This window comes from Canis aureus, chromosome 33, assembly GCF_053574225.1.
Source record: "Canis aureus isolate CA01 chromosome 33, VMU_Caureus_v.1.0, whole genome shotgun sequence".
Taxonomy (NCBI): Eukaryota; Metazoa; Chordata; class Mammalia; order Carnivora; family Canidae; genus Canis; species Canis aureus.
The window spans coordinates 30,545,065-30,833,422 of record NC_135643.1 but is presented as its reverse complement, the minus strand read 5'-3'; the positions used below and the strand labels follow the sequence as shown (position 1 = coordinate 30,833,422).

The 288,358-nt window shown below is 39.0% G+C and overlaps 2 protein-coding genes and 4 pseudogenes across 4 annotated transcripts; 5 read left to right on the top strand and 1 right to left on the bottom strand.

The window, feature by feature from the left end:
- Positions 1-1,637, top strand: part of LOC144303976 (nucleoside diphosphate kinase, mitochondrial pseudogene) — a 3,250-nt pseudogene extending 1,613 nt beyond the window's left edge.
- A 21,682-nt stretch (positions 1,638-23,319) lies between these two features.
- Positions 23,320-23,776, top strand: LOC144304239 (cytochrome c oxidase subunit NDUFA4 pseudogene; annotated as a pseudogene).
- A 7,716-nt stretch (positions 23,777-31,492) lies between these two features.
- On the top strand, positions 31,493-32,323 carry LOC144303975 (HCLS1-binding protein 3 pseudogene; annotated as a pseudogene).
- A 97,554-nt stretch (positions 32,324-129,877) lies between these two features.
- ELOVL6 (ELOVL fatty acid elongase 6) lies at positions 129,878-268,137 on the top strand. 3 transcript variants are annotated; one of them, XM_077882292.1, is made up of 5 exons: positions 129,878-130,024; positions 130,765-130,885; positions 218,149-218,280; positions 257,798-257,949; positions 265,129-268,137. In XM_077882292.1, exons 2-5 carry the CDS (start codon positions 130,797-130,799, stop codon positions 265,551-265,553), a joined length of 798 nt encoding a protein of 265 aa, XP_077738418.1. In that variant the 5' UTR covers positions 129,878-130,024; positions 130,765-130,796; the 3' UTR covers positions 265,554-268,137. The 3 variants fall into 3 exon arrangements, with proteins under 3 accessions (XP_077738418.1, XP_077738419.1, XP_077738417.1); XM_077882293.1 differs by lacking the exon at positions 129,878-130,024 and adding an exon at positions 130,121-130,255; XM_077882291.1 differs by lacking the exon at positions 129,878-130,024 and adding an exon at positions 130,438-130,613.
- Positions 130,731-133,833, bottom strand: LOC144303927 (uncharacterized). Its single transcript, XM_077882322.1, has 4 exons — positions 133,727-133,833; positions 132,904-133,006; positions 131,782-132,805; positions 130,731-131,077 (listed from the first exon to the last, which is right to left on the bottom strand). Exons 1-4 carry the CDS (start codon positions 133,831-133,833, stop codon positions 130,947-130,949), a joined length of 1,365 nt encoding a protein of 454 aa, XP_077738448.1. The 3' UTR covers positions 130,731-130,946.
- Positions 144,444-144,825, top strand: LOC144304233 (small ribosomal subunit protein uS14 pseudogene; annotated as a pseudogene).
- Positions 268,138-288,358: the final 20,221 nt, after the last annotated feature.

The following is a 288,358-nucleotide window of genomic DNA, read 5'->3' as shown; positions in this document are numbered from 1 at the left end:
GATTCAAGGAATCAGAAGCTCCGTGGTGAAAACTTAGGAGACTCTTTAGCTAAACTGATGTCAAAGAAACCCTGACCTGGAGGCCTCAGAAATCTAATTTGTGCTATTTCCAAGTTTACCTTCTAGTTCAAAGACAAAACTAGAAGACACAATGCATTTAATAAACAATTATTGCTTCAGTTTTATGAGAGCCAAATCAAGAGAGAATTCTGCACAAATGGACCGTGAGAGACTCGTATTAATGATCATTTTTGCCCCAGTACCACATCTCCCTAACCTAGCAGTCATTCAGTGGCCACTGGAATCTGGCACAGGTCATTTTTTTCTCCCATAAATATTATTGGTCAGCACAGCCATTTTTGAAATTTCTGTTATTAACTAGCCTTAAAACTGGCAAATATGACATAAAAATCAATATCTCTAGTCCTTCGTGAGAAACCTAATTGACGACACTTGGTGGTCCGTGAGTAGCAGCCACCCCCACCTTAGACAGGCATTTGGAGTTTGTTTCATCACATATCCAACATTCTCTTTTCCCCCAACCAACCAAAGGATCAGCTGACATTTACTATTGAGCGTATGCTGGTATTTTTGTTGCTGTTCAATTAAAAAGAAAGTTAAGGTACCCTCCCTGAAGGTAGTCACTCATTTCCTCCCCAGCCCCAATACCTTGAAGCATTTGAGTTTGAAAACCATCCAACAATGATGATGGAAACCCTAATCCTAGCAGTCCTGACCTTGTTTTTTGCAAAATTGAGGCATAGGAGAGCTCTTTATCAGAAATGTAGGCTTTCCATTTTGTAATAACTTGGCAAGTAAGCAGCATTCTTTTTTTCAAAACCCTTGGAGGACCGTTCAGAAGAGACTTTTGGATTCATAAAATCGCCTGGTTAATAGCAAGAGACGGAGAGACTTGGAAAATCCAGAACACTCAATTCTGGAGCTATAGGAGCAGTCTGACATTGACCATACAGACAGTAGTGTACTTAACTTCATTGCTCAAATACTTAGGAAGGTTTAAAAACAGAATTTTTATAACATGCCAGTGAAACAATTCACAGAGTACAGCACTTTACAGGTTATAAAGTGAAATTATATTATTCCTTTCAGTTTTCACAGCAACCCTGAAAAGATTATATTATTATCTCCTTCTATAGACCAGGATTCTGCTGTTGGGTAGTCACCTGACTTATATGCAGTCAAACAGCTACGAAGCTGCAAAGGTGGAGTTTAAACACAATTCTTTGGATCTATATGTATTTTTCTCTCCACTACACAACAACCACCTCCCATTATAATTTCAGAAGCACATCCATAATTTTCAGAAGTACATTCACATAAAGCCAGAAAAAGTATAACACCACAAACCATACTAGCCACAGGGAGAGATCTCACACTCCCAAGCACTCAGATCTTTATTTCCCCCAAATAAGATAGAGAAATTCAGGGCTAACTGTCACACAATTCTTCTCCTCATTCAGGTTTTAAAAGAAATGTGTCTCTTTCATTTGTTTTTTCATATTCTAGACAACTATCCAAGAGATTTACTGGAGGCAATGAAAGGCCATGGAAATGCTTATGCTATAGTCAAGTTCAAAGATTTAAAAAGAGAAGGTTCTATAGGCATGGCATATTAAAGCTGAAAGAGATCCATAAAATTGTTTAACCCGCTTCTCCTATGTAGACATGAGAATACAGGGCCCAGAAAAATGACATCACTTCTAAAGCTGACATCTAAACTCCAATATCCTGAACCCTAAGAATGCACATTTCTTATTACATTTCTTTTGGAATTTATCTTTTTTTGTTCATGTTGTAACTCTGGTCTTTTCCCTCTCGCTATTCTCTGTCTTGGAAGTTCTTTCTTCTATAATAATTGGTCTGTTAGAGTTTATTTCTTTTCTGGTATCCATTTTTGTAAAAGAGTTACTTTTAATAAAATAATAGCCACCTCTCATTCAAACAAAAAGCTAGAACCTTGTCCTTAACTTGCTACAGATTAACACATGTCCCCACTATTCAACCTCACAGCCTCACCTCAACCCAGGGAACTGTCATGATGGATCTCAAATTCATTCTTTCCTTCTTGTTTTCCTTAATATTTAGGTTTATTCTATCTACATGTATTCCTAAAATGTGTGTGTGTGTGTGTGTGTGTGTGTGTGTGTCTAGAAATAAATCATTTGGGTTTCCTTTTTCATTCTTTTATTTTTTTGCTCATTTCTTCTCTTCCTCCCACCCACTAACAAAGATATCTTCAAGTAGTAATTGACTCTCTGCTTTTCTTTCCAGTGACTCTTTTCCTTGCAGACTTGATTCTCTCAGATTCCAAACTCCAGAACCTTCACCTCTCACCTGGGTTCTGATGATGATGGATTTCTAATCTCTCCTCACCTCTAATTATGTCATCTTAATTGCACACATACTTGGACATTGTTCTTTGTATTCACAATTTTTAAAGTTATTAAAAACATCCCATAAAGCATCAAGGTTTGGTTGGATAAAGACAATTACTGTGACCCTCCTTAATCCACGGTTTCACTTTACTAGGTTTCAGTGACCCCAGGGCCCCAAAGCAGATGACCTTCCTTCTGAAGTATCATTAGCAGGTCAGTAGCAGCCTAACCACATTACAACACCTACATCAGTCACCTCACTTCATGTCATCACACAGGCATTTTATCATCTCTCATCATCACAAGAAGGAGATTGAGTAAGGTACAATGAGATATTTTGAGACAGACAGGCCATACAGAACTTTACAGTATATTGTAATCATTCTATTTTATTACTGTTGTTGTTATTCTCTTACGGTGCCTTGTTTATAAATCAAATTTCATCATAGGCATGTATGCACTGGGAATATATGTAGGGTTTTGTACTGTCTGTGGTTTCAGGCATCCACTGGGGTCTAAGAACGTACCCCCTGTGGATGCAGAGGGACCACTGAAGTACAGATAGTATTTAAATTGGAAGAAGGGCTTCATGGAAAAGAGCCACCATTCTAGTCACAAATAACAAATCACTGGACTTTTACATCATAGAGGATACATTTTTATCTTGTCGAAGCTACTGTTACTTGCAGTCATACCTAGTTATGACTAATACATTGAAGCCATGAAATAATAATGGCTGACATTAACTGATCATTATTTTCCAAGGTCAGTGCTATGTATTGAACATCTATTACCTCATTTAATCTTCACAACTCTCTGAGTTGGTTGTTATCATTATTTTCACTTTTAGATGATTTAGATGAGGGAGCTAAGCTTTTTACAAGCACCAGGGCCCCATATTGGTAAGTGATTGAATTGGAATTCCCAGACCCCCATTTTTTTTTTAAGAGAGCAAGAGCAGCATGAGTGGAGAGGGGTGTAGTCAAAGGGAGAGCGAGAATCCCAAGCAGGCTTCACACCCAGCACAGAGCCCACTGCGGAGTTCAATCTCATGACCTGAGCCAAGAGTTAGTCGCTTAACTGAATGACTGACCAGGTGCTCCAGAAGTTGTTTTTAAATGAAGATTATGGTTTTGCTCCTATTCAGGAAGACATTTTCTGGGACACCTAGGTGGATCAGTGGTTGAGCATCTGCCTTCAGTTCAGGTCGTGATCCCAGGGCCCTAAGATCGAGTCCTACATTGGGCTCCTCATGGGAAGCCAGCTTCTCCCTCTGCCTGGGTCCCTGCCTCCCTCTGTGTCTCTCATGATTAAATAAATAAAATCTGTTTAAAAAAAGACATTTTCCTATGATATTTTCATTTTAATTTACTTTCATTAATAAAATTTTGTTAACTTTACATTATCTAAATCTGTTATACCTAATCGCAAAAAAAGGAGAAGGGCTGACTTTGTCTATCCTTTGTTTAGCCACTTAGCAAACAGGCAAGCCTAATGTGGCACACGCAAATGTATTAAAGGCAAAGCTATCACCTATGAATAGATTCTCTCTCCTGTTGTGCACAGTATAGCTATTGACTTTGATAAATTGATCATGTTAGACCACTTTCTAGATCACATTTAACTTTATTTTTTTATAATAAATTTTTTATTGGTGTTCAATTTCCCAACATACAGAATAACACCCAGTGCTCATCCCATCAAGGGCCCCCCTCAGTGCCCATCACCCATTCACCCCCACCCCCAGCCCTCCTCCCCTTCCACCACCCCTAGTTCGTTTCCCAGAGTTAGGAGTCTTCCATGTTCTGTCTCCCTTTCTGATATTTCCTACCCATTTCTTCTCCCTTCCCGTCTATTCCCTTTCACTATTATTTATATTCCCCAAATGAATGAGACCATATAATGGTCGTCCTTCTCCGATTGACTTCTTTCACTCAGCATAATACCCTCCAGTTCTATCCACGTCGAAGCAAATGGTGGGTATTTGTCGTTTCTAATAGCTGAGTAATATTCCATTGTATACATAGACCACAGCTTCTTTATCTACTCATCTTTCGATGGACACCAAGGCTCCTTCCACAGTTTGGCTATTGTGGCCATGGCTGCTAGAAACATCGGGGTGCAGGTGTCCCAGCATTTCATTGCATCTGTATCTTTGGGGTAAATCCCCAACAGTGCAATTGCTGGGTCGTACGGCAGCTCTATTTTTAACTCTTTGAGGAACCTCCACACAGTTTTCCAGAGTAGCTGCACCAGTTCACATTCCCACCAACAGTGCAAGAGGGTTCCCTTTTCTCCACATCCTCTCCAACATTTGTGGTTTCCTGCCTTGTTAATGTTCCCCATTCTCACTGGTGTGAGGTGGTATCTCATTGTGGTTTTGATTTGTATTTTCCTGATGGCAAGTGATGCAGAGCATTTTTCATGTGCCTGTTGGCCATGTCTATGTCTTCCTCGGTGAGATTTCTCTTCATGTCTTTTGCCCATTTCATGATTGGATTGTTTGTTTCTTTGGTGTTGAGTTTAAGAAGTTCTTTATAGATCTTGGAAACTAGCCCTTTATCTGATATGTCATTTGCAAATATCTTCTCCCATTCTGTAGGTTGTCTTTGAGTTTTGTTGACTGTATCCTTTGCTGTGCAAAAGCTTCTTATCTTGATGAAGTCCCAATAGTTCATTTTTGCTTTTGTTTCTTTTGCCTTTGTGGATGTATCTTGCAAGAAGTTACTATGGCGGAGTTCAAAAAGGGTGTGGCTGTGTTCTCCTCTAGGATTTTGATGGAATCTTGTCTCACATTTAGATCTTTCATCCATTTTGAGTTTATCTTTGTGTATGGTGCAAGAGAGTGGTCTAGTTTCATTCTTCTGCATGTGGATGTCCAATTTTCCAAGCACCATTTATTGAAGAGACTGTCTTTCTTCCAATGGATAGTCTTTCCTCCTTTAGCGAATATTAGTTGACCATAGAGTTCAGGGTCCACTTCTGGGTTCTCTATTCTGTTCCATTGATCTATGTGTCTGTTTTTGTGCCAGTACCACACTGTCTTGATGACCACAGCTTTGTAGTACAACCTGAAATCTGGCATTGTGATGCCCCCAGCTATGGTTTTCTTTTTTAAAATTCCCCTGGCTATTCGGGGTCTTTTCTGCTTCCACACAAATCTTAAAATAATTTGTTCTAACTCTCTGAAGAAAGTCCATGGTATTTTGATAGGGATTGCATTAAACGTGTGAATTGCCCTGGGTAACATTGACATTTTCACAATATTAATTCTGCCAATCCATGAGCATGGAATATTTTTCCATCTCTTTGTGTCTTCCTCAATTTCTTTCAGAAGTGTTCTATAGTTTTTAGGGTTAGATCCTTTACCTCTTTGGTTAGGTTTCTTCCTAGGTATCTTATGCTTTTGGGTGCAATTGTAAATGGGATTGACTCCTTAATTTCTCTTTCTTCAGTCTCATTGTTAGTGTATAGAAATGTCACTGATTTCTGGGCATTGATTTTGTATCCTGCCACGCTACCAAATTGCTGTGAGTTCTAGCAATCTTGGGGTGGAGGCTTTTGGTTTTTCTATGTAGAGTATCATGTCATCAGTGAAGAGGGAGAGTTTGACTTCTTCTTTGCCATTTTGAATGCCTTTAATGTCTTTTTGTTATCTGTTGCTGAGGCTAGGACTTCTAGTACTATGTTGAATAGCAGGGTGAGAGTGGACATCCCTGTCTTGTTCCTGATCTTAGGGGAAAAGCTCCCAGTGCTTCCCCATTGAGAATGATATTTGCTGTGGGCTTTTCGTAGATGGCTTTTAAGATGTCGAGGAAAGTTCTCTCTATCCCCACACTCTAAAGAGTTTTGATCAGGAATGGATGCTGTATTTTGTCAAATGCTTTCTCTGCATCTAATGAGAGAATCATATGGTTCTTGGTTTTTCTCTTGCTGATATGATGAATCACATTGATTGTTTTACGAGTGTTGAACCAGCCTTGTGTCCCGGGGATAAATCCTACTTGGTCTTGGTGAATAATTTTCTTAATGTACTGTTGGATCCTATTGGCCAGTATCTTGTTGAGAATTTTTGCATCCATGTTCATCAGGGATATCGGTCTGTAATTCTCCTTTTTGGTGGGGGTCTTTGTCTGGTTTTGGAATTACGGTGATGCTGGCCTCATAGAACGAATTTGGAAGTACTCCATGTCTTTCTATCTTTCCAAACAGCTTTAGGAGAATAGGTATAGTTTCTTCTTTAAACGTTTGATAGAATTCCCCTGGGAAGCCATCTGGTCCTGCACTTTTGTGTCTTGGGAGGTTTTTGATGACTGCTTCAATTTGCTCCCTGGTTATTGGCCTGTTCAGGTTTTCTATTTCTTCCTGTTCCAGTTTTGGTAGTTTGTGGCTTTCAAGGAATGCGTCCATTTCTTCTAGATTGCCAAATTTATTGGCGTATAGCTGTTCATAATATGTTTTTAAAATCGTTTGTATTTCCTTGGTGTTGGTAGTGATCTCTCCTTTCTCATTCATGATTTTATTAATTTGAGTCTTCTCTCTCTTCTTTTTAATAAGGCTGGCTAATGGTTTATCTATCTTATTAATTCTTTCAAAGAACCAACTCCTGGTTCTGTTGATCTGTTCCACAGTTCTTCTGGTCCCGATTTCATTGAGTTCTGCTCGAATTTTAATTAACTCTCTTCTTCTGCTGGGTGTAGGGTCCATCTGCTGTTTTATCTCTAGCTCCTTTATGTGTAAGGTTAGCTTTTGTATTTGAGTTCTTTCCAGTTTTTGAATGACTGCTTGTATTGCGATGTATTTCCCCCTTAGGACTGCTTTTGCTGCATCCCAAAGATTTTGGATGGTTGTATCTTCATTCTCATTAGTTTCCATGAATCTTTTTAATTCTTCCTTAATTTCCAGGTTGACCCTTTCATCTTTTAGCAGGATGGTCCTTAACCTCCACGTGTTTGAGGTCCTTCCAAACTTCTTGTTGTGAGTTAGTTCTAATTTCAAGGCATTATGGTCTGAGAATATGCAGGGGACGATCCCAATCATTTGGTATCGGTTCAGACCCGATTTGTGACCCAGTATGTGGTCTATTTTGGAGAAAGTTCCATGTGCACCTGAGAAGAATGTGTATTCAGTTGAGTTTGGATGTAAAGTTCTGTAGATATCTGTGAAATCCATCTGGGCCAGTGTATCATTTAAAGCTCTCGTTTCTTTGGAGATGTTGTGCTTAGAAGACCTATCGAGTATAGAAAGAGCTAGATTGAAGTTACCAAGTGTAAGTGTATTATTATCTAAGTATTTCTTCACTTTGGTTATTAATTGGTTTATATATTTGGCAGCTCCCACATTCGGGGCATATATATTGAGGATTGTTAAATCCTCTTGTTGGATAGATCCTTTAAGTATGATATAGTGTCCCTCTTCATCTCTCACTACAGTCTTCGGGGTAAGTTTTAGTTTATCTGATATAAGGATATGTCAGATATCCTTGCTTTCTTTTGAGGACCATTTGAATGGTAAATGGTTCTCCAAACTTTTATTTTCAGGCTGTAGGTGTCCTTCTGTCTAAAATGAGTCTCTTGTAGACAGCAAATAGATGGGTCCTGCTTTTTTATCTAGTCTGAAACCCTGCGCCTTTTGATGGGGTCATTAAGCCCATTCACATTCAGAGTTACTATTGAGAGATATGAGTTTAGTGTCATCATGATATCTCTTCAGTCCTTGTTTTTGTGGATTATTCCACTGAACTTCTTCTTAAAGGGGAATTTTAAGAGTCCCCCTTAAAATTTCTTGCAGAGCTGGTTTGGAGATCACATATTCTTTTAGTTCCTGCCTGTCTTGGAAGCTCTTTATCTCTTTTTCTATTTTGAATGAGAGCCTTGCTGGATAAAGTATTCTTGGTTGCATGTTCTTCTCACTGAGGACCCTGAATATATCCTGCCAGCCCTTTCTGGCCTGCCAGGTCTCTTTGGAGAGGTCTGCTGTTACCCTAATACCCCTCCCCATAAAAGTCAGGGATTTCTCGTCTCTTATTGCTTTAAGGATCTTCTCTTTATCTTTGGAATTTGCAAGCTTAACTATTAAATGTCGAGGTGTTGAACGGTTTTTATTGATTTTAGGGGGGGATCTCTCTATCTCCTGGATCTGAATGCCTGTTTCCCTTCCGAGATTAGGAAAGTTTTCAGCTATGATTTGTTCAAATACATATTCTGGCCCTCTGGCCCTTTCGGCGCCCTTGGGAACCCCAATTAAACGTAGGTTTTTCTTCCTCAGGCTGTTGTTTATTTCCCTTAATCTATCTTCATGGCCTTTTAATTGTCTCTTTTTTCCTCAGTTTCCCTCTTTGCCATCAACTTGTCTTCTATGTCACTCACTCGTTCTTCCACCTCGTTAACCCTCGTTAGGACTTCTAGTTTGGATTGCATCTCATTCAATTGATTTTTGATTTCTGCCTGATTAGCTCTAAATTCTGCAGTCATGAAGTCTCTTGAGTCCTTTATGCTTTTTTCTAGAGCCACCAGTAGCTGTATAATAGTGCTTCTGAATTGGCTTTCTGACATTGAATTGTAATCCAGATTTTGTAACACTGTGGGAGAGAGGACTGTTTCTGATTCTTTCTTTTGAGGTGAGGTTTTCCTTCTAGTCTTTTTGCTCAGTGCAGAGTGGCCAAAAACAAGTTGTATTGGGAAAAGGAGAAAAAGAGAGGAGAGAAAGAAGGAAAGAAAAGAGAAAAAGAAAAAAGGAAGAAAAAAGAAAAAAAGAGAAGAAAAAGAGAAAAAGAAAGAAAGGGGAAAAAAGGGTGGGGGAAGCAAACAAATCAAAAAGAAAAAAAAAAAAACAAACAAACAAACAAACAAAAAAACCACGGGGGAGTATCTTCTGATTCTGTGTACTTTAAGTCCCTTGACTTCCCCTGGAACTTGTCCGTCTAGCTGGTGTTCTGGGGGAGGGGTCTGTTGTGCTGATTCTCAGGTGTTAGCACTTGGGGGAGCTGCTCTGCCCCCTGCCTGGTGCAGGGCTCAGTGGGGGTTGTTTACCCCGAGAGGCCCCAGGAGGAACAACCGCAGTGGCGGGGCCAGCTCTGCAGCCCTGGAGTCAGCCCCCGCAGTAGCTCCGGAGCTCTCCGTCTGCAGGGCCTGGAGGCTCCCGGGCGGGGCCGCTGATCTGCTCAGCTGGGGCAGGAGCGTCCCCGCTGTCCTGGGCCCTCCCGGCCTCTGCCTGTCCCGGGGGGAGGCCAGATCCTGGGCTGTGTCCCGGCGCCCTGTGCTCCGGGGCCTGCGCTGCTGGATTCGGGCTCCCGCCCCGCAGCCCCCTCCGCGGAGCCGCCCCCGAGCCCCCCCGAGCTGCTCCCGCCCCGCAGCCCCCTCCGCGGAGCCGCCCCCGAGCCCCCCGAGCTGCTCCCGCCCCGCAGCCCCCTCCGCGGAGCCGCCCCCGAGCCCCCCCGAGCTGCTCCCGCCCCGCAGCCCCCTCCGCGGAGCCGCCCCTGAGCCCCCCGAGCTGCTCCCGCCCCGCAGCCCCCTCCGCGGAGCCGCCCCTGAGCCCCCCGAGCTGCTCCGGGTCCCCCGTGCGCTGCAGCCCTTAGGGAGCTCGGCGCATCTCCCGGGGCGCAGGTGCCTGTTAGTGTCCCCGGGAGCCCGAGGGCATCCCCGCCCTCCTGGGTCCTGCTCCACCTCCCTGCGGGCCCCTTTCCCCCGGGAAGGTCGGTGCAGCTCCTGCTCCTCCGGGACGGGGCTCTCCTGTCCTGGGGACACTCGCCCCGGCCTCAGCCCGGCTCCTCGCGGGCCCCTCCCCCTTGGAGGCCTTTGTTTCTTTATTTCTTTTTCCGCGTCTTCCTACCTGGATAAAAGCGCGAACTCTTCTCACTGTAGCGTTCCAGCTGGTCTCTCTTTAAATCTCAGGCCGAATTCGTAGATTTTCAGGATGATTTGAAGGTTATCTGGTAATTTGGTGGGGACAGGTGACTTGGGGACCCTACTCTTCCGCCATCTCGCCTCTCCTCTCACATTTAACTTTAGCAGTTCTATGAGTTGTTTGGTTCTGTGGATTTTTAAGATGGATGGTAAATATTCCATACAAATAAGTAATAGCCACAGACTTAAACAATAAAGAGACTTATAATGCACATCCCTGGGGCACACACTTCACACTTGGTTTGATCAGCAGCACCTCAGGGATACCATCACTGACCCAGGATTTGGTTTTGTTTTGTTTTGTTTTGTTTTTACATCTTTCCAGTTCCAGTGACTAAGCTTTTTCTTAGGCCGCTTCACCTCATGATTACAAGATGACTGCAGCAGCTCCAGATGTCACGTTCACCATGACGATACACAGAAAAGAGGGACAAAACTTGGGTTCTCATTAGTGTGGAATTGTATGAAATTTTTGGACATGAGAGAATCCATCTGAAGCTCCATTTCCTCCCAACCAATGAACTCTTGAGCTGAGCCAGAGTAGCAGAAGCTTTACAAGGAGCAGTTCATTAAGTATCAACAAGCAACTCACATCCAGACCATGTGAGGACAGTGATGTTGATTAATACATACCAGGGACAGCTTCATTTACTAGCACACACGCACAAAAAGTCAGTAAGATAGTAAGGAGAAGCATCTCAACTGGTCAGCTCCAAATTAGCAGGGTTTCTTCCATCTCTTCTTTATTTAAATTGTATAATCACCCCTTCTTTCTTCCTCATAAAACCCCCTTGCCTTCCCTATAGGAACAGGACAGTTTTCTGGTGACTCCAGAATCTATGTCCCCCAAATTGCAATTCTGAGACCCCAAAGAAAGGCCTTTGTTTCTTTTCAGTTTCCCACCCTCCTCAGGAGAACTTAGCAAGAAAGAGAGATGAATAAATGCTGGATATAGAACTCCTTTTCAAAATGTATGCCTCTTGTTACCTTCTTTTATTTTCTGCCACACACATTACCTGAGATTTCTTTCATAGCACTTGAGCAATGGCGGCAATAGTGGGAATCCTTATTTGTGCACGAATTTAATGAAAATATACCTAAGATTTCAGTTTTTGAATATTACTAACTGTAGATTAGAGCTTGCCAAGCTAAGGGCTATTTGGCCTACGGCCTGTTTTTGTAGGGCCTGAGAGCTGAGAATGCTTTTTACCTTTTTAAAGGATAGTAAAGGGCAGCCCAGATGACTCAGCATTTTAGCGCCACCTTCAGTCCAGGGCGTGATCCTGGAGACTCGGATCGAGTCCCACGTCAGGCTCCCTGAATGGAACCTGCTTCTCCCTCTGCCTGTGTCTCTGCCTCTCTCTCTCTCTGTATCTCTATGAATAAATAAATAAAATATTTTTTTAATAAGTAAAATCTTAAAAAAAATAAAGGATAGTAAAAAAACAGGAAGAGGAGAACATGCAATAAAGACATTATGTAGCCCACAAAGCTTAAAATATTTACTATTTGTCCTTTTTTAAGAAGTTTTACTACCCTGCGATAAACACACTAATATTATTCATCAAATTTAAACAATTCCTAGTTTCCTAATTTTTTAAAAGATCAAGAATGATTGTTGAATTTTATTAAATGGCTTCATACCATCTATTGAAATGATCATAAGCATTTAATCTGGGAGTTTACTGAATACTATTAATGGAGAAGCATTCTTGGTTCTCGTTCTCTTTCTCTTTTTTTAAGATTTTATTTATTTATGCATAAGAGACACAGAGAGAGGCAGAGACACAGGCAGGGGAGAAGTAGGCTTCCTATGGAGAGCCTGATGTGGGACTCGATCCCAGAACCGTGGGATCATGACCTGAGCTGGAGGGAGACCATTAACCACGGAGCCACACCGGTCCCCCATTCTTGGTTTTCTGTAATAAATTTTTACTTGGTAACAATTTCCAAACTGTAATGCTGCAAATCCAATGGCCAATTCTCACTGTTCAGATTAGGTGATATATGGGTGGTATTTGACATTATACGTCCTTCCCTCCTACTTGACACATTTTTGCAATTTTACTTAGAGAACAAGATAGATTTATGGTTTTCTTGCTAGTTGATCCCTTTTTCTCCTCAACCTTTGAACTCTGGTCTAATGGCCAACAAGCACATGAGAAAATGCTCTGCATCACTTGCCATCAGGGAAATACAAATCAAAACCACAATGAGATACCACCTCACACCAGTGAGAATGGGGAACATTAATAAGGCAGGAAACCACAAATGTTGGAGAGGATGCGGAGAAAAGGGAACCCTCCTGCACTGTTGTGGGAATGTGAACTGGTGCAGCCACTCTGGAAAACTGTGTGGAGGTTCCTCAGAGTTAAAAATAGACCTGCCCTACGACCCAGCAATTGCACTGCTGGGGATTTACCCCAAAGATTCAGATGCAATGAAACGCCAGGACACCTGCACCCCGATGTTTCTAGCAGCAATGGCCACAATAGCCGAACTGTGGAAGGAGCCTCAGTGTCCATCGAAAGATGAGTGGATAAAGAAGATGTGGTCTATGTATACAATGGAATATTACTCAGCCATTAGAAACGACAAATATCCACCATTTGCTTCAACGTGGATGGAACTGGAGGGTATTATGCTGAGTGAAATGAGTCAATCGGAGAAGGACAAACATTATATGGTCTCATTCATTTGGGGAATATAAATAATAGTGAAAGGGAATATAAGGGAAGGGAGAAGAAATGTGTGGGAAATATCAGAAAGGGAGACAGAACATAAAGACTCCTAACTCTGGGAAACGAACTAGGGGTGGTGGAAGGGGAGGAGGGCAGGGGGTAAGGGGGAGTGGGTGGCAGACACTGAGGTTGGCACTTGACGGGATGAGCACTGGGTGTTATTCTGTATGTTGGCAAATTGAACACCAATAAAAAATAAATTTATTATTAAAAAATAAATAAATAAACTCTGGTCTAAGATTGTTCCAAAACTCAATCCTAGGAACTGTTCTTTTCTCTACCTTCCTTTACTGAGTGATCTCAGCATTCCCATAGCTTTGAATTTCACATTATATATTAATAAGTCAAAATCAGTATATTCATTCATGAACCTCTCCTCAAACCCTGGATGTTTATATTCCCCTGCCTACTCATCACTGCCAGTCGTATTTTTAATGGGTCCTTCAAATTTAACATGTCCAAAGCTGAATTTGGCTCATCTTGTGCTTGCTTCATCAGCACATATACTGAATTTTGCTCATCTTGTGCTCCAGTTCTGCTCCTCCCACAATCTTTTCCACATCACAAATGGTGACTTCATCTTTCTAGTAGCTAAGAACAAAAACCTTGGAATTGTCCTTGTCCATCCATGTATTCACTCAACAATTGTTGATTGTACAATCTAGATTTTATCATCTAGATGCTGATGATACAGCAGGTGAGCAGAGCAATCAAGTCACTGCATTCATCAAACTCTTCTTGTTAAAATAAACAAAATATAAAGACAATATATGTAGCATTTCCAACAATGATAAATGCTGTCAGGGAGAAGCAGGGAAGGAGGATAGATAGAAAGTTCTGGTTGTAGAGAAGGCTTGTGATTTTAGGTGGTCAGGGATAATTTCATTGCGCAGGTGAGATTTGCCATTCACTGAGGGGGAGGTGGCAAGAGGAGCAGAATTGGTGGGGGGCATAAAGAGTTCAGCTTTGAATCTTAAGTTTGAGGTGTTTATTAGACATCCAAGTGGAAACATCAAGTAGGCAGTTGAATGTAAATTTAGATTTCAGAGGAGAGGACCAGCCCAGAAACATAAATTTAAGAGCTTTTGGCGTATGTATAGTACGTAAAACTTTAAAGCTGGATGGAATCAACTGGGAGTGGGTGTGGGTAGAGAAGAGAAAATGCCACCCAAATGTCTCTTGATATGCACCCCAACATTAAGAGATTAGGATATGAAACAAGTAGGGAGACTGAAGAAGCAGCCAGTTACATTTTCTCAGAAGAGAAAATCTGAAGAGGGATGGTTTTCTGGAAGCCATATGGGGCAGGTATTTCAAGGAGCACATGGTTTGCTGTGTCAAAGGCTGCTTGCTGCAGCTCATGGATGATGACCAAGATCTGACCTTTGGGTTTATAAATATGGAGGATGTTGTCCAAGCAGACAAGAGTGGCCTCTGAAGTGTTGGGGCCATGATACCTATCATGGAGCGAGGATTCCATAGAGAATAGATGGAGATAATAGGAATTAGAGATCTAAAGTAGTGACAACATTTTTGAGAACTCTGCTATAAGAGGAAGCAGGAAAGTGGGGTCATACCCAGAGAAGGATGTGAGATCAAGTGAGGGTTTTGGGTTTTGTTTTTGTTTTTTAATGATGAAATATAATAACAGCATACTAGTAGGCCGATGGAAAGGACTGAACCAGGAGGGAAAACCCAATGAGACAGGACAAAGGACAATTACCCAGGGCAACTTTCTGAGATGTGGGCTGAACTTGGACAGTGGCCCAGGCAGCTCACTCAAGCTGAGAGCAAAGGGGAGGGGTGCAGTGGAGAGAAGCCAGTAGATGTTGGAGGACATGTTCTGATTGCCTCTGTACCTCCAGTGAAATCAGAAGCAAATTTTTCAGCTGAAATTTAGGATAGAGGGAGCAAATATTGGAAGACAGAGGAGAGAGAAGAGATAAAGGGTGGTCTAGGAGAGAAGAGTGACAGGTTGGCAAATGTATTAGGGTTGCTCAGAGATTTCCTTCTCATTTTGTAATAAGTGGAATTATTTTTATGAACCTGTCTCTGAATAAGCGGAATTATTTTTATGAACCTGTCTCTGAACACTGCTTTAGCTAATCTCTACAGACACCTAATGCCTCCCCTATTCATTTCTAAATATTTTGTAATTCTCTCGAATTCATGGTTTTTAAAGTATATTTTCAAATTTTTCAAGGATCATTTTGTTAGATTATTTTGGTTTGGGAAATCCTTTTGTTATTAATTTCAACATTATTGCATCATGCCAGTGAAAATGATTTATACGATTCCTGCTTTTCTAATTTTGTGAAGATTTCCTTTATGGCTAAATACAGTGTGAAGGTTTAAAATGTTCTATGCATGGTTGGAAAAAAGTATGTTAACTTATGTGATGTATTAATATAGATTTTTGTAGAAGAATATATATTACCTTCAGGCAAGATTCTTAAGTTTAGCATTCAGATTTTTATATACCACTGCTTATTTTTTTAGTCTACTTGACCTATCAGTTTCTGAAAGGAATGTGTGTATGAATAGGCATTTGGTCAATTTTCCCTATACTTTCCTCAGCTTTTGCTTTATTTCAATACTGTGTATTCTGAGGTATAAAATATCAATGACTGTTATATCTTTGGGGAATGATTCTTTCATTATGAAATACTGCTTTTTCTCCTTTAGTGCTTTTAATATTGATTCTATTTTGTATAATATGAATATTTCTATACTAGTTTTTCTGTTGCTGCTGTTGTTATTAATTTAACCAATATTTTTCTACTAGTTTTTATTTTCTATTTTTTAGAGTTATTGTGAAGATATATTACTCCAATCTGAGAGTATTTTCCTTTTAATAATATATCATAGATAGGTTTGGATTTTTGTGGCCATTATATTGATTTCTCTCTACTATGCTTTCTTTTTATTTTCTCTTTATGTTCCTTTGTTAGATTAAGTTGTCTTTAATTTAATACATATATGAAATAACATATGTATGGTATATATGTAATACACACACAATATCTATCCTTTTAGTGGTTAACTTTGCTTATACAACATTTTAATTTAATTGCTGTCCAAGTAATGCTTTCACATAAGTTAAAAAAATTAGATGGTACTCAAAATCTCATAAAGAACATTAGAAGGTCTCTATAATTTTTCTCCACAGGTTTTACCACAGCATGCCTCCTGAGATGGTGAGAGGCGGGCAGGATGAGCTTCCAGCAGACTGTCACAGGAGCAGGGCTTCTGGGCTCCTGGTTTCTCCTGGTGTGGCAGCCACAAGGACATCTGCTCTGTCTCTGGAGCATTCCACATGTGGCTCCTTCCTGGGGTATGCACCTCTCCTTGCCACTGCTAGGCACAGAACCCAGCTACTCCAAGTCAGGTGCCCCAGTCTTTCCCCTGGGAGCTTCCACAAAGCTACCTCTTGCTTCTTAAATTTTCTTCTGAAACCCCTCCAAAACCACTCCCATCTTTGATAGCAGTTCTCTGTTGAAAGTTGTGGACTGTAGTTCTTCCTGGCTATTTTCCATCTTTTAGGAGTTTCTCACTTTCTGGTCCACCAAAAACACCAAACACCTCTTCTTATTTTCCAGCACTGTTAGAGACATCATTTGTCATTGAGATGAATAGGAGGCAGGAATATGGATTCAATCCACTATTGAACCTAATTCCAGGTATTCCTTTAATAAAGGAGGTAAAGTGTGACATGCTCCCCCTTTGGAAGAAAAATTAATTCTGAGTTTTTGGTTGATCTGATCAAATGAGGAGAAGAGGAAGTTGGACCCTGAGGCTTAAAAATCTAGGGAATATGCACTGAGGGTATCATTATGTCCTGTCTGACAATTTCAGTTTCTACCTTTCAAGTCTCTCACTTGTAGCTTATTCACGTCTTCCCACTCCACATCCATGTTCTTTCCCAGTTCTCATACCAGCTGTGACTTGAAGCAGGAACTCTCCCTAAAAGTGTGGGAGATGATAAATAATTAATATATCCATAGATCAGGGGATATCACTCAACAAAATTCAGGAGATCTTTATCATCAATATTCTGAGAACATGGTTTAGACTTTGAACTGAGGATTGTGCTTCAAAGAATCTGTGTGTGGGGACGCCTGGGTGGCTCAGTGGTTGAGCATCTGCCTTCGGTTCAGAGCATGATCCCAGGATCTACTCTCCCTGTGGGGAGCCTGTTTCTCCCTCTGCCTGTGTCTCTGTCTTTCTGTGTGTGTGTCTCTCATGAATAAATAAATAAATATTTTTTAAAAAATGAATCTGTGTGTAGAAGAGAGAATATGGCCTGTGGGGAAAGTCAGAAATGAGATTGCACCCCAATGTTGCTGTCTCCAGCTAGTTTACTTTGGGCCAGTTGCCTAACCTCTCTGAGCCTCAATTTTTCAACTGATAAAACTGGAATAAGAATACTTTCTCTGATGTGGAGAAAAGGGAACTGTGTTATACTGTTAGTAGGAATACAAACTGTGCAGCCACTGTGAAAAAAAAGTATGGAGGACCCTCAAAGAGTTAAAAGTAGAACTACCCTATATAGTCACACTACTGGATATTTACATCAAAAATACGAAAACATTCATTCAAAGGGATCTGTGCACTCCTATGTTTATAACAGCATTATTTTTAATAGCCAAATTATGGAAGCACCCCAAATTTCCATCGATTGATGAATAGATAAAGAAGATGTGAGATATATAGATACAGATATGTACATACATGTGTGTATACATATATAAATATATATATTTAATGGAATATTATTTGCCCATAAAAAATAATGAAATCTTGCCATTTGCAACTACATGGATGGAGCTACAGAGTATAATGCTAAGTGAAATAAGTCAGTCAGAGAAAGACAAATACCATATTATTTCACTTCTATGTGGAATTTAAGAAACAAAAAAAAATGAGGAAAGGAAAAAGAGAGAGAGCCCAACCAAGAAACAGACTTTTAACTATAGAGAACAAACTGCTGGTTACCAGAAGAGGGATGAATTAAATAGGTGATGGAGATTAAGGAGGATACTTGTCATTATGAGCAGAGGGTAACATATAGAAGTGTTGAATCATTATATTGTATACCTGACACCAATATAACACTGTATGCTAACTACATTGGAAATAAAAATAAAATAAAATAAAATAAATAAAATAAAATAAAAAAATGTTTAGACCTTCTCTGAAAATAGATACCGAGGCAATCCTGCACACTCTGGCCCAAACCACCATAATCTCTAACTGGAATATTGCAAAAGCTCCTGAAAGGTCTTCCTGCCCTCATTGCAGCTCCCCCTCCACTCTATGTCCAGCCCTATAGCTGGTCAGATCAGGTCACCAAGTCCCTACTAATACAGTCATACCAGATCTGTTCCATTGTTACTTCTCTGACCTCTTATCCTATTATTCTTCCCTACTAGCTGCACACCAGCCCCACAGGCCTCTTTACCATCCCTCAAATATGCCAGGCACACTTCTACCTCGGGGGCCTTGGCACTGGCTCTACTCTCTTTCTGGGGTGTGCTTCTCTAGGTATCCGCACAGCTTTCTTTACTTAAATATCACCCTTTTAGGCCTCTCTTTGATGCTGTCAAAAATTTCAGCCCTCAAAAAAAAAAAAAAAATTCAGCCCTCCTTCTTATACTGTTTTCCCTTAGCAGTTATCAGTAGCTAACAAACTATGCATTTTACTTATTTGTATTTGCTTTTGTCTGTCTCTACAACTAGAATGGAAGTTCCATGAGGACAAGAATTTTTATTTTTTATTTATTTTTTTAAAGAACTTTTTAAAAACGTATTTATTCACGAGAGACACAGAAAGAGGCAGAGAGAGAAGCAGCCTTCCTGCAGGGAGCCTGATGCAGGACTCTATCCCAGGACCCCGGGATTGTGCCCTGAGTCGAAGACAGACACTCAATCACTGAGTCACCCAGGTGTCACAGAATTTTTTTTTTTTTAATTTTGATGGCTACTATCCTAGCACTGGGAACCATTTCTAGCCCCCAGTAGATGTTTCATATATATTAGATACAGTATTTGTAAAGCAAAACAGTTTCATTTAGTGGACAAGAATGCAGCTGCAGAAACAAGACTCCATGGATTTCAATCTACTGCTAATATTTACTAGGTATGTAACCTTGGGCAAGTTATTTAACTTCCTGGGTTTCAGTTTACCACCATTAATATGGAAGTGGTGGGAGCACCTGTGTGTGGAACTATGGAGAAGATTAAAGGAGGTAATACAGGGGGGATCCCTGGGTGGCTCAGCGGTTTGGCGCCTGCCTTTGGCCCAAGGCGCGATCCTGGAGTCCCGGGATCGAATCCCACGTCGGGCTCCCGGTGCATGGAGCCTGCTTCTCCCTCTGCCTGTGTCTCTGCCTCTCTCTCTCTCTCTCTCTATCACAAGTAAATAAATAAATCTTTTTTTAAAAAAAAAAAAGGAGGTAATACATGTAAAGTATTCAGAACAATGGCTGACACATAGAAGCCATCAATAAAAGAGAACTATTGTGACTGACATACCTAGTATACAGTAGGTGCTCAGTTTAATGGTAGTTGTAATTATCATCAAACTTAAGCTTTAACAGTCTGAGAACCTCAGAGAATGAGCGGGTTTAAGAGATGGAGAATGCAGTTGTCTCAGTTTTTCAGAACTAAAAAAGCCAAGCTTGCATCCTATCAGGAATGTGCTGCTAAGTTGACCGTCCTCTGATTCAAGTTCATGCGTGCAGCTTAGGCTAATAATATCGGTCTCCAAACAGCTGATTGAGCACAATATGACTGAAGGAGAAATGGCAGCAACAGGACAAAGTGTCCAAGCTGAGGTCACAAGGTTGGTCTCAGTTAGAAAGCTCACTTCATCTGTCAAGCAGCGCCGAGCATAATTACCCAGAGAGGAGCACAGAAGCCTTCTTTTTGAGTCTCCCGAGCAGCCTTGTCACGGCCCAGTGAGGAGGCAGGCACAGGATATTATTAACTGTCCTACAAGTGAATGCCCATAAAAGCAAAGTTGTGCGGTTCAGCAAATTCCATTGCAGACATATCCAGCAACAGAAGAGTAATTTCTGGAAGCAAAGGAGCTATTAAACACATGATTCCGAAACAATAAGACAAAGCCAGGGCCTCTCCTTCATTCAATCAATTATTTCCCTTTCTGAATATAAACAATATTTTATAAAACAGAAACCCCAAACTAAAAAGTATATGAAGAGATGCTCAAATTCAAAATGCAAATTAAAATAATGAAATATCCATTTACATGTATAAGATTGGCAACGTTAGGAAGATGGCCCATGCCACAGGTTGGAGGACATGTGCACACAAACACCGCGCAATACTGGCAGGAGGTGTTTGGAAGCACCATGTGGACTACTTCATCAAATTAGGAATATGCATCCCTAGGGGCCCATGATTCTACTCCCAGTTATAGATTCCAAATATGCTCTTATGCAGGTCTATAAGGGGATATTTACAGAGATGTTTATTGTAGCTCTATTTGTGTGGCAAAGAGGTTTTTCTGGGCATCCATTACTGAGAAACTAAAGAAGTAAATTATGATAGATTCACTACTAAGCAGTTAGAAACGATAGATGAAGTATTCATATATTGTTTATTATAAAAAGAAACAGAATGACTTATATAATACAACATATTTCTGTAAATAAAAAATACATTCCTAAAAAAAAAAACAACTATTTCCCTTTCTGATGCTCAGTTTGTGGATTTAGGGGATTTTCTATAAATAATTAGTATTCTTTTAAAAAATATTTGTTTAATTTAGAGAGAGCATATGTGAGTGGGGGTCGGGCCAGGGGGAGAGAGAGAACCCTAAAGCAGACTCCTCACTAAGCGTGGAGTCCAACTTGGGCTTGATCCCAGGTCCCTGAGACCACAACCCAAGCCAAAATTAAGAGTCACTTGTTTAACTGACTGAGCCCCCCAGGTGTCCCTATAATTAGTATTCTTAAACTACATAAGCCCTTAGATAATCTAAAGGAATTATAGGTCTTTTCTACAATTGTATTTCTAAAATAATAGCTAAATAATGGACAAAACAGGGCATGTGGGTAGCTCAGTGGTTGAGTGCCTGCCTTTGGCTCAGGTCATGATCCCAGGGTCCTTGGATCGAGTCCCACATTGGGCTCTCTGCAGGGAGCCTACTTTTTCCTCTGACTACATCTCTGCCTATCTCTCTTTCTCTGTATCTCATGAATAAATAAACAAAATCTTTAAATAAATAAATAAATAAATAAATAAATAAATAAATAAATAAATAAAAATATTGGACAAAGCTAAGGATTTTCTGTTGTTATTACATTGCCGTGATGCATTTTTTTTGCCAATCTTTTATCTTCTACTTTTCAAAATTATTTAATTGTAAAGATATTTTATTGTCCAGTCTGAATACATTTATATTACTATTACTGATTACTGATATTTAATATTTTTGATAGTTTGGGATTTTATGATCATTGTATTTTGTCTTATCTCTAATCTTTCCTTATTCTTTCTCTTTTTATTCCTTTGTTAGATTAAGCTGCCTTTTATTTCACTCACATAACATAGTTTAATACATACATTTTATATATTTAACAACACAATATGTAGAAAATTAGAAGTTCTTTGTAATTTTTCTCCACAGGCTTTACCACAGCCTGTCTCCTGAGGTGGTGAGAGGGGGGCAGGATGAGCTTCCAGCCAGACTATCTCAGGAGCTGGGCTTCTGTGTTCCTGGTTTTTCTCTGTGCAACAGCCACCAGAACATCTGCTCAATCCCTGGGGCATTTCACACATGGTTCCTTCCTGGACAGGAAACAGAGTTTGTTTTTCAAATAACCAGTTTTACTGACCTTTTCTTGACTGATTGAACTGGTTATTGTGATGTCATGGAGACACAATCTACATAACACACAGAGTTATGGGGAAGAAAAGAATGAGCCCTGGCCACATATCACATGAATCTCTGCATAAAATGCTACTTAGGTAGGTGTCCTGCCTCAACGCCCAAGTCTCCTCTCCCCTTTCCAAGGAGGGAATTTTGGGGCTCAATCCTGCCTCTGGGCAAGATGTAAACTCTAGTGCAAGTAAACCCAGCATCAATGAATCTTAGAACCAGACAGACTCAGAACCCTCTTTCTAACCGCATTTTGTTCTCTCATATTCCTACTGCTTGTCTGCTTAGAGACAGAGTCCCTATCTGGATGACAGCTCCTTCCTTAGGGACAGTCTCCTTCCTTGAGACAACAAGTCTATCCCTAATCCCCAAAGAGGGCTGTCTCATCTTTTTGTGGCAATGTCTGAATTTAGCAATTCCTAGATGCCCCGAAGCTGTGTTCCAGCTATCAGTGTGACACTGTTTTTCTTTCAGCTGAGTTTTTCTGAGGCTGACATTTTGCCTTGATATACACCTTTAGTTCCTTGTCCTCTCTTCCAAGCTAGAGTTCTTTCTGCTGCTTGCAGCCCTTCTCTCCAGCTCCACTCCAAGAAGTAGATTTGGGTCTGGGTCTAGCATCTGCCACTGGGCTAGATCAAGTAGCAGGCACTTTCATGTACACTCTCATTTTATACACACAACTCTGTAGCATGAGTGTCCAAATTGGTATAACTATCCTTATTTTAGAGTTCGGAAAATTGAGATTTAGAGAGCCTAAGTGTCTTGCCCATCTGAAGCCAAGAATTAAGTGGAGTCTGTTCTCAAAACCAGATGTTATATCCATACAATAAAATATTATTTATCCATAAAAAGGCATGAAGTGCTCATACATGCTACACTGTAGATGAACGTGGAAGACAATGTTAAGTGAAAGAAGCCACACACAAAAGGTCACATATTGTATTATTCCATTCATCCGAAATATCTATAATAAGTATATCCACAGAGACAGAAGAGATTGTCAGCTGCCAGGGAAACTGCTTTCCCCTGGGGTGATGAAAATGTTTTGGGGCTATATACAGATAGTATATATACATCATCACAACATGATGAATGCACTAAATACCATTGAACCACTCACTTCAAAAATGGTTAATTTTATGCCACATGAATTTCACCACAATTAAAAAAGAAAAAGCAGACTTTTAGATTTCCAGAACCTGAGCTTCTTTCACAGAAATACTTGTTTCTTAAGTTGGAAAATAGAAAAAAAAAATAAATGATATTCTCTCACATTTTAAAATTAGAAATGGAGTGACTTTGCACGCCCATTCAACCTCTGTGTAGGCATTACTTAGTTCCTGGCCTTGCAGAAACTCGGTTTTCGTCTTCTCCTGCACAGGAGACCTCTGCCGCAACCATGTTACACCAGGTCATCGGTCAGGCCAAGAAGCTTCCAAGCTTGATCCCCCTTTTCATATTTATTGGGGCAGGAGGTACTGGAGCAGCACTGTATGTGTTGTGTTTGGTATTGTTCAATCCAGATGTTAGTTGGGATAGGAAGAATAACCCAGAACCTTGGAACAAACTGTGTCCCAATGATTAATACAAGTTCTACTCAGTGAATGTAGATTCACAGCAAACTGAAGAAAAAAGGTCCAGACTTCTAAATAAAATGTTCCACTATAAAGCTGCTTAGAATGAAGGTCTTCCAGAAGCCTTCTGCACAATTTTCCTCTTATCCAGGAAATATTTCCCCTCTAAATGCACGAAATCATGTTGGTGTATTGTGTTGGGGTTTACACTGAATGATAAATATCTGAAACTTGAAAAATAAATAAATAAATAAAATTAGAAATGGAAAAGCAATGTATTACTTTAATATTTAATCACAAAGATTTTAAATTTAAATAATTTTGGGGCACCTGGGTGGCTCAGTGGCTGAGCATCTACCTTTGGGTCAGGTCATGACCCAGGGTCCTGGAATTGAGTCCCACATCAGGCTTCCCACAGGGAAGCCTACTTCTCCTTCTGCCTATGTCTCTGCTCTCTCTCTGTATCTCTCATGAATAAATAAATAAAATCTTTAAAAATAAATAAATAAACTTAAATAATTGTATCATAAAAGTAAAACTGATAAGTGAAAAAGCTCACACAGTATTGAAGAGTGCAGATAATGATACAGAACTACACCTGGCCCAACCACCCAGTCTCACTCCCAAGAGATAAACAGTATTATAAGGTGTCTTTGTAAACTTCCAGAAGACTTTGTGAGCATATGTATAGCCACATGGTTCTTACTTTGCTTTTTATTTTTTTAAATTAACAATAGTTCTTGGAGAACTTCATAAGAGAAAATATATCTATCTCGTGAATTCTAATAGCTGCATGATATTGCATTTTATGGGCTTACCAAAAATTTATTTACCTTTCCCCTTGTCCTAATACTTAGTCCTTTACTTCTCCATTCCTATGCATTATATTTAAAAGCTATTTGTAGATCTAGGCCATACTAGTGATTTTCAAACTTTAGAGTGAATGAAATCACCTATGAAGCTTAGTAAAAATAAGGATTCCAGAGCCTCATCTCAACATGGCCTGACTTGGCATGTCTGTGGTTGGTCCACTCATTTTCACTTTTTAATAGCCACCCAGGGTTATTCTGATGCAAGTGGTTCCTAATCCTACTCTGAGTAATACTGAAACAGAATGGAACTCATTCCAGCAAACCACTGTTGAGCTGTTGCTATGTTCCAAAATTTGTACAAGTGCTGGGAGTGCAAACAAGGCCCCTGCCCTGACAATAGAAAATACAAGTAAATCAGCCAATGTTATACCATAAGGGACACACAGTGGAGGTACATAAAAGGTGCTGGAGCTGGGGAACACTTATGGGCAGAGGCCAGAAGAGGCCTCATGAAGGAGGTGACAGATGAGCAGAACAGTAATGGATTAACATGCATTTTCCAAGGAGATGGAATTGAAATGCTACAGAGACAAAGATGCCAGGCTGCAGTAGCATCATGAATAGTCATGGCACTGACAGAAAATAGAGTGATCGCTAGAATAGCCTACAGGGGAGAAAAAAAAGTAATGGTCACATCACTGAGTGTGCCATGTTAAGGAGCTAAACTTTGTGGGTTATGGAAATCATGAATTGTTTTAAACAGTAAAGTACCAGGGTTCAACTTATATTTTAAGGGTCATTGTGGCTACAGTATGAAGGATGGATTCAAGGAGTCCTGAAGATGGAGGAAAGGAGATTCATTTAAAAGCTGTCACCGGAACACCTGGGTGGCTTAGACAGTTAAATGTCTGACTCTTGGTCTCAGGGTCTTAAGTTTAAACCCATGCTGAGCATGGAGCCTACTTAAAAATAAATAAATAAATAAATAAATAAATAAATAAATAAATAAATAAATAAGGCTATCACAATATCATGCCAAAATTATGATAGTTAAAAAAGAAATATGTGAAAATAATAGAATGAAATCACCTTTTTATTATTTTAGGTAGGAAAAATGCTCTTTATGTATGTTATAAAGCTCAGAAGTCAGAAAAGAAAAGAATGACAAATTGGATGATGTAAAAATGTAAAGTTCTATGTGTATAATAAAAAAAGATCAAAATATAAGCAACAAACTTAGGAAAATGTTTCCAACCACAAGTCACAAAGGCTAATTTCTTTAATAAATGAAGAATTTTCATTAATCAATGAGAATAGGGATCCCTGGGTGGCTCAGCGGTTGAGCATCTGCCTTCAGCTCAGGGCATGATCCCGGGATCCAGAATCGAGTCCCTCATTGGGCTCCTTGCAGGAAGCCTGCTTCTCTCTCTGCTGTGTCTCTGCCTCTCTCTCTCTCTCTCTGTCTCTCATGAATAAATAAATAAATAAATAAATAAATAAATAAATAAATAATTCTTTAAAAAAGAGAATAGATTTATGATCCAATAGAAATATAAACAAAATATAACTAGACAGGGGCAGCCTGAGTGGCACAGCAGTTTAGCGCCGCCTTCAGCCCAGGACATGATCCTGGAGACCCGAGATTGAGTCCCACATCAGGCTCCACACAGGGAGCCTGCTTCTCCCTCTGCCTGTGTCTCTGCCTCTTTCTCTCTCTGTGTCTCTCATGAATAAATACATAAAATCTTTAAAAAAAATATATATATATATATAGGACGGCCCGAATGGCTCAGCGGTTTAGTGCCGCCTTCCGCCCAGGGCCTGATCCTGGAGACCCAGGATCGAGTCCCACGTCGGGCTCCCTGCATGGAGCCTGCTTCTCCCTCTGCCTGTGTCTCTGCCTCTCTCTGTGTGTGTGTGTATTCTCATGAATAAATAAATAAAATCTTTAAAAAATAATAAAATAAAATAAAAATATATATATATATAACTGGACAGTTCACAACATACAAATGGCTTTTAAATATTTGAAAAATATTTAATCTCATTCATAATTAGAGCCAATGCAAAATAAAACTATAATAAAATACCATTTTAACTTATTAAATTATATTAGCTTTTCAAAATTTTAAACATTTTTTAAGAAAAAAATCCTCCCCAATGAATACCAAAAATTACAAGGCAATGAACTAATAAAATGCTTGTCAAGCAGATAAATGTAAAGCCAAATGCACCAGACATAGGATGGGGACAGGCATCTACATAACTGCCCATGCAAAAAAACCCCTAAGGTGTTAGCTGGCAGTAAAAGTAGTAATGCTAGAGCAGAGCTGAAAACCAATGTTCTCAGTATGATCCCATTCATGTAAAAATGTTTTTAAGTGACTTCACAAAATCCAAACAGTTTTATGATGTGATGTGGTTACAAAAAAACAAAACAATCAAAAACAAAGGAAAGGATCGCTTGGGGTTTTAGGTTGCCATAATAGAAACATATGATTCAGCTTAAGAGAGATAAAGGCTCACATAGTAAATATAGAACGACTTTAGATTGAGACATAGCTGAATTTCAATCTTTCCTATTGAATGATTAGGGTCAAATAATTTAAGGTCTTTGATCTTTTGTTTTTCCTATCAGGAAAATGAGGCTACAATAACCCATTCTCAAAGTTTTAAAGTATTAAGGAGAGAACATGCAAAGCATCTTAATATGATTCCTGGCACAGAATCTGTGCTTAATTAATGTCAATTCTCCTTCCCCTTTCCATCTTCTCTTTTTTTTTCCTTTCCATCTTCTCTTTCCCTTTCCCACAATATCATATCATACCACTTTCCCATAAGAATACTATATTGCCATGAGAAGCTGGTGGGAGGTTCTCAATCATCAAGAGACACTGGGAGAGAATTAAAGCTATGGAATTAAAAACCACTTGAGTCAGCCCCGGCAGAGCTTGCAGATAATGGTGAAATAGAAAGATCTGGAGTTCCAAGTAGAGAGAAGGGAAGAGGGCCCAAAGGTAGTTACAGAGAAGTAGTGCTGGGCAAGCAGATCAGTAGTCTGAATCCCCTGCAAAAACTTGTAGAAATTACTCACATCAGCAGCACATTTTCAGAAATGTCTCCTTGAACGGTAAGAGGAGGATAAGAGACACATTGAGGTTTCTCTGCTCAGAGCCAAAATAGGAGCAATAACCATAAAAAGCCACCCAACTGGATCCAAACAGTTCAGAAGACCAATGGGCTGGAAGCCAAAGACCAATTAGAGCAGTCCTCTGGCAATAAGCTGTAGCCCTGATGAGAATATCACCTAGCTATTTTCTCAGCTGACAGTGCTGCTCTAAGAAACGAGGAAAAGTCAAAGGGAGATAAGTACAGGGGAGAAGTGAGTGCCTTTCTAAGAGTTTCCTAGTTGTGGAGAGACAGAAATTGATTCTATAGAAAACTCTTTACAAATGAAACAAAAGTGCTTATGAACATGAGAGGAAAAGGTTAACCCTAGCAACAAAGGTCAATCCTATGAAATGACCTCCATAATCTATATGTATTAATCAGGATTCTCCAGAGAAATAAAACCAATAGGATACATAGAAAGATATTTATTATAGGAATTGGCTTACACAATTATAGAGATGTCCCTATACCTGCCATCTACAAGGTGGAGAAGAAGAAAAGCCAGTGGTGAATTTCAGAGTCCAAAGGCCTGAGAACCAGGGGAGCTCATGGTTTATGCCTCAGTCTGAGCCCAAAAGCCCGAGAATGGGATGAGAGCAAGATGATAGTGTAAATCTGGGTACAATGTCTGAGGGTAAGAGAAGATGTATATCCCAGCACACACATAGAAGAACAAATTTTCCCTTCCTCTACTTTTTGTTCTATTCAGATCCTCAGTGGATTGGATGATGCCCATCTTCATTGGTGTGCATAATCTTTACTTGGGCTACCAAATCAAATGCTAAGCTCTTTCAGAAATATCCTCAAAGACACACCCAGAAATAACATTTTACCAACATTCCTTAGCCCAGTCATATTGATACATAAAAATAACCATCGCACCATGAAATAACCCCAAGCATTACTGACAAGTCATTTGTCAGAAAATTTGGTGAGTGGGACACCTTCTCTGAGGATAAGGAAAAAAATATATGTCTTGGTTTCAAAGAAGTTTCAAAGAGTCAGGCCAAAACTAGAGTTAGAAACAGGCTCCTTAGCTCCATTCTCAGTCCTTTTCTCTCTTCTTTCTCTCTCACATGGTATTATAATCCATTTCTGTGGCTTTAAATACTACCCATAGTCAATGACTTCCCCACTCAGACTTCAATACTATCATTTCCTTCCTACCCCACCCCACTCAAGCATGGATGCCCTTCTTACTTCGTTCAGGTTCTGAGGTTTAATATTTCTTCATAAATACTCAACTTCACATATAATTGCAGAAATAAAACTTTTTTAAGTTTTTATTTATTCATTCATGAAAGACAAGAGAGAGAGGCAGAGACAGAGGCAGAGGGAGAAGTAGGCTTCTTGCCAGGAGCCTGATGAGGACTCCATGCTAGGACCCTGGGATCACGCCCTGAGCAGAAGGCAGGTGCTCAACCACTGAGCCACCCAGGTATCCCAGAAATAAAACTTAAAATAAAAAGTTACCATGAACATAGAAGCAAAATCCTCAACCTTAATATTAGCAAACCAAATCCAAAAGAGATTTATACGCCATGATCAAGTGATATTTATTCCGGGTATGCAAGGCTGGTTCAAAACTTGAAACTTCACTACTATCCATTACATTACAGGCTAAAGAAGAAAAATCACATAATCATATCAATATACACAGGAAAAGCATTTGACAAAGTCCAATATCCATTTACGAGAAAAACACTTTGTAAACTAGGAATAGAGGGGGACTTCCCAACTTAATAAAGAATACCTACAGCTAATATACCTTATAATGAGAAACTCATAGCTTTCTAACTAAGATCATGTAGAAGGCAAGGATGTCCTCTAACCATTGCTTTTCAACATTATGCTGGACATCTTAGCTAATTCAATATGACAAGAAAAGGAAATAAAATGTATATAGATTTAAAAAAGAAGACATAAATTGTCTTTGTTAGCAGGTGACATGATCATCTATGTAGAAAATCTGAAAGAATTGACAAAAGACAACTCCAAGAACGAATAAGTGACTGTAGTATGCTTGCAGGATATGAGGCTAATATACTGATCATAATAAAAGAACAAAGGGAATGTAATGGAGCAAAGATATTCTCTTCAATAAATGGTACTAGAACAACTGGACATCTACATGCAAAGAAATGAATCTAGACACAGACCTTACACCCTTCACAAATATTAAGTCAAAAAGGATCACAAAGCTAAATGTAAAATGCAAAACTATAAAACTCCTTGAAGATAACATAGGACAAAACCTAGATAACTTTGGATGTTGAGATGACTTCTTGGATACAACAATAAAAGCATGATCCATGAAAAATATAATTAATAGGCTGGACATCACTAAAATCAAAAACTTCTGCTCTGTGAAACATGTTAAGAGAATTAGAAGATAAGCCACAGACTAGAAGAAAATATTTGTAAAACATGCATCTCATAAAGGAGTGGTATCTATGATATTCAAAGAACTCTTACAACTCAACTATAATAAAATAAACAATCCAATTTAAAAATGGGCCAAAGGTCTTAACAGATATTTCACCAAAGAGATATATAGATGACATATGAGCATAGAAAAGAATTTCCACAACATATGTCATTAGAGAAATGCAAAACAAAACAATAATGAACTATTACTATACACCTGTTAGAATGGCCAAAATCCAAAATACTTACATCAAAGGCTGGTGGAGCAATAGGAACTCTCACCCACTTGTGGGAATGTAAAATGTAACAACCACTCTGGAAAACAGTTTGGCAATTTCTTTTTTTTTCTTTTTCTTTCTTTTTTCTTTTCTTTTCTTTTCTTTTTTTTTTTTTTTTTGTAGGATTTATTTATTTGAGAGAAAAAGAGAACATGAGCTGGGGAGGGGCAAAGGGAGAGGGACAAGCAGACTGCCTGCTGAACACAGAGCCCAACGTGGGGCTTGATCCCATGTCCCCGAGATTATGATCGGAGCTGAAGTTAGAAGCTTAACCAACTGGGTCATGCAGGTGTCCAAGTCTGGCAATTTCTTACAAATCTAAATATACTCTTACCATATGATTCAGCAATTGTACTTCTCAGTATTTACTCAGCCAGAAGAATTGAAAACTTATGTCCAACAAAAACTTTCATGCAGATGTTTATAGTGCATTATTCATGATTGCCAAAACTGGAAGCAACCAAAATGTAGGTGAATGGACAAATAAATGTTGGTACATTCAAACAATGTTATTCTGTACTAAAAAGGAAATGAACTATTAAGCCATTAAAAGACATGGAGGAACCTAAAATGTGTATTACTAAATAAAAGAAGCCTACCTCCAAAGACTACGTACTACATGATTCAATCATATGACACTCTGAAAAAGGCAAAACTATGAATACTAAAAACATCCATGGTTGGCAAGAGTAGGGTTAGAGGGTTGGGGAAAGATGAATTGTCAAAGCATAGGGGAGTTTTTTTTTTTAAGATTTATTTATTTATTCATGATAGACATAGAGAGAGAGAGAGGCAGAGGCACAGACAGAGGGAGAAGCAGGCTCCACTCAGGGAGCCCCATGTGGGACTAGATCCCCGGACTCCAGGATCACGCCCTGGGCCAAAGGCAGGCACCAAACCGCTGAGCCACCCAGGGATCCCTGCATAGAGGAGTTTTAGGGCAATGAAAATACTATGTATAATATTATAGTCATGTATATATGCCATTATACATTTGCCCAAAGCCATCAGTATACAACAAGAGCAAACCCTAAAGTAAACCATGAGTTTTCAGTAACTATGATCTGTCAATGTAGGTTCATCCTTGGTTTAAAGAAAAAAGAAAAAATACCATTCTGGTGAAGGATGTTAATAATGGGGGAAGCTATGCATGGGTGGGAGAAGGAAGTTTATGTGAAATCTCTGTTTCTTTCTCTCAATTTTGCTGTAAACTTAAAATTTCTTTTTGAAAAAAAAAAAAAAAATGAAGCCTTACGGTGCACCCCGCCCGGAGCCACCACGGTCATGCAGTCCCCGGCGGTGCTCGTCACCTCCAGGCGAGTTCCGAGTGTCCACAGCAGTGTCCGCGGGCGGCCACGTGGGGCACCAGCCCGGGGGCAGTTCTTGGTCCAGTTCTTGGGCTCCGGAAAGCACAGGGAGATTGAGGAGCGCCCGCAGAAGCCGAGCGGTCGTCATCCCGCGGCCAGCCTTCCCCCGCTCCCCAAGAAGGTCCTGCTGGCTGGGGGGTCTGACATCCGGGAAGGGAGAGCCGCGTTCCACGAGATTCTGCGCTGTGTCCCCAGGGCCGCCGAGCGGGCGGGAGGCCCGGAGCTCCGGGGCGCGGCCCTCACCTGCGGAGACCGCCCTGTCCTGGCCGCACACCACCAGGCCCAGGACGACGGGGGGCTTTGGACTTCCTCGGGCAGCAGGACCGAGCGCAGGGTGAGGGTCTCCCCAGCCCAGACCTGAAGGGTGCAGGATGCAGGAGAATCTGAGGAGGCAGAGGCAGAGGCACTGGGCCCTCTGGGCATCATGCGCTCGAAGAAGCCCAAGAAACGCCCCGAAGTGGCTGTGAAGCCCAAGCCCTCACCCCGACTCACCATTTTTGATGAGGAGGTGGATCCTGATGAGGGGCTCTTTGGCCCAAGCACGAAGCTCTCCGCCCAGCACCCTGCAGAGGATGTGCCCCTCAAGGACCACCGCTCGCCAACTGTGATGGGGGGCTCTGCCTGCAGGCCTGGAAGGGGTTGGATGGAACCTGCCATCCTAGTGGGGGTTCATCCGCTGCAGACTAGCCTCCCTGGAGGCCTGGCACCACCTAGACACTTGAGTGAGGATGTGCACATCCCCAGATGATGATGCTCAGTCTGTGGTTGGTTCTCCACCACAGGTCTGTGACCTACTGGTAAAATGATGACACCCAGTGATTCAATAACGTTAATTTCCGTGACTCAAAAAAAAAAAAAAAAAAAAAGACTTTGTAAAAAAAATAGATAAATAAAAGTAAAATCCATTTAAACCAATTAATTTGTCAAAGATTAATAAGACTGAGAATACTTTGTGTTGGTAAAGGTATGGGAGTACTGTCATATATACACCTTACACAAAACTACATTACAGAGCAAACTCCTTAAAGAACGATTGGGAACTACTTTACAAAACTTAAAAATACTATGCTTTTGAACCAGCAATTCCATTTCTAAGAATTGTTTAAACAATTGTTTAAACAAATGCCCAAAAATAATTATAGAAATTTTAATGGCAACATCACTTATAATCACGCATGCATGCATACTCACACGTAAACTAGCCTAAATGTCCAATAGAGAAATAGTTAAGTAAATCATGGTACAATGGAATAATGTGAAGCCATGAAAAAGAATGAAGTAGATTTTAATGTACTAATAAAGAGGTCCAGGAGACATTGTTCAGTAAAACAAAACAAAGCAGAAATGGATATGCAGTGCAATATGATTTCATTTGCTTTAAATACATATATATGTTTATAAATAGGAATTTTCTGGAATGATAATATAAGCACTATCATAGTGTAATTCCATTTGTAATATATATAGAAAATTTCTGGAATGATGAAGAATGATGTTAATAGTGATTTCCCCAAAAGAGCAAGACTGAGTCAAGGAAGAATGAAACAATCTTAATTTTTATTCTATATTATTCTGTATTGTTGAAAGTTTCTTATTATATATATGCATTGCTTTTATTATTAAAATTATTTTTAAAGATTTTATTTATTTATTTGACTGAGAGAAAGAGAACAAGCAGGAGGATCTGCAAGCAGAGGGAGAGAGAGAAGTAGGCTCCCTGCTAAGCAGAGAGCCAGATGTGGCTCCATCCCAAGACCCTGGGAGCATGACCGGAGCCGAAGGCAGATGTTTAATGGAATAAGCCACCCAGGTGCCCCTAAAATTATTTTTTTTGAATATTTTTGTGATTATTAGTTATTTCTATTTCTCTGGTCAATTTTCTTCTGGATTGTTTGAGTTTCATTATTATTTTGCATTTACATTAGTCATACTCATGAAATATGAGTTTACTTTTGCCTTTCTCTGTTTGCCTTTGACTTTTTATTGGTATATATACACATACATATGAATATAAAAGAAGTGCACCACTCAACAAGAAGTGTATTCATGAGATAACCAGCCCAAGACTAAGAAACAGATCACAGCAGCACCTCAGAAGCCCTCATATCCCTTCCAGTCTCTACTTCTATGGCTGCTTTTTAATTTTATTTACAACTTTTGGTTAGGAAAATTTTCCATGCTTTGGTTCTCAAACTTGGTGCTCTCTACCTTTGAGAATTCTTTCATTGTTTTTGTGCTTATAAAGTTTTTCTTCATCTAGAAATCAAATGAATATTCACCCATATTTTTTATCCAGTAGTGTTTTATTTCTTTACATTACTCTTTACTGGATTTTACAATAGTGTAAGTGGATGAGAATTTCAATTAAATTGTTTTGCCAAATAGCTAATCTTATAAGATCTTTTGTTCCTGAGTGGGCACTACTGAAAGAAGTTAATCAGCTCTATCATCCTCAAGATCCCACAGCACAAGAATCACAATTTCAATTCAGAGAGAAGAGAGAGACCTCCCTGAAGTATTGATTATGACTGCCTAGCACTGGAAAAATTAGAAGAAACATATTTATAACAGCATTCTTATGGTACAATTTTAAAGTTAATCAAAAACTTTACATACATACTTAGACATAGTTATATAGATGTTCTAAGAAGGGGCAGGGAGGAGTTTGCTAAATGTCACCCCATAATATTAAGTGGATGAGAAAATTGAAACAAAGGCCACCAACTCAACCATGGTACATCACGATGGCAGCCTTAGACTTTTTCTGGAATAAAGGCCACAAAAGTATTCATGAAGAAGCTAGGAGATAATTAAAAGGGAGGCTCAGTGAGGCAGTTCAACCACAAAGCACAAGAAAAATACAGAAGCAAGAAATCAAAATCTGGATTCTTTCTCTGCTCCTTACAAGCCACATACACTTTGGCTATCTACCTTTTCAAACTTGAGTTTTATGGCTCTGCTTTTTTTTTTTTTTTAAATCTATGTGTTTCTTAACTTCTCTTTGAACTTCACGTCCATTCTGTAGAGTGAAGAAAAGAGGAATACTTTTTTCATAGAGTTTTAAGGACATAATACCTAACACAGAATCGTCACTTAGTTAATCTTTATAATTTCTGTGAATTGCTCATATTTTCCTCTACTGATTTTTTTTAAAAATTTTAGATTTTATTTATTTATTCATGAGAGACACAGAGAGAGGCAGAGACACAGGCAGAGGAAGAAGCAGGCTCCCTGTGGGGTGCCCGATGCGTGACTCGATCCCAGGACCCAGGATGACGACCTGAGAGGAAGGCAGACGCTCAACCACTGAGCCACCAAGGCGTCCCCCTCTACCGAATTTTTAATATCAGTTTTGCTGTTTTAATGTCAATTAAATGTCAACTAAGAAGCAATTAGATACAGATAGGTCCTCTAAGTAATGGTACGAAGAACATTTTCTAAATGCTTGGGAGCTTGGATGAGTAATGAGTTCTACAATGGCCTTGTGATTCACCTCACAATGTGAGGATCTGCCTCAGCGCTATTTATAGGAATTCTCATGCTCATCATTGAAATGGAGACTCCTCCAGGGTGAAAACTGCACCTGTTTAACCATCATCAGTATTTATGCTGAAGTTTAGAAGCAAGGAACAGTATTTCCAATGAAGACCACAGGGTCACTTCACAAGTTGATAAATAGGGACTCTCAGGCAGCGCTCACAGCAAGGAATCTGCCCCTAGCCGTGTGATCTAAAAGAACCGCAGCTAACCACTGAATGCCATTTCTTCTTTCTAAAACAACCTCTTCAAAGTCTTCATTTAAAACCTTTCAGAGGGATGCCTGGCAGGCTAAGTTGGTAGAGCATGCAACTCATCTTGGAGTTGTATGTTCAAGTCCCACATTGGGTGTAGAGATTTTTTTTTTTAATTTTTTAATCTTTTTTAAAAAGCTGTTAAAAAATTTTAAAAATTCATTTGGAAAGATTTGTTCTAGAAATAAAGAACTATATGAGGGTAGCTTTTAATGTCTGATATGAAGTCATTTATTTCTTCCACAAACAAGTATAACACTTGTTTGTTAAGTACTGCCTAGGGATCAGAAACAGCAGTAATCAAGATAGTTCAGTTTCTTCCCATTTTGTCTGGTGAAGGTGTAGGATCAGCGTCAGGCAAAAATAAAGAAGTAAGGTTTCTGTGTCTTTCTGGTCTTCCCCATTCTTGACCTCTAAGTGCACTTCAGTAGCAAGGCCTGAGGGAAATAATTCAGAGCACAAATTGTGAGATCTAGGTTCAAATTCTGATTATACTATTTGCTAGCTGTGCAACTCTGTGAAAGTACCTAACTTTTCATTATCCAGTTCCCTTATCAGTAAAGTGGAATAAAATAATAATATCTGTATAATAGGATCAATAAGGGACTGAATAATAAAATATATATAAACATTAAATACAAAGTAAATGTACAATCAGTAGTACCCAAAATAGCAATAACAACTGCACATTCATCCAGGACTTGGTATATCATGCCATAATTTGTTTGTTCAGAGTTCTAAAGAATTTTTTTAAGATTTTATTTATTTGACAGAGTGAGAGCAAACCCAAGCAGGGGGAGCAGGAGAGGGAGAGGGGAGAAGCAGACTCCCCACTGAGCAGGGAGGCCAATGTGGGCTTGATCCCAAGACCCTGGGATCATGACCTGAGCCAAAGGCAGATACTTAATTGACTGAGCCACCCAGGGGCCCCTTGTCCAGAGTTCTAAAGCATCACTAGCATCCTCTAGTCATCATAATTTTCAAATCAGATTTGCCCAGCCTCTCAGAGCTTGCACTGTAGATCACTCAAATTCTAAGTTTGGTTCCTTGCTTTCTTAGGGTTGGAATTGAGAATGAGAGAAACTAGAAGGCATCCTGTAATTATGGGGTTGCAATAGACCTATACCACACTTGCTATGGTGAGTCCAAAAATGAAAACTAACAGTATATAAAATCATGGTATTAGAGAAAATAAAGAAAGCTAGAAAGCAGTTTTCGTGAAATGTAATAACATTTTAGGACCCAATAGAAATTCTGAATTGCAAAAGCTAGACACAGAAGAACACTTCACTACATAATGAGTTTTATGTGGGTGAGATGAGAAACATCTACTGCAGTAGCATCATAGACCAAACACTAAGTTAGAGCTGGCCCAATGAGAGAGAAGACCTACCTTCAGCAGGAACAGCAAAGAGTTGATGAACTATAGGTGCTAGAAGTGGGTGCTGGGGTGCCTGTTTGGCTCAGGTCGTTGTTCCAAAGTCCTGAGATTCAGTCCCACAGCAGGCTCCCCGTGGGAAGTCTACTTCTCCCTCTGCCTATGTCTCTGCCTCTCTGTGTCTCTCATGAATAAATAAATAAAATCTAAAAAAAAGAAGTGAGTGCTAGTCACATGGACTTTGCAGATAAAATGCCCATAAGTGTCAGATTATATTTGTAAATTTAGCCCACTGGGAGCAAAAGGTTGACTTGAGGTCATTTGGTTTGATTTAGATGAAGGATAGTGGATGGATTTTATTATGAGTGCCAATCAGAGCACGTGGTAGTGGGCAACTAGAACAATGTATGGGAAAGATTATGTGAGCCTACATACCAACTCGGTACAAAGAGTGTGAACTGTTGATGATCATGATGGGCAGATGGAAGCATTATCAGCTTAATACTACCAGTTGACACCAAAGATTAGATCAAGTCTTCATCTTTTTCCCCATTTAATTAAAAAGTAGATATTTAGAATCCAGGAGAGTTTATTCAATAGATAAATCCAAATAAAGTGAACTTGATACAAAGAATTAGTTTCTCTTCATTTTTTGTTCAGCATATAGTAATAGAGTATTATATTTTACACACTGAGCTGGATGCTAGGGGAAAAGAGAATAGAATAAATATGGTTTCTACCCTCATGTAGCTTAAATGGAAAACTAGATCTTAAATAATCACCCAAATAAACATGGAATTGCAAACCAAAATAAATGTTCTAAAGGAAATTTCAGGGAGCTATGAGTAAAGAACAAGATTTAACACTTCCTCGGGGACTACTTTGGAAAGAACAATGCATGGCACTTCCATAGGGGGCTTTTTGCTTTCCCTTTGTGACTAGCAGAAAACACTGTCATTCAACTGAAAAAAGTACTTGTTGAAAGCCAACTGCGGAGTTAGATGTTGAAGACAGAAAAATTAAAAAGGACTTTGTCATTTTTCTACTATACTCACTGCCTCGGTAATCTCTTCTAATAGCAAGGCATAGAATACCATCTATAAACTGACAGCTCCCAAAATATTATTTCCATCCAGGGCCTCTTCAGTTGCCTTCACAGCATGTGCTTTTGCAATTGTAACAGAGAATTTGTGATTCTCCCCCAATTACTTCTCCCTCAGTCTTCCCCAACTTAGTCAATGGTAATGCCATTCAGCCTTTTGCTCAGCCCAAAGTACTTGTTGTCGTCCTTGGCCTCTCTTTCTCTCACAACCCATATTTCACCCATCAAGAAAGTCGATCAACCTCATGTTTAAAATATTTACAGAATCCATCCACCTCTAATCGTTCCCTGCTGCAAATACCCTGGTCCATGCCACTATCTCTGACTAGCTGGATTATTACCTGGGTTATTAACTGGTTCCCCCTCCTGTCCACGCCCAATCATCCAATCTCTTCTCAACACAACACCCAAAAAGATCCCTTTAAAATATAAATCAGGTCAAAATATAAGTCAGAGTTCTTACAATAACTTTACATAACCCCACATGATCTGGCCTCTACCCACCTCTTTGACTTCACCTTTTACTCCTCTCCTGTTTGTTTTTCTCTTTGTACATGCACTTTAGTCATACTGGCCTCTTTGCTGTCGTTCAAACATCAAGCATCTTCTCACCTCCGGGTCTAAGCATTGCTGCTCCTTCTTCCAAGAATAATGTCTGTCCATGTATCAAATACCTCATTCACCTCTTTCAGGTCAACTCAAATGATTATTTGCTCAGGAAACTTTGCTTCTGAAACACCCTATCTAAAATTTAAGCACCCCTTTCCCTAATACTTCTAATTCCCATTTTTAATTTTTTTCTAATATACTATATATTTTACTTTTAAAATCTTGGTTATTGTCTATTTCCCTCTAGGCTGCATATGACTTTCACAGATGCTAGGCATTTTGCTTTTGTGAGCCCCTCTTACTCACACACAGACACATACAAAATATTAAAAATTTCATGTGATGACTATATTGGTACAAAGACATAGTCTGACTCCATTCATTATTTTACATTCTTTTTCTTCTGATTTTAAAAGAAATGAAAGTTAAAGGCCTTAGGCACTGTGTTTACTTTGTCTAATGGATACGTCAGCCTTGGTTTTTCCAACTAGAATGCAGATACCATAAGGGGCAAAGGTGTTTTCCAATATTATTCACTGCTGTGTCTCTGATACCTAGAATACTACGTGGCACATAGAAGACACTTAATAAATACTTATTGAATTAATATTGAATTAATGAATAAATGAATGCATTATCTTGAGATGCTTGAGTATATAGGAACATGCCCTGCAAATTTTTAACTTTCAACAGCATCAAACTGTGGTTTAATAATTTTAAAGCATGAAGGCCTTAACACTGCCAGCAAATGCCTTTGTGAGAAACTGCCCTATCTTTACTGATTTTTGATCAAGCACAGAGCCACTTGAGAGTACAAGACTTCAGGGCAAGTACACCTTGCCCTGCCCTCTATAAATTTGATACCACCCTGAGGCTTCAAAGTCTTGTCAACAATATAAATTGCTTTAACCCAGGTGATGTGAGAGGCAATGGCAATCCCTAGATTTTGCTAACAGATATCAAGAGGCCTGTTCATTCAAAGCACCCCCTCTGTGGTTGACTTCTTAATTTGTACCTTTGAAACTACAAGTAGAGCCTTGGAAGCTGAGTGTTAACAAGTGTTGGCATGTCTGAACTGGCCTGCAGACGTCTTATGGAGAGAGTTCCCTGCAAGTGTCCTCTGCTTCAGATGGTTTTATTTTAGAAGATGCTCACTTAAATGTCTGTGACATGAAATGATGTTGCCTTATCAACCAGGGCTTCTAAAAACATCAATTATGCTCAATCATGAAATGTCTTTGAAAGGCTCCATTTTCAAACTACACATATAAGGCAGTTTAGCAATGTATCCCCAAGGACATCTTTAAAACCACAGTTAGGTTGATGGAAAAATAAACAGCAATGTCTTCTACAAGTTGAAGATTATATTTGGGAAATTAAAATCTTTTCATCTTCACAATAACAAGTTTACCTGACATTTTATCATGGGTGATGTTTATGTGTTCTTAAAAATGTGAGACAGTCATCAGATTTCTTTGTTTTCAAGCAAAGGTCCCAATCTAATTTATTCTATGTTTACCCCCAGAGCCAAATGGAGTGAATCATCATAAGTCTATTTATACAAGCAGCCTAGGACATCTTGAAAAATAATTTTTTAGAGAAAAAAGCATCACAGTTTCACAAATTTCATTCAGGAATAATGAAAAAGTTTCTAAAGGAAAGAGAGAATTGATTTGGGGCTCCATGTTTGTCACATATTTATTATCCTCTCCCACACCACAGATAAGAATACAAACTCCATGAGAGCAAGGACTTTATCTATTTTATTCACTAATGTGTCCCTAAAATCTAGAACAATGTGAGTACATTGCAGATATTGAGTAAATATTTGTTGAATAACTAATGTGCATTCTTTACCACCCCCCACAGATTTCTCTGAACTGTAGCATGAGGAAGCTACAAAAAAAGAAAAGATTAGAACTGCTTAGCAAACTACCTGAAAGCGCAACATAGCCACTGCGTTGGTGATTTTGGGCCACTGGCTTCAAAAGATACCCTCTTACACCACATCAATGCTCTTGGCTTCAAGCATGAGAGACCTAAGCAAAATTACTGGTTGGTATTGGAAGTCATGCCCTCAGGGGCCACTGACAGAAGACCTGTTGCTTTTTGTAGTGATGGGAACCATCACCCCCTGAGAAGCAGAGCTGAGAAGAGGAAAAAATGGATTCCAGAAGGTAGCCAATAAAACTAGTTCATGGCTCATGAAGCACTGAACTAAATTATGTTCTAAGGTAGTTACTTTCCAGCACCAGAGCCTGTCTTGAATTGGTTATTGTACTTTAAAGTTGATTTGCCCTGCCTATGGCTATCTAACTTTCTTCTTTAAACAGGATTCTAATCTTGGTGATGAGATGTTTTGTAATGTATACTGCTACCATGAATGGGAAACAAGCAAGTTTCAACATCACTCCTTTATTGGGACATTACTTTGCAATAACACTGTCCAGTGACATGATTTAACAGAGCATCAGGGACTCAAAGGGAACCAAAATGAACCACAATATGTTTTGTCTTATAAGTGCCCATGAAGTCTCACACCCTTTCTGAGGTAGCATGTGTAGTTTAACAAAGACTTTCTAGAAACACCTATTTGTTTAATTTGCCGAATTCCAAAAATAATTTGGGGAAAGGAATTAAAGGCCCATCAGGAGGGATGCACAGTTCAGTGATGAGCAGTTTGGGGAGGGACTCTCAGGGAGATATTTCAGTGTCTCTCACAACACACACAACACACTGCTATAGGGCAGTCATGGGATCATTAATCACTAGTATCTGTTAGCCATGGATAAATTCAGCTAGGATTTGAGAGAAACACATTCACCCTCCTTCTTATTGGGAGTCTTTTTGATCCTACTAGTCTTGGACTAGGGCTAAATGGACTAGGGCTTGGGACAAGAAGAGGAGCTACCAATGGACCTGGAGAAATAGCTCCAAGAGAGGCTGACATCTGGAGTGGTGTCCCCTTCGTGAGCCATTTAATTTGCTTTTGGAGTTAGGAGCATAGTCTACAGCGTAAACACAACATGAAGAAAACAACAACAAACAAGAAACAGGAAAACTATGACACAGAAGCCAAAGGGAGGGTGTTTTGAGAAAGAAATGATCAACGGTATAGAATGTGCTGAAAAGTCAAATAACATGAGGCCTTAAATTGATGAGTAAATTTAGAGATATGGAGGTACTGAGAAATAGATAGAGAACAAACCAGGCATGCAGAAATTTGTTGTATCCCAATATCTGTTCTCCCCTTACTCTTTGGTAATAGAATTTTTATTTGGACACATGATGCCCAGAATAAAAATTCTATTTCCTAGAGCCCCTTGCAGCTGGCTGTGACCATGTGATTGATTTAAGTTCTTAAGATATCAGTTAAAGTATCTTGAGCCAACTGCCAGAAATGTTCCTTATAAGCTAGCTAGCATTTGTCTTTGCCACCTCTTTGTCCTTCCTTCATCCCGTCTTCTGAAACATGGATATAACTGCAAATTCAAGTTCAGCTCTTGAGGCCCAGGACCAAGGGATGGCAGATCAGAAAGCTAGAAACAGTCTTAAATCCTAGGGACCTTGTCAAGCAGGTCCAGCCTTGGATTGCCTACCTCCAGACTTTTGTGATAAAGAAAAATAAAATTCCATCTTATTGAAGCTATCATTATAGCCATATCTAATCGGAGCTGAAGTCATGGCCTAGCATCTCATATATATCATGGCCAAAGCATGACATCCCCCCATCTCAATTAATGACACTTCTATAAACTCTGTTGCTTAGGCCAAAAATTAAGCATCAGCTTTGATTTCTCTCACAGCCTAGTTTAATCCATCAGGAAGTCCTGTCATCAGGGAGCACCATGATTACAACTACTTCTCCCTCCTCACCCCTACTACTCCAAACAGGTTGCTAGAATTTCCCTCCCACATCATTGCCATAGCATCTTCTCTAGTCTTTATGCTTCTATCTTCCCCTCTGTAATCCACTCTCCATGAAAGATTTGAAAAGATTTTTTCAAAATGTAAATCAGGCCATACTTAAAATTCTCTTCCAACCCATCCCATTGATGTGGGAAACAAAGGCAAAAGAAAAAATTAAATTTCCTTACTACACATAGCACATTGACAAGTCCTTGAAACAGGCAGAATGACATTCCTCTAGGAACTCAGCTACCTCGATGTTAATACTTTGCTAAGGGCAAAAGGCAATCCTAGCTTAATATTATCTCAATCCCCCAGGATCCTGCAAGTCTACTTTAATATATAAAAATTCCTTTTGCAACTTCCTTTATCTCTACCCCCTCAAGAGATATGTTAGCGATCATCCTCCAAGCATATGGCCCATGGATATACATCTAAAGGGTCTCCTGACTCAGGTTTTATTAGACCATAATAAATAACCTTTTCTAACAATTGCTTGCCCCCTCAAGGTCCTGGAAACCTTGCTTCCAAAATTCCTTAGAGACTTATGCCATCCCTAACCCTCTCGAAAATTGAAAGTATATAATGGGCCACTCCTCATGACCCTGATGCAGCTCTTTCTGCCCACAGGTCCTCTCCCCATGCTTTAATAAAACCACTTTTTTTTGCACCAAAGATGTCTCAAGAATTCTTTTATGTCCATCGGCTCCAAACCCCAACACTTCCACATCACCATGGCTTTCCTTATACTTTGAACAAAATTTTAAGTCTTTGCCATGATCTGCATGGACTTACACAATACACCTTCTGACTACCTCCCAATTCCATCTCCTATCTCCTCCTGGAACATGCCATTCAGGTTCCATTGGCCTTCCTCTTGTTCCTTGAGTACCTTGCCTCATAATGATGTACATACACTTGTAAGCCAAGTGCCGTGGGTTTTTGAAAAGCAGTTATTACATATTAGTTGCTGTCTTTGTGTCCTTCTCTGTCAGCAGAAGCCTCACTGCTTATCCCCAGCAGATTTCCTGCTTTCACCTCAGTTGCCTTTGTCAACAAGCTCCTAGCACTGAGTGAGGAAGAATTATTAAGAATCAATACAAGAGGTGATATTTATGAAATGCTTACTTTGCAACAGAGAAGTTTCCAGATGTTATCTCTTTTGTTAAGTAGCGAATATCATAATTTCCATCTTCCTGATAAGGAAACTAAGAATTAAACAGGGTAGGTGCCCTGGACAAAATCAAGAAATAGGAGGAGGTGTCAACGCAAGTGTGTGTCCCCCCAAACATCAGCGTGATGCACAGCTCTGATATTCACATGCCAGAGAGAAGGAAAGTCAACAGAAGAGATATGAATGCATCTCAGGGCTCAAATCCTGAGAAGAGGAATCAGCTGCCGAATATCAGAAGAATGAATTTCTATTGCCTGGAAACCACAGTGAAAGTGGCAATACTGAGTAGAAGACTCTGGGGAAAAAAAAAAAAAAGGGAAACCATTTCCGTGTCTCACCTGAACTGTCACCAATTTAAACTTGTTTAATCTGTCTTACTTACCAAGCTCTAGAAAGACCATCCCGCTCCAGTTGAACAGTAAGACCAGATAAAGTACCTTTTAAAGGCACTAAACCAAGCCAGGGCACTAAACTGTTTGGCTAAGATTTAAATTTGAACAAAACATTGCTATAGGAAAATTATGTTCTGCAAGAATAATTTGTTGTTTCTACATTGTATCATCTAGTTATGAAAAGGAGTCATGGAAATTTATCTAGTAAAGATATCTATACATCTATCTCTCTATATATATTACTATTGGTTCGATTTCTCTGGAGAAACTACTACAGCACCCAAGCTAGCAGCCAACATAATCAAAGGCATTGGAGCTTTATGTGCTACAAAGTGTTGTCAATTATCTTCAGTCAAATCCAGCTTCATTTAAACTTACTTTGCCATGTTAGGCTCCACATCAGAAAAACAACTTTTTAAAACAATGTTCTGCTTTTGATTTGTAAAAATCACAGGTAATGGGATGCCTGGTGGCTCAACAGTTGAGCATCTGCCTTCAGCCCAGGGTGTGATACCGAGGTTCCGGGATCTAGTCCCACATTGGGCTCCCTGCATGGAGCCTGCTTCTCCTTCTGCCAATGTCTCTGCCTCTCTCTGTGTGTGTCTCTCATGAATCAATAAATAAAATCTTTAAAAAAAAATCACAGGTAACACCGGCGCCTGCAATCATAGCTTATACGTAGTACACATGCAGAAAATATTTGTCAAATATCTATTAGACTCTGTGAGCTAAGGCATCGACCATTACCTAAGGGCACCATATTCTAATTGCTAAGAAACAAATGACTCCTTGGGAGCTTAATCTGAAAATCTAAAGCTAAAGGAATAATGAAAATACTGTGTGGAACAGAGTAGTGGTGGAATTATGGACATCAGAGATCCAGACAACGGTCATAGTTTTTAATTCTTCCTAAAAAATCATTTTCTTCTGAAAAGTCAATTTTTCAAAAAACAACACCTTGCAAAGAACACTTTTTTCTTCATAGCATACGTAATTACAGTTAACGTAGCCAAGGTAGAGTGGCTCCTGTAAACTAATAAATACTAGTGCAGGAATACAAACTGCTGAACTGGTGCAAGTCAGTTGATTTAATATTTACACATCTTCATGTGAATCATACAGGCCATCATCTCCAGCAGAGGTAGAGCTGAATGAGCAGGAACTGATTCTAGCATTCCAAATAAAGTCAGCTTTTTAAAATCATAGAAGTTACTGAAGAAACAACTGATGCTTTTGGTGGAACCAGAGGCCAAAGATCTTGTTTAAAAAAAAAAAAGAAAAAGAAGAAGAAAAGAAGACAGAGTTCTTTAAAAAAAAAAAAAAAAAAAAAGGAGGACAGAGTTCTCTCAGAGGAAGAAACAGTAGAAATCTCTTAAGGACCAGAAACTTCAACTATTATCTATTACTAGGCGAAATCCAAATAAATAAATGCTGTCCTAACATTGCAAAACTCCCTGGTTTCCTGGCTAGAAGCTGGGCATGCTACTCACCGGAAGTAGCGCTGTCCTTTTAATTGGGCACTTACTCAGGGAGTTGCAAGAAGCTGAGCGTTCTATTTCCAAATAATAAAAAAACAAAAGAGCAACTGACAATTCAATATTTTTTTAAATATTTTCTTTTTCTGTTTCTCTCACCACTGCAGAATTTAGTTCCAGCAAGTTAACTAACCCCAGGGGAGATACTTTCTCAGATGAATCTGTTGGATTACTAAATTCAAAAGCATACCACTGGTCTTGGACTTCCAGCCATAATGGACAAACTGCTACAGCACTAGACTGCATACAATTTTTTTTTAATTTTAGAACTGGAGAAAATATAAGAAATGACGGCTTTTAGACACTGGCAGCACAAAACTGTATTTCCTAAAAAAGAAATATGATGCATGTTATGATATCCTCTCACTCCCAGCTTTCTGTCTGAGCAGAGGCCCGGGGAGGTATAGATGCTGAGCTGGCTCTCCAGGGGGTTCAAAGGCCAAGTAAGTGCCCAACGTCAGAGAGCAGTAGTTCCCATATCTGGCCCTTGCTCTGCATTTCAAATCTCATGACTCAGAGACCCTTACTTTTTCTGAATTATGGATATTTCTTCCTAATTTGCCTTCTTCCTTTCAGTTTTGCACCTAAAAAATCCATCCTTAAATGTATGTCACATGGATATTTTATAAATTTAGTTTCAATTCTTCCAATTAACATTATTCAGCAGCTTCCTCTGCTTTTGAGATAAAATGACATTATTAGCACAGAACATTAAAATTTTAGTGCTCTAGCTTCTAGGAATTACTATCCACTCTGCTTTACTCTATGCACTCTGCTTTACTTTTTCATGTCTTTTTTTTTTTACACTTCATTCTTACTGGTGGTTGCCTAAATAGGGAGCATTCTTTCACATGCCTATGACCAGCCTAGTGGCACTCAAGGACTATGGAATATCACATGGGACGGGGTGTTTACAGGAGCCGAGCACTTGGTTTAAGGCTCTGCTGCCAACATCTTGAAATTCCTACTATTTTAATGAGATGCCCTAAATTTGTGTTTTTCACTGCATCCCACAAATTATGCAGCCAGTCCTTTCTAGCTTTATATATGCTGTTCTCTTTGATTCGAATTCACACATGCACACACCCCACTAAGACATGATGGAAAATGGTGCAATAGAGTTTGAGTGAAATACAAAGAACACTGGCATATCTGGATTTGAGTTTTAGCTCTATCAGATTTTACTTCTTAACCCCTCTTAATTTGTTTCATTATCTTTATGGGATTAAAGTATTTTTTCTGCTTACCTTGCAGGGCTATTGAAAGGATTGACTGAGATAACATAAGAATTTTTAAAGAGTAAAATACAGATAAGGATTTTAACTGTATCACCACATATTAATTGTCTTACTTGCTTTACTTAATATCAACTAGTACCTATTTCTAGGAGGAAGTATTAGGCATGTCAAAGCAACTTATTTTCTAGACTCCAGTAGAAACTAGGAGTGCTTCAATAATGGGCTTGTGAAGTCCTTATTCAAGAATTGCATGAGTTTAGAAAAAAATTGTTTATCATACACTTACATGGGTGAGCACATCCTGAGCATTGTATAAGGGCAAAAGTATAGGTCAACTAGAGCAGAAATTATGATGTATTTTACAACTGAATGATCTATTAATTTCTTTTGAAGAGGATACCAATTCCTGTGAAATGGGCACACTCAAATATTACTGGTGAAAATAGATAAAATGTAAATCCACACAATAAAATACTATTTAGCAAATAAAATGAAAAGAGCTACTGATTTATGCTACAACACAATGAACCTAAAAGACAAAAGCTCTTCTCTTTCATAAATGGACAGATCCAGCAGGAAAAAATCAGTAAGAACATGGTTGAATTTAACACACCATCAATCAACTGATTATTATTGATATCTATAGACTACTACTTCATCCAACAAGAGCAGAATATACATTCTTCTAAAGTTCACATGGAATATGCACTCAGATAGACCACATTCTGGGCCAAAAGATACACTTTAGGAAATTTAAAAGAATAGAAATTATACAATGTCTGCGCTCAGATTACAATGGAATTACACCAGAAATCAATAGCAAAAGAGATCACAGAAAATCCCAAATTCATGGAGCTTAAACAATATACATCTAAATAATATATGGATCAAGAAAGAAACATCGAAAGAAATTGTTAAATATTTTACTAAATGAAAATGAAAACATAGCTTAACAAATTTTGTGAGATGTGGTGAAGGCAATGCTTAGAAGGAAGTTCATAGCATTGAATGCATATATTTAGAAAAAGATGAAGATCAGGGACCCTGGGTGGCTTAGTTGGTTTAGCATCTGCCTTTGGCTCAGGTCATGATCTCAGGGTCCTAGGATTGAGCCCCTTATCAGGCTCCCTGCTCAGCAGGGAGTCTGCTTCTCCCTCTCCCTCTGCCCTTCCCCTGCTCATGCACCCTCTTGCACTTCTCTCTCTTTCAAATAAACAAAATCGTTAAAAAAAAAAAAAAAGAAAAGAAAAGATGGAAGATCGAAAATCAACAATATATGTTTCTAATGTTTCTACCTTAGGAAAACAGAAAAGGAAGGGTAAATTAAATCTAAAGTAAGCAGAAGAAAAAAATAAGAAGAATTAGAGTAGATATCAAGGAAATTCAAAACAGAAAATCAATAGGGGAAAAAAAATCAACGAAACCAAAAGCTCGTTCTTCGACAGATCAGTAAAATAGATAAGCCTCTAGCCAGGCTAACTAAGAAAAAAAAAGAGAGAGAGAAAGAATACAGATTAGTGTCAGAAATGAAAGAGGGGATGGGACACCTGGGTGACTCAGTCAGATAAGCCCAGATCTTGGTTTCTGCTTAGGTTATGATCTCATGGGTGGTGAGATGGAGGCCCGCATTGGGCCCTATTCTCATCAGGGAGTCTGCTTGAAGATTCTCTCCCTTTGCCTTTTCTTCCATTCACTCACACACACTCTCTCAAATAAATAAATAAATTTGGGGGAAAAGAAAAGAAATGAAAGAGGGGAAATTAAAATGATAATAAAGAAATAACTATAAACAACACAATGCCCACAAATGTGACAACCTAGATGAAATAGACCAATTCCTTGCAAGACATAATTTGCCAAAACTCACATAAAAAGAAACAGAAAATCTGAATAGTCTATATCCATTAAAGAAAATGAAGCAGTATAAATAATAACCTCCCAAAACAGAAAGCACCTGGCCCAGACAGGTTCATCATTTAAGGAAGAAATTATCCCAATTTTCTACCATCTCTTTCAGAGTTTAGAAACAGACAGTATGTCCTGACTCATTATATGAGGCCAGCAACTCTAATGCCAAAACCCAAAAAAGATATTACAAGGAAACTAAAAAACAGTATCTCCCATGAACATAAACCACAAAAATCTTCAACAAAATATTAGCAAGTTGAATCCAACAACATATAAACCAAATTACACACCATGACCAAGTGGGATTTATCCCAAGTGTACCAGGCTGTGTCAACATTCAAAAATCAATCAATGTAATCTACCATATCACAGCTTTAAAAAGAAAAATCACAGATCATATCAAATAGAAACAGAAAAGGCATTTGACAAAATTCAAGATCAAGTCATGGTTAAAAAAAAAACACAACACTGTCAACTAGAAATAGAGGAGAACTTACTGAACTTGATAACGAATATCTACAAAACCCTTACAGCTTGCAGCACCTGGGTGGCTCAGTGGTTGAGCATCTGCCTTTGGCTCAGGTCATGATCCCGGGGTCCTGGGATGGAGTCCCACATCGGGGTCCCTGCAGGGAGCCTACTTATCCCTCTGCCTATATCTCTGCCTCTCTCACTGTGTCTCTCATGAATAAATAAGTAAAATCTTAAAACAAACAAACAAACCTACAGCTAACATCATACTTCATGGTGCAAGACTCTAGGCTTTCCCACTAGCATCAGACACATGGCCAAGATGTCCCCTGTAGCCACTGCTTTTCAACATCATGCTAGTCGACTTAGTTAAAGCAGTAAAATAAGAACAAGAATCAAATGGTATACAGAATGGAAAGAAAGGCACAAAACTGTCTTTGTTTGCAGATGGTATGATTGCCTATTTAGAAAATCTGAAAGGATAAAAAAATAAAACATTCCTAGAACTAATAAGCAATTATAGCAAGGTTGCTGCATAGAGGCTAATAAACAAGAGTCAACTGCTTTCATATATACCAGCATTGAACAAGTTTTTTTTTTAAGATTATTTATTTATTTATTTATTTATTTATTTATTTATTTATTTATTTATTCACGACACACAGAGAGAGAGGCAGAGACACAGGCAGAGGGAGAAGCAGGCTCCATGCAGGGGGCCCGACGTGGAACTCGATCCCAGGTCCCCAGGATCACGCCCTGGGCTGAAGGCGGCGCTAAACCGCTGAGCCACCGGGGCTGCCCTGAACAAGTATTTGAACAAGAATTTGAAATTAAAAACACAATACCACTTACATTACCACTCCTAAAATGCAATACTTAGGTATAAATCTAACAAAATATGTACAAGATACATACTATACACTTATTAGAATGGCCAAAATCTAGAACACTGACAACAACAATTGCTGATGAAAATGCAGAGCAACAGGAAGTCTCATTCATTGCGAGTGGGTGTGCAAAATGGTAGTCACTTTTTTTAAAAGATTTTATTTATTTATTCCTGAGAGACACAGAGAGAGAGGCAGAGACACAGGCAGAGGGAGAAGCAGGCTCCTCACAGGGAGCCTGATGTGGGACTTGATACCTGGACCCTGGGATCAGGCCCTGAGTCGAAGGCAGACAGACGCTCAACCGCTGAGACACCCAGGTGTCCCAGTATAGTCACTATTAAGTGATAGTTTGGTGGCTTCTTGCAAAGTCAAATAAACACACTCTTACCATAAGATCCAGCAATCATGCGTTTATTTGCATTTACTTGGCACTTACGTACCCAAAGAAGTAGAAAGAAAACTTATATCCACGTGAAAATCTGCACACAGATGTTTATAAGCATCTTTATTCATAATTGCCAAAACTAAGCAACCAAGATGCCCATCAGTGGATGAATGGATAAATAAATAAATGATGATACCTCTCAACAGTGGCATATTACTCAGTGCTAAAAAGAAGTGAGCTACCAAGTCGTGAAAAGACATAGAAAAAACTTAAATATATATTCCTAAGCAAAAAAAAAAAAAAATACAATCTGATAAGACTACATACTGTATGATTCCAACCATATGACATTCTGGAAAAGGCAAAACTGTGAAAACAATAAAAAAAATCAGTGGTTGCCATGGTTTGGGGGGAATAGTTAGGGGGAAGCACAGATAGTTTTTAGGACAGTGCAAATGCTATGTAAGATACCATAATAATAGTCACATGTCATCATATTTTTGTCTAAATCCACAGAAGTACAAGAGTGAACCTTAATGCAAACTATGGATTTTAGGTGATAATGAGGTCAATGCAAGTTCATTAGCTGTAACAAATGTACCACTTCGTGGGGGATATTGACAACAAGGGAGGCTATGCACCTGTGGGGGTAGGAAACATACAGGAAATCTCTTTGCCTTCCTCCCAGTTTTGCTGTGAACCTTAAACTGCTCTTAAAAAGATATTAAAATCTTAATTAAAACAAACAGTTGTAAGGAATGAAACTAAATGTAGGATTACATATTTTATGATTTATTTGAAATTTATAGAAACAGCAAATATATAAAGACAGAAAGTTGGAACTGTGATTGTCTTGGCCTGAGGATAAGACTGGGATTGACTGCAAATGGGCACAAGACAACTTCTGAAGTGATAAGAATGATCTAAAACCCATTGTGGTGATGGTTACACAGCTATAGATTACTAAATTCATCTAATTGTACATAGAGTGGGTGATTTCATGGTATGTAAATTGTGCTTCAATAAAGCAGCTCAAAAAAGAAAAGAGAGAAGAGAAGAAGAAAAGGAAAGGAAAGAAAAAAAGGGAAGGTGAAGGGAGAGGAAAGGAGGGAAGAGCAGGGCAGGTCAGGGCAGGACTCATGGCTTTGCATCTGGCAGTCCTGGCCCAAGTTTTGCAGTCTTGGCCAGTTGCTTGAAAAATGAAGACTTGGAACTCCTAATCATCTTCAAGGAAAACGAAATGGATTTTTAAATTATTAGTAGGTATTGAACTAACCTTCCATCCTCTTCATGAGAACTTAACTTTGTATCATTTCTGCTAAGAAAAAGATAATTCTAGAAAAAAAAACCCTCCATCTGCTACTTAACACTGTTTTCACATATGCACCCTTATCCTTTGCAAGAAAATGCTTATTCTGTATTCTTGATTCTATAATCTTTTTTCCTTTTGTCATCATCCTTTTTCCTTCCATGGTCCTCCTGGGCCTATAATTGTACTCAGCCATCTTAAAACAAAAAAGGTCATTTAACAATGCTACCTACCTCTACCTACGTTCTGTTCTCTGACAAGGTTCTTAAAAAAAAACAAAAACAAACAAAAAAAAAAAACTCATAATCACCAACTGAACATCCCTTAAATCTTCCTGTATTGAGAACCACCAATAATCTTATAAATTCTAGATCAGTCGAAGGTTCTCAAACCTTTTATTAGGCTTTCTAAGGCTTGTATCTCTATGATGCAATACTTTTTGAAACCGTTAGACTACTAAGTCTTTTCTCTGGCCTTGCTCACGTCTTCAAAAGCTAATTTTCATGCTTCACATTCTCTAGCTCTCCTTAATTGGAGCTTCCCAACTAGGTTCAAGCACATATTATCTGTCCTCCTTCTGTATTCTACACACTACCCCTACCACCATATTTCGTAGATTTTTTTCAGCTTTTAACTCAGAGTTTCCATCCTGATTTCTGTCTCTATCTCCAATCTGTATGTTTTACTTCCTTCTGGATAACTTCACTTGAATGTGCAACTTCCAACACAAATTTAACCTATCCAATCCAAATTCACTAGCTTGTGCCCATTTCACTCTGCCATAACAACTTTTTTCAAAAATATTTAAAATGCAATATCGATTTCCATTCTAACAGGGCATAGGGAATTTTAAAAGGAAAGGAAAAGGACATCAAGCTGAGTATGTTTCTAAGAGAGTTTGATGGACACAGAAAGAACTGAACATTCTGTAACATTGCAGAAAAAAAGCAGGACTCTTTCCAATAAATCTTACTTTAATTCAATTTAGTTTTGATAAGTTCTCTGGACCCATCCTAATTCACCCCAACAGACAACACTCTCAAGCTTCCAGTATTGAGTCTTATTTACTTCCTTGAGATGACCAGACTAGGAAGTTCTGCACTTGATTGCCTGCAGAGAGACTATACCACTTGACTTGGTGATTTCTGTGTCAGAATATGCATCTTAAAGAATGAGCACCTTAAGATCTGTCTATACGTGAGTGTAGTTCTAAGTACTGCAGCAACCTGTGGAAGGTGGAGGCAATAACCATGGACAGAATACTAACACAGCTGCTGTTTGAAATTCCACTGTGGCCTTAGAAGAACAAGCAAAAGATAAGGCATCTTCCCCACCAATTTAGTAATCAATTACTTTAATTTCAGAAATCATTTGCATTTAGGGACACCTGGGTGGCTCAGTTGGTTAAGCATCCAACTCTTGGTTTCAGCTCAGCTCATGATCATCAGAGTCATGAGATCAAGCCCCGTAACAGGCACCAGGATCAGTGGGGAGTCAGCTTGAGATTCTCTCTCCCAATCGCTCAATTAAATAAATAAATCTTTAAAAAAAATAAAGAAATCGCTTGCATTAAAAAAAAATATGTTAGTCTCAGACTTAATAGTGCTTTGGTGGGCCTTGATTGTCAGCATACTTCAATTAGGTCAAGATGTCACTAGCTTCTAATCAAATGATAGGAAAGGCTGAAATGATATCACTAGAAGTTTTTTTTTTTTAAGATTTTATTTATTTATTCATGAGAGACATAGAGAGAGGCAGAGACACAGGCAAAGGGAGAAGCAGACTCCCTGCAAAGAGCCTGATACAGGACTCGATCCCTGGACCCTGGGATCACACCCTGAGCTGAAGGCAGCCACTCAACAGCTGAGCCACCCAGGTATCCCTAGAAGTTGTTTCTTAATTCTAAATACACATCACTTCTAAGGTTGAAAAAAGAGAAACAAATGCTTTCACAAAAACCTCAGTCAAAATCACTTATTTCTTCACCACAGCCATATGCTTTAATCTATATTTTTTCTTTTAAACTATATTGTTAAAAATTTCAAAATACACCCACCACCCAGATATGGCAATTTTTAATATTTTCAATATTTCATTATTTTTTTAAATATTTTATTTTTTATTTGAAAGAGTGCGCACATGAGCAGAGGAAGGGCAGAGGGAGAGGGAGGAGCAGGTTATCTGCCAAGCAGGGAGCACAATGTGGGGCTCAATCCCAGGACCTAGAGATCATGACTTGAGCCAAAGGGAAATACTTAACTGACTGAACCACCCAGGACCCCATATTTCATTAGTTTTCTCTGACATTTTTTTTAAAGATTTTATTTACTTATAAGAGACAGAGAGAGAAAAAGAAAGAGAGAAAGAGAGAGAGAGAGAGAGGCAGAAGGAGGATCAGGCTCCAATGCAAGGAGCCCAACGTGGGACTCAATCCGGGTCTCCAGGATTAGGCCCTTGGCTGAAGGCAGCGCTAAACCGCTGAGCCACCCTGGCTGCTCTTTCTCTGACATTTTAATCCCAATTGTTTCTATGTGCTTCCCTAACAGATGAGAATCTTTTCCTACTTAAACACAAGGCTATTACTGTACCTAACCAAATTAATAATAGTTTATTATGATCAATAATTATTTATTTAGTATCCAGTCCACAAAGTTACCCAATGTCCCCAAAATATCTTTTTGCAGTTGCTTCGAATTAGCATCCAAACAAAATCCACATTTTACATTTAGATTTCGCCTAAGTCTCTTTTAACTTATAAAAGGAAAAGTTGACACTTTGGAGGGTACTTTTTATTTAAAGTAAATAGGTTTTGAAATTACCAATAAAGTTTCTTACACAGGTGAGTGTTAAGGGTGTAGTTAGAAATGAAAAAGCTGGGGCATCTGATTGGCTCAGTGGTTGAGCATCTGCCTTTGGCTCAGTTTGTAATCCTGGGATCAAGTCCTGCATCGGGCTCCCCATGGGAGCTTCTCCCTCTGTCTATGTTTCTGCCTCTCTCTCTGTGTCTCTGGTGAAAAAATAAATAAACCCTTAAAAAAAAACAGGTCATATCCTGTGTAAACCTATTTATAACTCTCTATAAATGATGAAATCATAGAGATGGAAAATAGGTTAGTGGTTACCAAGTGTTAGGGGAGAGCGTTGGAGGAGAATGGGCGTGACTACAATGTCACAAGAGAGATATCTGTGGTGATGGAATAGCTCTGTATCTTATCTGGAGTAGATCACACATCTACACATGTGATCAAATTACACAAGACTATGCGACACATCGGTACCAATGTCAAATCCCCGGTATGAATATTGTGTTATAGTCTTGTAAGATACAACCAGTGGGGGAAACCAGATGAAAGATGCCTGAGACCCATCTGTCAGGTTTTCACAATTTTCTATGAATCTGAAACTTTTTCAAAATAATAAAAAAAAAAAAAGTAAAGATTTTAAAACTCTAGTGACCTTAGGTCTCTGGAAAAGGCAAAAAAAAAAAAAAAAAATCCAAGGATAAATATCTAAGGAAAAAAAATCTTCCATTTATTTTGGAGCAGAAGCTCTCTGATCAGAGTTGATTTTAATTGAACATATTTATACTTCACAGAATGGCATAGAATTTTAAGTGTACTCTAGACTAGCATAGGTTTTAATAAGAAAGAATGTCTAAAATATGCCTCTACAGCTTCTGAAAAAGTTGGAGTCTGACCTGATAACAGGCACAGATTCAGGACAACTCAGGTCCTCTTGCCTTCTGTCTGGTAGCCGAAGCAATCAATCACCTCATCCTTTTGTTCTTCCAGGTCAAAAGAGATCAGCAGGTTTTGCACCTGTGGTAAGTAAAGGTCAGGCTAGTCTACACAAGCTGGCAAGAGCAATGCAGCTGTCTGTAATATAGCTGCTAGTCCCTTCTTTTGAGTGTCTGTGTTTGTAGAATGATCCTTGGTGTTTACTACTCAATTCAAGGAAGTTGTCACATTTATGACCAATGGTTTTGGGTTGCTATATATTTGATTGGATTTAAAAAAATATTTGATTGGACTAGTTCTCTACTCTTGGAAGTCTTATTTATGCCATTCAACTCAAGCGCCATGTCTCCTTCAAATTTTCTCTGATCTCTGTCCCCACCTCACACCCACTAGAATATATTGTTTTTCTTCCATAGGCTCTCAACATGTAACTTATGCCCTCAACCCCTACCTCATTCCACCATGGCTGATAGAATCTCAAAGCAACTATAATTCCACTGAATTTTAAGTTTTGGAAGGCAAACAGCCTATTATCAAAGAATCTACCATAGTATTTATCACAAAATAAGGAGTAAAGAAATCTTGGTTAAATTTAATTTATACAACTTGCATAATAAACTTGTGCTGCAAACTCAGGTCCTACAAATTAGGGGATTCCCAAGAGGTAAAATTAGAAAAGAAAATAAACTTTGCATTTCTAAGGTGAAAGAGGGAAAATTGTATTTAATTGATAATTTAGTTAGAAAACTGTAAAGCAAATATCTTCCATTTTCTGAGGGAAATTTCCACATTCTGGACAGAACTTTAACTTGCATGCAAGTTCAGTGCATGGTAAGCATTTAGCATAGTTCCTGGCACAGAGTTAGCATTTAATAAACGTTATCTAAAACTTATTTCATCAATTTTAAGAAGCATTTTTTTCACGTTTTGACCAGTAAAATTTAAATGCAATCTGTAATCCACAGTATTTTACAATCTGTCAAGCAGGGGCAGTCTTAATGTAGTTGTTTAAAACTTTTCTCTTGACGTGGTTTGGTAAGATCAAGAAAGCACCAATAGCAAAATATCTTAAGCTCAGTGAATTATGAGCATTATAATTGTGCACGGTCACAACCTGGTCTAGTGACTGTCATATAGTAGGTGTGAATTTGTGTCCAGTAATAACTAATATGATGATCTTTGATTATAATCTAAATTTTAAAGTGCCTTATAAATTGGAAAGATGCATCTATAAGACAAGAGCTCCCTTCATTTGGTAATATCTATAAATGTGAGTAGAATGTCACCCTTGTTTTAGCTCATCTTCAGAAACATTCCCAGTTATAGGAAAAGTGCAAATGAGAAAGGCATTTTGCAAAATGACGCAAAGGAATTGTGTGGTATTTTGCAAATATATACATTGAAGGGGCAAATACCTAAGTGCTGATGCAGACTGGTGCCTATTGCCCTTTCTTGTCAACAGAATTGATCTTGAATTGTTTCCTGTTTTCCATTACCAAAAGCAGTGCAGGTTACTTCACCTTAAGAAGCAATGTGGGGGAATCCCTGGGTGGCTCCGCGGTTTAGTGCCTGCCTTTGGCCCAGGACGCGATCCTGGAGTCTCGGGATCAAGTCCCGCGTCAGGCTCCAGCATGGAGCCTGCTTATTCCTCTGCCTGTGTCTGCCTCTCCCTCTCTCTCTCTCTCTCTCTCATAAATAAATAAATAAATAAATAAATAAATAAATAAATAAATCTTAAGAAAAGAAGCAATGTGAATTTCATGGTTTCAACAGTAAAATAGGGATCCCTGGGTGGCGCAGCGGTTTAGCGCCTGCCTTTGGCCCAGGGCGCGATCCTGGAGACCCGGAATCGAATCCCACGTCGGGCTCCCGGTGCATGGAGCCTGCTTCTCCCTCTGCCTGTGTGTGTCTCTGCCCCTCTCTCTATTTCTGTGTGACTATCATAAATAAATAAAAATTAAAAAAAAAATAAAATAAAGTTGGGAAGTATCTGTCCCTTCTTATAAAAAAAAAAACAGTAAAATAAACATAACTCAAGTGAGATTTATCTAAAAGAATCATAATGGAAAGAATCACAAGTTTTTTCCCCCTAAACCCAGTAGGTTGTATTTCCCAGTTTCTTTGAGACTTTTTAGAGAATTTTATAGAACACAAGAGAACTGAGGAATGAATATACAAATATATACACAAAGGGAAAATATCTTCTGCAATTCATCTCTTCTATTTTACTAATGTCACTAACTACCGTATTATAGCCCAGGCATGTAATCTCTTTCTCCCCCTATATACCTAACCAGCCATTAATGCTGGGCCTTCTGCCCATGCAATTATCACTGTCCTTCTCCCCATTTCCCTACCTACTGCCAATTCAAATTCAAGGTCTCATTATCTGAGCCTGGTTATAATCGCCTTTAGGCCATTTCCTCTATTCCAGCCTCTGCTCTGAGTCATTCCATGCTGAGTCAAAAATCTTCAGAAACTCCTTCTTTCCACTTTAATGGCTAATAGGCATCTTAAATTCAGTATGCCCAAAACTGTGGCCCTCATGTTCCCCTCCACATTCTTATTTCCCATAATCTTTCCACCTCAGTTAATGGTAGACATTTCAAAATCAGTATGTCCAGCTGGCAACTCCTAATTATGCTGCAAAACTCACTCTTCCTATAGTTTTCCCTGTCATTCCAGTCAATCAAGGAAATACCCTTGAGATCTTTGACCCCTCTCTTATGCCCACACATAACATCCAATTCATCAGAAAAAAATATATATCTGTCTGCTCTAATGTGATAATACTCAATAAACATCCTGGTAATAAATATCCAGATAAATAAATAGCTAGAATCCAGCTACTTTGCAATGCCTCCATTGCTAGCTAGGCTGAGCCACTATCAGCTTCTGCCTGAATTGCAGCAGTAGCTCCCCCTGTTAGTTTCACATCAGTTACTCTTGGCACTCTACAGCTTGTTATTCTCATCACAGGACAGAATGGTTCTGAGTAAGGGATGGGCAGAGCTAGGTAGGGAAATATAGGTAGGGGACCACGGAATCAGGCTCACACAAAAAAAAAATCCCAAAAATATGAAACCAGAGATAAACAAACCAGACTATCCTGTCCCAAGTGTTAGAGGTGGGGCCTTGTTATAACAGCTACTTGTGACCAACAAAGAATTACCAGACCCTAAAAAGGAGGTAAGCCATTGAAGGTGTTATCACTAGTCCTTACTCAACGGTGTTATCAATAGAAATGTTAAAAGGATGTAGGTTCCCTGGTTGGCTTTGAATAAAAGACCAATCTTATAAGCCCTCAATGGCAACCCTGTCCGGACCCTTCTCACTCCTGAGAGCTTTTTCTGTATTCTTGTTTAATAAACTTCTATTGCTTTACTTACTCTCGTTTGTCTAAGAGATTCATTCTTTGATCCGTGAGACAAGAACCTCCCTCTCTCGTGTCAATCCTTTAAAAACATAAATCAGGTTTTGTTACACCTTTATTCAAAACCTGACATAGGCACTCTTTCTCATAATGCTCTGCAAGTCTTTGCATGATCTGCTTTTCACCCTACCTTTCTGATCTCATTTCCCTACTATCTTCCTCCTTGCCCACCCCACTGCAGCCCTGCTGGACTCCCTGATGACTTCTCTCAACAAGTCAGACAGGCTTCACCTTAAGATATTTGAATGGGTTATTCCCTCTTCATGGACTACTCTTTGTTCAGATATTTACCTGGCTATTTCCCTTATATCCTCGTTTGTTTGTTTGTTTGTTTGTTTGTTTAAATTTCACCTTATGGGGCACCTAGGTGGCACCATCTTGATCTCAGCTTGGGTCATGATCTCAAGGTCTTGGGATCAAGCCCCACATTGGGTTTCAACCTCAGTGCAAAGTCTGCTTGAAATTCCCTCCCTCTCCTTCTGCCTCTCCTCCCACTTGTGCTCTCTCCCTCTCTCTGTCTCAAACAAATAAATGTTTTTTAAAAAAAACTCATCTTCTCAGTGAATAAACACCCTCTAAAAAAGTTGAATCCCCCCATCATCCTATACTCTTAAGCTGCCTTATCATGCTCAACATTTATCTTTTCATGATGACACTCACCAACTTCTAACATTCTATACAATTTTCTTATTTCTTATTTTTATTGACTTTCTCGCTCTGCTACAATAGAAGTACCATAGCTATAGGAATCTTTGCCTATTGTGTTCGCAGATATACACTAAGCATCTATTACTTTGCTGGACATATTGGGAACTGAATTAATTAATTGCCAACCAATTAAGAATGGACTTTCTGAGCATGGTGAGAAAAATGCCCATGGCACAAGTCCTACCCTAATATCTCAACTTTATCTCCTACTTCACTCCTCTAATTTTCTGCATTTCAGTCAATGAATAGAATACTCACGTAGATAGTTTTCATGAAAGTAAAATACTTGGAGAAAGACATGTTCCCATAAAAAGCATTTTTAACTCTAGGTCACTTGTCGAAGTTACAATGCCAAAAGAGGGTACAGTTGCCACTATCTCTCACAATCATTTCTGAGGTGGTTGCTTATACAGTTCCTAAGAAGTAAAGATGGAACAGCACCATCTGCTGTCAGTCTGCTGATCTTGATGAAATAACTAATTTGGGGCATTCAGGAAGCAATGTGTTCTCTAAGATATTTTAATAGTTAGCTTTTTGAACTTTGTTTTGTTTTACCTCCCTTGTTGTCACACAAAACTTTTTTATCTGGCCATCATAAATTTTTTCCCTTCTTTCATAAAAATATAAGTTTGGGGTACCTGACTGGCTCAATCTGTAGAGAGTATGACTCTTGATCTCAGGGTTATGAGTTCGAGCCCCATGCTGGGTGCAGAGATTACTTAATAAAAATCTTTATTTTTATTTTTTTAATAATAAATTTATTTTTTATTGGTGTTCAATTTGCCAACATACAGAATAACACCCAGTGCTCATCCCATCAAGTGCCCCCCTCAGTGCCTGTCACCCATTCACCCCCACCCCCCGCCCTCCTCCTCTTCCACCATCCCTAGTTCGTTACCCAGAGTTAGGAGTCTTTATGTTTTGTCTCCCTTTCAGATATTTCCCACACATTTGTTCTCCCTTCCCTTATGTTCCCTTTCACTATTATTTATATTACCCAAATGAATGAGAACATACAATGTTTGTCCTTCTCCGATTGACTTACTTCACTCAGCATAATACCTTCCGGTTCCATCCACATTGAAGCAAATGGTGGGTATTTGTCGTTTCTAATGGCTGAGGAATATTCGATTGTATACATGAACCACATCTTCTTTATCCATTCATCTTTCCATGGACACCGAGGCTCCTTCCACAGTTTGGCTATTGTGGCCATTGCTGCTAGAAACATCGAGGTGCAGGTGTCCCGGCGTTTCATTGCATCTGATCTTTGGGGTAAATCCCCAGCAGTGCAATTGCTGGGTCGTAGGGCAGGTCTATTTTTAACTCTTTGAGGAACCTCCACACAGTTTTCCAGGGTGGCTGCACCAGATCACATTCCCACCAACAATGCAAGAGGGTTCCCTTTTCTCTGCATCCTCTCCAACATTTGTGGTTTCCTGCCTTGTTAATGTTCCCCATTCTCACTGGTGTGAGGTGGTATCTCATTGTGGTTTTGATTTGTATTTCCCTGATGGCAAGTGATGCAGAGCATTTTCTCGTGTGCATGTTGGCCATGTCTATGTCTTCCTCCGTGAGATTTCTGTTCATGTGTTTTGCCCATTTCATGATTGGATTGTTTGTTTCTTTGGTGTTTAGTTTAAGAAGTTCTTTATAGATCTTGGAAACTAGCCCTTTATCTGATAGGTCATTTGCAAATATCTTCTCCCATTCTGTAGGTTGTCTTTGAGTTTTGTTGACTGTATCCTTTGCTGTGCAAAAGCTTCTTATCTTGATGAAGTCCCAATAGTTCATTTTTGCTTTTGTTTCTTTTGCCTTCGTGGATGTATCTTCTCAGAAGTTACTGTGGCTGAGTTCAAAAAGGGTGCTGCCTGTGTTCTCCTCTAGGATTTTGATAGAATCTTGTCTCACATGTAGATCTTACATCCATTTTGAGTTTATCTTTGTGTCTGGTGCAAGAGAGTGGTCTAGTTTCATTCTTCTGCATGTGGATGTCCAATTTTCCAAGCACCATTTATTGAAGAGACTGTCTTTCTTCCAATGGATAGTCTTTCTTCCTTTAGTGAATATTAGTTGACCATAAAGTTCAGGGTCCACTTCTGGGTTCTCTATTCTGTTCCATTGATCTATGTGTCTGTTTTTGTGCCAGTACCACACTGTCTTGATGACCACAGCTTTGTAGTACAACCTGAAGTCTGGCATTGTGATGCCCCCAGCTATGGTTTTCTTTTTTAAAATTCCCCTGGCTATTCGGGGTCTTTTCTGATTCCACACAAATCTTAAAATAATTTGTTCTAACTCTCTGAAGAAAGTCCATGGTATTTTGATAGGGATTGCATTAAACGTGTAAATTGCCCTGGGTAATATTGACATTTACACAATATTAATTCTGCCAATCCATGAGCATGGAATATTTTTCCATCTCTTTGTGTCTTCCTCAATTTCTTTCAGAAGTGTTCTATAGTTTTTAGGGTTAGATCCTTTACCTCTTTGGTTAGGTTTCTTCCTAGGTATCTTATGCTTTTGGGTGCAATTGTAAATGGGATTGACTCCTTAATTTCTCTTTCTTCACTCTCATTGTTAGTGTACAGAAATGCCATTGATTTCTGGGCATTGATTTTGTATCCTGCCATGCTACCAAATTGTTGTATGAGTTCTAGCAATCTTGGGGTGGAGGCTTTTGGGTTTTCTATGTAGAGTATCATGTCATCAGCGAAGAGGGAGAGTTTGACTTCTTCTTTGCCAATTTGAATGCCTTTAATGTCTTTTTGTTGTCTGATTGCTGAGGCTAGGACTTCCAGTACTATGTTGAATAGCAGTGGTGAGAGTGGACATCCCTGTCTTGTTCCTGATCTTAGGGGAAAGGCTCCCAGTGCTTCCCCATTGAGAATTATATTTGCTGTGGGCTTTTCGTAGATGACTTTTAAGATGTTGAGGAATGTTCCCTCTATCCCTACACTCTAAAGAGTTTTGATCAGGAATGGATGCTGTATTTTGTCAAATGCTTTCTCTGCATCTGAGAGGATCATATGGTTCTTGGTTTTTCTCTTGCTGATATGATGAATCACATTGATTGTTTTACGAGTGTTGAACCAGCCTTGTGTCCCGGGGATAAATCCTACTTGGTCTTGAAGAATACTTTTCTTAATGTACTGTTGAATCCTATTGGCTAGTATCTTGTTGAGAATTTTTGCATCCATGTTCATCAGGGATATTGGTCTGTAATTCTCCTTTTTGGTGGGGTCTTTGTCTGGTTTTGGAATTAAGGTGATGCTGGCCTCATAGAATGAATTTGGAAGTACTCCATCTCTTTCTATCTTTCCAAACAGCTTTAGGAGAATAGGTATGGTTTCTTCTTTAAATGTTTGATAGAATTCCCCTGGGAAGCCATCTGGCCCTGGACTCTTGTGTCTTCGGAGGTTTTTGATGACTGCTTCAATTTCCTCCCTGGTTATTGGCCTGTTCAGGTTTTCTATTTCTTCCTGTTCCTGTTTTGGTAGTTCATGGCTTTTCAGGAATGCATCCATTTTTCTAGATTGCCTAATTTATTGGCGTATAGCTGTTCATAATATGTTTTTAAAATCGTTTGTATTTCCTGGTGTTGGTAGTGATCTCTCTTTTCTCATTCATGATTTTATTAATTTGAGTCTTCTCTCTCTTCTTTTTAATAAGGCTGGCTAATGGTTTATCTATCTTATTAATTCTTTCAAAGAACCAACTCCTGGTTTTGTTGATCTGTTCCACAGTTCTTCTGGTCTCAATTTCATTGAGTTCTGCTTGAATCTTAATTAGCTCTCTTCTTCTGCTGGGTGTAGGATCTATTTGCTGTTTTTTCTCTAGCTCCTTTATGTGTAAGGTTAGCTTTTGTATTTGAGTTCTTTCCAGTTTTTGAATGGATGCTTGTATTGCAATGTATTTCCCCCTTAGGACTGCTTTTGCTGCATCCCAAAGATTTTGAACGGTTGTTTCTTCATTCTCATTAGTTTCCATGAATCTTTTTAATTCTTCCTTAATTTCCTGGTTGACCCTTTCATCTTTTGGCAGGATGGTCCTTAACCTCCACGTGTTTGAGGTCCTTCCAAACTTCTTGTTGTGATTTAGTTCTAATTTCAAGGCATTATGGTCTGAGAATATGCAGGGGACGATCCCAATCTTTTGGTATCAGTTCAGACTCGATTTGTGACCCAGTATGTGGTCTATTCTGGAGAAAGTTCCATGTGCACTTGAGAAGATAGTGTATTCAGTTGAGTTTGGATGTAAAGTTCTGTAGATATCTGTGAAATCCATCTGGGCCAGTGTATCATTTAAAGCTCTCGTTTCTTTGGAGATGTTGTGCTTAGAAGACCTATCAAGGGTAGAAAGAGCTAGATTGAAGTCACCAAGTATAAGTGTATTATTATCTAAGTATTTCTTCACTTTGGTTATTAATTGATTTAAATATTTGGCAGTTCCCACATTCGGGGCATATATATTGAGGATTGTTAAATCCTCTTGTTGGATAGATCCTTTAAGTATGATATAGTGTCCCTCTTCATCTCTCACTACAGCCTTCGGGGTAAATTTTAGTTTATCTGATATAAGGATGGCTACCCCTGCTTTCTTTTGAGGACCATTTGAATGGTAAATGGTTCTCCAACCTTTTATTTTCAGGCTGTAGGTGTCCTTCTGTCTAAAATGAGTCTCTTGGAGACAGCAAATAGATGAGTCCTGCTTTTTTATCCAGTCTGAAACCCTGTGCCTTTTGATGGGGTCATTAAGCCCGTTCACGTTCAGAGTTACTATTGAGAGAGATGAGTTTAGTGTCATCATGATATCTATTCAGTCCTTGTTTTTGTGGATTGTTCCACTGAACTTCTTCTTAAAGGGGAATTTTAAGAGTCCCCCTTAAAATTTCTTGCAGAGCTGGTTTGGAGGTCACATATTCTTTCAGTTCCTGCCTGTCTTGGAAGCTCTTTATCTCTCCTTCCATTCTGAATGAGAGCCTTGCTGGATAAAGTATTCTTGGTTGCATGTTCTTCTCATTGAGGACCCTGAATATATCCTGCCAGCCCTTTCTGGCCTGCCAGGTCTCTTTGGAGAGGTCTGCTGTTACCCTAATACTCCTCCCCATAAAGTCAGGGATTTCTTGTCTCTTGCTGCTTTAAGGATCTTCTCTTTATCTTTGAAATTTGCAAGCTTAACTATTGAATGTCCAGTTGTTGAACGGTTTTTATTGATTTTAGGCAGGGATCTCTCTATCTCCTGGATCTGAATGCCTGTTTCCCTTCCGAGATTAGGAAAGTTTTCAGCTATGATTTGTTCAAATACATATTCTGGCCCTCTGTCCCTTTCAGCGCCCTTGGGAACCCCAATTAAACGTAGGTTTTTCTTCCTCAGGCTGTTTATTTCCCTTAATCTATCCTCATGGTCTTTTAATTGTTTGTCTCTTTTTTCCTCAGTTTCCCTCTTTGCCATCAACTTGTCTTCTATGTCACTCACTCGTTCTTCCACCTCGTTAACCCTTGTCGTTAGGACTTCTAGTTTGGATTGCATCTCATTCAATTGATTTTTAATTTCTGCCTGATTAGCTCTAAATTCTGCAGTCATGAAGTCTCTTGAGCCCTTTATGCTTTTTTCTAGAGCCACCAGTAGCTGTATAATAGTGCTTCTGAACTGGCTTTCTGACATTGAATTTTAATCCAGATTTTGTAACTCTGTGGGAGAGAGGACTGTTTCTGATTCTTTCTTTTGAGGTGAGGTTTTCCTTCTAGTCATTTTGCTCAGTGCAGAGTGGCCAAAAACAAGTTGTATTGGGAAAAGGAGCAAAAGAGAGAGAGCGAAGGAAAGAAAAGAGAAAAAGAAAAAAGAAAAAAGGAAGAAAAAAAGAAAAAAAGAGAAGAAAAAGAGAAAAAGAAAGGGGAAAAAGGGTGGGGGAAGCAAACAAATCAAAAAGCAAAACAAAAACAAAAACAAAACAAAACAAAACAAAAACAAAACAAAAAGAAAAAAACCACGGGGGAGTATCTTCTGATTCTGTATACTTTAAGTCCCTTGACTTCCCCTGGAATTGTCCGTCTAGCTGGTCTTCTGGGGGAGGGGCCTGTTGTGCTGATTCTCAGGTGTTAGCAGTTGGGGGAGCTGCTCTGCCCCTGCCTGGTGCAGGGCTCAGTGGGGGTTGTTTACCCCGAGAGGCCCCAGGAGGAACAACCGCAGTGGCGGGGCCAGCTCTGCAGCCCTGGAGTCAGCCCCCGCAGTAGCTCCGGAGCTCTCCGTCTGCAGGGCCTGGAGGCTCCGGGGCGGGGCCGCTGATCTGCTCAGCTCGGGGCAGGAGCGTCCTCACTGTCCTGGGCCCTCCCGGCCTCTGCCTGTCCCTGGGGGAGGCCGGATCCTGGGCTGTGTCCCGGCGCCCTGTGCTCCGGGGCCTGCGCTGCTGGATTCGGGCTCCGGCCCCGCAGCCCCCTCCGCGGAGCCGCCCCCGAGCCCCCCGAGCTGCTCCCGTCCCGCAGCCCCCTCCGCGGAGCCGCCCCCGAGCCCCCCGAGCTGCTCCCGTCCCGCAGCCCCCTCCGCGGAGCCGCCCCCGAGCCCCCCGAGCTGCTCCCGCCCCACAGCCCCCTCCGCGGAGCCGCCCCCGAGCCCCCCGAGCTGCTCCGGGTCCCCGTGCGCGCTGCAGCCCTTAGGGAGCTCGGCGCACTCTCCCGGGGCGCAGGTGTCTGTTAGTGTCCCCGGGAGCCCGAGGGCATCCCCGCCCTCCTGGGTCCTGCTCCAACTCCCCGCGAGCCCCTTTCCCCCGGGAAGGTCGGTGCAGCTCCTGCTCCTCCGGGACGGGGCTCTCCTGTCCTGGGGACACTCGCCCCGGCCTCAGCCTGGCTCCTCGCGGGGCCCCTCCCCCTTGGAGGCCTTTTGTTTCTTTATTTCCTTTTCCCCGTCTTCCTACCTGGATAGAAGCGCGAACTCTTCTCACTGTAGCGTTCCAGCTGTTCTCTCTTTAAATCTCAGGCCGAATTCGTAGGTTTTCAGGATGATTTGAAGGTTATCTAGGTAATTTGGTGGGGACAGGTGACTTGGGGACCCTACTCTTTCGCCATCTTGCCCACCTGTCTCAAAAGAAATCTTTAAAAAAATAAGTTTGTGTTGTAATTATCACCTCCCCCAAATATAGTCTAATTGATATTGTGGAATTTAAATATGCTCCAAATAAGAAAATGATTCATCCATGGAAATGTAAAAAAATTCAGTACTTAGGAGACTCAGCCAATTGAGCAAACTCTTACTAGTTTTGGCTCAAGTCATGATCTCAGGGTCATGAGCTTGAGCCTCACCGGGCTCCATGCTCAGTGGGGAGTCTGCTTGAAATTCTCTCTCCCTTTCCCTCTGCACACCCCCTTCTCCCTTCCCACCCCACCCAGCTCACACAGGCATGTGGCATCTCTCTCTCCCTCTCAAAATAAATAGGAATGCCTGGGTGGCTCAGTTGGTTAAGTACCTGCAGTGGACTCAAGTCATGTTCACAGGGTCCTAGGATGGAACCCTGAGTTGGGGGGAGGGTTGTTCCCTGCTCAGCGGGGAGTCTGCTTTTCACTCTGCCCCTTTCCCTACTTGTGCTCTCTTGCATTCTATCTCTCTCAGATAAATAAATAAAAATCTTTAAAATTAAATAAATAAATCATTTTTAAAAAAAGACAATTTCAGATCTCACCTCTGGAAAATCATGGAAAGTGTTAAGGGGGTAATTCTAATTTTTCTGATGTATTTATTAGTTATTCCACAACATGATTAAAAGTCATGAATAAAGAATATTTCCTCCCAGTGAAAATACTTTTTTCATGTCCTGATTTTCAGAAATACAGATGTCCCTCTTTTTTCTCCATAAGTAACTGTTAAATTTTTTGTTTACGAAGGAGTCTCTAAAATAAAGGCAAGATTGGGCTATCTAATCCTAAACGTCATTAGTTCATCCAAGAAGTATTTACTGAATGCCCACTGTGTGCCAGATTTTGTTATAGGCAAGGGTGATTCAACAGTCAAAACTGACAAATTCTTCAAGGAATTTACACTCCAGTTTTTATTCACTTGTTGGTTAACTAGTTTGGGAAGACTGACAATACTTGCTGTCCCAGTAGCTAATATCCAACTAAGAGGAAACACACAAGAAGCAAAATAAATAAAATATATACTATGTTGGATAGTGTTAGGGATTGAGTTGTGTCCCCCATCCAAACTCATTTGTTGAAGTCCTTATCCTCAGTATCTCAGAGTGACCATATTTGTAAATAGAATCATTGCCAATGTCATTAGTTAAGGTCTTAGTAGAGTAAGGTGGGCCTTAATCCAGTATGACTGATATCCTTTTAAAAAGGGTAAATTTGGGGCAGCCCCGGTGGTTTATCGGTTTAGCGCCACCTTCAGCCCAGGGTGCGATCCTGGAGACTCGGAATCGAGTCCCACATGGGGCTCCCTGCATGGAGCCTACTTCTCCCTCTGCCTGTGTCTCTGTATCTCTCATGAGTAAATAAATAAAATCTTTTTTAAAAAAAATAAATAAAAAAATAAAAAGGGTAAATTTAGACATAGAGGCACACAAGGAGAATGCCATGTGAGCATGGCAGAGATCAGAGTGATGTGCCTACAAGACGAGAAATGCCAAAGATTGCCAACAAATTTCCAGAAGCTAAGAGAGAGGTATGGAACCAATTTTATCTTAAAGCCCTCAGGAAAAACCAGCTCTGCCAGCATCTTGATCACAGACTTCTAATCTCCAGATCTGTAAAGCAATACATTTCTGTTGTTCTAAGTGCCTAGTTTTTGGTACAGTTTCTAGCGCTTTCTTCCCTAGAAAACTCAAATGGAGGAGAAGTATTGTGGCTTGCATACAAGGTTAAACTTCAGGGGATCAACAAATATTTATTTGTGTAAAACTATGGGCACAAAATTATGTAGTCCATACCATTAGATCTCTCTAATTCACAGTTTCCTTGTCTTTAAAAGGTTAGGTTAAATAATCTCTACCTCCAATTCTATATTGCATTAGAAATAGATTCTTCTTCTCCTCAATTTTTATTTTCTGGGAAAGAAAGCACTAGAAGGTGGTTACTTCTTTTAGGTCAGAGACCAGTCTCTTCATAAGTTTTCCCTTTTGTTGATTACCTTCCAGCCTCAGGGAGTTATAGAAGTCTCCAAAATAGTGCTGGAGGATGAAGAACTCTTTAAAAAAATTTTTTTAAATAACTTGACAAGACGAATTAATAATAATAATAGTTGCCATCCATTAAAGATGCCCTATTCACAGGCTCTGTGCTGAGTTTTACTAAAATTTCCTCATTTAATCCTCCCAACAACCCTGTAAAATATTACTACTATCCTCATGTTTCACAGGAGGAAACCGAAGCATGGAGAAAGTGATGGACTTTCCCAAGTGTTCACAATTAGTAGTTGGCAAAGTCAGAACACATTAACCCAAGACCCATTGGCACCAAATTCCATGATCTAAATTATTATGTAAATATAAATGAAAGGGGAGGTTGGCTGCTCACTACTTTTATATGCCATCTGACTGAAGCCTTTCTCTAACCATCTCATTCCTACTTACTAATAGGAAACTCCTTGAGCACATTGTGCTCCCTCCAAAATCATCCTCTTCTGCTACATAATGATTTTCCTTCTGTGTCAGTGTACCAGGAAGAGTACACAATGTACATTGTAGTAGATAGTGACATTCCCCATTCATAAATACAGGAGCATCTAATTAGAAATTTGTATTCAATTTGAGTATTTGCAGAAATAAGAAATGTGTTACTGAGGTGCCGTGGTAGTACAGTTGATTGAGAGAGACCAACTCTTGGTTTCGGGTGGGTAGGTGGTCTCAGGATGCGGGGTCCAGACCCGCTTGGGGCTCTGGGCTCAGCACAGAGTCAGCTCGGGACCCTCTCTTCCTCTCCCTCTGCCCCTCCCACACAGTCTTTCTCTCTCTCTTTCTCTCTACAGAATAAGTAAATAAATCCTTTAAAAAATGCATTACCTTATGCCCATATTCTTGCAGCTTTTACTCCTTTTTGTGAAAAAAAAAGTGATTTTTTTAGGGAAAATCAAAGTTTCTGTCCTTTATAAAATTACTGATACCCCCTGGGTTCGTTATTGTGAAATAGAAGGCTAAAACCACTGTTCTCTCACATTTCTTCATGAATGCTTCATGAAGGGTTCTATTCTATTTTTCATCTTTCCCCAATTTCTTTCATGTGTCTTTGCTTTGAACATACTTCTTTCCTGAAAAAAATGATCCTCTCCTTAAGTCATCTCTCATCTACTCATTCTCGAGCCTTGGTTCAAAAGTCTCTTCTGCAAAGCCCCTTCCATCTGCCCACCAAGAAGCCACTTACTTGGCCCCTCCGTTTCCCACCATGTTTGGTTCGGCTCTCTCTTAGGCCCTTCCCTCATTGGATTTGACCCATCTGCTAATATGGCTCTTTCCTCTAGGCTGACAGCAACATAACAACATGAACATGTCTTTTGCTGTTCTGAATCCTTAATACTTCAGCTAGTTCTTGGCAAATAGTAGGTAGATAAATATACGAATGAAATTGAATAAACAAATGAAAAAACCCAATGAGGGAAAATGACTGTACTCTTCTCTGGATACAGTAAACTAATAACAATCTTTAAAATAATGAATTTGGGGTAGTTTTATTATTTTTAAATATTGAGTTCAAAAATAATTTAATGTATAAGCAAGAAATCGCCAAAACAATTCCTCAAAGTCTTTTTTGTCATAATGAGGCTAGACATCTCTACTACATATTTGGGATTAAGTTTACAAGAAATGTAGATTTAAGGGGGTTGATGGTTCTGAGTTTTCTTTTCATAATATTCATATATTCTATCACATCAAATTCAAATGGAAATGTCAATGGGAGGCACCCCAGGTGGCTCAGTGGTTTAGCACCACCTTCAGCCCAGGGTGTGATCCTGGAGACCCCAGATAGAGTCCCACGTCAGGCTCCCTGCATGAAGCCTGCTTCTCCCTCTGCCTGTGTCTCTGTATCTCTCATGAATAAATAAATAAAATCTTTAAAAAAAAAAAAAAAGAAATGTCAGTGGGTTAATAAATCATTACTTCTTTTACAGTTGTGAATTGTAATCCTTTCTAACCTTACAAAAATGCTAGATGTTGAATAATTTTGACCAAAACTAAAGGTGCTAATTCTTGAAGATAGTTATCAATTGCTTTTTACAGATGGACATGTTTAACTTATGAACATACAATATGAACATGAGTATATATTCTTTTTCTTATTCAAATAAATAATTATTCATATAATTTCTTGTATAGTTTCAAAATGTGAGTTATTTTGCCAAGAATGAAATCTTTGAAATTAAATATAAAGGGCTTCAAAATTGTGAGTGTAGTAATAAGTTACTCAGAACAATAATATCCTTGAGATGATCAGCTATTATGTAGCTCATTGTCTCTGATAATAAAACATAATTTTAAAAGGAATCTTTTTTCTCCACTGTCTAGTTCTGAATTTTTTTCCTCCACCTGCCTGTCTCTAGAACAGGATGCCCATAACCCTTGCATTAGAAAAAAAGGTGAAATATTCCTGACACAGAATAACTTGAAAATCTGAAAAGACACTTGCTCCTTTCATGAGCACATTTGTCTTCATGTAAATGTCTCATAACTTATTTGCAAGGTCATGAAACATCTATATCTATTGCAATTACTTATATATTTATTTTATTTCCACCATATCTTCCCTGATTTCTACTCACTCTGCTTCTTCTTTTCTTGCCTTGTAGTAGGCAAATATCTTCCTACTTGTCATCCTTCCTTCTGGAATATTCTATAGCTATGTTGTCCAATACAAATACAATGTGAGTCACATGTGCAAGTCTAAAACCAAAGTAAAAATAAAGAGCTAAAATTAATTAGAATACATATATATAATATTCAACCCAATATAACCAAAATGTTGTCAATTCAACATATAATCAATAATTATTTTACATTATTTTTGTATTAAGACTTGAAATCTGATGTGTATTTTATACTTACAAAACATTTCAATCTGAACTAGCCAAATTTCAATGCTTAATAGCTACATGTGGCTAATGGCTACTGTACTGAACATTGTAAGCCTAAGATATACTCTTCTTTGTCAGCCTTAGGAAAACTTTATTTAAAAAATGGCAACTTGGGGTCACCCAGATGGCTCAGTGGTTGAGCATGTGCCTTTGGCTCAGGTCATGATCCCGGGGTCCTGGGATTGAGTCCCACATCAGACTCCCCACAGGGAGCCTGCTTCTCCCTCTGCCTATGTCTCTGCCTCTCTCTCGTTTGTCTCTCATGAATAAATAAATAAAAATCCTACTAGGATATTAAGCTTAAAAAAGAAAAACTCTAATGAAGTGTCAAACCCAGAAATAAACCCATACCTATATGGTTAATTAATTTACAACAAAGGATCCAAGAATACAGAATGGGAAAATGACAGTTTTTTCAATAAACAGTGCTAGAGAAACTGGACAACCACATAGAAAAGAATGATACAGGTCTTATGTATGGTCTTAGACAATACACAAAAATTAATTCAAAATAGATTAAAGACTTGAATGTAAGATCTGAAATCATAAGCTCCTGGAAGAAAACATAGGCAGTAAGCTTCTTAACATTGGTCAATGATTTTTTTTTTCCATCTGATGCTAAAAGCAAAGGCAACATAAACAAACAAACAAACAAAAAACCAACGGGCCTACATTAAACTAAAGTCTCTGCACAGTAAAGGAAATCATCAGTAAATGAAAAGGTAACGTAATAAATTGCAACTATTGAGAAAATAGTTGCAAATCATGTATCTGACAAGGGGTTAATATCCAAAATATATAAAGAACTCACACAACTAAATAGCAAACAAAACAAAACAAATCTGATTTAAAAATGCATAGATCTGAATAGACATTTTTCCCAAAAAGATACACAGTCAACAAGTACCTGAAAAGATGCTCAATATCACTGATCATTAGGGAAACGTAAATCAAAACCATAATAAGATATCACCTCACACCTGTTAGAGTGGGCTATCACTAAAAAGACAAGAAATAATAAGTCTTGGCGAAAATGTGGAGAAAAGGGAACCTTTGTACACTATTGACAGGAATGTAAATTGGTGAAGCCACTATGAAAAGTAGTGTGGAGATTTCTCAAAAAATTAAAAATAGAACTACCATATGATCCAGCAATTCCACATATGGATATTTATCCCAAAGAAAATGACAGCACTAACTCAAAAAGACATATGCACCACCTGTTCATTATAGTATCATTTACAATAGCCAAAATATGGAAACAACCTAAATGTCCATTGATGAATAAAGCAAATGTGGTATATATACATATACATATACATATACATATATTTACAAAGGAATATTGTTTACCCATTAAAAGATGAAATCTTGCCATTTGTGACAACATGGATGGACCTTGAAGACATTATGTTAAGTGAAGTAAGTCAAACAAAGACAAATACTGTATGATCTAACTTATTTGTAGAAACTCAAACAAACCAAAACAAAACAAAACCCAACAACAACAAAATTCGTAGATGCGGAGATGGTTGCCAAGGCCAGAGAGGTAGGGGTAGTTGGTGAGAATGGGCAAAATGGATAAAGGAGGCCAAAAGGTACAAACTTCTAATTATAAAATAAAGAAGTCACGGGAATATCAAGTACAGCATGGCAACTATAGTTACTAAAACTGTAGTGCATATTTGAAAGTTGCTAAGGCAATAGATCTTAAAAATTCTCATGATAAGAAAAAAATTTTGTAACAGTGATAGATGTTGATTTATTGTGTTGATAATTTCACCATATATACAAATACCAATCATTATGTTGTATACCTAACACTAATATGATGCTATATGTCAATTATACCTCAATTTTTTAAAGTTCCTAAAAATACAATCTATGAAAACGAACACAGAAAAATTGTAAAATCTGAATAGTCCTGTAGTCAGTTAAGAAAACAAGTATGAAATTTAAAGCCTTTCTCAAAAAAAAAAAAAAAAAAAAAGAAGTAAATCAATAGTAAAGATGTGGTTTTGTGGGCCATAGAGTCTCTATCACAATTACTAACCTCTGCCTTAGTAATTGCCTTAGTGTAAATGTAGCCATAAGTAATACACAAACAAATCAGTGTGTTTGTGTTCCAATAAATCATTATTTACACAACCAGAAGTGAGTTGGAAATGGCCCCAGTGCTATAATTTGTTAACCATTGCTATAGTTGAATGGCAGGTAAAATTAGATAATTATATTACAGTGTATTTAACAACATGATCAAAGTTTTCACAAGTTTACGCAGAAATGTGGTCACTTAGCCTGACTTGAGACATCAGAGATGATAATCTGAAGGAGAAAGAACATAAACAGAACCTTTGTTTTTTTTTTTTTTTTTCAGATTAAGAAGTTAGGCAAAAAGAGCAATTCCAGGGAGAAGGAAGAGCAACAGCAAAGACACAAAAATTGAAATAGCATAGTGAGTGTGAGGAGCCAATCATAAGGGTAAAGGAAATGAGAATGGTGGTGGTGGGTGGTGATTGTGACAGCAGCTAGAGTTTAGTGAGTGCTTACTCTATGCCAGGAAAAATAGAATACAATAATGCACTATCACCAAACTACTGTTTGCCAAAGATTGTGTCAGAATTCATTCAGAAGTTATTCCAGAGGTGAGATCAAGGCCATCATAATAATAACATCATAACATCAGGAGCTCTAGGCCACTACAGGGAGTAGGAAATGCATTCAACAGAAGGTAAGATCTAAATTTTTTTGCCATTTTTTTAAGATTATCCAATAAATCCATATTTTAATTCAATATGGATAAAAACATGATACTGGCATAAATTGAAGAGAACAAACATGATATCATTTAATCATTTTGACATCAATTCCTCTGAGAACATGATAAATCCCCCCAGTGACAGGATCATTCTCCACTCCATGAACACAGTGAATAAAGGACACAGATTAACTTATGCTCTGAATGCCCTCTACCCATTGCCAAAGGCATTCCACGTGCATGCCTTGGCCACATGTAACATCTCTAAAACACTCAACCCACAGCTGGGGAAGTTATAATTCTGCTGCCAAAGTTCTAATTGGACTAATTTCAATGTAAATGTTGGACCTATCCTATCCCCTCGTTTTGGGTAGGTGCACAAAGAGAGAAAATGAACTATTGAAATAATTCAGTTCAGTGTTAACAGAAACTATTTCAAACTGTCAGCACAATTGTTCAAAATGTTCTCCACATAAATCAGTCTAAAGGAGCCTGTTTAAAGTGACCAAAATCGGGACGCCTGGGTGGCTCAGCCGTTGAGCATCTGCCTTTGGCTCAGGGTGTGATCCTGGAGTCCCAGGATCGAGTCCCGCATTGGGCTTCCTGTGTGGAGTCTGCTTCTCCCTCTATGTCTCTGCCTCCCTCTCTCTGTGTCTCTTGTGAATAAATAAATAAAATTTAAAAATAAAGTGACCAAAATTGTGCCTCCACTGCCAGCAATTTGACAAGAAATATATAGAAGATTTTTTTTCCTCCCTTTTAGAAGCTGTACTTCCAGGGGAAAAAAAAATCATACCATTTCCTATTGCAGAAGATAGATATGGTTTAAATATAAATAATTTAAAATTTTCTCACAATTCATGTGATATTCTTTTCGTTTTTCTTTATTTCTTTAGTGATCTCTTATTAGAAGAGATAAAATGGTTACACATAGCACACAGATTGCATCATTAATGAGAATTACATAATTTAGAGTGATTTAAAAAAGAAATTAATGGTTTCATAAATGCATTACTCAGTAATTAGGTTAAATATGAGCATGTAGTCAAAACCAATTGATAAAGGACCTATCCATTATTCTACAAATGCTCACCATGGCCCCTCTTGTCACATGGCACACATAAATACTGTAGTTAATTCATCCCAGACCCTTACAGTATATCATGAATAATGTTTGGAACGGCAGCTTTCATGCAATCTTTTCATTTTCTCTACAATTTGATGCATATTACAATTTGATGCATATTCAATAAAAGATTATTGAAATATATTTGGTTATTTTTGTGGTTGATGGTTTAGATATATTTTTTTTAAGATTTTATTTATTTATTCATAGCGACAGAGAGAAAGAGAGGCAGAGACACAGGCAGAGGGAGAAGCAGGCTCCATGCAGGGAGCCTGACGTGGGACTCGATCCCGGGTCTCCAAGATCACACCCCCGGCTGCAAGCGGTGCTAAACTGCTGCACCACCGGGACTGCCCGGTTTAGAAATATTTTATGTATATTCACCTATAGCCATAATAGTCTATTACACTTCTCTTATTTACAGATACCAAATCCTTTTGAACCATATTGTCTATTCTTTATTATGGAAAGGGTAGTGTAAGCTATTCATTCATAGCACCTAATTCTTGAAACCAAGGCAACTCACAAAGGGGACCACCAATCACAAAATAAGAGAAAGTTGATGACCCAAGAAATAGCAATCTAAACATATTAAGGAAATGAAAAATAACTCTCAGAGTAACTAAAAATAAAAATTACTAGAAGAGATTGCCTTAGTAGAACAGAATTTGATATGAAAAGAATAGAGCCCAGAGTGAATGATTGATTTCATAAAAATTTAGAAAGCATTCAGTAAATGGGTAGAAGACCCATTATTATTATTATACTATCATTACATGCTCTTCTATATTATTTGAAATTTTTAAACATACATTCATTACACTGGTTTAATTTTTTATTTTAAATGAAACAAAGGTACTGTCTTACTTGTAAATATTACAATATTACAATCCAGAACTTTGTTGCCCCTCTAATTCTTACTTATAATACTTCCATTTTCTTCTTGGTATTTATGGTCTCTCTCAACTAAACAACTACTAAAACATCTGACCTAGGAACTGGATTCCTTTCAGTCTGGATTTATTTGAGAAAGCAGATCACTCTAAGGATTCCAGAAATAAAGGGTTTCTTATTAGAATTAAAATTTACCTGCAGGATGGAAGAGCTGGGGGAGCAACAGGCAGGGAATTTACCACCAATGGTCTGAAAAAAGCGAAACAGATACTAATGCCCACAGGTTGAAGCACTAAGGCAACAAGTTATCTACCTAGTATCTATTGTGAAACTTGGAATTTTCAAATTTCTCTGAAAAAGTTTCCATCTACTAATTAACTCCAAAGCAGTGAAGCAGGTGGTTCTCAAAGGCCTAGGTAGATCTCTTTCAAGTTTGGCATTAGCAAAATCTAACTCAGAATCATGAGTAGAAGGGGATTATAGAACATGCCGTTCCCTGGAATACAATACAGAGAAGACTTTGAACAGTTCTAATGATGGTCCCTTCTATCACCCAGCTCCAACTCATGGGATAGAGGCTCTACCTTTGGGGGAGTGCCCTGAGAATTTGGGAGTCCCAATTACCCTTGTTCTGGCTCTTTAATAAAGAGAAATTCCTTGCCCAAGCTGAGAAGACCAGAGACTACAGCTACACCCACCTTCCATGTGCCCAGTTGCTTTCACTCAGAAAGAAGCACATCACTGTTCCTCCCTACAATGCCAAAGAACTGGCTCAGAGATTTTGCAAAGCAGGAGAGGCAGGCCATAAATCAGAAGACTTTGGATATCTTCCCAAAGAAACCGATTTCACTTGCAACAGAGTAGAGGGAAGTTCAAGCCTAAGAATGCTCTCAAAAAATGATAGATCTTGAGTTGAAAAGCAATTAATAGGAGACTGGCAAAAGCATTGAAGGTATAAACTGAATAATCAACCAGTTAGTTTAGCAGAGAAAGTCAAGGAAAGAAACAGCTGGTAAGAGCTCTCTTGGACTCAGAACAAGTCTCAAACACTGGGGTAAAAACAACTCCTTCAAAGGAGCCCAAATTGAATTGGATCTGTTGTGGGATAATTGGGACGCTAGGGCATTGTTAAAAATAATATAGCAATCACATGGCAATTAGTGAAGCTTAATAGCTGAGTGTGGTCAAAGTCAAACAGAACCCTTGATTGTGTAAAGCCAATATTACGTTGATACCAAAACCAGACAAAGACATCAACATAAAAATTAAAAAGGATAAACCGATATCTCTTATGAATACAGATGAAAAATCCTCAACAAAATATTAGCAAATCAAATCCAAAATTGTTTAAAAATAATTATACATCAGAACACCTGGGTGGGTCAACAATTGAGTGTCTACCTTTGGCTCAGGGTGTGATCCCGGGGTCCTGGGATCAAGTCGTGCCTTGGGCTTCCTGTGGAGAGCCTGCTTCTCCCTCTGCCTGTGTCGTCTCCCTCTCTCTGTGTGTGTCTCATGAATAAATAAATAAAATCTTTAAAAAACAAAAACCAAAAAATAAAATAAAATAATTATACATTATGACAAAAAGTAGAATTTATTCCAGGTATGCAAGTCTGGTTCAACATTTGAAAATCAATTAATGTAATCCATCATATCAACAAGTTAAAGAAGAAAAAACTCCATGTGATCATATCAACAGATGAAAAAAAAATGACAAAATCCAGTACCTTTTCATGACAAAAACTCTTATAACACTAGGAGTAGAGAGGGTAAATTCCTCAAGACTAAAAAAAAAAAAATCTGCAAAAATCTACGACTGACATACTTAATGGTGAAAAATTGGGTGCTTTCATTTGAAGATCAGGAGCAAGACAATGATATCTACTATCATCACTTCTATTCAACATTGTACTAGTTCTAGCCAGGGTAATTAGGCAAGAAAATAAAAGCATCTAGATCGGAACAGAAGAAATAAAGCTAATTCTATTTACAGATGACATGGTTATATACATAGAATACCCTAAGGAATATGCTTAAAAAGCTATTAGAATTAATAAGCTTTATCAGAATTAATAAAGTTCAGCAAGATTGTAAGATACAAGATCAATATACAAAAATCAATGTATTCTATACACTTGCAATGAAAATTAAAACAATTCCATTTACAACAGCATTACAAGTAATAAATACTTAAGGTTAAATTTCACAAAATTGTAAAATTTATACTCTAAAAATTACAAAACTCTGTTGAAAGAAATTGAATATCTAAATAAACAGATTCTCATGTTTATAGATCAGAAAACTTAACATTGTCAAGATGGCAGTACTCCCCCAAAATTATCCACAGATTCAATGCAATCCTATTAAAATCTCAGTTGACTTCTTTGCAGAAATTGACAGAATGATATATCTGATGATATATCTATAGAAACTCTAAGGACCCAAAATAACCAAAACAATCTTGAAAGAGGAAGAAGAAAGTTGAAGGACTCAAGCTCCCCAGTTTCAAAACTACTTTGTAACAACTGTTACAAAGCAACAGTACTGGCTAAAGACAGACAATCAGACTGATGAAATAGAGAGCCTGGAAATAAACCTTTGCATGTATAGTTGCCAAGAAAGAATAGTCATTCAATGAAGAAAGAATAGTCTTGTTTGGTTTTTTGTTGTTTTGTTTTCTGTTCCAAGCTTCTAAGAGAATCCAGGTGATTGGATTCTCTGGCAAGTATCTAACCACCCTACGTCTTTCTTCTTCTCCTTCTTCTTCTTCTTCTTCTTCTTCTTCGTCTTCGTCTTCGTCTTCGTCTTCGTCTTCGTCTTCGTCTTCTTCTTCTTCTTCTTTTCTTCTTCTTCTTCTTCTTCTTCTTCTTCTTCTTCTTCTTCTTCCTCTTTTCTTCTTCTTCTTCTTCTTCTTCTTCTTCTTCTTCTTCTTCTTTCTTTTAATATTTTATTTATTTATTCATGAGAGACAGAGAGGCAGAGGCAGGCAGAGGGAGAAGACTCTGGGATCAGGGATCAGACCATGAGCCAAAGGCAGATGCTCAACTGCTGAGCCACCCTACTTCTTTTTTTTTTTTTTTGAGCCACCCTACTTCTATTAAAATCTTTTTGTCACGTATACAAACTATCCAATTGAACAACAGCTTCATCTTCATCTCCAAATAATTACCCAGAAATTTAGAAATATATGTTCATTTTTGTCTCATTTATGTACAAAACATGTGTGCAGAGAGGTACTCAAAACCTGAAAATCCAAAGCTGGCAGAGCATATCTACCGTGTTTACTGTGGAGATCGCAAGAACTAATTGCACTGGCAGCTGGAGGGGCTGAGGAGAATGCAGTGCCTACATAACAGCAGGCCCACAATATCAGCTCTAAGATTGCAGCCTAAAATATAACATTACAAGGTAGCAGAAACCTAAGTACAATGTTTAAGAAAGGAGGCAGTCATCTAAGGAGCATGCATGTAGGAACATAACTGTGCCAAAATTTCCTAGTACCCAGGATTCTTTCTGAATGCAAACTATGCATTTGTGGAAGTTGGGAAAATCTATAGGAACAACTTTGATCATGAGACCGGGCTTGTTCACAAATTTGCCAAATGATCTGGAACAAAATAACCTCTTTAGCACCTCAGATTCCTCTTCTGATTTTTTTTTTTAAGTCTACCTTAATGATCTCCAAGGGATACTATGAAAATCAAAGACAATCTAATATGTAAAGTAAACAAATACACATACACAAACACACAGATTAAAATAAAAGAAAAATCATTATTTCCCAAAGACTAACTCAATTAAAAACTGAAAAAGTCAGGCTCATCTGTTTCATATTACGTAGTGATTAAAGTGGTAATATATCAATGTTTCCCTCTCTTTTTATTAATTTTATGTTTTTTTCTTCTTCAAAACTCAGCTCAAGAGTTCTACAAGTGTGACTGTATTTTTAGGAGAGTATATGGAAATATTCAAAGGTGAAGTATCATTATTCCTGCAACTTATTTTCAAATGTAGCAAGATGTTGAAGTTGTGAATCTAAGGGAAAGATGCTCATTGAACTAGTCCTTTCTCTTGTCTCTAAGTTAAAACATTTTCAAAATAAAAAGTCGTTGGGAGGAGGGGGAAGCAGAATACATTCTTTCACTCACTTTAGTCCTCACACAAACTGTTCTTTCTCCTAGAGCAGCCCTTCCCTTCATCCTGGGTATCTACCCTATGAATGTATTCATTTTAGAATGACACAAAGTATCTCCAGTAACCTTTTGAGCTTCAACTTTCTTGCTTATAAGAGAGGAACAATGACACCTAATAGAATTGTGCAAATGAAAGAGATGAAAATTGTGAACATATTCTGCAAACCACAAAATTCTATTCTTATTATGACTATCTATATTATAAGGGTCTAATATTATAGTAGCCACCTGGTTTGAGCTTAGAAACAATTATGAATGGGTCTTTGAATTTTAAACTATTAGTAAAAAACTTTTCTACAATAATCTGCTAAAATATACTATGCTCTGTTCCCCTCAGCAGGTGTATACCATTCATACGGCAAGAATTTGTTGCTTATGTACCAACTTCCCTAGTTGTTAACTGGTGGGAGGAAATCAAATATTGGTCATGCTGGGGCCCTTACCCTCCCTCAATATTGTACAAAACTCCTAATATTTATACAGTTTGGGAAAGTTGAGGAAGATCTTCGATGTTCAGTCCATTATACTCATGGCTGAGATGCTCATTGTCCAAGTCTGCATGGTCCAGGTGAAGATTAGTAAGTCAATCGGCACTGTATACACCTACGGTGATAAGTTCTACAACTAGGACCTTTGCCACTCAACTAAGGCAACAGTGTGAGTGCCAGGTCTATAGGCATCCACACATGGACCCCCATCAGGCTGGTGCACTGGTCTCCATCGAACCCATCATCCCTTCATCCTTCTAGTTTTGATAAATCCAACTGTCTTCCAAAGGTAAGCCGTATCCATCTCTTACTCTGACCAAGCAAACACTTCCTTTCCCCACTAAGTAAAATCTAGTTTGGTCTCAGTGGTCATGATGCATCCAGAACACAGAGACCCAGCTGGACATTCACAGAGGCAACAGGGGAACTAACTTTGATTCTTATGTTCATTTCTTGACACCAGAAACCGAAATGCCAAGTTACTAGTCAGTAACTCATCCATGACTGCAGAAAATTACAGTAACTCTTATTTGGTCATCAGGATAACCTTCTCTCCAAATTATTAAGTCCATGATATGACTTAAAAGAGATTTCTCATGCCGGAGTCATGTAGTTTCAGATATCCACGGGTCTCTGGTTTAAGAAATAGTGATTTAAGGTAAGCAGGTACTGATCAAAGCAAGCAGATGACATCAGGACCCTGATAGGATTTCTTCCCCCTCTAGAATTCTTTTTCAAAAGTACAAGAACCAATTTTAAATGTGGCTTTGTGTCTTTCTTCCTAGTCATCTTATTGAAAGATTTTCAAATGCCTGAGATTATTAAAACACTGAATATATGGTCTTGATAGAAGAAATTGGCATTAGAGCCTGTTACACCATAGAATTAAATGTGAGTTTTTTCCTTCTTCATCTGTTCTCTTGACTCATGACTTTCATAATCTCTGACACCACTGCAGTTCGTGGAATCCTGTTATCTAAGAAGTTGGGATTGATAAAATCAAAACTAGAGGGACATCTCCAATTTGCTGGGTTTGGACTATAAATATCTAAGATTCATTTAGTTCAATTCAAGATGAAAGGACCCAAAGAAGTTATTTGTACGAGGTCACACATTAAAATAGTTATTATTAAATGTAGTTATTATTAAGTTATTTTGTTCAATAGAAGGACATTTCTCATAAACATATCTAGCTGAGTGGACTGGTTTGCTATCATCTTAGACTTGGCTATTGGCATTTCCTATTGCTTTTTTCTTTACTTTTAATTTAGAAAAAAAGAGGAATGTACCTAACCTTTCAATTTAGTTTCTACATTTTTTCTTTGATTGCTTTCTTTGGCTAAGCCTTTTTTCACTTAGTTTTATCAGCAAGTAAGCTGTGACTGTCCCTTTTGTGTAACTTCCTCTTCCATCCCATACTCATTGAGATAAAGTCACAGCACTTAATCACAACACAATATGCAAACCTAATCTAGAAAGCATTATCATTTAATGCAGATTTTGTAAATATTTATTTAAAACTCTTCTCAAAAATAAAATAAAAAATAAAACTCTCTTCTCAGGGTGTCTGAGTGGCTCAGTCAATTAAATGTCTGACTCTTGATTTCAGCTCAGGTCATGATCTCAGGGTTGTGAGATCAAGCCCCCTTTTCAGGCTCCATGCTGGGTCTGGAGCCTGCTTAAGATTCTCTTTCTCTCTTCCGTCTGCTGCATCCCCAACCCTGCCCTTCTTTGTGCACGTATCCTCTCTCTCTCAAAAATGAAAGAAAGGAAGAAAAAGAAAAAGAAAGAAAGAAAGAAAGAAAGAAAGAAAGGAAGGAAGGAAGGAAGGAAGGAAGGAAGGAAGGAAGGAAGGAAGGAAGAAAAAAAGAAAAGAAAGAAAAGAAAAGAAAAGAAAAGAAAAGAAAAGAAAAGAAAAGAAAAGAAAGAAAAGAAAAAAGAAAGAAGAAAACTATCTTTTCTCTGGCTCCTGCTTTTTTTCTTTAGATATTTGTTCTCCTGATTTTAGACTTTTTAAGATTTTCTTTCCCCCTATTTTCATCCACATATAACATCTCTGCATCGGATATGTAGCTGTAGTCTCTCAGCTTCAAACCTGACCTTATTATAGCTTTGTGATACTTGGACTGGGCTTCTGTAAAACAGTTCTCCTTGGCCATCTGGATTCTGTTAGGTTTCACCTGTGGGAGAAAGTAGAGGGAAACTAGAAGGCAGGAGAAAGGAAAAAGAAACTCACACTATTTCCCTTTTGCTTTCTCTTTTTGCCCCGCCACTCCAGTGTGGCTTTTTACCCAAGTAGCACAGGTGGTTCCAGTTTCCAGTTTTGTCCCTCCTCTTAGTTAGAACCTCACAATGATGACCCTCAGAGATACACTAGCACCAGCCACACAGTTCTGAGGGCCTCTCCTTCAAGTTTCCAGGTTTTCTGAGAACTCCAATCTCTTCTCATGGTGCTCTCAGTACTAGGAATGAAGCTACTTCCTGACATTATCATCTCTGTGTTCCTTTTTTTTTTTTTTTTAAGATTTATTTATTTAGTTTGAAATTCAGAGAAAGGGTATGCACACAAGTGGGGGGAGGGAGAGAGAGAGAAACTCAAGCAGACTCCCTCTTGATCACAGAGCCTTACCCAGGGCTCCATCTCACAACCCTGAGATTGTGACCAGAGCCAAAACCAAAAGTCAGACACTTAACTGACTGAGCCACCCAAATGCTCTTCTGTGCTCCTTTTATTACTCATTTAACTGATTCCTAGAAATGTTCTTTGTTAAAATAGCTCTTGTGCTTTTTCTTTTCCTGATTGGACCCTGACTGACACATGTTCAACATCACTTCTATTGACTCTGTCATCTGTCTCTTGGTTTCGAAACCCCACCTATCAAAATGTTAAGAGAGGCATTTTCTTTCCATATTCTTCAGGTACGGGCTTCAGTTCACTCTGTATCATTCCTTTGGTCTTCCATTTATAAGTGATGAACAGAAAAATGGTGCTCAAAGGAAATGAGTCCACGATTGTCTTGATTCCAAATAAAGAAGCTGCATGCTCACGCCCCTTACACTGGCTGACAGAAACTCTTCATCAAAACAGATGTCCTAGACCAATTTTCCATAAACCTTCAGCCTAAACCCAAGATATTAAAAAAGACTTGGAGATTTGCTAGAAGTCTTTTATCTGGGTAACTCAAAGGATCACAGATTAAACTTTCCCCAGAATAGAAAAAGGCGATATAACCCAAAAAGGCCTCTCAGGCTATGACACTTCTGTATGTATTAAAAGCTGTAACCAGGGATCCCTGGGTGGCGCAGCGGTTTGGCGCCTGCCTTTGGCCCAGGGCGTGATCCTGGAGACCCAGGATCGAATCCCACGTCGGGCTCCTGATGCATGGAGCCTGCTTCTCCCTCTGCCTGTGTCTCTCTGCCTCTCTCTCTCTCTCTCTGTGTGACTATCATAAATAAATAAAAATTAAAAAAAAAAAAAAGCTGTAACCAGGAAATTACACAGCCAGTAGGTTTAGGCCGAATCGTCCATTATTTAAATGGTTCACAGAATGAAATGGAAAAGAAGTAATTGACATACGTACCTTAGGCCTGAGAAATTACCTAATAGTTGTGAACTTTCCAAAAAATAATTTTGGAGAGTGTACACAATAAAGAATGCATAGGTAATTAGATGTCATTTATCATCAACATGGAAAATGCCCAACCTATAAATTACCATGCTGACAACTTTTAAATTATTTTTTCTTAGACTCATTTTATGTTTGATAACTGACAACAAAGCCTCTCAGGTGAAATATGATGCTTCATGAATCTTGATAACCTGACCTCCTGAATATTTCATTAACAGCTGCTTCATTTAGTAAAATTAATAATACAAAAGAATGAGCAAATCAACCGCAGTGTTCTGCATTTCATATATGTAAAGCAATTAAACTATTCTACATATTTTTTAAGGACATCAATTTTACTGTGCATTTTTCACATTTAATAACTGACATGTAGGATAAATTTTTCAATCAGTAAAATACAAAACTGGGAAAACATTGGGTGTAGAAAAGCTGAAAATTATAACTAAAAGATCTGTTCTTGGGCAGCCCAGATGGCTCAGTGGTTCAGCGCTGCCTTCAGCCCAGGCCCTGATCCTGGAGACCTGGGATTCAGTCCCACATCAGGTTCCCTGCATGGAGCTTGCTTCTCCCTCTGCCTGTGTCTCTGTCTCTCTGTCTCTCTGTCTCTCTGTCTCTCTCTCTGTGTCTCATGAATAAATAAATAAATAATCTTAAAAAAAAGGTCTGTTATTCTTGAGCAATTCTTATTTATTTATTAACTTATTCTTAGATTTACACTTACATTGAAAAAGGATTTGAGGCAACTGATAAAAATACATACAATTAAATGGGATAAAGTAGAATTTTTTAAAAAGTTAAAGCAAAGGAGTACCTAGGAAGAAAATTAAAATTTACAGGAAATTCCTACACATCTGCCAAAGATAAGGAACAAGTTTGGCTCTGGGTTTCTTAGCAACCCAGAGACAAAGAAATTAATAAAATATATGAATACGGTATGCATTCAAAGCCTACCTGCTACACATGACAAGCATATTCCTGGAATTATGGCCTGGAATTTTGGCCTGGAATTATGGCCTGGAATTTCCTGGAATTATGGCCACTTCTTCCATGGGTCCTTATCAAGGTTGAGACTTGGATATGTGGTAGTTGACATTCTCAACATCATCCATACACTAACTATGGATGTAATAGTGAATTCTTACTCTGTCTTTCTTGAGTCTTATTGTGTGAAAGTGAAAGTATTATTTCAAAGTTGATTTCAGCAAAAATAGTCAAGGGTGAGGAAGATGTCTTAAGTATAAATTCCTCTGATCCAGGACAAGTAAAATTAATAATACACAAGGAGATGAAAAGATAGCATGACCTGTAAACATGGATATAATTTCTCATAAAGCAGTTTTTGCCAAGGGGCACCTGGGTGACACAGTCAGTTAAGTATCCAACTCTTGGTTTCAGCTCAGTACAGGATCTCATGGGTCATTGAATTGAACCCCCAGTTGGGCTCTGAGCTCAGCTGAAAGCTTTGGGATTTTCTCCTCTTTCTGACCCTCCTCACTCATGCTTGCTCTCTCTCTCTCAAATAAATAAATCTCTCCTTTTGAAGATTTTATTTATTTATCTGAGAGAAAGAGAAAGAACAGGAGCAGAGGGAGAGGGAGAAGCAGACTCCTCACTGAGTAGAGAGTCCAATGTGGGACTCCATCCCAGGACCCTGGGATCATGACCTGAGCCAAAGGCAGACACTTAACCAATGGCGCCATCCAGGTGCCCATTTAATAAATCTTTAAAAAAAAAAAAAAGTTTCCACCAAGAGTTAGAACTTCTCTGGAATTAAAGAACATCAGGAATGACCAAAGGCTTCTATTGACATTCTTTTGTCTAAAATAATTTGACTAACCAAAGGCCAACCTGAATGGATGTGGAGATGGGCTGATGGAGTTCTGACGATAGGACCAGTATGTTCCTCAAATAATGATTATGAAATCCTACAACCAAAGACAAGTAGACTAACGAGGAACTGAAGTTCCACAAGAATATGTTAGCTAGAAACCTTCCAGAGCATGTTTTTCTAGTAGCCTATCAACTCATAAAAACAAAAATTAAAATCTCAATAAAAGAATCATAAAATGGCTTCCACATGTGCTCCTTGACCTTCTTTAATGTGAGGAAAACCCATACAGGTTTGTAGGATGTGAGCCAATTAAATTGCTTAAAGATGTGTGCCCAAAATACTAATTTGGGGCTTAAGTTAGTCATGTTCATAATAATTAGATACTATTCATTCATTCAGCAATAATCACTGACAATCTATTAGGTACTAGCAACTGCTCTAGACCTAGAGACAGAAATGCCAGCCTTTCGAGGGACTGAAATTATTACAGCAGAATGATAAGTAAGCACATGAAAGAGTGAAATGGAAGTGCAACAGACAAATATTAAGGTAGTGAAGGGGGATAGAAATACAGGGGTGAAAATAGGGTTGAAATTTTACACAAGAATGTTCGGGAAAAGCCATACTGATGCTGAATAGTTGCTCCCCAAAATAGCACTAGGAAACTTGTTGGTTAGACAAACCAAGCTTCTCTTCACCTTGGGAAAAGAGAGCACAGAGTCTTAGCAACATCTTATGACTGGGCAGGCAATGTTGGGATATTTGTTGAGACCCTCAGTCAGTTTAAGGCAAGGCTTTCAAAAACAGTGCTTGGTTAACATTGTTTAAGGATCAAAATTCGGTCCTTAAACAAATTTTGGTCCTTTTACCTTGTGGTCCCAGCAAGATAAAAATGTTAAGATGATGTCTTCCAAGAGTCATCAATTCAAGTAATCATGGGGTATAAGTTGCAATTTGATGCTTTCCAGAAAAAGCTGATAATCTTTCAGGAAGTTTTTGGAATGAACAATAACATTACTTGCAACTTTTCTCTTACTCAGCAAGTTTCCTGGACTAGTAAAGCTATGTTGATGAAAATAATAAAAAAGTAAAGTCCTGTTAATATCACAGTAAATTATGTAAGTATATATGGTTTTGGTTCTCATTGAGGTAGGGAAATTTGAGCACATACCCAAAAAGGTAAGGGAATGAGCCATGCCAATATTTGAGGGAAAAGGGTTCCAAGCCAGGCCCCAACATTTTCATGGCCTGAGGCAAAAGTGTTAATGAGGGCCCACATACCATGTCTAAATATTTAGAAGTTATAAATGAAGTTTGAAAACTCTTAAATAAAATGTTTTCATCTTCTACTTTGATACTTTATAATGACGAAATGTAAAACATGTAAAGTTCATTCTTATATGCCTGAAAAATGTCAAAGACGATTTATTCATACTTGTGCATGTCTGGGTATTCTGTTGATATTTGGATAAATAATAAAAGAAAAACACACATCCTTTATAAATCAGTACACACTTTATTTATTTCATAACACCTCATTCCCGTACCTTCATTTCGGCAAAATCATGAATTACGTTGATTTAATACAGATTTTCACCTATTTTATTTTTCTATTGACCACAAGGATCTAAAGACATGTGTCCTTTATGGTAACTGCTAGCCATATGTAGTTACTGAGCACTGATATGTGGCTTGTCCAAATTGAGATGTGATGTAAGTATAAAATACACAATTCCAAGACTAAATATTTTAAAAATGTAAAAAAGATATAAAATATATTAATCATTTTATATTGATTATAGTTTGAAATACTTTTAATATATTGATAAATAAGATATTACTAAAGTTAATTTCATCTTCTTTTACTGTTTTAATGTGACTACTAGAAAATCTTAAATTTCTTATATGGCTGATGTTTGTAACTCTCATTATATTTCTACTGGATAGTGCCTATCTAAAGAATTATAAAAATCAAGTGTCATTATATTCAAGGTAAACAATTTTATATTATAAAATTAATATAGTATATGATAATATATTATCATTAAACTAAAATACAAACATTTTAATTATTTGTCATGTTTTGGTAAAAATAATTTCTTCTAAAACACTCAAACTTGGAACGCCTGGGGGGCTCAGTGGTTGAACGTCTGCCTTGAGCTCAGGGCTTGATCCCAGGATCTGGGATCGAGTCCTGCATTTGGGCTCCTTGCCGGGAGCCTGCTTCTCCCTCTATGTTTCTACTTCTCTCTCTCTCTGTGTCTCTAATGAATAAATGAAAAAAAATTTTAAAAAAATAAAACACTCAAATTTAAGTTAAAAAGCAAGCTAAAATTATTAATTAAAACCAAAGTTTTAAATCAAAATGATTTAAATAATGCTAGATTGCTAATTATTTAAAATCTAATTGTATCTTATTAAATGTTTACAAAATAATCTGTTCACAATTCTGAAGTCCAAAGGCCATCGCATTGATCTTACTTCCTCCCACAGCTGTTTCTCTCGGCCTTCATTAACATATAGGTCACTTCTTGTTGAAGGGGTCTTACTCCCTCCAACCCTTTGCAATCTCAATTTTGTCCATTTCACTCCACAGACATTACCCCCTCAGAGATCTAAATAATTTTCTATTCATCAAGTTGAATGGCACCTTTGTGGCATTCTTATACACTCCACCTTTCTGCGGCATTTGACCTATTCAACTTCTCTGTTGGAAGTATCTCACCAATTTGTGAGGGTTGATTTCTTTATTTTCCTCCTGCCTCTCTACACATACCATTCTCCACTAGCTCCACCCTTCAGAACACCTTTAAATATTGGCATTTTTTCCTAAGCCCTTTCAAAATCTCACTATCTTTCTGGAGAAGGCGTCAGCTACTATTTATTTGCAGTGACTCACAAATCTTACCTCACTGACAAGCTCCAAATACAAATTTCTAACTCAACATTCCAAAGCCTTTCTTGCTCCTGAAAAACCGGTTCTCCTTCCTGTATCCCCGGTCTAAGTTAATGATGGAGGAATCCTTCCAGTGACTCAGGCTAGAGCCCTATGATAACCCTCCCTTTCCTTGATCTCTCACATCTAATCAGTGGCCACACCCTGTCATACTACCTCCCCAGTGATTCCCAAATCCTTTCCATTTGCAGAGCTTGTGTGTGGATTCTCATTCGAACAGCCTCCTAAAAGGGATTGTCATTTTAAAAATCTTGCCCAATATGGTAGGATAAAAAATAGTATCTCTCTATTATTTTTATTTTCAAATTTTGGTTGCTAAATATATCAGATACCTCTTGTGACCTGTGTCACTTCTTCTCTGCCCACTTTTAACTCTAGCTTTTGCTCTGCTATACAGCTCTGAGCAAGTGCAACCCAACAGCACCCTGCCTCACCTACAAAGGATATTTCTTTCTTTCTGCTCTTGAATCTCTCTGGTTGCAGTGAGAGATGCTGTGGGGACCCACTGGCCACCAGTACATGTGGTTAAAACTGGAATGTAAAAGAGCGGTTATAGGAGTAAGTGGATGGAGGTTTCCTTAACCTTCCTTATGGCTAATAATTTTAAGGTGCTTGCTACCCCTATATTGTCCAAGATGGGAGCTACCAGACGCATGTGTTCACTGTGAAAGGATTTCAATATCTAAAATGTAATCGGAAGGTATGAATGGAAGAATCTTGTGCATGAGCCCTCAGAAAAATAGAACTTAAGAACTGAGAGAGACTGATTTTCTGTAAGTGATTTATTTACAAAAGACCAACACTTACCTCCTGACCAATGAACATCCACGAAGAATCTCTCCCCATCCTCAACCCAATGAACTTATTGCTTGGACTCTAGCTGGATTTCTCCCTCTTTGCACTTCTTGCCTATAAATAAAACCAGCCCCAACTCCTGACTAAACATGCCTTAGTTTGCTACACTATACATTGCAATTCCCCTGCTTTTCCCAAATAAATTCCATTTCTGGTAATTCAAGCTTGTCTCAGTTTACCTCTTTATTTAGGTTGACACCACTGTGCACCTGAAATGTGAATAACCCAAACTGATTATGCCGTAAATGTAAAATAAACAAACATCAGATTTCAAGGACAATATGAACATGAAAAAAAAAAAAAGAATGAAAAATTCTCAACCAAAAAATGTGCTCAAGTCCTGCCCCCAGGACCTGTAAAATGTGTTCATATTTGGAAATAGGGTCTTTGCAGATGTTATCAAGTTATGGTGAGGTATTACTAGGTGGGGTGGAGGGGACCTGAAATCCAATGACTAGTGTCTGTACAAGAAAAGAGAGTGAGATTTGGATACAGAGGCACAGAGCCCACACCAGTACTAAGGCCATGTGATGACAGAGGCAGAGACAGGAGGGATGCGGCCAAAAGCCAGGGACCCCAAAGACTGCAGGAGCCACCAGTGGCTAGAGTGGGGAGGAAACCTTTCCTAGGACTTTCAAAGGGAGAATGGACCTATCAACACCTTGACTTCTAGACAATAACTGTGGAAGAATAAATTTCTATTGTTTAATTCTGGGTTAAACCACCCAATTTGTGGTAAATTGTTACAACAATCCCAAGAAAACTAATACAGATTAAAAGTGTGAGGACTCGACATGTAGTTGCCCACTGGCAAAGATAGGGGGCCACATGGAAAGCAGGAGAAGAAACTAGAGTCTATCAACATCTTAAATGAGCTTGGCAGCAGATTCTCCCCAGAACTTGCAGAAAGAAATGTGGCCCCACCAGCACTTTGGTTTCAGCCTTGTGAGATCCTAAGCAAGGAATCCAGCAGCACGATAAGTGCTATTTTAAACTGCTAAATTTGTGGTAATTTGTTGTGAAACACAGAAAACTAATACACCAGGAAACTGAAGAACATGAAAGAAGCAAGATATTCAAAAGCTCAAACCTATAATCAGTAAGAATTATTTCAGTGTATGAATCATAAGAGATGAATCTGAAAGAGCCTTTCTTTTCCCAAACCTCTACAGCTCATGAGTCCAGTGACGGATGCAGATGGGCTGGAACCCATTCTAAGCTAAAGAGAAGAGGGTCAGTCATTTGTCACCTGGTCCAAGATATCCATTCAGACATGTACGTATACATACACACACACAAACACACACAGATTGGGAGAGAGGGAAATTAACCGTCTTTGGAGGGATGCCCAGATCCATAATGGGTAAGCCTCATGCAACTGCAATGCCAAAGCCGAAGCTTAGAATTTCAGACTGATGAATGGCTTAATGAATGCATATGCTATCAGTGACCCGAGTCAGTAACCCTGGGGACATTATCATCTGTCATCTTGGTTCATCTGAAATACATTTGCCAGAATTGGTTTTTCTGTTCAGTTCTGTTTACGGACATCACGAAAGAATCTCGTGGGAAATTTGAAGGGCAGAAGTGAAGTCATCAGCCCACATGTCACTGATCTACTGGCTCACTCAGTGGGCGTGAGGTCGCAGCGGACCTACAACGTCTCTGGCTTCCCCAGGCTCCTCCTCCGCTTCTCTGACTTCTGGGCCAGGTGTGTGTGTTTATACGGTGAGGACGGGCCTAGCTTCTGCTCTGGATCTGACACGGGCTTCTGTCTGTGCTCGTGGGCTCCAGCTCTTGCTCATGGTTTCCTGCTTGATCTTGCTCTTTCTCCCCTTTACTGTCATCTTCTTCCTGACTTCCTGCCCTGTGGCCTCAAAACTCCTACATAAGTCGGGGAGGTGACAGCCTTGGAGGGATCGCACATTCCCACCACTGTGTAAGGTCACATCATGCACACATACATATGTGCAAACAGATCCTAGAGTTTCTTTTTTTTTCTTTTTTTTTTTAAGGAATTTATTTATTTACTCATGAGAGACACACAGAGAGAGGCAGAGACGCAGGCAGAGGGAGAAGCGGGCTCCCTCTGGGGAGTCCCATGCGGGACTCGATCTCCGGACCCTAGGATCACGCCCTGAGCCTAAGGCAGACGCTCAACCACTGAACCACCCAGGTGCCCCATCCTAGAGTTTCTACGTCTCTGACTAAAACCTGACCAAAACACCAATCCATACAGTGAGATTTTATAGTGTTTTTTTTTAATGACCATAGAGGAAAAAAACTCTAAAATTCTGAAAATGAGGGAGTACAATTTAGGTTATCTGTTGCACAAGTTTTTTATTAAAACGTCAAGAAAACTGTTAACACACCGATATCTTTACATTTGGTTTCTCCATCTGGCTATATCCCTCTAAGACATTTTATCCAATAAAATTTTCCTGACACTGATAATACCACAAGAAATTTTGTTGACCACTTCAAACAAATTGAGGTGTCTAAATATGTATATTTAGTCATGGCATGTAAAACACAATATTATAAGCAATAGCAATAGCAAAATGCCAGGAAATTTATAAAGAAATTTTTAATTGAATAGCTATAATGAACACTAATTTTGAATTGAGAAAAATAAACAGAAAGCCATCTTTTCAGAGAATGAAAACTAAAGGCATTTGTCTCTACAGTACTGAACTATTCTTATAGATTGAAGAATTCATTAATTTTGTCCTCATTACCCCTATGAATCTTTACATTAATACTATTGTGAAATATTATTTTTATATGGTAAGAAGCACATTCTATCTACATATTTGGTGTAAAATTAATAAAAATTAAATTTTGAATATATATCATCACACATTTAGCCAAACATTCTGGGTGTATCTGTGAGGGTGAGATTAACATTCTTTTTTTAAAGATTTTATTTATCTATTCATGACAGATTTTATTTATTTATTCATGACAGACGCACAGAGAGAGAGAGGCAGAGACACAGGCAGAGGGAGAAGCAGGCCCCATGCAGGGAGCCCGATGTGGGACTCGATCCCAAGTCTCCAGGATCACGCCCTGGGCTGAAGGCAGGCGCTAAACCGCTGAACCACCCAGGAACCCCCAAGATTAACACTTGAATTAGTAGATTAAGTAAAGAAAATTGCCCTCCTTGGTGCAAGTGGGCCTCATCCAATCAGTTGAAGACTTGAATAGAACAGAAGGGTCAGTAAGTGGGAACTCCTGCTGCCTGACTGCTTTGTCCTGGAACAATGGTCTTTTCCTGCCTTTGAACTACAACTGAAACACTGGATCTTCTTGGGTCTGGAGCCTGCTAGCTTTCAGAATAAAACTACACCATTAGCTCTTCTGGGTCTCTAGCTTGCTGACTACAAACCTTGGGACTTGTCAGCATCCATAATCATATGAACCAATTCCTTATAGTAAAGATAAATATATACATATTTACTATGTATATATGTTTGTTTATCCGGAGAACCTAATACACCATGTATTTCATCTTCTAACTACTTTGGTAAACTAAAGTTCATTGTGACTGGCTAATTGCATGGGTTTGGGGATCAAGGAGGGTGTGGATTGAACTAGAAAGCCTTCAAGCATACAAAAAATACATAAATAGTATTTGTTATGTAAGATTATTGTGACATTTAATGAGTAAAAAATTAATAAGATCTCAAAAATTTTATAATAATAATAATAATCAGGATAAAATATTCCAGGACACTTTTACTGCCTGCTTATGTAGTGACAACCAGAGCATTAAAGCTTTCCCTTAGTGTGCTTGCTACATCAGCCTCAACCTAAGGAATTCCTTCCTAAGTGAGACAACAACAATGGACAAAATCAGAGGTAACAGTACAACTCCAAACACATTTCAATAACCTTCACCAACCTAAATATGCAATGCTTTTTATCTGCATTATCTCAGATTTACTCCTCTGATATTAATAGACCTGAAGATCATTAAACATTTATGGAGAAGAACAGAAACTTTCCTCAAAAACAAAAACACCTTGGGCACCTGGGTGTCTCAGTGGTTGAGCATCTGCCTTGGCTCAGGGTGTGATCCTGAGATCCTGGGATTGAGTCCTGTATCAGGCTCCCATAGGGAGCCTGTGTCTCTGCCTCTCTCCCCGTGAATCTCATGAATAAATAGACAAAAATCTTAAAAAACAAAAAACAAAAATGCTTTAAGATGAAGTTCAATTTGAAGACTTCTGACCCTGACTGAAGTATCTGAAGGAAGAAAAACAGAGCTTTTTCTGTGAATTTTCTAAAAGATCATCATGAATAGCATGTCTACAAAAGAAATTTTTCTTAAAATTTTGGTGAGAGAGTAAGTTTCTAATTATTTTATGTCCAGTATATTTTCAAAGATTTTTAAATCCAGATTAATGTCAATGCTTATGTGTAATTAAGGATTTTGCAAATGTATTTTCTTAATTTCAGTTATAGATTTTGTGACTGTTTTCCCAAAAAGTAGTTTTTTCAGTCTAAAATGCCTGATTTTTATTCACCTTCTTCTAGCCTTGTCTTCTGTTGTTGACGTGCATGGATGCATTTAATATGCACAGAGTTAACAAATGAGATTGGCTTTTCTGCCAGTGTGAGCCAGTCTTGTCCCAAGCCCCCTCCAGACCCTACACTGGTGTTCAGTGTAGCTCTGAGTCTCAGCCTAACAAATCACTTGTGAATGGCTCAGTGTACCATTAGAAGTGCAGAGGAGAGGGAGGCCTGGAGTGTTAATCTCATTACAAAGGTCTTGAGAGAAGTAGAGGCCCACAAATAGTCCCAGTAAGAGCCACAGGGGTCAGAATCAGGCAAGAGTCAACACATTTGCCCCATCCCCTTGGAGGATCAAGACTGCTCTTATTTCTTTTCCCCATTCTGACCCTAAAGGTAAAGTAGTTGGAGAGAATGACAGGGGAAAGAGATGCATATAAGATCATGTGTATATCACATATTATTATATGATGCATGTATCATGTATTTTTACATCATATATTTTTTCAATATGTATCATGTGTTCTTTTTTTTTTAAGATCTTATTTATTTATTTAAGAGAGAGAGGGAGAGAGTAGGGACAGAGGGAGAAGAAGAAGCAGACCCCTGACCAGCCAGGGCTCTATCCCAGGACCCCGGGACCACGACCTGAGCTGAAGTTAGCTGCTCAGCTGACTGAGCGACTCAGGTGCCTTTCATGTGTTCTTTTAATCGCACAAAGTACGTAGTTTAATTTAGGGTTCACTCTTGGTGTTCAACATTCTATGGACCTTGATAAATGTGGAATATCCACCATTACGGTATCATACAGAGTAGTTTCACTGCCCTAGAAGCCCTCTGTGCTCCTTCTATTCATTCATCCTCCCCCTTAGCCCTGGTAACCCCTGAGCTTTTTTACTATCTCCATAGTTTTGCCTTTCTTGGAATGTCATAGAGTTGGAATCATACAATATGTACCTTCTCAGGTTGGCTTCTTCCACTTAGTAATATGCATTTTAGATTCCTCCATGTCTCTTCAGGCCTTGATAGCTCATTCTTTTTAGTGCTGACTAATATTTTGTTGTCTGGATATCCCACCAGTTATTTATCCATTCACCTACTAAAGGTCATCTTGATTGCTTCCAAGTTTTTTAATTATGAATAAAGTTCCCATAAATACCTACCTGGTATTTGTACAAGTTTTCAACTTGTCTGGAGCACAATGTAACTTGCACAATTTAAAATAATATGAAGTAAGTTTCCTGTTAATATTCTTATACCATTAAATCTGATTTCAGAAATGAATTACTAGAATTAACCAAGAAATGCCTATCTATGCGTAGAAAATAAACTCAGAAGCAGAACCAACCTAGCGCTCCAGCACGGACAAAGGAATCACACAAAGGAGTTAGGCTCTCCTCTGACTTCATGTCTCCACATGCATAAAGAGACAAAAGACTTGTTCACCTAGAGCCCAGAGCTCATTCTAGGCTACTCTCTGAGTTCCTAGAATCTTGGAATTCCCCTCAGAGGAAGAAGGGCAGAAGGCAAAAAGGGATTTTGTCAGCAGAATCAGCACCTTTTGATGAGCTTCTAAAAACACTTTCTTCCCATCACTTCTACTTACATCTTATTTGCCAGAACATTGTATCAGATTATACCTCTACCTGTAAGAGAGGCCTAGAAATATAGCTGAAAGCATTGCCACAACCAAAACCAAGGAGGACAGGGTTTTGTTGTACTTAAGGAAGAAAGGGAAATTTGATTTGTAAGGCAAATAAAAGTTTCTGCCATGGATGGGATTATTTGGAGGAGGAACTGTAATCTTCTCCCAAGCCATCATTCTCAAGTATTTTATTTTTGTAGCTGGTTAACCTCACAAGTTCAACAGCAATTCAATGGTCAGTTAGCAGGGAAGAATATCAGAATATGTAGTCAGGAAATAATCAATGCTTCCAGGTATCTGTCCTTCAATACCTTGTGAATATTTCTACTCTTAATCTAGAAACATCTGAAATAATCCAGAATGGGCTAATTTTTTTTCAAAGATTTATTTATTTATTTATTTACTTATTTATTTATGAGAAAGAACAAGTGAGTGAAAGAGAGCAGGAGGGAGAGGAGGGACAGAGGGAAAGGGAGAGGTAGACTCCCCGCTGAGCAGGGCGCTCATTGTGGGGCTTGATCTTGGGACTCCAGGATCACAGATCATGATATGAGCTGAAGGCAGATGCTTAACCTCCTGAGCCACCTAGCACCCCTCCACCCTGGAATAGACTATGAATTCAATCTTAAAATCACACCATATACAATTGTCTGTACTGATCTCATTGACATCCAAAATTATGACTGACTGCCTTTGGTTCAAGATAGCAGATAACAAGAGAGAACAAGGAGTCATCAGGTGATGTGAGAACTCATGCATTTCTAGAGACCAGAAAGAAGACAAGCATAGCAGGGTCTGGAAGGGGGAAATGGGAGGGATTTCAAAAAAAAAGAACCCCTGAGTTCTCAGACTCTGAATATGCAAGTCTGAAGTAGAGTGGAGTGGGGGGAAGTGACCAAAAACAGGGGGTGTAAGGACAATTCTGACCATGGAAAAGATGCCCCAGTCAGTGACCCACAGCCTGCCCTTTCCATCTCGGGATATCTCTATCTCTACTCACATGAGCACCAGCATTTTACCTATAGGAAAAAAAATTGAGGATATTTTTTAAAATATTGATACCAATTTCCTGGAGAAAAGTAGAGCTTCTAGGGTGAGAGGCAACCCACAGAACAAAGGCCTTTCCATTCTGGTATTTGGACCTTCCTTGTCCCCTGTAGATTAAACTCTACACCTGCAGAAAGTAAAGTCTGCCTAACCAAATATCCAGTCCATATACATAAGGGTCACTGGGAAACAACCTACACATACCACAGCAGACAAAACTCATGCTGGATCTTCAGAACAATCTAATTAAGCTTTGCTAAATTTTCCAACCAAATTCACCAGAAGGGCTGCACAGCATAGATCACATGAGAATACAAACTTGAAATGCCAATGCAGCTGTGTGAAATCCTTGTACTTGGCCACCACCCTATAAATTTGAGATGAAGCTCCTCCTACTAACAAGTCTATTTTTGTTCCAAAAATAAATTATTGCCCCTTCCTACCTGCAGATCTCTCCTTCAATTTTCCACATAAAGCTTCCAAATAGGTAAGAAATGTTTCCCTTCCCCAAATGATTTTTTTTCTCTGGCCTTTTAGGAGGGCTCACACACAGGTGCTTGGCTTGAGTCTTATCCCTACTTCAGCAGCTTACACCAGCTTCTATATTTTTCTTTACTGGGTCACATTGGAGTAGCACCAACTTTAGCACCTTCAAAGCTGGATTGTTCCCAACCCCGTGGTTTCATGTGTCCCCTGTTTACAAATGTCCACAAAACCAGTCTCACTGAGTATAGAAAACTTTATGGAAGTCTCCAGAACAAAATGCAAAACCTATGTTTATATCTCAACAACCATTTACCACTAACAGCATTTCTTAAGCCAAAGTACATATTACAGATTTATACTACAACCTAAACACATATAATTGTTGCCAGCCATAGGCTGTAGCAGAGACAGTATTATTGAGTGGAAGAATGTAGACTATGGAGAACAATAAAAGCATTCTACTTATTGATGAATCATATCACTTCCTCAGTTAAAGGCAGCTGAAGATCTAGAACCAAGGCAGGCCAAATGACCTACTTAGGCCCTTATTCCCTAAACACCTGACTCTTGCACTTTTCCAACCCAAAAGGAAAAACTCATCCAACAAAAAGGATCGAAAAGATAGAGCAGAAGAGCTGAGGTTTCCCCACAATGGCCAGAGACTCATTCCTTCCTCTGAAGGCCAGAGGAAGAGTCAGGGCCAGCTTACTTCATCAGCTGTTGGAAGAGAATGCCCACAGAACACCAGAGTCTACCAAAGAGATGATAGAAATCAAAGTAGTGGGTACCTGGCAATAGAAAACTTTCAGGTCATGGAAATGTATGTGTTTTGATCTCGATCATGACCACAAAAAATTTTCCAAGCTGTTCACTTAAGATTTGTACATTTCATTGCATATAAATTATACCTCAAGAAAAAAAGAAAGGAAAAAAAGAATTCACCAAAAGAGAGAGAGAGTCAAAGTTGTTGCCAGTAAGAACACCCCCAGGGGAATCTGAGTCGTTCAGTTGGTTAAGCGTCCAACTCTTTTTTTTTTTTTAAGATTTATTTATTTATTCATGAGAGACAGAAAGAGAGAGGCAAAGACATAGGCACAGGCAGAAGCAGGCTCCCTGCAGGGAGCCCCATGTGGGATGCTCAATTGCTGAGCCCCTCAGGCGTCCCTAGTGTCAACTCTTGATTTCAGTTCAGGTCACAACCTCAGGTTGGTAAGATCGAGCCCCACATCACACTCCATGCTCCCCGAGGAGTCAGCTTGAGATTCTCTCTCCCTCTCCCTCTGCCCCTCCCCACTCCTCTCTCTCTTTCTCTCTCAAATAAATACACCCTTTTAAAGAAAGGAAGAACCTCAGACTTTCTCTAAGTCTCCAGATTTCTAGAAGCCATAGATTCCAAAGACAAAATTACGCGGCAGCCAAAGAGAGGAAGACAAGGATCTCAGAGCAGACTTGTTTCCATCTCCCTTCAATCTCATAGAAAAGCAAAAGTATTAAGGCATTGCCATACCCCCAGCCCCCAATATTTTTTTCCAGTTTCCCCCTTACTTTCTCACACACAAACCACCACCACCATCCAGACACCTAGATTGTCTGTCTCCTTGACTAGGGAAAAAAAGTATGTGTCGGCAGATAACAGATTTAGAGAGGCTCATTTTTAGAATGAGAATTTTGAAACTTAGGCCATTTGGGAAAAAAAAAAAAAAAAAAGAGCCATAACACATAGAACACACATAGGGGAATACATGATAGGTTAGAGCAAATTGTCCCAGTCTCACCCTACTCCAACCTCTGGACTAGAAGAGTCTTCAGGCTAAGGGAAATCTCCATCTTACTAAAATGGAATAAGAGAAGTGGTAACAGCATCTAGTGGGTCCCAGAAAGAGGAAGTTTGTCCCCACCTCTTGGCTGAGTTCTGGGAAAGATTCAAAACCCCTATAATAGACTGATAATCTCTAGGAGGAAAAGAAACCTAGACCCATCGTTCAGGCAAAGCCAATAGAAATGGCAAGGTGGGAAGGCCTGGTGGCTTAGTGGTTAAGCATCTGCCTTTGACTCAGGTCGTGATCCTGGAGTCCCAGAATCGAGTCCCACATCGGGCTCCCTGCATGGAGCCTGCTTCTCCTTCTGCCTGTGTCTCTGCCTCTCTCTCTCTCTCTCTCTCTCTCATGAATAAATAAATAAATAAATAAATGAAAGAAAGAAAGAAAGAAGGTGAAAGATGAAAGAAAGAAAGAAAGAAAGAAAGAAAGAAAGAAAGAAAGAAAGAAAAGAAAGAAGGAAGGAAGGAAGGAGAAAAAGAAAGAAAGAAAGAAAGAAAGAAAGAAAGAAAGAAAGAAAGAAAGAAAGAAAGAAAGAAAGAAATGGCAAGGCGTCCAAGAAATGGCTGATGGTGCACGTAGCCAGATGGCACTGGGAACAATGTTACAGGTTTTCAGTGTCCCAGCACAGCCTGAGAACGGAATGATTTCCATGTTCACTCAAAAGAAGCACAGCAAGAGAGAGGAAGAGCCAGTGGAGATGGGAATGAGGAATTTCTGTGCAATTGCATGGACTGACGTCTAAGGACTAGATAGGATGATGACTGTTCCAGTGGATGTCAGGGTCAGCAGATGACACTGAGGACCACATTGATCCTCTGCTTTCCCCTCAACAACCCAGTCATAGTCATTGCTATCACAGAGGGTACCTTTGTGCAACCAAAAAGTGTGTACTGCTTAGTAAATGGATTATAAGTTAGGTTTCAGCCCCCTTGACTCTGTACCCCATCCCCACCCCCAAGCTGTGGCACTTGAAAAATAGAACTCAGATGGTCTGCCTCTTAAACTTGTACCACATCACCCCCAAACTTGGCTGCAAAGTTAATATTATCCCATGTTAAGAAATTGATCTAAAGCCTTAAATAAAATAAATCAATAGCAAAATAAAATAGTGATGTTAAAATAAAAACCCAAAACTATAATTAAGAAAACTCCACAATGTCCACCAATACATGAAACTTCCCTTTATTGTAATAGGTGTTTTGGTGCTTAGTTTATTACAAAATTCTATCTCGCACACAATTACTTTTTTTTAAGATTTTATTTATTTATTCATGAGACACAGAGAGAGAGAGAGAGAGAGAGAGAGAGAGAGAGGCAGAGACACAGGCAGAGAGGGAAGCAAGCTCCATGCAGGGAGCCCAATATGGGACTCAATCCAGGGACTCCAGGATACCCCCTTGGCCGAAGGCAGACGCTCAACCGCTGAGCCACCCAGGTGTCCCCATAATTACTTTTTTTGTCTGATTATTTTCCCCACATTTATTGATATGTAATTGTGTAAATTTAAAGTATGCAACATGATGATTTAACACAACCATGGAGAGGAACATCCAGCCCAAATTCTGAGTTCTATAAAAGAGAAAACTGAGAACAAGAGAAAGTTATATTAGTATAGAATTTAGGAATCTTTAAATCATTTTGATATATATAAATCATTTTGTTTTTTTTCTAGAATATCCTTGCTTCTCTGGAACAGAAACTACTACCCTCTGTTCAAAAGAACGGGATAGCATCTGGGTGGCTCAGTCAGTTAAGAATCTGAGCTATGGAAAAAAATTAAAAAAAAAAAAAAAAGAATCTGACCTGTGATTTCAGCTTGGGTCATGATCTCACAGGTTGTGGGATCAAGCCCTGTGTTCAGTTCCATGCTTAGGGAGTCTGCTTGAGATTCTTTCTCTCCCTCTGTGCCTCCTTCCCCTACACCTGAACATGGGCACACTCTCTCTCTCTAAAATAAATAAATAGGGATGTCTGGGTGGCTCAGTGGTCGACCATCTGCCTTTGGCTCAGGTCATGATTCCAGGGTCCTGGGATCAAGTCCTGCATCGGGCTTCCTCAGGGAGTCTGCTTCTCCCTCTGCCTATGCCTCTCTCTCTGTGTCTCTCATGAATAAATAAATTAAATAAATAAATAAATATTTTTTAAAAATTAAAAAAATAAATCTCTAAAACAATGGGATTAAAAAATTTTTTTAAATTTTTAAATGGGATAAAAAGGTGATAAAAGGGGAAGCAGGAGATATCAAACTTTTATTTTCAAACACAGATGTCCCTTGTGTTTGAAAAATGGGAAACACAATGGGAAAAATATGTGATAGGACTCTGAATGATCATTATTTCTTTACATTTTTCTACAGATTTTTAATATGTGGAAATTAGAGAGAAGGAAAAAGACTTAAAATTAATAACAAATTAATTTTTAATTACTAGTTATTTATTTCTAAAATCTAGCTACCAATTACTTATCACAATAATGTCAACCCTTAGAAAGGAAAAAGCCGTGAAGTAAATGCATTTAACTTAAAGTAACTTCAATATGTTTTCTTTTTTCTGTTTGTTTTCCAAGTTTTCTATAATAATACAATATTAATTTTTAAGATAAAAATAACATTATTTTTTTTAAATTCCTGAATGAATATTTTTAAGTATACAAGTGACATCTCTTGCCTTAGCACATTTCTCAAAATACAGGTTTTGGGTACTATTGATTGGATGAAAACCAAGTAATGATACGCACACACAATTTTTTTAAAAGATTTTATTTATTTATTCATGAGAGACATAGACAGAGAGAGGCAGAGACACAGGCAGAGAAAGAAGCAGGCTCCATGCAAGGAGCCCAATGTGGGACTCAATCCCGGGTCTCCAGGATCACACCCTGGGCCAAAGGCAGGCGCTCAACTGCTGAGCCACCCAGCCATCCCCCCGCGCACAATTTTTTTAAAGAAAATTAAAAGCAAATCATTGAAACCCAACGTGACTCTGAAGTGGCATAGACATCAGAATCAATTGGAAATCTACAAGTTTTACCCTAACCTGAGGCTTTCTAGGCGAGCTTCCTTATTCATGGAGAAGGCACTTCCTGCTCAGAACCTCAGTTTCCCTCGCTGTAAAGCCTGCCTTCCCTTCCTTTACAAGGAAACTGAGGTTTGTGGGAAGTTAAGCAACCTGCCCAAGATCACCATAGCTACTAAGTCTCCAAATGAGGGAAGGAACTCAGATGGCCTGACTGTGACACTGAGCAGGCACTTTCTAAGGTGCCCCAGGGTTACAACAGTACTCTCTTTCCATGTCCCGTGATCTTGTCTTTTAAGATAGTGATGATTCCCTAAAATTAAAATGATAATACCTCTGGAAAAACCAACCCATTATACCATCAGGAAAACTATTTACCCAGGACTGATCTTTTACACATCCCTTTCAACTGGGGAACACAGATAGGAAATGGAAATTTTCATAACAAATGAAGTTTAAAAAAATTGGGAGAACTTCTACTTGTTTCATGTCAATCAATTAAACTCTGTACTTTGTCTTTGCTCATGCCACCCAAAGTGACATCAAATCTTGTACATACCTCTGACCCTTAAGAAACATTCACAAGGAAGTCATCTTTAAACACAGAAGTTATATCACCAAGGGGTACACTTGTGTGAAACAAGAGATTCTAGATCTTCTCTGTCAAATTCACATGAAATAGAGAGGCCACTTTAAACTGCTAGAGCTGGGGCTCCTGGGTGGTGCAATCGGTTAACCTCGGACCCTTGGTTTCTGTTCAGGTTGTGATCTCAGTGTCTTAAGATGAAGCTCCATGTCGGGCTCTGAGCTAAGTAAATAGTTACTTTCTCCCTCTGCCCCTCTCCACACTCGCTCACGGTCTCTCTCAAAAATTAATAAATAAATAAGTAAATAAATCTTTAAAAAAAATTAAACAATAAATAAACTGCTAGAGCTAACTGCCAGTGATTCCTTTGCCAAAGGCCATTTCTTTCTCCTAAGGTATACTGATACAAAGATCTGTTCAGTAACATTAGAAAACTGAGGGACAAAGGCTAATATTGGTTTCAGAAAAGGACATTTTGGACGTAATGTTTTTTATTTTTTTTAAGATTTTATTTATTTATTCATGAGACTCAGAGAGAGAAACAAAGCAACAGGCAGAGGAAGAAGTAGGGTCCTCACAAGGAGCCCAGTGTAAGACTCGATCCTCAGACCCTGGATCACACCCTGAGCCAAAGGCAGATGCTCAACCACTGAGCCACCCAGGTGTCCCTTGAATGTAATGTTAAAAAAAAAAAAAAAGCAGAGTAAACATTTTTGGTACTAATATTGGTATTCCTCCCCCCACTTCCATTCCACCTTTTTATTTAAGCATGATTTTTTAAAGAAGAAAATAATGTAATCACAATCTAGAATATTATGAATCCAGAGAGAAGAAACAGTCATATAATTTTAACACTATGATAAATTTTGCCTAACACCTTAGAGAATCTTTTCTAGATCATTTTGAAATTTTGAGAATAAAATCTTTACTATAAATAATAGAGCTCATTGCTGTAAAACTCACTACCTCTTTAAATTCATTCATCTCCTGATGTACAAAGTAGAAAATAAAGCAGTGGGAAATTTTTAAAAACAGGCCTCAGTACTGAGAGAGAAAACAGGTTCTTATTAATGAGATTTGGGGTGAGTCATACTGAGGTGCAATCTCAAGCTTCCCAGTGGTAGGAGACTGGATCAACCCTACTGTACTTAATGATGATATTTTATTGTTAGAAGGCAACAGGAAAATAATCTAGCCCAAACTTGCAAGTCTCAAGGTTAAGAAACATTGCCTATTCCATATCTGAGCACAGAGAACCCCTGGAGTCCATGGAGGAGAGAGAGGAAAGATACTCATGTCTGTGAATGATTCTTGTGAAGTTCATTGTCCAGGCATACCTTGCACAACAACAAAACAATAGTAGATATAACATAAGGCATATTTTTCAGTTCGGAGAACTGAAGTGGAAAGAGTAAAATGGAAATAAATAGGCAAGCTCAGAATTTAACTCGAGGATTCTCCTGTCTTTTTTTTTTTAATTATAACACAATTTTTGTTTGCTCCACTCGAAGGATCAAGCACCTATGTTTATGCTGACTGCCAGACCAAAAAAGGATTTGTTTAGATTTCACTTGAATTAAGGAAAAAAGCTAAATTTAGACACTTAAATATATCATCTTCCCTAAGCTGTTCCATTTGTAAACTGCACCACTTCATCTGAAATCCCAAGGACCGCTTAATCATGGATATGGGTATATTTTGAGGAATACTACATTGTTCTAAGTAACATAAATATTTCCCCCCAAATAAGCAGATGTTTATGTTTAATAAAAAGATATTTGAAAAAAAAAGATATTTGAGCATGAAACTCCAAACGATCATTTAAAAAAAAAAATTAAGACATACCTAGTGCAAACAAAACTCAAAATGGATACCTGTTTTCATTCCCTTTTCTCAGGAAAACTCACACACACACTCCTAGGGTGTTGGAATTTGCAAGGGGTTTACCGGCATAAATTTGAGCTCAACATCACCTTTATAATTTCTACCTAAATGTGTTACCTTATCTTTGGAGGTGGTGTGTCCTTTTTTTTTCTCATCTGTGAAATGAATATACAAGACAGTACCTGTCTCAGCAAGACTGCAGAGTTGTTTGTATTATGACCACCTTCACCAGTGGTTTTCCTGGATCCACTGCAGAGGACTGCTGCGGCTTCATTGGCAGTGAAAGCACCACCAACCCTCCTTTTCATACCATGCAGTTCTATTCAGTTCTTACTCCTCTCAAGCCATTTCCAATCCACTGCGAAACTTGCTCCCTTCACCTCACCTGTGATAGATGGCCTCATTGGCTCCAAGTTGTCACATTTCTTGATATCCACACCTTTTGTCATGGAACTGGCTAGCTCCTCTCTTTTCTAAGGCAAGGTGTATTTCCCCCTCATCTGCAGCTTTGAGGCCAGCATATGACTGCTTAGGCTTATGCAGTGATAGTAGGTGGGATGTCTCCAAGGGCATTAAAGTCATACAAAGGATTAGGCTTGCCCTCTTATACCTCAAAGAGGAACATGCCTGGAATAGCCTGGTAGTTAAGAGAGAGAATGAGAAAATCATAAGGATGAATCCTCATTCACCTTAGATGCAAGAGCAAGCCTAGCTGAGACAACAGAACCACTTTCTTGAGCTCAGCCCAGTTCAGCTGAACCCCCTAATAAATGCTTATTGTTACAGCCACTGAAATTCTGTAACTGTCAGTTACATGGCATACTTGTGGCCACATTTAACTGATACATATCCCATGTACTGTTATATTAGTTATCTAGTTATCGATTACTATATAACAAATTATCCTCAAACTTCATGGTTTAAAATGACAGTATCTTGGGTACCTGGGTGGCTCAGTCGGTTAAGTGTCTGCCTTCAGCTCAGGTCATGATCTCAGGGTTCTGGGATTGAGCCCCATGTTGTGGGGCTCCCTACTCAGTGGCGAGTCTGCTTCTCTCTCTCTCTCCTCCTCGGCCCTGCCCCCCACTTGTGTGCATGCTCACTCCCTAATAAATGAAGTAAAATAAATGATAAAATGACAGTTATTATAATTTCTGTGATAGGAAGTTTTAAGAATCTTAGCTGGATGATTCTGACTCAGAGTGTTTCACGTGGTTGTAGTTAGGATGTTGGCAGGGGCTGTAGTAAAAAGGCTTAACTAGGACCAGAAGAGCTGCCCCCAAGATGGCATACTCACAAAGGTTTTGACAGGGAGCCTCAGTTCCTTACATGCTATGGACAGTACACCCCAGTCCGTTGTCATGTAGACCCTTTACATAGGCGGCCTCAGTGTTCTCATGGCAGGGTGGCTAATCTCTCCCTGCAAGAAAAAGCACAAAGGAAGCTTCAATGCCCTTCTGACTTTATCTCCAAAACTATATACTGTCACTTTTGCTTTACCATATTCATTAGAAGAGAGCCAAGAAGGCCAAACCCGATACAAGAAGAGGAAAATTAAGCTCATCTCTTAAAAAAGAAAAGTAGCCAAGACTTTGTGAACATATTTAAAAATCACTACAGGAGGGCACCCCAAGTGGCTCAGCAGTTTAGTGCTGCCTTCTGCCCAGGGTATGATCCTGGAGACACAGGATCAAGTCCCACGTGGGGCTCCCTGCATGGAGCCTGCTTCTCCCTCTACCTGTGTCTCTACCTCTCTCTGTGTGTCTCTCATGAATAAATAAATAAAATCTTTTTTAAAAAATCACTACAGAATGCATTCCATACATTCCTACTCCACTTAGGTTACACTTGCTCTTTTCCAAGGCTTTCAAAAGTCTCATCCATTATAGCACCAGAGGAAAATCCAGACCTCATCATGTAAATTCAGTTTTAGGGTCCTGAGAACAGCTCCTGGAGTCCAGTTCCTCTTCATCCAAAGGCCTGTGCACTAAAGGGACCAGTTAGCTGCTCCCACCACCATATATTCAACATATAATGGTGAGACAGGTATGGGAGAAAACTAAAATCATACTCAGATTTTCAGAAATAGGCAACATAACTTTTACAGATTTTTTTTCTCATCAAATCTTTAGGAGAAGTAATATTTCTATTTCACAAGAGTAAATAGATTTATGAATTCATATTTAGCAACAAAAAGGTAACCCCTAGTGAAAGGACAAAATGATCATAAAGAAAACTAAGTTATCAAGTCACTGGAAACTTGAGTAAAGTTATTAGTTAACAGGATAGTAGAAAAGACAGAATGCCTAGATTATAAAAGGCTTAATTAGTCTTATATCAGCACTATTTAAAAGACTTTCCATATGAGCAGCTATGAGTAATGAGAAGATATCTATTCCCACTTTACTGGTATTACCTGCTAGAACAATGTTTTTATAGTATAGAATTTCTGCTTGGAATTCTACTGAATTCAAGACTATCAACAGACCAGGTGTGAAACCAAGTATCATATTTTTAAATCACGTAGAAAGATACACCATAGTATATCCATTCACAGTACAAAAATGGCGTGTAGGTAGAAAGGAACTGGAAAAGTACTTTGGAGCATTGAATTATATTAAATAGGTGTTTTATTTACACTCAGAGATAAAAAGACAGAATAGTATGCATTTTATATGGTTACAGTTCTCCAGGTACAGAAATCCTACTGAGTCCTATACGTAACATTGTATACAGTCCAAACTGATAAAAACATACTACCAAACCAAGTACATTCATAGAGATGGACCTTTCACGTAAGCCCCCTAAATGAGACAGCCTCCTGTTTATTTCTTCATTGCTTTTGGATTTCTTTTCTTCTTTATGAGTAACAATTCTTGCATTTAATTTAAAATAACCAATAAAGTCCTTCCTCCAGCTCCTCCTCCTGCCTCACTCTACTCTGCTTGCAGATGCCAGCATGGCCACCATGACAGCAAGAGGCAGGGCAACATGAGAGATTCTACTGTTCCCTGCACTGGACAGCTTACTGGTAGAAGAATTAATCCCTAAAGAGATTAAAATGGGTTTCAAGATGGCAAAAGAGGAGCCCCCGAGTATCTCAGAGGACTTGCAGGAGATATAAAGGAAGCCATCTTTGCTGACAGAGTCCATCCTGAATAACTCAAAGGTCAGTTTCCAATGAGGACATATAGTGGAAAATCCCAAAATAACACTAACTTAAACACCATAGAAAGTTATTTCTCTCAAGTAGGAGAAATTTGGAGGTAAAGCAGGAATCTTTCTAGCTCACCACCCTGCCATGTCTAAATTGTGCCCTTCAAACTCATTGTCCAAGGTGATTGTTAGAGCATCAGCCATTGAATCCACATTTCAGGCAATAGGATGGAGGAGGGAGGAGGAGAAAGACTTTCAAACCAGTCTCCAATTTAAGGAGACTTCTTGGAAGCTGTTTTGTTTTTCTTTGAAAGTTTATTGTTATATATTAAAAAAAAAACCTATAGTTTTTACATTTTACATTCACCTCTCAGAACATTTAACAGTACCAGTTAATGATGATATGTAAAAAGCTCACTAGCTGCATGAAATGGCTGCAAATTTTTACTGTGTTCTGGTATCAAAGTGGTTTGAATTCTTTGGAAAAATTGGTGTAATATGAGGTCCTGTGATTTCAAATCTCCAGATGACGAATGAGATTTTTAGGTCAGGAGAAAATTTTGTAAAAATTCAAGGCTAAAAGGAAATGTTAATAGAAAAGCAAAACCAAAAATATAGTAAAAATAGGATTTCTCCTCACCCCCACATTAGGTAAAAAAAAAAAAACTGCAACCAAGCCCCCGGCACACACATACACACACAATATTTCTTGTAGAAAAATCACCCAATCCATATAGGATCTCCCACAAACAACACTTCCAATTATACCTCATAGACAAAATCTAGTCTCATGACTATCTGGCCAATGCAATACTTGAGCTGGATACAGAGACGTGGCTCTCAGTCTGTGTCATAGATACCATCTTTTTTCCTTTGTTGTTAATTTTGATCTATTACCCTAAAAATGAGGGTCTAACACCTACTTTAAGATTTGATTATAGTGTTCTACTAGAAATCTAGTGTCTGATAAAAACATGATGTGAGCCACATACATAATTTAAAACTTTCTAGTAGCCATATTAAAAAATTAAAAGGAACCAGGTAAAAATAATTTTAATAGTGTATTTTATTTAGCCTAATATATCTAGAATATTTCAATATGTAATCATTATAAAAATTACTAATTAAAGTAAAATAGCCAATAATGCCTAAAACCGGCTTAGTGAAAATTAAGATAATGGTAATTAGGGGAAAATGTTTGTAGTATAAATAACAAAAAAAAAAAGGTTAATACCCATATTTAGAGATTCTCCTCTATAAAAAGGAAAAAGAGCATAAGTTCAAAAGTCCACAATACTGGTTTCATTTCAGTTGTTTCATTTTTTTAAATCATATAAGTTGGTTCCTTTCCATCCATTCCACTAGCCTATCCATCCATCCATTCATTCATCCATCTGTCCATTTATGTTATTCAACAAATAGTCTTTCTCTGTAGAATCCCTAAAAAACCTTCAGTATAGTAGGAGATGCTATTGTTGGCCCATCCACATGCCTTAGAACCTATGGCTGTCAGCCCACAGATGTATGCCTAACCTGAGGAGAAGGCCAGAAGCACTGAGTTCACATCTCTGGAAGCAACCCTTCATCAATGGTGAGCAGCTGGGGATGAATACCATAATGCTTCACTCCCCAGATGGGACAACTGGGAGCATACAGTTCACTGTTTCCCAGTGATCCCTGTGGGATTGAACCCTAATTGCTCTGTAAACACATTGGCTTCCTTCCATTCCCTGACTCATTTCCCATTCCTTTTTCAGTCCTTCTTAAAATTACTTCTCAAATCCTTGCTGCAAAGTCAACTTCTAGGACAGCCCAGCCTAAGAAAAAGTCTAACTCAAACTTTTCCTCCACAAATGAGGGATTGCTCTCCCATCTATGCTCTCAGAGTATACATTTGTATTGTTCTCACAGCACATTTCATTTGTTGAATTGTATTTTTTTAAAAGATTTTATTTATTTATTCATGCGAGACACACACACACACACACAGAGGCAGAGACACAGGCAGAGGGAGACTCCAGCTCCATGCAGGGAGCCTGACGTAGGACTCGATACCGGGTCTCCAGATTCACGCCCCGAGCTGAAGGCGGCGCTAAACTGCTGAGCCGCCGGGGCTGACCTGTTGAATTGTATTTTAAAGGTTTCTATCTCTCACTTGTTTTAGATTGTAAACTGCTTGAGAACAAGAATCTTGTTTACTTCTTGTCTACCTCATACCAAATGGCACTTTTCCTATAAAATTTATCTTTTTAATTCTTTTAAGTTTTTATTTTAATTCCAGTATAGTTAACATAAAGTGTTATATCAGTTTCAAGTGTACAATATAGTGATTCAACACTTCTGTAATTACCCTGCGCTCATCACGAAAAGCACACTCCTAAATCCCATCCCCTGTTTTACCCTTTGGTAACATTCAGTTTGTTCTCCAGTTTGTCTTTTTATTTCTTTTAGCTTTCTTCCACATTTTTTTTCTTTTTAATTATTAGGTCAACATTGCCCTTTTTCCTTGAACATATTTGTCCTCTTTTCATCAGAGTGTGTTTATTGAGTATTCCTTGGAAGCCTGATACATAATTGTTGAGGGAAGCCATTGAGAAGACATGACCACCAGTTAACTGGTGAGCAGGACCCCAGCCATCAGAGGCACCTCACCTCCGCTTTTGTCCTTGGAATGTGTGTATTGCTTGCCTTCCCTGCTAAGTGAGGCTGCTCCAAGGACATAGCTTTGAGATAGCGATGTGGTGTTGAGACCACCTGGACAATATATGTGACTGAACCCAGGTAAGGGCTGTATATAGACATTTAAGATTTAGTGGTTCGGGGACAGCGTTTGGAGATCCACTCACTTTGCCATGCCTAAGATAACCCTTGAATATAAGTTCCCTTGCTTTTTAAACCTGCCACCTACCAATGTGGAGTGGCTTGCCTTTCTTGGGTCTCTCCCTGCCCTCTGAATAGAAGAGCTCGTTTCAGAATATACCTGAGACCAAGAAGCTGAGAAACCAACAATAATCATATTTTGTATCTTTACTATGGACATTCTCTAGTTTTAATACCTATCAATCAAATCTACTTTAGTGTAATGGTATTTAGGTATTTTATATCCTTACTTTTGCCCAGTTGTTCTATTTTGAACTGAGAGGTTAACTAATGTCTATTAACATTAACATATTTCTAATTCTCCTTTCTTTCTCATAATCTTGGCTTAATGAATATCATGGTTATTCTATTATATGCATAGATATTAATGATTTCTGTATCTTCAATAAACTCTTTAGTTTTATAAAGTACATCACTTGTCTCTTAATTTCAATTATACTTTGATCACAGTCTCTATTCTTTTCTGCTCACATATGTCTGTTAGAATTTTATGCATTCTTTAATTTTTAATCTGTCTAAATTACTTTGCTACAGGTAATTCCTTGTGTACAGCGTTCAGGTGGGTTTGATTTTGTGATCCAACCCATTATTAAGTTCTATGAATTTATTGTTATGCCTTCCTAATGAATTGAGCCTTTTATCATTATGCAATCTCCTCCTTTATTTCTGACAATACTCTGTCTTGAACTCTATCATAGCGGATATTTTTTTTTTTTGGCTTTTTTTTTTTTTTTTTTGATTTATGATAGTCACACAGAGAGAGAGAGGCAGAGACATAGGCAGAGGGAGAAGCAGGCTCCATGCACCGGGAGCCCGATGTGGGATTCGATCCCGGGTCTCCAGGATCGCACCCTGGGCCAAAGGCAGGCGCCAAACCGCTGCACCACCCAGGGATCCCTATCATAGCAGATATTAATATAGCCATTCCATCTTTCCTGTGCTTATTGTATGAATGATATATCTTTTCCCTGAATTTATTTCAACCTATCAATATCTTTATATTTGTAGTGCATCTGTAATAAACAGCATACAGTTGGGTCTTGCTTTGCAATCTATTTGGAAAATCTTGCTTTTTAACTCTCCCATCTGTGCTGTGTGTGTGTGTGTGTGTGTGTGTGTGTGTATTTTAAAGATTTTATTTATTTATTCATGAGAGACATAGAGAGAGAGAGAGCCAGAAACATAGGCAGAGAGAGAAGCAGGCTCCTCATTGGGATCCTGATGCAGGACTCGATCCCAGGACCCCAGATCACAACCTGAGCTGAAGGCAGACGCTCAACCACTGAGCCACCCAGGCACTCCTGTGCTTGTATGTTTTGAGTGTTTGAATATTAACATTTAATATAATTATCAACCATTATTAAGTTTAGATCTACCGTTTTACTGGTTTCTGTCTTTCCCCCTTCTTTGTTTGTTAGATTATTTTTCTGTTTCATGTTTCCTGCCTTCTTTTGATTTTTTTTAAATACTTTATCTATGGGCTTATAAACTGTATCTGTGTGTATTAATTTTTAGTGATTATGGTAAAGATTTCAATGTACATCCTTAACTTTTTGCAATTGATCTAGAGTTAATATTGTACCACTTGTTGTAAAACATAGAGATCTTACAATCCTATAGATCTACTTATGGCCTTCTAGCTTTTATTCTACAGTTGTCATATATGTAACATCTGCATGCATTATGGTCCCTACATGACAATGTTATAATTTTTGGCTTCAGCAGTAATATATTTTAAGAAAGTGAGGGGAAAATATTTTATATTTACTCAGGTACTTACGATTTATTCATTTTCTCATAAAATGGATGTCTGAAAGAAAGTGGTAGTACCAGAGTTGGTTCAATGGCTCAACAAAATCATCAAAGACTAGAGTTTCTGTTTTTGTTTTTCTATCATGCCATCACATCAGATTGGTTTGGACTCCAGGCTTGTTCCTTCAAATGCACACACTGTAGGTGTCAAATTTGAGGAATCATCCTTTATAGGTTTACTAACATTCAGCTGAAGAATAAGAGTGTTTCATTCAATACTTTTTAAGAAGCCCAGTAAGATCAATGCCTTTGAATAAGAATCTTAAGAAAGCATATTGTAATATATTTTCATCCTCTATCATGGGAGGCAGGGTCTCTAGTAAGGAGATAAGAAAGAAAAATAGCTCCTAGGTAGGAAGTCAACAGCTCCTGCCATTCCCTCTTACATCTATTTATTTATTGGTAGTGGCTGCTAAGTGTGCTATATTTAAAAGAACTGATGACTCAACTTAGAAGAATTGAAAACTGATCAATATACAATATCTGCCATGCATATGAGAAAGAAGAATGCTGGGGGTGTTTTTCTTCCATTGGCCTAAAATATGTCACTCAATCCTGGAACTATTGCCTTCAATGCTATATTGTCAAGTCCTCACTGCTTTAGAAAGCCACCGTCTGAACTGAAATTCTAGTTTTAGTACACACCACTATTTAAGACACCCACCTGCCTCTAGAACTCCTGATCTGCATTGAAGGTTAGCTTTTATATCCAACTTTAGGTCCAAACTAGATACAAATTCCATGTTACTCATTATGGAATAATAAGAGCCCAGTCTTAACCTGAACTGAACTAGCATCTCACATAAATCTACATATAATTGACCCCCCCCAACACGCCCACATGCTCGAGTAAAGCTTAGCATAAAGTAATAATTATTACAGGTGATGCTTCTGAACATGTTAATGAAGATCATCTGTGGTAGAGGAAACTTCCTGGAGACCCTCAAATTACTTTACATATTTCAAAGCCATGCAGATTAAGACCAGATTTGAAATTCCTCTGTTGTTTATTAAGCTACAGAATGTTTTTAATATTTACTGAATTGGTCTACTGTATCATAGAAAACTAATTTTTTATCAGTAAGTGCATATAATTAAAGCCAATGATTACCATTTCAAGCATCAGCTCATAAATCAAATGAATAAACAAGCCATGTCAGCTTCAATAAAGTTAACATTTGGCCTGGCTTTAGCTAACACATAGTTTTTTTGCTTTCCAACCTCTAGTTTACATAAAAGATTTTTAAAAGGAGAGTAGACTGTGACTGCTGGGCCATTCTTCAGTTATCTATCATAGTCATCATGTCACAGTCCTTATATATTGTATTTGTACATTCTGAAATTATACAGTGCCCTAAAAATGTGATGGAAGTTATTCCCCTTGGGAAATAAATTATTTTAAGTAAATCTATTCTACTGAAAGCAGAGGAAATGCAAGTAGTGTTACTTGAATATCAAGTAAATGATTAAGCATATAGTTTCCATTTATTCATGAGCTATAGCTACACAATGCCAAATTTCCAACTGTCTGATATTACAAGGAAGGAAGAAAACGGATCTGACACATATAGGGTTCATTTGATCTTAAAAGAAAGTGTTTCCAAACCTTAACCTCCCCCAAGCTTATTCATTCTTTCCCATGGGGAAAAAATCAATCCAGGAAGGAATTCACTCCAGCTTGTATCACATAAAAATCTAAAAACTCTAAAATTCTAAATAAAATGTTTCTCTAGACTGAATAATGGCCACCCAAGGATATCAGATACTAATCCCTAGAACCTGTAAATATTATGTTCTGTGGCAGAAGAAGTCTTTGTAGATGTGATTCAGTTAAGGGTATTGAGATAGAGAAATTATCCTGGTTTATCCAGGTGGGCCAAAATATAATCACATTTATCGTTATGTGAGGGAGACACGGGGAGATTTAACACAGATACCCAGAGAAGAAGGTGATACAAGACAGAGCAGATAGAGATTTGAAGATGGTGGTTTTGAAGGACGGAGTAGCACTCCCAAGGAGCCAAGAAATGCCTACAGTCATCAAAAGCTGGAGAAACCAAGGACCAGACTCCTCTCCAGATTTCCAAGGGAGCATGGCCCTGTTGGCACCTTGATGGTGGCCCCATGGTACTGATTTTGGACTTCTGGCCTCTAGACCTGTGAGAGAACAAAGCTTTTGTTTTAAGCCACCAAATTTATGGTAATTTGCTACAGCAGCCATAAAACAAGTATTTTACCAGTACTGTTAAAATCTGAGCCTGCTAGCTCAGTCGCTCAAAGCAATTTTTCTTCACTGACATGTTGCCACAGAGCATGAGAGTGTGCCAGTTGTACAGATGAGAAAAGTGTGGGTCAGATATATAACACAATGATTAAGATCACACAAGGCAGGCAGTGAAGCAGCAAGGCTTTCAGTTTGGGTTGTTCTGTTCCAGAGGCTGAGCACTTTACCACACTAATCCCTGGGATAGAGGCTTCTTGTCTTAGCCTCTGGAATCATCTTCCATTCTACTCCTAGCGGAAACCCTGGTTTCTTCCTCAATGTCTCCCTCTTCCTCATGTCCACACCTATTCAATAATGCAGTTCTTTCTATCCAAACTCAGTTGTAGTTCCTGAATCCATCTCCTCTACCCATCCCATTGCCACTTCTTTAGCTCATGCCTTTATTATATTTTCCTAAATCATAGCAATAGTTTCCCAACTCTCTCTCCTTACTCAATGGTTCTGTTACCTAAGCTATAACATCAGGACCTCAGCATGGCATAAACAACCCTTCATCATCTGATCCCAGTGACCTATTGTTCTTTATTTCTCTCTCACACCAGAACACTAGGTGTGGGAGAGAAATAAACCATGCTAAAGTTTGCATCCCTCTCCTGTACACTAGGCTTTCACAAATGTATGATTTTTGTCCTGCTATTCTTTCTGTGTGAAATGAACTTCCTCTTTTCTACTGGCCATCATGCTTGCTCATTCTTCACAATTCAGGACCAATGTCACCTGGTTCATAAAGCCTTTCCTGATTCTTCCAGGGAACCCTAGATGCTTTCTCAAATAACATGTACCACAGTGCATATACCGACAGGATCATGAACTCCTCAAGAGTCATATGGAGATATTATAGACTTTCTATTCTGGTTCAACCATCTCCAAACTAGGGTAAAGAATACCTGTTTGGTGAGCATGAAGAAAATCATTTAAATTTTTTAGTTTCTATTTTTCTTTATTGTTTTAAATTTTGATATCTAATGTTTTATAAAATATACATAAAATATACCAGTAGTACATGTATGTAATTTTCAAAAAAGAAATATATACAGGGAGATGATCACTATTTTTTTAAAGATTTTATTTATTTATTCATGAGAATACACAGAGAGGAGAGAGAGAGAGAGGCAGAGACCCAGGCAGAGGGAGAAGCAGGCTTCACGAAGGGAGCCTGATGTGGGACTCCATCCTGGGTCTCCAGGATCACACCCTGGGCTGCAGGCGGCGCTAAACCGCTGAGCCACCAGGGCTGCCCGATCACTAGTTTTTTAACTGATAAAAAAGCACCATAACATGGCAACCTTTGGTTTTGCCTCTGAGGGGATTCAATAATAAATCACTCAGATCCAGCAGATGAATTTCATTGTTTCCGAAAAATTAGCATCTAGGACAGTTCTCCACACTTGGCAGATACTCTGTTAATGTTAACTGAGTGAATATAAATAAGTACATGAGAAATGCATTCTTAGCATGCATGTTTTCATGGAAGAAATAACAAATAGTCTTTTGATCCTGATGGTCTTGAGTTAGAATTCTGAACTTCACACTTTAGAAGTTTATGTCTTTGGGTAAGTTACTTATCATTTGAAACATCAATATTCTCATCTTGTGAAATAAAGACAATACGGCAAGGTGACTATGAAAATTACAAGATATAACAAATGCTAGCCACTTAGCCTGTTCCCACGACACATGAAGAACACAGTGCTTGGGGATCCCTGGGTGGCACAGTGGTTTGGTGCCTGCCTTTGGCCCAGGGTGTGATCCTGGAGACCCGGGATCAAGTCCCACATCGGGCTCCTGGCGCATGGAGCCTGCTTCTCCCTCTGCCAATGTCTCTGCCTCTCTCTCTCTCTCTGTGACTATCATAAAACAAAACAAAACAAAACAAAACAAAACAAAAAACCAAAAAAACACACAGTGCTTGAAGCCATGTCTGCAGTTCTGTGTGACAGCCCAAACCAGAAACCCCTTGGACCTCATAAGTATACCTTTCCTTTTACCAAAATTACTTTGCCTTACAGTCACTGAGAAAAAGGCTTGTGTCTGTAGATGTGGATGAATTACATGGCTGAAATCCAGGTAATTTTATTTATTTATTTATTTATTTATTTATTTATTTATTTATTCATGAGAGACAGAGAGAAAGAGGCAGAGACATAGGCAGAGGGAGAAGCAGGCTGCATGCAGGAACCCCAATGTGGGATTTGATCTCAGGACCCCAGGATCATGACCCAAGCTGAAGGCAGATGCTCAATCATTGAGCCACCCAGGTGTCCCAATCCAGATAATCTTAAAGTCAGAGAAGAATCTTATAAAGTCAGGGTTACTGAGGCACCTGGGTGGCTCAGCTCAAAGCACCTTGAGCATCTGCCTTTTGCTCAGGTAGTGATCCTGGGGTGCTAGGGTCCTGAGATTAAGTCCTGTACCAGGCTTCCCGCGGGGAGCCTACTTCTCCCTCTGCCTATGTCTCTGCCTCTCTCTGTGTGTCCCTCATGAATAAATAAATAAAATCTTACAAAAAAAATCAAGGTTACTCATGAACTTCCCCATTCTGCCACACTTCAAAAAAAGTTTGCTGAAATGAAGTTACTTTCTTTAGGATTTAGACCTGTGTGCTCTCTGAGCTCATCTGGGTTAAAGAGTGACATTGCTCCTAATGACTTGCAGGTAGGAAGGGGATAAACCTCTTCATTTAGTCATTGATGGGAAGTCTCCAAGAGCAGAGAGAAGGTCATCATCTTCTATGACCTGTGAAAACACAACTAGGTCCAAAGGCACTTAACAATATCAGAGAGGAGGCATGGAGAGAGAAATCAGGTAGGCTGCTAAGTCCTGAGTGATAACAGAGCAGCTAACTGGCAGAGCTGTTTTAATAAAGTGTTAACCTATGAGATGCCCAGAGGACTGACTTGTCCAGGCTCTTTCCAGATGGACTAGGAAGTTGTATGGCAGGAGTCTAGGGCTGTTCTTGCATACAGCTTCCTAAGGGGATTATGAGTCAGTCCAAGTTACAGCACAGGTGCCGAGTGTTCAGTCACCAAGTCCCCGGAGGACAAGACAGGAAAGGGCAGAAGAAGGACAGGCTCAGTTAAGCCTCTGAGCCCTCCCGCTCTTAGTTTAGTAGCTCCTCTTCTATAAAGTCCTTCTTGATCCCCCAGGACAGAAAAGCTTGAGAGCTGAACCTTCACCATCTCCATAGAGGTATCATTTGGGGTCTGCTCCCCAAATGTGCCTTTCCCAAGGCCCACTCTCCAACACCATACTGGGTATGGAAAAGTTCGTCAGTCTATTCATAGTTGTAGCTTAGTTAATGGCACCTACTCAGAATAGAAATCTAGGGATCACTGGTGATGTCTTTTTCTCTTTCTTTCCAAAGAGTCACAAGTCCTAAACATTCAACCTCAGATTTTTCCCTTAGATGTATGCTCTTTCTTCCACATTGCCATGAGCTTAGTTAGCCTTCAACATTTTCCTCTCCAACTATAAAATTCCTTTTCTAGTCCCCAGTCCCCAGACAAGAATTTGCTCTCTCAGGGCTTTTTCAGGAATGTAAGTCTGGTCCTATGACCCTCATCTCAAGCTGTTTTAATGATTTCCCACCCTATACAATGATTGCAAACTGATCACCCCTTGGGTCAAATCTGGACCACAGACATGTTTTGTTTTGCCTCAACAATGATTTGTTTGAAAAGAAAATTAATTTCTGGCCAATACTGAAAAATCTTAACATGTCATACACCTACATACACAAGCATATTTAACTTTTTCTTAGGAAATTAAAGATCTGGGAACACTGGGCCCAATTCAAACAGGGCCACAGCCATGGCTGCTGCCTTTTTTAAATGGGGCCTAATTCTCAAGTTCTTTTTTTTTTTTTTTAATTCATGAGAGACACACAGAGAAAGAGAGAGGCAGCAACATAGGCAGAGAGAGAGGCAGGCTGAATGAATGCAGGGAGCCTGATGTGGGACTCAGTCTTAGGACTCCAGGATCATGCCCTGGGCCAAAGGCAGACATCCAACCACTGAGCCACCCAGGCATCCTAATTCTCAAGTTCAACATAATCCCCACCATGCCTTATTGTTTGTCCACACTGAAGCTGCCATCAGCTGCCATTTATTATTACTTTTGTGGTGTTCTTTCCTCAGAGTTAAGAGGAAAGTGAAATATTATGATACCTGAGTTTATGTTAATTGGAAAAACAGAAGAAAAACTTGAAATGGCAATGAATTCAGAAAAAAAAAATGAGAAAAAGTAGATTTCTATCAGAAGCAAAGACATACACACGATGTGTATCTGAGTCGATATAAACACCATTTTCTAATAACCTACTTAAATCATTCATTTGTCACCTAATTCTGGTCTCTGGAGACTTTTGTGTTTTTGACACTGTCTTAAAGAATGAAGCCAGGGATGCCTGGGTGGCTCAGCAGTTGGGAGTCTACCTTTGGCTCAGAGCCTGATCCTGGATTCCTGGGATCAAGTCCCACATTGGGCTCCTTGCATGGAGCCTGCTTCTCCTCCCTCTGTCTGTGTCTCTGCCTCTCTTTCTGTGTCTCTCATGAATAAAATAAAATCTTAAAAAAAAAAAAAAAAAGAAGCCTTAATCGCTTACCATGACAGAGCCTCTCACCTCATCAGCTCTCAGTTTTTTCTTCTCCCATCTCTACCCTACCAATGTTACCCTTAATCCATTCTTCCCAGATAACTGCTATGCATGGACATAATAAGAACAACTACTACTGAATCTTTCCTATCAGCTAAAAATAGATAGGTGTATAATGGGTCTGTTTCTCAAGGCCATTTGTTCTCACCACTAAAATCTTTCATAAGCAAGACAATAAATCTAAAAAATCTAAATTGAGGCTTTAGGATGCACTTAGAATTTTGTGCCTGGTACTGCTTTAAGCTCTATCTACAATACTCTTTAAAAATAGGTTCTGACATCTTGTATTATAGCTGGGAACACAGAATCCTAGAGGAGTTTAGGAGTTCCAGAGATAACATGGTTAGTGAGAAGCTCAGGCAGGAATTGAATTCAGGTTTATCTGATACCAATGATTCTTTTTTTTTTTTTTTTTTTTTTGATACCAATGATTCTTGACCTTAGTTCCTCCCCAAAAGTATTCCTTGATCTATAGTGCACTTCTCTGTCATTATCTACATAAAATTTTTACCAATTCTCGGTGACTCAGCTCAGATATCCTCTGCTATATGAAATCACTCCTGAGTTCCCCTGCCCTTCTTTGGCTACAACATTAATTCCAAAAAATACATATTTATTGAGTTCCTGAGATAATACGCATAAAGAATTTATAAGCCTGGCACATAATAAGTGAAAAAGCAATCAATTCTAACCCTTACTACCCACTTACAGTACATTGTGATTATTTGGAATTATTTTACGTCTGATGGCACTTATAATCTGGAAGGAAAGAAGTGTGATCAAAGAATGCTAAATCCATTCATATGTAGGGCAATGGAAAGTTGTTTTGAAAACTGTAAAAAAGTGGACAAACCGAAACCCCTTTTGCAGGGTATCAGATGGTTTCAGCTGATTTGAACACTGAAGTCTGAATGAATATTGAAATTCTTTGAGTGGAGTAATAATGCTCTAGAAAGGAACCTGAAGTGATTATTGAAAACACCTACCCAGTAGAATAGGAAGAGAAAAGAACAATAAAGTGAAAACCTAACTGAGGACAGAAATAAATAAGCTGTCGTAGGCGGGATCCACATGGAAGCATTGTGTTTCAGAAAATGCCAAGGGCAAAGATTCTGAAGTCACAATGAGCTGAGCTTTATGCTTTTGTGAACTGAGGATTTTTACAAATCTTCCTGTATTGGAATGTTGCAAGAATTAAGCTAAATGAGATAATCTATGTGAAAAGTTTTATTCTTTGCCTGTCATTTGATTAAGTCCATCCAAAATGTGTGTTCCCTGCTCCTTACCAACCTTTTCTGAATGCTAGTATCCAGCTTGTCTATTTTTTTTCTTTTTGTAATAGCCTTATTGAGATATAAAACATACCATACAATTCACCCATTTAAAGTGCACATTTCAATGGTTTTAGTATATTCACAGAGTTGTATGGTCATCATCATTACAATCAATAGAACATTTCTATCACCCCTCCCAAGAGGAACCCCATACCTTTTCGCTATTACCCTGACACCTATGCTTCCCTGCACTAGGCAGCTAGCAATCTAATTTCTGTCTCTATAGATTTGCCTATTTTTGACACTTTATATACATAGAATCACATGAGAGCTCTTGTGACTAGCATCTTACACTTAGCATGCTATCTTTAAGATTCATCTATGATGTAGCATGTGGGGACATCTGGGTGGCTCAGTGGATGAGCGTTTGCCTTTGGCTCAGGGCGTGATGCTGAATCCAGGGATCAAGTCCCGCATCCGGCTCTCTGCAAGGAGCCTGCTTCTCCCTCTGTCTAAGTCTCTGCCTCTCTCTTTGAGTTTCTCACGAATAAATAAATAAATCTTTTTTAAAAAATAAAAATTTTATTTATTTATTTATTTGTGAGGGAGAGACAGAGATCGCATGTGTCCATGGAGGTGGGGTGGGGGGAGCAGAGGGGCAGCAAGATAGAGGGGGAAAGAATCTCTAGCAGACTCAGCACTAAGCACAGAGCCTGACTTGGGGCTGATCTTATGACCTTTCCATTTTCTCTGATTCCTACACCTTATCCCTTCTGCATTCTGGAAACTCCCTTAAGGTATAAGAAACCCTGAATGATCCCCAAGAGACAGAGGCCCTTTAGCCTGACTTGAAAATTGTCAGACCATGATTTAACTTAGCTTGGAGCTCTTCATGGACCATGAATGGCTGTATGTCTAACATACCAACATAATGTACGGGTCAGCAGGGTTAGGTCACTCCAAGCTTCTCTCTGAAGAAGAATCATGAAGATAGCTGAAGTTCATTGAATCAGATTTACACTATTACCCTAAACAAAACTTTTATTTGTTCTACTTGGGCTTGTCTGTGTCCACCTCTGGAACACTAACCAGGCCCAGGGATTGGGATACTATGATTCTCAAGCCTGATGAGTCAAATGCTCACTTTATCCCTGTGGTTGAGGAGAACAAGTTGAGAGGGAAGCTTGCCCCATGATGTGGTCCACGTAGAATTAAGGAGTTTCCCAAAGTTCCCCACATAGAAGTAGGATGCAGTTACCAGAGGGGAAGAGGCAAAAGCAGGAAACGTCCATGTCCATAAAAAAAAAAAAAAAAAGAGTATAGGCTCTGTTTTTCTGAAATTTTTCTGATACTCCAAACTGATACTGCAAACTAAGACTTTTATATCATTGATTTTCTTATCTCCCCAGATCTTCCTTTGGCTTTGGAAAGTTTTTCTTTCAGTGTTGCTTACTTTCAAATCTCTTTTCAAGTCGATGCTGCACCTCTTCTGTGTCCAGTTCCATATTATCTATCTCCAATTATCCCATTTTTTTCTTTCTCTACATCCTGATTGAAAAGTCCCTTGTAAAAACTCAAAATGATTAGAAAATGCACTCAAATTCATGACACCCCATAAATCATACTTTATAACTATTATTATTTAATACTAATTTTTAAAAAATAGTTCATAGCTTTAAAAGCCTAAAGTATGACATTTCAAACCAAGAATAAATCAGTGTGATCTTGGAAAATCCACGTTTTGGTACTATTTTACTCACATGGCAGTTTGGAAACTATTATTTTCTCGGTGGCATTTTTTTTTCAAGGTAATCTTAATTTTCAACACCCTCTCATCTCTTCCAAAGATTTTTCTCAAGAATGTTGAGTAAGTACAAGAGTTCTCCACATAGTCTAATTGAGAAAGACTCTAGGTCGAAGTTGAATTGGTTGAAAGGAATTTGCTCCTGTGAGAGCCTGCCACACTCAGAGCACATGAACCATAGATGGTCAGACTAGGAGTAGCAAAGCTATCTGCAGGCTGGCCAGTTTGCAAAGTCATCTCTCCCTGGCTCCTTTGCCTGCTAAGAACCATAAAACATTAGATCTGGATGCAACCTTACTGTTCACATTGTCCACTGTCCTCATTTCATGGAGGATGAAACCAAGGGCCAGAAAGGTGAAGGGTTTTGCCAGGATTGCCCAGTAAGTTAATAGACGGGCTAGGAAAGAACTCAGGCCTTCTGACAATAGTCTAGTACTCCACTCTGCCACACTCTTCTGCTTTCAAGGGTCTCTTTCCTCTAACAAACAGCTGAAATGACTTCTCCTGTCAGGTCTTGTCTGCCTTCATTTGAGGCTGTTAGGTCTCTCTCCCTCTCAACCTCCTCATTCCCTCCCTTTCTCCCTTCTATCTTTTCTTACGTCTGCCCATTTGTTTCCTACTCTGCTGTATATAAGATACAGCAGAAGGATGCATAAAATACCTCAAGATCATAAAAACAAGTAGAAGAAAAAGTAAGGGTAAAAATAAGGCGAGAGGAATGAGATAAAAAATGTATATTGTATTAAGCTAAATACTTGCTACAAGGGCAAGTCCCAGATTTGCCTCCAAACATCCTAACAATGAAGACATGATACACAGGAGTCTTTCTAATAGATCAATTACTTAAGATGACACAATTGGTCTTAGTACTGAAACCAGATGTATATATTCTACAGAAGTTCTTCCTAAGAAAAATACTTGATGCTTTCCCCCCACCCCTCTTTAGGTTTTGGTATATGTCTTGCTGAAGCAAGCACCCCCCTTTAAGTTATCTGGCCTGGAACAGGCTGAAACTAAGCCTTTAGGAGTTTTATTGGTATTCATCATTAAGGAGTCTTAGCCCAAGTCACAGAGATGGTAAACGCCCTCCTAAAACTTATGTGAGAGTGACCTCTATGCTGGTCCAATGGCCCAGTCACTGTCTTCTGCCCTGCCATGATGTCCCAAGCAGGTAAAATGTTGTCCTCTGTACTCACTACCAAAGTGAAGAGCCTCAGCTTGCAGACTCAGCCAGTTCCAGGCAGTCTTCAGTGAGGAAGGCATGTGCTCTCACAGTGTTGTGAAAACCCCAGGGTAAAACTAGACTTGTGAGCACCCATCACATTCTCTTATTACATTTTTTTTCTTTTCTTTTAAGATTAAAAATTTTTTTTTATTTATTCATGAGAGACACACAGAGAGAGGCAGAGGCATAGGCAGAGGGAGAAGCAGGCTCCCCACGAGGAGCCCAATGCAGGACTTGATAGCAGGACCCCAGGGATCACGACCCCAACCAAAGGCAGACGCTCAAACACTGAGGCACCCAGGCCGTCCCCCTTATTACATATTCATGAGTGAAATTTCTTCTTCTTGAACTGCTGTGCTCACTGTTCATTTAATTAAACTTCTGTAGGTATCTATTTTAGAGTATGACTCCATTTTTGCCTAATTATTTGCACTTTTCTTATTTACGTAAAATAGCTGATGTCTTTTATATTTACCTCAATTCTTTCCAACATCAATAAGGAACACTTGTCAGTATAATAATATCTCTTAAGGCAGGTCTATTTGGGAAAAGTTCTGAGGTAACCCAGGCCCACCCCAACATGCAGGGTCAAGGGAAGGAGATACTCAGAATTCTGATAGGGAGATTGGAGATACTACCCTGGGCCTCACAAGCATCACTGGAAGGCAATGGGTAGCAGGATCAGAAGGTGGATACCTAGCTTAGCTAGTTCCTCTTACTGCCTGGGAGATGGTTCAGTCCTGCTGGAGTCTTTAAGGAAGGCCCGGGCCTCAATGCCCCTGTTCCAGCCAAAAGCCTTGTGAGGATGTGAAGAGCCATCTTTACTGTCAGGTTTTGTTCAGGAAGGGGCTAGAGGTAGGCTAAAGGCTCCTTGGTCTCTTTGGTTTGTAAATAAATTATGTCTTTGAGAAAAAAATAATTCTTCCTAGAGTTCAGAATTTTCAGAGAGGTCTAAAGTGAAAATGTTCAGGAACCAAATATTGATTTTTCTTCTCTATGGCAGTTATCCGTTTATGGATGAGTTTTTAATATGCAATTTCAGGAACACAGAGCATTTCTCTTTTACAAAACAATATGCTGTCCAACTTTTGAAACTATCTCCAATAAACAGCACTATGCAACTCTGGGAAGATGTGATGGTTTGTGGTAATTTGTTACAGCAGTTCTAGCAAATTAATACAATAAAAAAATCATCGTCCCTGCCCTTAAGGAAATTTATAATCTACATGGAAGTGGATGGCTCAGGCAGGGCCTTAACTAACAAGAGCTAACAAGGGCTTGAAGAGCAGAGCTGGGGGGATCCCTGGGTGGCTCAGCAGTTGAGCGCCTGCCTTCGGCCCAGGGTGTGATCCTGGAGTCCCAGGATCGAGTCCCAGGATCGAGTCCCAGGATCGAGTCCCACATCCAGCTCCCTGCATGACGCCTGCTTCTCCCACTGCCTGTGTCTGCCTCTCTCTCTCTGTCTCTCATGAATAAAAACAAAAACAAAAACAAAAAAACAAAACAAAACCCAAAACAAAACAGAAGGATTTCTGGTAGGCCCTTTATTTAAAAAAATAAAATAAAATAAGAGCAGAGCTGGCAAGAGAGTGAAAGATGATCCCTGTCAGCAGGAAAGGCCTCAAGTATGGGGTAGCTCGTGAATATCTAAAGCATGGACTGAATTCGATAGAAATGGAAAGTTTGTGATGGAATGGTATTCTGAGTAGAGGGAATTATAGGAGAAAAAGTGTCCAAACTTAAGATGTTCAGAGGATCTTAAACGATTCAGCTTGGTTAAATTCTACCTATGGAATAGAGTTCTAGAAAAGTAGGTTACTCCAGTAAGGCCCAGAAACAATGAGTATATTTTAACATATGATTTCTGTGCCAGAGAAATTTGAGATGGTATCAAGATCATCCAGCTTAGTACTGTTATTTTACATATAGAAATCAAAGGATCGATTTCCTTTACCTAAGATCTGATATTTGGGTTTGAAATAAAGTTAGTACTAAAATCCAAATCTTTTGCTTAGTAATTAAGTCATCTTTGCAGTAAATTTCTGTCTTTTAAATACTCCTTACTCTCTGGCCTAATTTTTAACAATTTTACTACTAAATATCAATTAACTGTTAATTTTTGAGCTCAGTTATTTATATTCAATAATAATTACCTATCTGGTTATGGGTCAGAAACACCTACAATAAATCTTTTCATAAAGATTCCTAGTGGTGTTGCTGGGCACCCTCCCAACCAACCTTCCCCTCCATGTTTCCCAACTGTCTATAGCCCCTAAAATAAGTCTAGAAAAGTCACCATGTAGAATGTTTTATTTCTAATAATAAGCTACATATGAAATCTTTCAATATAGAAAATTAAAAATAGAATGCTGACTATCTCACTACTCTAATTCCCGATGACTTTTTTTTTTTAATGAAATACAAATACATCATAAGAAAATTCAAATACCTCAGAAAAATAAATTGTATAAATAGCAAGTAGGGAATCTCTTTAGTTTGCTCCCAGGTCTTTCTCTAAGCATGCATCACCAACAGATTCTTATTTGTCTTTCCAGAAAAAAACATACGTGCAATTGTAGATGCTTTTTTTTTTTTTTTTTTTTTTTAAGATTTTATTTGTTCATTCATGAGAGACACACACAGAGACAGAGACACAGGCAGAGGGAGAAGCAGGCTTCATGCAGGGAACCCGACGTGGGACTCGATTCCGGGTCTCCGGGATCACGCCCTGGGCTGAAGGCGGCGCTAAAGCCCGGAGCCACCTGGGCTGCCCAGTAGATGCTTTTCTTGATGTAACACTATACACAATGTGTTATACTTTGCTTTTTAATTTTCCTTAAAGATATATCTGGAAACTTTCAATATTACAACCTACAGAACCATTTTATTTAACAAAGCTTTATAATATACCATTATAAGGATATATTGTTATCCTTTAGTTAACCAGCCCCCATTATTTCCAGTGTTTTATTATTACAAACAGTGCTGAACAATATCTTATACATACATCTAGAATGTTTTTTGTTTTGTTTTGTTACATCTAGAATGTTTTTGCAAGTCTACCTTCAGAATAAGTTCCTAGTTGTAGAATTACTAGGAATAATCATGCAATATTGCCAGGCTAAACACCCTGCAATACTCCCCCACCCTGCTGAAGGTAGAATCAAATCTAAATATCTTATCTTGATTACCAAGTTGCTAAGACCTAGTCAGCCTGTCTCTCTAACCTGTCAGTTACTCTTTATTATACCCTGGGGTCACAGCAGCCTTTTGCCCTTTCTTACCCCAGGGCTTTTGTACTTGCTCTTGCTTCTAGTAACTTTCTGCAAGAGGTTTCAAATCAAAGTTATTTACTCTGTGAGGCCTAAAGGGTTTAAATCATGACTTTTACCCCTTCACATCATACTGATTTTTATTTACTTATTTTTAAAAAGATTTATTTCTTTTTGAGAGAGAGTGAGAGAGCAAACTGGTGTGCGCATGCACGTGCCTGTGGCAGGAGTAAAGGGGAACATAGGGAAGGAGCAGAGGGAGAGAGACAGTCCTAGGCAGACTCTGCTAAACACAGAATCCCATTTGGGGCCTGGATCTCATGATCCTGAGATCACTACTTGAGCCAAAACCAAGAGTCCGAGGCTTAACCGACTAGGCCACCCAGGCACCCCTGATTTCATGTTAGCATTTCACTCTATATGAAATTATTTTGTCTTGCCTGCTGTGATGTGAGCTCCAAAAGAGCAAGAGCCCTATCTCTTTTCCACAGAGTCACAAGAGCTCAGAAGAGCACAGGCTCAAGGAATAGCTGGTGAATAAATGGTGAGAGGGTAGATGAGTTTAAAATGACCAAAAATGGCTTGAAAGCACTTGGTACTACCCAGTATTTACCATTTTTTGTAATTGTCCATTTTAAAAGTAAAAAATAGGGACTTATGCCCTACTGTGGAGTAATTTTTCTTTAGATACTGTTAAGAACAAATCAGATATTTTAATTGACCTCATATCTATCTTCAAAAAACAGGCAATAACATTATTTGAGTAAGAAACATAGTAAATGAGAATTTTTCATATTGGTTTGAAATTGATGTGACGACTAGTAAGAGCACTGAATTTGAAAATCAAATCTTTTTTTTTTTTTTAAGATTTTATTTATTTATTCATGAGAGACACAGAGAGAGAGGCAGAGACATAAGCAGAGGGTGAGGCAAGCCAGATGTGTGACTGGATCCTAGGACCCTGGGATCAGGCCCAAGCTAAAGGCAAATGCTAAACCACTGAGCCACCCAGGTGCCCTGAAAATCAAATTTTTTTTTAAAGAAAATACCCTTGCAATATACTGTAAAAGGTTCACTAGAATTTCTTTCTCACTTCCCTCCTTTCTTTCATTTATTTAATCAATCATTCATTCAGCCTACAAATATTTATTGATTGTTCACAGGTCCAGGTGCTGTAGTAAAATGTTTATCTCTCACCAGACCACACCCATCTTCTGGGTCAATTATCCCCAAGCCTCTGGCCTGGGCTTTATTTATTTATTTTTAAGATTTTATTTATTTATTCATGAGAGACACACACACAGAGAGAGAGAGAGAGAGAGAGAGAGGCAGAGACACAGGCAGAGGGAGAAGCAGGCTCCATGCAGGGAGCCTGATGTGGGACTTGATCCCAGGACTCCAGGATCTCGCCCTGGGCGGAAGGCAGGTGCCAAACCGCAGGGATCCCTGGGCTTTATTTTTAAATTCATTCTATTCTAACTTGTACTGCAGAAGTATTTAGAATGACACCCTTAAAGGGAGAGACAAGGAAAGCCTATACATGAAATCTTTGGAAGGATCAACTTATAAATTAATTTTCTAATCATCAACTAGCCTAGCCCTTTGATTTATGCAATATTGCCTGGATTTTATAAACCCTGTCCTTCATGTCTTATTATACCTTCCTCCTTTATAGAGATATTTCTTCCAGTTCCCACTGCTCAGAGGTTCCAGGCAACCTAATTTTGAATGAAAATACCCTCTTTTGGGACTACAGGTGAGGGAAGGGATTTTTCTTCTTGGTCCTAATATCCACCTAATTTTTAAAGCATAGGTTCCTTGACATATGTTAAGCTTACAGTTACAGCCATGGATGAAGTATTAGATACCTCCAGGTCTCCTACAACTCCTTTTCTGAACCCGTGGCTAATGAGTGGAAAATCCTTTTCCTCCTAAGAAGACAGAGGAGTGTAGACAGAAGCTGAGTTTAGGACAGTGCTAGGAGGCTGGGGGTTCAGTAGGGGGTCAACATCACAGTTAGCCTTCTCCTCAACATGATTCTCTTCCACCTACCCGTGAAATATAGACTATAAAACGGGATTTCTCGTGCATATGAATAAAGTTTTTGCATTGGACCAGTTGGTCGAGTTCTCTGTGTTAACTCCTTCCCCGTCTTTGTCTCAGTCCATCAACTCTGACCTCTCCGGGGACCCAAACCGTCCACCTCTCCTCTCCTCTCTCTCTGCCTCTCTTCCGGCCGCTGGTCGCTCTCCACCTTCCACCTCCTCATCCTCAGCATCCCCAGCCCGCGAGTGACTGAGGAGCCCCGGGGGCTGCGGGGCCTCGGGTTTGCGTGAGTCAAAGCCCTCGCTCTGGGGCGGGGGACCCCCCACCCCCCAGAGTACCGCGGGGGGCAAGGAGGCGGGGAGCGCGTTCCTTTCACGAGTGACCTCAGCGCAAATGTGCCCGGAGTTGTCCCGGCGAGAGGGCTGGCGGGTTTCGCGGTTTCTTTCTCGCCTGCCGGGCAAGCCCGCCGGTCCGCGTGCGAAGGGCTGCGCCCCGCAAGCCGAACCTACATCCAGAGGCAAGGCTAGGCTGCCCCCGAGGTTGGGATCGGGGGGTTGGGGGTGACCGCGAGGCCACTTCCTCCTTCTCGGCGCCCTTCCTCCATTCCCCTAGTCACCTTCACGTCAGCAAAACTGCCCCTCAGGGCGAGAGGTCTCGCTCTCTCTCGCAAAGGGTTAATTTTCCGATCGCACGAGGGGGAGGAGATTTCCCCGTAGACAAGTAAAAAGGGTGATGGACAAACGTGCGGGCACTAAGACCGCAAGGCATTCATTTCCTCCGACGGTGGATGCGGACGCCGGGAGGAGGAGAGCCCCGGAGCGAGGAGCTGGGAGCTGGGAGCTGGGAGCCGGGAGCCGGGAGCCGCGGCTGCACAGGCAATGCTCGACCCTGGATGTAGCTGAGAGGCTGGGCGAGGCCGGCCCCCGGAGACCCAGCGGCGAGGGGAAGGCCGAGGGGGGTGGGTGGGGAAGCAGACAGGAGAGCACCCGAAATCAAGCGCTTTACAGATTATTTTATTTTGTGTAGAGAACACGTAGCGACTCCGAAGATCAGCCCCAATGAACATGTCAGTGTTGGCTTTACAAGAATATGAATTCGAAAAGCAGTTCAACGAGAACGAAGCCATCCAATGGATGCAGGAAAACTGGTAGGTGATGCTTTCGCGTGATCCTCTTCCCGGGAGCCCTGCGCGTCTCCCCCGTGTGCCTTCATGTCGGGGTTTTCTGTCTGGGGCGTGAACGGAGCGATGCACCGCGGGCAGCGGGGAGCTGGTCGCCGGGGCTGCAGGCGGCGCGTGGGGCTCCGAGTGCCCCTGGGCGAACCGGGGCTACACACGCATCTTTAACATGGATTATATAACGTGTTACATACGTGAACATAGAGAGTAGATAGATGTCTGCGCGACACGGAAGGCGGGAGAGATGCCACAGTTCGGACTCCCTACCTGGGCTCCCTCCCTCCTGGTTTTCACCTAGATTTGCGTTTTCTTGCTTGGCTTCCCGCAAACTGAGTGTGAAAGGCAGTCGTGGAAGGAGCCCAGTCCTCTGTTCCGTTTAACCCTCTCCTGCCCGCGCTCTCGGGTCCTCGCCCTCTCCCCATCCCTCGTGTCCTTCCTTTCTCCTTGCAGCCCTCCTACTTCCCCGCCTGCCCTACTCTCTGCTGCTCCCCGGCCGGATTTCTCCTTTCCCGGACCCCTTTCCCCACGCGGATCCCTTTCCGGTTTCATTAAGAGGCGGGGGTGGCGGGGGGGAGGGGAGGGGACAATGAAAACAGTAATAAAAATGAATGAACCCGAGCGAGTGGAGGGAGCCACGCCATTATTTAAGTTTGTTTTACGGAAACGCCTTTTGGACACACTCCGTCCTAATTCAGGAGGAAGCTGTTGATCGGAGTCGAGGCACAGATTAAAGACCCCTCGGTCCGCAGAGCCCTTGGGGGCTCTTCCCCAGACAAACTTCTAATAGGGAGAGAGTTTGCTTGTTTACTGTGTTCTCTCCGCCGGTCCTTTTGAAAATCCCCGTGTGGGAGGCGAGCCTGTGTCACCTTGCAGTGTCGAACAGGGGAGGAGGGTGTGCTCATCTCGCTTCTTCCTTGTAGAGCGAGCTGCAGACATTCCGGTCCTGCCTCTGCTTAAGCCTGGGTCTGGCGGGCAATACCGTGCAGGCTCCGGGCGCGGCCCGCAGCCTCCCGGGGGCTCGGGCGGAGGGGCTCGGGCGGAGGGGCTCTCGGGCGCCGAGGGGTCCCGCCCGCCGCCGCGTGCGCGAGCGCGCGGGCCCCGCGCCGTCACGACCCGCCTTCCCTCCCCCATCTCATCAATGGGAAACCTAAGACGCCGGCGCGCGGGGGGCCGGGGCTGGAGGTGGTGCCGGAGGAGGGGGCGCGGCGGGCCGGAGCGGGTGGAGGGAGGTCCAGCTTCCTTTCCTCGGGTCCCCGGGAGTTGCGCCTGGCCCGGGGAGCTTGGCCGCGCCGCCTGCCTCCTCCCGCCCGAGGCCCGCTGGCCGTTTGCGGCTGCAGCCGGGCGGAGCCCGCCCTCTGCGCCGGCTGGGCCCGGCCTGCGGGGGGCGGGTGTGCAGGGCTCGGCGTGCTCACAGCCGCTGCGGCTGGCCTGGGGGCCGCACCGGGCGCGGGGCCGCGTGGGGCCAGCCCCGGAAGCCGGCCGGGGGCCGCGACCCGCTCTGAAGCCCAGGAAGTGCGGCAGCCGCTCGGGGCGCGAGGCCAGGGAGCGCCGGGGGAGGGTCCGGCGCGCGAGCAGACCTTGCGAGGCCCTGGCCCCGGAGCAGGCCGACCCCGCTGGGCCCGAGCGGCCGGGGCGGCCCGGGGACCTGCTCCGGAGGCCCTTCCTCCTCCCGCGTCGGGGGTGGCGCTGGAGGCGGGGCGGGGGCGCGGGCGGGGGCGGGGGCGGGGGCTCGAGGCTGCGGGCGCGCGGCGCGGCGCGGCGCTGCGAGGCGGCCCCCGAGCCGCCGGCTCCCGTCTGCCGCCGCGTGCCGGGCTCCCCGCCACGCCGCTCGAGCCCACGATCTTCCCCCGTGAGCGCCGCGGGCGCCTCTCCTGTGCGCCTCCGCTCCGACTTGCTGCATCTTTACTGAACCTGCCTTTCCGGAGCCGGCGTCCCCCGCGGTGGCTGCCCCCGCGCGCGCTCCGCCGGCCCCTCTGCCTCCTGTTTACCGGTTGCCTCTTCCCTGAGGCCAGGTAACCGTTTCCCGCCTCTTCTCTCCGTCCAACTCCACAAGTACACAATGAGCCGGACCGGGCCCGGCCCTCAGCAGGACTAGGCAAAACGGCAGAAATGCGCCAAGTTATTTTCTCCTGTTGAGCTCCCAGCACTGCTTCCTTCTAGCTCTTGGCAGACCTTTCTTCTGGCAGCATCTCCTCTGGCTTTTCTTTGTACACGTGAATAGTCACAGGTATGCCTGTGCCTCCTTCCTACCAGGCCATCAGCTCTTGAGGGCATGGTTCTTGGCTCGTTCGGAGCACGTTGAAGAGTGCGTTTTGTACGTGGTAGATGCTGGGAAGGAGGCTTATCCAGGGAGTTAAAATGAGGACTGGGGCCTATTGTATTGCCGGCACTACCTGTTAATACCTGAAGTTTAGCATATTTGGCCTCCTCCTGCCTTTGAATACTACATCGTAGGCATATCCTGGGATTTTTCCTTTCTTGACTTTTTCTTTGTTGATCCTATGTTCTTAGCTTGCTTATTGCAGTCAAAAAGCCCTCCTGGCGGTTACTCTTTCCTTGCGTATATTTCTGACCTTACTTGTCTTCCTTTCTCCTCTTATCTCAGTGTGTGCATTTCTCCCCGCATCCTGGGGGCCCCATTTTATAAACCACTTCCACCAAAATCCCAACAGCAAAAAAGTCTTGAACAAGGTGTAAGGTGTGTAAGAAAAAGATTTTTTGCTTGCCGTGTTCACAAGAGTAGGGAGCTCTGTAGCCAAGGCTTACTAACCCTCTTGGAGGCAGGGAAAGTTTAGGAAACCAAAGACACACCTTTTCAAAATGGTTTGAAATACCTTCTGGAGGGAAAACACAATGTTGAAGCATCTACTCTCATTGGAGCAATCATTTGCACTCGTCCTTAAAGATGTCTTAGACATGGCCTCAAACAAAGCTTATTAATTTAGAGAATTATAATGATTTCTGTCTCAAAACTGAGCTACGTGGTCTTTCGAAGAATGGGGAGAAAGGCCAGGAGTGCTGTTGTGTCAGTGTGCTGTGAGCACTGCTTAGTATTATTTAACGAGGGTAGTTTATTAAATAATAGTTTAAAATCCATATTCATTACCTTATTACATTTTAATGTTATGGTCTCTTTATTTTGTTTTGGAGTGGTGTTTGTATAAACACTCAAGTGTTCAACGGTGGCAAGTGTATCAGGTTCATTGCTGCCTTAACAAATGATTAACCCTACATTCATCGTTATAAACACAGGATAAATACCACAGACCTTTTTAATTTTCTAGCAAATAGTTTCATGTGTAATAGAGAAGCCATTGAAACGTAAAGTAATACAGAGAGAATCATCCTGAGACCTCATTGTGAAAGTACAGGTCAAGTTAAAAATACCTGAGGTAATGGTACCCGGTAAATGAAGAGAGAGGTAGAGGAGAAAGCGTGCTTTACTCAGTAGCCTTTTTGACTTCCAAGTTTACGCTGGAAAGCCCTGTGATTTTACAACAGTGAAAAAAGGGCGTTTTGTCCCTAAATGAGATATCTCGCCTTTACCTGTTATTTTCACTAATAGCTTATTGAATGTGTAAGTGCTCCTTTTGCTAGCAAGGAAGCGAAATCACGTAGTGACTGGAAGGCAAGGCCACATAAAATTCATTGAGTGAGAAGGGCAGCTGGGGTCGGCCTTCTCTTTCAGCAGCCTGCCAGGTTTGTGCTAACAGCAGTGGATGCTAGTTAGTTGCTCCGGTTGTAATTGCCTGGCCAATGATGATTATCTTCTGATGTCGGCTGACACGGTGTTCACCAATAGGAAAACGGGAGGCCTGTGCTGACTGCTGTAACATTATGGATGTGAGGTGACGTCATCACAGGGCTTGCCTAGAACCTCATGAAGCCCTCCCCCTCTCCTCTCTGGCATCCTTCACTTACCCAGCCTTTCAGTGCTTTGTATATTTTTCTGACTTTCTCCACTCTCCCCACCGAGGTATTGGTTTTAAGCGTTTTTATTGTTTACATTTTGTGTTCTGTATTTTAGGGTCTGTAAGATAGTGTAGGAATTTTTAAGATTAAATACAATCTAAGAAAACCTTTCCACAGATTTGTTTTTACTAAGAAAAAAATTGGAGGAAACACTATTTAAAAGGAATTGTACATCTATACGTTCTTATATGTGAGGTTCAGGAAGTAACACGATGTACAATTTCCGTATTAAAGAACATAAAGACATTATAAGCCTGTATTATTAGTATTTTACTCAAAATACAGCATCATAATGTATGTCAAACTTTTAAAATGCAAGCAGAGTATTAAACTGTTGTTTCTCCGGTAGTGACAATTGTTCTGATCCTTAAAATCTTTAAGACCTGTATTCGTTTATAAGAAAAATGACTGGAGAGTTGTGCAGTCTGCTCTCATGAAACAGGAAAGGCCAGACTCTCGTTTAATCAGTGCCACTACAGCAAATACAAATTTGGTCAGCTACCTAGGAAAATACTATGTCCACATAATAATCATGTTTCTTGACACTTTGGGGAATCACAGTTCATATTAGTCTTAGGATTGAGAAGTCCTAAGTGTGAGAAATTTAGCATGTCATTCAATAAACCTTAGAAAGCACTGGGATATTGGCCTGATAGCACTAGGTTAAGAATGAGAAGACTGAGAAAATGTACAGAGAAGAAAAATACGATCTATGTTATGGTGTTAGAAAATAATGAAATATGTGGGAACTGTGATCTGAACTTTTATGTATTTTTTTTTTTTGTATCTTTTTAAAAAATGATGTATTTTCATGCAGTCCTTGGTGTTTTAGGATTCCCGGGGATAATGGAAATTATTTTATGATATCTCCCATCCTTATACTTGTATTAGTCATAAATAGTATATGATGATAACATTTTTACATAGAGCCTTTTGTTAAATTGAGAGTTAAATTTTGTGAAGAAGCCTTCTTGCATGTTGCTTTTAGTGTTGGATGATGATAATTCTAAAGGTATCGTGATCACATTGTCAATTAACTTCAAAGTCAACCCATTCCAGATCTCAGAGTTGTTTTGCATACTACCTCAAAAGAAGATTCTTTCAAGTTAGATGGAAAGAGCTGTGGGGTGAGAGGTGGGGGATGAAGACTTAGAAATACTAGGAGGTCATAAAATAATCATCTAGTCAATCTTTAGCCAACAAAGCAAAATGAAGGAGTGTGGCACTCACTAGTCATTTAATTCAAGAATTCATCTTTGCTTCAGTGATCTGGATATTTTAGGTCCAAGTATTTTCTTAAATGAATTATCTGAAAATTGCCCCAATGATCCACTTAATTTTTCACGTATGGACATACATACGCGGAGCTGCCCTTTGTTAAAAAGTACTAGACAACAGTTCACAACTTTGCCTTAGCTCTTTACCTTTACCTGATCTATGGTCTAGTCTCTACCTTCAAATCTTCCTGCTCCCATTTACTTTTCATTTCTCTTTGTTATAAGAGCACAGGTATTTACCTTAAAAAGTTACCTACAGGGACACCTGGGTGGCTCAGAGGTTGAGCATCTGCCTTTGGCTCAGGGCGTGATCCTTGGGATCTGGGATTGAGTCCCACATCAGGCTTCTTTCAGGGAGCCTGCTTATCCCTCTGCCTGTCTCTGCCTCTCTCTCTCTCTCTGTGTCTCTCATGAATACATAAATAAAATCTTAAAAAAAAAAGTTACCTACATATACCACAGACGGATATTTCTATTGATAACCCTAGAAAATCTGAATGAAAATATAACATGGCTTTATTGAATTGTTACAGTTCATAACTTTATTTGTATATGAATTGTGTAAACAGGTTCAAATATGTAACTTTTGGCACAGTTACTCATAGAACTTAAATAGCATATCTAATTATATTTAACTTCCAATAATTTTTTTTTAAGATTTTATTTATTCATGAGAGACAGAGAGAGAGAGAGAGAGAGAGAGAGGCCGAGACACAGGCAGAGGGAGAAGCAGGCTCCTTGGAGCCCAATGTGGGACTCCATCCTGGACCCTGGAATCATGCCCCGAGCTGAAGGTAGACGCTCAACTGAGGAGCCACCCAGGCGTCCCAACTTCCAACAATTTTATTTTAGACATAGATTTGTTCCTTTAAAAAAAATTATTGTTCTAGAATCAAAAATGAATTCGTACTTTTAGGCTTATTGAGCAAAAGCTATTCCAAAGCATTGGGTCTGTGTAAGTCATCAAAGTTCAAGCTTATGTGTATATCGTGATTCATTTCTATACTGAGCCCTCACAATTTTTAGTCTTAAGGTTCATTATCCTACTATTTTGGAATGATAAATACTTGTAGGAAAAACTTTTGTTTAATCAGTCGCTCACTGTGAACTTTCTACAATTTAACTTTAAGCCTGTCTGCTCCTTGCCCATCCCCCCACAACCAGTCAAAATATACAAGTGAAAAAGATTTATACTTACCTTTGCTGAGATGAATAAGACATACTGGATATAAGCAATTTTGCTGAATGATACTTATATAGTTTTCTAATACTTTTATTTCCTCCATAATTTCGCATTTTTAGTATTTTTCTTTCTAAAAAGTTTGTAGCTAATTGCAGTATGATTAGGGGAATATCATTGACAGAATGTATTTTGGCCGGGGGGGATCTCACTGTTTTTATGTTGGTTTATGATCACATTTTAAGTAAAATAGGTGTTCCTCCATTTCTTAAAGATAAATTTCGAATGTGTTAGCTCAACCCTTTTCTTTTTTCTTTTTTTTAAATTTTATTTATTTTATTCATGAGAGACAGAGAGAGAGAGGCAGAGACACAGGCAGAGGGAGAAAGCAGGCTCCAGGCAGGGCGCAGGATGCAGGAATCCTTCCCGGGTCTCCAGGGTCACACCCTGGGCCAAAGGCAGTGCCAAACCCCTGAGCTACCCAGGCTGCCCCACCCTTAACTTTATTAACACCCATCCTTGGAGCTAGTGTTTTGCTTTGTTTGGTTTTTTAATTGATCCTTTGAATTCTGAGGCTGAATTTTTGAATTGACTATTCATTAACTCTCAATGGACAGTATACATCATTCTTTGAAGACTATGAAATGACCCATGAAATGCATGTTTATTATGTGTCTTTTTTTTTAATATTTTATTTATTTATTTATTCATGAAAGACACAGAGACAGAAAAGCAGAGACACAGGCAGAGGGAGAAGCAGGCTCCATGCAGGGAGCCCGATGTGGGACTCGATCCCAGGACTTCAGGATCAGGCCCTGGGCCAAAGGCAGGGGCCAAACCACTAAGCCACCCAGGGATCCCCTATTATGTGTCTTTGTTAGGAGAGATGCAAGCATTTACCTGGAAAAGTACACTCCACATAAAGCTGTTAGAGTGTCTTTCAAAAAATGAAAACTGATACCCATTATAGACTATTTGTTTTTTATTTCTTAGTATTTCAAAGAGCATCTTGCTGAACTGGACATACTTATAAAATTTGCTGCAAAATAGGTTCCAACTTAATTGACTTTTGTCAATTTTTAAATTTTTTTAAGTAGGCTCCATGTCCAGCGTGGACCCCAACACAGGGCTTCAACCCATGACTGAGATCAAGACCTGAGCTGCTAACAAGGGTCAGCCCCTCAATCTACTGAGCCACCCAGGTGCCCCTTGACTTTTGTTGATGTTTTTTAAAACTAGTTAAATAATTTGATTTTACTAAGCATTTAAAAACCGCAAAAGTTGAACGTTTAATTAATTGGATTTATCCCGATCAGTACTTGGATTTATCCCGATTATAAATAAGTTTAAAAAATCTTCAAAATAGTTAATTATAGTCGAAACCTTCAAGGTTTTTTGTTTTTGTTTTTGGTAGGCCCAGTTGTTCCTTTTACATGTAGGGTGATGTTAATAAAATGTAAACGTTTTTAAGATTCTAGGCCCAATCCAACTGGGTTCAGGTGTAGTTACTTCAGTGAAATTGAATGCTTTGAAGTTGAGAATTTTATGATCTTGTTTTAGGAGGCTCAATGGGGAAGAAAGCTCTAGATAAAAAGGTTTACTTCTGGAACTTTTTTTTTTTTTTTAATTTGTGTGAGATTTCTATTGAAGTCTGGGTGCCTTAAGCATTTAAAAGCTGGACTGGCAGGGGTTATCATTACAATAAGAGGGAAGGAAGCTCAGTCAAAGCATTGTAAATATCAACATTTATGGTTTTCTCTCAATTTTATGACTTTTTGACAGACTTAATTTAAAGATCTTTTAAGAGTAGGGTAGAGTTTATCTTAAAGTAGTGATACTAATAGTTGGTACGTAATTGTTTACTGACTGCAGGCTTTTTTTAAGGTTTTATTTATTTATTTACTTGAGAAAGAGAGTATGAGCAGGGGGGAGAGACAGAGGAGAAGCAGACACCCCACTGAGCAGGGAGTCCTACAAAGACTGGCTCTAACCCAGGATCCGTGGGATCTTGACCTGAGCCCTAGGCAGACTCTTAACTGCCTGAGCCACCCAGGTGCCCGCTGACATTCTTTTAAAATCATTTACATATGTTAACTGTTAAACATCCTCCCAACCACTCTTTGATGTATTACCTTTTTGATTTTTTACAACAGGAAATGGGGCTCAGTGTGGTTATACAGGTTAGGATTTTCATGTAGGGATAAAAGGACTGGAATGGGCTCCAGGCCTAATGAAGAGTTTGTCATTAAGCCCTCAATCATCCCCTCATTTGAATAGGAATAAATACACTATGGATCTAAACTTTTAGCACTATTAACATATAAGAAACTTGTGTTTTTAATCAATGATCCCCCAAATGCCTCTAAGAAATTTTAACTAAAGTATCCTCAACACATTAAGGCCAGGATAACTACGAGAAACACCTATAAACGTAGTGAACATTAAACTATATAGGTAAATAAGTACCTAAATCATTAAGAAATATTTTTGAATGTTATTTGTTTATCCATCAACACTTTTAGAAGTGGAGAAAGCAATGTCACCTTCAGTGTTGCTTCTATCATAAAACATTCCAATTTTGTCATAAGTGATGACACAGATTCGGAACCTTTCTTATAAAGCATGTTTTTCTGTCTGCCTCTCTTCCACGAGCCTCATACATTTAGCTTGGTTCTAGACTCTGGGAATTTATTTCCACCTGGCTCTGCCTGTACCATTCTTTCCTTCAGACAGGGGTACAGGGTAAATAGCCATCCATAGAAGCCACCCACAGTTGACAGAAGAAAAAAAAAGACGTGTGACTTGGGGATGTCACTATTCTTTGAGGTCCATTTCTGTATGAAGGATTAAAAAGTAGTTTCATTTGTTTTGTTTGTGAGTCTTGAATTCTTTTTCTAGTTCTACAGAAAGAAATACAGGAAAAAAGACATGAAAGCATTAGAAAATGTAAAGATGCATGAAATAAAACAACTTTAATTCTTATCCAGAGGCATCCACTGTTATTTTGCCACATTTCCTTCAGCCTTGTTTCCAAGTTTTTTATATGGTATGCATTCAGTGCATCCATTGACAGATTGAGTTCCTTATTATGTGCCAAGGATTGTGCTGAGCACTTTACGTTTACATATTATCACATTACAACTTTGATGTTGTTTATTTCCCTCTTTGCATTATAAACATTCCACTAAAACCTCTCCATAAGTATGTTTTCCATATATTTTATTGTTTGGGCTTAAATTAATTTAGATAACCATTGCCTTATCTTCAATCATGCTAAGTTTCTAATATTTTGCTATTAGAACTAGTCATTTGATTATCTTTGTCCATTAATTTTTCTTACTTATCTGATCATTTCCTTTGTAGAGGTATAAACTGTAGCATCCAAGGGAATTACCTCTTTTTTTTTTTTTTTTTTTTTAGATTTTATTTATTCATTCCTGAGAGACACAGAGAGAGAAGCAGAGACATAGGCAGAGGGAGAAGCAGGCTCCCTATGGGGAGCCCAATGCTGGTCTCAACCCCAGGACCCCAGGATCACACCCTGAGCCAAAGAGCTGAAAGCAGACTTTCAACCACTGAGCTACCCAGGCATCCCGGGAATTACCTCTTTTTAAGGATTATGATCTCTAGACATCTGGTTGATGTCTAGAAAAGTTAACCAATTTGCACTCCAGCAAGGAAAGACAGTTTTCACATCCTTCATCTTCATCCTGAAGATGATCTCTTAAAAAATCTTTGATAAATTAATGTAAAATGGGACATCTTGTTGCTTTAATTTATATTTGTTTTCTAGTGAGATCCAAAAAATTTACTTGGATTTATTTTCCATTTACTTTTGTAAGTTATCTGTTCCAGGCCTTTTCTAGTTAACTATCATTTGCTTACATTTGGGATACATTAAGGATCTTTGCTTTTGTTCAGCATGATTACTCTGTTGTGAATAATTTCTTCTCTAGAGTGACTTCTAGGAACTAATTAAATATATGAAATAGAAATGTATTTTCCATCACCCCCTGAATTAAGGGAAACAACTGTGCTTATCTCTTTATAAATAACCTTAAGTCAACAGCCCCAGGGAGTAAGAGAGAGAGAGGAGAGAAAGCCTGGAGACTGGGCTTCTGTTCAGTGTGGAGAGAGAGGAAGTAGTCTCTTGGACTTCCTGCTAATTTTTGGACTCTCTTATTTGCTTTATTTTTCAGTTTTCCACAGATGTGGTGATGAGTGTTCACTGTAGTGTTATAGTATGGTGGTTAGGCACAAGGGCTCTGGAGCCAGTGTGTTAGGGTTCAAGCCCTCTTGCAACCACATAGCAACTGAGTGACCATCTCGCCAGTGGATTAATTAGCACCTCTGCTTCAGTTTCCTCATCTTTAAATTGAGAGATGATAATAATAGTATTGGGAATGATAATGATGGAATCTACTTTAGCAGGTTGTGAGGATTAGACAATTTATACATTAGGTCCTTACAACAGTGTCCAAGACTGTATATAATTTTTATTATACCTTTATTGTTATCTGCACCATAGGCTCAGTGGAATCAAAAGGGAAAAGGGAGGAACTGTAAGTTCTCGTAGAACTGAGGTACCCCAAAATGGCTGTACCCCAAAATAGGACAAAAAGGCCTATTACCCAGGAGCCACTACCAAGGTATAGGCATTGGGAGGAAAAACCAAGAAAAAGAAAAAGTATGACATCAGCTTTGCTTTTAGGAAATCTATAATTCAAAAGATCTCAGCAAAGGGACACCTGGGTGGTTCAGTGGTTGAGCATCTGCCTTCAGCTTAGGGTGTGATCCCGGGGTCCAGGGATCCAGTCTGGCATCGAGCTCCTTGCAGGGAGCCTGCTTCTCCCTCTGCCTATGTCTCTGCCTCTCTGTGTCTCTCATGAATAAATAAATAAAATCTTAAAAAAAAAAAAAAGATCTCAGCAAGAGAAAACATTGTTAATATAAATGCAGTTTAAAAAAAAGTGTGGGTGCCCACTCTACTATGAATGTTTGGAACATTTTCAAAAGCTATGCTTTATCTTCTATCACATGTAACAGTGTGAAATCGAGGGAGTCCTGGGAATAGATGCTAATTACTAATTTATTTCCAATAAAACACCTGAGATTATCCCATTTAATAATTTACACAATGTGATAGCGTCTTTATTATGTTACACACACTAAAGGTAAAATCATTCTAAATCCATAAGTGAAATGATAGTGGCTGAAAATTTGGAGTTTTTTTTTTTTTTTTTTTTAAGATTTTAATGCATTTTTGGCAGAGAGAGAGAGAGACAGTGCATGAGTCAGGGAGGAGCAGAAGGAGAGAGAGAAGGAGAAACAGACTCCTGGCTGAGCAGGAATCCATCCCGGGACCCCAGGAAAATGACCTGAGCTGAAGGCAGATGCTTAACTGTTTAACCCACTGAGCCACCGAGGCGCCTCAAATTTTGGAGTTAGGTGCTTGTAAGTTTATGCTTCAAATAAGTATTTAGTCATTGTTTTTCTAATTTCAATGAAAGAAGCAAGGCTGTTTGGTTTCTTAGTGAAGTCAAATAAGAGAGCAAAACACATCGGTTTTCTCTTATGTACTTGAATTGCCATGAGCTTGTGGTGGAGAAACCCAAGTGGAGTCCTTTCTTTAAGGTTCCCAGTTTTCTTATTCTTGAGACAAGGAAGTCTGTCCCTTAGGGGTTCCCATGAAATGGGGGAGATTTTCTTCCATGTGTTTATTCCTTCCTCTCTTAGCTCCTGTTGAAGGAGGTCATGGAGAACACATAACCACATGTTGACCCTCATACTGGACTTGGGCATTTATTTGGAGGATCTTCATCCCCTCCCTTACTTTTGCAATGTATGATTGTCCCATTGTTCTCATACTCGAAGCCACTTCAAGGGCGCAGCCTTGAGAGAGTAACATATTGTAGAGCCTATGTATATGACTGAACCCTTGAAGGCCTTTGTACAAACTCTTAAGATTCTGGAGGGCAGGTGAAAAGATCTGCTCATCCTGCGACCTCTGAAGACAAGCCTCATCTGTAAATTCCCTTATTAAAACTGCCACCTACCAATCTGAAGTGATCAACCCTTTCTTCAGTCTGCATGCACAGGGGAGCAGTTTCCAGTTTCACCTGGAGAACTCCTGAGGTTACGAACCAGCAGGTCTCCATCCAGACCTGGAGCTCCCATTGCAGTGGGCTACTTGCATGCCTCCTTGTGACGGCAACACAGGTAAAGTGTGCCGTGCTATGAGAGCTGTTTTATAACTAACCTCTAATTTGATAAATGCTTAAGTTGTAAGTGAACTGTCCTCCTAGGCCTGTATCAACTGTCGAGAAATTCTTTCAGGCCTACTGTTGTAGATACTTGGAATTTGTGGGGGGGGGGGTTATGTTTAAAATTTTTAAAAATATTTTATTTATTTATTCATGAGAGACAGAGAGAGAGGCAGAGACAGAAAAAGCCTGCCTGCGGGCAGCCTGATGTGGGACTCCATTCCAGGACCCACAGGATCATGCCCTGAGCTGAAGGCAGATGCTCAACTGCTGAGTCACCCAGGCATCCCGAAATTTGTGGTTTTAACAATAGCAGTTTTAACATGGAATGACCCAAATGTCCAGGCAATGAATCAATTAAATTTTTTTTTTTCTGCAGTCACATTTGAGAAGCAATAACAGAGCAGTTATGCTGTGCTTTCCTATTGTCCTGGAGGTAGGAATTTTCGTGAAGTGTAGAAACTATGCACCTATGAGAAATGGCCTCAAAGCAGTATAACACTTAGTGCTGACATGAAAGTAAGGGATGAGATAAAATCTTAGAAAAACCTCAACTGGGTGGCTCAGTGGTTGAGTGTCTGTCTGCCTTTGGCTCAGGTGGTAATCCCGGAGTGTGGGGATTAAGTCCCACATCCGGCTCCCTGCATGGAGCCTGCTTCTCCCTCTGCCTATGTCTCTGCCTCTTTCTCTCTGCGTCTCTCATGAATAAATACATAAAATCTTAAAAAAAAAAAAAAGGTTCTTGGGCAGCCCCGGTGGTGAAGCGGTTTAGCGCCGCCTGCAACCCCGGGGAGTGATCCTGGAGACCAGGGATTAAGTCCCACATCGGGCTTCCTGCATGGAGCCTGCTTCTCTGCCTGTGTCTCTGCCTCTCTCTCGCTCTTCCTGAATGAATAAATAAATAAACCTTTAAAAAAAAAAGTTCTTTTGCCTCGTTGCATCCGAGAGAGCAAGATGGGTCACCAGCAGCTCTACTGGAGTCAAACGAGAAAGTTTGGCCAGGGCTCTCATTCTTGCCTTGTGTGTTCAAACTGGCACGATCTGATCTGGAAATTTGGCCTCAGTATGTGCCACCAGTGTTTCTGTCAGTACACGAAGGATATAGGCTTCATTAAGTTGGATTAGATGAACTTCCTTGAATGGGTCATCCAAGATACCTACCTTAACTGCAGATGTCCAAGATACCTACCTTAATGCCAACTCATTGTACATAAAATAAAAATATTGAGTGTTTAAAAAAAAAGTAAGGGATGAAGAAGAGATCTAGGAACAGCAGGATGCTTCATCAGAAAACAGTTTTATGGAATTTTGTAGGTTAAAGGAATGTTCTTCAAATTTTTTGCTCACTTCCTTTGTAAAGAAGTTTCAAAAGCAATGTACTGCCTGACACACTTTAAAGTTTTCATTATAAGCTGAATTAATTTCTTATAGAATAAATAAGATGAGGATTAGCTAGTTACAATAAGTATTTTATAATGTGAGGGCACCTGGTGGCTCAGTGGTTGGGCATCTGCCTTTGGCTCAGGGCATGATCAGGTCTTGGGATCAAGTCCCGCATCAGTCTTCCTGCGGGAAGCCTGCCTTTCCTTCTGCCTGTGTCTCTGCCTCTATCTCTGTGTCTCTCATGATAAATAAATAAAATCTTAAACATTTTATAATTTGAGGACAAGTTTACCTACTTTATTGAATAATGCACAGTGAATCTGAAATTACATAAACATTTTTATTAATGCTTTTATTCAATCAATGGCCCCCCCCAAACATGTCATATTCCACAATGAAAAAAATCAATGGTACTAACCTATATTGTCTCTGTTTGTTCTTAAGTTTGAACATGTCAATGTTCATTATGTAAAGGCTCTAAACAGAAGGGGAAAAAATGGATATTATGTTTCTGCCTCATATCATTATTCATTTTTACTTTGTGCTTTGGACTAGAAGGAAAGACCTAGGCAGGCTATCAAGTGTCTATGTTTTAAAACTGCAGAGAAGGTTATGGATAGGATTACCATGTGTATTGTAGTCATTAAGACTAGTTTCCTAATGGGTAAAGCAATTTCTTTTTAACTTGGTCATCTACTGTTAGAACCTGAGGACTGCCTTAAGCCCCCTAAGTCCATTCCATGTGGGGTGGCTCTGATTGTTGAAGGCTGTCCTACATATCGACCTGAAAGTTGTATCCCTTTATCATTCCTCTATTATAGTCCTAGCGCTGACTCTACCTGTATTTAATTCCCACTTCCACATAACCATCGTGTATGCATTTGAAAATTGCTATTATATCCTCTCTAGGCCTTCTTTTCTAAGCCATTTCTCAAATATTATTTGCAGTCCACTGGGAACCCGAATATCTGAAAAATAAAAAAGTAGGACTCCCACACTTTTGGTTTGGACAATTAAATGTGACCGACTAGGATAAACTCTAATAAATTTATTAAAGCTTGGTTGATATACATTAAAATGAACAAATTTGTATTAGAGAATAATACAGATGGAAGGAATTATAGTTTTAATCTACTAGAAGGTCTGCCATATGGTCCTTTGGAACATCACAAAGCTATTGTACATAGGACATTCTGGAAATTTTAAGGACTTGTCAGAGAACTGCCAGGATTACCTTGAGTTGTAGTGGTTTTCAATTACTGCTCATATATTCACATTTGCAGGAATTCTTTTTTGGACCTGTGTATTGTGATTGCTGATATTGTTTGTGATGACACCATTTTGGTTGGTATTTGGTTCTTCTCTAGTTCTTCATAATTCTTGAGTTCTTTTGCTGCTGATGAGGGTAACTTGGGGTTAAAAAAAAAAAATTGGAGAACCATGCTGTGTCCTTGATCCTTAAATAGGTATTTGGCCAGACTCCTATAGAGGAGGCTGTTTCTCTTCAGAATACACAGGCACAGGCTTCATGTCAGAGATTCAGAATTAGTATGTCCATGGAGAGGCCCAGGTACTGTGTAAAGTTCTTCTCAGGTAATTCTTCTTTTTTAAAAAAAGATTTTATTATTTTATTTATTTATTCATGAGAGAGGCAGAAACATAGGCAGAAGGAGAAGCAGGCTCCCTGTGGGTAGCCTGATGGCGGGACTGGATCCCAGGATCCTGGGATAACAACCTGAGCCAAAGGCAGACCCTCAACCACTGAGCCACCCAGGTGCCCTTCCCAGGTAATTCTGACACTTGCTTTAGCAAATACTGCTCTGGATGATGCTGATTCCATCATACATTCTTCGAGTTTGTCTTCTCAGACTATTGATTTCACAAACTGAACCTCTTCCAATCTGCTCTACTTCTTTGTTGTCTGCCTCTGGACGGATTATCAGTCTTTTCAACGCCCTTGTTTCCCTGCCCTGTTTCCCCAATTCTAATTCACAAGTCCTGTGTGATCTGGCTTTCGCTTCATTTCTCTTGGCTCATTGCCATTGCCACTGTTTTCCTGCAGGCCTCCACCCTACTTTTTGTCTCCTTACTCACTTCTATCCTCTACCTGGTCTTTCAGCAGGAAGTCACAGATGCCATCCTGTCACTCTTGCCCTACAAGCCTTCCCCGGTTTCCTGCTGTCTATATGACAAGTCTAAATTGTTTTGGTTGGTTTGAAAGACCATTTATTTATTTATTTATTTTTAAAAAGATTTTATTTGTTTATTCATGAGAGACATAGAGAGAGAGAGAGAGAGAGGCAGAGAGAGGCAAAGACACAGGCAGAGGGAGAAGCAGGCTCCATGCAGGGAGCTGGATGTGGGACTCCATCCCGGTACTTTGGGATCACGCCCTAAGCTGAAGGCAGACACCCAACTGCTGAGCCACCCAGGCATCCCTGAAAGGCCATTTAAAATCTGTCTCCCAATCACCTTCCTAGTGTTACCTATTGAAGTAGCCCTGGTCCCAGCCTGTCTGTTCAAATGCAAATTAAATGTCCTTTTCCCTCCTCTCCCATCAGAATCTACTGGGTCTTCCTTTGCGGTTTGCAGGCATTTGACTCATAAATAGATTAGTATTTTTTCTTCTAGCTTTGAAATCAGTGCCTGTCACCGAATTTGGCATATATAGTTGCACTATATGTGTGTTAAATAGATGAATGCATATTGGTATGGATACCCAAGCCTGTTCATTCACATTCAAATGTATCTGATTTATTATCCTTTACACTTTCTTTTGTCTTTAAGTGAATCATGAGACATTACCTGGTGCCTTATTGAAACAATAATAAAAGGGGCACCTGGGTGGCTCAGTGGTTGAGCATGGCTCAGGTTGTGATCCTGGAGTCCTGGGATCGAGTCTTGCATAGGGCTCCCCGCAGGGTGTCTGCTTCTACCTCTGCCTATATCTCTGTGTCATAAGACACAGACACATGACACAGAGATATACTTTAGACATAAAGTCTAAAAAGAAAAAAATAATTAAAAAATAATAAAAATACATATTCTCTTCTAATTTTATTTTTAAGAGAAAAGGTATTAATTTATCATGACTAATTTGTAGTGAAAGTGTGCTAATTTGGGGGGACTCTTCTTTTTTAAGCACTCAAACCATCTAATTAGAAAGAAGTCAGACTTACTTAGAATGAGGGGTGGGTCGGATTGTATGTACAAGGAACGAAAATCGGGTAGAAAATAATACCAAATGGTAAAAGATACTTGTATCAAGATGGCAGTGTGGTGGTGGTTTCTTCTTTTGTGTCTTCCAGTTTTCTATAATCTTTCTTATGTTATATTCTGAGTATGTACAGGTGGTATGGTTATGCATGTGGTCTTTTCCCTTTTTTTGAATTAACTATAATGTGTTTACTGCTTTTATAATAAAAGTTGCATTTTATAATGGTGTATTTGGTATCAGGTAACAAGCACTTTTTTAAACGAATGCATTTTTAAATAAACATTAAAAAAAGCAACGTAGTTAAACAGAAACACGGTTTGTGGACATTGAACTGCACAATCTTCAAATAAAGACACTTTCTCAGATTAAGGTAGAAATGAAACATACTACTGATGTCCAATTGTAAGTTATACAGTTTAATTATTTTTTAGTAGGAAGGGGTTATACCTCTTTAGCAGGGTGGGGGCGGAGATAAAAGACATAAATTTGACTTTAACATTGCAACTTCTATGGCTGGGCTTCAGGAATGTATCTAATAGGGCAAAGGTTCCCCAGAGACAAGAGTCATCTAATCTAATAAAGATAAGAGATTAAACATAAACCTGTCTCTAGAGAGAAAAAAATGAATAGGATAATTGGCTTAGGGACCTGGTAGCACCTGGAAACAGATGCTGTACATATACCTGGAATACATCATTAACAAATGCATCCAGAATTGCAGAATGCCTGGAAGATCAAATCTCATTTAGAGGAGCTAGAAGGATTTTGTTTCTCTCTGAAATGAAGGTTAGTCCAGAGGCCATGCTGTGTGGATCCAGAGAACCTGGTGTGTCTTAATCTGGTGCGAAGCCCCAGGGATGAGGTTAGGAAGAGTGTGTGACAGAGCTTTTTTACAGAACTGCTTTGTAGAGGAGATCTTATCATTCCTGGGCGTTGCTTTGAACTCCTGCTTCTTTTGAACTTCCTTCTAGAAAAAGAGGAATTGCTGTTTGAATACAGGAAAAGTAGTATTTTCTTTTGTTTTTATGTTACCACTGTTTAGGAAGACCTACCATTCCATATTAGTCTTTCCTCTCTGTTGTCTCAGCTAGTAAATAAAAGGGCACAGGAGAGAGGAGAGATTGGAAGAGAATGGTTCCAAATCATATGGGATGCAGTTTTTAAAGTTCTCTGCTCTTAAGCTATAGACAACTCAAGTATCCTTAAGTGTTATTTCCTCAAAAGATATTTTTTCTTGAAGTCAATTTAAAAATTTTACTAGTAAACACTTGTGACTTTTTGTAACCTAAGAAGAAAAGGTATACCTATCTCCTTTCAGTTAATTTTTTTAAAGGAAGCTTTCTCCTGCTATAGAAATTTATTCTTTTTAATTTTGAAAACCACTCCAAAATAAATAGTACATAGTTTCAGATTCTAGAGTAACATGTTTTACCAGCCTAGTTTAAAAATTACAATTTACTAAGCATAAAATGTTCTGACCAGCACAATGTCTGTGGATATGTAGGTGCACTTCCTGCCAGGAGAGAGCAAGGACTGTATAATTTTATTTGACTTTTCTTTTTCTTTCTTTTTTTTTTTTTAAAGAGAGACATTTATTTATTCACGAGAGACATAGGGACAGAGAGAGTCAGAGACATGGGTAGAGGGAGAAGCAGGCTCCACACAGCGAGCCTGACATGGGGCTCGATCCTGGGATTCCAGGATCATGCCCTGAGCCGAGGGCAGATGCTTAACCCCTGAGCCACCCAGGCGTGCTTGATAAACATTTACATTTATTTTGAAAATAAGCTTCAATTTTAGTGCTGTATAATATGAACAGTGTGGTGACTTAAAAAAAGGTCTACTAATTATTGGGCTTTTTTTTTTTTTAATGAGCAAATGTTGACGGTAATCTCTTCAGTTTTGCTGTGACAAGAGGTGGGTCAGTACACTGTAAGCAATGGCTAGGCTCAGATGGTAGATGTTATTTCATATGAGTAATTCAGACAAATCAATGTTTTTTTTTGAACCAGCACTGCATAGAGGAAATAATAATCACAGTGGGCAACTACATGAAACAACCCCCCCCCCAAAAAAAAAAGATTATCATGTTTTTGAGAATTCTATCATGGCTAGAGAATAGCATGGTTGGCCTCAGAGATCTAAGAGTTCATCATCTGACTGAACTTTCTGTGGAGAATATTTCTTCCCCACAAAGGATTTGGTGTTCAGAGGTTCCTTCTTTTCTCCATAATGCTGAAGGGACAAGGTGTAGGGATGCTGAGGCTAGTAAATTGTGCTTGTCCTCCCTTCCCACAGTGTAATACAGAAAATGACAAAACATTGTGCAACTGGATGCCCTTTCTAGGATTAAATTTCACTTTGAGAAAAGAATACATAGGCCCTTTTTACTGTTTTTAGTTTGTCATAGATAAATGTGCTGTTATCGATTTAAGCTGTTTTCCTTAGGTAGTTACAGTATGATAGCTCCAAATATTTTTTTTCTATGCAAAGTCTAAGACATTTGGAATATAGTAGTTTCCTCAAGTATCCTATAAATTATATTTTCATTGATCTGGGGCCAGACCTTCAATAGCTTACCAGTTGTCTTTAGTAGTTATCTTAAACTGTTCTTCATGTGAAAATGACCAGTGACAGTCTTGTTTTCTCATGAATTCAGCTGGGTTAAAAGGTTTACTGTTTCTACCATCCTTTCTGAAATTTATGTAGATATTGTTTTGCTTTATCAATTAAATTGTATGCACATAGAGGCCTAGAATTATGAAGATATACTTAAAACCTTTATTTTTTCCCTGACGATTTTACTTCTATAGTAAGTATTAGGATTATTTTGATAATACATAAAGACATGTACTGTCACAGAAATTTAAATAAATTTTGATTTATTTATTCATGAGACACAGAAGGAGAGGCAGAGGCATAGGCAGAGGGAGAAGCAGGTTCCCCTTTGGGAGTTTGATGGGGGAGCCTGATACGGAACTCGATCCCAGGACCCCAGGACCTGGGGATCATGACCTGAGCCAAAGGCAGACACTCAACCACTGAGCCACCCAGGTGCCCCTCACAGAAATATTTTTGAAAGCAATAAACTTCAATCAGTTGTAATTTCTTCTTTCAATGGATAGGCCTGGAGCAAGTTTAAATAATATTGTAGAAAACTTAGGAAACCACAAATAAGCAAAAATAAGAAAATAAATGTTACTTGGAGATAAACACTAACATTTTGGTGCAAATCTTTTTAAAACTCTTTCTTGCCATCTGTCCTCTTCCGTTTTTCTTCTTAACAAAAATTTTACCATAGGGTTCATACCATATTTTTCTGTAAACTTTTTTCTTACTACAGAATAGACATTATTCCATGTTGTTAAATACTTCCCTCACTTAGTTGTAAATGGGAGAATTATGTTTCTTTATTGTGATGTTCCAGTTAACATGTAAAAAGCTTCAGTAGACACATGTCACTCTTTATAATCAGTGTATAATTTTTTGTCATTTTTTAGAAGGAAAAAGAAAGCTAGTAGCTTTTTTTTTTTTTAAGATTTTATTTATTTATTCATGATAGACATAGAGAGAGAGAGGCAGAGACACAGGCAGAGTGTGTCTGAGACACAGGCAGAGGGAGCCCGACGCGGGACTTGATCCTGGGACTCCAGGATCGCGCCCCGGGCCAAAGGCAGGAGCCAAACTGCTGAGCCACCCAGGGATCCCCCAAAGCTAGTAACTTTAAAAGAACAAAGGAACACACTAATATTATTAAGATGGTTTTAAGTTTGACTGGTGGAATAAAAGTATAATATATTTCAGATTATTTCCTTCTATGTAATATGTTCTCTTTGGGTGATACTCATCAGTTCACTTTGCAGAATACCCGCAAATCAAGGAACTGTCTTGAGATGCTTTCAAATGCTAGTAACAACATAATTAACTGTGGCTTAAAACATAAAACATTTAACTATTTCATATAAGAAGAAGTCTGATTGGAAGCCTCTGTAGTCATTTTGTGGTTTAATAATGCCATCAGTTTTCCAGATTCTGAGTTTTTGTCTTGCCATCCTTAATGTAAATCAAGTGTTTTCTTTGCGGTCACAGGATGGCTGCCCATATCACCAAGCATCTGTCCTCACTACAGCTTTCCAAGCAGAAGAGAAGTGGCAGCAGCAGTGCCTTCTTTCAATTCTCTTTGATGAGAAGACTCCAAGATAACTTGCTTTTAATAAGCTTATATAAGCATTTGCTTCTGTTGCTGTAATGACATCTCATTGGCCAGGCCCGGGTCACATGCCTTACTCTTGGACCATTCCCTGGCAAAGAGGAGGAAACTGGTTTGGCTGTTGCATTATACTCCACCATGCTAGTACAAGAACATACAGTCTAAGAAGACAAAAGATTTGAAGCCTCAGTAAATCTAATTTTGGTACTTTTTATGTGACTCCTCACAAAATAGTCTTTTTTTTTTTAAGATGTTATTTATTTATTCGTGAGAGACACAGAGAGAGAGAGAGAGAGGCAGAGACACAGAGGGAGAAGCAGACTCCATGCAGGGAGTCTGAGGTGGGACTCGATCCTGGGTCTCCAGGATCAGGCCCTGGGCTCAAGGTGCTAAACTGCTGAGCCACCCGGGCTGCCCAAATGGTCTTATTAAAAAAAGTAGACACACTGGGGCGCCTGGGTGGATCAACTAATTGGTTGAGTGTCTGACTCTTGATTTGGCTTAGGTTGTGATCTCAGGGTCGTGAAATTGAGCTCCTGGTGTGGGGCTCTGTGCTCAGCATAGTCTGTTGGAGATGCTCTTTCCCTCTCCCTCTGTGCCCCCGCTCCCCCACTGCTTGTGCTCTCCCTCTAAAATAACTAAATAAAATATTTTTAAAAAATGGATACATTGACTTATTCATGGTAATATTAAATGTAAATTATCCTGTGAATTACTCCTTGATCTTTAAGGATAGAGATTGAAATACTAATCTTCTAATGGAAGTGTAAGAATAATTTCTTAACAAAGTACCAACAAATGATTATGAAAGAATAGTTCTACATGTTATTTGACACGTCATAGTCCTAAAACTTGACCCAACATTGACAAAGTACTGGAATCATTCATATCAGCGTGTATTAGTCATCTTCAGTGACTTTACTCAGTATGTAAACTCAGTACAGATCTTACCTACCCACTTAAAGCCAGGCAGGCACTGCTTTGGATTAAGCACTGTCTCTGTTGGATCAAATAGAACATGATATTTGTTCCAGGTGTATTAATGTTGTACAGAGGCAGGATACAATCTGACTCTAAGGCCAGACTGCCTGTGTTTGAATCCTTTCTTGTTCAGGCACTCACTAGCTCTATAATGGTAAGAGGTTATATATCTTCTCTAAACCTTAGTTTCCTTATTTTTTAAAATGTGTAATACTGATCCAATAGAATTGTTGCACTGATTAAATGAATTAATGCATGTGAAGCATTCACTGGAACAGTACATTTGTTTTAGTTCTGTTATCATTGAATAGGATAAATACTGACACTTAACATTTTACAGTTACATTATCTCATGGTCCCCTCACTGCAACCCTGAGAGCTAGGAATTTTCATCTCCATGCAAGAATATTATGAGCCCAACAATGATTATTTCTTTTTTGTTAATTATAAATTTTACTTAAGAGTGTAAGCAGAAATTACAATATATGTGGAATTTACACGTTCTTAGACTGTATGGTCCATAAGGTCACATTAGAAGTATGGAGAAGAGAAAGAAATACTGGTTAATAGACCAGTAAAAAAAAAAAAGAAAGAAAGAAAGAAAGAAAGAAAGATGACAAGTATCCTAGGAGTTAATTGCACTCGGTAGAAATAATGATGTTTATTTACTGTGTTAAATTTTGAGGATTGACTTAAATGCATGGGTATGGCAGCCCTAAGGTGAGAGAGTAAAAATATAGATAAAGATCATGGTATATTATGTGATAGTTTCCTGTGTTTTAAATCTATTCTATACCTGTAGATTCTGTACATGTGCCTACTGATAGGTCTAGTAAAGGGGAAACAGATTCAGTCTGGTGAACATGTATTGACACTAGGAATATTCAGCTTAGAGAAGGAAGGAACTGAAGGTCAATAGAAAACTTTTAATCGGCTTCAGTAGGGCCATAGGCAAAAACAGATGCCATCTGAACTCTTAATGTTTTCTTTTGATTCATGTTCAAGAGGAACAACATTCTTCATTTTGAAGATATGAGTTTAAAATGGCTGAATTGGGGGATGCCAGGGTAGCCTCTGACTTCAACTCAGGTCATGATTTCAGGGTCCTGGGATGGCTTGTGTTGGGCTCCCCACTTAGCAGGAAGTTTGCTCGTCCCTCTCCCTCTCCCTCTGCTCCTCCCCCTGCTTGTGCTCTCTCTCTCTCTCTCAAATAAATAAATAAATAAATAAATAAATAAATAAATAAAATGGCGGAATGGCTTTACCTCCCAATATTTAAGATCATATATTTTTTAGTTTTTTATTTTTCATTGAAGGTAATGTCATTTTATTTGACTCTATAGTTCAGGAAGTTTCAGCAGAAGACAGCCATAGGCTGAGTAACATGGGCTATTTGCTAACAGCATAAATTACATTAGGATGACTTCCAACAGATCTAGAAATCAGGTAAAGAATCTATTCTCATCAAATCTAATAAAGTTTTAAATGATGGTTAGGAGTCTTTTGAAATGTTTCAGACGTGGATGTTCTAGGATGAGAAAATGACGGGGGAAGGGGGTGAGAGTATCAGGCATTAATACATTAACATAACTCGGAGCAGTTATTGCCATCCTGGGACTGGTACTCAGAGAGCAAACTGGTCTACTGGGATCCCATTCTGCCTCCTTTCTTCTATTACTGCCTGCTCCTGGGCCTTGACAGCCTGAGTTACATTTCCCTGTTTATGTGCATTCTCACGCTTGACTAAGTCACACCCAATAATTTGTGTTGTTTTGGTGGAGAAGCAGGTCAGAGGTGCTATTTGAATACATAGATAAGCAGATAAAGTCAATGGATGAAATACCATACTATTATGGTGATGCAGGGCGTGCTTTTTCTACTTCTTAAACAGGCTTATAAGTTTATTCAGCCCAGGGCCGAGTGAAAGGTATCACCTGAACATGTGCATTGTGTAAAGTCAGTATGACTGCAGATTCTGCTTTCTCTCTGTCCCTCTGTACTTAGAACTTGAACAAAAGCAGGTTTGGGAGATCCAAGGGTGTTGTTTTTTGATTTTCCTGTGTTTCCCCTGTACTATATAGCAAGCATAAGGCTCATATACAAAAGTCACCATACTCCAGGGGACATATGTCCATTTTTCACTGTAATGAGACTGAAAAGCTCTTTGCAGAGTCCACAGTATTAAAAAAAAAAAAAAAAGAAAAGAAAAGAAAAAAGACATCAGAAAGAATTTTAAGTACATTGGGATAATACAAATGTTTATTTTTGCAAACATTTATTTTAAACTAAGCAAAATCAGATCACATTTCTTAAGAAGATAATCATTCACCTAAGCAACTAGTATCAAGTATGGATTATATTCTAGAAAGTGCTTTCTTCCCAGGGCCTAATCTATTGCCTAGATGGATTAATACTGTCTCTCTAATCCATGTTCCTTGTCAGAGGTTCAGTCGATTCTCATTACTTGCAGTAGTTGTGTTTCATAAAGTCTCTGGGAACACTGAATTAGCAAATTCTGAACCACTGCTCACAGGGGAAATACAGGGTTAGGTTCCTGCAAGCTTCTGGTCATAATGATTTTGTCAACTGATCAATATATAACTTGTTTTATGTGTGCTTCTGTTTAAAGACTCTTTATTTACTATGTATTGTTGATTCATTAACATTAAACTCACAGCCATAACTCATGCCTGCATGAAGCTTATCTAACACACATATTTCTCTGTAAGGCACATCACAGCCTTTTTGCATGGAGGAGCACTGGACCACATTTCAATACTGGGGGCCATTTTAAACAGTGAAATCACCAACAAAAGGCACAAAAATGAAAAAAATGTAACACTAAGTAGACCAAAGAAGGGGTGCTTGTTTACTGTATGAGATTTGAAACAAGAAGGCAGAGTGTTGCCTGGTTTGACCTCAGCTGGGAACGTGGGCATCGGCAAGTCAAATTATTCACTGCTGTGCACATGACCATGAATGACTATGAAAGACTTTTTGAGTATAGACTTTGAGATGAGAGATGGACCTTAGTGAGTAGGCGAATTTGCAGTAACGAGGATCATCTGTATTCCGCTGCAGGAAGTAGCATCCAAATTTCAAGTCTTCCTACTGCTCTAGATGACTCTAACTTACAATGGCAGCACTCACCTATGTTTAGCGGTGAAAATACTTTTTCACAGAATGCTGAGAAGGCAAGTGTCTCTTTATACACGGAACTTGTCTTTTCCAATTTACATCACAAAGCATGCCCTTAAATCAGGAGATTTAAAATTTTATTTTATTTCATTTTTCAAAAATTTTATTTATTTATTTGAGAGACAGAGAGAGCACAAGCATGGGGGCGATGAAGGGGTGAGGAGGGGCAAGGTGAGAAGCAGACTCCCCTCTGAGCAGGGAGCTGGAAGTGAGGCTCCATCTCAGACCCTGGGATCATGACCTGAACCGGAAGTGAGGCTCCATCTCAGACCCTGGGATCATGACCTGAACTGAAGACAGATGCTTAACCAACTGTGTCACCCAGGTGCCCCTCAAATTTTATTAAAGGATATGAGAATTAGGTCGAAAGATGGTTGCAGTTTCCTTTTTTTTTTTTTTTAAGATTTTATTTATTTATTCATAAGAGACAAAGAGGGAGAGGCAGAGACATAGGCAGAGGGAGAAGCAGGCTCCCCGTGGGGAGCCTGATGTGGGACTAGATCCCAGGCCCCTGGGATCACACCCTGAGCCAAAGGCAGATGCTCAACCACTGAACCACTCAGGTGCCCCTTGTGGCAGTTTTCTAAGGTAGAATCAGGAGAGAATTTTAGAAAAGAGTGGATAATTGCAAACATGCACACTTATACACACATATACAGCGAATGCTTTGCCATTGCATTTATGGTTGTGAAAGGCAAATGAAGTGTTTACCGGAAATTGAAATGTTTATTTAAAGATTTCTTTTGGGCATTTTAGCTAACAGTTATTGAGAGCCTATCCTGAGCCTATGAAGGGCTTTATGAATGTTGACTCACTAACCCTCTGTTTTACAGAATATGCTTTGTGACTGGGCATGTTTTTCCAGCTGAAGAACCTCAGGCACAGGGAGGATAAGTAACTTGCAAAAGGGCGCAGAGCTGGTAATCAGTAGAGATGAGCCTCAAACCCAGGCAGGCTGGGTCCTCTTGCTATGCTTTATACACTCCCCCTTCTGCTTTGGCTATATCTCAGCACTTACTGGAAAGATCATAAAAACCATTCGCAAAGGCAATATTTTAAAATGGTAGGGATGGGTGGGAGAGAGGGCTTCATTTTGTTAAGGAAGCCCATATCAATGGAAATATATCATATGAAGGAATTTTTGAAAATATTCTGATTGTATCTTTTGAGTTGGACTTTTAGTTTAATGATTTATATAGGAATATCATGCTCATATAACAGGCTAAAAATACAGCCAGAAAATGCTGATTCCCTTTTGAAAACTCTTAACTTTTTTCCTTGACTAATCTCTTTTACGTTTACTTATATTTCAGGCTCTATTCATAAAGTGATACAAAGGCAGGTTTCTACTAAAACATTAATCTTAATGAATAAACACTCCCTAACAAGATCTTCCAATTGGAATCAAGCACTAAATCTAGAACTTGGTACCGAAAATACAAGAAAGGACTTTTTTAAAGAGATTTTATTTATTTGACAAAGAGAGCACAAGCAGGGAGAGAGGCAGAAATAGACTCCCCACTGAGCAAGGAACCTGATGTGGGGCTCCATCCTAGGATCCTGGGGTCATGACTTGAGCCTAAGGCAGATGTTTAACTGACAGAGCCACCCAGGTACCCCAAGAAAGAACTTTTTTAATTGATCTGACACTTGTCCGCACCTAAAGGCCCCAAAAGGTTTTAGATACAAACAGTAAGAACAGCCTTAAACTTTGACGTGGCATTATGTTCTGATGCCTCTAAAAAAAATAAGAACTCTACACACATTTTGCAAAAGATAATGTATGTGAGTTACTTGTATATTCTTGACAGAGATCAATTGTAGCCAAGAATATTCTCATGGAGGGGCACCTGGGTGGCACCACTGGCTAAGCGTAATCTCAGGATCAGATCATGATCTCAGGGTCGTGGGATCAAGCCCCTCAGCAGGCTCTGTGCTCAGCATGGAATATGCTTAAGACTCTCCCTCCCCCTCTGCTCCCCGCCCCTCAAATAAATAAATCTTTTAAAAAAAGGAACATTCTGATGAAAAGGTCTTCTGTTCCCCTCAAAAAAACACCTTTACCTCCACAAATCTTTAGTAGACCCTTGTATACTCATTAAAATTATATTACTGAAGAATATATCTTGACAGAAAATGAACATCTGCTAATGGGAAAAAAATGCCTGCCTACAAACAACATGGCCAATTTGTAAAACATACACTTATCACACATATACATATATACAAACAAATATACACAATTTTAACTGTGTGTATCAAAATTCTTATGATCCTTTTGAAGATGGGATTAAGTTTTTACTCCGTTTGTCTCGATACATGTAATATATTTTTGCCAGTGGAAAGACCTTCAAGATGCCTTGGTCTTCAGCAGCTGTGTGCATCTAGGCCATTCAGTCTGTTCTTGAGCCAAGCCAGTGGGTGATTACTAAGAGATCATAGTGTGCCTCACAGGCAGGAGACAGGCAAGAAAGACAAGAATGTCCTGTGTTTGGCAGAGGGTAGACCCTTTGTAAGTATCTATCTATCTATCTATCTATCTATCTATTTATTTATTTATTTTAGTATTTATTTATCTTTGTAAGTATCCATTCAGGAAGGCAAATCTACATGCAAAATACAGGTAGGATGCCATAGGGGACAGCAAATACTCAAGTGCTATAATATCATCGGGTGAGTGCTAGTAACTCAGAAAAGAAAATCACTATGTAGTGAGGTGTTTAGGGAGATTTCATTAAGAGGCAAGAACCTTGGGAGCTTATAGTTAGATTGACAAAAAGGAGTAGTGGGAGTTTCCTTTTAAGGTGATAGCAGTAGAATCCCGTGCACTGTCCAATATGCCAACCATGACAGATTACAGAGTGCTGATATCAAGATTGTGCTGTTCAGCTGCTTTCAGGCAGTCAGGGCAAAAGGAGAAACACAAGAACTCAAGAGGGTTGTTACTTGAAAAGAAACGCCAGTGTCTGTTGCTCAAGAGAGCTTGTTGATTTTTCTGGCAGTAAACGACAAAAGAAGGTCCAAGACCAAAGAGTTATATTATAGCAACCTCTGGGGGAAAGTCAGTGATGTAATGTCAGTGAACACAAAACCCCAGAGGCCAGATTAAGAAGACTGAAAGTCACTTTCCAGGGATCTTACCTAAGAGACAGGCTGGAAGTCACAGTACCGAGAAGTATCCATAATGCTGTCATTATCTTCCCTGAAGATCAGCTCTGCGCTGGACTGTGTTGATAAGCTGTCCTACTAGTGCCAGACTTTGTGTCACCGAGGGAGGAGATGGCCAGGTGTATTGAACACAAGATCACCAGTTGATAGTTTGTTAGGAATATAGAGAAGCCACTAGAACAACTATGTTCTTTTTGCTTGAGAAAACCACCCTTTCTTCTTTCTTCCCACACTCCCTAGCGCGCCAAAGGCTTTAGACAGATGATGCAGGATTGTTCTTGACAATTCTTGAATTCTCTCCCAGGTGTGGGTAAACATTTGGTTCTTCAGAGGAGGTGTTACCTGGCAACCTCCACATACCTTATTTAATCTTTGATAAGCCTGACAGGAATCATTAATAATTGTTACTTTATAGTTGAAGAAACTGAGTCTCAAAGAGGTGATTAATTCACCTCTACCCCATAGTGAGTGTGTGACTAATTTGGGATTAGAATTTGAGCACACCCAGGCAGCCCGGGTGGCTCAGCGGTTTAGCGCCGCCTTCAGCCCGGGGTGTGATCCTGGAGACCTGGGATCGAGTCCCAAGTCAGGCTCCCTGTATGGAGCCTGCTTCTCCCTCTGCCTGTGTCTCTGCCTCTCTCTCTCTCTCTGTCTGATGAATAAATAAATAAAATCTAAAAAAAAAAAAAAAAAGAATTTGAGCACACCCACCTCCAGAGACCAAGAGCCATGCTTGCTGCCCACCATAGCATCCCATGTTAATACACAGCCCTGCTACACCTGTGAGCTGGGCACCCTCACTTTGTTGCAATGCTAGTAAAACATAAGATTTGATCTGCTTTCGTAGCTGAGAGGAGACGTAGCCCAACTGAGGAATTGGAGTAGATCTGGGAGACAGGAAGGAACCCCATAAATCAAGGATGAACGTAATGGTGGAACTTCCCTCTTCTTTCACAAACCCAAATAATATTGAGGATGAACTATATGAAATGGCCAATGCTTAATTAAGCATTTAGACCCGTGAAATGGCAATATCATATGGTTCAATGGAAACAGAGTCCCTGGTATGGTTTTATTCTCATTCTTAGTTCACATATACTTTCAGCTTAGAGAGTACAGTACTGCAGAAGATTGCCATTTTGAGTTCATTGTTGGCAGACACCAAGCAAAAAATCTCTTACTTCTTGTCCAACTACTTCGAAGCCGGTTCCCTTTTTTTTTTCTTTTGTAGAATAAAAGTCAAACCTGTTGCACAGCTTTCATGTTTGCCATAATTTGGATGGACATTATAAAGATTGAATGCACAGGAAAGGCCATCACTTTTCAGAACTCCTTCCTTTCATCAAAAACAAGCAGCCTACCTGCCTGCCTTCTATCCTGTTTTCTTTCTTTCAGCAAATCTTCCTGGCATCTCTATAGCAGACTTAGTGTGATAGTTGCCTTACACGAATGTGCGTCCCTAGTGCTGGGGTCCTCATACTTATGCTAAGGAGTGCCATTTCCTTTTTTCCTTATCTGAGCTATGGCCTCGACTTCCCTTCTACACTTGTCATTAGAGAAGCAGTGTGTGAATACCTGGCACCTGTAGATTCAGACATAGCAAGTTCCAGTTCCACCCTTGCCACTTAATGGTTTGGTGAACTTGAACACACTCATTAGCCTCCCTGTGTCTCCATCTCCCAGGGTGAAATTGTAATAATCAAATTGGGTTGTGGAAAGAATCGAACTAGAGAAGTTGTGTAAATGGCTTACAAAATGCATGCCCGTGGGCATCCATTTTAGCTTTGCCTTGCTTTCAACATAATAGTGTTCCTAATTGAACAGTATGTTTTAACTTCCATTAACCATTCAGAAACATCTTTTTACAACTCTGCCTAAAAACTTGTTATTGCTCCCAAACTGCCTATTCCATGGACTCAGATTTCTCACTCTGATACACAGGGTTCTTTGCAGTATGACCTCAACTCACCATTCGGGTCTTATGGTTACTTTTCCTCTTTTCCTATGAATAGCTTATAAGCCAGGCAGATTGGAACCACTTCCTATTTGTCATGTGTTTCCATCCCATCTTTTTCCTTTGTTTCTCTCACCTGGAAAAATCTGTCCCCACTCCTTATTATTAAAACTTACCCAGAAAGCCCAACTTGACGCCATTACCTTCAAAAAACCTTGGAAAGTTTTCTAAATGGTTTTGGTACTTGTAATCCCTCTTGTTTACCTCTGGCCAGTTTTCTCCTAATAAAGTCAGTTGTGATTTGTATTATCACCCTTATTGCATTTTATATTCATTGATGATAAGACTTATAATCAAACCTGCTACAATATACAGTAACTGTTTGCAAAATTTCATTTACTCACCAGACACTGTTTCAGGGCAAGGCTCTTACTCTCATGGACCATACATGTCCCTGGGACAGAGAGGCATTAAAGGTGTAAACAAATACAGAAACAAAATAATGTTAGATGTTGATATGTGAAAATAAAATAACAATGTGAAAAGAGGCAACAAGGGGCCACAAGGAGCCCATGTTTTAGCTGAGGGGAGAAAGGGTGAGTGGATAGGGAAGGCCTCTAAAGCTATCATCTCTGATGTTACCAAATGAGAAGACCATGGAAGCATCTGGAAGAAGGTTTCAGATAGGACACAATAAACACAAAGCCTTCGTCAGATGAACTCTATGGCTTGACACGACAATAGGCTTCTGCTTTCTATTTTGTTTCTGAACGCTACTCAGCTATTGATTGCACTTTTGAGTCATATTTGTTTGGAGTTCTTTATATTCTCAGTGTGATTCTGTATTTTATCTGTATGACTTGGTTCGTGTTTGTTCACAAGAAGCCAGTTTTCTCTGCACACCCTTGGACACAACATCTCATTTAAATAGTAGTGGCAGCACTTGCTACCTGGGTGACCTTAAGTTATTATTCACCCCTTGAAGACTCATGTTCCTTGACTTGAATGAGTATCATGGCAACTGCTTTTCAGAGATGTGAGGATCTAATTAGAAAAACGTATTATCAAGTGCCTGACAAGTTCACTAAAGAGTAGAACTTATGCCGCACGTTGTGTTTTGGGTACCTTAAAATATGTTATTCATAGGGAATTGTAAATCCAGATTCTAAGCTTGTGTTTCTATATCATTGCAATTAGTTCTAGTGGTTAAGCATTCATCCTTATGAACCTTTCATCTTAAAGCAGATTCACTCCTGCTGAAAGCAGAAGTGCTGCAAGTTTTCAGGGAAGGTGCCTACGTGTCCCCCTCCCCAGCAAGGGGAGCTGCTTTGATAAAGGAATAAGGTGTTAACAATACAAGTTGTAACATGTTAAATGAGGTGGAGAGACTGTCAATAGATGTTTCTTTAACCAAAATACTACTCAGTTTGCCTTTAGCCCAGAGTCCAGATAAAAACATTTCAAGACCTCCTATTTTGTTTTTAGGGCAGGGAGGTAAGAGGGAAAATGGAAAAAAAAAATTCTGGTGGAAAAAGTTGCCCAAAATACCTATAGTCAGTACAGTTCCTTGAAATAGGCATATTAAAACTTCACTGAGTCTGACTAAAAACAAGAGACAATTTGGTTAATTAGTTGTCTATTATCTTTATAATTCAACTGTGGATGGCCCATAAAAACCATTTGTTCACCATTCTATGGTTGGCATACTTCTACTTTAACTTTATTTATTGAAAAAAATAAAAATAGGCCTGGTAAAAATTAAAAATAACACAAGGGCAAGGGCATGCACTGAAAAGGATATTCAATGTAAAGGAACATATCCCTTTGGAAACCACAATATGCCCCTCCATGTGGATAACCAGTGTACCATTATAGAGATGCTCTACACAGGTACAAAGCAATTACAAATACAGTTAGCTTCTCATTACTCATGATAGTTATGTTCTATAAAGTCATCACAACCACTGAATTAGCGAATGCAGAACCATTTATTACACATACAGGATTGGGTTCCTAAGAGCTTCTGGTCACAGCTTTTTTGACACCTGATTAATATATAAACTTGTTTTATGGTTATATCTGTTTAAAGACATTTCATATATATTGTTCATTCATTAACACTGAACTCACAGCTAACGACACTAATTCATGCCGAAATGAAGCTTATCTAACACACCAAGTTTCTCCATAAGACATATTACAGCCTTTGCTTAGGAACACTAGACAACATTTCAGCACTGGAGGTCATTTTAGTTTTTATTTTTCAAAGATTATACTTATTTCTTCACGAGAGACACACAGAGAGAGTCAGAGACATAGGCAGAGGCAGAATGAGATGCAGGACTCATTCCCAGAACCCTGGGATCACAACCTGAGCCTAAGGCAGACGCTCAACCTCTGAGCCACCTATGTGCCCCTGGAGGTCAAGTGAAACAGCAAAATCACTAAGAAAAAGCCCCCAAGTGCCAAAGACATGGCAGTAAATAAGATCTTGAAAACCTACTTCTTTAGAATATGAGGGTGGAGATGAGAGGCAGAAAGAACAAACATCACTTTGTTTGACCTTAGCTTGGCATGTGAGTGTATCAGGTAATTCACGTTTTTTTTTCTCCCCACTCTGTGCATTTCCACAAATGACCATGAAAGTGCTGTGGGTATTGATTTTGGGTTTGGAAATAAATTTTAGGGGCGCCTGGGTGTCTCACTCAGTTGAGTGTCTGACTCTTGATTTGAACCCCAGTCATGATCTCAGGGTCATGAGATTGAGTCCTGTCTGGGTCCCCAGCGTGGAGTCTGCTTGTCCTCCCTCTCCTCTTTCCTACCCCACCCCACTCTCACTCTCTCTATCTCTCAAATAAATAAATAAATAAATAATAAATAAAATCTTAAAAAGAAAGAAATTGGGGGTACCTGGGTGGCTCAGTGGTTAAGCGTCTGCCTTTGGCTCAGGGCGGGATCTTGGAGTCCCAGGATTGAGTCCCACGTCGGGCTCCCTGCATGGAGCCTGCTTCTCCCTCTGCCTATGTGTCTGCCTCTCTCTGTGTGTTTCTCATGAATAAATAAATAAAATCTTTAAAAAAAAAAGAGAGAGAGAGAGAGAGAGAGAGAGAGAGAAATTGTTGTGAGTAGGAAAATTTGCAAATACAGAATCTGCAAAAAATGAGGATCAACTATTTTTTTTCTAATTTTAAAGACACAAATGGTAGTATCAATAGATACTGTTCTGTATCCTGATTTCTTCACTTAACACTACATCTTAGACACACACACACACACATATATATATATGCATATTTCATTTCAGTAAGAAGAGATTTGCATTGTATATTGCTGAAGCTGCACATTATTCTTTTATGTGAAAATTTGTGTTGTTTCCCTTTATTATTGGAGATCTGCATATCTGTAGGACATACATGGATCAAACTGCATGCCTCCGTGAGGGTTGTACGTTATACAGGTCTACTGCCATTATAAGAAGAGATGGCATTCTTTCACAAAGCAGCACTCTTTGCTGGTTGTACTGGATGTTTCAGCTTGAATTCTATCCTAATGCAAATCTACTGTGTCAGAGGAACCGTTTTACCAGTTTTCCAGTAAGGGACAAGAATCTACTTACCAGAAAGCAATAGTTAAACCTCTTAAAGAGTGAGTGTGTGAGACACTCGCTTTCTTCCCTCTCTGTACACCTATTTCCTCAACTTTCTATGTGATACATGACCATGCTCAGTGTTTCACATGAAGCAATTTGTCATTTCCCACTCTAGTTAAACTTTCTGCAGGAAGTAGTGTGTTTCAAAAATCAGCACACATTGTAACAACATATGGGCAACATGCATGCTCTCAGTATTTTATTGTTAGAACAAGCCTAGAGAGGATAATTTGAATAAATTAAAAATATCTGAAACTTTACTACCATGATGTTGGTGTGGATCCAAACTTGTAAAATGGCATAGCTGTACAAATTATTTAATAAGATACCATTTTTCAATCCCTGCCTTCATGAAGTTTACATTTTAATAGCAGGAGATAGACCATAAACAAATAAGTTATCCATATAGTATTTATAGTTTATATAATATGCCTGATAGTGATACGTATTATGAAGCAAAACAACGTAGGAAGGTCAGGGTGGATTCGGGGGCAGTTGGAAAGTTCGGCTTTTCAGGGACATTAGGAAGGATAACATCTGAGCAAAGGCTATAAGGTAGCGAGGATGAGTTATGTAGTCTCTGAAATGCCAGGCTGAGGAAAGGGTCTGTGTAGAGGCTCTGTCCAGCAGGATCATATCTGATAAGGGGCCAGGGTGGCAAGAACAGATGGATCAGGAGACTGACTAAAAGAAGACTATAAGAGTTGAGGATAATCTAGATGTAAAAACTTGATCAGTATCAGAGGATTGAGGGTGTGGTAGAAGGGCAGTCATATGCATTACTGGTGGGATAATCCGTGGCCATAATCTTGGAGAGCTTCTGGCAATATCTGTCAAGGTTTTTAAATGTACATAGATTTTCCCCATGTACATGTGTGTACCAAAAGATGTAGGTGCAAGAATGTTCTTTGTAGTGCTGTCTGTAATAGCAAATAATTAAGGGCAGTCTAGATATCTTCTAATACAGAAGTGGTTTAGTAAAAATATGGCACATTGAAGCCATGGAATACTATGAATCCCTAAAAAGGTAAGGTCAAGCCCTAAGTGCTATCATACAAAGATCTACGAGATCTGTTGTTAAAGATCAACGCAATTCAATTGTATATATATGCGTGTGTGTGTGTTTGTGTGTGTGTTTCATGAATGGCAAACAAGCCTTCATGTGTTCTTTTAAAAAAAAAGACATTAAATTTTATTTAAGTGCCAATTTTTCCATTGTTAAAAGATCTTATACATCACTAGGAAAATAGCTCAATAATAATGGGAAGTTCATAACAAAGGAAATGTGTCTTAGCCACGTGTTTCAGGAAAAATGAGAAAATGCTTAAATGAATTCACAACTAAGAAATAAAAGAAAACAGCAGTGAGGTACCCTTTCACCTTTTCAATTATGAGAGATTAAGTTTTTTGAGCAATCTCAATGCTAGAGAATACGGGACAGTGTTGGTGGAAGTATAAATTCCTGTACTTTTGCGAGCCATTTTATTTTATTTTATTTTATTTTATTTTTATTTTTTTTTTTTGCGAGCCATTTTAGAAGGTGATTTTGCATTCCCTATCAACTGTTAAAAAGACTAAGGTAGATTCTTGTGTCGATCTGAAAAGATCTCAGAGATAAATTGTTTTAACTGAAAAACATCAAGATGCACAATAGTATTTAAAATATGACTTCTTAGGGTGCCAGCCTTGCTCATTCGGTAGCGTGTCTTAGGGTGCCAGGCTTGCTCATTCGGTAGCGTGTATGGCTGTCCAGTTCAGGAATTTGAGCCCCATGTTGGGTATAGATTGCTTAAATAAACTTTTTATTTTTTTATTTTTTTATTTTTTATTTTATTTTTTTATTTTTTTAAATTTTTATTTATTTATGATAGTCACAGAGAGAGAGAGAGAGAGAGAGAGAGAGAGAGGCAGAGACACAGGCAGAGGGAGAAGCAGGCTCCATGCACTGGGAGCCCGACGTGGGATTCGATCCCGGGTCTCCAGGATCGCGCCCTGGGCCAAAGGCAGGCGCTAAACCGCTGCGCCACCCAGGGATCCCTTAAATAAACTTTTTAAATTAAAGAAATAAAATCTAACTTTTTAAAAAGTATATATGCATATATTAATATACACCACTATGCATAAAAGTCTGAGGAGTGGAATTGGGAGCCCGTGGGAATGGGAAGATTTGACTTTCATTTTGTACTCTTCCTGTACTACTTGAGCTTTCTTTTTTTTTTTTTAACCATGTTCATGTATTATTTTTATAGTAAAAATTAAATCTCACAATCAAAAAGAGAAAACATTTATTTTTCTCTATACAATTAAGCAAAATAACTTTAGCCATCAAGTAATTGTTACTGTCCTCATGTATATTATTGACTGGTGGTGTCCCTTGTATTAGAAATTCCTTGACAGTAAAAAGTTTGATCTGTACTGTTGCCCTGGGTATGCCCTGGTATCTTGACATGGTAGGCCCTCGATAAAAGCTTGTTGACTAAATAAAGGAAAAGGGTTTTTGTTTTTGTTTTTTAAAGATTTTATTTATTTATTTGAAATAGAACGCAAGCCAGAGGGTTGGGGCAGAGGGGGAGGGAGAAGCAGACTCCCCACTGAGCAGAGAGCTCAATGTGGGGATTGATTCCTGGACTCTGGGGTCATGACCTGAGCTGAAGGCAGATGCTTGACTGATGAGCTATCTAGGCACCCCAGAAAAAGTTTTTTTTTAACTAAAATGTCAGCATTCCAGTACCACTATCATTCTGGCTGGTACATTATTGTCTCAGTTTTATAGGTAAAGGAGAAAAAATGGTGTAAATCACAAAGTCTGGAGGTGATTAGAATAGATGTGCCAAGTGAGTTTAGCATTAGAGCAGAGGCTAAGATTTTGTGAGTCATAACTATTTGTTTAACTTAATGTATTATCCAACTTCTTGGTCACTAATTTGAGAATATTTGTTAAATTTTGTCCTGGTTCTTGCTAGTTCTTGATAGTCTCTCTGGGGAAACAGAAAAATGTTAATGACTATGGAGTTTTTCTTCATCAGAGCTGTGTTTCTGTCTCAGAAAACAGACTACAGTGAGGGGAATGTGTAGGGCAATCCCATAGGTGGTACAAAGTAAGTAAACTCATGTTTGCTTTCAATTTTTGTGATACTCAACATGGGGTTAAATTATGGACCATCCATACAATGGTCAATCATGCAGCCTTACATTTATTTGCATGGATGAAAATATGTACTGACATGGATAGATGCACCCTTATCTAATATAGGGTAAAGTAGGAATATTACTATGATTAGATTTTTGTATGTAATATACATATTAATAAATTTGCCAAATTGTAAATATAAGTGTAAGAAAATAAAGCTTTTCTTAAACTGTGCATTAAAGCATAATTGACTGAAAACTTGGATGTGAACTACATCCATGAACTTTGGTTTACCTTTGTGTTTCTATTTAAGGTAATTGAGTATTTCATTATTAATTAAATGTATTTGTTTAATCTTTCCTGTTCCTAGAAAAGGTTTTGTGATTAGATGTCAAAATATTAAGCACTGACTTATAGTATGCTTCATACCATCATGAGTGTATATATTTCCTACTTTTTGAAAAAAATTTACTTAACAACAGAATGAAACAAAATGTCATTTATTCTAATTCAACATGTACAACTCCCCAAGGATGTTTTTATACCCTCCATAGCAGATAGGTAATTCCTTGAAGTATTTGGCACTTGGGAAATGCTTATTGAATTACTGTTAGTTTTCTTCTTCTTCTTCTTTTTTTTTTAGTTTTCTTCTTCTTCTTCTTCTTCTTCTTCTTCTTTTTGTTTGTTTGTTTGTTTGTTTGTTAGTTTTCTTCTTAAAGAAAAGTAAAATATCTTTAAGAAATACCTTATGGGCGGGTGCCTGGGTGGCTCAGTCGGTTAAGCATCTGCTTTCGGCTCGGGTCATGATCCCAGGGTCCCGAGATTGAGCCCCTCATCTGGCTCTCTGCTCATTGGGGAGTCTGCTTCTCCCTCTCCCTCTGCTTGCCGCTCTCCTTGCTTGTGCTCTCTTTCTCTCTCTCTGTCAAATAAATAAATAAAATCTAAAAAAAAAAAATACCTTACAGATTATTCATTCATTCCCCCTGACCCACCTCCCCAAATACTATGTAACAATAATTTTGGTATCTGATCTGCTCAAAGTAAAAGAACCAGGTATTTTTACTTCACAATGCATATGCCAAATTATTTTCCTATTATGCTTCGGTTAGCAATAGCTTGGGGAAGGGAAGAAGTGAAGTTGGTGGTTATTTGACATTAGGGGTGAATAAGATGTTGGAACCTTTCTAATTTAGGCTTTGGCCTTGCTATGAGGAGACAGAGGGGACCTGTCTTTTCCTCTTGGACCACTGTCCTCTCCAAATCTTCCAGAAAAACAAGCCCTATTAAGAATTGGCCAGTGTGCACGGGGTGGTACAGATCAGTGAAGCAAGTGACGAAAAGACCTCTTTTACCAGTGTTGCCATGGCTTCCTTTAGTCACAAATATCGAACCACAGACTACCATATGAAAGACTTTTAGGAATAATTTTGTGCTTTCCATGTAGATGCTGTTTTAAGTTTCATGATATATTTTGTTCCAAGGCAGACATCTATTAATCAAATATTTATTTAAATAACCAAGGCAGTATGAAACTGCTCAAAGAAACTAATTCAACCCTTCTGTCTCTTCTTTCCTGAAAAAGAATCATGTGTTTCATCACACAGGGAGTCCCTTTTCTGTCTGTTCATGTATGCCAGTCAAATTGTAGAGGGACACAGCTGGTCATGGAAATCTTAGACAAGCCCTTACCTTTCATTCTCCCCTCAGCAGCCGTCCTTTGGGGACACTCCCATCCTAAGCCTGGGTCACTGGTTACCTAATCCTCTTTCCCAATGTGCCTTCCACTCCCAGAAAGCATCTTAACTCCCCGATTATTAGGTTTTACCAACCACATCATATTCAGCAACAGCTACCAACCCTTTGAATCTTCAAGGTTGTTATAGAATCTTATTCTTCCAGCAGGTTCTGGTTTTCTTTTGTCTTCCTCTTCTTTTTCTTTTCTTTTCTTTGTCTCTTCAGTAGGTATTTACAGAAAGGAAAACAGGCGTTTTGGAGGTATGCCCAGTAAGGCACTCTTCCTAAGAAGAGAATGATTTGTTCAGTGTCTTTTTTCAGTGCTTGTGTGCTTGCTTCATTCCCACCCAGCATTGTAGCAAGTCTCCTTATTGAGCATAGTGGTTCTTAACATGACTTCCCACGTAGTAATCACCTGGGAAGCTTTTACAACCACCTGTGCAATCACTTCAGCATGTCTGGAGGTGGGGACCAGGAGGTTTAAAAACTTTACCGGGAGATGAAGTAATGAGAACCTGTGGTTTAGGAAGATACTAGAAACAAGGGCATCTATGTACCAGCTCAAGTGATTCTGGTTATCTTAAACATATCTGAAATGTGTACCTATTCTGTCCTGGATGACATACTGAGCACTCTCTGGATTCAGATATGAATAGAGGCACCAGGACACCTTGAGTCTCTCTTAACTGACTGGAAAGAATGAAATCGTGTTAGAGGAAAAAACTAAGTAATCTAACAAATGCCTATAGCATAGTGGAATCCTGAAATTTGTGATACACATTTTAAAATTTGATTTTGTGAAATATCCAGTTTGTAATAGAATGCGCTTAAATATTTTGGTACATGTTATAATTACATTTTTTTGTTTTCTCTTCTATTATACATTTTTTTTTGTTTTTGCTATAAATAGAATGGTTCCTATACTCTTAGTCCCCCAAGCTAATAATTTTTGGTGCCTATTTTTTCAAATACGTTTTTAATGATATGCCAATACTTGCCTGGGTGGCTCAGCCGTTGAGCATCTGCCTTTGCCTCAGGGTGTGATCCCAGGTCCTGGGATCAAGTCCTGCATCAGGCTCCCTGTAGGAGCCTGTCTCCTCTGCCTGTCTCTGCCACTCTCTGTGTGTCTCTCATGAATAAATAAAATCTTTTAAAAAAATGATATGTCAATACTATTAACACACTAATAAATACCGTGTGACTAAAAAAAATTTCTAAAACCACAAAGTCATTAATAAATGTAGTAGGATCATTATTTAATTCTGAGCAAGTAATTATAATAATTTATCATTTGAAAGACATGAAGAAGTAAAAGTTTTCATGTATCTAAACATGGTCAATATGTACTTAAATTATATTTTCATGCAATTTTTAAAATCAGTTATGAGTTGTGCTCCAAATTTGCTTAAAATGTATTGGGTTTAATAAAGTATATTAAGTACCTATCATGTATTTAAAATACATTGCTCACTTAATTTTAAGAATAATGCTATAAGGAAGATATTATCTCCATTTTACTGATGAGAGAGCTGAGGCTCAGTCACAGAATCAGTAATTGTCAAATGGACTGGGTTTCAACTTAGATCTCTTTTTCTGGAAAGCCCTTATCTTTTGTACTGCTGCCACATGTTTGGCTTTCCAGCAGCTAGAATAACATTTCTCCTCCAAGTTAATCACAAAGAAGACATGGAGTTTTATGGTTACAGAGTGGTATGGCACGTGATTCTCCATCTTTCTCAGTATGTTACTGCTTCTCTTTCATGCAGCACCAAGCCATCTTGTCTACCAAAAGTGACAGTATAAGACAGAAGTTGGCAGCTGATAAAAAGTTCAGATAGAGGGACACTTAGCTGGCTCAGTCAGTAGAGCATGGGACCCTAATATCAGGATTGTGAGTTCAAGCCTGACACTGGGTGTGGAGCTTACTTTAAATAAATGAATAATTGAATAAATAGAATATTTTAAAAAAGAAATTGAGACAGAATCTGGGTTTGATGATGGGAGGGAGGCAAATCAGATGTTAAGCTGAAGAAATTAATGTTGATGACACAGTACCTAGTACTTTTACATTTCTTGACTTTTCTAAATAAGAGAGGAATCGGTAGTTTTAGTAGAGAAGTCTGTGCTTTGGAATAAAATTGTAGTTGGAAAGAAAACTATTTCTATTCCACTGCAAATGAGGTAAAGAATGCTATAAGGTCAGTGGAGACAGCTAAGCCCTGTAAAGCTGCTTACTTTGCATTAAGAAACTACAAAGTAAGAAACAGCCCATTATTCCATCTCTAGAGTTATTTCAGGAATGGCATTGGAAAGTTCAGTGGATCCCATCTTAAACAAAGATTTGTTAGCTTTGTTTAAATCCGTAAAACCACCCTTAAAAATGTTAAGATTACAGTACTTTTCACTTTCCTATGTACAGGTTTAAAGGTTTAAATTTTAAAAACACCAAAAAGAAAACTGCATCTTTTAGGAATGCGATTTACATGGAGGATAAAATGTGTCAACAGTTTATGAATTTAAAAGGAGCTTTTGTTACATTTTACTTTCTTTACCTGGCACTTTATTTTTTTTATTTTTATTTTTTTAATTTTTATTTTTTTATGATAGTCACAGAGAGAGAGGCAGAGACACAGGCAGAGGGAGAAGCAGGCTCCATGCACCGGGAGCCTGATGTGGGATTCGATCCCGGGTCTCCAGGATCGCGCCCTGGGCCAAAGGCAGGCGCTAAACCGCTGCGCCACCCAGGGATCCCTTTACCTGGCACTTTAAACCTGCCCACTCTTGTGGATTTTATATCAAGGAATGAATTTGTTAAAGAATTTTATAGATAATATTTCTCGTCCTGGTCCACTATTAGTTGTTTTAACCTACTGTCTAATAACTATATATTTAATTATCCCGCTGTCAAAGTTTAAAGCATTCAAAAGAGATCTGTAGGTGTAAACGCTGTCGTTCTATTTCAAAGATAAATATTTTATATAGGAAATTAAGTAATATGTAAGGTCTCAGAAGTGATATGAGTCACCTACTTTCTGCAGAATGGTATATTTCTACAATTTTACTGTAATTATAGTTACTTATTACTATTACTATTATTAAATTTGAAAAACCTTCTCCATGACACTAGGAAATTTCCCTAATATACATTCTGTTCAATTTCCTCGTATCTATCAGTGTTCTGGCTGCCTGCTTACAAGCTAACATAGGCTGACCATGACATTAAAAAGTGACCCAGGGCATATCAGAGAAGTAGTTCATCATCTGCTGTTGTCCTTCTTGCTCTCTACTAGACTACTATCTTTCCTCATGGGAGGGTCACATAGGTTTGACATCCTCATTTTGAAAGGCAAAAAAAAAAAAAAAAAAAAGTTGTCTTTGCCAATTTGAAAAAGCAAATTTTGAAAGAACCAAATGTTCATTTTGAAATAAGGTTTCTAGGACAGTGTAGGAAGGTGCTTCCCCCTTTATCTAAAATTTCCTGAAATATTTTTAACTGTCTAAAACACACACACACACACACACACACACACACACACACCAGTGACCTAATTGTCTCAATCTTCACTACTTATAAGTGTGACCTGTGTGTGGACCAGCAGTATCCTTGGGGAGTTTGTTGGACATATAGACCTGATCCCAGCCCTACTGAATCAAAATCTGCATTTTAACAAGATCTCCAGGTGTTTCATATGTTCAACCATATCCAAAGTTTGACAACCTGGTATTAAGAATCACTCACTGCTTGGTAGAAAGGCCAAGCATGGCACTATCTGTATTTTCACTGAGAGAGTTCTTTTTCTCCGCTTGAGACAATCCTTCCCTCTTTCCTAAATGAGGGAGATCCTGACCCTGGATAAGAGAGACATGAGGCTTGAGCAGGTAAAGGTTTTATAACTGAATAGTGTGATAATAGGTGTAAAATAATGTCAGGGAAATAGTTGATGAGAATCCATTATGACACAGGAATTTTTTTCTCAACAACTTCCTCTTTGATGTGTCTGTGGTTAATGATCTATAAAGAGAAGGGTTCATGATTGGGATTGGAATGAGTTAGGGTGTGACCTGTCTATGTTCCCTAAAGAAAACTGTTTCTTATTATAGTGTGATCCACCAGTTTTAAACTTTAAAAATATTTTGAGGTCAAGTGAAATTTGGTCAAGAGCCAAATCTATAGGAGTCAACCATTTAGACTCAAATACTCCTTATATGAATATTAATCTTACTGTTACCCAGTATTAGTTAAATCTTCCTTTTTTATTTTTAAGATTTTATTCTTTAAGTTATCTCCACACCGAACATGGGGCTTGAACTCACAACCTTGAGATCAAGAGTCGCATATGCCCTACTGACTGAACCAACTAGGTGCTCCTGGATAAGTGTCTCTTTTACTGCTAGGATTTACATACAGCTTAAAATTTAAAGATGTTCATATTTTCAGGTAATGACTTCCTTGTTGACTGCTGGAACTTCTCTAATAAGATTAATATTCATTAGCTGGTTACTAAATGCATTCTGCACAATTCACTAAGTGAATCTTTACAATACTCCTAGGCGACACTCTTATTTTCTCCTTTTTACTGATGAGGAATCTGAAAAAGGGAGACATACGTAGGCTTCCAAAAATGATACACCTAGCAAGTGGCAGAGGCAGGTATTAAATCCAGTATCTCCCATTCCAAAGTCTTCCTTTTAACTGACTCTAGACTGTCTTCTAGACTTCCTGTGGCCCAGAAGCCCTGTGTCTTAGGAATGGGTAGGCATATCAATCTCATTGTTGCTTCCCTAATTAGCAAAAAACACTTTGGTAAATAATTACATATAAGTCTTCTGCTGTGTCCAAACATCTTTTCTATTGGTCACACCCAAATAGTAATATTATGGGCAATTCATTAAATAATAATGATATTAAGAAACCTCAAAATCTCTCTTGTCATGCAGACCTTACGCAATTAAGAGGCATAGAAATTCAGCTAAGAATTTTAAGGTTTAATTTTACAGTTATATATTTAAACTAACAATATGTATCATTACCAAATAATAAGATTAAAGTGTAGAAATGAAAAGATCACACCATGGATGAGTATCCAAAATTGTTTAAATTGTATCAGGTTTCAAGTATACTGCTTTAAAAATTTTTAAACATTTTTAGCTTCTTAATATGTAAATTGAAGAATTTTTTAAAAAAATATTTCCTTTACTTAACTGCTGAGAAATCAACTGTTTTTTGAAATTGGCTGTTGATGGGTGATAGGAGTTTGAGATTCCCTTTTACCAGACAAAATTGTAGTAATATACAATAATATGGAAATTATCAGTATGTTTGAACATATACAAGAAACTATCAAAGACAAATCTAGATTAAGTTATAAGCAAAGAATCCAAAATTTAGGAGTATAACTTACCACCTGTTTGTTCAAATTTGGCAGTTCAGGCAATGACTGTTGTATGAACTTGAGTACATGAATTTTCAGGGTTATTTTGGAGTATAATGCAGAAAAAAGGGAACAATTTCCACTCAGATTTCTACTTTTCAGCATCACCACAATTGTTCTCTTTGGCTTCACAATGTGTTTGGGGGTTTTTTGTTTTTGTTTTATTTTTAAAGATTTTTTAATTTACTGACAGCAAGAGAGCACAAACAGAGGGAGAGACAGGCAGAGGGAGAGGGAGAAGCAGACTCCCTTGCCAAGCAGGGAGCTGAATGTGGGGCTCAATCCCAGGACTCCAGGATCATGACCTGAGTCGAAGGCAGACACTTAACTGACTGAGCCATCCAGGCATCCCACAATGTGCTTGTTCTGAAGAAAAAATAAAAACTCAACTAAGAATTTGATTAGGAAAACATTAAGCTCACATATCTATAAGATTTAGTCTTTGAAACAATAAATTCGCTTATCCATTTGGGGGTGCTTAAAACGTACTCTATATGAGTCTTTTCTGAGTGGAAGTTTTTCTATGTAGGCAGGTAAATAGCAGTGTTAAGAAGACTTTAATAGAAAAATTGCAGAAAGTGATCCAAATAGAAGTTATATATTTGTATCTGTTTTATTCAAAAATCTTTTTCTGTCTCTAATAATTGTCTCTTTCTTTCTCATTATCGTCCTCCTAATTTATGATTTTGAGGTAGACAGACTGATTCATCTCTTCTCTAGAACCAAATTGGAAGCCCTTACTATGGTAAACCACTCAGTTCCAGAATGGTCTTGGTGGCATTCTTCCATCAGTGTCCTGAGTAGGGGGCCACTGACCAGGTTCATTGTCTGGATATCCAGTATATTTGGGTTTCTCACCTTGCAGAATGAGGGCTGGGAATGTGTGGCTCAAAAACAATCCTGCCTTGGTCCCCAGGGGCTGGCTGGATTTTTTTTCTAGTTTTTCTTCTTTATTCCTGCCAGTTCTGTGAACTAGCTGTTAGGCTCTGTTTTCATCTCCTAATCGCTTCTCTCTTATCTCTTCTCTATGTAGTTGACCTTTGAACAACACAGGTTTGAACTGCGTTGAGTATACTCACATTTTTTTCAATAAATAAAAGTGCAGTACTATAAATGTATTTCTTCTTCCTTATGATTTTCTTAATAAACATTTTCTTTTCTCTAGCTTATATTATATGCTGTATGAATTACATATAACATACAAAATATGTGTTAGTTAACTGTTTCTGTTCTCACTAAGGCTTCCTTCCAGTCAACAGTAGGCTATTGGTGGTTAAATTTGGGGGAGGTCAAAAGTTAATACATGGGTTTTCAACTGCAACAGGGGGTTGGCATCTCTCACCCCCACATTGTTGAACTATACCATCTATGTGGTCTGCTGCCCTAGACAGGCCATTTCTCTCCACCTTGAGCCTTCCTGAATTCCAACTCCACCTGGCATGGACTCTCTTGCATTGCCACATGTGGACACCAGCTTCTCAAATGAGGATTTTAACGCCCTTCTGGAAGCTTATGCAGAAAATGAGAGTCCAAGTCCAAAAGGAGAGAGGTGACTGCCTGATGACAAGAGAGAAAGATTTCAATAGTCCATGCATTCTGGCATCTAAAATTAGATCTTTTGAAGTACTGGAATTTCCATCTTTAATAATGTATTTCTTGGCAGACATTCTCTTCATAGTGATGATTATAGTTGTTCCATTTGGAATAAGTTCAGTTTTCAAAGCAAAGAGTCTCTGTTTAAAGAGTTAGCTACAGATTGTGTTTTTACTGGCAGTGGTCACTTCTGTGCAACACTCAACAGGGAAACACTAACTGCATCCATCCCAGCTCATTATGATTAGGATCCTTGGGGCACCTGGGTGGCTCAGTCGGTTAAGCATCCACCTTTGTCTCAAGTTATGATCCCAGAGTCCTGAGATGGAGCCCCACACTGGGCTCCCTGCTTAGTGGGGAGTCTACTTCTCTTTCTCCCATTGCCGCTCCCCTGCCCCCCACCTGTACTCTCTCTGTCTCTGTCAAATAAATAAATAAAATCTTAAAAAAATAATAGTTTAGAATCCTTTCTCGCAGATTAGGTACCAATGTCAGGTTGGAATGAGGAGGGACCTCATGAGTCTTCTGTATTCTCTGGGGCTCATCACTTCGCTGATGGTTGATTATTCCAGTTTTAATAGGAAAAAAAGGGTTATTTAGATAAAATATTAATGTTCATCATCTAAAAATTGGAAATAGATGTAAGCAAATATGATTTTAATGCTAGCATAGTATTATATGAACATACTGTAGGTTTCATGCCAAGTTTATTGATTTACAGTGAAAGATACCTTTTCCAGTATCTGAAATATTCTTAACTATTCCCTATGCCTCTCCATTTCTTATAAAAGTACCTACATAAGGATTATGGATTGGAGTGGAATCAAAATGCAGGGAACTACCTAATCTTCATCTGTAACAGAAACAAACAAACTGCATTATTAATATCTAGTAGGTCATGGAGAATGCCTCTGTGTGACAGATTTCAGGATTTTTGCTTTGTAATTGCTATGTCACTTCCTTGACTTCGAATTTTCTCAAGATCAGTCTTCTTATCCTATGAAATTGACTTATTTTTGTTCCTGTTGCTATTGTTTTCTTGATGGAAAGCTAAGCATCCTAGTGTAGTGTTGCTCAAATTTTAATATGCATCCAAGTCCTCTGGGGAATCCTGGTAAATGTGGACTCTTTTGCAGGAAATCAGTATGTAAAAATATAGATTCTTAGATGATGCTAATTATATTGATTGCTACCACCCTTTGAGTAGCAAAGCTCTAGCATCCTAAGAAATGCCTGACATTTCTTGGAATGGGTCATTTCTATACAGCCTAGCTCTTTTCTTCTGAACTTGATAGGCATCTCCTCTATAAACACAAAACATGGTATCAGAGCACGAAAGTTTTTTACCTTATCTACAGATTCAGGAGTGCCATTAAAGAATAATTGAACTAATGGAATACTTGGAAGACTTGTATTATATATTGTATATAATACATAGAGAAAACTATCAATAGAAAAATTAGGTATATTTATAGACTATCTATAGAAAAATATTGATTGGAAAGACAAATGAAAACCAGCACTGGAGTCTAGTTTATATGAAAATTGCACTGCTATTTATTTGAGCTGGCATTGATAAGATACACATCTAGCAATGTCCAGTGAGGTTGTTTGTTTTGTTTTTTTAATGGTGTGTCCTCACCAAATCCTGGAATCAGGAGTTTGATGTCCCTTACACAACATTATGGTTCTATCTACAATAACTACCCACTTGATAGGCACATAGTAGAGAGGGTATACCTTCTAACTGGTAGGTTTAAGGGTCTATGAAATTTGACAAAGGAACAAATCATTTTGTGTATGCTCAGGGGTGCAGAGGTGAGAACCCATTACAATATGTAGATTTTAGATTTAACATTTGCATCTTCTTCAACATGTAAAACCACAACTTAGAGATGAGTTATATTGAAGAATAGGTATGTGTTGGAATTGGTAACTGGAAAAACTGGCAACATAGCCAACAAAGCTCCCAGCCAAGTGGTTTGAGCAGGAATTAACTAAAGTCAGTAATTATGTTGTTTACTTATTCAGTCTGAGGGAGGAAATGCCATGATCTACCCGAGGGAGGAAGGAGCAAGTTGATTATCAAGAAAGCAAAACATCGTTCTTACTTTTGAAGATTTGAACTTCCTGGTTTTTACATTAATTCATTTAACTAGTTGTCCAGAAATTCTTTAGGAAGACTAAATGAATAGACAGATTACATCAAAATGGCATTTAAATAGGCATAAGTGGGAATGTAAGCAATGTTCATAAATTCCAGTTTGAATGGGAGCAAGATTAACCCTGTTAAATCCTGTTAAACAGGTCAGGCAAATTCCTGTAACCTAGGATATTACTAAAATGTAGCAAGGGGCAGGATGTCCAGGATAAAGTTCTTTGGACTGCAGAGATCCCAGGAACAAATGACATTTGGCCAAATTGCAACTGAAGAATGGCTAGCAGTCAGACATCAGACCCCTTACCCTATGTGGCTCCATGCATTTTCAAGTTCCAATACTGGAGAGAAATGGAATGCTAATCACATCCTGTTAAATTGGCAGAACAGTTATTCTCACAGCCAGAGTCACCAGCAGAATTTACTAAGCAATCTGCTTGAGAGGACTTCATAAAAAAATAATTAACAAAAAGAAAAAAACAAAACAAAACAAAACAAAAAAAACATACTTTTTTTTTACCTGGAGTAAAAATTGGGAGTGCAGTAAATACTCTTAAAACATATAACTGGGAGGGATGCTTGGATGGCTTAGTCGGAAGAGCATGCAACTCTTGAGCTTGAGGTCATGTGTTTGAGCCCCACGTGGCTGTAGAGATTCTTTTTTTAAAGATTTTATTTATTTATTTGCGAGAGACAAACAGAGAGAGGCAGAAACACAGGTAGAGAGAGAAGCAGGCTCCATGCAGGGAGCCCGATGTGGGTGGGACTCGATCACGGGTCTCCAGGATCATGCCCTGGGGTAAAAGGCAGCACTAAACCACTAAGCCACGCAGACTGCCCTAGAGATTTCTTAAATAAATAAAAACTTAAAACAAAAACAAAAACAAAAACGGATGCCTGGGTGGCTCAGCAGTTAAGCTTTTCTATCTTTGGCTCAGGGTGTGATCCTGGGATCTGGGATCAAGTCCTGCATCAGGCTCCCTACAGGGAGCCTACTTCTTCCTCTGCTCTCTCTCTCTCTCTCTCTCTCTCTCTCTCTGTCTCTCATGAATAAATAAATAGATCTTTAAAAAAGAAAAAAAAATACATAGTGGGGAATCAAAACCTTTTTGATTTTGAAGTATAGTCCCACACTATTAAAAACAAGCCTTGGAGATGGTAAGAGGAGGATAACAATTAATGAAACATGCCACAAGTCCCAGCACTGTCCCTTGCAATCCATATACCACATAAATCACAAACACTCCAACCCTGTTTCCTCATCTATAAAACTGATATAAAATATCTGGGTTGTTGCATTTTGACAATATGACAAGTTAAGTGAAATCACCTTGAATAGTGATAAATTTTTTAAAATACACATACAAGAAATCTGCAAATCTAACGTTCACAGTTTAAACTATTTGCGTACAATAACTTATTCTCTGGAGAAAGTCTCTAGAATAAGTAAGCTACTCCAAGTAAGTGAGTGTAATCAGCTCTGTAACATGGTATCAGAACCCACTGAGAAATGCATGCCCCACTTGCTATAGCAGAAATGGTGACGCTGGAAATGTGATAACGAACTTATTTTGTGATGAAAGAGGAAAAAAAAAACCTGTTAGTTTTAGAATGATAATATCCATTTGGGCAATTCAGACAGGAAATATCTCTTTTTGTTTTTTTGTTTTTAAAATTTTATTTATTCATAAGAGACATACAGAGAGAGACAGAGACACAGGCAGAGGGAAGCAGGCACCCTGTGGGGAACCCAAAGTAGTACTGGATTCCAGCACTCTGAGATCATGACCTGGCCCCAATGCAGATACTCAACCCCTGAGCCACCCAGGCTTCCCAGGAAATACCCCTTGGAAATGGAAAAAAAAAAAAAAAAAAATCCTATTTCTATTAGAATAGCTACTCATTTCAGAATCAGGAATTTTATGATATCTGAATGAAAAAGGAGGCATTTCCACCAATGAGGAAGAAATGAGAGAAGATGCCAAGTATTCCTCCAATCCATATCAAGTTTTATTTGGTTGTCAGGCTGCCAAGGCCACAGGGCTATGAAATACAAAGGGCATTGGTGATATTTGATAAGAGCTAAAAAGAGGCCATAGAGTCACCAAAACAAAGTGTATAGACAAGGATGGATGACAATCCTAGCATATATATAGGGCACTTTCCCAGGGCCCCTGCCACTACTGCTGGTACTGCTGGTATTTGATCCACCTAGAAAGATGTTTGCAATTTTTGGGGCAAGTTGCTTGTTCAGAAGTGGGCAAAGGGAAGATGATCAGAGAAGCTGGAACCAAGTTATGGAGAAATTGGGAACTGAAGTCTTGATACAGCAGGGCTAAACTATCTACAGGGTAGTCATTCTGTTTCAAAGCATATTCTCACACATTAGTTGAGTTTCTTGTATTCCAAAAAACTTTACCCAAAACTCCAAAGCATCAGAAGATTCTTTTATACTAATAAAACATGAATACTGTAGTATTAAAGTTCAAATACTTCTGTAAGGATTACAGTGATTCTTGAGATAGGGACCTGCCTCCCTAGGGGGGACTACCAGTCCATAGTGCTCCTTCAGACCTACTCCCCCAGCCCCTAGCTTTTCTGGTCTATGTGGCCCCAGTGAACCTCTGTGCTGTATTCCTCAGGTTTTCTGGAACTGAATGTTAAAGTGAACCTGGGCACTATTTAAAAATATTAATGGTCCATTATGTTGTACACCTGAAATTAATGAAATTTACACCTCGATTTAAAATTAAAATACCAATGTCCCACTCCTTCCCCCAGGCAAATCCGATTCTCTTAAAGTCAGCTTTCATATACTATAGTTTTTAAAAACTTTCCAGGTAATTCAAATGTGCTCCCAGGGCTCAGAACCACGCAGCTTTAAAGATTGTAAATGAGAGCTGTCAGTCATTCATGCTTCAGGGCAAATCAATTCCTGTGAACTGAGTTTTTCCAAAACCAAGAGTAATGAGAATAAGTGAATGAGAAATTTTAATTCTGGTGGTGGGCCATAACACACACACATACACACACACACACATTTTAACAGTTTGTAAATTGGGATAACAGAACTTAGGTCAATATTTTGTTCAGACTAAACTCTTTGACCAGGTTGCAAACCACTTGCAGAAAGAGAGCCTAAGGCTTTGTAGTCTTCCGGAGAGTTAAGAGAGGGATATTACTGCCATGTATTCTTACTAAGTTTTCAAATGTCTCTTTACATGTTATCTATCAAGGTCATAATGAAAAAGATTATCTAAAAAAGTATTAGAAAAACTAGTCATTCTCGGGGCACCAGGGTGGCTCAGTGGTTGAGTGTCTGCCTTTGGCTCAGGTTGTGATCCTGGAGTCCTGGAATCAAGTGTCACATCGGGCTTCCCATAAGGAGCCTGCTTCTCCCTCTGCATACTCTGCCTCTCTCTGTGTCGCTCATAAAGAAATAAATAAAATCTTAAAAAACAAAAACAAAAACTAGTCATTCTAGAAGAGTCTCTATAATGGTATTTTTATGGTGCCCCACAGGTGACTTTAATGAGTAATACAAAAGAATATGCACAGTATTACTCATATTTTGTCAAACTTTAGGTACATCTTGAAGACTTTAATATATTCCTTAAAAAGTATTACCCTGGGTTGCAAGTAATATGTAATTATTGAAGGCACTTGGGCAATAAGGACATGCTCAGTTTCACTCAGACATTGCTAAGATCATTGAATATCTGTTAATAACCTTAAGAATTCGTTTTAAAAATATCTGTTGGTTGCAATTAAGAAGCGCTCAGAATTGAAGGCAGAAAACTATCCAAAAAGTTAAAAAGAACTAGAATATCAGAGTCTATTCATTCTTTTTAGCAGAATAATTCATTTTTTTAGCAGAATAAATGATAGAGATTGGTTAGAATTTGATACTTAAGTGCACAAAAGTTCAGAAGTGTAGGAAGCACAAACTTCCTCTAGCTTTATCTTGTGGAAGAACAAGAAAGAATGAAAGAAAAAACACCCAACTTTTCCACCTTCCTGTGAAACATGAAGTCAAGTTTGGGGTGTATAGAAAGTGCTAGCTCTGTCCATCTCCACAGTGGTATGGAAATAAAGGACACACAAGTCAGGCCAGCACTCACCAAGTCAATGAATAGGTCAGTGAGCTCCATTTGTGGCGGCTCCGGATTGCGTGTGTATGTGTGTGTGTGTCACAGATCATCACCACCTATTAAGAGTGTCAGGAATATCAAGCAAACTGGGTGACACAGCTGTCCCCCAAAGTGCCTAATGACTAGGTAAATGTTCTGCCTAGAAGAAGAAGAGACAGGGCAAAGCCACATCCAATGCTTAGATATTAGAAACAGTTTATGGCCAATTGGTGTGCTTTGAGGTTTTTGCTATGAAAACTGAGCACTAGTAGAGCTTGTTGCAGCTGTGTTAGAGATTGATAGCCTCCAGAATGACAGCACTGGCCGAAGTTGATTTGGGAAGGGGGAAGAGTTAGTTTAAGAGCATGAAAAATTTCAGGGCTGCTGGGTGGCTCAGTCGGTTGGTTAAGTGTTCGACTTTTGATTTCGGCTCAGGTCATGATCTCAGGGTTGAGATCCAGCCCCAAGTCAGGCTCTGTGCTCAGTGTGGAGTCTGCTTGGGATTCTCTCCCTTTCCCTTTTTCTTTCTCTTTCTCTCTGTCTCTCTGCCCCTCCCACCTGCTTGGCATGCATGCATTCCCTCTCTCTCTCACTCTCTCTCAGATAAGTAAATCTAAAAAAAAAAAAAAAAAAAAAAAGACCTGAAAAAATGCTTAGACAAATAAAGTTCCCTCTGTTTTAAAAACTTTAAGTTAAAACACTCCATAGGACAAATAGAGTCAACTACAAAGTCATTCCTTTCTTTGCTTCTAAATCATTTCTAAAAAGAGACAAAGAGTACACATATTAAGAGAAAAGATCCAGGTCCAGCAGAACAAGGGGAACATTTTTTATATGCATGGTTATTTTCTAAAAATGTATCTGTAAGCACCCCCCCCCAAATCATCTTTAACAGGCAAAAATAACCGGAGGGAAAATGAATTTGAATAAGGAAAAGCATGTTACTGAGGTCACTGACGTTCTGCACATGTCTGCCTATCTCTGAGAAGTAAAATATTGACAGCTCACAGCCCCATGAGGATAAAAATTCTCAGTCAAATAGAAATATATTGGACTCAATTCCAGAGAACATTCTTGGATTTTATTTTTTTTGTTTTTAGCTCCCTAAATTTAACCAGCTGAAATTTTTCATAAAACCAAGCTTTCCTAAAAACAAAAAGGTTTTTTTTCAGTGTATTTTCTTAATTTACAAAATATATACAATTAGTCCCTATAATAGTACTTTATTTAAAATTTTTAAGAAGTGAAAGTTTCATTACCTTCTAACCTTGAGAGGTGCTTTTTTTTTTTTTTAGAACACTGGAGATATGTATCCATATCTATCTGTTCATCAATGTATATATATACCAGTATCTATAATTACAGTGATTTCACTTAATGCAACCTTCATTAAAAAATGGAGTACTGTGAGGGCACCTGAGTGGCTCAGCTGGTTAACATCTGACTCTTGATTTCAGCTCAGGTCTTGATCTCAGGGTCCTGGGCACAGAGTCTGATTTGAGATTCTCTCTCTCTCTCTCTACCCTTCCCCTCACTCACACTCACTCTCTGTCTCAAATAAATTAATTAAAAAAAAGTAGAACATTGTGTTCTTGCTTTAGGTCATCTATTATTGTTATATTTTAGTTTTATATGCTTAATCAGTTATAATTTTTGGATTACAACACACATAATTCAAGTCATGGCTGGTAGAAGGCATGGAAAGCAGGCACCCGGGATGCACACTTCAGAGGGTTTAAGACTCTATTCTTACTTCAAAGCATCCTTCACCTGGACTATGTCTTACCTACACAATGGCCATTTCACAGATCCTTACACAAACCAAACTAGTTTTGAGGCTTGTCTATAGGCAGTTCCTTCCTCCTGGAATGTTCTTTCACTCCTCTCAAGGCCAGTACTTCAGGAGACGCTCTCATCCTTCATTTAAAGAGCTCCCTGCCCACAAATGTAGTCCCTCCCAGGACTCTACTTAGTTTTCCCCCAAAACCACATCATAGTGGGTATCAAACAAAATACAACTGAGTAAATTGGATTCACTAAATGATTCATGTCCCAGGCAACACCCCATCTAGCAAACAGAAAAGGTTTTTATAAGGAGGATGCTGCAAGAAAGTTACAAACAAAAAGAAAAGTCCAAGTGACAGACTGCCTCATTAGTACTTACCAGAAAATTCCTGATTGACAGATTAATACTTAGATTTCTAGTGGTGCAATCAGGTTAGGTATTAAGCCCTGGTTTGGTGACTTGGCCTGCCCTATAAATACCATTTGGGGACTGTGGGTTTTTTTTTTTAACAGGGGTTGTTTTTATTTTTATTTTTATTTTTTTTTTCAGGGGTTGTTTTTATTGGTTAGTGTCTATCTCTCCCCTATTCAATAGAACAAGCTCTGTGAGGCTCGCAGTGGTGCCCCTCTTGTTCAGTACCAGGCATAGTCTGCCAGATAATAGGTGTCCAGTAAGTATTTGTGAGATATATAAACATTAATCCCACATGAAGTATAGTTAAACTCTGCCATAATTATAGAAGTGAATATGCACAGCCTGGTTATTTTGAAAGTAATGCAAAGAGTAGCCCATGCAGCTATCTGCCTGGGAATTCTGGGCATCGGTAAGCCCATTACCACAAATTTGTTACCGTTTCACAGTGGGTTGTTGAGGAATTCATGTAATGGTAGTGAATGTGTTTTGTGAGTTGCTAGGGCTGCATAAATTTGTAGTCTTATTGCTATTCTTATTATATGGTTGAAAACAATACAGTCTATTAATAAGAAATCTGTTCATAGTGACTTACTTTTACTTAAAAAAAAGGTTTATTTATTTGAGAGAGAGCATGCATGAGCAGGGAAGGGAGAGAAAGAGATAAACCTCTTGAGCCACCCACACGCCTTAGCTTTCATTTTTTTTTTAGCTTTTATCTTTTAAATTTTATTTATATATTTTTAAAGACTTAATTTTTAAGTTATCTGTACATCCAACATGGGACTTGAACTCAGAGTCACTGGCTCTTCTGACTGAGCCAGCCAGGCACTCCTACCTTTTAAATGTGGATAGACTTAATAGAAGAAACATAGGCTTAACTGACATAAACATAATAACATTAATAGCAAAATCAAAATAGATGATAAAATCTTGGCCAGAGCTCATGCTTCATAATGAAAATGCCCTCTTCAGCAGGTGAGTTTGCTCCATTTCTGATTTTGACCTCTGCTTTCCTACTTTGCCCGAAAGAAGTCAGTCAAAGTTTTAAACTTTTTTTTTTTTTTTTTAAGATTCTATTTATTTATTCATGAGAGACACAGAAAGAGAGAGAGGAAGAGACATAGGTAGAGGGAGAAGCAGGCTCCATGCAGGGAGCCCGATGTGGGACTTGATCCTGGGTCTTTAGGATCATGCCCTGGGCCGAAGGCAGTGCTAAACCACTGAGCCACCCAGGCTGCCCACAATTTTAAACTTCTTAAGCGGAAGCAGCCATAATGTGGAAAAATCACTAAAGGCAACTAGCCAGGAATCCAGGCTCAAAGTCAAAGAAATCCCTGAATTCTAGTGCTGGAGGGAACTAAAATTTCTCCTTATGAACCCATAAGTCTAGCCTAAAGTTCTGTGAATTTCCAGTCTTCCAAATAAACCAAAGACATTCATTTTATTCTATTTCTTGCCTATATATAATATAAGTCTGCATTTATGGGAGTTCCACAGCTGTTTCACTGACAGTTCTGATGATATCTGGGCATTTCTGTGATAAGACTTTCTTTTCCGGCTTCTATTTCTTCATCTCCACTTTTCTCCCAACTTCTCTCTGTGCTCTGTGGACTTGGTGTGGCTGCTATTGTAGCAGCTAATTTTGTTAATTCAGCTTCAAATAGCAGCTTTACAAATAAATTAAAAATTTGGTGACCTGAAACACAAAACTGATATGACGTTCAGAAAACCACAGCTGACCTTGAGCCAGCTTTCAGAGGATAAAGTAATTTTTTTCAGTGGGTAAAAATAATGTTCAATGTGGATATTGGGTGCAGCTGGTATAATTAGGGATCACTGGCAGATCCTACAAGAATTAGTTATTCTGGGTAAATAAGAAAATATTCATAAACTGATTCGAAGCCTACATCTCTAGTCTTTAATTCAGTTTATGAGGAAGTGCTGATTGCTCCTGATTTAGATGACTGTATCTGTCAGTCAACAGAATACATAATCAGTCCTAGCTTTTGTTGATAGAGCAGCAAACTGTATGACAACTCTACATTTCCTTTTTTTTTTTTTTTAAGATTTTATTTATTTATTCATGAGAGATCCAGAGAGAGGCAGAGACACAGGCAGAGGGAGAAGCAGGCTCCCTGTGGGGTGCCCCATGCAGGACTCAATCCCAGGACCCTGGGATCACACCCTGACCCGAAGGCAGATGGTCAACCACTGAGCCACCCAGGCGTCCCACATCCACATCTTATAAAGGAGTGTCCTGGATTTTACTTTCCAGGTCTGTTAGTGAATATCAGTAAAACAAAAGGCTTCACATTTTTAGCCTTGAATTCAAGGCCTTCTACTATTCTTTCCCCAGGCTCCTTCTTCTGCCCTATTTCCCATATCGTCCCTTTCAGACATGAAACGCATTAGCCAAACTGAGATAATCCTCATTCTCTGAACAGACATCCTCTAGGCCTTGTTTTATGCCATTCCTTCATTCTGGAATGTTCTATTCCTGCCCTCCACCATTCCCTGTCCTGCCATTGTGCCAGTCCTACCAAACAAAGGCCTTGTTCTCTTATAGCCTGAAATAATTCCTCCATCGGCTGATTTAACATTGTTTTTTTAATAATTTTATTATGACTGGCCATGTTCTTCCATGTGTGAGAATTCCTACTAGTTAGGAGACTCTGGGGGCAGGAAATGGTTGAATGCTTTTATCTCTCACTATGCTTAGCATGGTGCTCGGCAGCTGGTAGGTCTCAGTGATGGAGTACTGAGAAATAATGTATTGCAGGGATCAGAACAAGATAGCAGTGATGTAGTCAAATAAATTCTCTGTAATCATTTCAAACGTTTATTCCCACATATTTCTATTCAGTGTATGAGAGGCCTTCCCTGATCAGCATACTGATGAAGGCCTGTCACTCCTGTGCTTTGTTTTTGTATATGATGCGTATTGTTAGCACATTGTTGGGGAGTCTTGGTTCCCTGTTAGTTTGTTTCCCACTGCAATGTAGGTTTCATGAGCTCAAGGACTTCATCCATGTATGTATGTATGTATGTATGTATGTATGTATGTGTTTTTCCCTCTCCACCCAGGGCTTTATCTGTTTTTTTTAGTTTTTTTTTTTAATCTTATTTATTTACTTACTTATTTATAGAGAGGGGAGGGGTACAAAGGGAGAGGGAGAGAGAGAATCTCAAGCAGATTGTGCAGACTGTTCGGGGGAGCCCAGAGTCCATTGGCCCTGAGATCACAACCTGAACTGAAACCAAGAGTTGGTCGCTCAACTGGCTGAGTCACCCAGGTGCTCCAGGACTTCATATTTTTAACAACACTTATATCTTTAGTAAGAACTCATTAAGGATTTTCTGAACAAGTGAATGGATCAATGAAATAATAACAAGATTTACTCTCTTCAAGTGTTACAATGTTATAAGTTCTATCTAATTTTCTAAAGGTATGTAAACAGGCTTTCTAATAACTGTTATTTGGTATTTTTATTTATTAAAAAAAATTTTAAGGGTTTTATTTTATCATGAGAGACCCACAGAGAGGGGCAGAGACATAGGCGCAGGGAGAAGCAGACTCCCTGCCAGAACCTGATGCAGTACTTGATCCTCAGGATCCCCCGGGATCACAACCTGAGCCAAAGGCAGATGCTCAACCACGGAGCCACTCAGGTGCTCCTTATTTGGGAGTGTTGAGAGGCTGTAGCCTACAATAGTATCAGTCAAACTCTGGGTCTCTAGACACTGCCCCAAGAAGAGCATCTGTTTCTTAAAATTACTCAAAAACCTTAACCTCTAAAACTCCCAAATAAGGGGCACCTGGGTGGCTAATTGTTTACCTCTATCCCAAGATGTTTTGGAAGGCAGCAGAATCCCCATATGATGCGTGTCCAGGCTAACTGGGAGGAGTCCATGCTGTAAGACTGAAAAAAACACCACATGAGCAGGGCCTATGGTGGATCCATGTGTGCTAAATGTGTCTGTTACTGATTCAAACATGCCTTCCTTATTGAGGAGCAGACAGTCGTGAAAGCATTGAAGGCACATGCACAGAGTCAGAAAGCTGAATAAAGAAATGGAACCTTTGTTGGGTAATAAAAAATCAAAAGTCTTGTTCTTTCTTTTTTTTTTAAAGACATTTAATCAGGGATCCCTGGGTGGCGCAGCGGTTTGGCGCCTGCCTTTGGCCCAGGGCGCGATCCTGGAGACCCGGGATCAAATCCCACATCGGGCTCCCAGTGCATGGAGCCTGCTTCTCCCTCTGCCTGTGTCTCTGCCTCTCTCTCTCTGTGACTATCATAAATAAATAAATAAATAAAATAAAAAAAAAAAAGACATTTAATCAGTGCTAAGTAATTATGAGGTAAGGTTTATATGAAGTGTAATCAGAGCCCAGAAATATTTTAGTCTCATTTGGTGTCTTTAAGTTTTTCTTTCTTGCCTTAATTTTCTTCTTTCAATACCAAAAGAACCTATTGGGAAATAATTACTTCTCTTCAGCCTAGGACTCTGCTTCCTAAACAGATGTCAGGGGTTCAAAAAAGGGGTAAGCAGAAACAAGCACCAGGATGAGCTGGTCAGGATGCCTTGCCTTTTCTTCCCAGGCTTCTGGGATCCTCTCTGCATACAAATTCCATACCTGTTCACATCTTAACACAGTGTAACATTCGTAAGGAAATGGAAATGCTTCCACTATGCTTTCAGAGTAGGATGAAACTTGCATTGAGGTTTGAGGTTTGTCTGTACAGCACCGAGCACTCAGGGGGCTTTGGTAAATATTTGTTGAAGAAATGGATGACCCATTCATAGTGGAGGCTCTGATAGGCACTGCGGGTCACAATGGAACACTCTCCATATCAGTACTTAATATGACTTGATTGCTCTGTGACACTTGACTTTCTCCTTTCTTTAACATTTTTTCCATAACACTCCTTGGTCTTCTTTTTACCTTTGTCTCTTCTTATGCTTTCCTGCTTGTTTCTTTTCCTCCTCTCCCCCGCCTCCCAGTTAGGCCCCACCATGACCTTCAGAGTATTTCCCTTGGGTGACCTCATTCATGTCCATGACTTCAGCCACCACCATCCAGACATGCATGACTTCCAAATAGGTATCTTCATTCAGCCCAGACATTTCTAAGTTCCATACCCTATAGATCTCTTTCAATCTCTACCAGAAAGTCCTATATTGCTGTTAACTATTTTTATTAGTAAACACTGAAATTCTACTTCTTCTTTACCCCCCACTCACCAAACTAAGCCATCTACTAAGTTGGACAAACCGGAAACCTAAGATTGATCTGTTCCTCTCTTTTGCCTCTCTCCCCACATTAAGTTAGTTAAGACCTCTGTTCTCCCTCCTTGTTGAACTCATTTCAGTAAACATAGGGAATGATTACTCTGATGGGTTATCATCTTCCAGATGGCATTCACCTGTTTGTCTTCACCAGTATAGGCATCTTTTCTTGATGAGAAGCGGGGTTGCCTGGCCTCTCCACCTCCATCAGGTTACCTTCCTCCCGATGCCCTCCGTATAACTGCTGCCTGGCAGGTTTTCTTAAAATTGAATCTAACTCTGCCTCTCCTGCTTCAACCCTGAGTGGTCTCCTATGCCTTCAGGATAAAAAGTTAAATTCAAGACAGTACGCCATTTTTTTTTAGATTGTTTATTCATGACAGACACACAGAGAGAAAAGCAGAAACATAGGCAGAGGGAGAAGCAGGCTCCTTGCGAGGAGCCCAATGTAGGACTCGATCTCAGGACCCCAGGATCACGACCTGAGCCAAAGGCAGACGCTCAACCACTGAGCAGCCCAGGTGCCCCAATAGTACTTCATCTTAATTCAGCAACCTCATTCCCTACTCCTGTATCCTGTGCTGATCCAAGCTCCCCATGCTTGTCCCCACCATACTTCCTCCCATTCTCTAGTTGTTCTACTACCCCTTTAAAACTGGTTATTTCTGTGGGAGAATTGCTCTTTTGCCCTCCTTTTGATGCCTTCTATCTTCTACATACCTCTTTGGATGTTTAAAATGCATTGTAAAATTGTTAACTTGTCTGTCTCACTAGAGGAAGGTGTTTGGGATTTGCATCCCCAGCACCTAGAATGATCTAGACCAGTGCTTCTCAAAGTGGGGTTCACAAGAACCTCCTATATCATATAGCTGTCACTAACATTCATATTTTTGGGTCCTCCTCACCATTATAGGATCTAGAGAATTAGAGTTTCTGGCTTTTTAAATAGACTCCCCAGGTAGTTTTTGTAATTATGTATTCAATACTTTTGAACAAACAAATCAGCTGGAGATTTTGATCTTTTTATTCACATACACTGTAGTAAGTTGGATTTGTAGCTGATAATTCTATACCCATCATGTTGTAAAAGGTAACTTAATTCTCTAGAGAAGAGATTGCTCATATGTCTTAAAATGAATTAGGGATTTGGAACCCCTCTGGCCAGTTTTAATCAGTACAAACAATCTGAATAATCCTGATTTAAAAATAATTCAGACAACTCTAGATTAAGCAGTTTAAACTATCCCAGTTCTTTTGGTGAATGTCTTGCCTCAGGGCTTTGGAATTGAATTTCTCTCCATGCAAATTGGAATCAGTAAGTGCATAGTGACAAGTGGTTTGCAGGGCTTTGAAAATCACTGTGGCAGATTTTTATGAGTGATTCATCATTTTCAATTCAATGTCCAAGGTAAAGACCCTACACATAATATGAGAATTAATTATTTTGAAGACTTTCTTAACTATAAAAGATTCCGTTACAAAGAAAACGGAAGAACAGTGCCACCAGGGCTTCTTTAGGTAAGTGGGAGTAAGAAATCTCTAACGATCCTTATACCTTGTTAAACTCACATGCTATCTCCTTAAACAGAAATAGGTGCTTCCCTGTGTTGATATGCATTTAAATACCAATATAAATGTATACTTGTGCACAAATACAAATTTGTCTTTGGTAGCCTACAATGATTTATAGTCTCGTGCGTATAAACAACTCTAAAAATCTGAATCCAGCCAAACAGGTTGTACATTTGAATAAATACAGCTGTTGCAACCTTGAGCCCACATGATATGTTTGCTTAAAGTGAACTGTCCAATCCCCGATGACTGACACTTGATGAGCATGTGCAGTACTTACTATTGTGCAACTTTAATTTGTCTAAAATTGTCTACAAAACATTGTCCCTTCTGTTTTTCTGGGAAGTTACTTTCCCTTGGATCCCTGTGATGCTTCAGCTTTAGCATCAGTGATGTAGTTTTGGAAATGTAGGTGAGGTTTGGTGGGGTGAAGTCCGGAGCCAAGGGCCAAGAAAGAATTCTGCAAAATTGTGGTTTTATTAAAGCACAGGGACGGAAGTCCTAGGCACGAATTGCTGCTGCTACAGCCGGCTGCTCCCTGCTGCCCCGGAATTATCAGGAACAACTGAGTACATACTTTGGGGTTGGGGGAAGTAAAGATAAAGAGAAGTTCTAAAAGGATTTTCATATGCTAAAGAAGACACCTGATGCCAGGGGCCTTCCTAGCTATTGTCAAACCAAGGTTGTTTTTTCCCTCTAACAGAGTATTAACATGAAGACAGTTGGGGGCTTCCTGTGAGGAACTTTATACTCTGTCTGCCTCAAGTGCTTGTCAATTGGCTGCGGATTAGGAGGACATTTAATGTTATCTGCATTCCCTTCTGCCTGTATTTCCCTCATCACTGGGACTTGGTCATTTTAAACACATGATCAGTCAAGCTCAACTAAATAAAATAATTGTGGCCAAAATGGCCGGCAAGTATGTGGAGAATTTTCTGCATTTTGTTTTCCTGCTGTTTTTTGGTAATAAACACAACTCCCGTAGGTCAGGTAGCTGTTCCATGTCTTATAGGCGGCCATACCAATGTCACCATGAAAACATTTAGGTTTTGCAGGTAATGGCTTTCTGGTTCTCATCCATGTTATTAAATGAGCACAGAATTCCAAGTACTGTCAATAGCAACTGAGCTTGGTACATTATAGGGGCACCTGAGTGGCACAGTCTGTTAAGCGTCTGCCTTCTGCTCAGGTCATGACCTTAGGGTCCTGGGCTCCAGTGCCTCAGGCTCCCTGCTCAGTGGGGAGTCTGCTTCTTCCTCTCTCCCCTCCACTCATTGTCTCTCTCTCTTTCTCTCAAATAAATAAAATCTTTTTTTAAAGAAGAAGAACTTGGTACATTTTATTCAGAGAAGTTTAAATAGAAGTTGAGGCTGTACAGAGGGTGTTGCGCTGGAAAGAACAGACAATGAACAAATAGAACCTTAATTACGTAGGGGGGGTTTCTCTTTTCATTCCACAAAAGTCTAGAGCACACAATGTAGAATTGATAAGAGCTCAGTGATGCTCTCAGGAAACCAAGCTCTGTTCATCTTTCTAAGCTACCACCTTTCTCTTGGCTACAAGATGGCTACTACCACCAGAAGTCAGGACCGTGACTAGGTAGGAAAGAGAACCAGAAACCTGTACTTTCAAAAGACTGGTTTTACCTTTAAGTCCTGGATATAAAATCTTGGTAACTCAGTCATGTGCTTTATTTATCCTCATCAGTGTAGCCTTTCCTAGATCTCCAAGAATGTATTACAGGTAAGCTGAGAACTTTCCTTTACAAGTTCTGTCTTGTTGACTGGAAACATGGATGAATGTTCTCTTAGTCCTGAAACTAACATTGTATACCGGTGGCTGACACATGACGGGAGGGAGCATAATTTTCCATCTAACAACATGATAAGCACCAAACCAATGGGGGAAATACTATACTTTGCTATATGCCCTACGCTCAGCTCAGCAGAGAAATGTTTGAATGAAGTCTTTTGCAGAAGGCACATGGCTCACTTCGTACTCCTGTGCACAGAACATTTGACTAATATGATTAGTCACTGAAATGACTCCCCAACAGGGGATGTGTACAGTGGGGAAGTTCTGTAACCACATTGTTCGTGCCTGCCCTTCCCTTGTCTAAAACCTATGCCACTCCACGGGCGTCTGGGTGGCTCAGACGCTTAAGTGTCTGCCTTCAGGTCAGGTCAAGAATCCTGGGTCTTGGGATCCAGCCCTGCTTGGTGGTGTGTGTGTTGGGGGGGTGGGGGAGGGGGCTGCTCAGCGGGGAGTCTGCTTCTCCCTTTGCCTGCTCCTGTGCACGCTCTCTCTCTCAAATAAGTAAATAAAATCTTTAAATAAATGAAACCTATGCCACTCCCTTACTCAGGACTTATTCAAGCTCCTGATTTTTTTTTTTAAATCAATGAGGAATCTATATATCACAAATAAAAGCACATTGACCTCCTTCACTAAATCTCTTCAATAGCATACCATTGGTTTTAGGATTACAAAGAAACTTTTTAACATGATCTATAAGAGCCCTCATGGTCTTGCTTCCACCTCTTTCTTGGACTTATAGCTCAACGGTTTCCATCCTACTCTGGATTTCAAGGTTGAGCACACTAAATTTTGAATACTTGTTTGTGCTTTTTCTTTCTGGCCTCTGGCTCTTTGCCCATGTTGTTTCAACTCACCTACTCATCCTGTCCAATCAGAGTTAGACTACATCCTTCTTCTTCTTAGAATATTTCCTTATTTTCTATTCTCCACTTTTTCATGTACTTGCATATTAGATACTCCAAAAAGATGTTAAAGTTTTGAGGGAGCAGGGGAATATGTCTGTTTTGTTAGGTCTACTCAATACCTTGTACATAGTTAGTACTTAATTACTTGTTGAAAATATTTGTTGAATAGCAGTATGAAAGAATGAACCAATCAGAATTCTCCTTTCTCTGAGCCCAGATAAACTCTCAGTAATACTGATTCAGCAAAGCCAAAAGGCTTTGCAAATTTTTGTTAATTAGGAGGTAAGTAAATATCTTTGATCTCTGTTATTAAACTATCATCCTTAAAGCAATTCCTGGAAAATTAAATCTTTTACTTGAAGTAGCTCATTACTTATGAAGAAAAATAAATATGTTATTCCTAGGTTTCAGTTTTAAGAGCCAAGGAATTTTAGACTAGTTCAGTGGTTTTGTTAAATTTCACATAAACGAGAAGCTTCAGAAGCTTAGTGAGACACAGACTTACCTTCTCATAATCAAGGTACCAGGACAGACAACTTAAGTGCAATGTCCTGTCTGTGTTGCTAATGCAGAGCACAAGAGATTGTCTACCACTTTTCGATTCCTTTTGTTTTCCTCCTGTCAAAGTCTTTTTCCAGTTGTAATACACTGATTTTTTTTTGTAAATAGGATATTACCCAGAAGTTTTTTATTTGATTGTAGGATAGAATTGATTTTGCCATGTATTATAGTTATGTTATCTCTGAGATAGGAAATTGAAGAATCCAGAGGGATTTGGGATGATGGTGGCTGACGATACACAGCTAAATAATTGTGATCTTGAAGTTCGGCCTCCCAAGTGTAAAAATCTCCTAAGAGTCATGTTTAACTACAGACTTTCGGAGTTACCCTTTCTTAGTTCAGGCTGCTATCACAGAATACCACAGACTGAGTTGCTTAAATAACTGAATTTTTTTCTCACAATTCTGGTGGTTGGGAAGTCCCAGATCCAAGTGCTGGCAGATTCATTGTCTGATACAAACCCGTAGCTACCTTCTCTCTTTGACCTCACGTGGAGATTCCTTGGGCCTCTTTTTATAAGTGCACAAACTCCATTCAGAAGAGCTCTGCCCTCATGATCTAATCACCTCCCAGAAGCCTCACCTCCTACCGCTATCACATTGGAGGTTAGATTGCTACATGAATTCTGAGGGGGACACAAATATTCAGACTATAGCACTCTTGTACCTTCAGAAGGTCTGAGGTGAAATCTGCAGTCTTAACAAGCACCCCAGGGGATTCTGAGGCACGGGGTTAGTGGGCCACACTGAGAAACATTTAAGGTTAGCTGGTGAAAACGTTTAGTTAGAAAATGTGAAATGGCAGATAGATGTTAGAGGACCAGCACCTGTGAATCCTCCTATACTGTTTTTTTTCTTTTTCTTTTTAAAGGATTTTATTTATTAATAGGAGACACACAGAGAGAGTCAGAGACACAAGCGGAGGAAGAAGTAGGCTTCCTGCGGGGAGCCCGATATGGGAACTCGACCCCAGGACCCCAGGAAATAACTGAATTTTTGATGCCCTGAGCTGAAAGCAGACCCTGAGCCGAAAGCAGACCCTTCACCACTGAGCCACCCAAGCGTCCCTCTTACACTGTTTCTATAGCCATGGCACCAGCGAGCAGTTAAAAGGTTGGAGAAAATGGTCATCTAATTTTCCACCACCCACATGTAACACTTCCTTGGCAGGGCTCCAGAGAACCACCAAGGGGCCAACATTGAGTTACTAATTTGTCATTAATGGGAATTCCAAACTTGGTTCCCTTTTTTGATGCCAACATCCCTCCCCTAATCTCCAACTAGGATCTGACATCTTTTGTTTAAGACTGGTCAGTGGGCAGTGGGGAGGGGTGCGGGTGTCTGTGCCTGCATGGCCCAGGTGGTTGAGCATCCGCCATGATTCTTGATTTCAGCTCAGGTCATGATCTTGGGATTGTGAGATCCGAGCCCTGGGTTGGGCTTTGGGCTCTGCTTGGGATTCTCTCTCTCCTCCTGCCCTTCCCCCAACTCATGCACACACATCCTCTCTCTCTCTCTCTCTCTCTCTCAAATAAATAGGTCTTTAAAAAAAGACTAGTCCCTGGGGCCAGTTTATCTCAATCTAATTCTCACTCCCAATCTCTCTGTCTTCACTCGAATTAAAACTTACATTTATTTACTTTCTATTATCAAAGTAATAAATATACCATCTTTGTAAATCTATGTTGCATAAACACAAGCAGAAAATAAAAATTACCCACAAACCAAGCATCTCATAGTATCTCTATAATTTAGAAAATTAGATTTTATTCTCTCCTTTCTTTATATTGAGGTAGTTTTGGCCTTTTGCTTGCAAATGGAGATATCTGAGTTTTGTACGATTGTGAAGATATTTTTTGTGACATCAGACTGGATAAACTAGGAAGATGTAGAAAGAGATTCTTTATTAAACAATTTAGTCTGGACTTTAAAGAAACGATTTTTCTTTAATTCTATTTTAATTCCAGTATAGTTAACATACAGTATTAAATTAGTTTCAGGTGTACAAGTCTATATTATTCAGTGCTCGTCATGATAAGGATGCTCTTAATCCTCTCCACCTATTTCACCCATTCCCCCCCACCCACCTTCCCTCCCTATGTTCTCTGTGGTTAAGAGTCTGTTTTTTGGTTTGTGTCTTTTTTTCCTTTGTTCATCCGTTTTTGTTTTTTTTTTAATTTATTTTTTATTGGTGTTCAATTTACTAACATACAGAATAACCCCCAGTGCGTTTTGTTTCTTCCACATGTGAGTGAAATCATGGTATTTGTCTTTCTCTCACTGTCTTGTTTTGCTAAAGCATACTCTCTAGGCCCATCCATGTTGTTGTAAATGGCAAGATGTCATTTTTTTAAAGCTGAATAATACGACGTGGGGTGTGTGTGTGTGTGTGTGTGTGTGTGTATACCACATTTTCTTTATTCATCTATTAATGGACACTTGGGCTGTTTCCATAATGTGGTGATTGTAAATAATGCTGCAATAAATATAGGGGTGCACATATCCTTTCTGACTAATGTTTTCATATTCTTTGGCTAAATACCCAGTAGTGTGTTTGCTGCATTATAGGGGTAGGTCTATGTTGAACTTTTTGATGAACCTCCACAGTTTTCCACAGTGGCTGTACTAGTTTGCATCCCCACCAACAGTTGCACAAGGGTTCCTTTTTCTCCACATCCTCACCAAGTTGGTGTTCCTTGTGTTTATTTTAGCCATTCTGACAGGTGTGAGGTGATATCTCATTGTGGTTTTGATTTGCATTTCCCTGAGGATGAGTGATATTGAGCATCTTTTCTTGTGTCTGTTGATTATCGTATGTCTTCTTTGGAGAAATGTCTGTTTGTGTCTTCTGCCCGAAAAGAAATATTATCTTCAAGGTGTTTATGTTTCTACTTTATGATAACTTCCTAAAACTGGAATTGATCTATTGGTTGAAAATGCAAAACTTTACCTCAATTCACTTAAGTCTTGCAGTAAAAGGCCTAATTTTTTTTTTATTGGAAGTAGACAGTTGTTACAGTATATGTATATTTTAAATTAGTTCCTTTTTTAGTCTAAAAGTTGTATTTTACTCATTTTCATTTGCCTTTTTTATAAAATATAAAGTTCTGATTTCCGCATTACCATTAGACTGTGCTCTTAAATAAGTATATTTAGAGAAATTACATTAAAAAGTCACTTGTGTCCTACACTCCCTTGCTGACTCAGGAAGAAAATGGAAAACCTATTTCCTTGTCCTTGTCAGGAATTATTATCTCTCTTTCGCAATTTGGACCTAAAACCAGTTTGCCAGTGAAGCAGAATTAATGTGCTTGTAGAAAATCAAATTTTGTCTCTAGTTCATAAGTAATCCTGCTAAATTCTTGAAGAACAGCCTTTGCTTTTATATACTCAAGTTTAGGTTTGCAAGAGGAAATCCTGAAAGAACAGCACATACCTTCTTTATAAGAAAGATAAAAATAAATTCATTGCTAGTGTCCAACTACTTTTAGATCTATCTTAATTCAAGACCCTACCATGGTACTTCATAGTCTTGTATCTACAGACTGTCTTAACTTCTTTTACAAGAGGTTTTATCAGAAATTCAAAACTTCTGGAATTTCTTTTTTTTTTTTTTTTTTAAGATTTTATTTATTTATTCATGAGAGACACAGAGAAAGAGAGGCAGAGACGCAGGTAGAGGGAAAAGCAGGCTCCTTGCAGGGAGCTCGATGCAGGACTCGATCCCGGGTCCCCAGGATCACACACTGGGCTGAAGGCGGCGCTAAACCGCTGAGCCACCCGGGCTGCCCAGTTCTGGAATTTCTTAGTAACTCAGATTTCTAATTATCCCCTGAATAAGAATACTTCTACAAATTAATAAACTTTTTTAAAACCATAGTCTAGGGGCGGGGGGTGGGGGTGACTGGGTGACGGGCACTGAGGAGGGCACTTGACAGGATGAGCACTGGGTGTTATTCTATTGGCAAATTGAACACCAATAAAAAATAAATTTATAAAAATAAAAAAAAAGAAAAGAAAAAAAAACATAGTCTAGGTACTTTCATGCTCATTAGTCTTGAATGACATTTATGAATATGCAAACAGTTGTACTGACTTGAAAATTTACTGGAAAAAGCAGAATTATTGCTCAGATGCACACTTATAGACACATTCTCAAAGGATATTTTTAGATACTGAGTTTTCCAAAGACAAAATTGGCACCATCTGCTAAATTCACTCATTGGAGATAGTTCTTGCCCTGGCGACATCTCTTTGCCTCACACACCATTTCTCACAGTGTTCCACTCACTCATTCCCTTAAAGCTATTTGCTCCAGTTCACCTCACTGTGTCTACCTTGGCTCTCCTATTTTAAATTCCCATCTATCCCTGACTCCCTACCTTACTATCCCTTTACACTGCATAACTTTTTCTTCTTTCTATTGTATTGATAATCTTCTAACACACCATATTATTTATCGCCTGTCTTCAGACTTGAACCTCCATGAGAGTCAGCTTTTTTGTCTGTTTTGCTCACTGATGTATTCCTGGAACCTAGAATTACACTTGGCACACAGTAAGTGCTCAATTAATGCCCTCTCAGTGAATAATTAGGAATTCTGACTGGAATTGGAAAAGAATATAGAAAATTAATTTTTCTACCTGACTATTGGTGCTGTCAAAACTCACAACTTTTCTTATTTGGGCCAGCTCTGGAGACTAGACATGAGTTTTCAGTGAAATAGGCCATATAAATTTTTCAGTGACTATATGATATAAACTGTTGGATTCAGTCAGCCTATCCCCTGGAATTCATCAATTTAACAGGAAAAAGGAGTCATGGTTTTCGTGTCATTTAGGTAATCCTTTTGTTTTATCATATATAGTTATGGATGAAAATTCTTGATCGTGCTGCCCATGTCAGACCAGGCTTCCTTTGCCTATAGTTATACCTATGTCACATTATTGATGGTTTTATACACTGAAACACTTCAAAAGGACGTAGACACTATGAGCTTAACTGGAAGACAGATTTAACTCCAGAAATAGAGATCAGAGTTTTGGCATCACATACCACTCTTTTTTTTTTTTTTTAAAGATTTTATTTATTTATTCATGAGAGACAGAGAGAGAGAGAGGGGCAGAAACACAGGCAGAGGGAGAAGCAGGCTCCATGCAGGGAGCCCGATGTGGGACTCCATCCTGGGACTCCAGATCACACCCTGGGCTGAAGGCGGCGCTAAACCTCTGAGCCCCCCGGGCTGCCCCATCACATACCACTCTTGAGATAAAAACTTCCTGTTGGCACTACTTGCTGCTGAGAACTGCCACACAGATCTCTCTACCCCATGGCCGTTTAGGTAAGTGAAGTTCTAGTGCTGCTGCAGAGCTGGGTTTAGCTCTTGTTGCCCACTTCTCTGCCCCAGACAACCAGTAGGAGCTAAATGAGGAAACTGAGAAGAGCACTTTCCTAATTTCGGTGCTTTTGACTTATACTTAAATTCTCTTGGAGATTCTCTTTTCCTGTAAAGGTCTAAGGGAAGTCATGGGCAAGAGGCAGTACTAGAAGTTGAAAACCAATCACCTAAGATCATCAGCTATTGTTAGCCCAACCTGCAAGGTGCACCTCAGTTCAGGTAGCTGAGGATCGTTCAGGTTCACCAGTGGCAGATGTGTGGCACTGGGCAGATTCTTGGGCAATAGCTGGTCTGGAATCATCAGATAGTGCATATCTGTATCCTGCAGATGCCCTTTGAATGTCTGCTGACATCAGTGTCAGTTTTACAAATCTGGGTTACATCAAACCTTCACCTTGCTGCTGGGTTTGCTTTTCACTCTCACCTCCAAGGCAGAGAGCAATGACCTCACAACACTATTGACCTCTCCACTCACCTAGTTGCATGGCCAACCTGATCTCCCTCAGACTTGCTACAGTCAACATTTTTTAAGTTGTGAAAAGAAGGACCAAGGTACAACATTAACGTCCTAACATTCCATGGGCCTTATAACTGCAGCATAAATCAGCCAAATGGTTACATTTAATTCCTGTCTTTACTGATACCTGAGTAATTAAATGACTATAAACAGACCATTTTTTTCCTCCCTCTGTGTAAGGTCAGAAAAAAAAGAGTATCTACTCATAACATTTTAATTTTCATTTTACTTTAGAAATATCTAATTTAGAAGACTCTTTTATAGTCATTTTGGTTACTACTCTTTAATAGACTGCTTTTAGCTGGTTCAGCTAGCTTTTAGCTTAGTTCAAGAGTTACTTGTGGGTGCCATCTAAGGAACTTCCATCCTGCATCCTGTTTACAAGTTTTCATGAGATTAAAGTGTTTAAATTATTGTTTCACACTGTTACTTCTCTCCATATTCAAGCTGAGATATCAAGGTGACTTGTGTTCATAAAAGCTCTTGTTTACTTATAAACCTAAATCGGGCTATTTTGCTTTTTTATTGCTTTTTGAAGTACACAAATGGGCAATATCATTCACAGGTCTGCTGCTGTCATGTGTAACCTTAAAGTGACAATAAACAAACAAACAACTTGAAATGCCTGTGGCCATGAAGACCCAATTAGCTTGATTTTGCATTTTGATTCTATTCTTATGTCTTTTTTTTTTCCTCGATAATAAGCAGAAGCATTAAGTATCATGTACTGAGTACCTACAATGCATCAGATGCTGCCAAGTCCAGCATTTTGGTGATTTACAATAAGCCTGAGAACAAAATTATTTTCCTGTTTTTTTTTCCATGAGGACATTGAGACAGATAAAATTTGTTATTTATTTAAGATCAAGATCACAATATGTGACAGCCAGGATTGAAATCCATAGCTTTTTTTTTTTTTTAAGATTTTATTTATTTATTCATGAGAGACCCAGAGAGAGAGAGAGAGGCAGAGACACAGGCAGAGGGAGAAGCAGGCTCCATGCAAGGAGCCCGACGTGGGACTCGATCCTGGGTCTCCAGGATCACACCCTGGGCTGCAGGCGGCGCCAAATCGTTCCTCTACCGGGGCTGCCCGAAACCATATCTTTTTTACTCCAGTTGGTGTGATGGTGGGTGACTGCTATAGCATCTTCCAATAAGACTGCAGAAGTATGAGGAATAAAACCTGTGTAATTTTATATAATATACATGCAACCACCATCATAATGCTTGGTGTATTTGTTCCCATTTTGTTCTTTTAGAAATAAAAACACATTTTTTATCATTTAGTTTTATTTATAAAATCCTCAGTTCTCATTATTAAACTAGTAGGAAAAAACTTCAGTACATAATAAATTGGAAAAAAAGCATACTTAACCCTGATACCCAGTAATAACTCCTATAAATTGGGGGTGGGGGCATTCTTTCAATTTGTAATTACCCTACATTTTGCTTTTTTCCTCCCATAGTTATTAAAATTATATACACTTTGCATAATTCTAATGGCTGTATAATAGTCTTTTGAATGAATATACTACAGTATATCCCTGACTTTTAGAGATTTAGTCTACTTTTTTTCACTGTTGTACTCTAGTCATTTTCTTGCTTTTACCATATTTATAATTGGCTTTAGTGAGATTCCTTGAAGTGGAATTCCAAGAGTAAAAGATATGAGTGTTTTAAAGTTTTTGATAAGTTTTTCCCAGAGATAGGTCATTTTACCTTCCTGTCCACCAGCAAAAGCTAGGAGTCAGTGGAAGTTCTCCTGAATCAGGTATTATATTGTATTATCTCTTTCTTTACTTGTTGATAGACATCAAATGGTATCTTAGAGGTTTCTTTCGTTATAGAACGATCCTGATGAGAACAAACATGTTTTATTTAGAATTGTAAAATTATAGATGTTTTGTGGTCATTGTTTTGATTTCAGATTAAGCTTGGCCCTTTACAGAATTTGTCTTGAAATGTGTTGGTGAATTACAGATTCTATTGATGGCAGATGAGGGAATAGTTATCAGGTGGAAAGTGATGCTGTTACGGTGCCAGTCTCATTTCATACCTGTCTATTTTGTCTTTTGCTTACTTTATGCAAACAATTACATTGAGAAAGCAACACATCAGTCTCTGCCCAGCAAGAACTAAAGAAATTAGGTAGTACTTTCCCAACATTCCTGAGCCATGCTTGATACAGTATGCTACTCTAGGAGCAGCATGACTCTCGGTAGGAACATAATCATATTTCCAAAGAAAGGTTTTCTGGGTTTTTTTTTGTTGTTGTTGTGTTTTGTTTTTATTTTTTCAAAGTAGAATTGAATTCAGATTAATTTATTAGGGTTCTTTCAGCTTCCAAAGGAAAAAAAAGTTAGAATTTTTACAGTGGGGACTTAGAATCAAGTGGATATGAAACATAAATTCATAGATGACGAGCATTGGTTATCCTATTTAGTCTCTCAGTTATATCTTTTTTTCTATTCCCTTAAAGTGTTTCCAAAATTTAAGATTTAAAAAATACCCAGCATATCATACATCCATTCGGATGTCAGGAGCCCACTTAAGGCCAACACAGATATAGAAGGCCTTGGGCATTACAAAGTTGAGAAAGACACTCTTTTTATACTTCAGGATTACAGACCTATAAACTTAAAGATTATAGACCTGAAATATAAAGAGATAAGTGCTGATATTAGGTATGCAAAAGGTGTATAGAAAGCACAGTGGTGATGAAGGATGAGTAATCAACTTGACATAGAAGCAGTCAGGGAATATCTTCCCAGAAAATGATGATGAGGGGAAGGGCATTCAGGGTATGTGTAAGTGCAAAGTGGGGCAAAAGTGTGATGTCTTTTGAAAATCCCAGTATGGCTATAACATAGGATGTCCCTGGAAGACTTAGAAGACACTATTTCAGAGTAGATATGTAAAATCGTTTGAATCATGTAAAAGCATTTGGAGACAGTATGAGAGATGAAATCAAATCTGCTAAAATGCTTAGAGAGCCTCTAACCTACTGTGTGACATTAATGACATTTCTATTCAAATAGACAAGGTGGTTGGAAAATATAAAGTACTTGTCTTTGTACAATTTAATGTTTATATTTTCTATATATATAGTCGTATACATGTGTTGTCAATTTTTCAATACAGATTTTGGGACCTGAACGCATAGGAACTTTGCATGTCCATTTGGACAACTGGAACTCCAGGAAAAGGTCTAAGTGGAAAGACTAAAGGCAGAAAATTGTGTGATGTGCCAAAAATCTTCCAGTATGTCCAGCCATTAAGTCATCAAGGGCAAGTGGCTGTCAGCAGACAGAACAGTAGGTAAACATGCAGACTGGAGAAGAAGTAGTCAGCTTCCAGTATGGGATGACTCTGAGGGAAGCATTCACTGGGGACTTGGACCCGATAATCAGGGGTACTGTTTATTTTCCTCAAGCTCTGTCTCCCTGTTAAAATCAATCACCTATGAATATGATTCATTTTTTATTTTTTATTTTTTTAAAGATTTTATTTATTTATGCATGAGAGACCTAGAAAAAGAGAGAGAGGCAGAGACACAGGCAGAGGGAGAAGCAGGCTCCAGGCAGGGAGCCCGACATGGGACTCGATCTTGGGTCTCCAGGATCACGCCCTGCGCTGAAGGCGGCGCTAAACCGCTGAGTCACCAGGGGCTGCCCATGAATATGATTTAAAGAAAGAAATGCTTTCGTTGAGAAAAAGTGAATTTCAAGTGTGCGTAATAATTTACATTTTTTAAAATGATTTATTTATTTATTCATGAGAGACAGAGAGAGCAAGAGGGAGAGAGAGAGAGAGAGACGCAGAGACATAAGCAGAGGGAGAAATCAGACTCCATGCAGGGAGCCCGACTCCGGACCTGATCCCAGATCCCGGGATCATGACCCGAGCGAAAGGCAAACACCCAATCACTGAGCCACCCAGGCGGCCCTAATAATTTACATTTTTGAATGTGGGAAGGAGCAATGAGATGTGAGAGTAAGCTGGAAAAAGTGATGATAAACACCACTACTGTTGAAAGGACCAACTGAGAAGCAGCATATGTTCTAGAATGCCAATATAATGTAGTGGTTCAGTGTATGGGACCTGACCCTTGGCTGCCTAGGTTTAAGTTCAGCACTGTCATTCAAAAGCTCTTGGTTCAAGTTACTTAACCTTGTTTCTTAGTTTCTTTGTCTGCAAAATGAGGATGGTGGTTGGTTCTTTGAAATATAAATGAGACATTATATATATATATAAAGTGCTTGGAGAACCAAGGGCTAAGTTCTAACCACAGGGCCTGGAATCTAGTTAGTCTTCCCTTTAGAAAGTTAATACTACTTTCACTAAATTGAAACGCATTCTCTTTTACTGGTCTGGAATAATGCACAGGGTTGCATTCCAAGCCAGCCTTCAACTTTGTGTCTATTATGGACCAGTAAGTTCCTGTTGCAGAGATTTGTGTAGATAGTTGCAACCTATGGATGTTCAAGAAATACTTTTCAATGTTGTTGTAGCCCTTAGGCATCTAGTATTTCTTAAATTGTCTCAAAATGCTTTAAGCTTAAAGGACATATCTTGAGTAAATACAGGTCAATCCTTTTTCTTTTAACTTTTTTTTTTTCTTATGGTGGTAAGCCTTGCTGTGTAAGTACAGACCATTCTTTCAATCCACCCAAATCTGTTGCTTACAAAATCAGTCTTGACAAATAAGAAGAGTAGAAAAGAGTAGTAAAAGCAAAAGCTCAGGTTTACTATACAGAGTGATTGCTCTCTATTGACATAACGTGTGTGCCAACATGAGGAGTCTGAAGGACGCATTACTTCCTGATGCATGCCCCAAAGGGAATGCTCTTGGGATTGTGGGAAGACACATTAGCCTTCTGGCTTTCAAAGAAACCATGAGTCAGATACACTCTCTTCTCTTCCTAAGCATTTTCACTTTCTTGTGAAACGGATTTGGAAAAGGCTGCTGTGGGTATTGCTATTTTGAGAATCTCTTTCGTCAGAACCCATGCTTAATAAATCCCACCATACCTTAGTTGGGCCCCAGGACTCATCTGACAAAGAAGTAAAAAGAAATTATTTTTGTCTCACAACCTAGTAGTACAAAGAAACTTGTAAAAATAAAACTAATTCCTCTGTCATCCTCTTAAATGGAAGCTATGCTCTTAATCTTTGAGTTTTCTAATAATAGATCTTGAGATTTTTACTATTACACTTTATTCCCCAAAAATCTTTTTTCTAGCTTTGAACCTATGAATGAAGAAGAAAAAATAAAGAAGCAAAGTGAAGGTCTTTGTGGGAAATAAAGTAAACAGATATTAAGATTAAAGACTCCTACACCAGCTTTGGGCACTATCTGACTGGCAGGTTTCACTCTGGTTTCCCTGTAGGAACTGAAGACATGAACATTATAGTGAGCAGCTTCCTGTTCAGCTTGTTCACCTTTGTACATAACCATCAGAGGAGAATCAGTGTTTCCCAACGAGGCCTATGTTGGGAAGCAAAGGCCTGAGAGTTACTAATGAAAATAGCCAATAATTTGTTCTAAGATTTAGAAAATGGTGTGATTGACGTTATCATATTTGGCATACTTTATCATATGAGAGCACCTACTTTTCTTATATACTTCTGACACTTACAAAATAGAGCTTTTCCTACTCTTTAATTTTAAGAAGTTTGTGTCATAGAAACATTTATTGTTATCAACTTGTTGTACTTTAATGACCTAGAAAAGAGTAAGAACTTCTAAGACCTACATAACAGTTGCAAATTCTGATAGTCTAAAGTATTTTTATGGCATTGCTCCATCCAGAGCTAAGTTAGGATTGGCTTTTATGGAATTATCTTATCCTTTAGGATTGGTTAGTAAAGAGATGACTGGAAACAATTGGAATTCTACTTCAAGAATTTGAACTCTGTGTGTGGGGTAGGGGGTTGTCTTGGCAGTGACTAACCTCCATTGAAGATTATTCCTTTCTCTTGGAGACAGACTATAAAAACATTTCTGAATGACCTCCATGATAAGGAAAGCATTGCAACAGATGTAGAGTTTGTAAGAATTGATCACTTACATCTTCACCAGCCTAGACCATGTTTCTATCATAGGCAGAGGTGAACCAAATTCGAGAACAGTGAAGGAAAAATTGACCCGAATTGGTCGTTTTGTCTTGTCTTCAATTTTAAATTGAATTGCTGATTTGAAAAGAGAAGTTTACTCTGTGCTTAGAATCAGTTCGAAGTAATTCAGCCTGAGTATATCTGAAGCATGAGTGACTTCATCCCAACAGTAAATGTATTTTTTGGAGCTGTATCTCATTTCAACATACATTCTCTTGAGTTTTCCGATTTCTCTATTCTTAATCTTGATATTTATATTTCTCTTTTCCAAGATTTCTCAACCTTAGCACTACTGACATTTGGGGCTGGATAAGATAACCCTGCGCAGCATCCAGGGCCTCCACACACTAGATGCTAGTAGCCAACCCCTCTCCAGTCATGAAAACCAAAAATGTCTCCAGATGTTGCCAAATGTCTTCTGAGGGGCAAAATCATCACCCCATTGTGAACCACTGGTGTAGGTAAGAGAAGAAGTTCATATATTGAGCCCTGGGAACACTTCAAGTTTTAGAGATTGGATAGAGATAAAGAAAGAACCAGCAAAGGAGAATGAAAAAAGAGCCGATAGTGAAAATGGGGAAGAAATAAGGGAAAATAGGGCTCCAGAAACCAAGTGACAGATGGACAGACAGAAAAGAAGGAGTTAGCATCTGTCTCAAATGCTGCTGCTCTTAAGCCTCCTGAGATGAAGACTCATTCTTCATGGATTTAACAGTAAGAGTGATGAAGCATAGGACAGTGGAGTTGCTGCAAATAGGAAAATGTGCTGGATGTAGCCTGTAATGTATATTTTAAGATTAAAATGCAAGCGATAGTCACAAGCCAAATCGTCTTTGTTGTCACAAAAGAGTATAAGATGGCAATTTAGAACTTGTGACAGTGGGGATAAAGTGAATACATATTAGTTATTTCTAATAAATTGTGTGTGTTGCTAGAAATTCCAAGCTTTGGAGCCTAGTCCATTGTAAGATATATGATAAATCATAAGTTACTACCAAGAGTTCAAGTACTGATATTTGTGAGTTTATATGCATATGAGGGACAATCCTCATAACAGTGTGACTCTCAGCCCCTTGCATTCTAAAGTGCTGTCTTGACTTGGAGGGAAGAGCAAGGCTGGCTTTGGATCTAACAAGCTAAGAATAGAGAATAAAGGTTTGCCCTCTTCAGGGCTGTCCCCTATGAGTTGCAGCAGAAAAATGGCTTTAAGACCTTATTATTATTTCAAATTAATCCATGTGGGAAAATGAATAATAGTCCCCCAAAGACATCCATGTTTATTTGTGAATTTGTGAACGTGTTTCTCTTATATAGCAAAAGAAACTCTGCAAATGTGACTAGGTTAAGGAATTGGAGAAGATAAGATTGTCCAGGAATATCTGTGTGGGTCCAATCTAATCACATAAGTCCTTAAAATTGGAGAACCTTTCTTTCCACGGTGTGGGCCTCAATTATCTCTCCGACCCAATGTAATCACAGGAGTTCTTTGGAGGGAGGTAAAGATCAGAATCAGAGGAGGTGATATGATGACAAAAGCAGAGTTAGGGGAAGGCGTGGGACCCTGGAACAGAGAGAGGTAGGAGCAATGCATTTTGAATGTGGAGAAGGCCAAGGAATGCAGGCAGCTTCGGGATGCTGCCTAAGGCAAGGAAAGAGAGTGCCCCCTAGAACCTCCAGAAGGAAAGCAGCCTGGGTGCACCTTGAGTTTAGCGCCACAAGACTCATTTCAGACTTCTCTGATTCTGGAACTTTAAGATGATCAAATCATGGCGTTTGAAGCCATTACATTTGTGGGAATTTGTTACAGCAGCATTAGGAAAGCAACACAGTCCAACTCATCAGACAAATTGTCCTCATTACTAGAGTTCTCTCTAGTGTCTTCAGGCTTTATCTTATGTCACTGAACAAGTATTGTGAAAACCCTAATCAAAATCTTGCAGCATTATTACTTTCAAGAGCAAAAGAGAGTTCTTTCTTGGGTTATTGGGTGATATCTCATGGGTGAAAAAATGTCTGTCATTTCCACCGCCTTGCTAATAATATATTTCTTCTTGTCATTGCCAGTTTTTTACTCAGGCTTAATCTTTTATGTAAATTTGATTTTGGTGACAAAAAAGTATCCATGAGCTATACTACGAAATAGTCTTTATCACTTCTGGGCTATTTTCTCTCTAATCCAGAAATAGCGGTTGGGGCATGTTTTCTCATTGCTTCCCCACCCCTCTTGTTTCAAAATTTGTATCCCAGGGGAAAGTCAGTACAACAGTATATTTAATCACTCAATAGTTACCATGAAAACGTGGGTTTTTTTTTCCTTGATAGTAATTTCTAGCTTCTTTACAGTTGTCTGAAGCAATGAGTATAAACTAAGACTCTATAAACATGAGGTGGTAGTAGACTGCGGCAGAAATGGATCATCTTTCCATTCAAATGAGTAGTCCTTGAGTATAAAGCTCTCATAAATTTGGATATGTTTCTGCTTGTTATGAGCTGGTGTCTGTGCAGCTGTCATTTTGAGTTGAAGTCTGGGAAAATTGTGTGTCTGAATTGGACTTAATCTTGTAAACCTGAAATCCGGTTTCCATTCCATTGTGAATAATCATAAATGCTTTTTACAGTGTTTTTTCACTTTTGCTTTTAGTCTCCAACTCTCAGATAATTCTATTTTCTACAGAACTTTTCAGGGCTTCTTTAGGATGAAGACGAGTAGGAAGCAAATATCTGTATTTGACTCTAGTTTTTATTTTTATATATTTTTAATATTTAATGAAACTTCTAATTTTCTATTTCTATGGCTAGCAGGACATTAGAATAGATAACAAATTTCAGAAACAAGCAAGCAAACAAGCAAAAACCTGCAGCCTAACAAATTTCAAAAACAAGCAAGCAAACAAGCAAAAACCCATAATTGTACTTTGTGTAATTTCTGATCCAAGAAAACTTTATTTTCAGGAAAAAAAAAAATCACAAATGCTCATTTCTATTTCATAGTAGATTTTAAGACTTTAAGAGGTAAAATTTAGTTTGATAATGGGGAGTCACTCACTGCTCTTATTTCATAGAAGATATTTCAGAATTTTAGTATGCTTTCTGTATTCATCCTTATATTCATTCTTATATTCTTAACGGGTGAGCATTTCTTCATTGGAAATTCAGATGAAAGCTTTCTTTTTCTTAGAACAAAGGGCATTTCTTTAAAAGAATTAGCACAATGAAAGTGAAGTGCTGATGGAACCACTTTCTGAATTCTATTTCTGCATGCCGTCTCCTATTTAGAACTTACTGTTGTTGTTTTTTTTACATGGCCTCTAGATTGTAATGTTTTGCCATGACTAGTATCAGTAGCTGATATATTATGCAAGACAGTTACTTGGTTATTTGGCTATTCTAACTCAAAGAGACAAGCAGTACTAGGTAATCAAGTTGAGCCACACTGTCAAAACAAACTATAAATGAGTTTGTCGATACACAGCTCATTATTAGTTTGCTTTGAAATGGGAGGTTTGTCTACCAAGATTACCGGCAAAATTTTTATTCAGAGAGGGTCACAAGCTTTACTTTTTCTAAGTAGATAAGAAACTCTAACCTTTGTCAAAGAAAGAATCTAATTCTTTCTTTGTTTTAGTGTCCTCTTAAATCTTTAATTCTAACTTTGAACTTCAATCTTTCTGATCAGTTTTGTGAAACCATGTCTTTTTTTTTTTTTTAAACCATGTCTTCTAAAACAAAGAAAATATATTCTCACATCTCCATAAAACATGATAATTTAGGATTAAAAGTGACATTTGCTCTGCAGGACAGTTTGTTTAGGACAGTGAACCGAATATCAGTGTTATTGAAACAGTGCCACAGTTGGCCTAGCAATTGGCTATTCTTTTCCCAGGACAGGAGAATATTCATTCTTTTTTTTTTTTTTTTTTTTTTTAAGATTTTATTCATTTGAGAGAGGGAGAGAGCACAAGCAGGGGGGGAGGGTCAGAGGAAGAAGGAGAAGCAGTCTCTCCTGCTGAGTAGGACCATCTCAGGACTCTGGGATCATGACCTGAGCCTAAAGCAGACATTTAACCAACTGAGCCACCCAGTGCCCCAGAATATTCGTTCTTAAGTGAATAAAACTTCAAGGCGATCCCATTTGATAATTCCTGGGAAGAGTAGCAATTCATTAAAGAAGTTCCTTCCGTTCATGCTACTGCACTTTACAGCTACAGATGCTGGCCGTGTGGTTGTGGGGAACATGCCCTTGTGTTGACTTAAAGATGCAGTCAAACTTTATCCACATCTGCCCACTGGAAGACGAGTAATCAATGCCAAGTCTCCCCATGAACTTATCTCTTTTTATTCTGGCCCCCAACCCAGCTATAAGACTTTGAGTGCTCTCCATGGCCTGAACCAGCGCGTCTCCATCTATCTTTCCAGGGGCCATGAGCAGTAATACTTCCCCTTCTTCTCTCCCCCAGGCACATAATGGTATACACATCAGTGAAACTATTCTTCTGTATTTTAAAAAAAGGAAAGAAAGGAAAATTAAGCCACAGATTCCAGTACTATACTTCAGCTATTCATCATAACACTTTACTGACCACACATCTCACTCCCTATCACAACTTTGAGGAGAAGATGCAGACCTAATTCTGCTACCAGAGCTCTAACAAGCTGGCTTTAATCCACATTTCCAAACTGACTCTCTCCCATGTCTCCCTACCTGCCGTGGAAACATCAGGTGTGATATGTGCTCAGCTTGGCTCATGCCTAAGGCACTGCTGTCTTTCCATTTCAAATTTTCCCTTACATCTAGCCATCCATTCAAATCCTTAAACAGTCTACCTCAAAGTCCCCCCTCCACAGGACATTTTCTCATCACGTTAATATCTCCTGCACCAGAATTTTTATCAGACATTATTATCTATAGCATGTTTTTCCTGTCCTTCTAACTAGATTGATAGGAGGAGAATTTACTCTTATGTAAGGATTAGTTCATTATCATTTTTTCATTCAGGGGCATGCTAAATACCCTGCAAATGAAAATGATGAACGTTCATTTCGATTGTGAACGGATGGATGGATGTCAGCATTTTTTATCGGCAACTGATAAAAGAAAGGTAATTAATCAGTATCTTGCTGATTCAGGTGTTAGAGAGGTGACATTTTTAATGGAGCTGTATATGTATGTGATTTTAACATTTTGAAAGTAGGAAGATCATATTTCCCGTTGTAAAAAAAAAAGCCAACAAGAAAATAGAATTCATCAACATTTATGAAAAGGTGACAGAAGGCAAAAATGGTATGTTGACATATATGTACAAGCAACTTTGTGTAACAGTTCTGTTTTAGAAGGAGTGTACTTCCCTAGAAAGAGATACATAGCCACGACATTCAGTCCATTGTACTAATGCAACTCCACTTTGAGCATGGCCCTGCTTCAACAATAGAAAAAAATGAATTACAGAAAAATGGTTTTCTCAGCTTTTTTTTTTTAAATAAATAAAGAGTACCTGTGATATTTCAACTCACATCTGAGAGGAAGGCGAAACAGGAAAAGAGGGTATTTGCAACTTAAACTCAGAAATCACACATTATTTGGCTTCCTGGGTCACACATAAATGGTTAGAATAACACCCTTCCCTTTAGTCACAGCTTTGTCTTGCAATTATAAAGTCACTATTCATTTGCATTTATTATGGACATATTTCCATTATTTTTTAAAGATTTTATTTATTTATTCATGAGAGAGACGGAGAGAGAGGCAGAGACATAGGCAGAGAGAAAAGCAGGCTCCTTGCGGGACCTGGGGATCGGGCCCTGAGCCAAAGGCAGACGCTCAACCACTGAGCCACCCAGGTGCCCCTGAACTAATAAACAAGTCTTAAAAGAGACATGGCCTCACCAATTAGCATTTTTTCTCAGTTTCAGTCTCTTCGTCTAGAAAACTTTCTGTGCTTGGTAACTATCAGTCAAAGCCCATGAGGTGTTCCCGTGTGCTTTCCTTTTCTTCCTCAAAGCTTTGTTTGTATTTTCGCTCTGCCTTGTACCTTACACATACCTGGTAGCCACAAGAACCAGGCCCAGAGGCGTTCAGGCCATCTTCCCAAGGTGTTCATTAGCAATTAACCTCTGTTGAAATGCCACCCACAAGAAAGAAAGTCTCACCATTCTCAAATGAACTTGTTTGACTCTTAGAAGAGCGCAAGTCAGCCAACAGAGATCTTGATGTGAGTGTTAGAGAGTCAGGTCCTGGTTTCAGTGGAAGCTCAGGGGTTGACCAAAAAAACCACACACACACACACACACACACACACACACACACAACCCACAAAAAACACATTTGAATGTATATGCATATAGTCATTCTTTGATAGGTGTTATTAGATAGAACAATAAGTACAAATAATTAGCAGCTACTCTGTGAGACTAGAAAAAACACCTCCTAGGAATGTTTTCGACCTGGGTAGAATGATAGAAAAATGCACCTTTCTAAAGATAAATAAGAAAGCCATTATTTATTTTTACTAGTTATGGGCTAATGTCCATTCACATGGATGACAGAAATGGAAGGGGGCAAAGAGTAAATACAAACCCAACAAGCTCAAAGCACATCAGTATTTCATTTGGGTGATCTTTACTTAGTTGGTTACTTTGTAATTATAGCTACAGAAGCAGTGTCCTGAAAAGTATTAGGCACCTATAGTGAAGGGTTGGGCTCTATGATATACATTTAAGATTCATTAAACAGGAGGAGTCCCTCTGGAAATTGCTAGTTATCTAGTAATAAAACAATGTAGTGTTACCATTATACCCAGCTATGGAGCCCTGCCAGAATATGAAGAATTATTAGATTAACATTGAAGCATTAGAGAACTCCTCTCTCCCCATTAAATAGTAAGTGGGCTAGCAGGAAGTCATTACTCATCTTTACTATAATTGAACATTTACCAAAAAGATGGCAGAACCAAAAGGTAATTTGAATCCATTTAAATTGTGCAGTTGGCTAAAGAAAATCTTACCTTATTCTAAGCTAAATGGAAAAATCATGATACATTCAACTATAAATGATACATTTTGATTTCTCTGTTGGAAGAGGTAAGAGTTAATGCTTTCTTAGATGACTCCCTCTTACAGAAGAAGTTAAAGCTTCATTCTGAGTTAACTTAAACCATAACATACTTGAATTTCACCACAGTAGATTTATAAGGTATACAATAAGCACTTTTTATCACAGCATGTGACTCTGCTCTAACCTTGACAATTAATATTTACCTATCTGCTTGAGCAAAATTTTGGTAGTTTTGGCCCATATACAGGATGTGGCTATGTGATTATAAGAAACTAATGTCATCCAGCACCTCCCCCCAGCCCCCGTTCCCTCTTCTGTAGAATAAGGAAATTGGGCTCCATCTCAAAGTTTCTTGGAATTCTCAAATTCTCTGCATCTATATTGATTGACTTGGTTGCCCTAGCTGTGGAATTGAAGGTTGGTAAAGATATCTTTAGAAAACACATAGAAGAGATAATGGTCTGTGCCAGGATGTTAATAGTGCATTAGGACTAATTTTCATTCCATAGCTGAAGAAATGTAGAAGAAAAAAATCCCAAGGGAAGATTTTTGTATTTTTCTTGGTTCTTCAAGGAACAATATTTTTCACTTAATGGCTAGAATGATAGGATCGTATAAAGACATCTATTTAAGTTGGTTCATAATTGTAAGTAATACAATTAATCTATAACCATAACCAAAATCTGAATTAGATTGAGCAAGAGCAAAAATGATAGATAATTTAAGGAAAAGCTTTCGGGAGTCATATATAATTCCTTTGTATTCTCTATGAGCTAAACAGGGTTTGGATCAAAGTGTTCCAAGCCCCAAAAATATGATAGTTGAAATGTGAAGGCACAGAGATTCCTCTTGGTCTATTCACAGTTAAACAATGTGCCACACAACAATGATCATGCAATTTAGTAGGAGGGCTTGCAGAATTCTTACATGACTATAAAATAACACATCAGGTACGCTCTTTCCCTCCTGGAAGTTTACCACAGGAGAACAGGGAGATCTGAGGCTTAACCTCTAAGCCTGTTTGCTTATCCATAAAATGAAGATAATGCTCTACCTACATTAGAGGTGATTAGGAGGATCAAAGGAGAAAGCTCTTTAGCACTATGTGTGTCCACCCACAGGACTCACTCCCTAAATCATACTATGAATATTGTCACTCATTATTACCTTTATCATTTAGAGAAGAAGAAGAAGAAAATTATTTTACAAGATTTAGAAAAGAATAATAAAAAAATATATACCATTTCATATTACTGTTGCTTATATTAACTTGATAGAATTTGTTATCTAATGAGTCCTTGCATATATATATATACATATATATGCATATATATAAAAATGTGTGTGTGTGTGTAAATGCAGATAATAATTAGGACTCAATTTAGTGACATACACTTGCAAAATTCTTATAACACACATGAGTATACTTATATATACTCATTCACATTCATATTTATATTTATTATATGTGCACATTTGTAGCCAAAAGTACTTTCCTCTTGAAATGTTTAATAAAGTTTCCATAAAATTGTCTCATGTTTCCACCTCTCTTTGAAGTATAGAAATTACCTGTTTATGTAGGATGAAAATGGATCGTGTTTTTTTGCAAATATTTCATTTTTTTAGTAATTCATATGTTACTGGGAAAGTACAACCATTAATTCACTCAGCTAATGTTTGCTGAGTGCACAGGTGCATAATTATTTTTTTCCTATCAGAAAATTTGATAGGAAAAGACCATGATCATCCAACAAATATTTATCAAGTGGTTCCAATGGGCCAGGTCTTGGGTGTTTCCAAGAGAATCTGCAAACCTCAGTTGGAAGTGGCTTATTCCACCTTTGTGGGTTGATTACTGGAATTACTGCTTTATTGGGTAGTGTTCACCATGTTTGTCACATGCATTCATTGAAGTAGGTGTGTTGCTTGTGTAAATAATGAAAATCCCTCTTTAGTCAGCAATATATACTAGCGGTATATCAGCAATTAGGAAGAAGCATTTTGCAAAAAATGCTCTTAAGGTTAATTCATTTTGCTTTTTGCATTATGCTTGTAACTTTTCAACGATTTCCCTTTTAATCTAATTGAGGGGTGAATATCTATTTTAAGAGAAATACTCCTTTTTTAGTAAGTTCATTCAGGTGTTTAAATTATTTACAAGGCCTCTGTTACTTTCTATTGAATCATAGTTCTATAGAATCTTGTTTTTGTTCTTATTGGTATTATCAATTCCACTGTTTACTTGGTACAGTAATAAACCAGGAAGACCTAAAGATTCTAAGAGTCCTACCTAAGCCTGACAAAAAGAGAGAGAGAATAATGAGCCCCTGTGTTCCTTTATCCTTTTGTTAATCTGGTTTCATTTCTCTACACTGAATATTGTTTTGGTTTTGTTTCTTTCCTGGGATATTTTAAAGCAAGCCCAAGACATGTAATTTCACCCATAAATATTAAATAAGCACTTTTAAAATTACTACTAAACACTGTCTGATTTTTTTAAAAAAAGTCTTTTTCCCATTGGTTTGCTTAAATAAAGACCCCCCCCCCAAAGTATACTTATTGTCTTTGTAGTCTTTCAAATCACTTCTTAATCTAGAAGAGTCTCATTGGATTCCACACTCCTAACTTAATTGAAGAAATAAGTTCAGTTGTCCCATGGAAGTTCCCACAGTCTATATTTCCTGTAAATAAGTAGTAAAATCAGATTTTGATTAGATTCAAATTCAAGCTTTAAGGCAAGTCTGCTTTAGGTAGTTCTGTGTTCTTCTTATTGCATTGAATGATGTCTACCAGGAATCCCTAAGTCATGTAGCTTGATTTTAGTGCTTTAGTTCCCCCAGTGAAAATTTTTCTTTTTGTTATATTAATGTTACATTGTAGAAATTTTTAAAGTCAAAGAGTCCCAAAAGAGCATGGCTCTATTCCAACATGTTAATGTTAGAATGACCTAATTTGCCGAGGAAGGTTTCCATGGAATGCCATGTCACCAAAAGGATTAAATAAATATTCTCTCTTCAGCAAAGGGGCACATTCCCAAGAATATGCCTTTAGCGCTTACAAAGAGGTACTGCTATAAAATATTATGAATAATTAGTAAATAAAAATTTCTGATGAATAAAAATAAATTGCCTGAAAGATTTTTATTTCCTAAGATACTGGCTTTTTTTGTTGCAGGAAGAAATCTTTCCTGTTTTCCGCACTGTATGCTGCCTTTATCTTTGGTGGTCGGCACCTGATGAACAAACGGGCCAAGTTTGAACTGAGGAAGCCATTAGTGCTCTGGTCTCTGACCCTTGCAGTCTTCAGGTAGGTTTCTCTTCATTTTCCCAATGCAATCCGTCCATTTCATCAGACTTGGCTGAAAGAAGCAATGCTTGACTATTTTATCTTATACCGTCTATTTTTGACTGTTCAATACCCTGAGGATAACATAAAGCCATGCCCAGAGAGTAGGCCTTCTTTGCAAACAACTTGTCATAGTATACTCAGTCTGTTATTTTCAGGCTATTTTTATTGTCTTGTCCAAACTGCTCACCCAGTGATCTAGTTTATCTCTCAGGCCTAGAAGCAATGTGTCAATTCCATCATTTTTGTTGCTTAAATATAGCTGAAGGGTTAAATGCAAAACCACATGGGTAAACTATTGATCCTATGACAGAGTAGGATTTAAATGTGCTGGGGATGCTGTTACTGACTAATGTGTAATCAAAACATGGCACTTAGACACATGACTAGATACTGGACACCTGTCTATGTCAGTATTACTAGACCAGAGAATGCTTTTAGCGGTGCATCCCCCAAAGCACCATTCACCCCCATTGCCTGAACTGACTTGCTGGCTTATGTGTATGCAACCAGTTCTTCCTTTGTATTGGCTAGAACTCATCATACAGGCTGTCAGACAAGAGCTATCTCCTCGGGGGCATCTGCCAGCCAACATTCAGACACATTCCTGGAAGCTTAAAGGAACATTTCTAGCTTTGTAATATTTAGTGATCTAGTCCATCACAGGACAAATTAGCACCCAGCTGGTATCCATACAAGCGCCAGAAAAATGTTTTGCTTGTCAAAACCCACAAGTTTATAACTCCACTTGAAGGAAGAGGAAGTGGAGGAAGAAGATGTAGATATACTACAAATAAGTAACTATTTTAATATTTATGAATATGCACTCGTATTTTTTTATACTACATATTAACTGTCCCACCACTAAGCAGAAATAGATGGTATCATTAAAAGCCTCATTAGTCACTCAAAGTTTATTAAAAATGATCAGGCAGGAAGAGGATTTTCATTAACTCCGATGATCTGTGCATTTCCATTATGTCAGATCCCTGCATCCACTCATTTGCTTGCTACCACTGGCTATACTCTAATTTGGTACATTTTGTAAGTTCTACTTTTGAAGTGCTCATGATTTGGATCTGTCACTAAAAAAATTCTTCCGTTTTAATCAGTATCAGGACATGATTCTCTATAATACAAAGGAGCATTTTCATTTTTGTTCACATCTAAGGTTCACAAAGCATGCCTCTACTAAAGTATTTTGCAATTTGAGGAAAAAGTTATCTTTTTTAAAGACTTTATTTATTTATTTTAGAGAGAGAGAGAGAGACCATGTATCATGGCGGGGGGCGGGGGGCAAAAGGAGGGAGGAGCAGATGGAGAGGGACAAGCAGACTCCCTGCTGAGGGTGAAAACCTGACACAGGGCTTGGTCCCACAACCCTGAGACCATGACCTGAGCCAAAATCAAGAGTCTGGCGCTAACCTACTGGGCCACCCAGGTGTCCCAAGGAAAAAGTTAATTTTTATCCTAATGATGCCTTTCAGTATTTTAGAGTTTTCAACAAAAGCCTTTATCTTTCGTTTTTTAAAAACTTGCATACATATGAGCAAAGAAGAGTTCAAGGAGCCCCCCCTCCCATGCACCAGTTACACTGCTTAAACTATTATCACCAAATGGATCAATCTTCTTTCATCTATCAACTTTCCTCTTTCCCCAAAATTATTTGGAAATAATACAAACTGAACTACTTTTGAATGAAATGATACCACTTCTAAAAGTTAACTTCTCATTTTTAAAAACCGACCAGAGTATTATGATCTCACTTAAATTAGTAAAAATCCTTTATCCTTCAGTGTTCAGATTTTCCCACTTGTCTCATAAAAAAATGTTTTTCAATTTATTTTTAAGAATATGGATCAAAATAAGATCCATGCATTTTCATTAGTTGGTTTCTTTTAACTTAGAGGTTTCTACTTGCCTTTCTCCTCAGCCCTCTGCCAACCCCCAGCTCCCCATCCATCCATTTGCCCCTTATAGTTTCTTCATAACTGCTGATTATGCTGATTGCATTCTTCTGTCCCCTGTATTTGTTATTAGTTGGTAGTTTGATCTAGACATTTGACTATATTTAGTTTTAACATTTGACAAGACTTTATACAAGAGGAAATTACCTTTATCATCTATTCAGCTATCCTAAAGTATATATAGTTATTATAGCAAAGGCAGGATAAGTGTTTGATTTTTGCCATATTTAGCAGTTTCAAAAAAGAAGACAATTTGGTTACCTGGCATATAAACAATAATGTTTTTTGGGTTTTTTTTTTAAGTATCATTATGAACTCATGCATTCGTACTTCATGTGTCATTGATTTTTGGATGAATTTGATTTGGATACATTTTCATTCATTGCTATTATTCTTTTTGATGATAAATTATCCATATTTGACCAATGTGAATCTCTTCACGTGGGCTCCTGACACCCTTCACATGCATTGACTAGTGCTCATAGCTTGATTGGGGTTGTGGTGGGGGATGACAAGATGTTTCAGGCCAGGCATATTGCATATTCCTTATCCAGAACTACAATGACCCATTTCTCCAAGGAGCCCTAGCTCCTTGTATTTACAAACCACTGAGTTTTGGGGTGGTTGTTGGAGACTAAGGTAGTTTTTATTTCTAGACCTTTCAGAAACCAGAAATAGAATTTTTTTTCAAAAGTTGCATCTAGAGTTGGCAGTGATACTTCTAATTCATGTTTGCTAGTAGAGAGTGTTTTACTTAAGTTTTTATATCTCCTTCCTCTCATGCCAAAATCCAAGTTCCCAAAAGAATATGGTTTTGAATGGCTTTTACCTTACTACAATTCACAGATTTTCAAGTCCATCTGTCAATAGCTCCTAATAGAGAAGTTCAGAAATTCCTTGCTCGGGAGATATTCTTGTATCAGATGGCCTGCATCTATTCCACTTACCCCTCTTGCCCACTACAGGATAAGATATTCTCTATTTGGAAAAAGAAGGAAAGAGAAAGAGAACCAAAACTTTGGGTTTGAGGAATTAAAAATGCGGGGAGGGGAGGAACAGTAAGATTTTTTTTTTTTTGGTAAAATCATTGAAAATGTGATTTTGTGTGTGTGTGTGTGCGTGTGTGTTGCTGTTTAGAAATAATTTCTGTTCCCCAACTTCTCAAGCTTGCCCATTAGCTTTTTATAGTAGCCAGAGGCTCAACTATGACTAATTTGCAGGTGCCACACACTGTTTACTCAGGAAGACAATTGAGATTGATATTAATGTGGATACGCCGAGTACTTAAGCAAAAATAAAAATCCCGTCTTCATACCAATTTACTTCAGAAAGTGGTACACAGTTTTATCTAGTTTGGCAAGAACTACCTGTAGAATATTTTTCTTCCTCTTTACTTTTGGATATATGATAGTAGCCTTCATACAAGCCATAGGCTATTTAATTTATTCACTGTTATAAATTTTGATGGAGAAAGTAGAATGTGATTGCAACTGAGTTTTTTCACCTGGCCTGCAATATATTCGTTTTATTTAAGTATAATTTCTCTGAGATTTTTTGGGGAGTTTCTCCCATCTCCCACACCCTGCCCTACCCTTTTCAGATTCAAACTATCATTGTTTGGTGTCAGTTCTTGGGAATATGACTGGGATTATGACATAGTGCCCAACTTGAGGACAAGCATTTCCGTATTTGATGAGCTAATTCTGTGTGGCATTTGGCACTAGATATTTGAACATTTCCTTAGAATAAATACTGAGAAAAATTCTGGTACTTTGAATTAGTAAATCCTTTAGATGAGATTGTTTCTCGGCAAAAATCATCAAACGCCTCGAGGTACCTCTGATCCGTTCTTCTCCGACGCTGCTGAGTCATTAGATTATGTTGCTGTGGTATCTCAGCTGGGTTACTACAGTTGATTTGTAAAGCACTTCCTGTGTATTTATTTAATAACTCCAAGTCTTTCTCAATTGGGTGGAGATGTGTGTGCTTCTGATTCAAGCAGCCTTTACCCAGTATCTGACTGGCAGTGTTTTCCTCTCTGTGGTAGCATCAGGCATTTCAAGGAGCCTTCCAGGTCTCTGATCCAAAACAGGTCAAAGCAGGTTGTCTAGTCAGCGTACATCAGAATAAGATGTGCTGCATATTTATAGATGGCCAGTATCACACTTGCTTCATATTTGCTTACTCATGTTTCCTGGTGATTCACTCTGGCCTCAGTTGTGTGATGCTTTATTTACACAAAGCCAAATGTTCTATGCTTTGCAGTTTGACTTCTCACTTTGTTATTAACTGGCAGTTTTTCCCATTGAAATTCATTTTATTTTCTGGCCATATTTTTATTTTGTCATTAAATTTCAATATCGGCTTAAGTATAAAATATATTCAAGCTTAATTAAAAAGAAACATTTTTTTCCTTCTTCAGTGAGATTTCCAAGAACAAAGTGTTTAAATATAGCAGAGGGGACATTCCGAAAAGTATGTTTAACAGTGCAGAGCAGCAGATGAATGGTATTTAATCAAATCTACTTGTGATTCTTTTATATACACATCAGTGTCTAATCTCTAGAGAATTATTAGCAACTGTCTTACTGTCTGTCAACAGATATGTAATAAAACCAACTGAAACTATTCAGATGAGAAAATATGGCATTTAAAAACTTGTTGGATGGGCAGCCCAGGTGGCTCAGCGGTTTAGCGCCGCCTTCAGCCCAGAGTATGATCCTGGAGACCTGGATCAAGTCCCATGTCGGGCTCTCTGCATGGAGCCTGCTTCTCCCTCTGCCTGTGTCTCTGCCTGTGTCTCTGCCTTTCTCTCTCTCTCTCTCTCTCTGGTCTCTCATATATAAATAAATAAAATCTTTAAATAAATAAAATAAAATAACTTGTTGGAGGGGACATATATCACTGACCTGTAAAATGATGGAACATTGAATGACAGGTTTCAGAATAACTTAATCAACTTATCTTCAAGCACTTCTTGTCTAGTATTTTGTTCCATGGTTGCCAAAAGTGGTCCCTCTTGATCTACAAAGAACATTGTAGAGAACGATTCCAGTGATAATGGTATAAAATAACTGAATACATCAGCTATAAATGTGGTAGGAGAAAAGCTCCAGTTGCACTGATAACAGGCTGTAAATTTCACATTTTAAAATGTGGCACCAAGGGGAGCAAAGGTAACAAAGGAAAAGATACCTCTAGAAAGTATATGCTGAGTAGTAAAAAAAAAAAAAAGCAAGCTGCCGAATAATCACAGGAATGTGATGTCATGTATGAAGTTTCATAACCCATAAATTAACCCTATTTTTATTTATTAGCATATATGCAGTGATAGCAAAAAAATAACATTTGAAAAGTTCAGCCCAGTGATTATCTCTGTTTCTGGGGAGGCAGAGGGAATGATGGTATCAGAAGGATCCAAAGGAGTCTTGAACTTTTTTGTAAGATTTTTATGTCACTAGGAATAGGTCAAACAAGAAAAAGATAATTGCATTTGACACAAAGTATGGATGGCAGGTTGGTTTTTTCTTTTTAAGTTGAAAGCAAATAATGAGAAAAATCTACTTTTCAGGGTGTCTGAGTGGCTCAGTTGGTTAAGCATCTGCCTTCAACTCAGATCATAATCTCTGGGTCCTGAGATTGTGTGAGCCTCTCATTGGGCTCCCTGCTCAGCAGGGAATCTGCTTCTCCCTCTCCTTCTGTCCCTCCCCCTCCTCATGCTCACTCTGTCCCTCTCAAATAAATAAATAAGGTCTTTTTAAAAAGATCTACATTTCAAAAGAAAAGCTAGCAGTTGTAAGATTCTGGTGAAATGCCAGTGTACATTAAATAAAACAAGCTTATATCAAAACACAAAAATTTTGTCCTATTGATCCTCACACTTCCCCTCCCTGCCTAATGGCAAGTTTATAATTAGAATTAAGAATATTTTGTATTTTCTCTTTTCTAATCACAATCCTGAGTTAAGAATGTATGTATGGCTGAGAGTAATTTTAGGATCTTTCTCTTCTGTCCACTTGTTTGACTCTTGAAGACTATCTAGTATTTCTATATTGTATACAGATATATGGTCTGATTGATAGCTTATAGACAGATGGAAGTCAGATGTTGCTCATTTAAACATTTGTTCATCATCTCATTTTGTTAACATGTTTTGTTTTTACATAAAGTCTATTTGAAAGTGTAAAATAACTATATATATATATATATATATATATATATATATATATATATATCAATACTTTGTGCCTTTCTTCCTCTCTAGATTTTGTGCCATTATATCAAAGAACCATAGAAATCATTGAACACTTTGCTTCTGATGCCATATTCATAAATCACAGGTTCTGTCTTATTTTTTTTCACTGTAACTAACAGATGTATAGAAAAATCTTCCTTTCTGAAGGCAGGGTGTCTACAAGTTTTCTTTGCAGAATCAAATAGATTTTTCTCAAAAATAAATTGTTTATTGAGATATAAAACCACAGAGACTAGAAATAACACAATAGCCAGATGACATGATTATTTAAAAGGTCAGATCAAAGAATGACAGCAAAACACATTTTATTTCCCTTTACATCAGGAAAAATGTGAAGTATCTACACTGAATAAAAAAAATAAATTATTAATATAAGAAGCCTAATAAACAGTAAAGACAAAAAAGTCCACTGCCATAGGAAAACTAATCCCTGCATTTACACAGTACTTTCAGAATTGGCTTCCTTCCCTGGTGAAGGGGACTGTGTTGACATTTTCATAAATGAAGATGACAGTATGTAGTGTGAAAGATAATGGCTTTCTTTAGTATTTTGGGTTGTGTTTGAGTCCCTTGCTATTTGCCAGAATACTCTCCACAGTTCTACTCAGTTCGAATACCAATTTTGTTCTTCTGTTAAACTATTTTTGCAGCAAAGGAACTACCATACAAATCACCACTACAGGATAAAGAGAATTCTTTCCCTGTCTGCTCTTCCCCAGTGTGTGTGTGCATAAGGCACATGCACACACCTTTTAGGCACTCTCCCAGCTTCTTGGGAATGAATGCCATCCTTCGGTTTTCAGATACAACCCAACCCAACCCTAGCGTCAGCTAGGACCTTACATGAGTTTCCAGTGCTCAAATACAGTGAGTCTCCACTCCACACTTTATTAGTTTACCAGAATCATCAGTAAGAATTACAGGACATAAGCTACTTCATTAGCATTGTGTTTATTTTTCAGGTATCTAAAACTGGGTCCTATTCCAGAATAGACTGTAGCCTCAAATTACAATGAAGTGACATTAATTGAATAACTTGACTCCTTTTGAGAAAACAAGCAATAATAAAGATAAGGAATGGGCAACTCTCCATCCTTTAAAAGTAAGATAGAGTTTATAAACTGGAATCTGTTCACCCTCACTTACTGGGGACAGTCCTGTTCTATGCCCATTGTCCCAGTATAATTATTAATAGCTCCCCTCTTGCTCTCAAAATGTCCCAATTTGAATGGGAAATGAAGCAGCCCTTCTATTTATACCCACTGAGCAACTGTGTTGGCTCAATGAAACAGGAAAAGGAAAAATACCAATAATCATTTGCCAACTTAGCCCTAACAAGTTTATTTTTAGCATTGCCTCTCACCTGAAATTTGTTCTTCTGTCTGTAACACTTCCAAATGTTTGACATATCACCACTCAAATTTAAAATATTTAAGCCAGATCCCTTTTTGTTAACCTCATAGAATATCTCAAAATTTGTTGCCCTTTTCTTAGAGAACATCTTTAAGTCCTTCAGAATATACAAATGACTCTTTTAACCAGTCACTACGTTGTAGAATTCTTCTCAAATATCTGGGGTAGCTGTCTGGGGTAGCTCTCTATTTCCATGCTGGCCACTCCAGTCACCACCTTTGCTGCTTCACTTCTTAAGTATTTGCGAACACTAATTGCTATCTCCCAAATGTTTTCTCTATCCAAGGGATTCTACCTACCATACCGTTTTCCTCTCTAAACTTTAATTGAAACTCTTTTGCATATAAGTCAGAACTTCAATCTGCCCATAAAAAAATAATGATCTTCTCCTGATCCACCTTTCACCCCTGCACTGTACACATTTTCCATTCAAGCCAACATGTGTTTGATTATTGCCTGTAAAACAAACCCACTTTGCTCATCCTAAATTCATGTCTTTGAACACCCCACACCTCCTTCTCTTTCTCCATTCTTCCTTCATTTTCTTTCTTTAAATATTAGCCATCCCTTTGGGGTACCTGAGGCTCAGTCAGTTAAGCATCTGCCTTCTGCTCAGTTCCTGATCTCAGAGTCCTGGGATTGAGCCCCCTCAGGCTCCTGGCTCAGTGGGGAGTCTGCTTGTCTCTCTCCCTCTGCCCCTTCCCTCACTTGTGCTCACACAATGCTCTCTCTATATATAAATCTTTTAAAAAATAAAAATAAGCAAATAAGCATTAGCATCACCTTGACAACTTAGAATGCCACCTCTATAAAGCATTAGCACATATCACTTCAAGACATATCTCAGCTTCTACCAAACTTGCTGCCATGCATCATTTAACCAGACCATATGCTGCCTTCCAGTGTGCCTCCTGGGAAACCATTTGAGTTCCTTAAGGCCACACTGTGTCCCACCATTCCTGGAACACTTTGGCATACAGAGTTTCCAAATTGATAGATTTTTAAAAATCTCACATTTTGCCATTGCTCTAGTCACAAGCGATCGGCATTTTCAGTCATTTTACTTACTCACCCTTGATATTTCTTGTGGTCAGCTGCATTGGACCTACCTCAGTCCAGTCTTCACTTGGTATGATAAGGCTTCATCTGTGAAATGACAGCACGCTTTAAGAAATCTGGAAAAGACCAGAAACAGTAAGTGTTGACAAGGCTGCAGAAAAAAGGCAACCCTTGTTGCACTACTGATGGGAATGTAAATTGGTAGAACCACTATGGAAAACAGAATGGAGGGTTATTAAAACATTAAAAATAGAACTACCATATGATCTAAAAATTCCATCTTTGGGTATTTATCTGGAGGAAAAAGCACTAATTTAAAAAAATACAGGCAGCTCTCTGCTCATTGCAGCATTACTTAGAATAGCCAATACACAGAAGCAACTTAGGTGCCCCTCGGTGGATTAATGGGTAAAGAAAATGTGAGAGATATATAGAGTGGAATATTATTTGTCTCTGAAAAGGAATGAAATCTTTCCATTTGTGACAACATGAATGGACCTTGAGAGCATTGTTATGTGAAAATGAACCAAAGACAAATACTGTATAATCTCACACATATGTGAAATCTTAAACAAAAAAACTGCAAATTCATAGACCGAGAATATATTGGTGGTTGCTGTTGGCAGGAGATAGGAGGTGGGCAAGAGGGTCGAAAGGTACAAACTGCCAATTATAAAATAAGTATGTCATATGGATGTAATGTACAGCGTGGTGACTATATTTAATAATACTACATTGCATATTTGACAGTTGCCAAGAGAATAGATCTTAAAAGCTCTCAGCACAAGAACAAAAATTATAACTGTGTTGATGGATGTTAACTAGACTTATTGTGGCAATCGTTTTGCAATATGTATAAATATTGAATTATTCGGTTGTACACCTAAAACTAATATAATGCTATATGTCAGTTATATCTCAATATAAAAAAAAGAGAAATCTGAGATTGATGTTACATAATTGAAGGGGACTTCCAAAGGCCTGCAAAGCTCTACACAGTCTGGTCTTTGTTACTTTCTGACCTCCCCTTCCCTCCTTCTCCTCCCCCTGCTCCTCCTTCCCCGCTGCTTGCTGTTCCTTAACCATACTAGTTAGGCTGCTCCTTCAGGGTTCTCACAATTTCCCTCCTCTGCCCAGAACATTCCTTATCCAGATATTCCAACGGTTTATCCCTAATCCCCTTCAAGTCTTTGCTCAAATTTTACCTTCTTGGTGAGACCTTCTTCAGCCTCCCTAAAATCACAACAGTCCTTCACCACACACTCCTTACCATCCTTGTCTGATTTATTTTTCTCCTTGGCATTTAGTACCTTCTAGTGTACTCTGTTTTTGCTAATCTTGTTCATTCTCCTCCTACTGAACTATGAATTCTATGGGGGCAGGAATTTTTGTCTGATATTATGCTGCATCTTTAAGGTCCATATAGGTACTACATATATATAAATACATATAAACTTATTTTATATATATATATATTTTTTTTAATTAAAAAGGGAAATGAACATAGGGGACTTGTACATGGTTGTTAGTAACTCTCCTTTTCTATTTTGGAAAGTCTTCTTTCCAAAGGTGGAAACAGGAAACATTGTCTGCTTTTCCCTTGAATCCAGGAACTACCTATTAGTATTTCCAAGAAGATAATAACTAATTAAGTAAATGTATGATATTTTGATTTTTTTTTAAATAAAAATGTGCAATGCGAGGGAGAATTCCAAGTTGCTGTGAAAAAGACTTACTGAAAAGGAGCCAGGGAAACAGGTCCTTCTGCTTTGCAGGTGGCACCTTGGGCTCTGGCCAAGGTGCAGGCTGGCTGGCCTCTCTTGCGTTAGGCTGGGCAGTGACCTGCAGGTCACCCTGTGGCTCCAGACTTGCCTGATTTATCTGTTTCCCTCCAAATTAAAGGAAAAACAATTCACTCATTGTGTAGTGATCACATCCAGATAGGACATAAGTTTATGATTTATGACAGTTTGTTATAAATATAAAAAGTTTAGGAGTGCCTGACTGTCAGTTGGTCAAACGTCTGACTCTTGGTTTTGGCTTAGGTCAAGCTCTCATAGTCATAAGATCGAGCCCCCTGTTGGGGTCCGAGCTCAACTCAGAGTCTGTTTGAGATTCCTTTCTTTTTCTAAGATTTTATTTATTTATTTATGAGAGACACAGGAGAGAGAGGCAGAGACACAGGCAGAGGGAGAAGCAGGTTTCCTGCAGGGAGCCTGATGTGGGACTCAATCCTGGGACTCGATCCTGGGACTCCAGGATCAAGCCCCAAGCCAAAGGCAGACGCTCAACTACCCTGAGCCACCCTGTTTGAGATTCTTTACACCATATCTCTCTACCCCTCTGCCCCTCCCCTTACTCTTGCTCTCTCTCTCTCTCTTGCTCTCTCTCAAATAAATAAATAAAAATCTTTAAAAAGAAAGTTTATAGAAAACTCAGACCATCACCAATGGAATACATGGAAACAGCAGCAGGTTAATGTAAGCACAGGCAAAGAATGGCCTCTCCTTCTGCCAGAAAGACACTCCACTCGACAACATTTGCCTACTTATAATTGGAAACACTATTCAGTAGTTTTTTTATTAAATAATTTCTTTTTCTAGTTATAAAAGTGAAAAGTCTCTCTGTATAAGACTGAAACCACAGGAAACACAGAGAAAGCCTTTAATCTCACGACACACAGATATTTATTGTTAATATTTTGGCACATGCCTTTTCCATAATTTAACACTAAGCTTGAGATTCTTTCATTGTAATTTTAATTCTCTGTAATCCAGTTAATATATTTGAGTTGGGACAAAAATAAGAGTTCAGGAATATGTTTGTATTACTGCTGCTATAACAACTTGAAACAGCTGACATGTAACATTTGAAATCATTTTACCAAAATGAATTAGTATTTAAATAGCTGGAATATGATAGCTTTTCTGAAACTTGTGTGAGAAATAACATGAGCATTCTTGAACAGATCACATGGTAATTTAGGCTATAAGTATAATAACACCTGAAGCATTTGTTAAGGATTATTTTGAATTAAGACTGAAGAATTACAGTGTTTAAACTTCCCGTTACCTCACAAATTTTTAAACAATCCTTTTTGTTAGCAAGGTAAAACAAACAAAAATTCTATAAGGCTTTGAATGAAAAACCAAGTCCTTAAAAAAATGTTCAGACCTAACTTTATGAATTGCCCAATTGCATAATTTGGAATCTATCAGATGATGCTGACATTGATAATTTTTAAAAATTTTAAAATACTGAAGCATAGTTGAAATACAGTGTTATATTAGTTTCAGATATACATCACGGTGATTCAACAATTCTGTATATCACACGGTTGCTCACCATGATAAGTCTAATTACCATCTGTTACCATACAAAGTTATTATAATACCGTTGAGTATATTCCCTATGCTGTACTTTTCATCCCAGTGACTTAATTATTTTATAACTGGAAGTTTGTACCTCTTAATCCCCGTCACTTATTTTGCCCATCTCCCCGCCCCCATTATTAAGTTGACTTGCCCACAGTGGTAGACTGGCTGAAGGAATCTGAAAAAGGAATGACATGTGAAAGTACTAGAAGTTTATTCTGGAGAGGGCCATTTAGTGAATGAACTGAAAATACTGACAGATGGATCTTCCTTCCCTTCATGGTCCACATGTCCTCAAGGACAGTCGAAAACTGTAGAAAAGACATGAAATTAGGGTTCAATAAACACTGGTCACTTACACAGTGCTGTTAAATAAGTGAAAGTCCTCCTCCTAAATATAATGCCTTTCCCATATGAAAGAACTTGCATGCCTCTTCTGACCTCAATCATAAAACTACTGGCGGTTCTTTCATGAAAGCTATCAATTTTTCTCCTCTGTATTTCAACCAAGAACTCCACATAGTATCTGCTCATCTATTTTTAATGATGCTGTGGATATGACAGGTTGCCTAGCTCTCACTTGATTTTGCATGTGAAATAGAGGGCCTGGGTTTCTCCCTTACAACCAGTTCTATTATCCAGGGCTACCAACAGTGCAACTGGTAGCTAGGTCTCCTTGCAACTCTTTCCCTACCATTTGTTTCAAAACATTTGCAGGTGAAAATTGGTGAGGGTTGTTTGATCCCTTCTTAACCATCACTTATGACTAAATTGTCATGCTTTCAGGCATCTGTGGTACTCACGCAATCCTCACTGTATATATTTTCATCTGCAACAGTTCTTCAGTTTTCAGAGCCCTAGGATTTAGAATCAAACCTATATATTAAAATACTTTATTGTTCACACATTGCATTTCCCTAATAGCATAAGAAAGCAACAGTTTACTTTTCCTCCTTTCCTTTCATTACTAGTGGTATTAGGGTGGACAGAGAAGTGGCCTTTTTACATTATTTTATTCTGAGAAGTAGATAAGCATCACAGACTTAGAAAGAATGTGCAGGGTGGGGGATCCCTGGGTGGCTCAGCGGTTTAGCACCTGCCTTCAGCCTGGCACAAGGTCCTGAAGTCCTGGGATCGAGTCCCACATCGGGCTCCCTGCACGGAGCCTGTTTCTCCCTCTGCCTGTGTCTCTGCCCCTCTCTCTCTCTGTCTCTCATGAATAAATAAATAAATATTTTTAAGAAAGAAAGAAAGAATGTCCAGGGTAATTGAAGTAGCCAAGAGAGATTGTTCACTGTTTCTAGGAATTTGTTTTAACCCAGAGCTGGAGCAGAAATCTTCAATACAGGGCAGCCCGGGTGGCTCAGCAGTTTAGCACCTGCCTTCTGCCCAGGGTGTGATCCTGGAGACCCGGGATCGAGTCCCATGTCAGGCTCCCTGCCTCTCTCTCTCTGTGTCTTTCATGAATAAATAGAAAATAAAAATCTTTAAAAAAGAAGACCATTAAAAAAAAAGAAATCTTCAATACAGCTTTATATAATTGTCTACAGCTTGAAATTATGAATTATTAGCTACTCAGAGCTGTCTTATGGGGAGTAGTGATCTGGGTTCTCTATAAAGGTTTAGCTTTAAACTGGAGGTACACTAGGTTGGTTCCAAAAAATTTTTTTTTAAATAAAATCAAAAGGGTCCAGGGCAAGACTGCAGAACTTAGGAGAGAACTGAGAAGAAAAAACCTAATTCTTGCCTTTAAAAAGAACATGTTTCAAACTCTACAGCTTTTGCAATCTTGAACAAAACAGACAACCTGGCTCAGGAGATTTTATCTTAACTTCTTATAATGCTTCTTGTCATCCCATATGTTTTTGCTAAAACCAAACCCATTTTTAATCACACCCAAGAGTTAAGGAATTGCACTAGAGTGTTCTCTAATCTGCTGATTGATATCTCTAGGATGTATATGTAATTTTCTGTGCTCCTAAGGACTTTGATCCTTAAATTCAGAGTAGAACTAGGTTAAAGCTTGAAGTCGTTAAAAGAAAAGGCAGCTTCCAGATCAAGATGGCAACGTAGAAAGATCCTGAACTCACGACCTCCTATGGACACACCAAATCTATAGCTATATATAGAACAGTTTCCACTGAAAAAAATTCTTAAAAGCAGCTGAGAGGTTCCTCTACATCAGGCAAATGGGGAAAAAAAAAAAAACCCATATTGAAGTTGTAGGTGTGCCTTGAGACACAGTCTCACCATAAAGTCCACCATAGGCACAAAGACCCATAATCGGGGAGGTCAACTGAAAACCTGGAGCTTTTCCCTGAGGAGTGAAGGGTTTGAACCCCACATCAGACATCTCAACTTTTAAGATGTGCACCTGAGAGATGAGGCGCCAAAATATCTACCTTTGAAAATCAGTGGGGTTTGCGCACACAAGAGCTTCAAGTCTATATCAACCTGAAAAGCACCTCTTAAAGGGCTTGTGCACTTAGACTCACCCATCCCAGGGCCGAGTGCAGAAAGAGCTGATCAAGAGGCTCATTTGCTTATTTTAAAACATCAGACCAAAGGACAAGCATCGAAATTAACACACACGTAGGGGCCTGCTGGGGTACTCTCCAGGGACCGAGGTTGATGGGCTCCATCTTTGTGTTCTCCTCTGCCTTGCTACAGTTTGCACGTATTTCCCAGAAAGGTCCTTGTAGCCTCATTTGCTGCCCTGATTTTTGTGGCTGCTGCCAGGGGATACCTCCAGGTCACCTTGCTGTGGTGACCAGCAGGCTTCTGTTTATGGTCTCACAGGACTATATTTGCACATGTTACAAGCTGCTGCCTGAGGGGTTATCATCCCATCAACTTGAATCCAAGTGCTGAGAGAGATCCTCTCATTTGGGACATCGATAGACCTTGGCATATCCTCAACTACTGAAATACATTAAAAGTAAAACAGACTAAAAAAAAAAAAAAAAAAGTAAAACAGACTGCTTGGATAATCACAAAGGTTTGTTAGACCAGATGGACTTAACAGATATATACAGAACATCCCATCTAAAAGCAATAGAATACACATTCTTCTCAAGCATACATGGATCATTCTCTAGGACAGACAATATATTGGGCCATAACACAAGTCTTAATAAACTTAAGAGTATTAAAATTCTATCAGGCATCTTTTCCGAGTACAATAATATGACTAGAAATCAATTACAAGAAGAAAGCTGGGAAATTCGCAAATATGTGGAGATTAAACAACATACTTCTGAACAACCAATGAGTGAAAGAAGAAATCAAAAGACAAATTAAAAAAAAAATACCTTGAAACAAGTGAAAATGGAAATACAACCTAGCAAAACATATAGGATGCAGCAAAGGCAATAACAAGGATTTATAATGATAAATGCCTACCTCAAGAAAGAAGAAAATCTCAAACAACCTAACTTCACACTTTAAGGAACTAGAAAAAGAAAGCCCAAAGTTAATAGAGGGACATATATAACAAAGATCAGAACAGAAATAAATGAAATAGAAACTAAAGGAAAATAAGGCCAATGAAACAAAGAGCTGGTTCTTAAAAAGATAAACAACTGACAAATCTTTATCTAGACTAACCCACTAAAAAAGACAGGATTCAAATAAATTCAGAAATGAAAGAGGAGATCTTAACAACTGATACCACAGAAATACAAAGCATCATAAAGGATTACTATGAGCAATTACATACCCACAAATTGGACACCCCCCAAAAATGGGCATATTTTTAGAAACATACACCCTACCAAGTCTTGATCATGAAGAAATAGAAGATCAGAACAGATCAGTAAACAACAACAACAACAAACCCAACAAACAAAAGGCAGCTTCACTGGTAAATTCTACCAAACATTCAAAAGAATTAATAGCAATCCCTTTCAAACTCATGCAAAATGTGGAAGAGGAATTCTTCCAAACTCTTTTTACAAAGTCAGCATTACCCTGGTAACAAAACCAAACAAGGATATTGCAATTAAAGAAAGTTACAGACTGATAATCCTGATGAACATAGATGCAAACATTCTCTACAAAATGTTAGCAAACTGAATTGCACAATACAAAGTGGGCATAGAGGGAACATACCTCAACATAATATTAAGACCATGTATGGCAAGCCCACAGCTAACATTATACTCAGTTATGAAAAGCTGAAAGCTTTTCCTCTAAGTTTAGGAACAAGACAGGATGCCCTCTCTTGCCACTTTTATTCAATATAGTACTAGAAGTCCCGGACAGGGCAATTGGGCAAGAAAAAGAAATAAAAGACATCCAGATCAGAAAAGAAGTAAAATTGTCATGCTTTTCAGATGATATGATATTATATACAGAAAATCCTAAAGTATCTACCAAAAACCTGTTAGAAATAATAGATGAATACAGTAAAGTTGCAAAATACAAATATTCTGTTTTTATACATTAATAATGAACTAGCAGAAGGAGACAGAACATGAGAGACTCCTAACTCTGGGAAACGAACAAGGGGTGGTGGAAAGGGAGGTGGGCGGGGGGTGGGGGTGACTGGGTGACGGGCACTGAGGGGGGCACTTGATGGGATGAGCACTGAGTGTTATGCTCTATGTTGGCAAATTGAACTCCAATAATAAAAAAAAAGAACTAGCAGAAAGAAAAACTAAGAAAAAATCCCATTTACAATTGCACCAAAATGAATAAAATATTTAGGGATAAATTTAACCAAAGAAGATAAAGATCTACACACTGAAAACCATAAGACATTGATTTAAAAAAAAAAAAAAGTTGAAGGAGATGAGCAAATAAATGGAAAGATAATTTGTGCTCATGGACTGAAAGAGTTAATATTGTTGGAAGTGTCCGTACTACTACCCAAAGCAACTACAGATTCAATGCAATCCCTATCAAAATTCTAATAGCATTTTTAGCATTTTTCACAGAGGTAGAACAAACAATCCTAAAATTTGTATGGAAACTCACAGGTTTCCAAATAACAAAAGGAATCTTGAGAAAGGGGTGAAGCTGGAAGCATCACACTTCCTGATTTCAAGCTATATTACAAAGCTATAGTAATCAAAACAATGTGATATTGGCATAAAAGCAGGCACAAAGATCAGTAGAACAGAATAGAGAGTTCAGAAATAAGCCCACATATATGGCCAATTAATTTATTATGACAGAGGAGCTGAGAATATACAATAGGGAAAGGACAGTCTCTTCAATAAATGGTCCTGGGAAAACAGTTCAGCCAAATGCAAAAGAATGAAACTGGACTGCTATCTTACACCACACACAAAGAATAACTCGAAATGGATTAAATACATAAATGTAAGATCTGAAATTATAAAATTCCTGAAAGAAAACAGGCAGTAAGCTCTTTGACATCAGTCTTAGCAATAATTTTTTTGGATCTGAAACCAAAAGCAAAAAATGAGCAAATGGGACTACATCAAACCAAAACACTTGCACAGTAAACGGACCATAAACAAAATGAAAAAAGCAACCTGTAGAAGAAGAAGATATTTTCAAATCATTTATCTGATAAAGAGTTAATATCCAAAATAATACGAGGCTTAGAAAATTCAATAGCCATAAAAAGGCAATCCAATTTAAAAATGAGCAGAAGATCTGAATGGACATTTTCCAAAAAAGACCTACAGATTGCCAACAGGTACATGAAAGGTGCTCAACTTCACTCATCATCGGGAAATGCAAAATCAAAACCACAATGAGAGGACAACTCACACTTGTTAGAATGGCTATTACCAAGAGACAAGAAATAACAAGTATTGGTGAGCATGTATAGAAAAGGAACCTTCGTGCATTGTTGGTGGGAATGTAAATTTGGTGCAGCCACAGTGGAAATCAGTATGGAGGTCCCTCTAGAAATTAAAAAAAGGGGGGGGGCACCTGGGTGGCTTAGTCGATTGGCCGTCTGCCTTTGGCTCAGGTCATGATCCTGGGGTCCTGGGATTGAACCTTGTGTCGGGCTCCCTGCTCAGCAGGGAGTCTGCTTCTCCTTCTCCCTCTGTTTGTTCTCTCTCTCTCTCCAGTAAGTAAATAAAATCTTTTTTTTAAAAAGAGAAATTAAAAATAGAACTAGAACTACCATATGATCTAGCAATTCCTTTTTTAAAAATATTTATCCAAATTTGAAAAGATATATGTACCCTTATGTTAATGGTACAGAAGCAACCTATGAATATTTTATTGATCCTCTTTCTATTAACCCTTTATAATATATTCTATAATTCTTCCTTCACATTCATGAACACAGGCTAAGATTGCAAGTGGAATTGTATCCAAAGTAGTTCCAAAGAACCAAAGTCAAATTTTTTTGTTGTTTCAAAGACTACTTCTTGTGGCTTATGAAGGAGCAACTGTGTCACTCTTCTCCTGAATCTCCATATTGGAGCACAAAGTAGGATTCACCATAATGTCTCAAATCAGTAAATGACCAGATGGATAATATGTCTTACAAGCAATATATGGTATGTACGTGTGCAGAATTCTGTTGGTGATGGGCACAAATGGCATCTTTAAGAGTTATAATTCATAGAAATATGAATAAACGACACCCCACTTCTAGTTGCTATTGCTGTACCCACACTTTGATAGAAAGTAATATACATTCTCATTTTGACTTTTATCAGAAATTCAAGCCACAACACCATGATGTTGGTTTGGACACAAACATTCCACACATAGTTCCACTGAAACATCTGAGTGGGAGTGATTGGACAGACTGGAAGCTTCTGGATCAGGGTCACCTTGGCCTGGCATTCTATTATTTCTTGTTGCCTTAAAAACTTCTAGGCAAAGCCCATGATACGCTTTACAAATCCTAAATAGATCTACAATTTTAAACACTTCAAAAATTAATAAAATCATGTATCTGTAATCTTTATTCAGAGAGGCAGGAAAAAATGGACTCCTCCTTCATCCCACTATAAATTTTAAATGATTATTTCTTGATGCAGCTTAAGTAACTACAAACAAAGGAAAGGGTGACTTTCTCTGACGTGACATTAACGGCAGGTGCACACTAAGAAACTCATTCAAGAATTTTTATAGAACGAAGAGGAGTGTCAGAGACAGCTGGGCTTGCAAACCACCGGAAGTCTTTTATTGTTTCCTGAATTGGACCAAGTCCAAAAATGAGAATAATTACTCTAACTGCCAAGTTTTCAGGCTGTTCAGATAACCCCAGTCTTATAGTAAGAAAGAAATGTGAGCCAAGGTGCAAGAATAGCAACTGAATTTTATAAAAAATATTTCTAAGGGAGTAGTTTTCTCAGAGTGGTCTGTTTTAACTAAAAGAATACGAAATAAAGGACTATGTTATCAAAACCACAAAAATATGAAGGAGAGACAAAATCAGACTTATTATCCACTCTTAGGCTTTAGAGTAATACAAGAACTAAGGATTTTATTTTATTTTATTTTATTTTATTTATTTATTTTTTTTTTTAAGAACTAAGGATTTTAGCCAAACTTCTTTGGGTCTTGCAAGTAATTGTGAAAACTTTTGTGGGAGGAGAGGGACAGGAAGTAGTTCTCAATATTAAATGAAAACGTTTATCCTGAAAACTCTTCATTTTCCAAAAAAAATTTGGATTACTCTACTTTAAAACGAACGTGTCCCCTCTGTTCCAACAAAGAAGAAATCCTAGGCTTTGCTCTAAATTTCCAAACCTAATAACCAATTTAGATGATATAAGCTAGGTGCTTTATTGATACTATCTTAATCATCCTCACAACAGACCTATGAAGGAAATACTATTATAAGGGTGTCACTTTTTTTTAAAGATTTTATTTATTTATTCATGAGGGACACAGAGAGAGGCAGAGACACGAGCAGAGGGAGAAGCAGGCTCCCAGTAGGACTCTGGGACGACAACCTGAACCAAAGGAGACACTCAACCACTGAGCCACCTAAGTGCCCAAGAGTGTCACGTTTTTTGAGATAGAGGAATTCCTTGAAAATTTCAAAAATATTCACGTATTTCAGAACTTTCATGATTCAAATCCGTTTTTTCATAGGAATAATCTCATTCTTTTAAATCTTTTTTTAATAGGTAATACCTTGCTCTATTTAAAGTAAGCTCTATGCCCAAAGTGGGGCTCAAACTCAAAATCCCTACATGACGAGTTGCATGCTCTACCTTATGAGCCAGCCAGGTGCCCCCCACTCCCACCCCCATAGGAATAATTTTAAACACACGGTAAGTTCCTACCTAATAGTAACTTTTCATTGTGTCTAAGTTTTGTTTCTTCATTCCAAAGTTCTTGGTTTCTGATACATACATGTTTCTCTGTTCTACCACTAGCACCCCCACTTAATTAATACTTGGATGGCATTGTTATAATTTATCAACAGTAATTGTCAGAATAACAGCTTAGTAGTCACAAAAAAATCACACCTCGGACTTCTGAGGCACCTAAAGAACAGCATAGTTCAGAAGATACTGACCAAAGATGGTATTTCTGGTTCCCACTAATATGGAACTCTAGTGTGGCAATATTATCATTTCTATCAGTTTGGCCATCAGCTTTGAAATTATGTCATTCTTGAGTATATTTTAGATGTAGGGCATTCATATTCCTTCAGAATTTACATATCACATGTGTCCTTATTAATCTCATATATACCAATTTTTCAAAATGTCATGATGCACAGCTATGTAAAAGGCAACTATGTTCCTATTGCCAGATGAAGGAACTAAGGCTTAGAGATTAAGAAATTTACCCATAGACACAGTTTATAGGTAACGGTGTCAGAATTAGTTGGTCTGACCCATACCCTTTTTTCTTTGCTCAATGCGTGCTGCTTATTTAACCAGCAAGGTCAAAACTAAAGTTGCCAACCCAGATAGTCTTTGTGACGTCCATAAAATGTGAATATGAAAGAAGGGAGGGGTGGAATATGATTTTATAAGCCAGAGAAGGAGGAGAAACTTTGCTGAGTTTCTCAAACTGTAACGTGTGGACCATTTGCATCAAAACACTTGGAATGTCTTTTAAAAATTTTCCATTTCTGGATCTTCCACCAAAGTTATTAAATTGGATCCTGGAAATCTGCATTTGTACAAACCTCCATGGTTCACTATAATTAAAATTCTTACATAATTTCAGGCATCTTGCATACTCCTTGAACACTACACTCTCCTCCACCCCCAAATTCAGAGACTCCCTACACTGACAATACGTGTTTAATAGAGATTTGGAGGACATGTTCAGTAGCTAGGAAGTACAGTGCATGATAAACTCTGGATAGGCATGAGGCTATGACTTTGGTCAATTATGGCATACTTGATCCTTACTCATGCATTTCTTATTTGTCTCTGACCTTTCCATAGCCATTTTATCCAGCTCCATGGACTATTAACTGGATTCTTGCACCTGAAATAACATCAGTGTTCTGGTAACCTTTCATGAGAGCATCATATCTCAATCAGCTTCCTGGTCGGCCTAGTGCTATCTCCACAGAGCTGTGAGAAGCAAAGAACCCCCCAAACACTATCTCATAGTTCTGCTAGGTCTTCCTGTGAGTGAAATGTCTCCATGACTCTAGCTTCCCCCACTCCACATCTCTCCTCTTACATGCATATATGATTTGCCATATCTCTTGAGTCCCTGTTTCATACAGTGTGCTTTTCTTCTTTGGATGTCCTATCATGTGTCAAACTCAGAGTGATTTGACACAGAATTTTATGACAATTTCGTAGCCAGTCCTTCACTCAGTAATTCCACTGTTAAGAATCTATTCCAAGGAATTAATTCAAAACAATGATTTTTTTTGAACAAAGTTAACTCACTTGTGTAGTCCCCACCCAGATCAAGATCTAGAACATTATCAGTACCCCAGAAGCTTCTCTTTCCCCTTCTGAATTATTATCTCCCCAAAAGTAACCAGCAGTCTGACCTCCTTTTTTTAAAATTTAACATTTTATTCATTTATTCGTGAGAGACACAGAGAGAGGCAGAGATACAGGCAGAGGGAGAAGCCCATTCCCTGTGGGGAGCCCAATGCAGGACTCGATCCCAGGACTCCGGGATCATGCCCTGAGCCAAAGACAGATTCCCAGCCACTGAGCTACCCAGGCATCCCTCTGACTTCTATCAATCAATTTTACCTATATTTGAACTTCATATGAACACTGTACAATTTATACTCTTGTGTGTCTAGATCCTTTAACACTGTATTTGTGAGAATTCTCTGTTTTTGCATGTAGTGATAGTTCTCTTGTTCTCATTGCTATATATAGTACTTCATTTATGTCATTCTCTTACAGATAGACATTTGGGTCATTTTTACTTTGCAGATAGTTATGATACAACTGTGTCTTTAGTGTGTGGTTATGTTGGCCTTTCTGTTAGGCATCTAGCTAAGAGAGGAGTTGCTCAGTCAAAGGGCTTAGCTTTAGTAGATCCTGCCACTTCCTTCAGGTCTTTGTTCAGATGTCACTAAAAGTTCTGTACCAATTCACACTTCCACCATCAGCATGTGAAAATTCTAGTTGCTCCCTATCCTCACCAACGCTTAGTATTGTTAGTTTTTCTTAATTTCTTAATTTTACTGGTGAGTGGCTTAGTAGCTTCCTTTAAAATAAACCAGCTGTCTGGATGAATTAAGTCTCTGAAAATATCATTTTTTTCCTCCTGCTGTGCATTTGTCAGCAGATCTTAAGAACATCCACACTCTGAGGAATAATAAAAGTGGTAGCCATAGCTAGGATAAATTTTTTAAATGAATAAACTCAGAAACAGTCTGATAAATCAGTTTTCTATTGGGGTGTCCATGCTTTCTGATTTTGCTCGTGTTAGGCACCATGTTTTTGTCTCAATGTTAAAGTAAGATTTGCTGGTTCTGATATTTATATGTAACAGCACCCGAAGGAGTTCCTTAATTTAAGATTTCTAAGGTGCTGCTAAAGAGGTTCATGGATGACACTTATGATTCTATAATAAATGCTTTTGACACCTTACCATATATAGTTATATACAATAAATTATAGATCATAGTTGTGAGTTCATCCTCATCCTCTTGTGCTTCATAGCATTTTTGTCCCAAGACATTGTACTCTCTTTTCTTCCATCCTTGTCACGAATTCGTTTTTATTTATCAGCAAATTCAGTTTATAGCTTTAAGTTCTGAGTCATCATCAAGCAATTTCTTCAACTCTGTTGGTGTTGACACTGGAGATGACTACTATACTGTTGCTCAGTTTTCTAGTGTGCTTGTACTATATTACCAGCTCTATATCATAATCCTTCCATGTAACACCACCTCACTTGCAATAATTTTGATCAAGTTAGGTTTCATTCTATCATCTCTTCATTGCAGTTGCGTGTCTGCCTTTGGCTCAGGGCATGATCCTGGAGTCCTGGGATCGAGTCCTACATTGCTCCCCGCAGGGAATGGACTTCTCCTCTGCTTGTGTCTCTGCCTCTCTGTGTCTCTCATGAATAAATGAATAAAATGTTAAATTAAAAAAAAATGGAAGTCAGACTACTGGTTACTTTGATTTATTTCAGGAAATAATTTTTGCATTTTTATCAAAGGCATATGTTGCTTCCATTTGGATTTTTTGATTTGTCTTTGGTTCCAATATTTTAAAAGTCATTTAAGTAGAAAATCCACCTAATTGGTATTGTTGAAGTGATTGCTTGAAGTATAGGAGTTTGAACTAGGAAACATCTAAGGCTCCTTCCTTACTCTCAGTTTAGGTATATTACTCCTAGAGTAATAAAAATCGGAAAGTATGAGATTTTGGCTTCAGCTTACTTCTGTGGATCTATCCTAGCCCATTGGAGACAGAACTCATGAGCATAAAGCTTTTGCTGACATAAGGGACTTGATGGGTCAGTCGCAGTTCCAGCTCCAGGAGACAAAGAAATAGGGGCACAGTTTGACCTAGGGATCCAGTAGAAGGATATGGTCAAGGTCATGGGATAGAGGACAGCTGTGGGGCTCACTGCATCACTTCCTTCAGGTCTTTGCTCAGATGTCACTATATTATTAAGGTTTCCATTTATATATATGGAAATAACATGGAATATATAAAAATAATAAAACAAGCCCAACCCCCACCCAGCCCTCCCTAATCTTTCTTATCATCACCTGGCATGTTATATATTTCTTGATATGTTATCTCTGTCCTGCTTTAAAATGTAAGCTCCATGAAATAATGCAAGACCTATCTGTTGAGTTTACTTTTGTAAATAATATATCCATATTCTTTTCCTAATATCCTATCCTAATGATATATTCATATTCTTTTTAAACGTCTCCAAGTCCTAAAATTTTAAGCCTCTCTCTCACCCAAAAGAGTACTTGGCACATACAAAATTGGTTGAATAAATGAATGATTAATAAAAAGCCCTGCCCCTTCCCTGTCTGAAATTCTTCAGAGACTTGGACTCTATGCACTTCTATCACTTGAAACTTTCTCTAACTTCCCAGAAAGAGTAAGGGAGTTTCATTCCATCTCTCCTTTGATCATATGGTCTTCTAACACCTAACTGAGATATTATAATGAATGAAATAGAGAAGCAAAAGAATCTTTACTTTGAAGCTCAAAGTTGTGAAGGACCATAGATTACAGGAAAGGAAAGGAGCAAGGACAAGGGAGAAGGCCAGAAAGTGAGACCAGAAATGCCAAACACAAACCAACAGTCTTCCATTTGTGTTCTGGCTATATCTTTTTATTTCCCTTCTCAAACATCAGATGGAAACAGGATTTTCCTCCAGAAAAGAGAAAACCCCTAAAACTTCAAGGACACCATCTTTTTATTTTTATTTTTTATTTTTTAATATTTATTTATTCGTAAGAGACACAGAGAGAAGCAGAGGGAGAAGCAGGCTCCCTGTGGAGAGCCTGATGCAGGACTCAGTCCTAGGACCCTGGGATCATGCTCTGAGCCAAAGGCAGATGCTCAACCACTGAGCCGCCCAGGTGTCCCAAGGACACCATCTTATTTGCTGGTATGACTGGGAGGTCAAGGGCCAGAGGAGGAAGGAATCCTCTTTATTCCTCCACACTCACAGGTAATATTGAAGTAAGAAGGCCTTCTTCTCTAAGGAAATTTATGGAGGCCTGAGGAGTTTAGGTATGCATCCTAGGGCCATTTGGAAAATTCAATAGCCTGAAAATATGTGAAGCAAGAGAAGACCAGCAAAGTGTCTAGACTTTTTCAAACCTGTGTTTGTATTACCAGTCCTACTCAGTCAACATCATGAATCTCACAACACACAAATATCCATGGAGTTTCTATTATTTACAGATGCCTAAGGGCCATGGGTAATTCACAGGCACAGCTTCCCTGTCTTATGTCTCACAAACCTCACAAACCTTTAGGATAATTTGTGAAAGCACACTTAATGCCATTTTAAGGTTTTTTCTGCCTTGAGTATTAAAAAATAAAATTCCTCTGTGGAAAGAACCCACCTAGGATAGAAGTGGTCAAAATGCGAAGCCAATCCAGGTGCACCATGTTCCAGCTATCAACTCCAATGAGCTCGGTGGCACATGTGTTATAGAAACATAAGAGATGGAAATATTTCCAGAAACTGTGATTCCAGCCAAGAGACTGGATGGGCTTGACATTTTTTCCCATATCAAAACAAGGGATCTGAGCTTTAATGCTCTCTGTCTTGTTTTTGGTGGCACTGTTTTCAATTGTTAATCTGCTAGTAGTCAGATAAGATTTTTTTCTAAAAGACAAATGTCTACATAGATGACTCTTCTTGAATGTTACCAAAATATTGTCATTAAAATCTAACAGGTTGACCTTGAAAAGAATTTTTTGATAAAGAAAGAAAAGCACAAATAAGTAGGACAATTTAAGCATGTTCCTAGCCCTTAAATTAGAGAGATTGTAAATGAGAATGACATAGTCAGAAAAAGATTTGTTGAGGAAAGAGTGATAGTAGTGGTATCAATAATAATGTTTTACTGTCGTCGAGTCAGTGATTTTAACATCCATTAGCTTATGTGATCCTCATGACAATTTGTGATGTAGGCAGAATATTAAACAGTGCCACCTCCATTTTATAAAGAAAGTGACAAGATTTATGAGATTATGAGACCTTTAAAGCACTCAACAAGTGAAGGAGATGATTAGAAATCTGATTATCTGATTTTCTTGGCCTAACGCCAGGCTGCTTTTCTGATAATACCTTAAACTTCTAGATGATGCCATAGTTACTAAAAATATTTTCACATGTATAATCTCAATGGATCTTATATTTTATTGGTCATTAACATTTTAAGTCCTCATTACATTAACAGTCTTTTTTTTTTTTTAAAGATTTTATTTATTTATTCATGAGAGCCACAGAGAGAGATTGAGAGGCAGAGGCACAGGCAGAGGGAGAAGCAGGCTCCACGCAGGGAGCCCGATGTGGGACTCGATCCCGGGTCTCCAGGATCACGCCCTGGGCCAAAGGCAGGCACTTAAACCTCTGAGCCACCCAAAGATCCCCATTAACAGTCTTTTTGAAGGATGTGCAAGTCTTACTTGATGAGATCAAGATAGGTGAATTTTATGTATAAAACTTTTCATAGGTATATTAAATAAGCAGCCATTTTAGCCATTTTGGCCATTTTCTTTTTTTGCTGCTAGTAGATAACAAACTTGTCCCATCTGAACTCTCTACTGAAACAATTTGGATTAACAGGAAAGGTGGACATGGGAAGCAAGTGATGATCTGTAGAACAATTAAGGAACAAAGTGAATTTTTCTTCTTTAATTAGACCTGGTATACACAAATGTATAAAAATGTCCTTATCTGTGCTATGATTTTTGTTTTTAAAATCATTTTGTGATTAAATTGGAGCCATGAGTTCCTATTGCCTTGTTGTGCTAAACTATGGAGGCTCTGGTTTGGCTGTTGAGGTGCAGGAGAGGGAAGGTTCTCAGGCTTCTTGGAGTAAAAGGAAGTTTAGGATATGGAGGTGAGAGGCTCTCAGACCATTTGGATGTTCACAAATGTCAGGGTAGCCATGCCAGCATTTTGGCAATTCTAGGATGGGAAATTGTGAATTGGCCACAAGTTTAGGGACTGGTAAGGGCAACCGAGGGTTTCTTCTGGGGGAGCAGATGAACTCTGCGATGCAGTCACTGCCAAGTGCTACCAGCACGACACATCTCCAAGGGTGACCCATCAGGGCACCATCTTTTCAGTTGAAGAGTTTAATATTGAGTTTCACCTGCAAGACAAATTCCAAATGATTATTAGGAATAACAGTACAAGGGATTTTTATAGTTGCCACATTTCAGCCAGCAGAGTTCAGATGCTAAGAACTAGGTGCTCTAGCAAGTCAGTAGCTATCATCAAAGGACTCTAGTCCATATCTGTCTGTCTGTCCCATTCCTCTAACTTCGTAATGCTGGTGGTGAATTGGTCTCATTGGAGAACTTCTGTATTTCTGATGCAAAGGACTTGGGTAATGGGGAGGCTGACTCTCAGATCCCTTATCAAAATGCTTGCCGGTTATTTCAGGCTCTGTAAATCTTTGGAAAATTCCCCAGAAATTTCCCTGGAGGTCTGTATAAGCCTATCTTTAAAGATTTTATGTATTTATTTATGAGAGACACAGAGAGAGAGAGAGAGAGGCAGAGACACAGGCAGAGGGAGAAGCAGGCTCCATGCAGGGAGCCTTATGCAGGACTCGATCCTGGGTCTCCAGGATCACGCCCTGGGCTGAAGGCAGCGCTAAACCGCTGAGCCACCCAGGCTGCCCAACAAAATTCTTTTTTGATAAGAATGAGATTTGGCTCAGGGCTTGTCACCTAGTAGGCATTCATACTTAATAAATATTTGTAAAATGAATATTGTTTAAATTGACTTTCTTTGGTATGTCTTGTGATAAAAGTAATTCAATTCCTGCAAACAACTATGAAAATTCCAGAAAAAATAAGTCAATGTGTTGATTAAAAATGTAAAACGTATCTAATGGATTTGAGATCAATAAGCCCAAAGGAATTAATTGGGCATATAAGGAGCAGCAACTTTCATGACTTGTATTTCCTCCCTTTCTTATAATTACTACATGAGCTCACAAAAGTTTAGGGCTAGAATCCTAAAGGATATTCACAGTCCCTAAATTTAAGGATGTAGAAAACAGAGCCGGAATAACCTTTTCTCTTTTGTTTTTTTCCCTTTTCTTTCTTTCTTTCTTTCTTTCTTTCTTCCTTCCTTCCTTCCTTCCTTCCTTCCTTCCTTCCTTCCTCCCTCCCTCCCTCCCTCCCTCCCTCCCTCCCTCCCTCCCTCCCTTTCTTTCTTTCTTTCTTTCTTTCTTTCTTTCTTTCTTTCTTTCTCTCTCTCTCTCTCTCTCTCTCTTTCTTTCCTTCCTTCCTTCCTTCCTTCCTTCCTTCCTTCCTTCCTTCCTTCCTTTTTATTTTGTTTCTTGGCAGGGAGGTGTTTTTACAGTTTTTATGGTGTTGACCTTAAAAAAATAAAAGAGCCAACTGTTTTACCAGCAAAATTAGTGTATTCAGAAATAGCAGAGAATTGCAGTCCAGCACTTGCAAATACGGGCATACCATAGCCAAGTCCAGAGAGTGGAGAGGGGCTTATCTGAAAGAAAGAAAGAGAAAAAGAAAGAAAGAAAGAGAAAAAGAAAGAAAGAAAGAAAGAAAGAAAGAAAGAAAGAAAGAAAGAAGGAAGGAAGGAAGGAAGGAAGGAAGGAAGGAAGGAAGGAAGGAAGGAAGAAAAGAAAGAAAAGAAAGAAAGAAAACTGGGAGGGGCTGGTATGGCCCTCATTGACTGAGTGTGATGGTTTCTGGTTGGCTAGGCTGTTGCTAGGCCAGGAGAAATTCTTCCTCCTGCCTGAATAGGTAAAGCAGGTTTTTTCCGGTTGGGGAGGTTGAGGAATGTGAAGTATGCTTCTTATCATAGGGAGTAGTGTGTGAGAGCTGCCCCATCAGGGCTTCTGGACCTTGTTTTTTTGTTTTGTTTTGTTTTTTGTTTTTAAGATTTTATTTATTCATGAGAGACACAGAGAGAGAGAGAGAGAGAGAGAGAGAAGCAGAGACACAGGGAGAAGAAGCAAGCTCCATGCAGGGAGCCCGATGCAGGACTTGATCCCGGGTCTCCAGGATCATACCCTGGGCTGAAGGCAGGTGCTAAACCACTGAGCCACCCGGGCTGCCCTGGACCTTGTTTTTTAAAAGAGATTCCCTTTATTTTTACAACAGATAATGTTAAATTTCGATTTAAGTACTCTCTCCCAAAGAAATTTTCATTTATTGTCCCTCAGAAATAAAGAAATTTGGCTTTTTCATGTAGCTGTGAAACCTAGTGAAGACTGTGCAATGGAGTTAGTGGGGCAGTGCTATTAGTTTTAACACTGGAATTACCACTGTTCTCATAAAGTCACAATGTTCCAAAAGGGATTAAGAGCTTTTTTCAAAGGAACGAATTTTTTGTAGAAACAAGATGACTAACCACTTCTGTGATCTTGGTGAGTTTTTTGGCTTCAACATTAATCTTTGTTACTGCCCACATTTATTTTTAGGTTCCTTTTAATTCATACAACTCACCTATTTTAATTTTCTGCTGTACTTGGGGTCACTTGTACTTGGGGTCACTTAAGGGTAGTACTTTATCTCTTTGTTCCCATTGTAAAAGTCTGAAAACCAGCACATTGTTCTCTCCAAATGTCTTTGAAGCTTGTGGGCCAGCTCCACTTGCCCTGGAATGCATTAGATGACATTCTCAATCAGTGGTTAAGGCAATGGCAGAAAACATACCCATCAAAAGACATTAATTTTATAAACTTTACCAGAACTCTAAGGCTCAAAATTCAGGGACAAGGGTTCTCTCTAGCACAGCACTGATGCATAGATAAGTCACTTTCTTCATCACCTTCTGAACAGCTTCATCCAAAGGTTCATGGAGTAGGAATGATGGGTGAGGGAGGGAATAGGCAGGAAGGTGTCTTGGTGGGTAAAGTCTACAGGGTGACCCTAACTCAGACCCGTTCATGCCTCCAAATCCGAGGTTCGTTGGAGATGGGTCCTAGATGTTAGAATTGTTTGAGCCCTTTTTGGTGATTGCAATAGTATCCAATCAGGCTGAGAAAAATTACGCTAAATGATAGCCTGGTAGGGAGTTCAATATCAGCACTGGAGCTATGGTCAGAAGATTGTGGTGCTTAGTAGCTGGGTAACCTTGGGCCCGTGTGCCCTGCCCTTTCCGTGCCTATGTCTTTGTCTCTATAACCAGGATAGTGATGTTCCATGAAGTTGTAAAAATCAATTTCATAATAGGGGAGTTCAATAAAATTCTTCAAATGTGAAATACTATGCCAGCATCTAGCACAGTGCTTGCACAGTCAAGTACTCGTCTACTAGAACCGAAGCTGGCATTGTGTGGTCTGAGAGTCAGGGTGAAGTAGGCAGTGGCTACCTTCCACTCTGGCCCTGATGGGGCTGAGGTTACTAGTTCCAAAGAGTTGAAATTCCTATGTCTCAGATTAAAACATAATGATAGTAGCTCAAATAAAAGTGAAAGAAAATCCTGTCTGTTTTATGAGACACTGTGGGATCTTAAAATTTCAAATTCAAATTAAAATGTTAGGAGTTCTATAGGCAGATATTATGTTTTTTGGGGGGAGGGAATTCTAATTGGGATCTATCATCATACCAATTGTCCTTACCATTATTATTTTTTAATCTCCCCACTCGTCTTGCTTCCCCACCCTGCGAAGCTGTTTTTTATCAGGTGATTTTTTTTTTTTTTAAACTTGAGCCAGCATTTCTTTGCCTTGTCAGATACCTGGAGCAAGTGTGTTATATCCAGTTGCATGCTCCAGATGCAAGTACTATACCCACAGTATTATCTAAGCAATACTCAGACTCCTAAGGCTTTTCCTTTTTTTTAATGCTTAGTTTTCCAAGTTGAGAATAAACGGATACATCAGAAAGTGAATTGAGTAAACCCTTCCTGACAAAGATTAAATAAGAACATCTGTTTGAAAAAAAAAAAAATCTGTTTGAGACTGAAATTTTCTAGATTTAATGAGCAGATTTGTGGGGAGTGAAGAGAGCATTCCTAGAGTGTGCACCCACTTCCTGTTTGTCTGTCAGGGAACCGTGTTACCTATTAAGATACCTTCTATGTAGTCTCTGCAAGACTTCCCTCACCTACCACTTCTTCCATGAAGCCTTTAGGTCCGATAGATTGCACACTGCAACATGAAATATTTTATTTTATTTTATAAAGATTTTATTTATTTATTCATGAGAGACACAGAGAGAGAGAGAGGCAGAGACACAGGCAGAGGGAGAAGCAGGCTCCATGCAGGGAGCCCGATGTGGGACTTGATCCCAGGTCTCCAGGATCAGGCCCTGGGCTGAAGGCGGCACTAAACCACTGAGCCACCCGGGCTGCCCAACATGGAATATTTTAATTAAGAGTTCATGCATATCATCTGTGATACTATTTGACAGTTAGGTACCATCACAAGAAATGAAGTGGGAACTACATCATGCTTCAAGGCTTAAGTGATAGTTCTCCACAGAGGCCATATGTATCCTCCCCTCCTGAAGTAGGCTCAGCTTTTCTACTCAGTACTTTTACTCAGTTTTCAATGATTAATTTCTGGTCTTTTTCATGATTGCTTATTGGCTATCTGATTCCTCTCTAGACTAAAACCTCCATCTAATCTGACTGATCTCTGAGAAGCAAAGCAGTCATTACCTAAGACTGTTTAGACTTTTAACATATCCTTTTTTTTTTTAAGAATAAAATCCCAAGACTTATTTAGCATCAGATTATAAATATTAGAAATGGGCACTAAAAATTAGGTTTCTAATAGCTTCTGAGAAAGAGCAATACATGGCTATTGTAAAACAAAATTCTGGTAAGAATCATTGTTAACAGTTTGAAGGGTTTTTTTTCCATAAGTATTTCTGTAGCTATGAGTACATGTATGTGTAACCTTATAACCTTTTTAAAATGTACACCAATTGGATCATACCATACTGAATGTTTCGCTCCTTGTATTTTTCACTTGATTAATCATCCTATATCTTGGAGCTTCTCCATGTCAGCACCTAAGGCGGATATACCTGGCACACTTTATAGTTGTATTATGTTTGTTGTAATTTATTTAAGCCTTCTCATATCAATGGACTTTTAGGTTATGTTCTAACAATCTTTTCTATATTATGAAACACACAGTATGGCTTATTTTTGCAAGTTTGCCTGAAGGGTATGTTGTGTTTCCAACGATGGAAGTACTATAATAGAAGATGTGTGTATTTTCAATTTTGATATATATAATATGCAATTTTAGCCTCATGTGTCTTGGTCCACAAGTTGTTTGAAAGACTTTCTAATGGAAATGTCTGGTTAAACATTCCAATCAAGACAAGTGAGTCAAACCCAGAAACGATCACTCAGTAACTGAGATAAAATTGTACCCTCCTCTACTTGTTAAAGAGTAGGGGAAGTAAATTATCAAAAACTACAATGTATATTCCCATTTAACTGATGATTTATTGGGCAAAAAAAGTGTACATCTTGTTGGTTTGTTATATTATTAGAAAATGTACTTTTAACATACGCTAAATATTAGACCAAACTTTAAGTAGACATTCTCTATTAAAGATGCCTGTCATCAGGTGTGGAAAAGCTTTAGAAGCCAGATTGCACTTTGTATAAATAAATAAATAAATAAATAAATAAATAAATAAATAGATGATGTGACATGGAGATGCCATTATTCCACAACACAAGCACTGTAATCCTGTATTAACTCTGGAATCGAAAGGCATTAGAGTGCATTGTGGGGTTGTTGTTAATTTGCTTTAACCTCTTCTGGGATCACTGAATATTCTACTACTCTGAAAACTGTCAGAGTCTATGACAAATGATAATTCAGGTTTCGTTATCAGGAAAATCAGTGACCTCTCCTATGTTTGTAGAGTTGCTACTGTTGGATCAACTGTTGTCATGTTTTGACAACTGACAAAATCTCACACTTTTTTTTTTCCTTTTTCTGATTATAGGATACAAGTATAATAAAACATTTTCATTGCCCAATCCTAAAAGTAATTACACCTTTGGTTGTTGAGTTAGCAGGGTGAGGGGTTCGAGTGGTTGGCACTTTAGAATAAAAATCTTTCAGAAACTTTGTTTGGATTCCAAAATCCCTTGCATGTAAGTGGAGGCCCAATAAGAGAACAGCGTAAAACTAAGCTTATCTACCATTGATGTTCAAGCTGAAATAATTGAAAGGATTATTGATGATTATACCTAAGAGTCCTTCTACCCAGAGCAGAATTCTGGAATTCTGTGATTATTATTGGGATTATTCAGAATATCCACTTGGGATGGCAGTAAAATTGGAAGACTGGAATACAGTTATTCCAACTTCTCTCAAGTTGATAAATGATTAGGCCTCATGGTAAAAGCCAGGGTTTGAAAGAAAATTTGCCATGTCTCTCACATTTTTTTTCAGAAAGATCTCCAATACTTCCCTTGCGAAGGGAAAAAAACTAATAAAACCTGAAAATGAGAACTTGTTTTCCAAACTTTTACTCTAAACGTTTCAACATGTGTGTAATGTAGCATATTATGTGTCTAAAGAAGAATCCAACCGGATATACATGTATTGCCTCCCAGTGTTTCCCACTAGTCTCGATGGCCATGTGTCATCCATGGGCTGGCTGGTTAGGGATTAGTGTTGTATCTCAACTTCACACTAAAAAGTTTCTGTAAAGCCTTGCAAGCTAGGACAATTGTGATTATTAATTACATCAGTTGTAGCTAAGCACACATTTAAATTTTTTTTCCAATTGTCAATCTAATACATGCTTGTTTTAAAACAGTCAAGCAAAGCAGAAATGTATGTATAGTGTAAGAGAGAAGGCTCCCTCCCTCTTCCACTCCGAGTACCACAATTTACAGTCCAATAGGCATTCTTGGTATTTCCTTGAGTGCATGCCATGGCAAATGGCTAATGATGAAGAAGCAGACTTCTTCTGGACTAATGTAGAACATTTGTTTGAGAAGAAGCACCTTAGTTAATAAGGGCCATGCTTTCTTCCAGATCTTGCTGGCTTTGTGCCTACCATAGCTGAAAAAGAGCAGAAACATTCACTTCTCCCTTCACCATGCTTTCTCCTAGTCCAATATCTGTTAACAATCAAAACTGGACTACAACAAGAAAAATTATGTATTTCTTGGGGCACCTGGGTGGCTCAGTGGTTGAGCATCTCCCGTTGGTTCAGGGCATGATCCCAGGGTCCTAGGATCGAGTTCTGCATCAGGCTCCCCAAAGGGAGCCTGCTTTTCCCTATGCATATGTTTCTGTGTCTTTCATGAATAAATAAATAAAATATTTTTAAAATATATATATTTCTTAATAAAAAATGCCAGTGTAACCTTAGAGCTGGAATAGACATACAGTATTGCACTAATCTGCCCTCACTAAATATGATGGCCCAGACTCTCAGCCTCTTTGAGGTCCTAGATTTAGAATAATCTTTATCATCTGATTGAAAAAAATTTTTCATGAACCAGAGGCTTTTCCATAAAGAAAAAGATGTTCTCCTTTAAGATGTTTTGTGGAAAATGCATATTTCACATCCTATTGTGAACTTGCTGGCTGTCACTTGTTTTGTGCAAAGTTGGCTCATGGAATGAAACACCTTGACAGTAAACACTTTCTACAAAATGCTTAATGATATGAACAGTCATCAGTGCAAATCAAATTCTCTGTCTATATATTTTCTTCACTTTCAGTTAGGGCTAATTAGCTTTGACCTCTCTCACCTAACACAGTGAGATTAGACAGGTAAAAGTGCTTTTCCAAATTGAAGGACAGACCAAGTAAAGTGGCATTAATAATAATGATAAATAGTAATAAAGTATTAATATAATAAAAACCGTTTTATTCAGCACCTAGAAATCAGAGGCTCTATGCTAACTAAAGACCTTACTTATATTGTCCTACAAGATTCATAGAACTGCTATGCACATTAGACACTATTAACATTTCAGATGAATAAAGACTTACAGAAGTTAGTTTGCTCAGTCATAAAATGAGCAAGTGAGAGCACTGTGTGACTAGAATTTGCAGCCCTCATTTGTCAGAATGGTTTAGAGTGGTTGAGAGTGTTGGTGCTCAGTCCAGGCATGGCCAGAAAGAGTGTCAAGATTGATCAGAAATATCTGCCACGAGTATAAGCAAGGACAAGACTGCGAGTAGCAAAACATAAGCTGCATATTTGCCTTTTACATAACACTGTCTCTCAAGATGATGTAACTTAGTAGAGCATGCAACTCTTGATCTCAGGGTTGTGAGCCCCACATTGGTGTTGAGATGACTTAAATAAATGAATTAATTAAAGAAAAAAGGATGAAGTAACTTAAGAAGGAAATGTCTCCTGACCTAAAATATATTTTGGTAAAGTATCATAGCCTAACGGCCCGTGCCTAGTTAGAATAAGAAGCCACATGGTTCCAAAGTATACCATGGCTGAGATGTACCAGGGGCAGAGCTACTGGCTTCTCACAGATGACAATCATCCCTTTGGCTAAGTAGCTCCCTGACGGCTCCCCGGCAGGAGCATTGTCACATCACAACAAAGCGCCTTTGCCCACAGACACATAGGCCCGATGGCTGGCACTGACGGTTTCCCTGAAAAATGCACTGTCCTCTGTTCTGAGTCGGCCTTATTGTTCAGAGCTTAGGGAGTGAGGCTTATGTCCAGATATGGGACAATAATATGTGCTATACATTTGTTGCCAGCAATATTGTGGCAACATCATATCGAAATTTTTAATTCTCCGGTGCTCTGATGACCTCCTTGTACCCTGACCTCCAAACTTCAAACACCTATTTGTCTCTAAGTCAAATACCACTTCGTCTGAAGTCTTCCAGTACCACCACCACCACCAGCCAGAGTAAACTTATTGATTCTTATCACCCCGGCACCGGGGACATTGCCAATAAATATTTAACAGTTGAAAGAATAAATTAAACTGTGCCAATACTTAAAGAAATCGGGTGTAGGGACACCTGGGTGGCTCAGAGGCTGAGCGTCTGCCTTCGACTCAGGGCGTGATCCCGGGATCTGGGATCAAGTTCTGCATCAGGCTCCCTGCATGGAGCCTGCTTCTCCTTCTGCCTATGCCTCTGCCTCTCTGTGTCTCTCATGAATAAATAAAATCTTAAAAAAAGAGAGAGAAAGAAATCGGGTATAAACTGCAACGATTTTTGAGACTCAAGAAGATTAAAGGACAGTGACTATTCCAGAGGCACTGTCTACTCTGATCATGTGTAAAGCACAGAGTCTAGCAGCAAAACACAGTAGAGGAGAGGCTCTACCTGCTGTGTACAGTGGGCTGGCGTTAGCTCTGGGTGTTTTTTGTTTGTTTTATTTTGTTTTTGAGCTTAAACTCTGCTCCTTTAGTGAAGAGATTTTCTTATCCATTTCAGTCTTTGAACATTCAACAACAGTGATGGATGTGATTTATTGATAAATTGGTTACTAATGAAGATGAGTTTTTACACTATTTCCTTACAATTAGCTAGTTCACAGAATGAAGAAAACAAAAAAACAAAAGCAACACCCCAATCTTTAACGCCTGAACAGAACATTCCCCTTCCACTTACCTGAAAATATAAAACTATAAATGACCATGTATGAGCTGTACCGTTAAATTTACTTAGTGGTTCTGGTTTTTTACTGAGAATTTTACTTATTTACTTTGAAAAAATGAGAAAATTGTCATTTTGAAATCAGAACCACTAAAATTGGAGGCAACAAACTAAAAAAAAAAAAAAAAAAAAAAAAACACCAAATGGCTAAAAATAACTCTGTTGTAAAAGTACAATTTATAATATCACATATTTCAGACAATATGCTAATGGTTCAGAAAAGTCCTAGACCAGGGACTAATGAGCAGAGAGTGATACATACTGAAAGTTGTGTCACTTGTGTGTTTCTCTGCTTTGGGCTTATTCAAAAGTCATTGACTTATTTCCTTCCCACTGGTTTATGGAAAGCAGATAACTTATGTAGTAAGTAGCTGACCAGCAGTATTTTGACTTAGATGCATTGCATAGCCACAAAATGTTAACTAGTGTTCAAAGATCTACTGAAAATCAGATCTTGTGTGTTACGTCTCCTGGAGTGCAAGTAATTGAAAGCAGAACCCCAAACGCTTGTACGATAAAAAAGTTTTATCAAAACCAAGAAGCCTTGCAATAGGGTCATTGAAAGATTGGTTAACTCCATAGCTCGGTCACATTTTGCAGGAATACTTTGCCATCCTCTCTGAGTTAGTTTTGTCCACATCCATACTTCCATGTTACCTTCATAGCAGCACAAAGGGTCCAATGTGCCAAGTACCTTAACTTGGTAATGGTGGCAACTTTTCATATTACAATTTAGCCATCATCCGACGAGGTAGACAACACATAAATTAATTCCAGTAAGACAGAAAAATCTCCATTACCTGACTTTACCAATGAAATCCAGTTCTCCGCTCTTCAGTTAGGACAGTTTTTTGACTATAAAGACACAGGTCATTCCACTAGGAGGGGACATTTCTTTGAGATAAAGTGAGAAGGAACAGCCTTGGGGTGAACAGGGAGAAAAGCTCCCTGGGAGGGACATATATGCAAAGTTCCTAGGGCAGGAAACAGAACGGATAAGAATAAGAAGGTGCTAGAATGATTGGCTTGCACCGAGCAGGAAGAGAATAGCAGGTGCGAAGGGTGGAGACTGAGGACAGAGAAGCCATTCAGAACTTTGTAGGTCCTATTAAGGAGTTGGGGGGGGGGGGTGCGGTTCTTATTCTGTAGGCATCAGGAAGCTACTAAAGGATTAAATAGGATCTACAACTGTAAAGTGACACCAAAAATCCTATGCAGGATCATTTTATATGTTGGAAAGAGTAACTCCATTTAATGTAGGCTGTGCATCACTTGAGAAACTACTTACAAAGTCCCAACTTAATAAACAATTGCCAGGAATGCAACTTTATTACCTTGGTTTTATGGAAAGTTGATCTTTAGTTCTGGTTGGTGGATGCATGTGTGTGGACCCCATGGCCTTAGTAAATGACTTTTTTTTTTAAAGATGTTATTTATTTATTCGTGAGAGACACAGAGAGAAAGAGAGGCAGAGACACAGGCAGAGGGAGAAGCAGGCCCCATGCAGGGAGCCTGATGTGGGACTCGATCCCCGGTCTCCAGGATCAGGATCACGCCCTGGGCTGAACCACCCCAGGCGTCCCTAAATGACTTATTCTGAAGCAACTCTTAAGAAATGTTAAATAAACAATAATGCCTCTGAAGAGAGACGAAAACTCCTGGTCCCAATTTGGTGAGGCTGCTGCACATTGCAACAGCTGTTTACTGGTTAATCTCCTAACTGACTTAGACCCTTGAAGGGATGCTGCCAGAAGAAGGATGGCCAAGGACGGCTCCCCACGCGGTCAGCCAACTTTGTTTCCAGTCATGAGCGTGGTCTGCGTGCTCTAGGACATATGCCTAGGGGATCACTCTGGAATGGAGACTGCTTGTTCCAGCTGCAAAGCTCTCTCACTCTCCAGGTTGCATTATTGAGCTCAACACATTTCTGAACTCTCTTGTTTCCTTGGCAGTTCCTTGATAAAAAAGCCATAAGTCAGTTTACTTTTCAGCTATCTTTGAGTACCTTGCCTGTGTGGAGGCAAACACGAGATGGGACTTGGAAGAACAGGGTTCGAACAGTGTTGGTATGTGGTTACACTAGTAGGAGGAGTGAACTTGAGTGGAGAGCTAGCTTCTCCTGCTGGCTTCCGGGAGAGAGATGGATCAGAGAGTATAAGGGGGGAACCGATGACGGTTGTGGTTTAGAGGCTCCTGCAGGGGTCCAAAAGGATAGGTAGCTGAGGAGGTCTACGCTGATAAGGCCAGTCCAAATGTAAAGGAAGAGTTGGCTGAGAGAAGCAAACAGGTATTCAGGCAATCAAGCTGGGAGCAGGACGGGGGGTGGGGGGTGCTTCGAAAATGATTAGACATAGGACAGACTTGATCGTTCCAAGAGTTTTCAGCCAATCCCATCTCATCCCTAAGGGAGAGTTCTCAAGCTGAAGCATAAAGGTCACTAACTTCTTCATTCGATCCTGCTCTGAATCCATTCTGCTTTGCCGTGACCTCTTTTTGGTACATCGATGGGGAGCAAGGAGCACCGTGTATGGATGGTCTTCAGAATAAAGCACTGAGTTTTGTTGCTCTTGTTTACAAAACATTTGATGATGCTTCTGGATCAATGCAAATGAATATGAATCATCTGTATATCTCTTTCCCATCAGTGGCAGACAGTCTTCTAAGTATGGGTAATGTCAGAAATGAAATTTTTTTCCTGAATGTTGTTTCTTTTCTCTTTTCATTATGAAGTATATTCGGTGCTCTTCGAACTGGTGCTTATATGGTGTACATTCTGATGACCAAAGGCCTGAAGCAGTCAGTTTGTGACCAGAGTTTTTACAATGGACCTGTCAGCAAATTCTGGGCTTATGCATTTGTGCTAAGCAAAGCACCCGAACTAGGTGAGTGTCTTCTCTCCTTCCGTTTCCACCCCCTGCCCCCCTTGGTTGCTACACACCCATGGTATTTATTTTGAAACGAACAAAGAAACAATTTGGTTGTTTGTTGCAGGAAACAACAACCTGTGTTGTTGGTTGCAGGAAAGTTATAATTAATGAATTTCAGTGCTTGATTAACTTTTTCACAGTCTTTTTCTCTCCTCTCCTTCTCTCCGTCTTGACAGTTGTACATCGTGTATATAAAGAGCAAAATAGTTTACAGAAGCGTGTGGACTTCCAGGCACTACTGAAAATCCCTTCCAGGGGCATATGTAATCTACACAGTCCCTTCTGTCCGGCACACCAACGGCTGTGCTAAAATGAGAATATGGAGGAGAATCCATTCGCAATGCAGCTCTCTCCCAGTCCCACGTGGAAACAGTCTTTCACCCCGGCCTTAGGATTCAGATGAGGAGACTAGGCTTTCCGTTGGGTGTCCTCATGTTCTAATTAACAAATGCTAAGGGCTGGTTTCTGGTGTTGTTTGATTTGAATCATCCAAGAGATGGGCCTTGGAGAAGAGGAGTATGGCTCTCCTTCTAGAACTGAATAAAAAATCCTGGCTATGTACATAGATTCCTAAGGTTTTTCCTTTAGCCCTTTAATGGTTTTGAATATGAGTGTGGTTCAGGTTCATGCAAACAGTGACAAATTAGTGGCAGGGATACGATATGAATGTGGTTCACCAGGAAAACATCTTTACTGCTGGAGAAAGGGATCTGCTGGTGATCATAAACTCTGGGTTCATTCATGAGCAGTACTGGCCGGCATCTCACAAACTCGTATATATCCTTAGGGAACACCTATTGATTCTCTGAGTTTTTAAATTTTTTATTGGGAATTAAGAATTGTATTATTTAGTTCAAAAGACTTATAGATTGTGTTCCCTCTCCTCTTTCTCCTAAAAAGGGGGTTAGAGGTTGTACTTTCCTTATAAGCCACATACAATACGAACTATCCACAGTCTTTCTTTATAAAGTATCTTTAGTTCATGTCCTGTGTCAGTTCACAAAAGATATGACATTTCTCCGATATGTAGGTTGGCATCCTATCCACTTTCTACCAGCTGCTGTACACCTGCTGCCTACAAAGAGCGGGCAGTTGGTTTGACCATTGTTTTCCCAAGTCAAAGTCAAGGGAAGAGCAGCAGAGGAAGACTTCGGAAAACCTTTGCTAAGAGGAGCAAGGGTATGGAAATGGTTCCTCTACAGTCCAAAATAACTAGATCACCGTTGTGTGTGCACGTGTGCACACACACAGCCCATGAAAGCAGACTTAGATTGAAATGCATTTGTAAGGATGTAGTCATTCATTCACTTAACATATTTAAACCCCTACAATAGGCATTTAATAGGGGCTAGGATGGAATGTCTAATTCCTCTAAAAAAAAATTTAGGATATGAATTGTATGAGCCAGGCCCCAGGAGGCTATTTTTCCTATTTGAATTGAGAGCACAAGCTGCCAAATTTTAGGCTAGAAAAATGTTTTTTAAACTTGGAGCTATAGACAGTGCCTAAGACAGATGTGTTTTTAGGAATTTCAGAATTCTATGGGAACATTTAAATTCTGTGTTTTCATTTATAGATGGAACAAAAGACAGTCTTGCCAGATATATTTCTTTCATAATGATTCTTTAGATTCATAGCGTTTCTGAATCAGATTACTTTTTCTCAAACTGTTGGTCTGAGAATGTGAGCATGTATTCTCATGTATTCTATTGGGGTTTTATGACATTTTCTTTAAAATTCATGCATTATTAATGTTTGAGAATTATTCACTATGAGAAATATCACCTCTCTCTGACTTTTAATTTTTGCTGTATAATAAGTATCTTTATTATACTCCTCATCTTTTTTGATACAGTACTGACTACAGATGCATGAATACAATAAAGGCATGAAACATGTGACTCCCCCTACAGGCCACCACTGAACACTTTCACAATTTCTATGTTACTACTGTCAACAGTTTTAAAAAAAATTAGCAATGGTGCCTCTCTGCTTTTGGCCCTTAACACCTTAAATCGCAAAAAAGGAACCTCTCATTCTTTGCTTCTAGAAATCCTTTTCCTTGCAAGGGCTTCTTGTCTGTGCTCTGAATTTCATCCAGTTGTATTTGAGGGACTTGAAACTAAAATAATCCCTTTTACCTTTAGAATGATTTCTTGAAGAGCCACCTCAACCTATTCATAGTGGTCATTTTTCCTCAAAGACATGAGTAGACCTGTACTGTCTGTCCTCCTATCTTCTGTTCCAGATGGACATCAAAGTTTTAGGATGGCGGACAGAGTTAGGATTTCCAGATATGAGCCATTAGTGAAACCCTTAGAGATATTTGGGCTGTTGTCCTCTGTCTTGTTAGAGTGTTGGTCTGGATCCTGCTAATTAATCACCTGTCTTAATTTAATCAAGATCCAGACATGCCACTCCTTTCTGCCCCAATGTCGACATTATAGTTGAACACAATTCTATTCCCTCTTGAGCCCAGAAGGAACTGTTCTGTGGTCCCTTGTGCCATTATTCTGATAATCCCTTTCCCTAAGAAGCCTCACTCACCATAGTGGTTTGTAGGTTGGATATCAAACAATCCATTTCTTCACAGTTAAAATAATAGGATTGAAGTGTTGACAATGAGCTAAAGAGTTGGAAAAAAAATAAAATCCTAAACTTGATCTAGTTCTTTAATGAGGCTAGTGATATTCTTTATGTGGTTTCAGATTCATTTTAGAGGTATTTTCATGGTCAGAGTACCCTTTCTTCAATTTTAAGATATGCCTATTTTCTTTCAAGTATTCTGGAGCTTATTGACAATAGTATTCCCAAACTAAACTGCTGAATCAAAATAGATCCAAAAATCAGTGCCATTTGAGTGCTTCAGAGATAACCAGCCCCTAGCCCTAACTTAGCGAACACATTTTCTTGGATGCCTTTTTGTTCATTTTGGAAGTTAAATCCCTTTTCAGTCTTTTCACTCCTAGAAGACATTGCTGCTACTATTTAATTAAGAAAGATCTACCCACTTGGATTATTGAGAACTTTTCTTATTTTTAGGTCCTAAGTTCTGTTTTACAATACTCTAAGATTCTAGACTCCCTTCTGTACAGCAGAAAGAGAAGGTTCTTGTGAGAAGGAATAGTTGTTCTGTGTTCAATACTAAAACTCTATTTTCCCACCAAAATCTGCATGCCTGCAGTTTTCTCTGTACTTTTTTGTGGGAGGGGGGCAGACAAAATACACATAACATTTACCATTTCTAAGTGTCCAGGATTGTGTTATTAAGAACACTTGCATTATTGCACAATCAACACCATCATGCTTCTCTAGCACTTTTTCATCTTCTCCACTGACACTACCCATAAAACACTATCACCATTCCTCCTTCACTGAACTCTTTAATAGCAAGAAGGGCTTTCTGTTTCAGCAGAAAACAATGAGCTCATTTCAGTGAATTATAGAGTTACGATCCATTAGAACAAATGAGAAGAGAACCACCAACCTGCTTTGTGTGCCAAAATCTTTGCGCGCCTACTGTTTGAATCATATTAAAACCTGCTGAGATTTGCTTTTGTTAATACTTGGAAACATCTGCTCTGAGTCTAGGTCCTTGCTCAGTTGAGCTTGTCATTGTTTTTGAAACTCTGACTCAGCAGAGCTCCAGCTAACTCTGCGAAGAGGGGCACAGCCATCTATGACAAACCACACATAGTGGGCTCCCCCGCCTTTTGGTTACTGTGAGTGCCCTGGGGATTTCTAAATGCTGATTGACTTCTTCAAAGCGGCACAGACATCTGTACTTAACAGGGACATGGACTAGAGGTACATAGTTTAAGAGGGACACTTGGACTGCGAATACCATGTTCTCCCTGCCCACTGGCTCTTGGCCGAAAAAGGCTGAATCAAAAGTTAGAGAGACTGGGGTAAAGAAAACATGAACCAGCGGTCACTAAAATACGTGACGTGGCCGAATCGTTCAAGAGTCAAAAGTCCCACTGCTTATTGTTGGTCAACATTCTTCCCATAATGCCAACCAGACCTTTGACCAAGAAAGATTGGTTGGCCAACATCAAATACACAGTCCCTATCTTTGGTTTGCATTTCTAGGTCATTTAGTAGCTTTTGGCAGGCCTGTAAATACATATCTTGGTATGACTGGCTCATGACAAATCAAGTGCGATATTATGCAGTTTCCCCAGAAGAAAAATAATGTATAACTTCCAGGGTTGTGTGACTGATGCATCTCAGCTGCAATATTAAAAACAACAACAAACAACAAAAACAACATAGGATGTCTTAAGAGGCCCTTCTGGAACCTCACCAGTCTCCCCTTCCCTTACCCAGTGGAAACTACCATTCCCTACATCAACAGCCTTCTTGGGGACAGTAACCTTGATATGGCGTTGGAATAGTGTTCCTGAAAGGCTCTAGGGCTATTATTGAAAAATACCCCTCTTCATTACTCCACCTGCCATCCTGTATGTCTGTTCCAGAAAAAAATTCTTAAAGGAACTCAAAGATCTCATGTTTTAAAGACCTTATAACATTGGGGCCCCTAGGTGGCTCAGTCGATTAAGTGTCCAACTCTTAGTTTCAGCACAGGTAATGATCTCAGGGGTTGTGAGATCAAACCGTATGTCAGTATCTGTGCTCAGCATGAGTCTGCTTGAGTTTCTCTTTCCCTCTCCTTCTGCCCCTAACCCCCCCTTATTCTCTCTTTCTCTTTCCCCAAAAATAATAAATCTTCAAAAAAAAATGAAGCCATGACATGTCCTTCACCTCCAGCTCCCTCATATTAAATGGAAAGGCCTAATGTGTCTCATTCATGCCCCCTCTTCGTGAGATCTGAGACCCCCTACTCAGGCCAACAGGAAAAACACAATACAAGTTTCAATACCAGAATTATAGGTTCCGCTTTTCATTCCAGGTTAGCCCATTCTAATAGGTGTATCTTTTGTTCCCTATTACTCTCCTCACACTCAAATTGTTCTTTAGACAATAAAGTTTTAATGTAAGGGTGATGATTGAGGTAAAATTAAATCTAAAGAATTAGAAAGGATAAGAGACTTATTTCTCTATAGCATATAACTTAATGCATGTGGATATTGTGTGGCTTATACATTTCATTCATGCTTAGAGGCTCATAAAAAAAAACATCTTCTCAATTATGAATGACTGAATTTGTTTCATATCGTGTAATTCCTTGGACTTCTACCTTCTCTCCACTGTGAACAAAAGTAGGCTGAAATAATTGTGTCTACATTATAGTTTACTGAGCAAAGGGAGGCACAGAGTAGTAATTACACAGAAATGGTGGCTCTTTGACAGGCACACAAAAATAGCACAGTTGAACACTAAGAAGGTCTCCTGATACCAGTTGTGTCCCTGACGTACACAAGTCAGAGTTACTATCACCATCAATCATGATCAGTCTGTCTGACATTTATAGGCATAATATGTCAGGCATCTCACAAGGGAGAAAAGGAATTCAGAGGAAATTTTATAATAAACATGTTTGGAAATGCAGCAACTGGTGGTAGCTCTCCTTTTCTGTTTTAAACAAATATGAAGTAATAATGTTTAATGATTCAGTAGAGAAACAGATAGCTCCTGCTGAATGGAATGGGGTACCACCTGTGTTATTCCAACCATGTCCATCAGAACTTTAAAACACTTCCCAAGGCCTCGCACTCCTTGACCTCTCCTAGTGTCAAATGTTTTGAAGTGTGAGGGATAAGACAAGGATAAGTACTAATTCCCTTTGTGTTTAATTAGATTTCAGAATGAGAAGAGGGACCTGCTAGCTCTCCTTGTTGTACAGAAACTAATCAAGTGTGATTTCACCAAAGGTCCTGAAGGAGATTGAGTTTTCCCATACCTGAGAAGAACACAGAGATAGCAAAGATAGATAATGGAGCATAAGTCCTATTTTGTCCCCCATGTCTCTTCCTTTTTTCATACTCATTAATGGAATTGTGTACATGTGTTACTTTGCTTTTTCTTCATCCATTTGTACATAAGTGTTCTACAGTATATTTTTTTATATCCCTAAGGCTTTTTAGAGACTCATTACATACAAATAGCATCTACCTACCTGAGCATAATTCTAGCTTCTATAACATAAATTTCCTACCTGAGAAATGGTGGTCTTTTTCTTCAAAAGAACATTATTTTTTTTTAATTTTTATTTATTTATGATAGTCACAGAGAGAGAGAGGCGCAGAGACACAGGCAGAGGGAGAAGCAGGCTCCATGCACCGGGAGCCCGACGTGGAATTTGATCCGGGGTCTCCAGGATCGTGCCCTGGGCCAAAGGCAGGCGCCAAACCGCTGCGCCACCCAGGGATCCCCAAAAGAACATTATTAATAAAGATTCCGGAAAGCTTTCTCACAGTTAACTTCACAAAAATGTGTCATTCTCAGTTCTTATCACTCGATTCATTGGTATGAAATACTCAGGTTACTATCTTCAGCAAATATGGTAGAAGGTGACTTTTCTTCTCTTTTTCTATTTTTGCCTTTTGTTTCAATTTCACTTTTCTGACTGCCAAGTGTCTGCCAAGGCTTCACCTTTTACAGGGCGCTCACACAGATAGGTTTTTTAGGGGTAGCTTTCACCATATACCAAAGAAAGAGACTCTAGAGCGGCCTGTGAACCTTTTGCTGGGCACTTGAATTCTGATCTGTTTCTCTTTATTGACGGATGATCTGAGAGAGGTCACTTGAGTCTTCCAGCTAATATTTCCTAAACCTTATTGTCGAGTTAGAAATCGGGTAACGTGATTGCTAATGTCCCTTCTAGATCAAAGACCGATAAGATTTTGTGTAAAGCCATCTTTCTAAAAGTCACATCTACTGTGTTTTTTCCACGGGCCAAGATGGCACACTGCTTAGTCCTCAGACACATCTTAGTCCTCAGACAATTCCAAGCTACTGTTGTTGCCTCCATTTTACGGAAACTGGAAAACAGTGAGGATATGTAGCTTGCCCAAGCCCACAGAGCGAGCAGACATCAGTCCAGGATTCTAACCCAGCCCATCTCCCTGTCAAGGACTAGTTCAAGCTGTCTACCTCGTCGTGGAAATATGAATTATCGTTATGTCACCGCCGAGGGGCTCACGTACGTCTTTTCCCTTCTTTGTCTTTCAGGAGATACAATATTCATTATTCTGAGGAAGCAAAAGCTGATCTTCCTGCACTGGTACCACCACATCACTGTGCTCCTGTACTCCTGGTACTCCTACAAGGACATGGTAGCCGGGGGTGGTTGGTTCATGACCATGAACTACGGCGTGCACGCCGTGATGTACTCTTACTATGCCTTGCGAGCGGCTGGCTTCCGAGTTTCCCGGAAGTTTGCCATGTTCATCACCTTGTCCCAGATCACTCAGATGCTGATGGGCTGTGTCATTAACTACCTGGTCTTCTACTGGATGCAACATGACCAGTGTCACTCTCACTTTCAGAACATCTTCTGGTCCTCACTCATGTACCTCAGCTACCTTGTGCTCTTCTGTCACTTCTTCTTTGAGGCCTACATCGGCAAGAGGAGGAAAACAACGAAGGCTGAATAGTGTTGGAACTGAGGAGGAAGCCATAGCTCAGGGTCATCAAGAAAAACAATAGACAAAAGAAAATGGCACAAGGAATCACATATGGTGCAGCTAAAACAAAACAAAACACATGAGCAGACACAAAACCCAAGGCAGCTTAGGGATAATAAGGTTGACTTAACCCAGTAAGTTTTATGATCCTTTTTGGGTGAGGACTCACTGAGGACACCTCCGTCTCAAAGGACTGCTGCTGGGGAAACCCCATTCCCTCCTTACCTGTCAGCTCTAGGACAGAGGAGAACAAAAGTGAACCAGAGGCACAGAGAGAAAGAACTAGAAGGTAAACAAAAGCTATTAACACTCTATGGGGAAAACATATGTACTAAGTGTTCTATTTCTCTAAGAATGAAAGAAGTTTGCTTAAGCAACTGTGCGAGCACATACCCACACAATCCTTTCTAATCTTTGTTGACACTAAGCTGGAGCCAATAGAACAGATCAAAATGGAAGAGACACAGGGTGGATATCTAGAACCATAATGCTTTTGCAAAAATTAAAGCCTTTTTAAGAGAGGTTAGTAGCTGTAGCCCCTCGTGAGAAAAGACGTCTTAATCACCTCTCGTGAAAACGGATGTAAACAATTGTATTTCAGCTAAGAGATGACTGGTGTTTTCTCCCTTCCTAACACAGTCTCGGGCTAGCCAGTTTGCCAGCACCAAATGGGCATGATATTTTTCCAAGGTTCTTTCTGGGAGGATGGAAACAGTGCAGACCAGGTCCTAAAGGGGTGGCTCCAGCTCAGAGCATTCCTGATAATTTCACTGTAATTTCTACTCTGAAATGAGCTGTAAAGAATTTTCCTTGGTTCAGTTGCCCCAGGCTTTTGAACAGAAGAGTAAATACAAAATAGAAAAGTTAAAACTCAACCAAATGATTTGAAAATGGATTCTGTACCACCGGTAAAAAGGACCAGCCCCATAGCGTTCTTGAGCTGGGAAAAGGAGAGTGGGGAAAGAAGGGAGCCAATCAATCCGACAGACACACTATGTATACCCCCTCTCTATTTGTCTTCACATACACACTCATGACTTCCCAAATGAAACCCTGTTGTACAGTCCATATTTTCTATATTTTTGTGAATCTCAAAAAGAAATCTGCAGGGCTCTTCCTGATATTGGGTGAACACTGTGTTTCCGCATCATCTGCATTTGCTCGCCGAGCAATGCAGAGGTGTGTAAAGTGCCCTCTGCTGGTCAAGTGGAGATACTTCATGGCAAGTTTGGCTGGAACAGTTGACAACAAAGGGCCCCCTATAGACTTATCCTTCAAATTTTAAATGATATAAAATACTCGTCATATTTTTGGCCAAATCAGAAGATCTTCTTGCTTCAAGTCAGCTTCAGAAATTTTTTTAAAAGGGACTTCTGCTCTGGAACTCAAAATCAATTTATTAAGAGCCATATTCTTTAAAAAAGAAAGAAAGAAAGCTAGATAATATAATATTATCTGTAATACAGTCCTTTACAAGCCAAATAAATGTGTAAACATTCCTAGTATTTCAAAGAAGCAATTATGTAAAATTGTTCAATGTGATATGCTAGTATTCTAATTGGTTAAGTAGCTTCATGATTAGACAAACTAGATGAAATGATTAGCGGCTACACTGCATAGATTATACATCATCACCACACATACATGCACGCGGATGTGGGGTACACTCAACTTCAAAGCCCAAATGAATAGGAACACGTTTTCTGGCTAGCAGAAAAAGAAAACCGTTGTTTATCTTTCTTGCTTTATTTGAGAGTGTACAGTAAAAGGGATTTTTTTCAGATTATTTTTATATTATTTTAGCTTTAATTGTGTTGTCATTCATGAAACAGAGCTGCTCCGCTTCTCTGTCAGAGATGACAAGGGCTTTCTCAGCATCTTGTTTATGTGTGGAATTTAAAAGAATAAAGTTTTATCCCATTCTGTGTGAATGGTTTGAACAATGAACAAAGAATCCATGCAAACCAGGTCATGACTGATAGACCCCAGGGTGGGGATGGGGCTTTGCAGGGTTGGGAAATTGTCACATCCGTGTTAAACTTTTTGGACAGTCTGTGATGTCTTGACATTGGTTCATAGATGTGAAACAATTGATGGAGGGATGTGTTGTGATTATTAGGGCAAAAACTGACACAAGCTAAAAAGATAAGTACTGCTATACCAACTACTAGGTTCTTAGGATGCAAATAATGTTTTTGAGCTTTGAAAAGACAGATACTGTGCAATAAGCTTTTTTTCTTATATAAGAAAATGAGCAGAGTAATTCCAATGAGGAAAAGGCCAAATAACAGCTGACTTGAGTTTAATTGAAGGACCAGTTCAAGCTTATCTGGTTGATTTAATTTAATCGCTGAATCCATTGATTAATCATTGATCCTTTAATGTGGTTAGAATAAGAGGAAATGAGCATAGACCTTAAATAGACTCTAAATAATGCTTCCAAAGCACTTTTATCTTGATACAGATTCATACTTATGTTCATCTGTGAGAGAACTCAGAATTTTTGTTTACAAGTTGAATGTCTAATAAATAGTTTTTAAATTGGCTACATATATTTAAAGGCTTTTCCAACCTTTCTCGTGGGAGGAGAGAAAAACACTTTAAAAAATTCTGGTATTACAGGTTTAATACAGTGTTTTTAACACCTCAGCTTAATTGCTTAATTAATTATATGAAGATAGGAGGCTGGACCACTAGCCCATGGCAAATCTCAATCCTACCAGAGACTTGACTGCCACATAGATAATCCTACTGTCAGTTAACATTCCAGAAAAACTTGGGCAGGCAAGTTTTTAGAACTGCCCCCACTATGCTGCAGTAGATTATCTTTCTGTTGGAGATTTTCTACTGCATTTCAATCCCATTATGGTGAAAACATTTCTGGATTGAAAAAAATATATATAAGTGCATGCAGTTTGATCTGAGTATCAACCCAAGTCTAGGAATTTGCAATGAAAAACATTCTAATGAAAAATGCTCTATTCATAGAACCGAAGGTTTTATCTGGGCCTTCTAGTTTTGCTAATGAGAAAACAGTAACTACAATGTTATTTAAATCCATGCTAGGCCAAAGTGCCAAATTAAAATCATGTATTGAGGTTTTTATTCCAGATCATTTACTCTCCTCCTTCTAATCACACTCTACAATAAAAATTAGGGGGGAGGGATAATACACACATATATCTTGCTTCAGGAGGAAGGAAGGATTGATTAGATCCCTCTCACTTCCTCACCTCTCTGCTAATGTAGCTCAGGACTGAGTCAGAAACTTCATTTGAGTCGGGGTTTTGCAGAACTGAATGGAAGAACGCTTCTGGGAAAGAGATCTTCAGAAATTAAAAAAAAAAATCAGATGTGGTATCTTTATGATAAAACCTGTCACATCAAAGAAACAAAGCACCTGGAGTCCACTACATGGAGTAGAATGCTCCAGAGAAGTCTGGCCTCGTTCCCAGACTGCTAAATTACCTGGGAGAGGCAACATGCTCAGGTTACTATCTTTTCTTTATCCTGATAAAACAGCCTCCCCTCAGAGACTATGTGTCGTACAGCTGTCCCCTCCAGCACATTCTGAGGACTTCTTCTCCCCCTCAGAGTTGTTGGATTGGCCACGTGCTGATTCAAGAGAGCTGTTAATAGAATAGAGAAGATCCAGTAGATTTTGCCTCCCAGAGCTCAGCACTCTTAAGTTGTGTGTGGATGGTCCATGCCTGTCTCCTTTACACACTTATTTCCCTGAAAAAGTTTCCATCCCTAGAGTGTAATTGTGTAAAAATTTCATGATGAAAGCCCAGAACTTTCCGGCAGTCCAGTCTTTGTTTCCAATGATACTTTGCTATCAATTCAGGATGATAGAGCCTATGTTTGTGCTGTGAGCCACTGTGTCCTGTGTTAAGTCTTTCTCTGTTTTGTATACAAGGTCTGATTCTTTGGCCCCAGACCCATCATGAAGAGATTTTGCTATCGACCCACAGGGTTTGGCCTGTAGTACGTAACACACTAAAGTGAGAGCTAATAAAGCAACGATTCGCTCTTTTGTGCCAACCATCAGTATGAAGTGTTAGGTCCCAGTTTTTCAATAAACCAACAGCTTCTGTCTGCTGGTACCCAACACTTAAGTAAAACAAGTGCCAGGGCATTTTTCTGAATGCCAGTTGTGACAGACTCCTGATTATAAACCTCCTCCTGCCATGTGGCGGAATCTATAGCTAAAGAAACCAGTTAAGAACACCTGCGCCGAATATCAAAGAATATTCACAAGCCTGTTGAATTACTCTTCTCATCCTCAGATACTTTGAAAATTCAGGGCTCACAGAGGAGGGGAAAAAAATCCCCAGGCTTCCCTTCCTCCAGAATTATACTTAGAAAAAAGCGGAACAGAAGTTGTTCTAACAACAGAAGAGACTATGGGAGCACACTCGTGTGGGTTTGAGAAGGTCTTAAGAAGGGCATTTGGATCTCCTGTTGGGCAGACAAAAATCTTGCAGTCAGGTATACTTCAGTGGAACTGCAAACCCAAACTACACTCTAGTCAACTTTTTCTGAAACAACTGGTTAAATGAAAGAGACTGGTCCCATATGTCAGGGTCAAGCCATAACTGCAACCCATTTAGGCCAGGATTGCGGGGTCCTGACTCACGTTGGTATTTAAACACTGCTACTTTCCCAACGCTTGGCAGCACTTGAGACTTCTCTCAGTGGGCAAGGATCAAAAACTCTCCAGAAATAGCCTAATAGTGGTCCCCAGGCACATCATTTTCAGACAGATCTGACTGGGCTCGTTCAGGTCGGAGGTTGCTTGCTGCTAACTTGAAAACAAACTGGGAGCTTCAGCCTCTTCCGGGGCCCAGAGCCCATAGTCAGACGTTCACCCATAGAAGCCTCATAGAGCAAATCACAGCAATGTTGGAATTGTTATTTTCAAGTGCTTATTTCACGACATTCAAAGAAATATTTTTTCTTGGTATATTAAAATTAAAAATAAAATCGTAACTTTTGATTTAAAAACCAAACAATGTGTCTGGTTTCTTTGATCTCTTGCTCTGGGCAGTTGAGAAGGGGCAGGCATCCTGGAGCACTACGGGCTACTCCAAAGTTTCAGGTCGTTCCACACTTAACACTAATCTGCTCCTGGGATGTAGTGGGTCACTTCAGTTGTCGAGAACACAGAGTCCTTGAACACGGAACAACTTAAGTGCTTTCCAGACTTTATTAGCTCACGGAAGCAGTCCTCCCTCACAGGGCAGACAGTCCAAGTCAGATCCCTCATTTTACAGACGAGGTAAATTTTCCTGGTAGATCGAATGTCACAGAAGTAGAAGGAATGGAATTCTAACATCTTTTTTTATCTTAACCTCAACTTCATTGTTGCCCCTCAAATCTTTTGAAAGAAATAGAGTATACATGAATTAAATTCCAGTGCTCAGCATTAAAGTAGGAGGCAATTTGCCATGTCATTGGAAAAAGGGTTTCAGGACAAAATGTATGTGGCAGAAAAGATTTTGAAAGCACAGCACCTCTTTCCTAGAAAGGCACATTACCTGCACACCCACGGGCTAATTGACGAGGGTAGTGCCGCACATCTACTCTGATCCCAAAATTTGACCTTCAACTTCTGATGGATGTTCTTGTATGTTTTAGCGTATACTCTCTAGGTTAAACATTTTATAGCATTCCTTGTGGTTTGGGAAGCATCTATACAATGTGTATAACAGCAAGGGTTTTACAGCATCTGAATTTAAAACCAAGAACCTGTCATTTGGGGATATTTTCCGTAGCCAAATTACAATGAACATGCCTCTTTTCGCATCAACTCAGAGTAAATAAAGACGGAACGTTCTATCCCTTTTACAACCAACTTCATGTATGTTCTTAACTCAGGACAAAATGCAGGAGGAGTAACCCCATGCTACACACAAAGTATTTTCATTAACTTCACTAAAAAGAGAGAAAAGTAGAAGCAATGGAAGGAGTGTCTCTGGTTTTGATAGCACTCTCAGAAACCCACTACGACTGGCTGCACCATCACGTTTTTTTTCACCATCACATTTCTGATAAAAATACAGTCTGGTATAATGAGAGCTCCAGAAATTAATAAAGCAAGCTTTAAAACATACAAGCATTTTATATCACTACCTAGCTAGCAAAAAGGTTGCATTTAATGTAATTTCAAAACCAGGGAATTTACTACACCAGTCATCCTAGAAATGAAAAACCTGATTGGGATCAGAATACCAATATTTCAGCAACATGAGCACTCTTGGCTTTTTTTTTTTTTCTTTTTCAAAATGAATGAGATTAATTGGAGTCCATGAATGCCCTAAATCAGTGGTCAGGACAGTTAAAATAACTATAAGAGCTCCCCACTGGTCAGTCCATAGCTGATTAATCTCCAGGCCTGGTAGATCTGGGGCAGGATCTCTGTTACTGTCCAGTCCCTCTCCTGAGACTACAGGGAGGCCTGCTGAGAAGCAGTGGCGATCAGGGGCATGGGCACAGCAGGGGGATGGGGTGGGCCACACTGGCCGCATCCCGCACACACGCACACACATATACAGGATCGCTTGTGCTCTCTGCCTCAGTCCATGCTGTCCTGAAACACCATGTCACTCACTCATAAAGGACTCCAGGCAAGAAAAGAAGCTCTGGGTCAGGAAAAGATCAGATCCCACTGATGTAAAGAGACTGTTATCTAAGTCACTATCCCATTTTGTGCTGTGATCTTTTACATTTTCTCCTGCTTCTCGTTCGACCTCTACATAATAACTGAAGGAAGTAACCTTTGGTATTTCACCTTATTTATATATGCATTATAGAAGACGTATTTATATGGAAAAGATCATTCACATACTCGCTATGAAAACAGCACTACAGTCTAAGGGTTAAACGCATGTGAAGGCCCCTCCTGACACCACTGCCCCGACCCTACCCCCCACCCCCTACGATCTCACTACTGGATTCTGCAATCTTTGGTATTTTCAGGCCTCCAGGGTGAAAACCCTGGGCTCCACCCTGGGCTTTCATACACAGCCTCGTTTTCTACCGACTACACTAATTCCTTTCATACTGGAGGGAAGAACTGCCCCCCTGGGTGTTGCTCTGCTATGTTTTATTTATGAAAACTCTGATGGGTGTTTCTTAAGGCAGCCAATATCTCTCTACAAAGAGAAGGCAAACAGTGTTCACTCTTCCTGCATTCTCCACGGCTCACAGTTATATGGGAATTACTGTAAAATTCCAGAGCAGTTTTGTAAAACGAGCACTTTGTCTCCACATTAGCAGCAGTTCTAAATTTCGATGTATGCTTAGAATAATCAAATCAATACAACATAAATAAACTTCCTGAGTTCCCAAATGGACTTAGGCAGCCATGCCAACTCATTTGTTCATTTACCTGTAACTTGAATTTCCCTTGGACCCACCAGCCAGGAGAGACAAATTGTTTACTAGTTTGTAGCTTCTCCTGATGCAGGACCTCTGACTTCCTGCCAAGTCCCTTGCATCTAATTCTGGAACTTGCCAAGAGGAGTCTCATAGCCTCTGTCAGGCGTTTCCACCTCACCTTCTTCCCTCCCTCCCGTTTCCACACAGCTCAGCTGCTACTGTATCTCTCCGCTGGGCTCTGAAATCTTGCTTGATGCACAACAGGCTCAGCAGTTCTCAGCAGGCACCCACCACCCCTCAGGAGAGTAGAGTGCCCTCTGCTCTGCCTTGGGGCAAGACACCTCTTTCCTCTCAGTCACATGGCCCATGTGAGAAAGCTGGCCCCTTCTCTCCTCCGGGGCCTGACACGCCTCCAGGGGGGCACCGGGGGAACAGCCATCAGAATGTCTTTTCCTCCTCCACATGGGCAAACCTTTCCCCTGGCTTGAGCCCCATGAACCTGGTTTCTTTCTCCACTTGGGTAAGTACTGTCCCTGGAGAGTGCATAGCCCCGTGTAAATGGACCCTGTGGCCCTCGCATCTGCTCCCCAGACTTGCCCACGCTTATCCAAGCTTAGCAGAGGATACAGGTAGAGTTTCCTTTTCAAGAAGCTCCCCAACTCTCCTGCAGACTCTGTTACCTGCCCGCATCCATAGGTCCAGACATCTCTGTGACTCACTTAAACTCAACCCAGGCATCCCTGCCACCTGCACAAATAAATAATGAAATGCATACATAGTAAAAACAATCTTTTTCTTTCCAGTAAAAATTGGTTTTGGAATTAAACAGGCAAACTGCTGGAAGTCACTAATAATGTCTTAGAACTCCTGTGTTTATTTCTGGCTGACCGCCTTACCATGCGTCCATCTCCCCTGCCTCAGAGTACAGGTTAGGGTACTTGCATTTTCTTCTCTAGGCACTGTGCTTTTCATCACAGTAATTCAAGGATGAGTGACTTGTGGACTATTTAAAGTCAGTCATCTTCAATAAATAGATTGTCTACAGGACAGGAATCGAGTTTGCCTGCTATCTTTTGCAAGGCCAAGGCTATTTGTCAAAAGGATAAATAAATGTTAGTACATAGTCATGGCCATTATCTGTATCATTTTAGAGCTCTCACTTTTCTCTCATACTGTGTGTTTAGTGTGTATGTTTATAAATGTGTGTGTTGGCATATATTGGGAAAGTCCTCATACTCTATCATTGTATACTTATGAATGGGCTGAACTGTATTTTCAGCTCTTAGATTATTTGCTTGTTTACTTCATATTTACTCATTCTACTGGAAATGTTAAAATTTCATGTAATATAGCAGTTGTGACTAGCAAAAATTCTTGTCAGGACTCCAGAGCCTAGGCTCTGGAATTCAACTGCTTTGCTTTGCCATCTGCTTGGGGGTATTTATTTATTTATTTATTTATTTTTTATATATTTTTTTTTATTGGTGTTCAATTTACTAACATACAGAATAACCTGCTTGGGGGTATTTATTTAGCAATCCTACCTCTTTTCTTCATCTGGGCAAGATTTAAACATCTGAATTAATGGCACCTACTGCACATAGTTATCAGGAGGATTAAATGAGATAATCCCTGTAAAGCGCAAGCCTAGTCCTTGGTATGAAGTAATTGCTTAGTAAATGTTAGCTAATATTACCACTATTGCTAATGTTATTTTTTACTCTCTCTTTTCTGGGTGATGTATACATGAGTTTCTCTTTATTCTTCATGATGACCTTTGAGAAATTTGCCTATAGAACTTCACTATCTTCTTATTTTTATTTATTTATTTTTAAGTAATCTCTACACCCAGTGTGGGGCTCAAACTCACAATCCTGTGATCAAGAGTCCCAAGCTCTTCCAACTGAGCCACCCAGGTGCCCCCGTTCATTGCCACATTAAAATACAGTCTATAAACAAAGAAAGTATCTTTTTCAGGCTAAAAGAGAATGAGATGTGAGGCAATTTATTTCCACTAGAGCAAATGTAAAGTTCTTTCTAACATTTTTGTTTCCTTTGGTAATCATTCATGATTAGCCAAAACCCTTGAGAGGAAAATATCTTTCACGTAAGAATCCACTGTTTGGGACCAAATATTATTGTAACCTGTCCTAAAAGATCATTTTTCACCAAAGCATGAATATTGTAATAAAAAAAATTCTTATGGAGATAGAGATGAGTCCCTGCACTTCATAGCTTAAACATCATTTTTTTGGTGTTAATACATTTTGAAATTGCCAGGACTAATAATACAACACAGACATCTAAATTTAAACATCTTAATTAAAATAGTGTGGCCTATTTGTTTTTTGGCTCTGATAGGCAAGTCTGTCAAGAACATGTCCCTTGTTGGGAAGTTTCCTAGTAAAAGAAACTTAACTCCAGAAACACAGACAACTCGGAACTGACGATTATATTCAAAATATCCTAAAGCTCGGGATTCCTGGGTGGCTCAGCAGTTTAGCGTGATCCTGGAGTCCCGGGATTGAGCCCCACATCGGGCTCTCTGCATGGAGCCTGCTTCTCCCTCTGCCTGTGTCTCTGCCTCGCTCTCTCTCTGTCTCTCATAAATAAATAAATAAAATCTTTTTTAAAAAGTCCTAAAACATATAAAATTCTAAGCTGATTAAATATGTACTTGTCATTCAAAAGAAGCAAATGAAATATTAATCTCTAAGCATCATTCAATGTAGACTGACTGATTCACTTACTTTAAGCTCACAAATAAACTTTTAATTTGGAAATGTCTTTAGTGAGCTGTGAGGAGAACTGTATGAATCGTCAAAGGTGCACTGGTGCTGAGGAAGGAAACCCATTTGCTTGTTTGTCCATTCCAACTAGATGGACTGCATTTTGAAGTTTAGGTTATAGATTTTGCTTTAACTATGGGACTTATGTAAACCTCATTAAATTGAGGTATAATGCCACTAAAAGGGGTTTTCTTTGTCTAGAATTTTGGTGTACTTTCTGTATTACTTTGCAATTATGTTACAGTGACTGCATTTAATTAAAGTGGCGTGGTTCTTTCAAAATTCCAATTCCTCTCAGTGGATTTATCAAATGTCCAGCCCTGAAACTAGAATAAAGCCAGTATCCTCAATAAATAGAGTCTTAGAGGCTGTTTCTCTCTCCTTTTCTTCCTTTTATTACATATAGGTTGTTTCTCAAGAAACATCCTTATTATATCCAAAAAGCTATTTTAGTTCTTCCAAAAACGTCCCACATTTGCATATATATGTACATTTTAAGAAACAACTTGAAGTTTTTCTATATTCTGAACTGTTCCTCAAGGCTTAATTCATAGGTAATTTTATTGCATCTAACTACTGATTAAACCTTTCATCATGAGAACTTTTAAACATACATCAAAGTAAAGAGAATAGTATAATGAGCCCTGTATTCCTACAATCTAGATTTAACATTTACTAACATTTTGCTATATCCATGTTTGTTTTAAAGCAAATCCCAGGCATTACAACATCTTATTCTTACATACTTCAAGAAGCATGTCTTTTTTAAAAAAGACATGTTTCTTACATAACCCCAGTATTGATATTACGACACCTAACAAAATTAACCGTTTCTTATTACCATCTAATGGCCATTTTTCAAATTTTCCTAGTTATCTCCAAAATGTCTTTTTACAGATAGTTCCTCCTACTTTTTTTTTCCATGCCAAGTGTTTTATTAGAAAAACAGGGCCAATGTTCTTATGAAATGTCCCACATTCTGGATTCTCTGATTTTTAGCTTGTGGTGTCATTTAACTTATTTCTCTGTCCTTAGTATTGCCTATAAATAAGAAAGCAGATCTTAAAGTTTCATTATACTCAAGCCTAAGATTTTCAGCAAGAACATCTTAGGAGGCATGGTGTATTTGTAAAGGAGGCATGCAATGTCTGGATGCCTCACTTCTAGAGAGTCTCAGATCATCCAGGTGGCTCAAATGGCAATCTGCCCCCATTCTGTAACATCAACCCCCTGCCCCAATCCCAGCATATGTTGTAGACTGGCACTTAGAAATCCTTCAAATGTCCAGTTCTCTATAAAGCTTTTCATTTTATCCTTTTGCCATCCATTCTGATAATAGTTGCCTGAATCTTTTATTTTATTAAGGGATTAAAAATTGAGATGTTATCATTTTATTTTGTCCACATTAACTAAAATTCTTTTGCTTAGTTGAAAAGCATTCTTCATCAACTCAGGCCATTTGAGTATCCTAAAATAAAATTTATGTAGGGAACTATATAGATAGGCAGGGTTTCTTTTCTTTTCTTTCTTTTCTTTTCTTTTCTTTTTTTTTTTTTTTTTTTAACTTCTTTCCTTAAATGGCCATTTCCAGAGTACCGGTTTGGTGCACCAACTACCTCTGATAGTGACAAATGAGTTTTGAGATTTTTTTTTTCCTTTCACTCCCTTCTTTTTCTCATTATCTTTATGAACTCAGAGATTTTTATATATTCAATATGTTTCAAGCAATTGTAGTCATTTTTCTTTTTTGGCTGCTCAGGTTATCCTATTTTGGGTCAGTGGGAGCCCTTTAGAAAAATGGCTACTTTATCTTTTTGTCCTGACCTCAGAAGTCTGATAGCTTGCTTTCGTTTTTGGCACAACAGAATGTTTCTGTTAGTGGGGAAAAGTACTAATTTTTTCTACTCTAAAATATTTATATTTCACAATGAATCTGAATTTAACTACATTGTCAGGTTGCAAATCAACTTATTTTAAAGACTAAAAATGCACTTGTGTGCTGCTCACAAAAGACATTTTAATTAATATAATAACCAGGCACACACAAGTAAGATTATCAAAGCAGTTTCGGCATTTCCTCACCAGTTCTGCAATATTCCTATTAAGTTGGAACAAGACCATTTTATCCCCATCTAACAAGGTGAGCTAAATAAAAGGTAGAAATTTAATTGTACAGAATGTGAGATGCATGTAAACTAAGGCATCAGTCGTATTCTCTCACTATTAACAGAAAGCTAGTCAACACTTTAAAGAAATTGTACAAATTATTCCAAACAGTATTATGCAAATGAGACTGGCAGTTATTTAATTAACTCCTTGTTAAGCCATTTAAAAGAAGTGTTATGACCATAATTTAAAATAAGAATTCCATATAAAAAACAGGTAAAGGTTGACCAGAGATGCAATGTCCTGATTAGAACATTCATTTATTTGTGCAGTCAGTAAATATTTCTGTGCCTCGAAATATTTACTAAATGACACTAAAGTTTAGTCCATGTAGCTATGATATTTTAAATTAATTCCTAGAGATAGGACACTTTATCTGCAACTTTAAACCAATCACAATCAAACTATTTCACAATGGTCAAAGGTAGGATTAGAGTATCGTGATGTATTTTAAAGACAGTCATAGAAGAAGAAATTGGCCTAATTTCCCAAGATATCAAATCCCGGAGGTATTCAGCCTTGGCAATTGATAGTCCTTTGTTTTTCACTGTGGTTGGGTTAGGGTTTCAAGCCATAAATCTAGTTTATTCTCATTTTGGTTGCCAACTTGTCATTATCGTCACTCCAACTTGCCCCAGCCACCTCATTGTCAGGCATCCTTTGTATCAAAGAGTAAGCTTGAGCCAAATGTATTCTTCCTCAGAGGACTCTTCATGGCTGAATAGCCCAGGTGACTTCCAATAGGTGGATTTGCCATTCAGTTTTACCTTCTTGTCAGCAAACGCCTTGTCATCAGGGCTGTTACATTTCACTCTGATTTTTCAAGTGTTGCCTGATGGCCTGCTTCAGTTTACAGGGCACCACTGTGGAAAGAGCTCTGTTCTAGCAAGTGAACATTCTAGGCTGCTTCTAAGCCCCTCTCTAAACTATTACATGTGATCTTGTGCAAGTCACTGACCTTCGGTGACCATTGGTTTTCTCAACTCCAGATGATCTGTGAAGGTCATAATGAGTCCAGCTTTTTTCCCCAAATAAATTAAATACTCCTCTCCATAAACATCCTAGAAATCCACGTTGGCCAAGGGAAACATGCTGAATGTCAGATGTAGGCTATCTTCCTCATTTGCATCACTGTGCTTTGGTTTTTTCAGCTAGTACAAACTCACTAAAATTAAATCAAGAATTTAGGAAAACTGACCAAAAAACAAGAATCGAGGACTTAGAAACATCATCAACAACTTGATTTTTTAAAAGATGGGCTGCCAAATGGAATTGACTAAATTCATCAGAAAATAACCCAATTCCTTGTTCAACTTTTTTTGCAGGGATGTGGCCTTGCTTCAAAGTAACTTGAACATTGTAAGCCTATAGCTTCCTTCTTTTAGTTGTGGCTATACCCTTGGAGGCTGTATAGCAAAATAGTAAAGAACATGTGCTCTAGAGTCAAACTTTAAACCTAAGTTTAAATTTTACCCTATTACTAACCAGCTGAGAAACCATGGGCAAGTTACTTAACCTCTCTTTGCCTCAATTTCCTTATCTATGATAAGTAGGTAGGAATAGTATCTCCTTCATAAGTAAATACATTAAAGTTCTTAAACAGTGCCTGCTATATCCTGAGTCATCAATAAATGTTAGGAAGCATGCAGCAAGCCAAGCCACCATTCCTGACCAAAAAACAGAATTTTTATTTCTTTCAACATACCACCATCATCCTTCATCACCTACCTCCAAAAGCTCACAAGTCACTACATTGTTTTACAGATCATACAACACCTTCAGGAACAGTTAAATATTCAAGGCAGTTCAATAGAGAAACCATAACTTCCAAATATTTCTAGAACACTTTCTTCAGGTTAATACCTACCCAGTTGCAAATCAATCAAACCAATGTTGGGCCATTATTGCTCTCCTGAGAGCTACTCAAAAAAAATTCTGTCTCCTGGCAAGGGAACAATCCACCTCTTTGGCACTTTTTTCCTGAAAGGTCATATCTACTTGTCTTAGAAATGTCTGCAAATACTGAAATGTGTAAGTTTTTCCCTTTTAACACGATACTTCAGCCCACCGCTCCTATACCGCAGGCCTCAGCAGCTTTGACTTCAATATTCGTAGCCATTAACTTGCACAAAGATCGATCGAGCACTTCCTTTCCCTATGATTGTTCTAATGGTTATACTATTTTCATAAGAAAAATTTATGAATAGGTTTTACAAAATGCAAAATTTCCCCCAAATTCCTTCACGTATGCTGAATGTGGGAAGAAAATTAGAGTCACTTTCAGAAAAGTTCTTTTATCTTGAAACCATAAGAACATGCCTGAGGATTATTTGCCTGTAAATTATAAACAGATTCATGTTGATGACTCTGGAAGTTTCCCAGCAGCTTTCAGCAAAATAATTTCTCAGGTCCTTACATGAAATGATTGAGGCAAAAAATGGATTTTTTTTATGCAAAAGGTTAATTAACTCTTGTTCACATATTAAAGCCTGTATTTTTGTGAATAAATAATGTGATACTGTATTCTTTTTAGCCAGTCATAAGCAGGAGACAGTGGATTAATTCATCAACTTGGAAATCTTTGCTTGGCTTACAGCTGACCAAAATGAAAAAGAAAAAAAAAAAAAAGGACAGAGTTGCGCTTTTTTTTTTTTTTTTTACCTCAGAAACCAATAGTCAGATATTCTTAGGAAAACAGCGTATGGGGGATGTGTAAGGAGGCCTTGTGGGAAATTACTCCAACGATCCTTCTTCTTAAAAAAGATTTTATTTATTTGAGAGAGAGATGGTTTGAGAGAAGCACAAGTGTGAGGGGAACAGAGGGAGAGGGAGAAGCAAACTCCATGCTGAGCTGCACACGAGGCTCAATCCCATAACCCTGAGATCATGACCTGAGCCCAAATCAAGAGTTGGCCACCCAACCAGATGAGCCACTCAGGCGCGCCTCCAAAGATCCTTCTTACTAACACTCTGTTTATTAAATTCCTTTGCTTTTCCTGTTAAAATTGAAAGGCTTTTCCACTTAGACACTGTTTAATATTAAGGAAAACATAACCTTTGTTGAAGGAAAAACGACAGCATCATTTCACACAACCATTAGAGGGAACCTTTCTCTAGTTGAAAAGCTACCAAGGGCTCCCCCATAATACTATCCATCACGATAATGACAGTGATGGCCGCAGTGGAGCTGGTTGGTGTCCTACTCTCTTTTGCACCTGAAGCACTCATATCCCAGCTGCTGCGTGTTGGCTGAGTTCTAAAATTGTCAAAGAAGACAATTTAAATGTTACAAACACTTCATGGAGAGTCTCCATGTGGAGAACCGCAAAATGGCCCTAAAAGCAGGAAGCTCTTGTGAACAGGAATAAAGGGAAAGCTGATGACAATGAAGTTAGGAGGTTCTGTAGGGAGAGCTCTCAGGCCCCAGTGCTTGTCATCAATTGAAGACCCAAAGGGAAGAGACAGATCTTGCACAGGGACACTACTTTTCTGTCCCAGCTGGTGGGATAAAGCACAGCCCAGCCAATGACATGATTATAATTCAACCAATGAAAATCCTTGATACTTCCAGCTTCCAGTTTACTCTAATGGACTTTTCCTTTATAATAGCCACCTCAACTTCTCACTTTCCTTTATAAAAGAGCATTTCTCTCCTTTGTTCTCTGGAATTGCCTATGACGTTGCTGTAGTTTGCTTGTCCTGGATTGCAATTCTCTGCTATTCAGGAATAAATTCATCTTTTGCTGGTAAAATAACTGGCAATTTTATTTTTATTTATTTTTATTATTTATTTATTTGTGTATTTATGTATTTATTTATTGAGAGTGAGAGAGAGAAAGTGCATGCATGTGAGCAGGGTGGGGGTTGGGGGGCAGAGGGAGAGAAAATCGTAAACAAGCGCCATGCCTAGCCCAGTGCAGAGCCCCACTTGGGGCTCAATCTCATGACCCTGAGATCATGATCTGGGCTGAAATCAAGAGTTGGATGCTTAACTGACTGAGCCACCCAGTCGCCTCATGGGAGTTTTATTTTTTAAGATTGACATTACTTAGTGGCCTGCACAGGGATCCAGAGAAGGCCCCCAAATGACTTTCTGGCTGGTGAACAAATAGGTGCCAGTGCCCACCAAGCTGAAGGGTCTTACTGCTTTCTGGACAACCCTAGGGTTTGAGGGTAAGTTTTCTCCTGGATTTCAGCCTCCATGCTTTGTGTCTGGGTTCTCCAGGCTTTATTCAGGATCTGTTCTAAGGCCTTGGTTTTTGTTTTTATCTCCAAGAGTACACATTTAGTCTTCGGTTTGAGTCCTGTTTGGAACAGGGCTCTTCTACTGAAATTGTGCTAGCCTTCGGTCTGACTCCTTTTTGATCCAGACTGTTTCTGCCAGAACTGTGCCACCTGGAACTGTGTAGGCCTTTTGTCTGATTCTTTTAGTGGATCAGACTGTTTTCAGGAAGAACTGTGCCTGTTGGAATTGCATCAGCCTTTGGTCCTAGTCCTGCTAGGATCAGACTGTTCCTACTGGAACTGTGCTAGTTTTTGGTCCGATTCCTTCTCCAGCCAGACTGTTCCTGAAAAACCTCTAATAAAGGGGATCCCAGTCATTATAATGTTTTGTGGGTGCCCCCCTACTGGGACTCTGGCTAGCTTTGTTTAAAAACCATGACCCCTCCTCGGGCACATTTATAACTAAGTGGACTGACTTAGCCAAAAGTAACTTAGAATTTCAATGGTCATTATGGAGAACTTTGGATCTCCCCAAACTGGTGTTACTCAAAATTAAATTAGAAAGCCATGGCTTTTTAAAAGAAAAGGAAAAGGCAGGGGGAGAAAAAAAAAGAGCTCAGGCCCCACCTCTGGTACCAGTTTCTTCTGTTATTTCTGCTGAACTTACCTTCTCCTTGAAATCTTTCCCCACTCCCTCCTCTCTTGAACCTATTAAAATCTGCCTCTTTATTTTCTTTAATTTAAATTCAATTTGCCAACATATCGTATAACACCCAGTGCTCATCTCAAGTGCCCTCCTTAATGCCCATCACCCAATCACCCCATCCTTCCACTCACTTCCCCTTCAGCAACCTTCAGGTTGTTTCCCAGAGTTAGGAGTCTCTTATGGTTTGTCTTCTTCTCTAATTTTTCCCCACTTAGTTTCCCTCTTTTCCCTTATAGTCGCTTTCACTATTTCTTATATTCCACATACGAGTGAAATCATATGATAATTGTCTTCCCCAGTTGACTTATTTCACTTAGCATAATACCCTCCAGTTCCATCCACGTTGAAGCAAATGGTAGGTATTCATCCCTTCTGATGGCTAATATTCCATGTGTGTGTGTATATATATATATATATATACACACTACATCTTCTTTATCCATTCATCTGTCGAAGGGCATCACGGCTCCTTCCACAGTTTGGCTATTGTGGACATCGCTGCTATGAACATTGGGGTGCAGGTGTCCCGGAGTTTCACTACATCTCTATCTTTGGGGTAAATACCCAGTAGTGCAATTGCTGGGTCATAGGGTAGCTCTGTTTTTAACTTCTTTTTTTTTTTTAAGATTTTACTTATTTATTCATGAGAGAGAGAGAGAGAGAGGCAGAGACATAGGCAGAGGGAGAAGCAGGCTCCCCGCAAGGAGCCCAATGTGGGAATCGATCCTGGACCCCAGGATCACGCCCTGAGCCAAAAACAGACACTCAACCTCTGAGCTACCCAGGCATCCCATGTTTTTAACTTCTTGAAGAACCTCTACACTGTTTTCCAGAGTGGCTGCACCAGCTTGCATTCCCACCAACAGTGTAAGCAGAGTCCCCTTTCTCTTCACCAACATTTGTTGTTTCCTGTCTTGCTATTTTTAGCCATTCTCACCAGTATAAAGTGGTATCTTATTGTGGTTTTGATTTGTATCTCCCTGATGACAAGTGATGTAGAGCATTTTCTCATGTGCCGGTTGGCTATATGCAGGTCTTCTTTGGAAAAATGTCTGTCCATGTCTTTTGCCCATTTCTTGACCGGATTTTTTGGTCTCTTGGGTGTTGAGTTTGATAAGTTCTTTTTTAATTTTTTAAATTTTTAGAAAATATTTTATTTATTCATGGGGGCTGGGCAGGGACACAGGCAGAGGGAGAAGCAGGCTTCCTGCTAGGAGCCCGATGTGGGATTTGATCCCAGACCCCAGGATCATGCCCTGAACCAAAGGCAGAGGCTTAACCACTGAGCCACCCAGAGCTCCCTGATAAGTTCTTTATAGATCTTGGATACTAGCCCTTTACCTGATATGTCATTTGCAAATATTGTCTCCCATTGTGTAGGTTGCCTTTTAGTTTTGCTGTGCAGAAGCTTTTTATCTTGATGAAGTCTCAATAGCTCATTTTCGCTTTTGTTTCCCTTGTCTTTAGAGATGTGTTTTACAAGAAGGTGCTGCAGCTGAGGTCAAAAGGTTGCTGCCTGTGTTCTGCTTTAAAATTTTGATGGATTCCTGTCTCACATTTAGATTTTTCATCCATTTTGAGTTTATCTTTGTGTACGATGTAAGAAAATGGTCCAGTTACATTCTTCCATATGTTGCTGTACAATTTTCCCAAAACCATTTATTGGAGAGACTCCTTTTTTCCATTGGATATTCTTTCCTGCTTTGTCAAAAATTAGTTGACCATAGACTTGAAGGTCCATTTCTGGGTTCTCTGTTCTGTTCCATTGATCTGTGTGTCTGTTTTTGTGCCAGTATCATGCTGTCTTGATGATCACAGCTCTGTAATAGAGCTTAAAGTTAGGGATTGTGATGTCCCCAGCTTTGGTTGTCTTTTCAACATTCCCCTGGCTATTCAGGGTCTTTTCTGGTTCCATAAAAATCTTAGGAATATTTGTTGCAACTCTGTGGAAAAAAAAAGTCCATGGTATTTTGATAGGGATTGCACTGAATGTGTAAATTGCTCTGGAGAGCATAGACATTTTCACAATATTTATTCTTTCATGAGCATGGAATGTTTTTCTATCTCTTTGTGTCTTCCTCAGTTTCTTTCATAAGTGTTGTATAGTTTTTAAAGTACAGTTCCTTTACCTTTTTGGTTATGCTTATTCCTAGGTATCTTATGGTTTTTGATGCAATTGTAAATGGGATCGATTTCTTAATTTCTCTTTCTTCTCTCTCATCGTTAGTATACAGAAATGCCACTGATTTTTGTGCATTGATTTTGTATCCTGCCACATTGCTGAATTGCTGTATGAGTTCTAGAAATTTTGGGGTAGAGTCTTTTAGGTCCTCCATTATGTCACCTGTGAAGAGGGAGAATCTGACTTCTTTGGCAATTTGAATGCCTTTTATTTCTTTTTGTTGTCTGATTGCTGAGGCTAGAACTTCTACTATGTTGAACAGAAGTGGTGAGAGTGGGTATCCCTGTTCTGTTCCTGATCTTAGGGAAAAAGCTCTCCGTTTTCCCCATTCAGAATATTTACTGTGGGCTTCTGGTAAATGGCTTTTATGATAGTGAGGCATGTTCCCTCTATCCCTACACTTTGAAGAGTTTTAATCAAGAAAAGATACTGTATTCTGTCAAATATTTTTTCTGCACCAATTGAGAGGATCATATGGGTCTTGCCTTTTCTTTTATTAATGTGATCTATCACATTGATTGATTTACGAACGTTGAATCACCCTTGTATCCAAGGAATAAATTCCACGTGACTGTAGTGAATAATCCTTTTAGTGTACTGTTGGATCCTCTTGGCTAGTATCTTGATGAGTATTTTGACATCCACGTTCATCAGGAATATTGGCCTGTAATTCTCTTTTTGGTGGGGTCTTTGTCTGATTTTGTGATCAAGGTTAATGCTGGCCTCATAGAATGAGTTTGGAAGTTTCCTTTCCATTTTTAACTTTTGAAACAGCTTTAATAGAATAGGTATTATTTCTTCTTTAAATGTTTCATAGACTTCCCCCGAGAAGCCATCTAGTCCTGGATTCTTGTTTCTTGAGAGGTTTTTGATAACTGCTTCAATTTCCTTGCTGGTTATTGGTCTGTTCAGGTTTCCTATTTCTTCCTGTTTCAGTTTTGGTAATTAATAAATTTCCAGAAATGCATCCATTTCATCCAGATTGCCTACTTTGTTGGCATATAGCTGCTCATAATACGTTCTTAAAATTGTTTGTATGTCCTTGGTGTTGGTTTTGATCTCTCTTCTTTCATTCATGATTTTATTAATTTGATTCTTTTCTCTTTTCTTTTTGAGAAGTCTGGCTAGGGGCTTATCTATCTTTTAATTCTTTCAAAGAACCAGTTCCTGGGGTGCCTGGGTGGTTCAGTGGTTGAGGATCTGCCTTTGGCTCAGGTCATGATCCTGGGGTCCTGGGATTGAGTCCCACATCAGGCTCCCCACAGGGAGCCTGCTTCTCCCTCTGCCTATGTTTCTGCCTCTCTCTGTGTGTCTCTCATGAATAAATAAAATATTTTTTAAAAAAAGTACCAGCTTCTAGTTTCATTGTTTATTCTACTGTTCTTCTGGTCTCTATTTCATTGAGTTCTGCTCTAATCTTTATTATTTCTCTTCTCCTGCTTGGTTTAAGATTTATTTGCTGTTCTTTCTCCAGCTCCTTTAAGTGTAAGGTTAGTTTGTGTATTTGAGATTTTTCTAATTATTTGAGAGAGGCTTGTATCAAAATGTTCTTCCCTCCTAGGACTGCCTTTGCAGTATCCCAAAGATTTTTTTGAAATGAAAGTTGTGCTTTCATTTTCGTTAGTTTGCATGAATATTTTTAATTCTTCCCTAATATCCTTGTTAACTCATTCATTCTTTAGTAGGATGTTCTTTAACTTTCAAGTGTTTGAGTTCCTTCCAAATTTCTTCTTGTGATTGAGTTCTAGTTTCAAAGCATTGTGGTCTGAAAATATGCAGGGGACAATCCCAATCTTTTGGTAACAGTTGATACCTGATTTGTGACCCAGTACGTGGTCTGTTCTGGAGAAAGTTCCATGTGCACTTGAGAAGAATGTGTATTCTGTTGCATTAGGATAGAATGTTCTGTATATATCTGTGAAGTCCATCTGGTCCAGTGTGTCATTCAAAGCCCTTTTTTCTTTGTTGATCTTCTGCTTAGATACTCTGTCCCTTGCTGAGGGTGAAGTGTTGAAGTCTCCTACTATTAATGTATTATTATCTATGTGTTTCTTTACTTTGGTTATTAATTGGTTGATATAATTGGCTGCTCCTACATTAGGGAAATAAATATTTATAATTGTTAGATCTTCTTGTTGGATAGACCCTTTAAGTATGATATAGTGTCCCTCTTCATCTCTTACTACTGTCTTTGGTTTAAAATCTAATTTATCTGATATGAGGATTGCCACCCTAGCTTTCTTTTGAGGTCCATTTGCATGGTAAATTGTTCTCCACCTCCCCATCCCCTGTTTTCAATGTAAAGGTGTCTTTGGATCTAAAACAAGTCTCTTGTAGACAGCATATGGATGGGTTTTGCTTTTTTATCCAGCCTGATACCCTGTGTCTTTTTATTTTTCTAAAGTTTTTAGAGTTCTTTATTCTGATTTCCTTGAATTTTAAGTGCTCTTGTGTTAGGAGAATATTATTTGATTTTTATAGTGCTTTTCTTTGCTGCTTGGTAATTGTTTAGTTTTTTTGTTTTAATTGAAGTTCAATTTGCCAACATATGGTATAACAGTGCTCATCCCATAAGAGCCCTCCTCAGGGCTTGTCACCCAGTTACCCTAACCCCCCACCCACCTCCCCTTCCACATCCTTTGTTCATTTCCCAGAGTTAGGAGTCTCTCATGGTTTGTCTCCCTCTCTAATTTACCCTGTGTCTTTTGACTGGAGCATTTTGCCCATTCATGTTCAGAGTAACTATTGAAAGATATTAATTTAATGCCATTGTATTACCTGCACAGTCCTTGTTTCTTCATATTGTCTCTGTTTCTTTGGTCTCCCTCTTCACTTACAAGATCCCCCTTAATATTTCTTGCAGGGCTAGCTTGGTGGTCACATATTCTTTCAGTTTCTGTTTATTCTGGAAGCTCTTTATCTTTCCTTCCATTCTGAATGACAGCCTTGCTGGATAAAGTATTCTTAGCTGCATGTTTTCCTCATTTAGTACCCCAAATATATCATGCCAGCCCTTTCTGGCGGTCTCTGTGGATGGTCTGCTATTAATCTAATTTCTCCCATTGTATGTTAGGAATCTTGTCTCAAGCTGCTTTTAAGACTTCCTCTTTATCTTTGAAATTTGCAAGCTTCACTATTTTATGTCAGAGTGTTCATCTGCTTTTGTTGATTTTTGGAGGAGTCCTCTCTGTCTCTTGAATATGAATATCTTTTTCCTCCCCCAGATCAGGGAAGTTCTTAACTATGATTTTCTCAAATATACCTTCTGGTCCTCTCTCAGTGCCCTCAGGAATTCCAATAATACGGATTTTTTTTTTTTTTTAAC

Coding starts and splice junctions, on each gene's coding strand:
- ELOVL6 (XM_077882292.1), top strand. CDS start 130,797: ATGAACATGTCAGTGTTGGCTTTACAAGAATATGAATTCGAAAAGCAG. Junction 218,281..257,797: donor CTGACCCTTGCAGTCTTCAG/GTAGGTTTCTCT, acceptor TTCATTATGAAG/TATATTCGGTGCTCTTCGAA. Junction 257,950..265,128: donor AAGCAAAGCACCCGAACTAG/GTGAGTGTCTTC, acceptor TTTGTCTTTCAG/GAGATACAATATTCATTATT.
- LOC144303927 (XM_077882322.1), bottom strand. CDS start 133,833: ATGTCTAAGACATCTTTAAGGACGAGTGCAAATGATTGCTCCAATGAG. Junction 132,806..132,903: donor CCTCAGGGAAGAGGCAACCG/GTAAACAGGAGG, acceptor AGATGCAGCAAG/TCGGAGCGGAGGCGCACAGG. Junction 131,078..131,781: donor CCCCTGTTCGACACTGCAAG/GTGACACAGGCT, acceptor TCCATGTTAAAG/ATGCGTGTGTAGCCCCGGTT.